The 288358-nt window shown below is 36.1% G+C and overlaps 7 protein-coding genes, 3 long non-coding RNA genes and 1 other non-coding gene across 25 annotated transcripts; 4 read left to right on the plus strand and 7 right to left on the minus strand.

Annotated features, from left to right (window-relative positions):
• Nucleotides 1-16233: 16233 nt before the first annotated feature.
• On the minus strand, nucleotides 16234-39184 carry sec63 (SEC63 homolog, protein translocation regulator). The gene is made up of 20 exons (XM_030128533.1): nucleotides 39061-39184; nucleotides 38209-38308; nucleotides 36696-36810; nucleotides 35584-35696; nucleotides 35382-35443; nucleotides 34991-35049; nucleotides 34165-34215; nucleotides 33918-34026; nucleotides 33726-33820; nucleotides 31936-32068; nucleotides 31523-31615; nucleotides 30564-30709; nucleotides 30298-30445; nucleotides 28499-28581; nucleotides 28265-28333; nucleotides 28010-28165; nucleotides 27740-27916; nucleotides 25187-25387; nucleotides 22770-22874; nucleotides 16234-18403 (listed from the first exon to the last, which is right to left on the minus strand). Exons 1-20 carry the CDS (start codon nucleotides 39182-39184, stop codon nucleotides 18266-18268), a joined length of 2277 nt encoding a protein of 758 aa, XP_029984393.1. The 3' UTR covers nucleotides 16234-18265.
• A 1540-nt stretch (nucleotides 39185-40724) lies between these two features.
• On the minus strand, nucleotides 40725-50813 carry iyd (iodotyrosine deiodinase). Its single transcript, XM_030127891.1, has 5 exons — nucleotides 50544-50813; nucleotides 45407-45604; nucleotides 43654-43813; nucleotides 43412-43568; nucleotides 40725-41877 (listed from the first exon to the last, which is right to left on the minus strand). The coding sequence occupies exons 1-5, from the start codon at nucleotides 50734-50736 to the stop codon at nucleotides 41695-41697; spliced, it is 891 nt and encodes a 296-aa protein (XP_029983751.1). The 5' UTR covers nucleotides 50737-50813; the 3' UTR covers nucleotides 40725-41694.
• A 5658-nt stretch (nucleotides 50814-56471) lies between these two features.
• On the plus strand, nucleotides 56472-103018 carry ppp1r14c (protein phosphatase 1, regulatory (inhibitor) subunit 14C). Its single transcript, XM_030128438.1, has 4 exons — nucleotides 56472-56807; nucleotides 93130-93213; nucleotides 93920-93952; nucleotides 100422-103018. The coding sequence occupies exons 1-4, from the start codon at nucleotides 56571-56573 to the stop codon at nucleotides 100494-100496; spliced, it is 429 nt and encodes a 142-aa protein (XP_029984298.1). The 5' UTR covers nucleotides 56472-56570; the 3' UTR covers nucleotides 100497-103018.
• On the minus strand, nucleotides 95177-95258 carry trnal-aag (transfer RNA leucine (anticodon AAG)). Its single transcript has one exon. It is a non-coding gene; the product is annotated as a tRNA-Leu (tRNA).
• A 435-nt stretch (nucleotides 103019-103453) lies between the features above and the next one.
• On the minus strand, nucleotides 103454-117824 carry LOC115415029 (uncharacterized). The gene is made up of 3 exons (XR_003934755.1): nucleotides 117692-117824; nucleotides 113909-114045; nucleotides 103454-104597 (listed from the first exon to the last, which is right to left on the minus strand). It is a non-coding gene; the product is annotated as an uncharacterized LOC115415029 (long non-coding RNA).
• map7b (microtubule-associated protein 7b) lies at nucleotides 117738-157517 on the plus strand. 13 transcript variants are annotated; one of them, XM_030128429.1, is made up of 20 exons: nucleotides 117738-117833; nucleotides 135967-136140; nucleotides 136267-136344; nucleotides 136916-137079; nucleotides 138723-138840; nucleotides 140458-140559; nucleotides 141003-141113; nucleotides 141371-141466; nucleotides 142638-142757; nucleotides 145451-145617; nucleotides 148330-148472; nucleotides 148646-148890; nucleotides 150968-151118; nucleotides 151205-151373; nucleotides 152409-152513; nucleotides 152601-152651; nucleotides 152740-152773; nucleotides 152906-153023; nucleotides 154365-154546; nucleotides 155595-157517. In XM_030128429.1, exons 1-20 carry the CDS (start codon nucleotides 117788-117790, stop codon nucleotides 155603-155605), a joined length of 2385 nt encoding a protein of 794 aa, XP_029984289.1. In that variant the 5' UTR covers nucleotides 117738-117787; the 3' UTR covers nucleotides 155606-157517. The 13 variants fall into 13 exon arrangements, with proteins under 13 accessions (XP_029984289.1, XP_029984282.1, XP_029984284.1 ...); XM_030128422.1 differs by lacking the exon at nucleotides 117738-117833 and adding an exon at nucleotides 128311-129044 and having other exon boundaries at nucleotides 145475-145617; XM_030128424.1 differs by lacking the exon at nucleotides 117738-117833 and adding an exon at nucleotides 128312-129044 and having other exon boundaries at nucleotides 141371-141460; nucleotides 145475-145617.
• A 71-nt stretch (nucleotides 157518-157588) lies between these two features.
• armc1l (armadillo repeat containing 1, like) lies at nucleotides 157589-161250 on the minus strand. Of its 2 annotated transcripts, none has more exons than XM_030128436.1 (7): nucleotides 161211-161250; nucleotides 160370-160547; nucleotides 159336-159427; nucleotides 158704-158887; nucleotides 158478-158594; nucleotides 158273-158347; nucleotides 157589-158172 (listed from the first exon to the last, which is right to left on the minus strand). In XM_030128436.1, exons 2-7 carry the CDS (start codon nucleotides 160520-160522, stop codon nucleotides 157978-157980), a joined length of 816 nt encoding a protein of 271 aa, XP_029984296.1. In that variant the 5' UTR covers nucleotides 160523-160547; nucleotides 161211-161250; the 3' UTR covers nucleotides 157589-157977. The 2 variants fall into 2 exon arrangements, with proteins under 2 accessions (XP_029984296.1, XP_029984297.1); XM_030128437.1 differs by having other exon boundaries at nucleotides 160370-160537; nucleotides 161211-161234.
• Nucleotides 160865-170391, plus strand: mtfr2 (mitochondrial fission regulator 2). Its single transcript, XM_030128434.1, has 8 exons — nucleotides 160865-161543; nucleotides 164327-164509; nucleotides 164677-164781; nucleotides 164877-165001; nucleotides 165648-165856; nucleotides 166607-166919; nucleotides 167719-167905; nucleotides 169900-170391. The coding sequence occupies exons 2-8, from the start codon at nucleotides 164438-164440 to the stop codon at nucleotides 169942-169944; spliced, it is 1056 nt and encodes a 351-aa protein (XP_029984294.1). The 5' UTR covers nucleotides 160865-161543; nucleotides 164327-164437; the 3' UTR covers nucleotides 169945-170391.
• Nucleotides 170392-172946: 2555 nt separating this feature from the next.
• Nucleotides 172947-176942, minus strand: LOC115415028 (uncharacterized). The gene is made up of 5 exons (XR_003934754.1): nucleotides 176781-176942; nucleotides 175883-175969; nucleotides 175736-175761; nucleotides 175515-175607; nucleotides 172947-173380 (listed from the first exon to the last, which is right to left on the minus strand). It is a non-coding gene; the product is annotated as an uncharacterized LOC115415028 (long non-coding RNA).
• Nucleotides 176943-178539: 1597 nt separating this feature from the next.
• LOC115415030 (uncharacterized) lies at nucleotides 178540-193217 on the minus strand. The gene is made up of 3 exons (XR_003934756.1): nucleotides 193206-193217; nucleotides 189835-189839; nucleotides 178540-178666 (listed from the first exon to the last, which is right to left on the minus strand). It is a non-coding gene; the product is annotated as an uncharacterized LOC115415030 (long non-coding RNA).
• On the plus strand, nucleotides 181269-207130 carry LOC115415024 (cAMP-specific 3',5'-cyclic phosphodiesterase 7B). Of its 2 annotated transcripts, XM_030128433.1 has the most exons (13): nucleotides 181269-181571; nucleotides 184901-184961; nucleotides 195061-195150; nucleotides 196286-196449; nucleotides 196839-196902; nucleotides 197037-197132; nucleotides 198932-199032; nucleotides 199690-199821; nucleotides 199922-200013; nucleotides 201020-201164; nucleotides 201286-201382; nucleotides 202134-202214; nucleotides 203686-207130. In XM_030128433.1, the coding sequence occupies exons 1-13, from the start codon at nucleotides 181551-181553 to the stop codon at nucleotides 203928-203930; spliced, it is 1389 nt and encodes a 462-aa protein (XP_029984293.1). In that variant the 5' UTR covers nucleotides 181269-181550; the 3' UTR covers nucleotides 203931-207130. The 2 variants fall into 2 exon arrangements, with proteins under 2 accessions (XP_029984293.1, XP_029984292.1); XM_030128432.1 differs by lacking the exons at nucleotides 181269-181571; nucleotides 184901-184961 and adding an exon at nucleotides 188479-189469.
• The last annotated feature ends 81228 nt before the right edge of the window (nucleotides 207131-288358 follow it).

Below are 288358 nucleotides of genomic sequence, written 5' to 3' on the forward strand. Positions count from 1 at the left end.
TTACTGATCATTCATAATCATAATAATTCATCATTCAATCATGCAGTTTGTTTGATAATCCCATGTGCTGTGCCTTTCCTTTGTTAGAATTACTGAAACTTGAGTGAGTCTTTAGGCATTTCCAACTTTTAAATCTCATTTGTGGCCCAGATAGTGCACACTTTAGATGAGCTCACACCGTATACTTAATTAATGAGTAGTAAGTGTTTTATAACTACCTGAAATAATGAATTCCTGTGTTAATAACTGTTTATAGTGCATCTATTAGAAAATAAATTTGTGAGTTCGTATAAAATACCTACTAACATATTCCCTAACCGTTAGTACATGTCTGAATAGTGTATGTGCAGCGTAAACGCACATCATAAGTGGTTTGTACAGGGTGGGGAAGCAAAATTTACAATGAAAATTTAGTTGTTTTTTCTCAGCAGGCACTACGTCAATTGTTTTGAAACCAAACATATATTGATGTCATAATCATACCTAACACTATTATCCATACCTTTTCAGAAACTTTTGCCCATATGAGTAATCAGGAAAGCAAACGTCAAAGAGTGTGTGATTTGCTGAATGCACTTGTCACACTATTTCAAAAATAGTTGGAGTGTCCATAAAGACTGTTTATAATGTAAAGAAGAGAATGACTATGAGCAAAACTATTACGAGAAAGTCTGGAAGATACTATTAAAGACGAATGGGAGAAGTTGTCACCCGAATATTTGAGGAACACTTGCGCAAGTTTCAGGAAGAGTGTGAAGGCAGTTATTGAGAAAGAAGGAGGACACATAGAATAAAAACATTTTCTATTATGTCAATTTTCTTGTGGCAAATAAATTCTCATGACTTTCAATAAACTAATTGGTCATACACTGTCTTTCAATCCCTGCCTCAAAATATTGTAAATTTTGCTTCCCCACCCTGTAGGTGATGCAATACTAAATTTTTAAATGCTGAATCCATAATTTATAAAGTATGAAAATACAATCATTAAGTACAATGTAGATGAGCTTATTAACCCTTTCATGCATACTGGTCACTACAGTGGACAGTTATTCTCCAGCTCTTCTCTTATATATTCATGGGTTTTGTTGTTTTATTCCATATCAGCTGACACAGTAGACACTTATGCATCATCCCATAATACATTGTAATTCATACCATTACCATAATTTTGTAGATCAGGTTGATAAACCTGATCTGTAGTAACGTGTTAAATCAGTTGCTAATTGTTATTAGACTGTAATCAACAGTTTTCTTAACCCTTTCATGCATACTGGTCACTACAGTGGACAGCTATTGTTCTCTTGTTAAATTCATGGGTTTTGTTGTTTAAGTTTCATATTATCCAACATAGTGGACACTTAATGCATCATCCCATACACTGTCATTCACATTATTACTGTAACTTTGCTTTTCTTGATAAACCTGATCTGCAGTAATATGTTTTAGTGTAAATCAATTGTTAATTGTTATAAGACTATTAATAAAAGTTGTCTTAATCAAAAAGTTTTTTTCTTTTTGCATATTATCTCCATGAAGTGAATAATAACTAGTATTAGAGTATGTTAAAATGGAAGAAAACACCAGCTACGTGAAAAATGTTATTATTTCATAGTTTTCACACAGTATAGCACTTTCTGATGATGGGTTTTAAATACAGGTTTCTTTGCTTCAAAAATTAAATGCATGGTGTTCAGATGAGTGGACATTTTTATAACTCCATGAAAAATAAGTTCTTAAAAAAAAAAAAAAAAAAAAAAATTCAATCGCATCGTTTTTTCATGCCGAAAGAGGAATAAAAACAGTAAAAAAAACAAAAACAATTCTTGACTAATTAATTAATGCATGAAAGGGTTAATCAAAAAGGGTTTTTTTGCATATTGTCTGCGTGACGTTAGCAATAACTTGTATTAGAGTATGTTAAAATGTGAGAAAACATCAGATTAGCTGCATGATAAATGTTTTTATTTCATAGTTTTAACGCTGTTTATCACTTTCTGATGATGGGTTTTAAATACATGTTTTTTTGCTTCAAAAATTGGTGTCCAGCTGAGTGGACATTTTTGTAACTCTGTGAAAAATAGGTTCATAAAAAACTTTCAATCGCATTGTTTTTTTCAGGCCTAAAGAGGAATAAAAACACGAAAAAATCAACTAAGGTTCTTATAATTCATGCATGAAAGGGTTAATGATGAGTAAAACCAGTATAACTGTGCTTATAAACCATACACTAATGAGTATTCATGTCAGAAATATGCTTTATAAATGATGAATACAGTATTTGTTTATGCTAAACTAATGCTTCACAGTGTGTCCTTATTATAAAGTGTTACCGACTTCTCTTCATCGATCTACAATTTTCATATTCTCATATTGCGTTTGTTTTCATTGCATTGTTGTTGAAGTGTGTGTCGCTGCTTTTCCATGTCCAATGACCTTGATCCGCTCAATACCGTGCTTGTGTTTTGCATAAAAGTCAACTCACTTGGTTCAATATTGTCGGCGTCACCTTGTACAGATTCCAAGTGTTGTCTCAGTTTCCTCATTAGGAAATACTATCAACACTTGAGGGAATGATTGGAAAAAGACAAAAATCCAGGCGCTCACTTGGTTGGGGTAAAAAAAACACACCAACGCAGACATGTGTTGGTGTGTTTTTTTGATCTACAGGCCCTCATGAAATAAAGGCTTTTTACATTTTCTAAATTTTCCAACCATCTGAGTGCCTGGATTTTTGTCTTTTTCCAGTTGTTCATACCCTCTCCATGAGCACCTTTGGTTTGTTGAATACTAGTAGCTCCCTGTTTTTTTTGTTTGTTTGTTTGTTTTTTGTCTAGTTGAAGGAATGAGTTGGAATGCTATCATCTCCGTCCAAGGAAATGCAGGAACTGGATACAAAGAAGATGATGCATTTGGGTTTATTAGGACTATTTTGTGATTAAAACAGCAACAAATGCAAATTCTATTCTTGTTTCTACTGGTGTTTTATTAATCATGTTGCACTGTCTGAAGTAACACTCCTAATTTCATTATGCACACACTGATAATAAAGGCTGTTGTATTACAGGGTGAGTGAAAAGTAACTAGGCATTAGAAATTACTTATAGAAGTTTTAGTGTCACTGAAATCATGACAAACTTTTTTTTTTTTTAAACAGATAACACTAATAGGAATTTGTCATTTTCTTATTGTCTTATTTCTTATTCGCAGATTCAGGAGGTTCTCAGTGATATCCCAGACGACGACCTTCAGAAGGTTGTTCATTCCGTCCCTGTCTGTTTGAGGAAACTGGTGCTAACGTTAAAATATGAAGATTTACTTTCATTTTCCCATGGAATAAAGAACATGTATCATTTGTTTCAATACATTTGTAATAGGACTATGGATTTTATACCAATTTTTAATGCACACTTACTTTTCACCCACCCTGTCTATTCTATTCTATTCTATTCTATTCTATTCTATTCTATTCTATTCTAAATGCCATGTGTCAAAGTGGACTTCTACAGTGATTCATCTAAAGTTGCCTTTTACAAACTTAAGAACCCAAAATGTGTCTTAGTGCAGTTTTATTAGGTTGTTAAATGTCCGATTAAAGACTAACGTGAGAAGATAATTCTTTTTTTTTTTTTTTTAATTAAAGTAAAAAGAGACTTCAGAAATGTTGACCTCAGCAGAGCCATGCAAAAGATAGATCACAATAAATAAAAAAAAAAAAGATAAATGGCATTAACAATTGGAAAAAAAAAAACAAAACAAAAGAAAATGCCACAGGGAGTAGTAGAAGTGATTGTTATTATTGTGATTTATGATCACACATTCCCACAAAGTGCATTTAATTCAACATTGTTTTGATGATGGTAGTCAGGAAAAATGTAGGCATTGTGGCAATCCATGACAAATTTGTGTAAATTTTCATCCTGCAGAGAAATATAAAATAAATGGCTGTGAGCAACATGGACTATTTATTGTAAATACTGTTCATACTTTGCCATGTTTTTGTACTTATTCATTACTACTCATTTTATTGAGCACTACTTTATGTATTTTTGTATTTTTAAAAAAAATATTTAATCACTTACTTTTACTATCAGTATCCCTCATGTTACTTTAATAGAGCAAAATTCACCTTGGTGACACAAATATAAGATTTTCTTCTTTTATATAGAACTCTGGGACAGATTTTTCGGGTCTTGAGCTTTAAACGTTTGGAACTACTGATCTAAGGCCCTGATTTGAGGCCTCCAACGTGTACGCATTTTATTTACTGAACAATCAGCACAATATGTGGTGACACACTTACCCTTTATTTATTTATGTATTTATTTATTTGTGAGCTGATGCAGATGTGTTGCATCATCCCTTATTACATTGTAATCCAGGGCTACTGCTAACGTCATGCACAATACGCTATGTGTGTAGAACAATAAACTCCAGGAGGGATCCAAAACATAATCATCAACTACAATAGGCACCATTGCATCATAGGCAGTAGATTTACAATTATAGTTACATTTTATGTAAAACACATGCTATCAATGAATGGATATGTCACTAAATTTCTGTGTGGGATCCGAGGGTTTGATTCCTGTGTGTGTGTGTTTTTTTCTTTAAATCCAGTTTTCAGTTGCCATGTCAATATATAATAATCGAGGGACTTTTTGAGTTCCCTTTAAAGCACAGGTGTCAAACATGCGGCCCGGGGGCCAAAACCGGCCCGCCAAAGGTTCCAATCTGGCCCGCAGGTTGAATTTGCAAAGTGCAGAAGATATGAACAGTCAAGGGCGTCGAACTTGAAAATAATAGCATAATAACCTAGAAATAATGATTCCAAATTTTCTTCTTGGTTTAAAGTGAAAAAAATAATATGACATCATGCCTATAAATAATGGCAACACCATTTTTTTGTCTTTGATTTATTTCAAAGAACATTAAACTCTGATATCCTTTGATAATAAAATGTCAATAACTTGAACAAATATGAACAACCTGGAATGTCTCAAGAAAAATAAGTGCAATTTTAACAATATTCTGCCTGTTTTGTGTCCTGGTAGATCTGATCTGTAATGCACATGTATTAATCATAAGCTGAGGCATAATATTGTCCAAATTTTTCTTATTATTTCTTCTTATTTTTCTCCAGAAATTTCAGTTTTTTCAGGTTATTCACATCTTTTTATCTTGGATAGTTTGTAAAATGTAAATGTTTTCATTATTTAATGTTGTTTTTTGCATATAAAACATTTGGAGATGCTATTATTTACAGGTTGTGATGCTATTATTTTTCTGGTCTGGCCCACTGGAGATCAAATGGGGCTGAATGTGGCCCCTGAAAGAAAATGAGTTTGACACCCCTGCTTTAAAGGGTAACATAGTTGACAGGTATAGTTGACATTTTTGCTGTTTTCAGGCCTAAAATCAACATAACTATAACACCATATGACATTTTTACAGAAAGATTCTTCTAAATGTCATATATACAAGTGAGTAAAATTGAAATTGAAAGTTATTTATAAAGATATTGTAGTAACACTGTTGACATAAGAGTGCAATAAATACACACTTGACTCACACACTACTTTATATTAAATAACAAAGAAAGAGGAGAAAGAACATATATTGGAGTCTTGCCGGTGTTTTCTTCAGGAGGAAATGACATCATCATGTGGAGCAGGTCATGTGATTTGGAATTTGTCTGTAATGGGTAACGTAGTTGAAAGTGATTCCTCACACACAGATATAATTTGCAATTTTCCATCTAAAATTTGATATATTGCCAAAAAAGAAATATCTGTCATGATTATCTTAACTTAATAAAAAGAACACAAGAATAAGCTCATTTTATTATTGTTTCGCTAATTAGAAGGTGGTTGTTATTAAAATCGGACAGTTATTTAGTTGACATTATAGTATTTTAGTCATTTACTAATTATGTACAGGGTGGGGAAGCAAAATTTACAATGAAAATTTAGTTGTTTTTTCTCAGCAGGCACTACGTCAATTGTTTTAAAACCAAACATATATTGATGTCATAATCATACCTAACACTATTATCCATACCTTTTCAGAAACTTTTGCCCATATGAGTAATCAGGAAAGCAAACGTCAAAGAGTGTGTGATTTGTTGAATGCACTCGTCACACCAAAGGAGATTTCAAAAATAGCTGGAGTGTCCATAAAGACTGTTTATAATGTAAAGAAGAGAATGACTATGAGCAAAACTATTACGAGAAAGTCTGGAAGATACTATTAAAGAAGAATGGGAGAAGTTGTCACCCGAATATTTGAGGAACACTTGCGCAAGTTTCAGGAAGCGTGTGAAGGCAGTTATTGAGAAAGAAGGAGGACACATAGAATAAAAACATTTTCTATTATGTCAATTTTCTTATGGCAAATAAATTCTCATGACTTTCGATAAACTAATTGGTCATACACTGTCTTTCAATCCCTGCCTCAAAATATTGTAAATTTTGCTTCCCCACCCTGTATTTATAATTTATTAATAAATGATTGTTACAGTAATGAAATAATTACGGAATTTTTAAAGACATGATCATAATGAACATAAAAAAACATTGTTTTTTACTTTTAATACAGATTTTTTTTTTTTTTTTACTTTTAATAAAGATGAACTGACGAAATGTCCAGGGTGTACCCCGCCTTCGCCCATAAGTAGCTGGGATAGGCTCCAAGAGAACCCCGTGACCCTAGTGAGGATAAAGCGGGTTCAAATAATGAATGAATGAATGAATGAATTTAATAAAGATGTATGCCAGTTATATCCCATGGACTTCAAAAGTACCTCAATTATACCATTGACTTTATAAAATTTAGGGACCAAAACTAATTCATTGACTTCAGTGTCAAAGTCAAAAGATCAAAGTTTTCGATAAAATAGAGCATTTGCCAACAGTTCGTCATGTCAACAAACTATAAACTATAATCAGCAGTGAGAGACAAATAATTCCTCTCTCCTGTTTTAAATATGCTACCATTTACACATACGATATTCATCAATTAAAAAGATCATTTTACAAGCCAAGAAAGTCACAGCGTGTGGCAAAGATGATAAAATAACGTGTAGTTTTGTGATTAACAGCTCAATGGACTGCATCTCTCTTGTCGCACCAGAAACATATCACCAACACCACAACGGTTACTGTCATGGCACATTTTACATTAAAACTTGGAAAGTGAGATAAAAAGTATTAAAAGAGGTGAAAATCACTACAAGTCTAGTCATGTTGAAGCTGCAGAGACATCATATAAAGACATCACCTCTGCAACTTTTAGTCATGTCGTCTTTCTATTTCCATCTTTTCACAGTCTGATTTTTCACCAGTGTTCCCACTAACTGCGCTTTTACTGACAAAGATCATACGTGTAAATTATAACACACTGCGTCTCAGCATTTACTTACTTTTATGCATTTTTTTCTGAAATAAGATCCTGTGGGACACAACCAGGGCTCTATGTAAAAATACTGCATTTGACTTTTGGGGGCAGGGCATCACAAAACACATCTATAAGTCAGTCCACATATGAAAGAGTATTAACACACACCCACACCCACTGACACAGCAGGCCTGAACTTAACCCTTTCATGCATAGTGGTCACTACAGCGGACAGCTATTCTACTGCTGTTCTCTTGTATGTTCATGGATTTTGTTGTTTTAGTTTCATATCAGCCAACACACTGGATGCTTATGCACCATCCCATAATAATACACTGACACTGAAAACATTACTGTAACTTTGCTGTTCTTGATAAATCTGATCTAACATGTTCGAGTGTAAATCAATTCCTTGTTATTGTTATTTGACTGTAATTAACAACAAAAGGCTTTTTTGGTTTGTTTTTTTGAGGATATCATGTCCATGAAGTGACTAATGACTAGTATTAGAGTACACTACAGGGTGGGGAAGCAAAATTTACAATGAACATTTAGTTGTTTTTTCTCAGCAGGCACTACGTCAATTGTTTTGAAACCAAACATATATTGATGTCGTAATCATACCTAACACTATTATCCATACCTTTTCAGAAACTTTTGCCCATATGAGTAATCAGGAAAGCAAACGTCAAAGAGTGTGTGATTTGCTGAATGCACTCGTCACACCAAAGGAGATTTCAAAAATAGTTGGAGTGTCCATAAAGACTGTTTAGAATGGAAAGAAGAGAATGACTATGAGCAAAACTATTACGAGAAAGTCTGGAAGTGGAGGAAGCAACAAAAAACGTACCAAAGCTTTTATTAAAGCTCTCAAATCCAAAATCCTAAAGGATCCAACCAAATCCATGAGAAAAATGGCAATTAAACTTGAGGTAGACAACAAGACCGTTCGAAATGCAGTAAAATATGATTTGAAGTTATAATCTTACACAAGAACACCAAAACACTTGTTGACAACAGCAACAAATCCAACTTTAGCAATTTTTGGGAATCATGTTTATGGCCGCCTTCTAGCCCAGATCTAAACCCTCTGGATTCTGCTATTTGAGGCGTTTTAGAACATGGAACCAATAGAACATCACACAGCAATGTCGACTTTTTTAAAGGTACTATTAAAGAAGAATGGGAGAAGTTGTCACCCGAATATTTGAGGAACACTTGCGCAAGTTTCTGGAAGCGTGTGAAGGCAGTTATTGAGAAAGAAGGAGGACACATAGAATAAAAACATTTTCTATTATGTCAATTTTCTTGTGGCAAATAAATTCTCATGACTTTCAATAAACTAATTGGTCATACACTGTCTTTCAATCCCTGCCTCAAAATATTGTAAATTTTGCTTCCCCACCCTGTACAAACAAAAAGTTTAGGATATTTCTTTTTTTTTTGCCATTTGTAAATAAAACTATGTCTGGTCATTAAAAAAAATGTGTTTCAATTCAATTCACACACAAAAAAAGTAAAAAGCGTTGTGCAAGAATCCCAACTGAAAAAAAATTACCCAAAAATTTTAAATTTCCATAACTTTTTGTTTGTAGTGTACGTTAAAATGTGAGGAAAAAATCAAATTAGCAGCATTTAATGTTTTTATTTCATAGTTTTCACATAGTATATCAGTAAATACATGTTTCTTTACTTTAAAAATTAAACACATGGTTTCCAGCTTGGTGGACATTATTGCAACTTCATGAAGAATAGCTTCATAAAAAAAAAAAATAATAATAATTACATTGTTGTTGTTTTTTAATGCCCAAAGAGGAATAAAGAAAAAAATCTTGATTAATGTTCTCATAATTCATGCATGAAAGGGTTAAACAAACTGCCAACAGTGTGTGGTTTCTTGTTTGTTTGTTTTTTTTACATTTTTTTTTCTTTTCTTTTCTTTGTTCCTTGGAGTTGATAACATTATTTATCTTGTTGCTTTTTTTTTTTTCTTTTCTTTTTTTTTTTGGGGGGGGGGGGGGGGGTTTGGTACGTTTGTTGTATGGTTTGTTTGTATATGTTGTGTCTGTGTAGTTCCCTGTGTATGGGTACGTGTTTGTGTAAATGTAGAATTTGAAATAAAAATAAATAAATAAATAAATAAATAAATAAATAAATAAAAAACAGTTTGTGGTTTTGTACAGGTTCACTGACACACCAATCTAGTTCAACACATACAATCACATACAATTAATGTGTGTGTGTGTGTGTGTGTGTGTGTGTATTTTTTATTTATTTTTTATTTTTTTGGAGGGGGCGGGGGGGGGGGGGGGGGGGGGGCAAAATGATAAGACAAGGTCAATATGTGTCCACTACAGACAGATCCACTACCTGCATTGTCTTACAAAAGCAGTACTTGTCTGCATACATGATAGCAAATAAGTTTTTTTGGGGAAAATTACATTATATTTGCCTCATATATAAAATTAGACTTGAAGATAAGCACAAAAAAAAAAAAAAAACTGTTTCATGCTTTAGTATTTCAGTGTGAATGAATATTTGCAGCCTAAACATGACTGACAGAACCTGATCTGTGTTCAGCTCAGACTCATCCTGTATTAAATCATGCACAGTCCACTTATAGGAAAACACAGCAGCTCACTGTCTTTACCTCTCTCTCGTCGGGGGAGAGGGGTGGGGGGGGGGGGGCGGCAGGGTGGCTTCAACGGCGGGGGTCCATGTGTCCACTGCGGGCTGGATGTGGCGCACACACCGGCGGACACTCGGCCCGATCAGCCCCGGTTTCCACCCCTGCAGATGCGGCAAAGAACCGAGCGCACACCGCGGGGCTGATCTGGAGTCAGCGGCCGAAGAGGAGAAGCAGAAGGCGGACAGACGGAGCAGGATCCACCGGACAGAAAGAAATGAAGGAGGTGTTCCACAGTGTGTCCACAGAGGAGCTGGCAGGAGTTAGACACGGCTCCAAAGATGCAAGTTGTGAAATGAAGGCGCAGGGATCATGTTCCTTTTCTGGGTTTTGGCTGCGTCTCTCTCTCTCTCTCTCTCTCTCTCTTTTTTTTTTTTTTTTTTTTTTTTTTTGGTACCTGCACTGGTTCAGCTGACAGAGGGAGACAGGCGTAAATAAAATCCTCAAACTGAACAGGCTCAGCCCCTTCTGATAGCAAGACCAAAAAAAAAAAAAAAAAAAAAAAAAAAAGAAAGAAAAAAGACCAAAAAGAAAAAAATCTGATGATCGAGCCCTTAAACCATAAAATTTCTGCTTCATTTCTTTTCTTTAAGCCTTAGTTTAGAGTCAAATCTATCAAAGATTAACCTTCATGTAGGGGAGACCGGGGATAGTTGTAACAGTTTTGACATTTTTTTGTCTGTATCTTGGTGCTCTTTTAAGTCACTGTGTTCAAAATGTGACACAAACAAGTTCCAAGTGTCTGCTATAAAACTGCACAGGTGTTCCCTCTGCAACACCGACAGAGAAGGCATGGTTTAGTCTCAAACACAAGGAGAGAAATGTTCCAATCCACCCCATCGTCTGGGTTAGTTGTAACACACTTCGGGGTAAGATGTAACATTATTAAATAAATATTATAACAAAAACTTGATTTTGAAAGCCTTTTATTGAACACTTTCATTCCTGTTTAACATAACTTGTGTGTGTGTGTGTGTGTGTGTGTGTGTGTGTGTGTGTGTGTGTGTATGTGTGTGTGTCAGTGGTGATTTCTCATAGACTGCAAGGGAAGCCCGGCTTCCCCTAAAACACAGGTGTCAAACATGCGGCCCAGGGGCCAAAACCGGCCCACCAAAGGTTCCAATCTGGCCCACGAGATGAATTTACAAAGTGCAAAATGCAAAAATTACCCTGAAGATATTAACAGTCAAGGGCATCAAACTCAAAAATAATAGCAGAATATAATGCAGAAATAATGACTCCAAATTTTCTTCTTGGTTTAATGTGAGAAAAATAATAAGACATTATGCCATAAATAATGGCAACATCAATTTTTTCTCTTTGATTTATTGTAAAGAACATTAAATTCTGATATCCTTTAACAATAAAATGTCAATAACCTGAACAAATATGAACAACTTGGAATGTCTAAAGAAAAATAAGCGCAATTTTAACAATATTCTGCCTATTTTGTGCCTTGGTAGATCTGATCTGTAACGCACATGTAGAAATCATAAGTTGAGGCAGAATATTGATAAAATTGCACTTATTTTTCTTCAGGAATTTCATTTTTTTTCCAGTTATTCACATCTTTTTTTTTGTTTGGATAGAAATAGTTTCATCATTTAATGTTATTTTTTGCGCTAAAAAATTTGGAGTTGTCATTATTTATAGGTTATTATGCTATTATTTTACTGGTTCTGGCCCGCTGGAGATCAAATTGGGCTGAATATGGCCCCTGAAAGAAAATGAGTGTGACACCCCTGCCCTAAAAAAACGAAATTAAATGGTTAAATATGTTCGGTTGTGTTGACATTTCATTGACTACAAATGTGTTAGAACACGTTCATCTCACAGACGAGTTTGTTCAGAATCAGCTTTATCACAAATCAACAGACTCAGTATTGTTCACTTCTCATACAGTGGTTGGACAAAATAATGGAAACACCTTAAAAAATCAACAAAATATAATTTAATATGGTGTAGGTCCGCCTTTTGCGGCAATTACAGCCTCAATTCTCCGAGGTATTGATTCATACAACTTGTGAATTGTTTCCAAAGGAATTTTAAGCCATTCTTCAGTTAGAATACCCTCCAACTCTTTTAGAGACGATGGCGGTGGAAATCGATGTCTTACTTGAATCTCTAAAACTGACCATAAATGCTCAATAATGTTGAGGTCTGGGGACTGTGCCGGCCATACGAGATGCTCAACTTCATTAGAATGTTCCTCATGCCATTCTTTAACAATTCTAGCTGTATGGATTGGGGCATTATCATCTTGAGGTGAAGGTGTTTCCATTATTTTGTCCAACCCCTGTACCTTCCTGTTGCGCTGTTTTCTCATATGATCTCTGCTCAGTGCATTTGTCTGTAGAAGCCCAGTGTCTATGGGCTTCAATGGGACTGAGTGGAATAGTTTTTTCATTGCCTCAAAACTGGACAGTAATTGGATAAATGCCACGATGTTGTCCCACCCCCGGACGCCGGGCATCTCTGGGGGTGAATGGAGCTGTGGGCGGAGCTCGGCCGGGCTGGACGCCAGGCTTCCACGTGCTGATTGGAGGATCAGTCGAAAGGCTGAATCCCATTTGATTGACAGCTATTTTCAGATCTCCTCCTTCACTGACACAGTTCAGTTTAATACCGTCGCACATTCTGCTGTGAAATCAGAGAAACCACTATGAAATGACTTGTTCATTTCTTGCACTGTAAATAAAACACACTCATTGTACTTCCTTGTTTCAATTTAACATCATTTCAACGTTTTCTTGTTTACTTGGTACGATAAGGTCACTGACCATTTTCTTAAAATGGAACGGAGGGACGAATTTATGTTTAAATAAATTGACATTTTTTTTATGTAAGCCGACAATGAGCTTCCCCTGTCTGAAAGACGAGCAGCCGCCACTCTTGTGTGTGTGTGTGTGTGTCAATCATGCTTTTTACTGTGAATCGTTTTATTTCCAGGTATTTTAAATGAGCAGCCCTCATCAAATAATCTGTCAATTCTGTTTCTTGCTCTGTGGTGAAGACTTTATTTCCACTGTGGTAGCCAACACGTGGAAGCTCATGGATCCCTTCTCTTCTAGTTTCTTTCTTTCTTTACAAAATCTGTATGGAGTGCCGACATATGCCGTACAGTTTGACCACTGCTCTTATTGACTTTCCCTGCTTCTTCACATCATTTGAGGCCCTCTCTAAAATGCTGAGAGGCACCCCCCAGTCAGTCTTTCGTTTCCAACTCCTAGGCATACAGAAATTCTATTTAAAAAATGCACATGCACATTTAAAATGTTGGTTGGGGCAGGTTGTAACATTTTTCATTTTTGTTACAACTAACCCAGACCCCTGTAGTCATGAACTAGCTTACCTTACAGCTAACAATTAAAACATTAGCACTGACAACTTGCATGAATAATATCTACACAGACACACATACACATGATTTAAGTTTGATTAATTTAACTGTAAACCAGATGATGCTAAAACAAAGATAAGTTAGGCAAACAAAAAAAAAAAACAAAAAAAATACTTTACCTCAAAATTTATTTTTCCCTATAAAATTTTTTTCTGTGTGAGACAGGCTGCTACTTTTTTTTCATGTGAGACAAGGACTAAACTGAGCATGTGTAGGTTGTATCAGGTGATTTGTAACTTGTTCCTGATTGGAGAAATCGAGAGTGTTACAACTAACCTTTGTTACAACTATCCCCAGTCTCCCCTACATTTTAACAACATACAGGTCAAAATAGGTTGGAATAAATTAAAAGAATAACAACACTGACTATGTTTTTAACATTACAGCAGGGGTCCTTGGGGATCTGTCAAGTTTAATTGAAGATCCTGGTGCAAAAAATACTGAAGTTACATTTTTGGACAATTCCAATTGAGATTACAGTCACGGAAAAAAATTATTAGACCACAAAAGTCATCAAAAACAATAGTTATGCAATTAACTACTAACTCCTGTGTGTATCATGTGACTAAAACAGACAGAAAAGAAAACATGGAATGCCTAAAAGTACTGTTTTTATCAGTACAATGCCATAGATATGGATGTAAGAACTGCAGCGATTTTAGTTATTACCAAGAAAGCATGGAAAATGTCTAGATATCAGCTCGGAAATTAAACTATTATGAGCTATTTTTGTTGTTATCATTATATTTGTCCAACTAAATGTACCTTTAGTTATACCAGGCATTAAAATGAACAAGAAACTGAAGAAAACCAGGGTGGTCTAACAATTTTTCTGCAACTGTATTTTCCATTCTATCATGGACTATTGATTGAATGACAATAAAACTGAGTCTGAGTTTACAGTATTGAAACAGAAAATTGACCAAGTCATTTATTCATCTCCTCCGCTACAAGTTGGAGCAATTATTGGAATTATTTACACAGAAGAGCTTTTACTTGTAGTGGAATATATTCATTTGGTTTTTAATACTTGTGTTCCTGTTGTGCATTAAGAACACAGTGTTGAGACATACTTCTGTGGATCTTCTGTTAAATCCACTGACTGTATAAATGGGATTCCACCCTGCAAAGACATCTTGCCCCCCCCTTTACCATTCCATGTAAATTTTCAAGATCCATCCCTGAATTCTCACTGGTTAAGGTGACACTTTTAAGGTGGTAATAAACATACAGTATACAGGGAAAAAAACCCAAATACTTTGTACCTTTATACCATTTTAAGCTGTTCATTGGACTTGACCTGCTTGAATTTCAATACAAAACTGGATAAATTGGGGTGCTCTAAAACTTTTGACCGGTATTATATTTGACAAGATAAACCCTTAAAGACGTAGAACTGTTTTTGCAGCAACTTCCAAACTGATTTTTCCTCCACACTTATGATTTAAAGTGATTTATCAACATTTATCATAACATTATTCTGTACATTTTGCATTTTCAGGTATTTACCTATATTAGATGTTCATAAAAGCTCAGAGTAAGTTCAGGGGTTATTATAAAAACTGAGAAAACTTAAGAAAAAGTGATTCTTTGCAACAAAATACATCACTCACTGTCTACTGTCTTCAATTTTGTTATACTTGTACAATGACAATAAAGAGATTCTGATTCAAGGACAGCCATTTCTCAAAGCTATGAATCGCTGTTGCAGATGATGACGTGTGGAGCTTCTGAACATCCTAATGAATCAATCATTCATTTTCTGAACCCACTTTATCCTCACTAGGGTTGCTGGAGCCCATCCCAGCTACTTCTAGGCGAAGGTGGGGTACACCCTGGACATGTCACCAGTTCTTCACAGGGCTGACATATACAAACAATCACTCACATTCACACCTATGAGCAATTTAGATTAAAACCAGTTAACCCAAATGAGTCGTGTCTGATGACGAGGAAAAACTGAAAAAAAAAAAAAAACAACTGCAATTTATCCAAATCATTTACATGCATTGATGGGATTAGTGGTGTAAAAGCTATTAAACATTTTAGATTAGTAAATGATTTCAATGACCTGCAGCTGCTTAGGTCTTTAAAGGTTAACCTTACATTTTAACAGCATAACCCTCCAAGTATAGTGTGAAAAATGACAAATAATGACCTTAAATAGACAGAAATAGTACAAACCAATCAGTTTGGTTTCTGTGAAGTTGCAGTATAAATATTTGGACACTGGTTGCATCACAGTCCACAGCAGAAACAAAAATCATCTCATTTAAAAGTTTTTTTTTTATTTGAAATGATTTTAAATACAAATAATATATTTTTCCATTTACAATGACAGTTCCTTTGTAAACAAAAGTGGCAGATCGATAGTCGTCGGGTACTTAGTCCAAACCCAGGAGGCCCGTCGGCCAGGAGCCTGGACGAGGGCTGTCGGGGGCGGGGGAGGGGTGTTGTATTTTACCTCACTGCAGTTTTTTTCCACACAGCGTAAAATCACTGATGCTACATTCTATTGCAGAGCGATAAATACTCAAAGTACAAGATTACCTGTTAGCATACACCTGCTTCGAACACAATTACAGGAAGGTATAGTGTGCACATGTAAGTCTGTGTGAGTATGTGGTGTGGAGAGAACTCACCCCGATGTTTCAACCTTTATTTCTCCCACACTAAGCGGACACACTATTATACACTGTAACCAAAACAACCATCATCCCAGTGTGGATACTGGTGGGAAGGATTAGTCTTTTTTTTGTTTTGTTTTAAACCGAACTGTCGAATCATCCACATACAGTGAGAGCCCACAGAGCCACAAAGGGAAGCTCTAATTTTTTTTTATCCCCCCCCCCCCCCACCACTTACAAATGTAAAACCAAGGTTAGAATAGAACAAAACAAGACAAAGACTTTATGAGTTACATTAGTTATAACTACATCTTAACTGAGACGAAAAAACTTAAATGAGAGGGGGTGGTTTAGCCAGAGCCGCTTTGTATTTCACAGACAGAACTATCTAAAAACAAAAACCCTCAAGGACATTTAACAGAAAAACTGAAAATCCCATCTGAAATGGCAGTTGTAGTTACAAAACCAGGCCTGTTTTGTTTGAAATGACTAAAAAGAATAGGTGCTAGACAGACTGTGCTTAGTCTTTCTCACTACATAGGTTTTTCCTGTGGGTTTTAGTTTGAGACACTATAGATCATGAGTGCTGTGCATGTCAGGATCGCTTTTCAGAATCCCTTTAACACAGGATCAGTCATATCACATGACTACTAACCCTCTTTCAGTGTACAGAAATTAAAGTCTCTCCTTGTGTACATATTATAGAGGCTTTTTTTAATGGCAAAATCAGTGATATGTATCCCAAAACAGAGGAGCTAGAATTAAATGAAACTAAACCGAAAACAAAGAAAAGAAATACTGTTAATTTTTTTACAAAGAAACTGTTTTTCTGCTCTCCCATAAACCACTGGTGCATAGCACCCAAGGACTTGAATGTTGTGGTTATTTAGTTGTATTCATAAGGCCTTTTTGGACAATAAGTATACACTGGAATGTGCTACAATTGTTTAAAAAAAAGAAGGATGAGAGAAAGGAAGAAAGGAAGTCACTTTTCTGAAAAGCCACGAGTATGTGTGTATATATATATGTATAGGTATCTCTGGTATCTGAACCCCAGAAAAGACTGAAAACTTTACAACTCTTGAGTAGTATTTGGAGTACTCATTAATTAAACTAATCTTAACACTGAAAGTTTGGTCCCCAATTATATTCGGGGTCAAAATCCATTTCAAAGATCCAGCTGCACTCAACAGAAAGTAGTTGGGTTCACAGTTTATTGTGAAGGGGCGAAACAGGCGTCATCGACAGCTCTGACTGGAGATCAGTATCTATCTGAAGATTCACCGCATCCTCATTCAGCTGACTGAGTACAAGCACATATGAGTGGCTGGTTGGTGTGACAGTAGAAAAAAAAAAAAAGAAAAAAGTAAAGAAAGAAAAGAATATTGACAAGACTCCACCGAGCCCCCATGTGCTGAAAGGAGCAAACGTCCCACTGGTCGACATAGATGTGATACCCGACAAACAGGGCTAAAGCTTGCACTTCTGCAGTTAAGTTTTACATAGAAAGTATCATTGGTGTGGAAAACATCGGTGCTGAGAGATTTTAAAATTAGGAGTGAGAAAAATGCCATGTGGAGGTCATGTGTTCTTGTTAATTTTTGCAAATGGATTTTGCCGTTGTTGTACATCCCCTCTGCCCTCCATAAAGAAGAAAAAGAGTCTGGATAATAGGTCCTCCAGTCCACAGTGTGTCAACCTTTCACACCTGTACAAACACATACAAGGTTACAAACACACACCATACGCTCATTGTAGTGCACACACACACGCACGTATCTTTCTCGTCACACACAGAGCCACTCACACGTGGATCCTGGGTAAGTATTCACAGAATTCTCCTCCGCTAGCGACGGAAAGGGAATGAAAAAGTCTCTGTAGAAAAGGGGAAATGGAGGGGTGGGTTCAGTTCATGGTACTGTAAAGGTAAAATGACGAAGGAAGAGGGTTCTCTGTGTAGAAACTATCCCCGGTGATTTTTTTTTTTTGTGTGTGTGTGTGTGTATGTGTGTGTGTGTCGGGCACACTTCTGCTGCTCCTTGTTTGCTGTTCTCAAGTGCTGTTGTGGGTTCAGGATGGTGGTGGGTGGCCGGTCCATGAGGGGCTGAGCGTGTGTGTGTTTGTGTGTGTAGGTGTGTTTGTGAGTGTACGCAGCATTCAGTCGTTGTCCTCGTCGTCGTCTTCGCTCTCCTCGATGCCGTCGCTGTCTTCCTGCTCCTCATCCTCCTCTTCTGTGTCGGGGATGTCCCACTGTGGGTGGTTGTCCAGCATGGCCTTAGCCTCGTGAACTTCCAACTGGGAAAACACAAAAAAACGAGATGCGTTTAAGTACAGTGGTACGCTGGGTTTCACCTTCCCGTTACTGCTTGTACACACCCCAAGAAACACCCACTTACACACTCCATCCTTTTACTCTTCCAACTCTCTTTTTATCAATAGGGTTTTTCTTTGTTTATTTATTAATCCTTTAAGAACTAAACCAACATTACTGAATGAAACAGATCATAGCTCCAGATAGAGGCGTTAAATCTTGCTACCACCTCCCACCAATAGATGGCAGATATGTGGGGCACATGTCCACCAATCCTAACACCATTTCAGGGCATGTTTCTATTGAAAGTGAAGAAGAAAATCCAGTTTGAAAGGTGTAGTCCTGAATTGGTTTAATAAGTAAGTAAGTAAAGTTGATTTAACTTTAGTTTGGAGAGATAAGGACAGATTTGACTATTCTTCTGCTTGGCTAAAAAGCCACTTAAACTTATTGTATTTTAGTTTCTACTAATATTTAAGTTCAATTATTTTAAGGATGATATGACAAAAAAAAAAAGAAAAAAAAAAAGAAAACATCCATGTAAATATGTTCAAAGTTCAATTTTACTAAAAGTTACACAATCCAATATGGCCGCCACCAAGTGATGTCACAACAAGCAAATTAGATGAGTAAATTTACTTCTATCATAAACTTTGGGTCATACCCAATATTTTTCTCATTTACAGTATTAATTTATCTCTAACCGCTTCCAAGATACAGCGTTTTGAAATCTTGATATCAAAATTGAATATTTTCTGACAAAGACTCAGGCGCCTGAAGGGTTAAAGTACATAAAGTTGGAATCATTTTGTTTTCAGACAGATTCCTCTTTTCATTCCTTTCTATACTGTTAAACGGATCGTTTTAAGTGGTAGTTGAATGTGACTTTAAATTTTCCTATGTCAGGTGAATATCATAAATCATGCATCATGAACCAAAATGGAGGAGAGGAAAAGTAACATCATTAGTTGTCTGCTTAATCTTTACATTACAAAGTTGTTTTGCTTGAAGAGTCTTTTTATTTTTGCAAGTCTTAAGTTATATTCTGAGTTATATTTTCCAACTGTATCTTGTATTTTTATTTTAAGAGGTACTGAACAGTCAGGTTTGATTTGTGTGTGTGTGTGGTTTTGATTGAACTAACACCTGCCTACGATGAACTCAGAGCAGAGGTCATATTGTACCTAAACGATCTATTTTTACAGCTTTAGAAAGTAGTTGTGGTAAAGAGAGCATAGAGCAGAAAAAAAACAGAATACGAACTAGGAGATTTGTGTGGTCAAGACATGCTAGCCTAACAGTGCAGGTGTTGAGACTTAGATCGCTTTGCAGTTAGACTATGTAGAAAGATAGTTATTTTATGGGTTTTTTGGGCTTAGATGCCTAACCAAGGTTGATTGACAGGCGTACACAGCACATGCTGAACTTAGATGAACTTTTGTTATAAGCTTTTCTCAGAAATAATGCTGAACAAATGACGTATAATGGATATGCTTTGCCCATGTGTTACTATTAACCAATTGTGAGTCTTGTATTAATGAGGTCACAAGGAAATGGGAGTCTCCAACAGTCACTAAAGACTGTAAAATGTAATGAAGGAGATGCCCTGGGGGGTTTTTTGTTTTGACAAGTGTGTGTTTTATAGAGATACTAGTGGTAAACTGCCTTCTCTGATAATTCACAAGTTTTGATTTTTGTAAACTTTTGCTGTTTTTAATAAACCAGATTTTGGTAAACTTTTTTTAAACTCAACCCTTCTTTTGGTGACTTTTTCTTCATTCTCCTGTTGTGTTCCCCCGACACCGACTTCAAGGGGTAAGTCCTTTTTAAAATGTAGTGCACCCCCCATTCCCAGCAGTTGGGGTTTTTACCCTGGCTCCTTAGATTCTATGGGGCTCCTGGGCAGATAAAGAGACACTGTTTTGTCCTTTGTATCACGTAGACGTTTCCTAATTTAGCGAAGGTACACTTTCGGTGGAACAAATATAAAAAATATTGGAACAACAGTCTCTTCCTGAGATCCTTGAGTCTACGTGTTTTTACAATACACACCAGTAATCACATGTGACCAGTTTGAGTCCCAGTTATACTTTATCTATCAGAATAAATCACATTATCATGATCATTTCATGAGAGGAGGTAAAAATATTTTATTCCAAGTTTATGGGCAACAGTGTATTATCCCAATTTTACTTCATTAAACTCAAATAAGTTTGACTGAACGGGAATAACTGGATTTCTTTTGTGTTTTGTGGTCTTAGTCTTAATTTGGCATAGTTTCCGGAAGGATTATATACATCCCATTATTAAAAAAAATGATAATAATATACAGCCTTTTCTGGTCGGTTAATATTTGTTTAAACTGACATGTTTATCAATGTAATTATGTCTTTTTAAAGAGAGAGTTATCTATGGGTTTGTAGCAAAAATGTTGCTAGCACAGGTCAGTCGGACAGTAATTTTATACTTCGACGTCTGGTCTCAGTCTGCATGAACTTGCAGAGTTCAGGTAACATGTTGTTTTTCTACTGAAGACATAATAGTGAAGAATTACAGTCTGTCAGCTGCAAATCTGGCATCTGAACTCCTACATGCAATGATTCTGATTTATACAGATGCTCTTTTAGTGTGAAAATGTTTTTGATCCAGCAAAATAGGCCGTCACAATCCAGGAAATGAATGGAAACACAAGTGAAAAAGTAATTGGAGCATACACTAATTAGGGGTGTAACGGTACAGAAAAATTTCAGTTTGGTATGTTTTCGGTACAGGGGTCTTCGGTTCAATACATTTTCGATATGTTTTTGGTACAGTGAAGGGGGGTGTGCTTCGTAACTACCTGTTAGACACAAGACATTTCTACAAAATATTGTTCAGTCATTTGTGCATTAACAGGCATCCCGTATGTTATGTATTTTTGTATTTTTGAATGTTCAGTGTTTGTTTATGGTAAACACTGTAATTTACTGACTGTTTTTGAACGCCTCACAGTATTCCTGAGGTGCAGCAGAGGCACGGTGAAGGAAAAAACAGGAGCAGGTTCACTATATTTTACCAGCGTGAGTTAAAAAATGATACTCTTTTTCCTATAAAGGAACCCGTGGACTCTTTTGTGCCATAAAGCTGCAACATACCAAAAACCGAAAATGAAACGACATGCTTCGAACGTCCGACCCAGCTTCTGTGCCTCTGTTATACTCTGTGGTCATGTTTTGTTTTGTTTTTGAAGAGGCACTGAGAATTCGCAGCTGCAGAATGTATACAGAGGAAACCCTGCACATGGGTTCTGCTTGTGTCCACACTACTTTCCCAGTGTTTGCGTTCTTCACCTAAGCTACATGTATTTGTTCGGTACACCTCCGTATTGGATTGAAGGCCCCGAACTGAAATGGTTCAGTACAAACGACTGTACTGTTACACCCCTAATACTAATACCCTTAATTTTGAGTCTTTTCTTTCAATCTTTTGAAAAAAATGTATTTAAAAAAAAAAAAAAGCAAAAATTAAGAGAAAAGTATATAAATGTAATAAAATGTGTGAAATTTTAGAAGAAGTGGGTGAATAGTATTTGAGAAATTGGTTGGACAAATTTTCTAAGTTGAAATGTTAAAAGAAATTCAAAAAATTGAAATTTCATGAAACTGTGCAGTGCACCTGTCCTAGTGGTAAAGAACATTCATCCATTCATTTTCTGAGCCCGCTTTATCCTCACTAGGGTCACGGGGGTTGCTTAGAGCCTATCCCAGCTACATAAGGGCGAAGGTGGGGTACACCCTGGACAAGTCGCTAGTTCATCGCAGGGCTGGTAAAGAACATATGTGGCAATTTAAATAGAATTGGTTGAATAATGTCGGAGAAACCAGCTGGATAAAAATCTCAGTCTGATGAACAGATGGAATTCCTGGTATATCTACACACCCCGCCATAAATACACACTTAAACCCTCACAACACACCTCTTGAATCCTGACTTTTACAAGGCAGTGGGCATCAGTTGTAAAGAATTATTTTTCCAGGTCAAATTTTTCTGAAAATCCACGTTGTTATCAAATGCACAACAGACCTGAAACTCTTAACATGGCAGTAATTAACTAAGGAAGGAGGGAAAAACTGTTTGGCTGCTATGTTAACATATCCCTTTATTCACAAATACTTTGGCAGCAATTAACACCATTGTTCAACAGGCTCTGGTACATTTTGGCTGTGGGATACCGTCCCAGCCGTTTTGGCAGGAATCGGACCCATTATATCAAGGACAGTTTACACAGATTTGGCAGAAGAAATGATGGAAGCAGGTGGTAAAAATGTGGGCGACATACATATATAAACACATACAGTGTAATCTTATTACCTTGAGTGGTTTGATCTGGTCCAGTCCCAGGTAGGAATCAGAACGGAGGATGACAGAATATTGGTAATTGCCTGTTTTGGAAGGAGCGGGAAACTTCAGCTCCACCTGGAACAGAGCAGACACGTATATGTGTTTAGTCATTTAAGAACTGAAGCTCCATTGTACCGTTCACATCAAAATGTAACTGCCACCGTGAAACAGGATGTGATGAAAAATTTAAAAAAAAACAAAAACTCCCTTTCCTGTTTTTCCCATCATGCCAAAATCTGAAGGTGTAAAAAAGTAACAATGTAATCATGGGAAGGAAATATGACATCCTAACAATGAGCTGATTACTGATGATGTGCGGTTACCTATCTGCAGGGGATAACAAACCGCCACATGATGATGGCGTCCAACCGTAAATATTAGACCAGCATTACCTCAGGCTGTGATTATTAGGTTGTACATTTTCATATGGCAAACACCTAATTATCGGCACAGTGAGCCTAATTATTATTCAGCGTATGAGCAGAGAATGAGCTGTGAACACAGTAGTAATTCACAGCCCTGCCTTGTTGATGAAAGCAGCCCTTCTGCCCTCCCCAAATAACACGTCTGTCAAACACACAGCGTATCAGCAGTCACACAACATAAACAACAGAATGGACTGTTCAAGTGCCAGACTAATTGATTGCTAGTCAGTGAACTGTTTTGCATGCGAGGGTCACCTCTTGTGATTACATTCCTTCAGAGTGGGGACAGCTGGCCATGCAGACGTACACAGGCCTCATTAAGCCTTTACCTCGCTGTCAACCCTCATTGTTGCAATACAACTCAAGGATCAGAGGTACAAATTGTGCAAAATAAAACACGTGCTCCTCAGAGGGATAATGACACCGGGTTGCCTAGCAACAGGATGTGTGACAGCCTATAGTGCACAGGAAACATGCACTGACACCTTTACTTCCCATCACCTTTTCAGTTTTCTCACAGATTAACCCACAATATATTTACAAGGTGTTTAATACACATAAGCACAAGCGTCTGTTTCAAAATGTACATGTCATTTATCAAACTCCGCAAATTTATTATTCATTTGTTATGGTAATAAAACTGCAATGTAACAATTTTGGAATTGGGTTGGGACCAGGAATTGAGAACCGGTTCCAAACCCACCCAACAGAATCCTGCCTCTAAGCTTATTAAATCTTTTTTTTGTTTGTTTTTTTGTTGACACAGCTTCCCAAACACCATTAGTGAATATAACTATTACATACATACACTGGTGCCATAAAGGCAGGTTTAGCAGATTTGATGAAACCCTGTGCAGACCTAATTTTTAAACCACCATGAAAATTGTTAAGGAATCAGTAAAGAATGTGTAAAGAATACGACCAATAAGGATAATTATGAACAGCACTGGTATCCATAACCAGACCAGTGTTGAACATTGTACTGGCCCCTCAGTGACCCCTGTGGACAGTGAATGCTGCACCTTTACCAGTATCACTAACCCCTCACCTCATCTGTGCTTCTCCTATCTGCCCTCACAGGATGCTTCCTCTTTATCCAAATAAAAATAAATTTTTTCCAGACATTTTGAAAACTGCTACCCCCCTCCCATTAATTTAAGGCCTATTTTTTATGTTAAACTGGCAATTAATTTTATACTTGCATGCCTACTTTTTTGGTTGAGACTGTACCTGTTGTGAGTAGTAGAAAAGTTCATTTTAATAAAAGTATGAATGAATGCATAATTTACAATACATTATGTTTTACTGACAGGAACATTTTCAAAACAAATGAAAATCAAAAAAGGGCACGGATATCCCACAAACAAGTTCCACGAGTATCATTCCAGTACGGACTGGTTAGCCAAATCATATCAAGTTTTCCTCATGTATTTTTTGGCTTACAAGATTATGTTCAATTCAACTATGACAGTAACTTTTTTCCATACTTTATTCAGACTTTCACACAAAAGTCCAGACTTTCAAGGTCTGGAGCACAGCGTTTCCAAATTCCATACTTTTTAAGACCTGCACAAGCACCCTGCCTCATGACTGCACTGACCCCAAAAAACCTGAAAACATGGAGGTCAGCACTGCCGTCCAAATTTGACCCGTTAACCCCAATTTAACCTTGAAATTGAAGGTCAAGATCGACGCCCAAACAACTCATTCAAGAGGTTCCAAAGTTGCACCCAAACACTAAACATGAATGAGATGAGACGGTTTGAGGAGTAATCGCACTGACGAACACACAGACAACACCCCAACAGCTGATGGCTGACGGGTAAAAACAATTTACCTCCATACCTGGATTCACTTTCAAATGCCTGTTTAATTTACAGATGGACAGTTTTTCCTTTTTTGACATTTTATAGATAAGTCATTGATGAACAGCACATTAAGAACCCACACACACAAACTGACCTCTTCTGTGTCTTTTAACGTGCAGACGTGGTAGGGCATGGAGACGAGGGTCTGGTCTCTACGGTCAGCGATGTAGAGCCACCACCACTCCTGCTTCTCCTCTGGGAAGTACAGGCTGTAAACAGGGTGGGTCACCTTCGACTTGGTCTCCAGCAGAGCCCGCTCTCGCCGCTGGATGCTTTGTTGCAACGCCTCCCACTCCTGCAGAAACATGTAGATCAGAAGATTAGGTTAGGTATACCTGTACTTTCTTTCATCTGCTGATTCATTAGATAAAAAATAGGACCAATTGCCCTGTAGTTCACCGCATGTTCTATCAAAAATCAATATTAACTTGAATTTGCGAGGTTGTCAGATTCTGCTGCTAGGTTATGCCCCTTTTCCACTGCATTGTACCAGCTCGGCTTGACTCGACTCCACATGGTTTGGTACAGTGCTGTCGCTTTTCCACTGCAATTGGTATTAATGTTGTGACGTCATTTTTAGGCAACATAAGTCTCACTCTGTATAGTAAACACTAACAACAATGGATGATATCGAGGTGCTGCTGTACTTGTTGCTCGGTCTGTAGCTTTTTGTTACAGAAAGGGTAAATTGAGAGAGCCAGAAACGGATACAAATGGCGAGATGAAACATGACTGAAAAGCAAAGGAGAGTTATGAAAGCCATACAGAAGTATGAAGCTGAAGACCAGTGAATAAGAGCTGCCAAGAGATGAGTCTGATGGTAAGCTAATGTCTTATATACAATACATGTAGAACTGAACGGCGCGGACTATGTGGACCAAGCCGTGAGTAAAATGATAGAGAAAAGCGTGTTTTGTCAATATAGCCTACTTTATGTTGTATATGTAAAGCACATATAGGCATGGTGTTTGCATTAGATGTTCACGCCTTGTTGCACGTGTGATGACACTCCCTCTGACCAATCAGTGGCCAGCAGTGAAATTTCAGTGCTGACTCAGCCCTGATAGAACCGCGCCGGAGGTGGTATGAAAAAAAAAAGTACAGTTACCAGGTACAACCACCAGCTAAAAAGCATTAAAACCATGTAGAGTCGAGTTGAGTCGTGCTGGAAAGGAGCAGTGGAAAAGGAGCATTATGCATATTTCCACTACGTGGAACCGGCTTGACTCGGCTTGGCTCGGCTCGACTCAGGTACCAGGTCCTATTCCTGGAGACCGTTTCCATTACAGGATACTACCGTCTTTACAGTACTTGGATGTCATAGTGATGCAGTGCGTTACTTCCATGTCGTCTGCTCAGAGAGTTGCCGATAAACTTACTCGTTGCGTGTTGTCTTGTCAAGCTCACGCTGAATTTTTACGTCTGAACCTCCTCGACAAACCATGGTCTAGTTGTGCGGTCTCTCATTATGTGGATTAACCTACCACTATATTACTGTAACCTTCCGCATCTGTTTTCCGTAAAACGGCAGATCACAGAAACAACTCTGACCAATCAGTGCTCTGCAGTGTTTACACGTCACGTTTCAGTATCTGGTCCCCAGTCCCGGAACCTTGGCGGAGGTGATACCAAAAAACTAGTACCGGGTACCAGAGTCCAGGTCCTTTTTCATAATGGACACGCAAAAAAGCTGAGTCGAGTCGAGTCAAGCCAGTTCCACATAGTGGAAACGCGGCATTAGAGTCCTGTGGTCTTGATGTAGGAGATCAAACTCCCAATAGAAGTGGGTGGTACTTTCACTGGAGGAAAACTCAAATAATTAAATGAAAGTCCATATATGACTTCCTATCAGTGCTCAATAATAACTATATTAATATCACCATTTCCATGTTATAAGCCATTAGAATATGCCCTGTTTTAAGTAAAGGGAAATTTTTTTAAATTAAAAAATTGATCAAAAATGCAAAAATCAACATTTCTCAACACTGTACATATTCAATTCAATACTCAATATTCAATTTAATATTCATCAACAAAGCAAAAATCAAAATTTCTCAAAACTGTAAGCAAACTTTGTAGACATTGTTCCAAGAAAGCTACATATTCTTTTAAAAATGAATCTGACCAGTAGTTTCAGAGAAGAAGATTGTTGAATTATAGACACTGGTGACCTTGAGGTCCACCCTTCAAGGCCACTCAAGGTCACAGGCCATGGATCCAAATGAAAGTCCATATATGACTTCCTATCAGTGCTCAATAATAACTTTATTAATATCTCTAAGTATTTCCATGTTATAAGTCATTAACATATGACCCACTACAAGTAAAGGGAAATTTTTAACATTTAAAAAAAATCATAAAAAATGCAGAAATCAACATATCTCAAAACTGTGAACAAATGTTACAGACATTGTCCTAAGGAAGCTACACACAAAATTTTAAATTAATCTGACCAGTAGTTTCATCAGAGAAGATATTTGAAAGAACTGCTAATGAAGACACTATCGGACACTGCACCTTCGCATTAGCTCATGTCTTATCAGCCGATGAACTAAAAGTATAAGGTGTATAATGATGTTAATGTCGACCAGCATTTTTTGTGTCTGAGATGCGGAACAGATTTGACTTTTCGTTCTGCGTTTCTGACCTCCTCATCGTCACCGCCCATCTCGTCCACCTCCGTGTCGCTTTGTTTATCGCTGTCCTCGTCTCTCTCGCTGGGTGAGTCCTTATTGGCCTCGCCCTCGTCCGACTCGCTGCCTTTATCTGACGCCTCATCCTCTTCCTCCTTGGCGGCTACTGCAGACGCCGCTGGTACGACTTCCTGTGGTATTTTTAATGGATAATAAAGGAGTTAGAGTTTAACAAATCATTTGGATGGCAGCTCTCTTTAACTGCGTTGTGATTGGACACTCACATTTCCTGCCACATTCCCATTGGCCTGTTTGGTTTTAGCAGGTGCAGGAGTGGCCTTCTTCTTGGTTAATTTTTTCTTCTTGGACTTGGCTGTCTTCTTAGCCCCTTTGTTCTTATTCTGCCATACTTTGGTTTTGGTTTTACTCGAGTCTGCTTGCTTTAAACACACATGAACAAAGTCAAACAACCACTACAAGACATCTTCAAAAGTGGCTATGAAACATTTAAATCCATATAAAATGTGCATTATCCTTACTGCTTCCTCTGTATTGGCAGCCTCTTCTCCTGGACATGGTGTGGACTCTTGCTCTTTTTCAAACACCTCCTACACATAGAGAACAGTTAATGTGTTTCATTCAACCAACTATAGACAACGTCTCCAGTGCACTCTAGTGGTCATCTATGGAAATGCACATACACAGCAGCAACATGATAAATCCATTTCAATCATTCCAGTTGCTTTCATGCTTCATTGCTTTTCATTCCTTACCGCCATTCGTTTTCTTGTTAAGGTGACAGTGACTGTGACAATAGATCCCGCTGTGATGTTATTGCTGTCTTCATCGTCAAGAACTGCAAAAACACAAGATGAGATAAAAGTTTCACTGTCAGTTCTATACACGTTCAAGCGCATTTGTGGGGTGTTTGTTTTGTTTTTTTTTTACTTTGTCTGTTTTTTATTTCGAATATCAACACTTAAAACCAACCATTTTTTTCTGAGGATGGTTTGTTAATGTAAATATTTTCAAGGAAATGTACTTTTTTTGCACTAAACAAAGAGAAAAATGTGTAGTTGTCATTATCTATTGGTGATTATGATAGTATCTGACTTGACACCATATTGGCCTGTATGTGACCACTAAAGTTAAATGATTTCAACACCATCTATTGTTAATAGATGGTGTAATTTAGTGTAATTTTTGCACTTCACAAATTCATCCCAGTGGCCGGATTGGACCAACTGGTGGGCCAGTTTTGACCCATGGGCCGTATGTTTGACACCTGTCCTGTAGATGTGAGTTGATGTTGCAAATAAATCAAGGTGACAACTTTAACCGATCCAGTTGGTTTTCTTGACTGTTAGGGCTGGGCTATAAAACAATAACGATATGTCACGATATAACTTTTCCTCAACAGAAATATGGGACATACTCCATACAATTTCGATAGAATTCATTTGTCCATGTTTTGACAGAAGAATAAATAATCATAATTAAGTAGCTCTGCACTGAACCAATCACGCTAGAGCCATGTCAAGTTGGGTTGACGCACACAACATAGGTTTAAGAACAGCCACAGCACAAACGTTAATGTTTGGGCTACAGTGGCTGTTCCCTCAGAAGAAAATGTGACCGAGAACTCAGGCGACTGGGTTTCTCAAAAGTAGGATGCAGACTGTTTTGTTCAGGGCCTTCAATACAATATGGCGGTGTACCAAACAAATACATGTAGCCTATGTGAAGAACGCAAACTCACCTTTCCTTAAGTTTCACTTTCGGTTTTACGCCAGTTACGGCAGTTAAGGAATGCACCCCCACCTATATACTCCTGGTATTGTTTGGTGAAGATAGTCTGTTTTGTTTATGTTCTTTTTTAAAAACTGAAAGCTTTTTTCCGCCGGTCAGACTTTAAGTTTAGCTTTAAAAATATGTACCTGTTTTATTTATCTGGAACAGTTGTATAATGTTCTTCAGCACATCTGTCATGTTCAACCTCTGACAGAAAATAAATCATATTTAAATCAAAAATAACCTAATGTCTTCACAACTGACTTGTGAGTAACGGAAAATTTAAGCTTGACAAAAATAGTGATTTGATTTATATCATGATACATATCGATATCTTCTGACATGACAAAAATTAGCGTGATATGATTTTTTCCCCATATCACCCAGCCCTATTGATCGTCTATCATGGTATGTGCTTTAATGATGACTACAATAGCTTGAAATGTGTGATGTATAATTTCAAACTGGAAATGTAAACTGTGGGTGTCTATTTTTTCACCAGGAAGAAAAAAAAGTGGCAAAATGTTGTGTTTCAGTCACAGCGCTACAGTCATCAGTCAGCTGAGTGTCACACCAGGTTCACGGAGCGAAAAGAATGTGGCGGTACTCAGCCCAGAACTTCTCAGAATGAGGTCAGAGTGATCGAATTTTATGGAAAAATGCTCATTAATGCCAGGTGTGAACAGAACCAAAGATTAGGACAATCCTTCCGCTGACTACATAACAGATGGACATCACAGGCCAAACAAAGAGTATGCACATTGTGTATTTCAGGACTGACCCTGCAGTTTGGTATCCATGGTGATGGAAGGGAAGCTGCCAAGCACAGCCATGACCTCATCATACTTCTCCTCTCCCAAAAAGCGTAGCATGCTGCGTCTGTCTGAGTCCTTGAGGCTCACCAGGTCCTGGAGGCTCCGGACCTTATACTACAAAGAAAAGAGGAGAGAACAAGTCAACAGCTGACCTTGCTAAAAAAAAAAAAAAAAAGCGACATATTTTTCCCTCCATATGGTCGACTCTCAATCGGACGACATGTGCAGGTACCTTCTTTGAGATACAGTAGCGCAGATGCTCCTCCTCAAAGTGGGGCAGCTGCAACAGTGGGGACTTTGACTCCTGCAAGCCCTGCACTATCATCTGGGTCAGTTTCATACAGTTCTCTATGGTTACCAGTCGAGGGGCATGGAAACCTAGATGGAAGGACACCATGAAATACAGCCTCATAACAAAAGATGAAACAAGTGAAAAAGTAAGCAGAGTAACTTTCAATATTTTCAAAAATTTCTAAAGAAAAAAAAAAAAAAGCAAAAATTAGGAGAAAGGCACATGTAAAGACGATGTGTGTGAAATTTGAAAAGAATCAGGTGAATAGTGTCTGAGAAACATAAAAAATCTCAGACATAAAAATATCAAACTATCTATAGAGTTTATTTAAATTTAAGTAGTCAAAAGAAATTCAAGATTTAAAAGGACAATCAAATATATGGAAATAAATCAACCAAAAAAGAAAACAAATATCACACAATGTATAAAAATTTCATTGTGGCTCTTTAATAATACTTAATGTCCGAAAAAGAGTAGGAAGAAGCCAAGCTTAAACCGCAAAAGAATACAGTCCATAAAGAATGGGTCAGTCATAAAATTACCAAAAAAAAAAAAAAAAAGAGAACAAATGATAAAGACCATCATTAACTATTACTGTTGTACTCGCGTTCATTGTTACTATATCTCTGGAAAATAAGGTTTTTATACATCTTTTTAAATTTTATGATGTTTTCACAGTTCACAGTTGATATTTAGATTCCATCCATCCATCCATAGATATAAAAAGTATGACTGGCTGTAACTGTGACCCCCCAAAAAAATGCATTTGCCTTTCATAAATGATAAAAAAAAAAGTAGAACTAATGATGGAGACGTTTCTGAATTTTACTGACCGACTACCATCCCCTTTTACTTGTTAGCTTACATGTTTAATTGCAAAGTGGTATGTATGCTCATACCTCCTCTGCTGTTGGCCATCATGGTAAGCTGACAGCCCACATTGATCATCTCCTGGAGCAGCGCCGGGCTCTTCCTCACCACAAACCTTTGATCTGAAATAAATAAATAAAACATGTTCTGAATAATATATTACTGACCTTTCTCTTTTTATTCATCATTTTTACAAAGCGTTGTTAGATAGAGGTTTATTGTCGGTCATTTCAAAGCTTCAGTGCAAACCTTTCCATCTTCTCCATGTTTATTGTTGTACATTTTATTTTTTGATAGGCCACAACTTGGATTTAACATCAATTACACGCCATGAGAGACATTTTAAACACAAAAACAACAAACAATTTCATTTTTTGACTAACTAAAAGGGATGTACCAACATATAGCAGAAAAACCTGATGAGATGATGTTTGAGTCCTACCTTCTTCTAACTCCTCTGATACGTCCATTCGTGCCAAGTGAGCGAGCACTAAAACCCTGGCCTTCAAACTGTAGGGATAACAGAACGGAGGCTCCTTCTTCTTTACGTTGATATTTCCTAACTCACGGATCAACTGCAAGAAAAGCACAAAATGTTGCTTGTGGTTTGTGATATACTCTTCATATATTCTTAACCCTTTATCGGGCAAGTGACTATTTTTGGTAATTTCCGAATACAATACAAGACAGTGACATCAACAGTTCTGGTGAGGACAGTGAGTCAACAATCTCAGGTTCAATGTGGTCTACAGGGTCTGCAAAATCCACCTCTGCATGAACAGTGAGTGTACCTGCTTTGTTAGGTACCATTCAGTAATGGTACTAATGTAAGGAATGATGTTCAAAGGGAGAATGTGGATGTGGACAGGGGTCTGGATCAGCACTTATGTTGGTCTAATGTTCTAACAGTGATGTTCTAATCTTCTACAACACATGTTCCTTTCACCTTACAGGGTGGGGAAGCAAAATTTACAATATTTTGAGGCAGGGATTGAAAGACAGTGTGTGACCAATTAGTTTGTTGAAAGCCATGAGAATTTATTTGCCACAAGAAAATGTACATAATAGAAAATGTTTTTATTCTATGTGTCCTCCTTCTTTCTCAATAACTGCCTTCACACGCTTCCTGAAACTTGCGCAAGTGCTCCTCAAATATTCGGGTGACAACTTCTCCCATTCTTCTTTAATAGTATCTTCCAGACTTTCTCGTAATAGTTTTGCTCATAGTCATTCTCTTCTTTCCATTATAAACAGTCTTTATAGACACTCCAACTATTTTTGAAATCTCCTTTGGTGTGACGAGTGCATTCAACAAATCACACACTCTTTGACGTTTGCTTTCCTGATTACTCATATGGGCAAAAGTTTGTGAAAAGGTATGGATAATAGTGTTAGGTATGACTATGACATCAATATATGTTTGGTTTCAAAACAATTGATGTAGTGCCTGCTGAGAAAAAACAACTAAATGTCCATTGTAAATTTTGCTTTCCCACCCTGTACATGTGCTTTTCTTATATTTTTTTGTATTTACTTCTTGGATTTTTTTTTTGCCACTTAAAGGTAAGGAACCAAATATGGTAACTTCAGTGACCTTGATTTTCTACATTACAAAACATTTTGAAAAATTTCACAAAAGTAATAAAGTCTTGTTATGTCCTCCAATAGCACACTAAGGTTGAAATTTTTAATCTCAGAAAGAATATTTCTATAAGTGACCTATAAATGGTTAAGAAAGCGTCCATTTCTACAAGAACAGATTTGGCTTTAAACAAATATGTTAAAGCTGCGTATGACTTTCATCACCCATTTTTCACCAAATCTGTAAAACCAGAGTCATAGTCTAAGTATCACAAATCCGTGTGTGTTTCCTTGATTACATACCTGAATCTCTTCCCTCACAGTGAACAGTTTCAAAGTGTACTCCACCATAAACACTCCATTTGTTTACAAACAGAGCCGGTAGGTCACTCTGGCATTTTCGGAAATTTGTCGCGACTTCCACTGTGGGAAGTAGAGCTCCACGCAGCCACAGTAACAGCACAAACAAACATGTCGACCAAGTGAAAGCAAATGGATTGTTTATGGTGGAGTACACTTCGAAATTGTTTACCGTGAGGGAAGAGATTGAGGTGCGTAATCATGGAAAGACTCATGGATTCGTGATACTTAGGTTACGATTCTGGTTTTTCAGATTTGAAAAACACAGCAGCAGGTTGTCCTGATTATTACCTGTGGCACTTCAATGTTGTCTGTGGGTCTTATGGTGGCTTCTTTATTGCTCCGTGGGTCAAACTCAAATGCTGCTGTCAACACCATCGCTAACCCTGAAAAAACAAAACAAAACACTGAGTTAGGATTAAATACTTGATTCCAAGGGTGTTATTTGGTCACTGCAGATAGTTTTAAGGATGGAAAACTCACGCTTCATGTTCATATTAGGCGTCTTATACATAAAATGCATAAAAAGCTGAGTAGTGTTGATAAGTATCTGGTCTCCACTGTAGCGGATGGAGCGATACCACCATGTACCCTACAACACAAAAGGGGAAACCAAACAAGACGGAAAAAATCGGAGGAAAAAAGAAAGAAAATTCTGTTGTTAGAAAAGACAAATTTTTGACACATTCCACCATACAAAACATGTTTTCAGTTCATGATGTGGACTTACCACGACGACAGGAAGGATGACCATGAAGGCTAATCCGTATACCAACAGGACCTACAGAGAAAAACCATCAGACCAAAGCCAATTAGGTGTAGCCTCTCACAGAGCTACAATATGTATGGATAAAATTAGCTCTCACTGGATCTATTATAGTCAAATATTCAGTTTTAAATGAAACTACTAAGGGTGTATATTGGCATCTGGCAGTACAATACAAATCACAACACTAGAATCACAATATGATATATCACGATACTGTCGGAGAGGTGATTTTTTTTTATTCACTTTGTTTCTTTTTTTTCTTTTTTTAGATTTCCTGGAAAAATTGAACTACACCAGAAACATGCACAAATACTAAACACATTTTTATTTCACAAGAACAGAATCTAATGCTATATAACAAAACTTTCCTCTGTAAAAAGTTAAATTATAATTTATAGACATTACAGTTTAAGATCCTGCTCAAATGTTCATATTCTGTTAGTTGTGTAACGAATCCACAGTGTACAGTCCCTGAACAATCCAACATCAGAGCATTATTTTTGTGCAATCCCAACAAAGGAACTAACGTCTGCCTCTTTCAGACAATAAAAAGGGCTTTTAGGATGCTTAAAATAACCATTATGTAATAAAACAGTGTTAAATAATAATAAAATACAAACAAAAAGGAAAAACAAAAAAATAAACTGAATCCTTGCAATGTCTGCAATTGAATAAATACCAAAAAATATCAATATAGTACTTTTTAATACGACAACACAACATATCGCTGAACCAATATTTTCTTACACCCCTAGAAAATACATGAATATAATCAAATCAAACAAACCAGCATTGAGTTCTTTTGGTCGACAATCCAGGCAGGCAGGGCAATACCAAAGCTGGTTGCTAAAAAGAGAGAAATACAAGGCAATGAACCAAAAAGGTCAAATCCCCTACTTACACTTTGCACTATTAAAGCCCCTTGTAACAGCACTAGGGCTGTGATTCCAACTTTCAATTTTAGATGTGTGACCACAGTTTGACACTGTATGTCTTTTGGTAAGATGCATTATTGTGTGGGTGTTGGGAGAGCAGCTCTCACTGACAAGAATGCGCCAACATTTTTCCGTTTATTTTCTTGTCCGACATGTTCAGCAACACAAGCGGTCGACTTAAAAGATCTGTCATCTTCTAAAAATGCAAATGCATACTGTGGAGATAAGGGCAGATTCACTCACCCCCTGGACCATCTGGGTTACCGTATGTCTCCCAGTTCTGTCGTGACACTTCATTGGTCAGACTACAGGGAAAAGAAACAACACAAGAATATACCCCGATTAGCCAAATGCATTATTAATGGATTAGGGTTATTGAACATTACTGTGAATGTAGATCGATTTGCTGTCTGGACTGAAATGTCAAAATCTGAATGGCACTCACGCAGCATAGGCTTTGGCAATTCTCATAAATGTAGCCTCATCACCTCCTTTGTCTGGATGAAATTTGAGTGACAATACACGGTATTGCTTCCTGATTTCTGCCACGGATGCACCCTGAGTGGGAAAAAAAAAAGGTACAGAAACTCAAACTTAAATAACTATTATGAAGTAAGCAAAGTACAGTAGTGAAAACTAAATAAGATGTGCATCATTTTATGGATTTTCATACATGCCAACTTCTAAACATAAACTTCATATATTGTACATCTCTATCAGTTTTGATCTTGTCTTGGAATTCTGATGATTTATATCAGTGGTTCCCAACCTTTTTTGGCTCGTGACCCCATTTTAACATCACAAATTTCTTTTAAAAGAGAAGACTTTTTTTTTTTTGTTGCTAAAATTAATTTGCTTTTGACCATGTACTAGTTTGCTACACTATGTTGCAAATAAAAGTGAATTTTAGACGACATTTAGGTTATATAATGTATATTATTATGGACGGAGGCAGAAAGGCCAGGTGTAGATTACTGCACAAAGTGAGAATTTTATTTTCCTTGGTCAGGATATGTACAGTCAGTCCAGCTTGTATTTACAAGGCTGACAATTAATACTGAACAAACAATAACTTAAACTATGAATTATGAAAGAGCTGCAGCATCTGAAACTGACCACAATGAACATTTGAAAGATAAACAGTACCACAGTGCTTCAGTTTCAGACTCAAAGTTTGTCATGTCTTTTATGTATTGGGATTGTTTCTCTCAACTCACCATATATTTTTCTTTAGTAAGTTTTTTTTTTTTTAAATCAATTACTAGAAATATCAGGCAACCCCATTTGAATTCCCGGCAACCCCACGTGGGGTCCCGACCCCAAGGTTGAAAAACACTGATTTATACCATGTGTTTTTGTTTTTTTTTTTTAAAGGATGATTATTAACATATATGTAAAGAACATCATAAGCCAGGATTCTAACATCTACAATACAAGGTTCTACATGTTTTAGTCTTTTTACCTGGTGTGAATAAAAATTACAACAAATAAAATACAAATAAACAAGACGAAATAATAAAATATGAACTACAATAAGACTAAATTCTATGTGTTTACCGGATCCAAGTTGAGGACTTCATAAGGATTATACTCCTGGTATTCTCTGTCCAGCTTGGACACTTTGTAGGCTAGCAGCAGGAACACAGCCCACCCGAATAACAAGGCTGCTTTCCTAAAAATATCAACACACAAACAAAGAGAAATGTTACACATAAACACTGGTGTTGTCTGGAGTTTACATTCAGTCCATCTTTTTTAATGATACACTACAGCTTATGTCTTAACTGTCTTTCAAAAGAACCAATCTCAGAATGCAAAGTAGCTGTCAACATAACCCAAAACATTAAACATGTAAATTAAAGCCCAGTCCACGGCTTGGCATATTCTACTGCATATGAACAGAAGGGCAAACAGGTTCTGACATTGTTGTTGTTTGGTATTTATGCATGGAAGTTGAACTTGTTTCCATGACAATGGCAAAACCCTACGGCCTGCTCTGCAGCATCTGTTGCCATGACAACCGCTCACTAGCCTGAGTTGTCTGAGTTGCTCAACCAGAAAAATAAATGATGGATTCCTATAATAAACACCATCGTTATGACACAGCTGCAAAGAGGAAACAGATACTGAGGTTTGAGAGACATGCTGAACCCCATCTGATTCATCCCAGTACACACACAGTCAGAGGAAGACACACCATCCAAATGAAGGATTTATGCATTCTGAGAAAATGGAGGGGTGGTGCCTTCATGGAGATGCACAACAATGTGAAGAGAATTACAAAGTGAAAGCTTGATGCAGGAAAAAAAAAACAGCGAAGGTATCAAAGGAGGAACAAAGATGAAATGTTTGGACAGAAACACTGTGACCAGAGAAGCAAACAAGAAAGAGAAGCTGAGTAGACTGAGAGACTGAACAGCGCTGAAACATCCATTTTTCCATTACCCACAAAGCCAGAGGGAATAAACAACACTGACGAAAACATGGTGATGTTAAGAAAACTGTTTAACAGTTACACTCCGTGTTTATACCAATAGTACACACCACAGGAGGTTTATACATGAAAAGGATGTCTGTCTAAAATGAACCAAAAGAATCTCAACCTCAGTCGACACTTTGCCCAGCTGTAACTATGAGGAAGATTTCCCACTACCCTTCAGTGACTAAATGAGGACAAAGCTTTCTCAAATTAAATAGCTCAAAAAAGTCGTACCCAAATAAAAGTTAATGTGACATTTGGCACCAAAGAGCTCAAACATGTTATACTAGCAGGTACGCCATATCCAATCAAATGTCACAATCTTTATATTTACATAATCCAAATGAGGCTGTACTGGCCTCGGTATAATACCTAAAACATTGTATGAAAACAAAACATGATGAATAATTAAGGTGACATCAGCAACATTAATGAGAAGAACATGATCAACACAATTACTTGGAAAGAAAAGATCAGATATCCCACAACCACCTGCAAGCTGTTGTATGTCAACTCCCAAGTTTAATTTGGACAGATGAGTGGAATTCTTAACACAGAAGTCATGATTCATAACCAACAAATACGACTCACTTTAGTGTTGGGATGATGCTCTGCTGTGACTTCATCAGCCTCAGCCGGTACCACAGACATCTGCCATGGACCCGCCGTAGGCTCTTCAGACGCAGTTGCTCTGGGAGAAGGACACAGAGAATTTGTTACATGATGTCTTCAGTCAGTCATGCAATATCTGAGGAAATGTCACCATAATAAGCCAGAATAGGCCACATCAGGCAAAAAAGTCAGGATGTTGCATCAGTATATGGCCAGATTTAGTAAATATAGCTGGGATACTTGAAGCCTTTAAATAATATATTTCACATCCTCCACTCCAGCCATTCAGCTTTTCTCAGACCAGTAGGTAAGTCAAGTTTGCAGCCATATGTTACATCACCAGTTCAAATAAGCTTTAGTGTTGACAAACAGATAGTTATAGGAAGATAAGGATAAGGCAGTAACAGCACAAAGGAAACTTTCAGTACCAACGAATGCCTTGGTTTTAGGACTAGCCAACACTTAGCTTATGTTTATTCACTGTAGAGGGTATTTCTGACAGGGTATGTGCCGTCAGATTCCTAAACAGCGAATGAATGGTTAGTATGTAAAGATAAGTGAACACACAGACTTGTACACAAGGCTCTGGACAGTGGAAGAACCGTAAACATCACCTCCATATTACTAACGTTTACTGGTTTAACACGTTAAGTTAATGTCACGATACGCTACAGTGGGTTATACTGGCTCCACATCTTGGAGCAGGCTTTTCAGATTAACAGACCACCAACTGTTTACCGTTTGCAAACCAAGATGCTCGGTGAACAGTTCACATTACAGTAGCTGTGGTTAGTTAGCTAACTTAGCTCTGAGCCAGACATCGGGCCTTACCAGCATTCTGATCCCGGGGCCAGAGGTAATATGTGGCAGGGATCACAATAAGTCCGACGAAGGACGTTAGGAAATAGAAAAACGTATTGCCGCTGTCATCATACTGGAACTGTTGTCCGGCCATTTCGTAGCGGCGCTTGGGTCGCCCTTCTTCTCCACCGCTACGCTTCCCCCTTCAAGCCCAATGTGTGCGACTTGACAGACAGTTAGCTAGCCAGCTAGCATCTAGCCAAGACAGCTTGGATCATCGGTGTACGTGGTGTACGCCTGCGCAATGTGACCTTTCTTCTTCTTTGGTGTGTCATTTAATGCGTTTGGTTGCCTTTACTGACATCTATTGGTTAAAAATGACGCCAGGACACAATGGTGAGTGTTGAAGATAATGATCGTTTTATCTATGTAAGATTGTTTTTTTTTATTTTTTATTTTTTATTCCATGTGTTTCGGGGGTACATTAAAGAAATATTAGAGGTATTATATAATTTTCAAAAAAATTTAATGACAAATAAAACACTTTTAAGCAAAAACTTAATTTATGCCATTCCCAAAACTGTGACTGTATTTTCTAACAGCCTGTCACAAAACATTTTGCAAAAAAAATGACTCACCAAAAGCAAAGTGACTTTCAGAGATTTTATGCATATGTTCTGCACAGAAGCTGTATGACAATGATAAAAATCAAACTAAATCCATTACAGAACAAACTGGTATGAGAAAAATTACATGAAACTTTATATTACATGCGCACAAAATATCTCATCTAACACTGAGGATTATGATTATAATAATATTGTAGCTTAACAAAGATAAACAACTCCTTGAGTCTTTTTAAACAAGTCCCAGGCCTGAAGAATATATTCAGATATATATGTAGTATGAGAATAATATTAACCCTCCGGTATCCGGGTGCACCTTTTAGGCACACTTTGCACTTTGTTTTAAAAAACTTCGTATTATTTTTCACAATTTAAATAAGGTTAGAATTCAAAAGTTGTTCATTTTTGCAAGATCTTTTAAATTTTGGCCACCAACTAAAATGTGCACATTGTAAACAAAAGAAAATTACAAGACTAGCATCTGTCTCCCAAGTGTGCCAAAAACGCACTGTTTCTTCCATTTGACATGTATGATTGGGGCTGACCTTGATTTACAAAAAGAAAATCAAATTAGAGCAGAAAATAAATCAATATATAATATTTAACAGTTTGATTTATAGGTGTGCATTTTACGCACACTTGGAGACAGATGCTAGTATTTTTGAACATTTGACCTAGCGCCAAAAATAATAATGCAAATTAACCAGTGTTGGAGTTAATCCTTGACATATGCCAGGCTGCAAAAATCAAATAATATGTGATCCACTTTTTATGTATATATTGAAAAAAATTAATTTTTTGTGTTTTTTGCATCCAAAAAAATGGTTTGTTTACATTACAAACACGGCATTTAAAAGGTTAAAAAAATGTGACAATTATTGAGTATTTGGTATTTTTATTTACAGCTCAAGTTGATGCAATAGAAAAAAGTGTAAAAGAATTAAAAACAAACTGAATAAAAAAGTTTTTGACACTATTCCACAAGTGTGCCAAAAAGGCACACTTGGTGCTTAGTAAGGGCCTTGCTGGACGGGATACCGGAGGGTTAAATACAAAAAAAAAAAAAAAATGCAAGAGTATGAAATTGCTGCTACAAGCTAAATAATGTCATGATCAGATTCAACAGCTCTTGGATCTATGACAGCCTTGTGCTTTATACTGCCGGTTTGACCGTTTTATCTGATGCCAATGAACTAACAAAATGATGTAACGATAATGAGTTTGTTGTGAGTTGTGAAATACTATATGTCCCTATATGCCCCTAAGAAAATGTGTGGGCTAGCTCTCAGTACAGTGTAAACAAGTGCAGATCCATCAATGATTGATGATATTCCTGGAACAGCTGTTGGAATTATTTGGCCTTTGCATTAATCAAATGAATACAATACAGCAACTAAAAAATAAGAATTATTTTAATGTTGAATGACAGTCATTTTACAAGCAGTTAAACAAAAACAAACACATAACACCAGAGCAGATAAGCTTAATTTTATTCATATGTTTATTCAGGCAGCAGTGTGAGACATCATGTAGAATTAAATGAGTTTTCTTAAAGTACAGTATGTCATTTTGACCGGTTAAACACTGTGTTGGATATAATATAATCGGTTTGTGTGCTTCTTTTTCTCTGTAAACTTCAATGGTGTATAAAAATTGAGTGGTAAGATTGATCTGCCTGTGTGATCATAAAAACATAAACATAAAAATGAATTATTTCTCTTGAATGCATTTGGTAGTACAGGTGAATATTAAGTAGTGGAGCACAGTGAAACCACTAGTAATTATCCATCTGTTTTCCCATTATTGCAGAAGCAGAGGGGTAGCAAGGCAGCTTTGTCTAAAACAATACAGACAAAAATGGTACAAAATACTACTCTTGTCATTTATACATTTCATCTGAATAAATCAATCTACTTTTGTCCTATTTAATGATTATGGTTGTTGAACGTGCATGTGATCTACAAGACTTCAATACGATCTATTATTCTAGTCTGTTAGGCTTATAATGCTACCTTGAGGAAGTTTTTTTTTTTCTCTCTCATATATCCACCATAATCTCATCCAGAGGCTTGCGTTTGAGGTCAGGCACAGTGGCATCAGAAGCTGGGTAACCTACAGGAAGCAGCATCAGCAGCTTCTCATTGGTCGGCCGTTTGAGGAGAACCCTGAGCTGTGGGCCGCAGTTGAGGGGCGTCGAAGTGACAGTAACAAGACCCACATTCTGATAAGCAAAGACACAGAAAGATGTAGAACACAACTGCGATGCATTTAATTCAAACATTCTCCTGTAGCTATTTATAGCAGTTAAGAAAATAGGGATAGAGTTTGATATTTTGGGGTCAGCACTGCAAAAATCAAAATCTTACCAAGTGTATTTTTCGCTTTTCTGGTCAAACTATCTCATCACACTTAAAATAAGACATAATCACCTAAAGAGTAACTTTTCAGTGAGACATGAGAACTGATTCTCAGACAATAGATCTTGAAAATCTTATTTCAAGAAATCTTACCAAGATAATTTTTACTTGTTCCATTGGCAGATTTTTTTTTTTGCTTGAATTAAGCAAAAAAGAAAAAAAAATCAGGAATTAGGCAAAAAAAAATCTGCCAATGGAACAAGTAAAAATTATCTTGGTAAGATTTCTTGACATAAAATTTTCAAGATCTATTGCAGGGGTGTCAAACTCATTTTAGTTCAGGGGCCATATTCAGCTAAATTTGATCTGAAGTGGGCCAGACCAGAAAAATAATAACATCATAATATATAAATAATGACAGCTCCAAATTTTTGTCTTTGTTTTAGTGTAAAAAAACACCCATTAAATTATGAAAATACTTACTTTTATAAACTACCCAAAAAACAAAACAAAACAAAAAAAAAAAACATGAAAAAAATGAAATTTAAATTAAAAAGCATAAGAAAATTGAACGAAATTTTAACAATATTATTCCTCAACTTCTCATTTGTCCATGTGCATTATGGATCAGATCTACAAAGACACTAAACACTGAGGAACAGGCAGAAGAGAGTTCAGATTGGGCTGAATTTTCTGCAGACATTTCAGGTTGTTCATATTTGTTCAGGTTATTCACATTTTATTGTTACAGGATAGTTTGGAAATGTAAATATTTTCATAATTTAATGTTATTTTTTGCACTAAAACAAAGGAAAAAAAGTTAAGTTAACTTAATTCAAGATATTTTTTTTTACTTCATTGAATAATTTTTTTTTGGCTTAATTCAAGATTTTTTTTTTTACTTAATTGAAGGTTTTTTCGGCTTAATTCATTTTTCTTTTTTTTTTTTAACTTAATTGAAGATTTTTTTTTTTTTGGCTTAATTCAAGATTTTTTGCTAAATTTGAGATTTTTTTTTTTTTTGCTCAATTGAAGATTTTTTTTTTTACATAATTGAAGATTATTTTTTGGCTTAATTCAAGATTTTTTTTCCTTAATTCAAGCTAAATTTTTAGTTGCTTTGTTCAGTTCAAGACTGTGGAATTTTTACACTTGGCAAAAACATCCCAGGGGCCGAACAGGACCCTTTGGCGGGCCCCATTTGGCCCCCGGGCCGCATGTTTGACACCCCTGATCTATTGTCTAAAGTTCTTTTATCTCACTGAAAAGTTACTCTTTAGGTGACTATGTCTTATTTTCAGTGTGATGAGATATTTTGACTAGAAATGAAAATAATACACTTGGTAAGATTTTGATTTTTGCAGTGAGGGTGTCATTTTTTTTTTTTTTTTTTTTTACCTGTAATGCAGCCAAGAGGATTCCACAGGATATAGACACACTGATTTCATTGTAGTAGTGTGTTCTTTTCTTGTTGTTTGGTAGAATCCCATAAGTTTGTTTGAAGATAAGAACCAGATATGGAGCTACATCCAAATATTCCTTAATCCAGTTTGTCCTGCACAGGCAAAGATAGAAATCGTGAAGACATGGCACGCCAAATTAAAACATACTGTGTGAGTAAACTGTTTGTGTGGACTTGCCTTAATTTGGCCAAATCATGGACCCACTTGTCTCCCATCCTTTGACGGTAGTTGACTTCCTCCTCCTCCTCCACAATCAGTCTTATTTGGTGCTTTGTCTCCGGGTCGGACACCACAACAAATGTCCAGGGTTCTGTGTGTGCCCCACTAGGAGCCGTACCTACCCAAAGGTAAGAACACAGAACAATGGGAACAAAGGAAACATTACATAGATGCTCCACACTAATATAATACTAGATCTTTTTTCCGCTAATTTCACCATGAATATTAATTCAACCTCTATCCAACATCTGTATCTTTGAGCCTCTTGTTTTGTTTATTGTTGCCTTACTTAACCCATAAAGACCCAGTGCTATTTTTGTGGCAGTTTCCAAATAATTTTTTTCTCTAGATTTCACCTTTCTTGAGTGATTTATCACCATTTATTATAATATTATTGTCTTTATTTTGTGTGTCTTTCAGTGTAAATCATGTATTTTCCTGTATTTAACCCTTTCATGCATAGTGGTCACTCCAGTGGACAGTTTTTCTACGGCTGTTCTATTGTTTATTCATGGGTTTTGTTGTTTTAGTTCCATATCAGGACTCTTATGCATCATCCAAAACATTGCAATTCATACAATTACTGTAACTTTGCTGTTCTTGATAAACCTGATCTGCAGTAACATGTTTTAGTGTAAATCAACTGCTAATTGGTATTAGACTGTAATTAACAAACAATTTTTTTTTATTTATTTATTTATTTTTTTTGCATATCCTCCTGAGTCCCAGCAATGCATTTTGTCCTCTGTAGGAGACAAAAGTTTGACAGTTTTACTATAAAAATGCTGTCCATTACGAAGGACATTTCATAAAAAAAAAATCAATCATTAAATAAAACTAATTTTAAAAATGTATCTGAAAAAACTGTTGCATTATACAGTTTCCAATCAAGACAATTTTTTTAATGTAAAAAAGCTAAAACTGTCCATTTCCTGGGTCTCAGGAGGATATTATCTCCATGAAATGAGTAATAACTAATATTAGAGTGTGAGAAAATGTGAGAAAACAGTAGCAATTTAGCAATTACTGGCATTAAAAATGTTTTTATTTCATAGTTTTCACACAGTATATCACTTTCTGATGATGATTTTTGTATAAATGTTTCTTTGCTTCAAAACTTAAATGCATGGTTTCCAGCTGAGTGGACATTTTTGTAACTCTATGAAAAATACGTTCATAAAAAAAAAAAAAAAAAAAAAAAAAAAAATTGATTGCATTGTTTTTTTTTTCTGCCTAAAGAGGAACAAAAACACTCAAGGAAAAAATATTGACTAAGGTTCTCATAAGTTGCGCATGAAAAGGTTAATTTACTGATCATGTAGATGTTCATAAAAGCTCAGATTAAAGTTGGGAGTTATTATATCAGAAACTGAGAAAACTGAAAAAAAAAGTGAGTTTTATTGTGAAGATATCATTAAATGAATATAAACACAAGTGTCTCCATCCACTGTCACTGATTAAACTCCATGGGATTTACTGGTGAATCAATGTTGTAGAAGATGACAGTGTTTCCACAGTAACTACAGAGCCTCTGAACATCCATATGGGTCATATCTGATGACTATGAAAAGATGACAAACTGTATTTTGCACAAATTATTTACATGTATTGGTAGAATTAGTAGATCAGAAGTAATTAAACATTTTAGATCAGTAGATTATTTTGATCACCAGTGGCTGTTTAGGTTTTTATGGGTTAATATATTTCATGCCTGCAGTGCGGATGACGTTATCGATGACCTCCCGTGGGACTGGCTCTGGGCTGATGAATCGGACGCTCCTTCGCTGGTTCATCAAGTTGTAAAAATCCTGGGATCTGTCCAGCATCGTCTCTTCTGGGTAACGTTTTGGTGAGTATGGAACATGTAGAAGATCCTCGTCCTCGTGGCTGTCGACCCATTCACCATCATCTAAAAGCACAAAGAATCAGCTTCTGAACCTCCTGAGACCCAAGAAAGTAAAAGATTTGGCTTGGTTTTTTTTTACATTAAATTCTTGCCTTGATTGGAAACAGCATGATGCGACAGTTTTTTCAGACACATATACAGGGTGGGGAAGCAAAATTTACAATATTTTGAGGCAGGGATTGAAAGACAGTGTATGACCAATTAGTTTATTGAAAGTCATGAGAATTTATTTGCCACAAGAAAATGTACATAATAGAAAATGTTTTTATTCTATGTGTCCTCCTTCTTTCTCAATAACTGCCTTCACACGCTTCCAGAAACTTGCGCAAGTGTTCCTCAAATATTCGGGTGACAACTTCTCCCATTCTTCTTTAATAGTATCTTTAAGAAAGTCGACATTGCTGTGTGATGTTCTATTGGTTCCATGTTCTAAAACGCCTCAAATAGCATAATCCAGAGGGTTTAGATCTGGGCTAGAAGGCGGCCATAAACATGATTCCCAAAAATTGCTAAAGTTGGATTTGTTGCTGTTGTCAACAAGTGTTTTGGTGTTCTTGTGTAAGAGTTTAACTTCAAATCATATTTTACTGCATTTCTAACGGTCTTGTTGTCTACCTCAAGTTCAATTTCCATTTTTCTCATGGATTTGGTTGGATCCTTTAGAATTTTGGATTTGAGAGCTTTAATAAAAGCTTTGGTACGTTTTTTGTTGCTTCCTCCACTTCCAGACTTTCTTGTAATAGTTTTGCTCATAGTCATTCTCTTCTTTCCATTATAAACAGTCTTTATGGACACTCCAACTATTTTTGAAATCTCCTTTGGTGTGACGAGTGCATTCAACAAATCACACACTCTTTGACGTTTGCTTTCCTGATTACTCATATGGGCAAAAGTTTCTGAAAAGGTATGGATAATAGTGTTAGGTATGATTATGACATCAATATATGTTTGGTTTCAAAACAATTGACGTAGTGCCTGCTGAGAAAAAACAACTAAATGTTCATTGTAAATTTTGCTTCCCCACCCTGTATATATGTATATATTTTTAATTATATTTCTAATTGAATGTCTTTTGCAGTTGTGAGAGTGGTAAGGTGACAGCCCTACCCCTCTGTGGGTTAAGCTGGGTGGCTTAAGTCAGGTAGAGATAATGAGCTTTAAGCGATCAACAAAGGAGGGATGGAAAATTATTATGCAATGTTTAAAATCAACAGGAATAAATAATCGAATTTAGGTGGAAATTGTAATATAAAGGAAGAATAACACCAGACGGAGGCAGTAATGCAACGGAACAGATGCAAGCTGCTGTAAAACATCAAAGAAGAAGAATGGGCTTTTTTTTTTTTTTTTTTTAATTGAAAATATACAAATATACAAACAACTTGGCATCCGTATTTAAGAACATACAAAGGCACGGATGCAAACAGGAGTACATACATAGATATCAACAACCATCAAGACTGTAAATTTGGAGAAAATAAATAAATAAATAAATAAATAAATAAATAAATAAATAAATAAATAAATAAATAAATGAGGTGGGGGGGGATAGGGCTTGTTGTACAAATTATATTCTTCAATAATTGATAGAAGCTTTAACCCTTTCATGCATAGAGGTCACTACAGTGGACAGCTATTCTACAGCTGTTCTCTTATATATTCATGGATTTTATATTTTTAGTTCCGTATCAGCCAACACAGTGGACGCCTATGCATCATCCCATACACTGACATTCATACCATTACTGTAACTTTGCTATTTTTGATAAACCTGATCTGCAGTAACATGTTTGAGAGTAAATCAATTGCTTGTTATTGTTAATAGACTGTAATTAACCATTTTTCTTAAACAAAAAGGATTTTTTTGCATGTTATCTCCATAAAGTGAGTAATAACTAATATTAGAGTATGTTAAAATGTGACAAAACATCAGACTAGCAGCACTAAAAAAATTTCTTTCATAGTTTTCACACAGTGTATCAGTAAACACATGTTTCTTTGCTTCAAAAATTAAATGCATGATGTCCAGCTGAGTGGATATTTTTACAATTCCATGAAAAATAGGTTCATAAATTTTTTTTCGATTGCATTGTTTTTTTCATGCCTAAAGAGGAATAAAAAACACTCAGGAAAAATCACTTGATTAGGGTCAAAAAACAGAATTCAAAATCTCTCTGAAGGGATATTTTAGAGACAATTTGACCCACATTTTTTATTTTTAAATTCATTTTTGCTTTAGTTGGACCATAAGGGATTATCCAAAACAAGGTGTTACTTTATATTGAAATAAATGTTGGAATGGCAATCAATTAAAGTTTGCTCTCTGACTGGACATTACTGCGTTTTGGCCCATTAAGGTACTCATAATTCATGCATGAAAGGGTTAATGTGGGCTTACTCTTCATGTGACTGAGAGTTTTCACATAGAGCAGAGACTCATTATGGAAACTGGAAAATGTGGGTTTCATCTTCAAATGTTTACATTTGTATATGTAAAATTGACCCAGAATGGTGATATTATTTATTGAAAAGCTGTCTTTGACATTATCCAGTACATGTCCATAAGTAATGTCCACTACAGAAAACCCTTCCTGAAGGCAGAAGCTTTATGCACTGCCCCACTACTTCCTGACCTTAAGGCAGCTCCTTTATTTCCTCTCTTTCATTATTGGACACACTGATGAATCCAGATGGTAAAGGTAACTTATCTTTTAACTATTGCTTCTTTATTTCTCAGGACTTCCTATCATTTTAATTTCATTGTATATCAATAAATGATAAATTGGTGAAACTGAATGCACATCTCCTACTTTTTCTTGAACTGATAAATTTGTTTTATGCCGGCACAGCAAAGTGCGGTCGCTGCGGGTCACACAGTGGACAGCATTTTTGTTCCTGTTCCATCTATTTATTTATTGGTTTATAAGTAAAGCTATGAAACTTGCATTGCTAGGTCTCAGGAGGTTAAATAACACAAACACTCTTTGAATATTTGACTGAATTGCAAAAATTAGGTTAAAAAAAAGGGATATAATTCACATTTTTCTCTGTTTTGAGCCTCAGCCACATTGACCATAAGTTAGATGTGAAATCTACTGTAGGCGCCTTTGTTGTTGTTTTCAGTGAGAAGTGCAGTAAAGTGTGTATGTGATGTGTACTCACTGAGTCAGCTTCATTAGTTTTTGTCAGCAGCTTCACACACACAAAATACAGAGTTATGTCTGCGAACACACTGCCAAGACCCAGATGAACAGCTGGTTGGAATACTTCGACCCAGCTGTTGTTAGAGAAGTTTTTTGGATTCATCTTTTTGCATTACACATCATGGGTTTTATAGTAGTTAATATGAAAACTTTAACTATATTCTCAACAAGATACATAAAAAGTAACTTATTGATGTGTTTTATCGGATGCTACAAGTATTTAACAATGATTTTATCTCTGGAATGTAACTGCATGTTTTATTTAACAGGAGCTGCCTTGCATTTTCCCACATGAATTGAATATTTTTGAATAAAATAACTACTTTCACATTATTGCACTGTATAGAGGTTCTGAACCAACCAGACATATTTTTATTTTAAAGGCAACTGCAGGATGTGTTTTGGATTTGCATCTAAGAGGCAACTATTCCCTGCTTTCTGTTGAAATCTGTTTTGTTTTTCTAGCTCAAGAATTCAGTAGGTTCAAGCACAAGTATGGTCTTCAGTTTTTAAACAGTTCATGGGACTCTTTTAAGTGAAATATTTGGAATCTTGTATGAGTATAGTACATCATTTTTTATTCTTAATTTTTTTTTTTTTTTGCAAAAAAAAGCTTGACAATCAGCTGTTTTGTTAAGGCTGTGTTTAACTTTGTCTTTTATGTGCAGAAGTCTATGTTCTCAAACAACAAAACATTTCTAAATATTATTTATAGATGTTGAGTTGCCAGGTGGTGATCCAGTCCAATAATACTGACTGATCTTTATCTCATTAAAAAAGCAAAATACGCTGTTTAATATACATTTCAACCCAAATAACACATAGAAATAATTCATTTCCTATTATCATTCTAATATTATAAGCTGTATACGACATATAAATGATTATCATAAATATATACTCTAAGCCTAGTTAGAAAAGTCGCATCAAATTATTGATAGAAACTGAAGATAAGATAAGATAAGATAAGATAAGATAAGATAAGATAAGATAAGATAAGATAAGATAAGATAAGATAAGATAAGATAAGATAAGATAAGATAAGATAAGATAAGCCTTTATTAGTCCCACAAGGGGAAATTCCAGGTTTACAGCTGCAGAGTACTAGCACACAAGAGCAAAGAAGTGCAAAAACAAGATATACACAATCAAGAAAGCTATGTACATTATTTACAGCTGGGCCCATGCTGATCATGCCACAGGTTTATTGCATGGTTTACTGTATTGTTTATTGTGTGGTTATTGCACAGAATTTTTGGAGCAGTTCTTATTGTGGAGCCTGACAGCTGCAGGAAGGAAAGACCTTTGTTCAATACGTCTCCTTCACACACTCATTCTGTCACATTCTGTCACTGATTGAGCTCCTTAGTGCAGTAGTGCAGTAGAAGAAGTATCACTTTCAAAAAGTAATGCACTATGAATCTTTGTTGTGTGCAAAATCTTGCGATAAGATAAGATAAGATAAGATAAGATAAGATAAGATAAGATAAGATAAGATAAGATAAGATAAGATAAGATAAGATAAGATAAGATAAGACATTTGGGGAAATTTCCCAGTTTAACAGCAGCAACATACAACAAACAACAAGCAATGATTTTTCAGCTTAACATGTAAGTCTATAGTGGAAATAGTGAATGTTTCTAAGTTTTAATTGATATAAAATGAAGGTGATCCTCAAAGATTTTAGGTCCAGCGCAAAATAGACTCTGAAAACACACACAAAAAAAAGTTCATTTACCGTCTTGTTTTCCTGGAATCTCTGTGTCGTCTTGTAAATCCTGGTCCACCCATGGTCTGAAGTCCTGTTTTGTCCTCTCTTTAGTTTTCTCCGTTGTGGGAGTCACCGTTTCTCGTGGTTTTAGCAGCATAAAACCAACAACCATACACAGGACCACCACCAAAACAGGGGTCAGGACAGACAGAAGAGCCATGACTGCGTGAGTGAACAGAAGAGTGGATGTAGACCTGACGCTTCTGTGCTGCAGACTAGTGTTATGCAACAGCAGCGTTATCAGGTGGCTGTTTTTTTTTTTTTTTTTTACGCTGAGTCAGACCTACCTTTGTGAGAAACATCTGCTCCTCTGGTTTTGGAGCATGGCTGACAAAATGGACCCACATGACACGCTGGAAGCTGAGCTATATATGGGCCAACCTGGGCTGGTTTAGATCATTATTTGATATTGTTTAACCCATAAAGACCCAAAAAGCCACCGGTGACACAAACCATCTACTTATATAAACTGTTTAATACCTGTTGATCCACTATTCCTATCAATCCATGTCAATAATTGGTGTAAAATGCAGTTTGTCATCTTTTCATGGTCATCAGATATGACCCATTTGGACGTTTAGAGGCTCTGTAGTGAATGTGGAAACACCTTCATCTTCTATAACATTGATTCACCACCCAAACTCATGGAGTTGCATCAATGACAGTGGATGGACACACAGGGTTTATATTCAGTTAATGATAGATTTTGTTGAAAAAGTCATTTTGTCTTCAGTTTTCTCTGTTTTTGATATAATAACCCTCAACTTTAATCTGAGCTTTTATGAACATCTACATAATCAGTGAATTAAATATAGAAAAATACATAATTATCACAAAAGAAGCACAAATACAGAGCCTAATATTACAATAAATGGTGATAAATCACTTAAGAAAGGTTAAAATAAAGAGAAAAATTCATCTGTGAACTGCCACAAAAGTAGCACTGGGTCTTTATGGGTTAATGGTCAATTTAGATGATACAGATTACTAAGGTATCATTTCATCACAGAACGAGTGACATAAAAGTTAGGTTACAAAGTCCTATAGATAAAGACTGTTTCTATCATAAACCCTTACTTAAGGTTAACTCTTTAAGATCAAAACTCAAATGAATTTTTCCTGACATTTAACCTGTCTAAAGTGATTTATCTGAGCCAAATATGACATTATACTCTGCATTTTGCATTTTACAGTGCAAAACAGGTACGTTCTATATTTGATTCATCATCTAGATCAGTCTAAATTTTATTTTAACTAAATAGAGAAGGCTGATAAGTATGGAGTTTTTCTTTTTTTCAGCAAAATACATCAACTGAACATAAAAACAAGTCTCTACAAGTGCCTGAATTAATGACAGTGTTTCTACTTTCATTACAGAGATGCTGCATGTCCAAATGGGTCACGCTCAAAAGCTGAAAAACTGCATTTTATGTGAATTATTTAACTATATTGATAGGATTAAAGGTTTGAAAGTTATGCAACACTTTCGATTAATAGATACTTTTAGTTACTAGTGACTGTTTAGGTTACATTTACTTTTATGCATTTGGCAGATGCTTTTTTCCAAAGCAACTTGCAGGGGAAGCTTAACAATTAAACTCTCTCTACTTCTTTTGTAAAGCACCTTATGCAAGTAAATCTGTTTCATCAGATTTCAAATTATAAAAACCATTGAATTTTTAGCATTGAATTTTTTTGCACGGAAATTAAATATCTGTTTTTTTTTTGTTTTTTGTTTTTTTTTTTGCTCTGAAATTACGTATCTGAATTTTTTTGTCTCTCAATTTTACTATGTTAATAAATTTAGAATAAAAAAATTCGGAAGCAAAAAATTCAGATGCAAAAATTCAGATCACACATCTTGGACACCTAGGATAGGCAATGATTTTGTCTAAAGTCGAACCAACAGCCAATCGAGTTACATTAGGTTGGTCATGTGACACCAATGCAGGAAGATGGTCAGCGCGGATGTGTGATCTGAATTTTTTGCATTTGAATTTTTTGCTTTTGACTTTTTTGTATCAGAATTTTTTGCATCTGAATTTTTTGTATCAGAATTTTTTCAATTCTAAATTTATGAACACAGTTGAATTGAAAGATAAAAAAAATTCAGACACTTAATTTCAGTGCAAAAAAAAAAATTCAGATACTTAATTTTAGTGCAAGAAAAATTCAGACACTTAATTTCAATGAAAAAAATTCAATGCTAGAAATTCAATAGCTTTTGTAATTCAAAATCTGATGAGACAGATTTACTTCCATACAAAGCCCTACACAGAAGAATAAATAAAAAAACAAAATAAAAGAAAAATACAAATACATGAATAGAATAAAAACATAAAACAGCTGTACAAATAAAAAGCAATATTGCACAGAAAAATTAAAAAAAAAAGCAAAATGATAGAATAAAATACAAAAAGACAAAAAAAAAACAGCTGTACGATTAAAAACAGTAAAAATAAAAATACCAAATGAAACAATAGAATAAACATAGTTACTTATTCACCTGGGTGCTGTATCTTTTTCTTCCACATTTTGGGCTTCTATCTTTATAGATTACTCGCTGCCAGAGGTGTGCATTGGCAAGAATCTGGCCATATGATACAAATCACAATACTAGGATCACAAAATGACATATCACGACATATCATGATACTGTTAAAAGGCATTTGTTAATTGGTTTTGTTTCTTTTTTTAAAAGATTTTCTCCTGGAAGAATTGAATTACACCAGAAATATGCACAAATACTAAACATATTTTTGTTTGATCAGAACAGGATCTAATATCATATCACAAAATATTCCTGTGTTAAAACTTAAATTATGTTTTACAGACATTACAGTTTAAGATCCTGTTCAAACGTTCATATTCTGTTAGATCATAACTAATGTCACAACAACAAATACAAAAAAAAAGAAAAACAAAACACAAAAATGAACCTCCACAATATCTACATTTGAATAAATACCTACAAATATCGATATAGTACTTTTTAACCCTTTCATGCATATTGGTCACTACAGTGGACAGCTATTCTACATCTATTCTCAAATATATTAATGGGTTTTGTTGTTTTAGTTTGATATGAGTTAACTCAATGGACATCTATGCATCATCCCATACACTGACATTCATACCATTACCATAACTTTGCTGTTCTTGATAAACCTGATCTGCAGTAACATGTTTGAGTGTAAATCAATTGCTAATAAAAAATTGCATATATGATAAAATGTGAGAAAACATCAGATTAGCTGCATTAAAAATGTTCTGATTTTGTATATCACTCTCTGATATTCAAAAATTAAACACATGGTGTCCAGCAGAGTGGACATTTTCAGAACTCCACAAAAATTATGAAGGTAGATTTGTTTCCTTATTGCTTTAACTATAAAAAATATTTTCATAAAAAATAAAATAAAATAAATAAATAAATCTTTTTTTTTTTTTTTTTTTTTTAAAGTTCACTTCAAAGAAAAAAAGTGTTCAAATGCAATTTTTTGGATCATAATTTTTTTTTTTTTTTTTTTTTTTTTGGCATTCAGACACTTTTTATTGAATTTTTTTTAGTTTAAGCAATAAAGAAACAAATCTACCTTCATAAAAAAACAGGTTTATTAAAAAAAATTCAATTGCATTGTTTTTTTCATGCCTACAGAGGAATAAAAACACTCAGGAAAAAAATCTACTACTCTGACTAAGGTTCTCATAATTCATGCATGAAAGGGTTAATATCGATACAGTATTGTGAAATCAAGTATTGCAATATATTGCAGAACTGATATTTTAAAACACTCCTACTCATTATATGTAATTATTACTAACCTGAAAGCATGGTGCACTTTCTGTGTGTTTGTTCAGTACATGCATAACAACACAAGGTGGCAGTAGAGCATGGTTAGACACGGAAAAGTGCCGGGGCTTTTTGGTACCGTGCGTTGTGGTGCAGAAGTATCATTGAGGGAATTTGGCTGGCACACTGCAAAAAATGGCAACCGTAGGAAGAAATTTTACCAGCAAACACATTTAAATATAACATTTATTCATCAAAGGAAATATAGGCTTTACTTAAAGGCGCAAGTCTTCCTCTGTATGAATGGACATATATTAGTTAATATGGAATAAACTTGTGAAAATCAGTTTGGAGATAATTCCTCTGGCTTCATTGAGACATCTGTCTTTTTGTAAATCACAGGTGTCAAACATGCGGCCCGGGGGCCAAATTTGGCCCGCCAAAGGTTCCATTCCGGCCTGCGGGACGAAAGTGCAAAAATGAACCTGAACAGTCCAGGTTGTCCAGATCATTTTGGTTCAGGTTCCACATACAGACCAATGTGAGCTACAGTAAAAATAACAACACAATAACCCCTAAATAATGACAACTACAAATTTTCTTTGTGAAAAATTATGTGGAAAAAATGTAAGTGAAAAAAATAACAAAACGCTGTGAAAATATATACATTTACAAGACATTTTTTTTCCACAATAAAATGCAAATAAATACATAAATAAAAACAAAGATGAACAACCTGAAATGTGCAATTTGAACAATATTCTGCCTGTTACAAAATGTTTTGTGTATTTATGGATCCGCTGTGATTTGTAGTTGTGTTAATAATAATAACAGATGTAATATTGTAGAAACTGTTCAAATTTTAGTTCCAAACTCCAAAATTTTAACAATATTCTGCCTGTTACCAAATGTTTATGTAACACTGTGTGTAATGTACATGTATAGATAATAAGTTGAGGCATAATATTGTTCAAATTGCATTAACTTTTCAAATGAAATTTTTGTTTTTTCAGGAAATTCACTTGTTTTTTTGTAAATTGTAAATATTTTCATAATTTAATTGGGGGGGTTTTGTACTAAAACAAAAAGAAAAACTTGGATTTGTCATTATTTATAGGTTATTAACCCTCCGGTATCCAGGTGCACCTTTTAGGCACACTTTGCAATTTGTTTTAAAAAAACTTCATATTATTTTTCACAATTTAAATAAGGTTTGAATTCAAAAGTTGTTCATTTTTGCATGATTTTTAAAATTCTGGCCACCAACTAAAATTTGCACATTGTAAACAAAAGAAAATTACAAGACTAGCATCTGTCTCCCAAGTGTGCCTAAAACGCACTATTTCTTCCAACTGATATGTATGATTAGGGCTGACCTTGATTTACAAAAAAATATATATCAAATTAGAGCAAAAAAAAAAAAAAACTCATTATATAATATTTAATAGTTTGATTTATAGGTGTGCAATTTACGCACACTTGGTGACAGATGCTAGTATTTTTGAATATTTGACCTAGCGCCAAAAATAATAATGCAAATTAACCAATGTTGGAGTTAATCATTGACATATGCCAGGATGAAAAAATCAAATAATATGTGATCCACTTTTTATGTAGTGTATTGAAAATTTTTTTGGAAAATTTTGTTTTTTGCATCCAAAAAAAAAAAAAAGTTTGTTTACATTACAAACACAGCATTTAAAGGGTTAAAAAATGTGAAAGTTATTGAGTATTTGGTATTTTTATTTACTGCTCAAGCTGATGAAATAGAAAAAAAGTGTAAAAGAATTAAAAACAAACTATGAAAAAAATTTTGATACTATTCCACAAGTGGGCCAAAAAGGCACACTTGGTGCTTAGTAAGGGCCTTACTGGACGGGATACCGGAGGGTTAAGTCATTATTTTACTGGTCTGGCCCGCTTGAGATCAAATTGGGCTAAATATGGCCAAAATGAGTTTGACACCCCTGTTGTAGATTAGGATTTATTAATGTCAACCTCCCTTAAAAAAAAAAGCTTGGCTGTTCATTTTTTACAGTGTTGGCTCCTCCTCCTCTGCTGTCTCCGGCGCTGGGCTTTAAATAGCAGCTGTTTAAAAGCTCCTCACATTCTCCTGTCTGCCGTGCAGCTCGCAGTCCCACTCCGCACCGCAGTCCCACTCATTCACACATTTCTTTATAACCGAGTCCTCACATCCTGCAATGTCGGCCGCCAGCACCGAGACTAGTGCCCCTCTGCCCACAGCCGGCAGCCGAGTCTTTTTCCAATCCGCACCCGGCGTTGGATGCGTGGGTTCCGGCCCCATCACTACCGGAGACGACCCGGTCCAGAAGAAACAGGGGAAAGTGACGGTGAAGTACGACAGGAAAGAGCTGCGGAAAAGACTGGTCCTGGAGGAGTGGATCATTGAACAGCTCAGCGAGTTGTACGACTGTGAGGTGAGTGGGGATTTCACACAAGCACATCCGATCGGATTTATCACCTGCGTAAACACTCTGAGACACAGGGACAGGTGCGTAAAAGACATCCAACTCATCAGTACCTGTGTTTATGAAAAGCAGAACCTATTATAATCCGCCTGGTTTTGCAGAGTTGACATGTATGAGCCAGTTTGTTCCAAGTCTGTCCATCATCCACAGCTCAAACATCTCCTTTTTCATTAACCCTTTCATGCAGGAATTATTAGAACCTTAATCATGATTTTTCCGCCCTGTTTTTATTCTTTGGGCATGAAAAAAGAAAAAAATAAATAAATGTGATTGACACCTTTTTATGAACCTATTTTTCATGGAGTTGCAAAAATGTCCACTCAAATGGATACGATGCGTTTAATTTTTGAAGCCAAGAAACGTGTATTTACTGTCATACTGAGTAAACTATGAAATAAAAACACTTTTAATGCTACTAATCTGATGTTTTCTCATATTTAAACATACTCTAATACTAGTTATTACTCACTTCATGGAGATAATACACCAAAAAAAAAAAAAAAAGCATTTTGTTTAAGAAAAAATGATGATTACAATCTAATAACAATTGATTTACACTCAAACATGTTACTGCAGATCAGGTTTATCCAGAACAGCAAAGTTACATGATGCATAAGTGTCCACAACAAATCTCATGAATATATAAGAGAACAGCTGGAGAATACCTGTCCACTGTAGTGACCACTGTGCATGAAAGGGTTAATGTCTCTTTGTCCTTTACAACATTGAGCCAATTCGCAGAGCCTGTCCATCTATCTGCAGCCTCTCTAATGTGGCTGTGGACTTATACCTGCTGCAACTGGCTTAAACATTGGGTATTGTCTAGTCTTTGTGTCGGAGACATGAACGATAAGGTTGGTTCAACGAGGTCGATGTTGAGAACGGGGAGCGCGAGAGAAACCGCATGGTTGCGCCTTTTACGCGCCGGTTTCTATGCAATTTTTTTTGGGAGTTTTTACCAAATTGTGTTCATTGTTGGATACCATTCTTAGTTAATCCACCGCATTCTGCTAAAAAAAGGTTCAGATTTTATCCCATGTCCTTGACACTCATCCAATCCAAGCCAGCAAAGCAGTTTCTACAACACGCCTGGTAATAAATTCTGCAATTTTCTGACCTTTCAAACCCCCTTTTCACCTTTCGGGGAAAGATCTGTCGCCAGACGATATCGACAATCTAATTAATTTGCGTTCTCACGTTCACAAGTCGCATTCTTTAACATTTAAAGAGGGAGGGGGGGCGCCAAAGGGGGATGGGAAGGTGGATGTGAGCCGAGAGACAGGGGTGCAAAAGAGAGAGAGAGAGAGAGAGAGAGAGAGGATGCTTTGGGTGTAAGGGCATTTGTGCTTTCTTGCTTGCTGCCATGGACAGTATGCTGCCAAGTGGGGGGAAGGGGAGGGGGAGGTGGAGGGGGAGGTGGTGGTGGTGGAGAAGAAGAAAGAAGGGCAGTGGGTTAAGGATGTGCTGATGCTGTGACTCTCCTCACCAGCCAATCACCTTCTGTGGGTTTGACCCCCTTCTCCTCCACAGAGGGTCTGCACTGACACATATGTATAGGCTACAGTGCTATCACATGTCTTTTACAGTGAGTCTGTCACCTCCGCCTCAGCCAATCAGAGCTGGAGCAGCATCCACACGTGTCTACACATGATCCTGTCAGACCATCCCATGGGCATGGATTTTACTGGAGTTATTTGAAGGAGATGTGTGTTAACAGTGGCGCATATTTGTTTTCATTAATGCAATATGCCACGGTTCGGACTGTTCCAAAGATGGATAGTTCTGTGTGCACGCATGTTCAGAAGGGAAACACCTGCACAAATCACAGCAGCACCATGAACTCAGCATCAAAGCATCGTCGCCTGTTTCTGTCGTTTGTTCGTGCGCTGACAGGGCCATTGCAATGCAAATATTTCTCCCCATTCCGCAGGCAAATCGACTGTTTCAATGACAAATGGATGCAAATGCTCAAATTCACTCTGAAATCCCAAGCTTTTTTTTTTTTTAATCTAAACTAGGGTGGTCCAACAATCATGGTAAAAAATAAAGTTTCAGATAACCTCAATTAGAACCCTGCGTTAGGTTTTGGCATTCAAAAGACAATTTAGGAAAAAAAATTGGAAGAAAAAGGAGATGTTTTAGAGCGGGGGTGTCAAACTCATTTTCTTTCAGGGGCCACATTCAGCCCAATTTCATCTTCAGTGGGCCGGACCAGTAAAATAATAGCATAATAGCCTATAAATAATGACAACTCCAAATTTTTTATATGCAAAAATAACATTCAATTATGAAATTGTTTACATTTTACAAACTATCCAAACAAAAAAGATGTGAATAACCTGAAAAAACTGAAATTTCTGAAGAAAAATAAGAAGAAATAATAAGAAAAATTGTATCAATATTATGCCTCAACTTATGATTCATACATGTACATTACAGATCAGATCTACCAAGACACAAAACAGGCAGAATATTGTTAAAATTACACTTATTTTTCTTTAGACATTTCAGGTTGTTCATATTTGTTCAGGTTATTGAAGTTTTATTATTAAAGGATATCAGAATTTAATGTTATTTGCAATAAATCAAAAAGAAAAAAAATTGGTGTTGCCATTATTTATAGGCATAATGTCAGTATTTTTTTCACATCAAACCAAGAACATTTGGAGTCATTATTTCTATTTCTATTGTGCTATTATTTTTGAGTTCAATGCCCTTGACTATTAATATCTTCTGCACTTTGTAAAGTCATCCTGCGGGCCGGATTGGAACCTTTGGCGGGCCGGCTTTGGCGCCCGGGCCGCATGTTTGACACCTGTGTTTTAGAGGGTGCACAAGTTGCTGGAAGTTTCCTGGAAATGGACTAATTTTGCATTTTCAGCATAGCCGAGCTGACCTATTAAGAGAAGCAGCAGTCCTATCAAAACCAAGGTTTGAGTGCTTCATCTAGCAATATATGTATATAAGTAAGGCTGCTGACATCTGTGGTACTTTAGTGAAGAATTGGTTGTCCTGGCATTCTTGGACTCCAGTGTGACACAAGAGCAGAAGCAGCTGATGGTTCACAACATGATGGAAAATGAAGGTTCTTTCGGTTCCACTAAAGCATTGGGATGTCCTTAAATCCATCAGATTATGAAGGGAAGCAGGTCAGGGATTTTGTCACCACCAGCATCATGCGTTTCTTTGAAACGTTGGATCTGCCACAAACATTCTTCAGAATTCCTCCAGAAGACTGGGCTGATGATGAAGACTTTCAGAAGGTGCTAAAACTGTGCATTCCAGAAAAGTTGTAAATGATTATGCTGAAAGAGGGGTGGAGCTTATTCAAGACTTTAACTGTAGCCGAACAAAAAATGAAGATCAGAAACAGTACTTGCTACATTTTGTCAAAGAACACAGGAACATTTTTTTGTAATTTCAATAAAGCAACAGTGGTTGCTGGACTTTCTAAGTAACATTTTATGCGAGTTGCAGTTTGATTTTGAGAATAAAATTACAAATTATTCTAATATGACTTATTCATTTGGCTATAGAGCAATCTTCACGTGTCTTGTGCAGCCTCTAAATATTAATTAATTTGCATAAAATTTGGACGGAAGTAATTGGCCAGATATGGAACCAAATGCAGGGTTCTAATCCAGAGAATCTTAAAAAAAATTTTTGGACCATCCTAATCTAAAAATCACCACATTTGTCTTCTTTAGGCAGCTCTAACATTCAGCTGGTACTTTTTCAGTTGAAATGAAACATGTAGCCTGTCTCAGAGTGGAACTGGTTTACCTTTCAAAGCAGGCTCAGCTCTTGGATGCTTCGACTGATCTTTTTGATGTTTCCATGGGGGTTGGAGAGCAGTGGCCCAGCATTGATCTCAGATGGTCATCATTTTCCTTTATCTTTCACTGGCTGGGGTTTCTATGTTCCATCTGCTGTTTCTTTATTGTGCATGCATGTTTAGAAGGGTAGTGCTGTGGATGCACACATAAAAAGCTTCTATTGTGACTTTAACCCGTAAAGACCCAGTGTTACATTTGTGGCAATTCTCAAATGAATTTTTCTCTTTATTTAACTTTTCTTATGCGATTTACCACCATTTACTATAATCTTATCATCTGTATTTCGCATTTTTCACTGTAAACCACGTATTTTTCTGTATTTACTGGAGATGTTCATAAAAATTCAGAGTAAATGTGAAGGTTATTATAAAACTGAGAAAACTGAAGAAAAAGTCACATTTTCAGCAAAGATATCATTAAAAACAGTCTGTCCATTCACTGTCATTAATCAAACTCCATGGGTTTTACTGGTGAATCAATGTTGTAGAAGATGACGGTGTTTCCACGGTAACTACAGAGCCTCTGAACGTCCAAATGGGTCATATCTGATGACTATGAAAAGATGACAAACTGTATTTTACACTAATTATTTATATGTATTGATAAAATTAGTGGATCAACAGGTATTAGACACTTTAGATCAGTAAATGATTTTGGTCAGCAGTAGGGGTGTGTATTGGCAAGAATCAGGCAATATGATACAAATTACAATAGAATCACAATACGATATATCATGATATATCGTGATACTCTTAAAAAGGCAATTTTTTTGTTTGTCTGTTTCTTTAAAATTATTCTTTCCTTGAAGAATTGAATTACACCAGAAATATGCACAAATACTTAATACATTTTTATTTGATCACAACAGGATCTAATGCTATATCACAACATTTTCCTGTTAAAACTTAAATTACGTTTTACAGACATTACAGTTTAAGACCCTGTTCAAACGTTCATATTGTATTAGTTTATAACTAACATCATAACATTATTTTTGTGCAATCCCAGCAAAGGAACTAATATTATTTAATAAAACAGTGTTTAATAATAATGAATAAAATATAAACAAAAAAGAAAAACAAAACAAAAAAATGAACCTCCACAATATCTGCATTGGAATAAATACCTAAAAATATCAATACAGTACTTTTTAATTTCCATACAGTATTGTGAAATGAAATATCGCGATATATTGCAGAATATTTTCTTACACCACTGGATGTTTGGGTCTTTATGGGTTAACATCCCTTTTATTCATGCACCATTTTTTAGATTCAAATAAAAATTTTCACCATTCAGGTGTCAGATATATCCAGACTTCAATCCGCTGACAGCACCTCTGTGGTCTATTTATGAGTACAGATATTCTCATTCGTCTCACACCTCCACAAACAATGTCTTTCACACAGCAAATGGGGTAAGATCACACAACAATCCCTTAGCTCGCTGCTGTTTCTGTTGGTGTGATATCACCCTGGATGCTGGAATATGAAGAGTGTTGACTGACTGTCGACACACAGGGAATGTGTTCATGTATCAGCCTTCGCAGAGGACACAGAGTAAAGAAACCAGCCTGTTATTATCTCAACACGTTGTCATTTTGGCACATTGTTAAGGCTTTCTCTTTCATTCATGTGTCTGTTTGTTCATCCATTAATAGATAGATGATGACAGTGTTTGGGCAGGTGGATTTAAGTGCTTTACTGATGTTTAGTCATGTGACTCCAACCAGGAAGTCACACTGATGCGATGCCTGTTAACACCTCCATGTTCACGTCTATGTGTGTATTGGTGTGTGTGTCTTTGTGTGTGACAGCGAGCGAGAGATTGCTGATTTGGCATCAGTGGTCTGGCTTAAAGGTCAGTCTTTGTATCGGTTTCATAAGAAAACTTGATACTATAGAGGACATCTCATCGCTGGTGGAGTGTGTGTGTGTGTGTGTGTGTGTGTGTATGTGTGTATTTGTGCATGAATGTAATTGACTAGGAAGAGGGTTAACTCTTAATAAACTGGAGTCCTTTTCTAGAATAGGTTAAAAAAAAAAAAAAAGAATGTCTGACATGTTTCTATCATTGTGTTCACAAAATATCTGTAGTGGTTACAAAATCTAAAATCCACAATTAGATGAAAATGTTGACGCAATAGTCCAAATAAGGCATCCACAGAAGATATTTATATAGTCTGGAAACTAACAGAACACTGAAGTCAGAGAGGAGCTTCTAAATTACTTTTGGAAGTTAATATAATAATAGTAACAATACTAATAACAATGATAGTATTTATTTATTTATTTATCTACACAGACCAGCCAAGAAGTGGGTGCACCACATGTACACTGTTTAATTTTAAAATAAAAAATACTCTCTATTTCAGTAAAATAATGCCATGTTCAGCTTTATTTTATTCGCCGACATCTGCTCCAGTCTCTTGCTTCATTTGCATAAAAACTAACATGTAACACTCAGCACCATAAACATTAATTCTGTCATAATTAAATATAGCATAAACCTCATTTTACCCCTAATCCAAAGATAAAACTCTGAATGCTGTATTTACTATCTTTACTAGTCATTTGTACTGATTTTTTTTTTTTAATCTCTATTTGCATGTATTCCTATTTGTTATCTTATAGCGGTACAATGTAATTCTTATAGTCTCTCCTGGCATTTTACTAATACTTAAAGGTTAACTGTGTATACTGTGTATGTGAATTATTGCTGTGTAATGTGTGGGTGCAGCCATAATTTTTAAAATATTTCTAATTTTATGAATGCTGATATTTTATATCTTACCCAGGGACAACAGTTGAAAAATAGCTTTTTTGCTAATACTGGCACATTTACAGAAATGTTCATTAATGCGTACTGTCCCTGCTAAACAAACAAACAAACAAACAAACAAATAAATAAATAAATATTACTGTTTTAATTATCCATGGCGACTGATGTTACTCTAGCATAAATTATGTGTCTTGACAAGTTTTTCACATTACAATTAACAGATACTAGAATGAAACATCTGCAAGTAACATTAATAATGACATGGCTTTTTCACTTTTAGAAAACTATGTATTTGTGTGAATTTGATCATGGTTGGAAGCACTTGATGCAATATAAATAAACAAGTCAACCAAATATATCACCTAGGCCTGTTGTTTTGTTGATATTTTACTGTAGGAACGTCACAAACTGTAGCTTTAACCCTTTATAGGTCACTCATTGAAATAGTCTGAAATTCAAAATTGAAACCCTAGTGTGTTATTGAAGGATATAACAAGACTTTATTACTTTTGTGAATTTTTTCTAAAAATTTTTATTGTCATGTAGAAAATCAGTGATCTCCCCATATGTGGCAAAAATAAATAAATCCATGAAGCACACATAAAAAATACAAGAAAACATAACCGTGAGGGAAGAGAGTCAGGTGCGTAATCACAGAAACACACACAGTTTTGTGATACTTAGGCTATGACTCAGGTTTTACAGACGAAAAGTCATATGCAGCTTTAACATATTCATTTAAAGCCAAATCTGTTCATGTAGAAATGGACGCTTTCTTTTGTGAAATTTTTCAAAATTTTTTGTTATGTAGAAAATTGAGGTCAATGAAGTTACCATTTTTAGTTCCTTACCCGTAAGCGGCAAAAAAAAAAAAAAAAAAAAATCCAAGAAGTAAATATAAAAACATATAAGAAAAACACAAGTAAGGTGGAAGGAACATGTATTTTAGAACATTAGACCAACCTAAGTGCTGATCCAGACCCCTGTCCACATCCACATTATCCCTTTGAACATCATTCCTTACATTAGTACCATTACTTCATGGTACCTAACAAAGCAGGTACACTCACTGTTCATGCAGAGGTGGTCCTTACAGACCCTGTAGACCACATTGGACCTGAGATTGTTGACTCACTTTAACTGTTGCTGTCACTGTCTTGTAATGTACTCAGAAATGACCAAAAATAGTCACTTCCCTGATAAAGGGTTAAAGTCCTTTACTGAAATAGCTTGTCCATTATCCATGTATCACATCGTCCTGAGCCCCCCCACCCCACCCCCTCCTCTCAGTCTCTCTCTCTCTCTCTCTCTCTCTCTCTCTCTCTCTCTCTCTCTCTCTCTCTCTCTCTCTCGGCTATAGGATAACAGAAGGTGAGTTCTGTCAGAGATAGATTCCCCTCTGCTCTCCTGGGATATGTTGCCTCTGTTCATTTGGCTGTTCAAAGGACAGAGAGGAGAGAGGAGGGGGTGACTTATAGAGGAGGGAGCGCAGGGCTGGAGTGTTCCCACTGCTGCTCTTAATGCTGGAGGAACTCTTCTCTAAACTCTGTCTTTATGTGTTATTTCGACAAAGTCATTGCTCACAGTATGTAGACGTTACTGCAGTGTTTCAGCTCTGTGATACATACTAATCCATAACACGTGTGAAAATAAATGGCAGATTTATGACTGTCACTTTTATATTATCTATTATCTATATTAGATTAAATCTATAACAGCTAATTCCAGCACTGATTTTAAAAAATGGTGGTTATTTTGTAGGTTAGTCAGTTATTTGTTTGGCTTGAATACATTTCCTAAAACCAGGGATATAAGCAAATCATCCCGAAGCTCAAAGATGATCTCAGTCTGGATTGTGTCCGTAAATTTACTCTAATATAAAAACCAAAGAGGCTGAAATCAAATAATAATGACCAGTTTTAGATCCAACATTCACTTGAACTAACAGTTAAATTGAGATATTGGAGGTGACCAGTGGGGTCATTCTTAAGCCCCCCTAAATATTTTAGACCATATTGAACTTTAGTCTATTTTTGGGCTTTTTCTAAAAGCCTATACCTTCTAAATGTGATTTAATATGCAATGAGACATGAACTACCTTCCTCCATGCCATGGACAGCACATAATTCTAAATCATATTTACACAGTACTAAATCACATTCAGAAGACATAGGCTTTTAGAAATAGCCCAAAAATAGTCTAAAGTTCAATACGGTCTTTTATCCCTTAATAAGCAGAAAAAGCTGAGACACAATATAATAGACAGCTGTGGTCAACTGAACCTTCCACTCAGTTTACATTCACTAATTTTGGACAAAAGTTGATCATTGTCCATCCTTAATCATTAACATTATACATCATAGGTTTCAGATATTAGCTTCTCATCTGGTCAAATGGCTGATACAGTGGTGGGATTGTATGTCAGTGGAACTTGTACATAGATCATAGTTGGATTATCACAGATTCTTGTTATATATGCTTTGATGAAAAATCTTTGCCTTTTGTAAGAAATTTAAAACTGTATTAAATTCAATAGCCTAATGGTTCTTTGTGAGGAACGGATGTCAGCTGCATCCCAGGGGCTGAGCACCCCCCAAAGGTCAGATCCTCAAATCGCCCCTGGAGGTGACTATATTTCAGTCTTCTTTTTTTTTTTTTTTAATTTTATTTTGGTTTTTGAATTTTCATTTTACAAATGAAGAAAGAGAACAATGGAACAAACAAATGTGACAAATACTGGCCCCCTCCCTCCCCTCCCTCCCTCCCCTGCTCACTCGAAAAAAAAAAAGCTCCTGCTCTTACTTTTTGTTCAAAAGGACACATGGCATGACACAATAAGACCAGTTAAATTACAATTGCACCTACATAGTCTAAGTAAGGTTGCCAAATTCTGACAAAAGTTTTTTATGACTTTCTTAGGCTATATGTTATTTTTTCTAAAGGGACACAATTGTTCATCTCTGTGTACCATTTGGTTAAAGGAATGGGAGAATCAGACTTCCATGTAACAGCAATAATTTTTCTAGCCACTGCCAAGGCTATTTCGAGGAATTTTGTTTGATATTTGTGTAGCGGTTCATTAATCTACATAAAATTTCCAATTAGACAAATTTCAGGATCCAGGGGTATTGAACTCTTGGTAACATTAGACAAAATATCACACAAGCCTAGCCAAAAATCTCTGACTTTCACACATATATTTCAGTCTTCTTTATTTTCTTTTTTATTTATTTATTGTTATTTGCATTTTTGGGTGGCCATGGCTCAAATGATAGAGCGGGTCATTTCATAACCAAATTGGAGCTTTGGCTATGGTGTAAAAAGTACATTCGATAAAATCTGTTGTAACTTTTTTCTTACAAGTCGTGTTTTAAAAAGAATAACAGTTCAATAAAATAGAGATCTTTTGCTAAAAAATGAGCCCACTTGATAAATGATGTGTGCAAATTTACTTTTTCATGTTGATGTTCATGTTCACTTGATCGGTCCATCCACTGAAATACACTCACTCTCTTCTGTAGTATCCTAATGTGAGAAACTGGTCTAGACTGTATTTGAGTCCAGATTAGCGCTTAGGTCAAGTTTAGTTGATTAAAAGCCAGAATGTGTCAGCACCGTGATGAGTCTGTCTGTCTGAGCGCACTTCAGTACAATCGATGGAGGCTGTAGAGCACAGGTGTCAAACATGCGGCCCAGGGGCCAAAACCGGCCCACCAAAGTTTCCAATCCGGCCCGCGGGATGAAGTTGCAAAGTGCAAGTTAGGGCATCAAATTCAAAAATAATATCATAATAACCTATAAATAATGACAACACCTTTTTTTCCCTTGATTTAGTGCAAAAAACGTTAAATTCTGAAAATATTTACATTAACAAACTATCCTTTAACATTAAAATGTGAATAAACTGAACAAATATGAACAACCTGAAATGTCTAAAAAAAACATTAAGGGCAATTTTAACCATTTTCTGCCTGTTACTAAATGTTTACTGTCTTTGTAGATCTGATCTGTAATGCACATGTATAAATGATAAGTCGAGGCAGAATATTGATAAAATTGTGCTTACATTTCTTAACAAATTTCTTTTTTTTCAGGTTATTCACATCCTTTTTGTTTGGATGATTTGTGAATGTAAATATTGGCCAAATTGAATGTTATTTTTTGCACATAAACAATTTGGAGTTGTCATTATTTATTGGCTGTCATGCTATTATTGTACTGGTCCGGCCCACTTCAGATTAAATTGGGCTGAATTTGGCCCCCGGAAGAAAATGAGTTTGACACCCCTGCTGTAGAGGAAAAGACTGAGCAGCTTTATTTGGTGTATGAGAGAAAATAACAGACAGAGACTGATCAAGTGTTGAAGATCTGACACTACAGATTGTGTGCGTGTATGTATGTGTGTGTGTGTGTGTGTGTGTGTGTTGTTGGGGTGCTGGCTGCAGATAAACAGAACAAGACACTGTAATGTCCTACTTTTTTGCATTGAACGGCATCAATAGAGCCCCACTCAATGAAGCTCATTCATGTGTGGAAGCACAGACACTGCCGGCATACAGTGTTCTGCCCTCTGGCTTTGTGTGTTTGTGTCTGCGAATGTGTGTGTGTGTGTGTGTTAGGGCCAAACATGACTTTTTGGGTTGAAGTCATTCTGCTGCTCCGTAGCAGATATGGGGTAGTGAGCAGTCAGGGGTTCTTTCCATGAATGGATGAACACATGTGCTCAATTTTAGGACATATCAGCGTACATATTTGAACCAAATGGAGCAGGAGAAGTAGGAGATGGATGCTTCTTATCATAACAGGAGAAAAGAGGGGGTGGTGGGGGGTTAATGTCTACTCTGACTCCTGTTTTGTGTAGGAGGATCTGTCTGGAGGCATGGTTTGTTCATATCATGGACAAAGGAAACTGGGTTTTATAGGTGGATTGTCAACACTAGTGGGGAAAAAAAAAAAAAGAACTTATTTATCTCCTCAGGATTTCTCCAACCCCCCACTCTGCTTCTCCTGTGACCTTGTCAATAACCTCTCCCTTCGCTCGCCTTTCATGTTCTTCTTGCTGGGAAGCAGAGCAAACACGTATCATGTGAACCTCATAGGGTAGAGCGGGAGGAGTAAACAGTGCAATTCAAGACAAGTCATTAGCAACGTTCAATAGCTTTAGGAATAGTGTGGTGGAGCGTCAAGAATCGAAGATGAACACATAATGACACACAAAGATGGAGACGGTGTGTTTCTGTTATTGTTGTTGGATCATCCCAAGGGTTTAACACAAACAAGATACACAAACCCATTTTGCACTGGTAAATGGGCGAAGTGATTTAGTGATTTATTTTTTTAGTGATTTAGTGATTTATTCCGAACATGCAATGAAATTTAACATATATGCACTAGCAAAACATACATAATAATACAAATATCAAGAATCATAACAGTCTTAGACAGAAGAAAAGCACAATAGTTCCATTTACATGCCCGAAAAGGGGTGGGAAGAAGTAATAAGTCAAGGAAAGGTTAGCATCTGATCAAAAACAAAAAAGTTACTATAATCTACACCAAACTTATTTATTTATTTATTTAGAACATGCAAAGAAACAAAATAAAACAAAACAAAGCAAGGTAAGACAAAAACAAAATAACATTTAAATGAACAGAATCTATCTTCAAGTATGTGCAAGTCTGAATTTTGCATGGTTCGAAAAAGAGTAGGAAGAGGTATAAACTTATATTTTTGGGTAGGTAAGTACTTATATTTTCAGGAAAATGTACTTTGAAATGAGAAAAAATTTGTGAAAAAAAAAAATTGTGTAGTTTTATGAGTGTGAATGTTCAGAAAGTGACAAAGTTTTGTGCTGTCATTCTGGGTTCATTTTATAAACTCTCGTAAATAAATTAAATTTTATTCCAAATATATTGATATTTGACTATTAAATTATTTATGTCATATTCTAAATACACAGTGCTTAAATTAACAAATGCATATATCTATGCAAATACATTTGAATATAATGTTAATATTATTTGTATGTTGTAAATATTGTAAAAAAAAAAAAAAAAAAAAAAAAATGTAAATGATATTGATGATTGAAATAAAAAATGTGTAATTTGATATTTACTTTTTTTATCCATTCGTGAAACTCTTGCTATTTAGGTATGATCTAATATTTTTTTCCTCTAACCAATTATTAGGTTGTAAAATAGAGGGTTTAAAGTATACACTGAATATATTTTAGGACGAAAATGTCATAGGAACTTCACTTTTGACAACTTTGTAATTCTTATAAAAAATAGACGATAATTTTTTGTCCTTCTATAACGCAGTAGTTTTTGATATTTTTCATTTAAAAATATTTGAAACTAAATTTTGCCCTTTTAGTATGTTTAAGATGGCATTTAGACCTTTCTAATTATGTGTAATATTTGTCTTAAACTTGTCTGGTTCAAAAGTTATGAATGAAAAATTAGTGGGCTGTCCATCTGTGACGCCCTTGACCTCGCCCAAATATAGTATGTGCCAGTAAATAACTTTATTCAGTATAGCATATCTAAAATGTATGATCTGTAAAGAGGATTAAATTAATGTAACACTAATGCTCATGAATCATATCTGGCAGGGAAGACATCATGCGGAAAAAAACTGTGTAAATACTTATTTTATTAAATGAGACTGGGGACCTTTACAATCTAAAAAGAGCCACTGTGGACCTCAAAGATTAAAATAAATAAATAAATAAAAATCTGTCTAGAGCCACAAAAACAGAGTACTTAATCCCCTTATGTTTCAGCTCAATATACTTATTCTTACTGTGGTAGCCTATTTATGATTATTTGATTCTGTAACTTTGTGTTTTCATTACAATAATATAATTTTTGGTGCATTTATTCAATTATATAAAAAATTGATTTATTGTATAATGGAGAAGCGACAAACAAATGTAAATTGAGTTTGTACATATTGAGTTTAGTAATAAAAAAGAAAAAAAACAAGAAGACACAAAAAGACAACAGACCTCTTGAGAATAGCAGAAAAAAAAGAGAATAGCATATGATACACATTTTCTTTTGTAAATTGTTATTCTGTGTCTAGCCTGCAGATTTGTACAAACTGACAGCGTAATAATTGCTCTAGTACAGCAATATTAAAAAACTAGTGCATTGACCCATGAGGAACCGTATTAATACCAGTGTCTAGGGACTGAAGTTAATCAATGTGTCGTTCCTGTTTTTAACTTCATTTCCCATCATGCAGCATGGTACTGCACTTCCCGTCAACTGTCATGGGCATAGCAACGTGATTGTAAGGCTATCGTTTTCCAAAATGGCTAATATCTCCCAAAATATTGGTCCTATGAGCTTGCTGAGAGATTTAATGTGGAGATGGGACTATTCCTCAACTGTAGGTACCAAATTGGCTGGTTAAAAATGTCTTAATTTGTCAGAACTGTGCAGATACACACACACACACCTACACACACACTAGGGCTGAACGATATGGGCAAAAGTTCATATCTCGATATTCATGCCAGATGTCTCGATATCGATACGATATGACTGCGGGTTCGGTGAAAACCAAGGATTTTTCAGAAAAATACAAACATCATATTACAAAAGAAGGTGGAAAGTGCAGTTTTATTTATAAGAACTCACTGCCAGTCATCAACATTAACATAAAGTACAAATAAATTAAATTTGTTGTGACTTCCAGACCTGTACATGCAGGGTGAGCAGGGGGGAAATCTATATTGTTTATATCATTGCTTTTTCAGTATTAATATCTTGAATGTTCATATCTCGATATCGATACGATAATGATATATCTTTCAGCCCTAACACACACACACACACACACACACACACACACACACACACACGCTCTGAGACCTTCCGGTATTATAATATAGATAATAAACACTCTCAATCTGAAATAATCCATATTCATTTCCATATTTATTTATTTATTTATTTACTTAGGTATATTTTGCATTGCCGATCATATATTGTACCAGTGGCGATGTTGTTGTGTCCGTCCAGCAGCCGCGTTGTCACCGTCATCTCCGCTGAGTGACTGTGTAAAAGCCGATCCCTCGTACAGTCCACTCATCTCGCAGGGATTTGTTTTACTCACTGGGGGGGACAAGGATAGGGTGCCTTTTAGGGTGATTTTGCCTTGAATACTGTGAAAAAGTCCTATGACAACATTAGGTTTGTTGGTTTAGTAAAGTTCTCATTTCTCAGTCTCTGTATTAACCCTTTCATGCACGAATTATGACAACCATAGTCCAGATTTTTTTCTTTCATCTTGTTTTTATCCCCCCTTATACATGAAAAAAAAAGCAATTGAGTTGTTTTTTTTATGAAGTTACAAAAATGTCCATGCGTTTAATTTTTGAAGTAAAGAAACGTGTTCAAAACCCAATATCAGAAAGTGAGATAAAAACAAATGAAAAGATTTTAATCCTACTAATCTGATGTTTTCTCACATTTTAACATATTCTACTGCTAGTTATTACTCACTTCATGGAGGCAATATGCAAAAAAAAAAAAAAACAACAACTTTTTGTCTAACAAATAATTGATTTACATTAAAACATGCTAGTGCAGATCAGGTTTATCAAGAACAGCAGTTACAGTAATGGGATGAATTGCAGTTTATGGGATGATATTTAAGTGTCCACTGTGTTGGCTGATATGGAACTAAAACAACAAAACCCATGAATATACAAGAGAACAGCTGGAGAATAGCTGTCCACTGTAGTGACCACTGTGCATGAAAGGGTTAAGATGCATTCTGGATATATATGAAGTATGTCCATTAAAAATGAAATTTCAGGGAAAAACTGCCTCAAAAAAATACTATTTAGCGTGACCTCCCTTTGCACTTTAAGGATGTACACATATTCCCTGTTTTTTCCTGTTGTACCTAAAGAAAAGTAGTATACATGTAATAAATCCACATGCCCATTTCAACCCTGCAAAAATAACAAAGCTAGATGTGGTCTAAGACTTTTGCAAAGCACTGTATGTTATGATCATCATACATTTGGCAACACAATGTGCATGCATATATCATCAGCTGTATATAAGGTGTATCTATTTATTCATTTTTTGACCATTCAGATGTGTGTCGAATGGCTGTGACAGCTGATGTGATTCCATTCTGTCACCAATGGAGCATGTCATACTCTGATAAATGGGAAGTGGGTATGGTTTTATAACCGTATCATTTTTGCACGCATTTTCCAGTGTGTTTTAACAGATCTCACTTTCACAAAAAAGGGGAAAAAAAGCTAGAATAGAAGAGGTGAGAACGTGTGGGAATGAAAGAGCAGAACAGGAAAGGGCATAACAAATCATGAACCACAATGACCGGCATTAATGTAATTATTGCTGCCAGGCTGACAGATCCACCCAACGGGAGATTTAACCAGTCAACTGCATGTTTGTTTTAATGAGTGACCCCGATGTGTTTATGGATCTGATGGGGAAGGTCACTGCTGCGCTATCTCAGCTCCTGAAAGGCAGACATTTATCGGTCATCAGCCAGTCGGAATTGCACGGACTAAAATAGATTCCTGAATGGTTTGTGTGTGGGTGTGTGGGTGAGTGAGTGGAGTGGGTGAGTGGGTGAGTGTCGCGTCCAGGCACATGTTGACACATTTCACATAGCACCTGCAGACACATGCATCTGCTGCTAAACAAATCAGAGGTGTTGACAACAGGGCATTTTAGCCAGCAGATAACCACCAGCTGTTGAAACTGTAATAAACACACACACACACACACACGGCAAGAAAGGTGTCAAATGTTCAGCTCAGAAACAAAACAGAGGTCAAAGGTTACAATATGTTTGTACTGTTTTTCTGTCATCTCTCCACATACTTCACTCATCTTCATCTCTCTGTGATGATTTATTTATTTGTTTATTTATTTATTTATTTTTGTTCTGCCTTCAGATTTCTTTCAGCTGCTTTGGTTAACCTTTTAACCCCTAACGTGTCTGTGGTGAGCGTTCTGAAAGTATGATTTATTTCAAATATTCTTAAAAATTCAACTGTTTGCTCAACCGTAAAAATTTCCAAACAGGCTGGCAGAATAGACCTTGTTCTTACCATAGACATCTGAGCATGCTCAGTGCACCCCCCAACGCCTGTGTAATGGGGGGTAAAACACAGAGTAGTGAGTGAGACCGACTCACTGTAAAAATAGACAGTTTGGGCTTTTTTTTTTTTTTTTTCTTTTTTTTTTACACTCTTTAGTTGTCTTTTTTTGGGTCTTCCTGTTGTTTGTAGTGTTGTGGTGATTTTCCTTTATTTACTGGATTGTGTTTTAACCATGTAACTGCTGTTTAGAGTTCAACCAGGTGCCAAAAAGCAGCTGCACTAATTTACAAAAAAAAAGAACCCAAAATAAAAACTGCTGGGCCAAAATTAAAATACTTGTTGTTGTTCAGTGTGTTCCAGTTCACAGTTCATGTTCAACATCCTAAATCTCTTATTGATGTACATTCTGAGTGTATTATTTTGAAAAAATCTGTCAAACTTCAATTCCTTTCTTTGTCTTTTTCTGTTATTCCACCCTGTTTTGACTCTAAAACACACACTGTGTTTTTATGGAAAAAAAACAACAAAAAACTGGCTGCTGTGGTTACCCGAACAATACTGTAAAAAACATATCAAACCGTACAAAGTAACATGTAGATTTAACATTTTAAACTCACATATTTAAAATTGGGTTTCGGTGATATTTACATGTTGATATGTTAAATTTACTTTTTTATAACTTTTTTATTTAAAAAAAAGTTAAAATATGCTGTTATTTCAACATTATGGTCTTGTAATTTAAAAAACACCACACTGAGTTTCAATTTACAATTTTACTTTGTCAAAATAATAGAAATACATAATTTCTACATACAAATCTGGTTTGTTAACATACTCTTCCTGTAAAAACTACAGCTATATTTGGTTTAATTGCAAACTCAAAAATCTTTTCAAATAAAACTTTGCATGGTGTTTTCACTATGTTGCAATTTTACAACTTTTTGGTGTTAATTCTACGGTCATTTTTTACAGTGGACAGTAAAGCAAAACCACTGAAGAAAAGAAACACAAGCAGTTTTTATGACACTTCTACAGACGCTAATTCACAGCAGCACGTTTACCTGCAATAATGTCTCAGGGGTTAAAGGTTAAAGGTTTAGGACAAAGGGACAACCAGCTGCAAAACGTGCACCCGGCCATGCAAGGGACGGAAAGGCATTAAGACGTCTAAAGCTGGACTTGTTAACTTTTCACACTCTCACACTGAATTTCTTGTCTCCCTATGACATCTCCTCCCATTCCAAAGATGATGCAGCTGATCACTGGTTTCATTGTCAGTGGGCCGACACATAAACTGGCTGTGTACAAACACTGAGTCACTCTCTATGGTTGGCACTGCGGGAAAAAAAAAAAAAGAAAAAAAGATGCAAAACACTGTCATCATTCACACGTGCTGGAGAGAAGAGAGAGAGTGTGAGAAAATGAGATGAAGGAGAGAGGGAAAAGTATTGTTTTGACTTTCAAAGCCTTAATGTGGGCGTGTAACTTCCTTGTATTGTAATGTGGATACTTTTACATGCACAAAAGGTGGTAGTCTTAGTTTATTTGGTGTATTTCCCACTTAATCTCTGCATGTTTTCACAATCGCCCCTCCATTGGAATAAATCCATGAGGATCTTATTATTGCACAGACTGGTTGAGTACTTATGACCCCGCTACTATTGATGTTTTCCGTCCAGTTTGGCTGGGAGCATTGCTTTTGCGTGAGGGCAAAGGTCCAAATGGGTCCCAGCTGTCAATACAGTGGCCTAAGGGAAGGCTTGTCTGCTTGGTAAATACAGTAAAATAAATCATCCACCCCTGAACCACGAAGCTGTGAAATAGAGTCACAAGACAAATGTTTGCATTTTCATGGTCGACTCCACAACAATACTTAGACTAAGCTTTAAATTTGGATTTGAACAAAAATGGGATGGAATTCAAGGCCAGTAAGGATTTATTTCTTTTTTATTTTTTTATTTTTTATTTTTTTAACACATTTATTTAGCGTTTTTGGTGCAGATTTTAGTTACATTGAACATTTGAATATTCAATTTCAGAGACATTAAGCACATCCCATTCTTCCCATCCCCTTATCCTCCCACCCCTAGTCCTACTTGATGATAGTACTAAGAAAAATAGCAAAGTACTCATAGAACAAAAAAAGGAAAATAATAATAAAAACGAATAAAATAAATAAAGAGATAAAGAAATAAATAAAAAGAAAAAAAATGCCTAATAGAACACAAATCTGCTTATTCACAGTTACATCCTACACACAATATAGACATGTAGTGTTATTAATATTATTAGAAAGTACACAAGTATGTACAAGACGCCAAACAGGAAAAAAATGTGTGTATGGGAAGACTGCACTAAAAGCATTTTTTGTAGTTTAGAGTGTCTTACGTCTTTTTAAGTATTTAACCATGGCTTTATTTCACTGTTCACTGCAAAAATCAAAATCTTACCAAGTGTATTTTTCTCATTTCTAGTCAAACTATCTCATCACACTTAAAATAAGACATAATCGCCTAAAGAGTAACTTGTAAGTGAGAGATAAGAAATTATTTTTAGACAATAGATCTGAAAAATCTTATTTCAACAAATCGTACCAAGATAATTATCACTTGTTCCATTGGCAGATTTTTTTTGCTTCAATTAAGCAAAAAAAATCTTGAATTAAGAGTCTGAGTCTAATCCACCATTTATGTACAATTCTATTTATGTCCTGCATATACTGAAAGTACTGTATCTAAGGTAGACATTGTCTGTTTGCAGATTTTTTTTAAATTGTGGCTTTACTGAAGCATTTTTAGTAGAATTTTATCTTGTGCAGTAGTGGGAAAAGATCTCAGATATATACATTATCCAGAAAAAAAGTCTCACAGTTCTGATATTTTGGCATCATTTGTGTCACTCAATATGTATACATAGTTGCATTCATTTTTTTGCCCAGATAAATGATGTTTCATGCTCCATGAACCACACTTTCACAATCTAATCCTGATGAATCCTGGTTTGTCATCTTGGAATATGTTTGTGTCATCAGCAAAGAAAAAATCCACTTTTGTTCAGATGGTCAGAATATTCAGATTCAACTGACCTCCTTTCATGGATACATAATGACACTGAACCAAGACCTGATCAACTGAATCAACCTCAGATCACAATGCTCCCCCCACAGGCTTGCGCCATAGGTACTAGGCATGATGGGAAATCACTGCGCTACTCTTGAACAGAGTCAGTCTGGATCCATCAAATGACATCAGCTTTATCCACTGAAACAGTCCAAACTTTATGCTCTCTAACACATTAATAGGTGTTAAAATGAGACACTACACTGCAAAAATCAAAATCTTACCGAGTGTATTTTTCTCATTTCTTGTCCAAATATCTCATCACACTTAAAATAAGACATAATCACCTAAAGAGTAACTTGTAAGTGAGATATAAGAACTTATTTTTTTTTAACTTAACTTAACTTTAACTTAATTCAAGCAAAAAAATCTGCCAGTGAAACAAGTAAAAATTATCTTGGTAAGATTTCTTGAAATATGATTTTCAAGATCTATTGTCTAAAAGTAAGTTCTTATATCTCACAACTTTCACATATTGTGTTATAGTCAGTGGCGGCTGCTCGTCTTTCAGAGAGGGGAAGCTCATTGTCGGCTTACATCAAAAAAATTCTCAAGTTTTTTTAAACATAAATTCGGCCCTCCGTTCCTTTTTAAGAAAATGGTCAGTGACCTTATCGTACCAAGTAGGCATCTTTTCCAGGGACTTGATAGCTAGTTCACTGCGACCTAGCCAACAGTATGATTGATTTAACTATCTACAAAACGATATTAAACTCAAACAAGAAATGATTAAATTATGTAACTGAAACAAGAAAACGTTGAAATTATGTTAAATTGAAACGAGGAAGTACAATGAATGTGTTTTATTTACAGTGCAAGAAATGAACAAGTAATTTCATAGTGGTTTCTCTCCATTTCACAGCAGAATGGTATTAAACTGAACTCTGTCAAGTGAAGGAGTAGATCTCAAAATACTGTCAATCAAATGGGATTCAGCCTTTCGACTGATCCTCCAATCAGCACGTGGAAGCCCAGCGTCCAGCCCAGCCGAGCTCCGCCCACAGCTCCATTCACCCCCAGAGACGCCGAGCGTCTGGGGGCGGGACAACATCGCGGCATTTATTCAATTACCGTCTAGTTTGGAGGCAATGAAAAAAACTGTTCCACTCAGTCCCATTGAAGTGCATGGATGCTGCGTGTCTACGGGCAAATGCACTGAGCAGAGATCGTATGAGAAAACAGCGCAACGGGAATGTATGAGAAGTGAACAACATCGAGTCTGTTGATTTGTGATAAAGCTGATTCTGAACGAACTCGTCTGTGAGATGAACGTGTTCTAACACATTTGTACTCAATAAAATGTCAACACAACCGTACATATTTAACCATTTAATTTTCGTAATTTTAGAGGAAGCCGAGCCTCCCTTGCAGTCTATGAGAAATCGCCTCTGGTTATAGTGTAATGAAAGAAAATAACTAAACTTTCAGGATCACTACTCATAAAAATGTTTTTTTCTTTTTCTGCAGAATGAACTCACACTAACATTAGAAGCAGAGAGCTGTCACTGAAGGCAATGTTTGTAGTCATGCATAAAAAATAAAACAAACGTAAAGGAGATGACAACTAAAAAATGTGGCTGAAGTGTCTCAAGGATAGATAAAGTGTCCTCTTGCGTAAAGAAATAGAGGTGACACTTGCTCATGCAGCAGCAGCAGCAGCAGTAATAATACGTGCATTATTGTAACTACAGGGTGGGGAAGCAAAATTTACAATGAACATTTAGTTGTTTTTTCTCAGCAGGCACTACGTCAATTGTTTTGAAACCAAACATATATTGATGTCATAATCATACCTAACACTATTATCCATACCTTTTCAGAAACTTTTGCCCATATGAGTAATCAGGAAAGCAAACGTCAAAGAGTGTGTGATTTGCTGAATGCACTCGTCACACCAAAGGAGATTTCAAAAATAGTTGGAGTGTCCATAAAGACTGTTTATAATGGAAAGAAGAGAATGACTATGAGCAAAACTATTACGAGAAAGTCTGGAAGATACTATTAAAGAAGAATGGGAGAAGTTGTCACCCGAATATTTGAGGAACACTTGCGCAAGTTTCAGGAAGCGTGTGAAGGCAGTTATTGAGAAAGAAGGAGGACACATAGAATAAAAACATTTTCTATTATGTACATTTTCTTGTGGCAAATAAATTCTCATGACTTTCAATAAACTAATTGGTCATACACTGTCTTTCAATCCCTGCCTCAAAATATTGTAAATTTTGCTTCCCCACCCTGTACAGTGGGTAGTGTGTTAAAAGATCGACAGACGCCGACTTGTTTCATCCTCAAATAATCCCAGCAGAAAGATATGTAAGACAAGTACACTTGGATGCAACTGACCTGGAAGAGACGTGAAGTTATGGAAGTTATGAAAGAAACAACACAACCATCATTACCACAATGAGGGCTCGTACTGTATAATCATCAATACATTTGCATTAAAATGAGCTTCCAAAAAATTTCACGCCGCATTAATGCTGTTATTTTTAAACAGGAAACCTCCTTTGAGTATTCATTTCTCCCTTTCAAACTTCACTTTTCCTCTGATATACAACATAATGTCCTCTGGAGTATAGCTGAATCAGCGTGGGAAAGAGCTTTTGCTGCAGCAGCTAACTTTATCCAGTGAAGCCTCATCATCTGCGCTGTACGGCTTCAGCAAATTACACCGCTAGAGAGGCAAGTGGGAGGTGCTCCAAGGTGGGGGAGGGAGGAGGAAAAGTGCTATTGAAACTCTTTTTTTCCCCCATCTTTCTACCTTCTGCTGATGCTAATCCATTTACAAAGACCTATTATATACTGCTGTACTTTAATGTCCTCCCTTCTGTACACCTCTGTCCTCTTCGTCACCTTCATCCTTTAGGTTTCCCAGGTTTTTTCTCTTTACATCTTCTCTTTACATTCGCTGTGTATCTCAAGATGATTTCATCCCACCTTGAGTTCCTCCTCGCTTTGATGTGACACAGCATGACACTGTGGAGAGTGGAAGAAAGCTGAGCCGTGAGGTTTTCTGTGTTGCACAATCCTCCTCTTCCTCTCCCTCTGTCTCATCATCACAGTGACCCACTTATCTTCATCGCTCCTGTCTCTCTTTGTGTCTGGTTATGTTTTTCTGCACTATCGTATCCTCTTTTTACCTCTCTTTTCCCCTCTTTAACTCATTTTTACACTATGCTAATTGATCACACTGTTTCATATATAAGTCGTACATTCCTTCCATTGTTATGTGCTCGTTATTATCTTATTACACTTTTTTGTCTCTCTGTTTTTCTTCTTCATGTGCACTTCATCCCTTGCATTCAAAGATGCAAAAATCAAAATCTTACCAAGTGTATTTTTCTCATTTCTAGTCAAAATATCTCATTATGCTTAAGACATAATCACCTAGAGTAACTTTTCAGTGAAACATAAGAACTTATTTTTAGACAATAGATCTAGAAAATCTTATTTCAAGAAATCTTATCAAGATAATTTTCACTACTCATATCTTCCACAAGATATGGAATTCATTTCTAAAATTTTTAGACCTGACAAGACCTGATATCTCATCATCATAACTTGCAAAGTGAGACTATACCCCCTTTTTTTGTTAAATGATGTTTGATTATATATCAGATGTTGAGTAGTATTCAAGTCACTATTACTTATATTGTCTGTCAATTGTTATGTTGTTATTTTATTTAATTTTATAGCTGTTTAAAAATTCAGAGATGGTCTGGGTGGTGGTGGTGGTGGTGGGGTTCTGGGGATTTGTGTTCAAGGGAGACCCACACAATGTTGTCAATTCATGTCAGAAAATATATGTAATGTGTCAAAACTTTATTAAAGATATGTGTTTTTTTTTTTTTAAAAAAAGATAATTTTCAATTGTTCCACTGGCAATTTTTTTGCTTAATTCAAGTTTTTTTTTGTTGTTGTTGTTTTTTTGCCTAATTCAAGCAAAAAAAATCTGCCAATGGAACAAATGAATATTATTTGGTAAGATTTCTTGGTATAAGATTTTCAAGATCTACTGTCTGAGAATAAGTTCTTATATCTCACTGAAAAGTTACTCTTTAGGTGATTATGTCTGATTTTAAGTGTGATGAGATGTAAAAAAAGATTGTACATTATTATTTCATGCTGCAGACAAAGTTCTCTATAATATATGCAAGATGTGTCAAAGTCCAGGACTAGGATGGTCACATTTATTTTTCACCCAGTCATTCAACCTTAATTCTGACTTAAAACAATGACAATAGAATACATAATGGCAATGGAGGAAATAAATAAGAGTCTTTGAAATAAAGAAATGAATGAAATATAATAAGAATAATTCATTGGTAAAATGTGATAGAATTTGTAAAACCCTACAGGGAAAAAATGTGAATTTATTTTAAGTTCCAATCATGTCAAAAAAACAAAAAACAAACCTTAACTTAAACCTTTTTGTGGCAACTTCCAAATAATTATGTCTCTATATTTACCCATTCTTGAGTGATTTATCCACATTTGTTATGATATTATCCTCAGCATTTTCAGTTTTTTAGTGAAAGTCAAGTGTTTTCCTATACTTAATTTACTGATTTGGTAAATGTTCGCAAAAGCTCAGAGTATATTCAAAGGTTATTGTATTAAAACAGAGAAAACTGAAGGACTTTTTCAAGGAAATATATCATAAATTGGATGTAAAAACAAGATTCTATAACCGCTGTCATTTATCAAACAATGGGTTTTACTGGTGAATCAATGTCGCAGAATACGATAGTGTTTCTATGTTCACTACAGAGCCTCTAAGCATCCAGAAAAGACCTACTGCTGGTGCTGAAAAGCTGAGAAACTGGATTTTACCTGAATTATATGCATGTATTGATAGGATAAGTAGATTAATAGTTATTAAATATTTTAGATCAGTAGATGCTTTTGGTCACTGGTGGCTGTTTTGGTTTTGAGGGTTAAGTCAAAGTGATTAACAAAGAAAACACACACTGAGGTTACTGAGCATTATGGGTTTCCTGACATTTTAAGCCCCTAATCTACTTGGATGCAGCCCATGCAGACAACAGAAGGCATCACGTAACCACTAGAGATCAAAATTGTACATGATCACCTGATTCCAAGTGGTTAAGTGACTAAATATCTCATCCTGTACCTCAGCGGATACAAGAACACAGAGTTTAACCCATAAAGACCCAGAGCTACTCGAAAGTTCACAAATTATTATTTTTCTTTATTTAACCTTTCTTAAGTGATTTATCACCATTTATTGTAATATTATAGTCTGTATTTTGCTTTTTTCCCTGGTGAAAATCATACATTTTTCTATTTAATTGACTGATCATGTAGATGTTTGTTAAAGCTCAGATTAAAGTTGAGGTTATTATATCAGAAACAGAGAAAATTGAAAAAAAAGTGACTTTTTCAGTAAAATACAGTATATCATTAACTGTGTGTCCATCCAACTCCATGGGTTTTAGTGGTGAATCAGTGTTGTAGAAGATGACAGTGTTTCCACGGTAACTACGGAGCCTCTGAATGTCCAAATGGGTCATATCTGATGAACATGAAATATTTTATACCAATTAATTACACGTATTGATAGAATTAGTGGATCAACAGGTATTAAACGGTTTAGATCAGTAGATGGTTTTGGTTGATTATGGATGTTTGGGTCTTTATTGATTAAACAAGTCAATTTTCTCTTATTTTACCAATTTACACACACAACACAAACTCTTAACCTGAGGGACAATACTGATCAACAGTGATGTGTCTGTTTTTAGTATCTGTATCTCACAGCTGTCACCATCATCCAGACAAACCTTTTTTTTATTCAATAAAACCCTGCTTGGTTTCTGCTTTTCCTAATAACACAATCAATGATATTTCCCCCAGCAAAACAAATACCTCTTTAAGGCAGCTACTTTCAACAAAAAAATTAAACCCAATGTGCAGTCAAAGGAACATCAAAGTAGAAATCCTCATTTATATTCACCCTGACAGAGAAAACGAATGCAAATGAAAGAAACTCCAGCTGTGAACATACCTTGCACCAGACTTTGCAGTGTCTTGCTATTTATAAATGTGATCATGCATGGATGTTAATTAAAGGAACATATTAATACTGATCTTTATTCGATGTTTCTGTATTAATCAACATGTAAAGACATTTCCATTAATCCTAGAAACTGTGTTTAACCCTTAAAGACCCAATCAGCCACAGGCGACCACATTCATCTACTGATCTAAACTGTTTAATACCTGTTGATCCACTAAACCTTTCAATATGTTGAAATAATTGGTGTAAAATACAGTTCAAGGACATCAGATATGACCCATTTGGACGTTCAGAAGCTCTGTAGTGAACGCGGAAACTCTGTTATCTTCTACAACATTGATTCACCAGTAAAGCCGATGGAGTTGGATCAATGACAGTGGATGGACACACTTGCTTTTGTGTTCAGTTGTTTATATGTTTGCCCGAAAAAGTCGCTTTATCTTTTCGTTTTCTCTATTTCGGATATAATAAACCTCAACTTTAATCAGAGGTTTTATGAACATTTTCATGGTCAGTAAATTAAACATGGGAAAATACCTGATTTATACTGATGAAATGCAAAATACAGAGGATACTATTATAATAAATGATGATAAATCATTTCAATTTCCATGTATGAGTTTCAGTTTTGTATTATATTTGATACATTGGGTCTCAAAGCTGAAATATTATTATTTTTGAACAAACAAAAACATAATATAACAAAAACATGTCTAACAAATTGGTAATTCTTTTTCCAAATTGACGAAGTTCTGCGTCGTTCCTCATTAATGACAATCTTATAGTGTCACTGGAAAGGCCTCTGGTGAATGAATTCCTCCCCACTGGTGGATTACACTGGTCTACAATTTTTCAGAAATGATTTGCTTCAGACATTAAATGTGCTAAATGTTATGTATTTTAATAAGATTAAATGGAACATAAATGACAAAAGTGCTGGCTTGCTAATGTTTTCAAGGTATATGATTAAGTGTTATTACACATATATATTGGTTTATGTACATTTATATAATAGTTTTATAAATCTTCCACTAAATAGAACCTGTAAAGTGAATGTATTCTAATGTGCAGACAGTGTTTTGAAGTAGCTCTTGTAGCTCTGAGACAAATATTCCTTTTGAGTCAAACCCATTCTCTCGTTAATTCTTGAATTTCACATTTTGACCCAAGGCTGTATCTTGGAAAGTTTAGCCAACCAGCATTTTTGACTTGATTTTTCTTTATCAGTGACTCTCATGTGGTAAAATTTCATTACTTTTATTCTGGAAGCATTTTCCTTGTAGACCAGTGTTATCTGTGTATTGCATGTATCTAATTGTATTCATCAGGTTTTTCAAGAAAAAAATATCACATTGATTATGTAGAGGGCTTCAAAACTCATGTATCAAATATGATACGTTTGGCGTTATAGGGATAAAGCTGAGGTTTTTTTTTTATCAAAAACAGAGAAAACTGCAGAAAAAGTGACTTTTTCAGTAAAATCTATCATTAACTGAACATAAATCAAGCATTTCCCTTTACTATCATTTATCAAACTGTTACTGGTCAATCAATGTTATAGAAGATAACAGTGTTTCCACGTTCACTACGGAGCCTCTGAACATCCAAGTGGGTCATATCTGATGACTATAAGAAGATAACAAACTGCATTTTACACCAATTATTTACATGAATTGATTGGATTAGTGGATCAACAGGTATTAAACTGTTTAAATCAGTAGATGCTCTTTGTCGGTGATGGGTCTTTGTGGGTTAATGTATAGCCTCCTCCAGTTTTCCGTTCGCTAAGCCTAATGCACACAATCTACCGTTCAATACAACTGGTAGTTCTAGTTCATAAGACTATTAATAGGACTAATCATGAATCACTTGTCCATGTGAAGTGATTCCCAGTGACAAGTAGTTGACTCTTTGTTCATGGAGGGTGGTTGCATCAAACCTGAATAGAGTTTGCGGTGACTCACAGGGTCGGGCCGCTTACATTGGTTTTGATTCACCTCATCAGAGACGAACCAGACTGAAAACGCTGCCGGCTGCTTAGCTCTCAGTGAAAACAAGTCTGACACACATGAACACACACTCCATCCGTACGTGGCACACACACACACACACACACACACACACACACACACACACACACACACATACACTGGTCGGTCTGGCTCTGTTTCTTTCAGCCTCTCTTTCACTTGCTGGCTCACTATACAAAGTTGCCTTCACTGCCACAAACACTTGGTTTGTTCTTATCCCTCTGGCACAAACTATGTTCTACACATAAAATAAACACTAACTCTATTTTCCTTTCTTTCCTCCGACGCTTCTTTCTCCCGCATACGTAAGCATGTCACTCTGTCACTTCATCGGTAACAAATGCTGCTGCAAACACATCGAATATTTATGTCCCAATTCCACAGTTGCCCAAGTGTTCCTTCATACGCAATTTTAGTTCGCAGTTGTGTTGTGTATCAGCCCATTAGATTATCTGCAGTCTGGCGAATGCACTGATTTTTTTTTTTTTTTTTTTCCTGTCTGTCCCATGTTAATAGACTCCATGTCAAAACAGCTGTTCTCTGCACACCTGCATCCTCCCACACATAAGGATGCTTCGTACCTTCCTTCTGTTTGTGTTGTTTGTGCTGCTTCAGGGTATTTTTGTTTATAGTCATACTAATAGAAGTGGTATAGGAAAACCAGCTTTACATTTTTTTAAAGATATACTGACATTAGTTTGGCTTCTAAATGATTAAGTCTTGCCTTATATCATCTTTTATTAACCCTTTAACCTGGTGTTTTTCAACCTTGGGGTCGGAATCCCATGTGGGGTCGCCTGAAATTTCTAGTAATTGATTAAAAAACCCCAAAAACCTTACTAATAAAAAATATATGGTGAGTTGAGAGAGACAATGACAATCCATAAAAGACATGACAAACTGTGAAGCTGAAACTGAAGCACTGTGGTACTGTTTATCTTTCAAAGCTTCATTGTGGTCAGTTTAAGACGCCGCAGCTCTTTCATAATTCATAGTTTGAGTTCTTGTTTGTTCAGTATTAATTGTCAGTCTTGTAAATACAAGCTGGACTGACTGTACATATCCTGATCGAGGAAAATAAAATTCTCACTTGGTGCAGTAATCTACACCTGGCTTTACTGCCTCCGTCCCTAAATGTCGTCTAAAATTAACGTTTATTTGCAACATAGTATAGCAAACTATTACATGGTCAAAAACAAATTAATTTTAGCAAAAAAAACATGTTTATGCCAGAAATTTGTGATGTTAAAATGGGGTCACGAGTCAGAAAAGGTTGGGAACCACTACTTTAAACCCTGACGTGTCAGTGGTGAGCGCTCTGAATGTATGATTTATTTTAAATATTCATAAAAATTCAACATTTTGCTCAATAGGAACATGTCCAAAACGTGCTGATAGAATAGATTTTGTGCTTTCAATAGATGTCAGAGCATGCTCAGTGCAGACCAGTGAGTGAGACTGACTCACTATAAAAATAGACAATTTTGGCTTTTTTTTAACAGTTTTCCTTGTCTTTTTTGATTTAACTGGTGTTTGTAGTGTTGTCGTAATTTTCCTTTATTTTTTTGATTGTGTTTTTCCCCGAGTTTTGATCGTGTAACTGCTTTTTGGAGTTCAACCAGGCCTGATTTAGAAAAAAAAAAAGAGCCCCAAAACAAAAACTACTGAGCCCAAATTGAAATACTCGTTCAGTGTGTTCCAGTTCACAGTTCATGTTCAACATCCTAAATCTCTTATTGATGTACATTCTGAGTGTCTTATTTAGCACAAACCTGTCATATTCCAATTCCTCTGTTTGTCTTTTTCTGTTATTTCACCTTGTTTTGACCCTAAAACACACAGTAAAACAAAACCTACTGAAGCAAAGGAACACAAACACATACTCACAGCAGCTTTTATGACACTGAAACACTACAACACAAATTCACAGCAGCACGTTTACCTGGAATCATGTCTCAGGAGTTAAAGGGTTAACCACTGCCTTTAGATCTTTTCAGTCTTTTTGGTGCATTGTTTTGAATATACAGTACGTCCTTGTGTTTGTTTGTTTGTTTGCCATTTGCCGTTTGCATGCCAGTCCAGTTTCTGTCTCCGGCTGTTGTGCACATGTGTCATTCTGTCACCTTCCTCTACTGGCAAGATGGAAAATTATTTTCCCCTGGGGCAATGGGTGTGACTGCAACTATTTCAGCGCCCTGATCACCAGAAGGACAACAACAGCAACATCAATAACTCTGTCATTTATCTGCATGTCAAGTGCACGAGTGTGAAGTGTATTCCCATTCTCTTCAGTGCATGTGGTGCATTTAACACACCTCAGTTCATGTACAAATCCCTTTTCTGCAAAGGCATTGTGTTTGTTTGTTTGTGTGTGTGTGTGTGTGTGTGTGTGTGTGTGTGTGTGTGTGTGTGTGTGTGTGTAGACTGGCATGTTGCTGCCGTTTGCTTGTGGTCATGCCTCACACACTCACCCCAGTCATCACCAATCGCAGTGACAGGGGGTGATGGACTGCATGCTGACAACTGGAATAGTCAGGAACATGCGAACACATAAATGGACACACAGACTGTACTTCTATCTATACTATCTTCGAAGTAGGTCAGTGGGTTAAATTCACTCTCCTTTCACTTCATCACTTATTCGTCTTATCATGCAACTTGCCAACCTCACTATGCCAGTATCCCGCATCTCATGTCTTGTTTTTTGGCATTCGTGGCTGAGGGATTGGTTTTAGCATTCCGTTAACACCTCTGAACTTGCAGGTGGATGCTGTCAAGTTGTAAACACGCTGACCTTTGAAGAGAGTGCGCCAATATTTAATGATTCGCTCTTGAAATTCTGGTTTGAAAGGAAGTCTGGAACTCAAAATATCTCAGTATTTTCAGGAGAACAGTCTTTTTAACCCATAAAGACCAAAAGCTCCACCTGGATTAAAATGTTTAATAGGTATCGATCCACTAATCCTATCAATATGTGGAAATAATTGGTGTAAAATGCAGTTTGTCGCCTTTTCGTGGTCATCAGATAGGGCTCATTTAGATGTTCAGAGGCTCCGTAGTGAACGTGGAAACACTGTCATCTTCTACAACATTGTAAAACCTATGGAGTTTGATAAATGAAATTAGATGGAGATCGATGGCCAAAAACAAAACCTCCTATCTGCAAATTTTTAGATTTTGAGTTTTCACATTAAGCTTCCTCTTGTGTTAGGGACGGTACCGACCCATTTTAGGTTTTAAATGCATAAAAGAATTTGTGTATTGCATTAACCTTCCTCTTGTGTTAGCTTTCTGTTACCATCTCTTATGTTAACGGGTCGGTTTTGACCCATGTCTTAAATCAGCTGTAAATTACACAAAAAACAATTATCTGTTATCCAATTTGTTTCTCATCTCTTGGCTACCTTGTTAGGTTTCCTTATCCATGAAAACATTTGTTTTAATATTTTTGGTGTGAGCCTCTGGGCCTTTTTTTTGTCAGTATACCCCTTGATGTGCACTCTGCAAGTCACCAACTCTATACTGAATTGATGTCACATGTGCGGACATGCCTGTCTTTGCTTGTTTTGTTTTTGTGCAGGTATATACTGGATAACAAGGCAAAATGAGAATCCCTTAAAGGTCACATGATTGGGAGAGGAGCTGGCTGTCAGTGTGTTGGCTGTCAGTGCACTTATGATTTCAGTTTTTGCTCTAATTATTGCTTTATAAACTCATTTTTCTATAACGGGGTTGAAACCGACCCTAACAACATAAAGGTCATAATTTCAACCAGAGAATTTCATAATTTAGTGAAAAAAAATGTTTTGTATTATTTTGTTGTAATGAGGTTCTGACAAAGTCAAAAAGCCTCGATGCAATGAACAAATTTTATGTGGTTCTTTTATGCATTTAAAACCTAAAACGGGTTGGTGCCGACCCTAACACAAGAGGAAGGTTAAGGCTGTTTGACTTTGTCAGTAACCTCTATTTCAACAGAATAATACAAAAACATTTTTTTTCCACTAAATTATGAAATGCTCTGGTTGAAATTATGACCTTTGTGTTGTTAGGGTTGGTTTCGACCCAGTTATAAAAATAAGATTATAAAGTAATCATTAGAGCCAAAACTGAAATCATCAGCCAACACACTGACAGCCAGCTCCTCTCCCAATCATGTGAGCTTTAGGGGATTCTCATTTTGCCTTGTTATCCAGTTTACCTGCACAAAAACAAAACAAGCAAAGACAGGCATGTCCACACATATGAGGTCAATCCAGTATAGAGTTGGTGACTTGCAGAGTGCACATTGAGGGGTATACTGATAAAAAAAAAAAGGCCCAGAGGCTCACACTAATAACATTAAAACCAATATTTTCATGGATAAGGAAGCCTAACAAAGTAAGCAAGAGATGAGAAACAAATTGGACAATAGATAATTGTTTTTAGTGTATTTTACAGCTAATTTAAAACATGGGCCAAAACCGACCCGTTAACATAAGACATGGTAACAGAAAGCTAACACAAGAGGAAGGTTAAATGGTGAGAACAAGGATGACTCCATATTTTCAGTCTATCTGCAAGATAATCTCACCCTTTCTTATGACAAAAGGTCACCTCACAACAACAACAAAGACCATACTATAATAAAACTAAACCATAAATCAATTAATTGAATTTTATTTATATAGCGCCAAATCATAACAAAAGTTATCTCATGACACTTTACATGTAGAGTTGGTCAAAACCAGACTCTAAGCCAATTTACAGAAACCTAACAGAATCCTCCAGGATCCACATTTTTTTGTTTCCTGAAAGAGTGATTTTTTCAAAATAGGAGGTTTTTTTCAGTTAATTATATATTTTGTTGAAAAAGCCACTTTTTCTTCAGTTTACTGTTTCTGATATAATAGCCCTCAACTTTAATCTGAGTGTTAATGAACATCTACATGATCAGTCAATTAAATATAGGAAAACACATGATTTTTATTGGAAAAAAAGCAAAATACAGGCTATAATATTATAATAAATGGTGATAAATCACTAAAGAAAGATTAAATAAAGAGAAAAAAAAAAATCCTCCATACTGAATGTGAAAACACTATCATCTTCTACAACATATATTCACCAGTAAAACCTATTTAGTTTGACAAATGACAGTGGATGGAGATGCTTGTTTTCACCTTCAGTTATTGATATCTTTGCTGAAAAAGTCATTTTTTCTTCAGTTTCCTCTGTTTTGATATAATAACATTTGAATTAACTCTGAGTTTTCATGAACATCTAAATTAAATATAGTAAAATACATGATTTATGGTGAAAAATGAAAAATACAGAAAAGAATGTTGTAATAAATGGTGATAAATCATTGAAGAAAGGCTGACCAGAGAGAAAAATTCATTTGGGAACAGCTACAAAAGCAGCTCTGAGTCTTTATGGGTTAATACAGCATTCTTAATCGTTCTTTTCCTTTCTGCTGATTGAACCCTCTTTACCTTCTCCCTCGCCTTCACTTTGCCATAGTTCATCTCTCCTCTGATTTAATACCATTTGCATATAACCCCCCCCCCACCCCCGATTCCACCGCTCACACACTCCTCCAATACTAATAGATGACAGGCTTTGATATGTTCTAGCCACAGTCTAAATGAGGAGGGGGGGTTTCAGAGGGAGACCCTGCTCACAAAGACACAAAGAGATTTCAGAGAAAGAGGTTGAAGGGGAAACTCATCGTACAGAGACTGAGATGCTTAAAATGCAGGTTGTGTAAATGCTTCTTAATAGCTCAGAAATAAGGTTGAAGGTGTGTGAAAAAAATGCAGATGAGATGCGTACAAGCCTGGGTTGAACTCACAGTGTCAAGGATTATTCTTCCTCTTTGGCATAAATACAAAAAATTCTAGGTGTTTTTTAACCATATACAGTATACCGTTAAGAATAAATATGAAAAACCTGCCCCTGCATGTGAAATCATATTCTGCTGTTACATACAGGCACATACAGGATGGTATAGTAATTTGAGATGTATAATTGTTAGCTAATTCTTCTATGTGCGCATCAACCGCCTACGCAAATGTGAGCTCACAGTGATAGAGCTTTAATGCTCAGAGCTCAAATCAAATCATCCATCATTGTGGCTCGTCCTGTGTTGAATACCAGTGTGTGCTCTGGGCTAAAGCACAGGTCCTTGGAGAGATTCGACCGTACACACACATGTACATACACATGTACAAACACAAACATACACACACACACACACACCTCATAACCTGGAATCCAGTTTATTATTAGCATCTTAAGAAAAAGATTGACTTCATACACATATTTTGTTGCTCATCAAAGTTAGTGTAACTATAACATACTACACTACACTATGCTATACCATGCTATGCTATGCTATTCCATGATATACTATACTATACTACATCACACTATACTATGCTATGCTATGCTATGATATACATTCTATACTACACTACACTATGCTATACTATGCTATGCTATGCTATGATATACTATACAATACTATACTACACCACACTATACTATGCTATGCTATGCTATGATATTATATGATATGATATGATATGATATGATATGATATACATTCCATACTACACTACGCTATACGATGCTATACTATTCTATGCTATGATATACTATACTATGCTATACAATGCTATGATATACTATACTATACTACACTACGCTATGCTATACCATACTATACTACACTATGTTATGCATTACTGTGCTATGCTATGATATACAATACTATACTATACTACACTATGCTATGCTACGATATACTATACTATTCTACACTACACTATGTTATACTAAGCTATGCTCTCCTATTATATAATATACTATACTACACTACACTACACCATGCTATACCATGCTATGCTATGATATACTATACTATATTACACTTCGCTATGCTATACTATGCTAAGCTAAGCTATACTATACTATGCTATGCTATGATATGCTATACTATGCTATGCTGTGCTATGGTATGCAATGAAATACTATACTATACTATACTATACTACACTATGCTATGCTATGATATGCTATATTATACTATGCTATGCTCTGAAATACTATACTATACTATACTATACTATACTATGATATGCTATATTATGCTATATTATACTATGCTATGCCATGAAATATTATACTATACTATACTATACTATGATATGCTATATTATACTATGCTATGTCATGAAATACTATACTATGCTATGCTATGCTATGCTATACTATACTATACTATACAGGCCACACTTCAGACAGGTGTCAACACTTATTTCTTTCTCTTTCTCTGAGCACAGACATACAGACAATCCTAAAGGACATTGTAAAAACAACAAAGAAATGTAAATACAAAATAAGGATTACATCTTTCAGTTTTTGAAAAGTCTTCTAGACCAATGTCAGACAATAGACAGTAGACACTATAGTCGAACCAGATGCATTCAGTGAAGGTCCAAAAAGTACATCACCAAATCCAAGTAACCATATAAAGAAATAATACATACAGCACAAACAAGAAACATCATTTTCAGTTTTTCGTCTTTTGAACCATGCTTAGAATATCACCTTTAACCTGTTGTGTTTATGGCCATATTCATTTCAGCTTTGACCCAAAATGCCATAGTAACACCCAGTTCTGCTCCAGTCATGTGATCCATGCATACAATAAACCTTATACAGAAGCATTGATTTTAAAACCCGGTATTAATATCTACTGTTTTACCAAATTGGATGTATTTATGGTGCTATTTGTGACTTTTTCATCCATTTTTAAATGACTTTATAAATCCATCCATCCATCCATCCATCCATCCATCCATCCATGATCTTTGTGGCAAAGGAAAAACTGCAACTCTGTCATCATTTTGCTATAGGTTATGGCCTGATGTCTTCCTGCAATTGAGTCCAGTTGAAGATCGGGCATTTGTACATGGTTTTGTTGGTTTTAATTCCCAGAAGGGAGAGTTTTGTAGATGCATCATGCAGTAGCCGGCAGAAAAGGGTTGATCCTCCCTACATGCTTCCTCTGCACCAGCCCTGTGGTGAAATAAATAAAACCAAATGGACACAGTACCTTTGAAGTGGTGTTGAGCAGAATACAGCCTCTAACCACTGAGCCACTAAAAGGCCCAGCCCATGGCACAATGACATTTCAATATGATTCCTGCTCAACATAGGCAAATATATATACAGGCTTAAGAGGCAGAGATGCAGAAACAGTGATTTGAATACAGCATGTAAAGTGTGTGTCAGAATAAGTGAGAGCTTTTGTACGTGTGGTTGAAAATAAATCCATCGACAGCTCACTCACCACCAGTTTTTTTTGTTTATTTTTCAGGAGGAGGAGATGCCAGAAGTAGAGATAGACATTGATGATCTGTTGGAGGTCAACAGTGATGACGAGAGAGCCAGTAAACTGCAGGTAAATAATGGTGACTGTCCGTGTGTTTGTTCATACAGGTCTGTATTTAGGACACGCCAATGAATTTTATGTGACATCATGAAGCTCTGGAAAATTTTAGAGGTTGCTCCAAATATCATGAACTCTGATGGAAACCCCTGGAATACGATCAAAGAGGACGATGTATGATCATAAAACCATCAAACAAAACTGAACTGCTGCATTTACAGTTCAATAAAGTAAAAGACTGAAGTGAAAAATTGAAGTGTTGCTGTGAAAAAATTATCTTTTTTTCTCACAGCTTAAACTATTTTCATGTTATGCAAGTAAATGCTGTAAATTGTACTTGTTAAATACATATATACATACTGTATATATATATATTTTTATTTAAAATATAGACAACCTATTATTAAATACTAAAAAATCTTGTTCTCCTAATTCTTTTAGAACTGCTTATTTTCCTATAGACCATTTACACAACATGTCAGATGAGGAGAGGTGGATGGCATTCCTGATTTTTATTAATTTAATGCTGAAAATCCCCTTTAAATGTCAATGATATTATAACAAAATTTTCACAGAAAACATACATATGCCAAATACTAACAAAACAAACTTAAATACATTTACTATTGAAATTATTCAAGTTTCAGCAGCTACAATGAGACATGTATGAACATGTCTAATCTCTAAACAACTGTTTTCTCTTCTTCTCTTTACACAGGAATCCTTAATAGACTGCTACAAACCAACAGAGGTAAGTTTATTCAGTGTGGCCAAAGAGAAAAAATAATATTTGTTGATTTTTTTTTTTTTCATTTCTTATCAATATAAGTTTGACAGCTGCAAAGAGATTAGAGAAAAAAGATGAAACTGTGAGACCACATTCAGTCCAAATGGCAGGAAAGTATAGCTCTCTTGCACTGGAACAATATATTAGCTCTCAGTTTTTGTCAATTTGAGCTGTTTAGTTTGTCTCTGTATTCATATTATTGACCTGGCCACTTGTGAAGGACACAGACATTATTGATGTACACTTTGTATAGTGTGCTGTATGTTGAAGAACAGAGGTTCTGGGTTAATTAACCATGGGTGACATACATATTCATGTGCATCAGGTCATCCTCTCATAGTTTTTCTCCATTGCTTTGGCACAATTCTCAACTGATAATGGATATTTTGATTTTATGACATTCAAAATTCTCATTCTTGGAAATAAATTACAAATGTTTAAGTAGGTTATATTTTTGCAAATGAGTAAGTGCCGTGGGCTACAATTTACATAATTACCAAATATATCTATCTATATCCTGCTAATGAAAACTGATTATGTTTCTCCAAATCATGCATGACTTTCATTCATTTCCTGTGACTCTTTAACTGAGTTATAGTACTAAGATTGATGATGTATTGTAAGCCATGGTTGTACAATCCCAATTCAGAAAAAAAGAAAGTAATTATTTGTAAAAATGTAAAAAGAAAAGAGTGCGATGATTTGCAAATCTGATAAACCCATATTTTATTCACAATAGAACAGAAAAGTATATAAAATGTTTAAGAAAATGCAACATGTCTCAAAAACTTAGGATAGGACAAACAAAAGGCATATAAAGCATAATATTGTTAAACTTGCACTTATTTTTCTTATTCTAAATTTCAGTTTTTCATGGTTGTTCATGTTATTCATATTTATTTAAAGAATAGTTTGCACATGTAAATGTTTTCATAATGTAATTTTACTATTTTCACTCTAAAACATATAGAAATATATGTAGTTTAAGCATTATTTTGTAATTATTTTACTGGTCCAGCCCACTTTAAATCATATTGGGAGGATGTGGCCCTGAACTAAAATAAGATTAACACCCCTGGGCTAAAGCATCAGCCTACAATTTCTGTGCTAGATATGGGGAATCCAATTACCAACCCTAAAGTCACTCTCAAACCTTTTAGGTCATAGATAATCTCACAAGTATTTTATTGGCAGTGGTGGGATTTGAACCCACGCCCCCGAAGAGACTGGAGCCTTAATCCAGCGCCTTAGACCACTCGGCCACACTACCTTAAAAAACTTGAAATGTGGAGAAATCTTTCTGTGTAACGGACAAAAACTAAAATCAATACTAAATGGCTGTGACTGAAAAATCTGACAAAGACAACCTATGAGTGTTGTATGAGTAGAATCCTGTATCAGACAAGAATGGAACAGCTTTCCCCTACTAAAAATCCTGAAAATGATCTCCATCCGGAGTCATTTACAGACTGAGGAGATGCTACACAACAGTAGACATGACCCTGTCCCTACTTTTTGGAGATGTGTTACTGCTAATAACTTCAAAACGACCTTAGATTTCCTTAAAATGGTTTATTTTTGCAGATACGTTGTCTATGTTATATTGTGAAAATGTTTCTATTGTGAAAAATCATGTAAATCATCATCATCGTGCTTCCTAATAAGTTTTCAATGAATATAGTGGAAGCGAATTACTTCATGTGAATAAAATACCTATAGAAATGTGAGTGCAATATGTAATATAAGATTGTACCATTGAAATCTGCATCTGATCAGGGGACAAAAATAGCATTCTAGTACATTATATTCAGTTTTGATGAAAAATTAGACCATGATGCAATGTAAATACAATATAAGGAACTTTTCTAGGCTTCACTGCTATATGACAACATCTTAACATTTTGGCAACATTTATATATAGAGTTGCGAAAAAAATTATTAGACCACCCTTGTTTTCATCAATTTCTTGTTCATTTTAATGCCTGGTACAACTAAAGGTACATTTGTTTGGACAAATATAATGATAACAACAAAAATAGCTCAAAAGAGTTTAATTTCACAGCTGATATCTAGCCATTTTCCATGTTTTCTTGATAATAACCAAAATCACTTCAGTTCTTACATCAATAGCTATGGCATTGTACTGATAAAAACAGTGCTTTTAGGCATTCCATGTTTTCTTTTCTGTCTGTTTTAGTCACATGATACACGTAGGAGTTAGTACTTGATTGCATAACCATTGTTTTTGATGACTTTTGATGGTTTAATATTTTTTTCCGCAAATGTATTTGTCCAAACAAGTGTAACTTTAGTTGTACCAGGCATTAAAATGAAGAAGAAATTAAAGAAAACAAGAGTGGTCTAATCATTTTTTCTGCGACTGTAAATACCAAAGCATTTTGGTAGCATCTGTCTTACTTTATCTCAAGCCTCAAGACAAACAGCAGTGATACACTTAAACCTGCTTAATAATAATATAAAATTAATAATAATATTTTTTTCAGCAACTGTATTTAAAACGTCCAGGTGCTTTTCATTGGTTTTGAAGCATGAATTTGCTGTGTTTGCAGGGTTATGGTGTTGTTCTGCACCATGTAATGTACCTCTGATAACACTGTTCCACAAAATGAGATAAAGCAATTGATGGGAAAAAAAAAAAAACTGGAGGTGGATGCTAATGCCGAGTGTGTGAATGAGTGTTACAGTAGGTGTTTGGGTTAAGGTGGTATAAGCCTTTTTGGTGATTAAAGGTAGGACAGACCAATCACATTACCTTTGCATACGGTGAACTCAGCTAGTCTGAACTCCCCATCTGTCATCTTTTTGCATGTGTCTCAGTGTGTGTGTGTGTGTGTGTGTGTGTGTGTGTGCGTGTGTGTGTGTGTGTGTGTGTGTGTGCGTGTGTGTGTGTGTGTGTGTGTGTGGCATTAGGTCAGCCTGTGACAAATACTACAAGGTCACTGGTAGCCAAAGCCATGGTAGTGCAGTCCGACCAGGTTAACAGCCGCTGATACATGTCACTCCTACACACCCGTGCATATGTGCGGACAAACACAAACACACACACACACAAACACACTGTAATCCCTTGACGGCTGAGCAGGACAGATGCCATTTTCAACACAATCCCACAAAGTAGGCATCAGCAGGGGATAAACGGTGACAGGCAGGAAATGGAGAAAAAAGGTGAATGTGACAAAGGTGGAACAAGAGAGGACGAAGCGGTGGAGAAAGAACTGGAGATGTAGGGACGCAATAAGAAGAGAGGGATGTGGGGGGATGTACAGAGATGGCTGGAGGGAGAAAAAGGCAGAGGAAGGGAGGTACAGAGGAGAGAGAAAGAAAAGGGGGACGCCACGGTTGTTGGTAATTAGGTCAGAAGCAGTGTCACCACTAATAATGAGGAGGATTATCCACCAGCATATTCTCCAACACATTCACATTATCATGGACCCTAACACCACTTTATCCTTAATCCCAAAATGAGGATTCTCTTTGTCCCACCTCCTTATTGACTTCTTTTTTTTCATATTCTAGTATCTTTCTTATGTATGTCCTTCAAAAGGCAATACCTCCATGATTGAAGTGAGTCTCATTGGGGGGTTTTTTCTGCTCCTTGTAAATAATTTATTGAACCCGGCAATAAAGTGTGTCCGATGTTCAAAGACACGTCTAATCTTTAACCTCCTAAGACCCAGCTATGGGTTTTCTGTCCACATTTGTGGACAAGAGTTTCACAACTTTATACAAAAAAAAAAGAAAAGAAAACTGTCCACCACAATAGACATTTCATAAAAATTTTAAAAACTGCATCTGAAAAAACTGTTGCATCATGATGTTTCCAATATAGGCAGTTATTTAATAAAAAATAGGACCGATGGACCTGTAGCTTACCGGCTAAATGAAAAGCTTTGGGAAATGTATCCAGATGCCATTTATTATCACCCAGTTATGTGTATTTATTCTATTACAGAAATAGCCCATGTTTTGGTTATATACCAATCAGATCTGTAAAAAATTCAAATTCCAACTTAATATCATGGATACTGATTTATTGGATCAATCCACTTCCTATCTCTTATAATGGGAAAGTTTTGCAAAGTTGAACCAAATCCAGAATCAGATCCGGATCGAAATAATTTCAATACCTTGTGTTGACATCATCATAAAGAAGCTGTATACCAAGTTTGAAGTCAATCAGAACTGGAGTTTTGGAGAAAAAGACAATTGAATTTTTTTCCCCATAAGAGCCCATGTTAAATTTTCCGTCAGTTCCTGGATCCAGAAGAAGATCCTGATCAGCATGTGGACATTATGTTTTGGTCATCTCCCCATCAGGGCTGGACTGTAGAAATTTACTCTGGATATCATTTATATTTACTGAGTTCTTGCATCGATCCACTTCCTATCTCTTATAATGGGGACATTTTTCAAAGTTGCACCAAATCCAGAATCAGATCTGGATCCAAATAATTTCACTAACTTTTGTTGACATCATCATAAAGAAGCTGTATACCAAGTTTGAAGTCAATCAGAATTGTAGTTTTGGAGAAGAAAACGATTGAAAATTCTGTAACAGACAACAACGCCGACAGACGATGACGACGACGACGGACACTGCATGATGACAATAGCTTACAGCCTGTCGGCCGGTAAGCTAAAAACAAAAAAAGCTTGTACTTTGCTGAAATTTCCTGGGTCTTAGGAGGTTAAAAACACTAAAAACTATCATGAAACTATCAGCTTTAAGGCTGAATTGTGAACCAGTTAATATCCCCCTTTTTTCAAAAGCTTTACATGTTTTTTTTTTTTGCATTCATCATAGGAGAAGGTGAAAGGGGTATTCACGTGGCTTAAAACTGAAACTTCACTTTTATATGTCACTAAATATCACACGCTAAACCTTTAAACTCTAATCTTTTCCTAACCCTTACTGCAGACATATAAAGTTGCCATTTGAAGTCTGAATTTTCTGTCAACCACCTCCTGCCCTTTAAAGAAAGAAAAATAGCAGCAGATCACTTAAAGATGAGTTATGAGTTTGAGATTAGATATATCCATGGTTTGTAGAAACATACAATGGCAACAATTTACTCTTCTGATTGTGTGGAAATCCCACTGATATACAGTCGTGGGAAAAATTATTAGACCATTAAAAGTCATCAGAAACAATGGTTATGCAATCAAGTACTAACTCCTGTGTGTATCATGTGACTAAAACAGACAGAAAAGAAAACATGGAATGCCTAAAAGCACTGTTTTTGTCAGTTCAATGCCATAGGTATTGATGTAAGAACTGAAGTGATTTTGGTTATTATTAAGAAAACCATGGAAAATGACTAGATATTAGCTCTGAAATTAAACTCTTATGAGACATTGTTTATATCATTATACAGTCACGAAATAAATTATTAGATCATTCTTGTTTTCTTCAGTTTCTTGTTCATTTTAATGCCTGGTGCAACTAAAGGTACATTTGTTTGGACAAATATAATGATAACAACAAAAATAGCTCATAACAGTTTAATTTCAGAGCTGATATCTAGACATTTTCCATGTTTTCTTGATAATAACCAAAATCATTTCAGTTCTTACATCAATAGCTATGGCATTGTACTGCCAAAAACAGTGCTTTTAGGCATTCCATGTTTTCTTTTGTCTGTTTTAGTCACATGATACACACAGGAGTTAGTACTTGTTTGCATAACCATTGTTTTTAATGGCTTTTGATGGTCTAATAATTTGTATTTGTCCAAACAAATGTACCTTTAGTTGTACCAGGCATTAAAATGAAGAAGAAATTGAAGAAAAAAAGTGGTCTAATAATTTTTTCCATGACTGTAAATACTAAATCATTTTTGTAGCATCTGTCTTACTTTATCTCAAGCCTCAAGACAAACAGCAGTGATACAATTATGCCTGTTTCAGATAGACATCCTCATAAAATAAAAATGACTACATTATCACTATTGTAAATCAGCTGAGGTGGCTCGGGCATATATTTCGGAGGCTTCCTGGACGCCTCCCTAGGGTGGTGTTCCGGGCCTGTCCCGCTGGGAGGAAGCCTCGAGGAAGAGCTAGGACATGCTGGAGAGACTATTTCTCTTTGCTGGCCTGGGAACACCTCAGAATCCCCCCGGAGGAGCTAGAGGAGGTTTTTGGGGAGAGGGAAGTGTGGGCATCCCTGCTTAGACTGTTGCCTCTGTGACCCGGCCCCAGATAAGCAGAAGACAATGGATGGATGGTTTTGTTTAAAAAGCTGGAATATTGATCTGTTTTGGTGCTCAGTTGTGGGAGTGCAGAAGCTGTATCCCATTTTTATATGTTAATTTATTCAATGAATATTAGTCTGTTGTTTTTTTAACCTTTTGTTTGTCTGACATTGTGAGTCATTGTCTTTCTAACTCTTCCTTTGTCTCTTTTCTCTGTGCAGGACTTTGTCCGGGAGCTGCTCGGCAGGATAAGGGGGATGAGAAAACTCAGTGCACCAACCAAGAAGGGTCTATAATGGCTGTCGTGTCAACCATCAATCATCCATCATCTCAGCTCACTTAACCCACTCAAAATGGACTGTCATCACATAGAATATTGTGATCAAAACCTACATAACAGGAAAAGTAACTATTCTGCAACCTGCAAACATGCACCATAAAGTCCATGTATATAGCATTATGCATTCATTTCACACCTGCATAGATTACAAGATGTAATATAATGTCTGGCTGTTGACAGGTACATTAGAAATCACAAAAGAGCCAAGATGGTTAAATGTATACCAGCCACAATACACAAGACAATGTCAAACTCTAGAGCCTACCATCTGCATCTCTGCTTTAACATTAGCACCTAAGTCTACATTTCAGAGCCATGTTTAACCTTCTCAAAATGATGCCGTAATCCCAACAGCCATACAAAACACAAAAACACCGACAGAGTGAACATCTCATAAAGGGAGGTGGTGGAAAAAAGATGTTATAACTGCAGTTAGGTGTGAAAATAGCTGTAGCACTATGGAAACACAGTGCTTCAAGATTTTTCATTTTTTTTACTGAGGTGTTTTACTGTTACTTCTTTTTAAAGAAAATGTACTATATGTTGCCATTTATTGTTCATGTGATTGAAATGTGGTCTTCAGCAGTTTTGTTAGTGTCCCTCTTTAAAGTCAACCTCCTAATCATTACTCCATCAGTGCTTGCAAATATAAGGGAAATCTGTAGTTCATTTATACAGACCATGACTACATCCACTGTCAGAGTGTGATGTACGACATCTGGAAAAAGTGGGAATATTTGCAAAATCAAGCTGAAATGGTGCAAAAATACTATTTACCCACTGTTCCCACAGTTTTGTTTTTTTTTTTTTTTTACCACAGCAAGGCATGATGGGGGTTGCAGTTCTCAACACGAGACTACAAAACCTGTATGATTGGCAGCCTTTCACTTATCATGTTATGTGGTGTTGCTTGTCGCTCCTCCTCCAGCTTCTTCATCAGAAAACATATCAGTTTGTAGTTTAGGTTTAAGCACAAAGCCCAAACACTGACGTTGTTTTTCCACACACTGGTTCACTTAACTCACTTAACTGTTAAATTGCCTCTATAATAATGGCTGATGTTGCCTTTAAGGACATTCAGGATCAGTTCACTTTTTCTCAGTACTGAAACATAACTGCTGACGACCTAAAGGCAACAAAGCTTATTCATAAACTGAAGACAAACTTGAAACTTTGACACTTCACCTCTGAGGTCACGTAGGGGAAGGTGTGCCAAAACTGGGAGCATTTACATTGTAAATGTCATACGTCACAGAGGCATAAGTGTGACACCGCATTTCCACAGATGGTTAGAGTTTATGTAATTTCTCCAAGTGTTACAGAGTTAAAGATTTAAGTTAAATAGAAGGTGATACTTATTAACTTCACCAGGTTGCAGAAAATAGAATAAGTTGTAATCGTATATTCCCAGGTTTGAGAGGTGACTTAAGTTATTTATTGTTGTTAATGACCTGTGCACCGACACGCTCAAAAACCTGTAAGCTCTGGTACAATCATGGTGACTCTGTTATGGATTTGGGCCCAGTTTCATTTCCGAATGGAGCAGACATAACCGGCTGTATGATACACCCTCAGCTGCCAAAGACAAAAGCAGGGCAATGTTTGATTTAACAGACCACTTGCAAAGCACCCGTCTTGCATGCTAACAAGAGAGAAAACACTGATAAAGAGTATAGATATTATGAAGTTATAATCAAGCAAAAAATACTTTTTTTAAAATTAGTTGCCATGTATGACTTTGTAGATTTTTTTTTTTTTTTTTGGTTGTTTTCTTAAAACAGCGTGATTATCTCGCTGAACAGAATCCAGGAAAATGTTAAAAATGGTGCTGTTTTTGATGTTCTTCCCAACTTTTTTGGTTCTAAAGGCGTTTTCACTGTCGACTGATGCCAGAGAAATACACAGTATGTCCGGAAGAAATGTGTCTGTCTTTATCGATGATGTACGTTCAGTCTAATGTGGCGTCCTCTTTCCTTTCCTCAACCTGAACAGAGCAAAGTTTGATTTTGTTTATATGATCGTGTGTTTTCCAGATCAGTGAATCAGAAGGAAAACTAGAGGAGGAAGCCATTATAGAAAACTGAAATGCATCCAGGGTTTATGTCGAGGTACTAGGACTTTTACTGTCAAGAAACAGTTCAGGGGCAATAGGATGATGTTTTATAATTTATGGGATTTCATGTGGAGAGTATTTAAAGTGTCCATACTAGAGAGCTTTACGTTTGCATGTATTTTTAAAGTAGCATGTCGAGGGAAACATTTTGTTGGCCCAAAGGATTTTTTTTTTTTTTTCACAAAAAATGAACACTTTCCTTTTTATACCTTTTATTATTAAGACTAAAATACTCAGTTTTCAGCTGCAGTTTTGGTTTTCTTTACATCCACAATAAGCGTTCTTGTTTTTAAAAATGTAATGTGGTGTGTTGGTTTGTTTTTGCTTATAATAAAAATGCAGAATGACTCTGTACTGTTTAAACACATGGCCTCTGTGTAGATTTATTGAGGAATTGTTTCATTTGTGTGACTGGGAGTATTCAATTATTCAGATCTGCGCGTGGTCCTGCATGTGACTGGATAATATTCATGAGCGTTTTCATGTGTTTCTGCATGAGGGGTGTATTAGAGCATCATGGTTGCCAATGTGCTCCATACACTGTGGCAGTAGTTTAGTAGGACAGTCCTGTGTGCTGTCTGATTCTGTATAGAGCTCATCAGAGTATGACATTATTGCTTAATATACGCATGAGTAGCCTTTCTCTGCGGCATGTCTGGCCCCATATGTACTAGCCTACTGGCCTACTGTACACTGTTGCTAGGTAGAAAGTCCACACTGATGTCTGAGACACATTTGTTAGAAAATTAAGGGAGAAAAATCAATAAAACTTAACGTTACGTGAATCATTGATCTGTCAGGGAACAAGTCAACCTCATTACGAATCATCACATGTATTTTTATTTCTAAAGACAAGTCAAGTGGAAGAATATAGGCCAGCTAAGAGGAGAGACACTTGATGAACATGCCACAGCTTTTATTCCCGGAGAGAACGTGATAATGAATGTCTTCTGATTCACTGACACACATTCACAAACAGCCTTGTGGATTTCACTGCAGGATACAGAATTGCATACGCACACATTGCTGCTGTTGCTGTTGCTGCTGCTGCTGCGTATGGAGAGGAACAGAAAACCGGAGTGGTGCCAAGCGACTGTGCAGTGTGCCTTTAAATTCCATGACCCACTTTTCACAGCTGGGGCTGGCTGGCTGGCTGGCTGGCAGGGAGCGCTCGTGCACGCTGCCTTGAATAATTGGGACTGCAAGGTGAATGTGAGGAGAATAGCTAAGGATGGGAGGTTTCCCCCCCCTTTGGTCGATGTGCACGGGCCAGTCAGCTGGCTGCACACCAGCTAATCTCACACCAGCACGGTCCTCAAGTCACTGTTAGTCATGGTTCATTATCATATTATGGATTTTCACAAATAATATGGATTGAAGCTGTTGAAACTGAAATAGATGAATGAAGTAAGGTGATGTGAGGTTTCTTAGACTGGCATTTTTCAGTGTTAAAGTGTTTTAAATTAAAAGTGTAACGCAGCATATTCTACGTGAAATACCTCAGCAGACCCTACTGTACATTTCATGTCTTCCCATCCCCCTCTTCATTTTGCTATTCTCTGTCCTGATCCTATATTTTGCTCTCCACCCCCTACTCTCTTCTTGTTGAGTATAAGAGAGCATTTGCTGCTCTCCCCTGTGAATATAGTGATCCATCATACTAATATCGCAGCAGAAAAAAAAAGAGATAGCGAACAGACTGGGAAAAGAAAAAGACAAGCAGATACCATACATGACCGGGGCAGTAAGAAACAGAGATGAGACATGGAGTGACACTAGCAGCAGCAGCTCCTATGCTCCCTTCAGCTGTAAAGATAGATCCCATCTCGTCTCCTCTGTTGTGGAACCCAATTGCAGCATCAGAAAAATGCTGGGGAGATATGTCACACTGCTGTGGCCTGCTCATTCATTCATATGACAGACGAGTCAGCCATACAGCATCACCTATTAACCAGACACAGACACCACTCAGTATTCGGTCTCACTGGACATGGGGTACACACAAACCAGAGTATCTAGACCAGGGATCAGCAACCTTTACAACCTGAAGAGCCATTTTTGTCTGGAAAAAAAGAAAGAAATCTGACTGGAGCCATGAAAAAAAAAATTAAATCCATCTACATTTTACCATGAGGTGGCTACGCTGTTGTAGCCTATTTGTGATTAGTTTGCTATTTAACTTTGTATTTCCATTACAATAATGCAATGTCTGGTGCATTTATGAAATTATACAAGTACAAGAAAGAAAATATTCAATATTTGTACAATGTTTTTAATGATGGACACTATTTCCAAAACATAATTACGTTGTGTAATGGAGAAAAAGTGCAACTTACAAACTACAGATAAATGCAAATTGAGCATCTTGTATTAAATTCGGCAAGAAAATAATCCATTTTGGTTTTTATTATGTCATAAAAATGTTTTTATTCCGTGTAAAGCCTGTGCATTTTTGCAGATGGACAAAGTTAGAATAGATTTAGGCCTATAACAGTGTTAAAAAGTAATGACTCATTCAGTTCATTTCAAAATGTTCCTTATGTTTTTTGACCAGAGGGGCCATAGAGAGATGCTAAAGAGCCATATGTGGCCCCGGAGCCACAGGTTGCCCACCCCTGATCTGGACATATATAACCACATATTACAAAATAGTTGATGAAATACAAAATAAATTACTGTTACAAATATATTTATCTTAGTAAAGCACTTATATGCCAGACGTCCCCTTGGAATGGGTGAAAAAAAGACAATGTTTTGCTAAAGACTCAGCTGGAACCTTTGTTTTTTTCTGTCATGATTTGGAGCTTTTTTTTTGCAGTGCCTTGTAAATCCAGAAGAGTCCAGTACGTCATGTGCGTGACACTAATAACAATATCGATCGATCTGTCCATCCATCCATCATAGTGTACAGACAGTGCAGATCAGCAAAACCACTCAATCACCAAAAAAGGTAAGTAATGTTCGCATAATCATGACATAATGATGGTTAGTAAATACTCAATATTAAAAAATAATGTTGAATAATGATGAATTTACATGGGGGTACTTATAATTAACCAGTTATCTATGTACTCTTATAAGTTACCGGTGTATAAATGAAGTAGTAACTGTAAGTCACAAATGCTCATGAACTAACTAGCATCTAATAATTGAATATTGTGACATTGTGATTACTGATCAAGAAAAACTATATAGTCCTCAGTTTGGACTTAATAATAATGATAATAATAATAATAATAATAATAATAATAATAATAATAATAATAATAATAATAATAATAATAATAATAATAATAATAATAATAATACATTACACTTAAATAGCGCTTTTTTGGACACTTAAAGATGCTTCACAAACAAACAAAACAAAAGGAGCAGAGAGAGAAAAAAAAGAGGCTTGAGAAAATACAAGTTTGAACAGGTAAGTTTTCAGTAGTGATTTGAAGTTTTGTGTTGAGTCAGAATTCCTAATGCTTTGTGTCACTTCTTATTGTAAATTGTTGGCCACAGGCATTAACAATACACAATCTACCCACTGAAATACTTGTTAAGAAAATACAATATTCAGAAATCATTCCCTACATTTCCCAAAGTGGCTCTTTCAACATGTAAGTCTTTCCTTACTTTTCTTGCATCTGAAGAATTCTGTCAAATGTGATTATATCGAAAAAGTTTAACTGTTTGGCATACTTACTAAATGTTTTACTCTTACCCAACCTTAAGTGCATCTGAATCCCTGGAAACAGCTGTTTTCCTGCCTTTATAAATACTACATTACATACATGTGTGTGTTCTACTTTCACTGCTTACATGTGTGTATGTATGTGCAGTGCATCATGTGGGAAATCTTTTTAATTTCACTACAGTGAGTCCATTCACTTTTACAGCACTACAGACATAAATGTTACAGCTGTGCTCTTCAAGCATAAGGAGATGTAGGCGTGTTTGAGATCACACAGACTTTGCTGCCCACTTTGGACATTTGTATTACCACTACTACTACCATTATCGCCACCAGGTAAAGACACAAAACACATTTGTGCAGCTTTCTGAGCAAAGAATACATTTGGAGCCTTTATGACAATATTTAGCATGTCTGTTTAATCTATTATCTTTTTATGTTATCTATGAACAGGGCCGGACTGAGACTCCTTTTCAGCCCTGGAGTTTCATACCTCAGACCGGCCCACTTTAGATCACGACCGATTATTATTAAAATCATGCAATTATAACCTTACATGTTAGGTCTACATACTGTTCTGCAAAGCCTTGTAATTCAGTGTATTTTCTAAAATATTTCCAATTCAGCGCAAGTAAAGGTTGCTTCACAATGTGGATTTATTTCAACAGTGAGTGCACATCCACATCTCCAACATTATTATTCCTCACAACACAACAATAACAGAATCTATATTGTTGTTCTTATAAGTGTTAACATTTTTCAAACCTTTAAAATGTTTGAAATGAAATGAAAGAATATATAAAAATATGAAATAAAAAAATAATTAAAAAAAAAAAAAAAAAGCTTGCTGCACTTTCTAATAACTATTATTTTTGTATCCTCTGCAACAAAAGATTTCCATCACAACTTACTTGCAGTTTGTATCATCTTTGCTATTGAAAACTTTTGGTATAGTGATATTAGGGGTTTGATGAGGATGATAAGAAAAAATGTCTGTATATCCTGTGACTGAGGGCGAGCAAAGTAATCAAAGCTAACAACAGACTCATCTTCATCTGTGTCATTTGTGCCTAGTGGTTCAGGGTTGTGCTGCTGAGCTGCTCCTCTGTCATCAGTAGACTCTGCTCTCCCTTTCACACTTCCTCCAGTTTCTCTAGACTCACCTGCACCTGGATCACAATAAAAAATAATATCTGCAGACATTTGGACTTACTTAACTAATTAAGATATTTACATTGGCAAAATATGCAGGCTTATTTAATATTACTTTATGCTATTGCCTTTCAGTTGTGGGCTTTGTGTATTTACTGTCTCACTTTTAATAATAAAATTAAAATAGGTCAGGACTATAATTTGGGTCTAGAAAGTGGTTTTACTGGAACTAATGCTTGTTCACACAGTCTGTTCCAACAGCTCACCTTTTCCTTCCATCCTGACAGGAACAATCCCCTCATCACTACTGGCTCCTGGCTCTGCTTCTGACACTAAATCACAGTTTAAAAATGCTCATAATTCTCAGCACAAATCTTCTATTTTGCAAAGCCTTGGTGTCAGTTTCATTCATGTAGTGCTGAATCCTGGAGCATCTCAGAGCACCTTTCATACTGAACAGGCCTACACCATACTCTTCATTGGAGCCTATTTATTAATAATCTTCCCTCTCTGAGCAGTCCTACCTGCCCACTCTGGACTTGTGGGCTCATGGCAGGTGTCTGCTGCTGGATCTGCTTTCTGACTCTGAGGAGCTACAAGACAAAGTTTCCCAGTTATGTGGTGTCGCATCATACTATTATTTAAATGACATAATGTTATGTTCCACGTCACAATGCCACACAATTCACTGACTCGATAATTAACTAACTTTAAAGGTGGTTTACCCGGTTCATCGTCCTCATTAGTTGTTTCCAACCGGGAGGTCGTTTTGTGAAAAAGTTGCAGATTTTGGCACATTTGGCTGCGTTTGCTTCAAGAGCTTTCCTCTTTTTAATTCTTGCCTTCTCTGTGCCACCCTTGCTCTTTCTATTATCCATGTTTCAAAGAGTAAACACTGCTGAGCGTCGACATAGCCTACAGAGCACAGATTGTATATGCTCCACAGCTACAGTATAGAGCTACTAACCGTATGCAAGGACATGTTACGCCAGGTCACGGTGTATCCGCAAAAAAAGAGGAAGAAAACAAACAGTTTGCTAGTAGAGGGGGTGGGGCCCAGGAACAGCGGCTGCAGATTATGTGATCAACTCAGTGCCATGACTGAACACTGGCCCCTAAAAAGTAAATAAATAAAATATTAAATACATATTCAAAGTGAACTCCAGCCCTCGCGGCCTAAATATTATACCGGCCCACCGGAAATTGTCCCGGTCCTCCCGATTAGCCAGTCCGGGCCTGTCTATGAATCCTAAAGGAGTATTATGTAGTATTAATATTTCAAATTCTCAACATCAGGGGGAAGTCACGTACCAGAACACACTTAGGATGACTTTTGTACTCAGCTTTTAAAGGAAGCTTACAAGATTTTTAAGTTGTACTAACTTAATATACTTCTTTGTTAAGTTAAAGGCAGAAATGTCTGTTCAAAATCAATATGTTATTACCTACATCAGGAGGTATTGGGATCATTTTGCTTTGTGTGTTTGCATGCGTGTGTGTTTGCATGTTTTTTTTGTTAGCAAGATAATTCAAAACGGATTTTCATGAAATTTTCGGGAAATGTTGATACTGGTACAAGGAAGAAATGGTTACATTTTGGGGATGATTTGGGGGGGGGGGCAGATCTGTCTGTGCTCTCCGAGTGCTTTTCTTGTTAAGTTAAGACTGTTTTCCTTGTTTTTCATTTAGACCAACTTCATAAAATAACTTATTAACTGATTTAAATGTGTACATATAACAAACTTAATTTTTTAAGCTGAACAAGCTCTTGATTTTAAGCTTAACTTAACCTAACTAACCTCATGAATCATTTTTTAGTGTGTATCCACAGACTGTATCACTCACTGAATAAAGTATAAACATCATTATTTACAGTCTTCTGTATTATGATATGATCATCATCTGTATTACTGTGTGACAGTCAGTCAATAGAACACTGTCTTATAATCTTCAGCTGATAGTTTACATTATAGCTCTGTTAGCTAGCTCTATTTTCAGATAGAAAACATCCACAGTAAAGAAGAAATATTACATGTATCCCCTTTAACTGTTACATTCATCTACACAGGAAGTACTGAATGGAGTGAACAACAGACTTGGTATAAATTTTGTGTTCAACATGTCGGTAGCCTCATAGCATAATTGCCTAAGTCATATACTATATGGACAAAAGTATTGGGACACGTTGAATTCAAGTGTTTCTTTTCTAACAGGCGTCTAGGATACAATGACAAATGTCATAATATAGTTTTATATGGTGATAAATATCATATTGATTATCAGTACTGATGTTTATATCTCAAATCAGCATGAACAGGACATCTTACAGCTGTAGACATGATGTGTCCCAATATTTTTTGTCCATACAGTTTAGAAACATCAATGTTTCCTTAAAGTTTAATGGGAGATTTTTCCTCCTAAGTGAGATGTGAAGAAAGTAGACGATGAGTTGTGAGAGAAATGTATTATATTACCTTATTTACGGTTAGAGCACAAAAACTATTTTAGAAATTTAGAGGTAGAACATTTAAAATCGTAGTCATTGTTAAATAAAAAAAAAAAAAAATCAATGTTGAGATAAATTAAGGAAAAACCATTTCTGGAGTATTTTGGAAGCAAAGATAGTAATTTAAACAAAACTAGCCAAGGCAAAGCAATGACATTTATCACCATATAAAACTATATTATGACATTTGTCATTATTGTTTTGTATCCTAGACGCCTGTTAGAAAAGAAACACCTGAATTTAACATGTCCCAATACTTTTGTCCATATAGTATATGACTTAGGCAATTATGCTATGAGGCTAACAATACATGAAAAGTAGCTTTTTCAAGAAATATTCAAAAGTAATATCCTTATTGGAAATGTTCATACATCTGAATTCAACCTTGGACAGTGTCAGAAAGGGTGAAAATAGGATCTTAATTATTCACAGTTCATCTTGTCTCTTAATATACACAACAATAGGTAAATGCCTGGTTATCAGACACTGCTCTGTATAGGATTAATTGCAGGGATTTAGAATTAATTGCACTATTTACTCGGGTCACACAGCCATATGTCTGCTGGTCTGTTTGTGTATGAACTGCTTGTTTTTTTCTTTTTTTTTTAGGTTTGTTTTCTTTTGCTGTGATTGGCTCTTCCCATGCACACACAGCCTCAGGGATGAGATTGGTCAGCTTTAAAGGGCCTCCTACCTAGATACAGCGTGCACTGTACAGCTGAGCGCGTGTGTGTATGTAAATGTGCGCTCGGGGCAGGGCGAGTGGGGGGTCCGGGTGGGAGATCTGTCTGTCTGCAGGGGGTGAGAGCAGATCATTCTCCTTTATGCCATCTGTCTCTAGTGAATTATGTAGGGACAGACAATTAAGGAGGTTATTACCATTTCAGGAACCAAAACAACACAAACCGCATGCTTAATAATCTCTTATAAAAACACAAACAAACAAGAACCTCTATGAAAAACAAAACGGGGCAGACAGAAAGAGGTTAAAAGGAAAATTAAGCCTGGTTTGCTTCATAATTTATGAATAATCTTGCCAAAAGAAAAACGTCTGACCTAAATTTCTCTATTAAAAACGAAAAGGCTAATATAGAAAAGGGTATTTACGGTCTCTGATTTTCTAGTTGTCCTTGTTAAATAAATAAGATCAGTAAAATGAACAGTGTGGCCAAAGAAAGTGGGGTCAGTTGTCAAATCAATGGCGGGAATGATTTGTTGCTATGGAGAAATGGTTCGGTCGGCTGCTTAAAAGGTAATATGAGGATAGAGACAGGGCGCGAGACACAAAGAGGCGACAGAGTCTAGCAGCAATCTGAAAGAAAAAGTGATAAGATGAAGTGAGATGTGGAAAACGACCCCAACTTATGATATCTGCTGCACAGTACGGTGTCATTACAGCTATCACCGCTGTAGTTAATAATCTGCACTCATGGGTCATACAAATGAAATGACTTATAAAGAACAACAACAACACAGGTCAAATCAGATCAATGATAAATCAACCTTCTTGTGTTGTAAGCTACAAGAAGAGACAAGTCTTGTTGATGGTATTGTGTTACTTCCGTTGGCACAGCAGCATGTGTCTGTAAATGTAAATGAATTTTTGCTGCGTTTGCATTGTAACCCAATTATCTCTTGGTTTTCTACACTTGTTCAACAACACATACTTAGCTGCTCCGGAGCCTTTAATTGCTGTCAGAAATAATGTAATTACAGACACAGCATGTTTTATTGACCTACTAAATGGAAATACAAATGGGAAACTACATTTTACACGGCATCAAAGACTGATGTGATGTCCTTATTGTGAGCTAAACAATTCTTTTTGGTCACAGTGATAATCACATTAATGGTTTCGCTGCTAGAACAGTCATCAAAGATAAAAATAACAGTGAAAGGATACTAAGACATTTAAAGACACACATCTTAAAACCAGTCTGCTTAATCTAGACACTTATCTGACTTCAGCCCTGGTGTTTACTGGGCCATAAACATGTACATGTACACACACAAACACTGGAGCACAATTTAATCCAAATGAGTCATCGAGGAGTAAAGAGGACACTTGTCCTCAAAATCAATCAGTTACTCAATCTACTTATTCCTTGAAAACCCCCCACGCTCTTAGTTCATAATGATTGTTCAAGAGGAACCCTGTGCATTAATCAGCACAGATTCCCAGAGAGGAAATGTCTGACATCCACCCCCTTTAACCCATAAAGACCCAAACATCCACCAACAACCAAAACCATCTACTGATCTGAAAGGTTTAATAACTGATTAATACATGTAAATAATTGGTGTAAAATACAGTTCATGTTCGTCAGATATGACCCATTTGGATGTTTAGAGGCTCCTTAGTGAACATGGAAACACCAACATCTTCTATAACATTGATTCACCAGTAAAATCCATGAAATTTGATCTATGACAGTGGATGAAGACACTTGGTTTATGTTCAGTTTATACTGAAAAAGTCACTTTTTCTACAGTTTTCTCAGTTTCTGATATAATAACCCTCAACTTTAATCTGAGCTTTTATGAACATCTACATCAGGGGTGTCAAACTCATGTTAGTTCGGGGGACACATTAAGCCAAATTTGATCTGTACTGGGCCGGACTTGTAAAATAATAACAAATTAATATATAAATAATATCAACTCCAAACTTTCCTCTATGTTTTAGAGTGAAAAAAGTTAAATTATGCAATCAAAATGTTTACATCTATCAACTATCCTTTAAAATAATGTGATTATCATGAACAAACTGAAATTTCTTAAGAAAACTAAGTGCAATTTTAACAATATTATGTCTCAGTTTATCATTTACACATGTAAATTACAACTTACAGATCACAGTCGATCAACAAATACACAAAACATTTAAAAACAGGCAGAATATGGGAAAACTTGCACTTCAGACATTTCAGAATATTCATATTTGTTTAGGTTATTCGCGTTGTTGTGAAATGGTAGTTTGTTTGAGTGTAAATACAGTAAAATGACATGAAAATTTTTACATTTAAAGAGACAAAAATTTGGAGTTGTGAGTATTTATAGGTTATTCTGATAGTATTTTGCTGATCTGACCCACTTGAGATTAAATGTGGAGCCTGAACTAAAATGATTAATATCTTCAGTGTAATTTTTGCATTTCACAAATTCATCCCAGGGCCCAGACTGGACCCTTTGGCGGGCCGGATTTGGCCCCTGGGCCACATGTTTGACACCTGTGATCTACATGATCAGTGAATTAAATACAGAAAAATATGTGATTTTCACTGAAAAAATGTAAATTACAGAGGATAGAATTATAATAAATGGTGCTAAATGACTCAAGGAAGGTTAAATAGGAAGAAAAATTCCTTTGGGAACTGACACATGAATAGTACTGGGTCTTTACGGGTTAAATGCTTTATTGTCTAGTCCAGGTCGAGGAAAAGCATGCACTGTTTTTGTTCCCTCTTTTTCTAGGATTGTACGGTATATATCATGCAAAGACTCAGCATGCTTCATGTTTTTTTATGGTGTGGCTTTATTGATGAACATCAAGGCGGTGATCCTGAAGGGTGAATCCCAAGAATCTATTCCCCTGGGAACCAATTATAGATAGTTTGAGGAGGCTTTCATCACACACATGAGAAGACATAACACACACATGACCTTGAACCTCACCCAAGGCTTAACCCTGTGTCTCACGGATAACGCAACTGAAAAACTATCTTGACAGAGAATAACAATAACAAGCACTTAAGAAGGGGCAGGGGGTGGCTTAGACTGAGGGGGTTTGGTCTGAAAAACAGGGAGGGTTAGAAACTTGGCCTAAACCTTTTCAGTAAATAGAATTAAACCTCCGTGCTCAGCAGCTTCTGTCTTCTCTCTTCTGTGTTTGTCTGTCAGTATGTAAGTACATACCTACAGGCCGGTACCTCACATCTCCTCCTCTGTCTGAGAAACTGCCAAACAGCTGGTTGCCATGGTTGCAGATTTCCACGCACCAATCGGTAGACATTTTACTGGGGGTTCAGGAGGGGGTGCAGAGCCAACACAGTCTGGCAAATAGCAATGATATGATAGGAGATTAGCATACATTTAGCCAGGAACAGTAAATCCTTAGCCAAATATCAGAGGGTTACTTGAATTAACATTAGTCTGGTTGATTTTTGTTTCACGTCTCATTCTATCAAATTGGATTTCTTTTTTCGTTAAAGGATAAACAATGCATAGATTTTATTTAGTCCTACTGGTCATAAGATTGTAATAAAAACTGTAGCAGCAGATTTTTGTGAATGGTAGCCTAAACTGAAAAAATAAGTGGTTATTGACAAAGTAATAAAGTCAGTATAACATTTATCAATGCTCAGTTCACAATTTTAACCGATTTGTGATTAAATGAGTGCTACAATCACCTTATTGATGTTGCAATGAAACACAATGAGAAAGGTATTGAATCCCCATAGAGTGAAGAATGAGGTTTTGATGAGTCAATGATTTTTAGTGTATGAAGATGGCTCCCTCTGCTGGTCATACTGGACAAAAATAACAGGCCCACTCTGAATGAATAGGTTTGGATTAGTGAGTGGCCTTCTTTTACCTTTTCTTAGTCACTTAAGTGCACAGATTACAAACTGTGTGTGTTTGATTATGTTTTGGTTGATTGCTGTTGTTCATTTGTCTTATTGTTTACATTATTGTGTATTCATTTTGTGTTGCCTTCAAGGATGTACATATTTCTTTATTTTTTTTTACTTCTCTGGTATGTCAATATAGGTGTGTATGTATGTATGTATGTATGTATGTATGTATGTATGTATGTATGTATGTATGTATGTAAGTGTATGTGAAGATGATAAGTGAGGTTAACTGATCCAAGGGATGTATTATGCTGATAGGAAGCTAAACGATAGACTGTTGTGTGGAGAAGGGGTGGGATTAAATAACTTATACTTCCTCCCACTCCTTTGCGAATATGCAAATGAAGTAATACTTTGTTTTCATGTATATATATATGGGTTTTTATTTTCGTTTATTTGGTTTATTTTCTTATAATCTTTTTTCATTTATAAGGACTAAGTAGGATTATTTTGTTTTGCTGCATATTTGAAATAAACTAAACTAAAGTAATTAAATTTTCCAAACTATATGGTCAACGTCCTTTAAAAAAGAAAATGGCAAATTAAATAAAATTGCAACTGCTTTGGAACATTCTTGACTCGAAACATCTAACTGTAGGTTCATTAGATAAGTCATGACATGCAAACCAGTTGTCAAACCAGTTGTGAGACTGACGTGTGTACAATTTTAACCCATAAAGATCCAAAGAGCCACTGGTGACCTACAGCATCTACTGATCTAAACTGTTTAATACCTGTTGTTGTTACTAATCCTATCAATACATGTAAATAACTCATGTAAAATGCAGTTTGTTGTCTTTTCATGGTAATCAGATATGACCCATTTGGACGTTCAGAGGCTCTGTATAGTTAATGTAAAAACACAGTCATCCTCTACAGCATTGATTCACCTGTAAAACCCATTGAGTTTGATTGATGACAGTGGATGGAGATGCTTGTTTTTATGTTCAGTTATTGATGTCTTTGCTGAAAAAGTCACTTTTTCTTCAGTTTTCTGTGTTTCTGATTTAATAACCTTTGAATTTACTTTGAGTTTGTATGAATATCTACATGATCAGTAAATTAAACATCAGAAAATATATGATTTTCACTGAAAAAATGCAAAATACAGAGGATAATATTTGAATAAATGATGATAAGTCACTTAGGAAAGGTTAAATATATGGAAAGAAGAGTCACAAAAGTAGCAACAGGTCTTTATGGGTTAATCTTTGCCACAGTTCATCACAGAGGTACACTGTTACGATGACAATGTGACAGTTGAGTCATAAACAGCAATTACCATCTACAACGCTTACTTCTTATGTCAAGACATAGCTGAATATAATCATTAAAATTTTGTTTAACAACAGAAATATGTACTATTCCACAGTTATGCAAACATAGCCTACTAGTATAATCATCTAATACAATAAAATCTGAATATAAATTGTTTTTCTCTGTGCTGCAAAGTAACACTAGTGTACCATTGTACTAGCTCCACTTGCAGATACAAACTAGTGACCATGCCATGACATTGACTTCCACACTGACACACAGTAGATACTCACAGAACCAGTAGATGTCAGCAAAACACTAACCACACTAACTAATACTGTTGACTGTGAAGTTGTGTTTGTTCACATATTTGGAAAACATATCAATTCAGGTTTCTTACCATAAAAATCCTGACCTTTTATTCTGAGTAAGGGTATGTAGACTGCAAGAAGTATGGGTTACACAGGATACTATTATTATGGAGGTGTGGGAGTGACTAAAAATGAGGGCATGAATATGTTTATTTAGCCCATGCTAGACTAAATACAGCATCTTTAGGCTGGTTAAGTTGTTACAACAGGAGTGTCAAACATACGGCTTGTGGGCCAAAACCAGCCAGCCAAAGGGTCCAATCTGGCACAGGGGATGAATGTGTGACATTAAAAAACTACACTGAGGAGATTAACAATCAAGAGTGTTGAAATTATTTTACTTCAAGGGCCACACACAGAGCACCTTGATCTAAGGTGGGTCAGACCAGTAAAATACAATCATAATTCAATTTAAATACTGACGAAACACAATTTTTCTGTTCATTTTAGTGTAAAAAAGTAAAAATACATGAAAATGTTTACATTTACAAAGTATCCATGGACAAAAAATGTGAAAAATCTGAACAAATACAAACAACATGGATGCCTTGAGAGAAGTAAGTGCAATTTTAACAATATTCTGAATGTTACTTAATGTTTTGTGTATTTGTAGATCCACTGTGATCTATAAGTTGTAATGCACATGTGTAAATGATAAGATGAGGCGTAAAACTGTTAAAGTTCCACTTATTTTTCTTAAGCAGTTTCAGGTTGTTCATGTTATTCCCTTTTTTAAGGATAATTTGTAGATGTAAACATTTTCATTATATAATATATATACAATAACTTCACAATTTGGGGGAGTACTCATAATTTGAGAGACTTTGGAGATTTCGCATTTAAAAAAGTAAATAAATAAATAAAAAATAACAAATCTGACAAATATAAATAAATTAGTGCAACAGAGAGTTCAGTCAGTATTAAAGAACTGTTTATAAATAGCCAAGGTGTTAGAGCTTTTTTTTTTTTTTTTTTTAATCATAAATAAATTCTAAAGATTTAATATAATTTTCAAATTCTAATTGGAACATTTTAAAATTTGGGTGTGCTTTAGTATATTTGTTTTTATGTATATGAAATTTTCCAAATAATATGAACAAATTTACAATAAATTCTAGATTGTTAGTATCATGTTTAAAATAAGTAATGACATTTTGGGATGTTATATTTATTTTATTGTTACTTTTAGATATGATATAATTTTCAATTTTGGACCAGGAATTAGAAGAATGTTCACATAAAAAGAATAAGTGTAGAGTAGTTTCAGATTCAGATTGACAAAAGTTACATATTTCTATATTATTATTATTATTATTATTATTATTATTATTATTGTTGTTGTTGTTGTTATTATTGTTATTATTATTACCACTAGCTCATCTTGGGCTGTACGTGGCCCCTGAACTACACACGTGCGCGCATGTGTCGTCCCCCACCTGTCCATTGGAGGGTGCCCGGCAGCCCGTCCCGGGTCCGCGCGCCGGGTCCTTTGGGTTCGTGCCTCTGATCCCTCTCGGCTGACGTCAGGAGAAATGGCGGACCTGGATGGCAGCGACGCATCTCCTCCCGAGTCCCAAGGTGAGTTCATGCCGATAGGAAACTCCACTCGGACGAACTTTTCGCGTAGACGGGGCGTTTACTGAACCGGAAAGTTAGTAAAATAAACAGGACGGAGTTGAGTGAGTTTTAATGGAGTTTAAGAGGTGACGCTGAAGTAAAAAGAGACTCAAGTAACCGCCGCCGGTCACGGGAGTGGGATTAACTATCAAACGACTCACCCAACCGGTTACTTGACGGTTATTAAACTCGACAACTTTACCGAAACACTCGTATATATCCATGTTTACCTTTGTCGCTGTTGTTAACACACTCTTTGGTCAGTCCCTGAAGCAGACACCTGTTGCTGACATTTTGTCAACTTGTTCAAAAGCACAGTTGGATTTGACGCGACAGGTGAATTCATGGAAATGTCTTATTACCGGAGTGTCAGGGATTAAACCTGGACACAAATGGGCCTGTTGGATACAGCTCTGCTCTGCTGCTTCTGAATTCTAACTATTTTTTTTTTGTTTGATAGCTCTGTGAATCTATTTAATGTGCCAGAAAATGCTTTCAAACACCTATAAAACCACACCTATGTTCACATTTTAGAAAACATTTGTCATGCTTTCATTTCATTTCTGCTTTTTAGCTACGTTTTTCTAACTTTAACTCTTACCCCTCAGGCTATTTTTGTTAAATATTGCCTTTTTAATTTTTCTGATCATTAGGTCTGTGTTACAGCATATGCCATTAATATTTATTTTTTTGGAATATTTAATCTAATGTCAGTTCCTCTTACAGGTCTATTAAACACTAGAGACATTTATTGTACCCTCTGGGGACCCTCATGACAAAAATGCACACACAAAAAAACTACTAAAATCGTCATATATCAATATTTTTCTGCATAAATCTCCTAAACCACCTCAGCTCTGCTCAAAACTACTAAATGTTTACTATTTTCAGGACTTAAAATGCTTTTAAATACCACTTTGAATACATGATATCAGTCAACCTGGACATAAATGAGCCTGTTGGATACAGCTCTGCTCTACTGCTTCTGAATTCTGTTTTTTTGGTTTGATAGCGCTGTGAGTCTATTTAATGTGCTAGAAAATGCTTTCAAACACCTATAAAACCACACCTATGTTCACATATTAGAAAACATTTGTCATGTTTTCGTTTCGTTTCTGCCTTTTAGCTACGTTTTTCTAACTTTAACCCTTAACTCTTAACCCTCAGGCTATTTTTGTTAAATATTGCGTTGTGTTTTTTTTATTTAATGATCATTAGGTCTGTGTTACAGCGTATGCCATTAATATTCATTTTTTGGAATATTTAATCTGATGTCAGTTCCTCTTTCAGGTCTATTAAACACTAGAGACATTTATTGCACCCTCTGGGGACCCTCATGACAAAAATGCACACACAAAAAAACTACCAAAATCGTCATATATCAATATTTTTCTGCATAAATCTCCTAAACCACCTCAGCTCTGCTCAAAACTACTAAATGTTTACTATTTTCAGGACTTAAAAGGCTTTTAAATACCACTTTGAATACATGATATCAGTCAACCTGGACATAAATGAGCCTGTTGGATACAGCTCTGCTCTACTGCTTCTGAATTCTAACTGTTTTTTTGGTTTGATAGTGCTGTGAGTCTATTTAATGTGCCAGAAAATGCTTTCAAACACCTATAAAACCACACCTATGTTCACATATTAGGAAACATTTGTCATGTGTTCATTTCATTTCTCCCTTTTAGCTATGTTTTTCTAACTTTAACTCCTAACTCTTACCCCTCAGGCTATTTTTGTTAAATATTGCCTTTTTAATTTTTCTGATCATTAGGTCTGTGTTACAGTGTAGGCCATTAATATTTATTTTTTTGGAATATTTAATCTAATGTCAGTTCCTCTTACAGGTCTATTAAACACTAGAGACATTTATTGTACCCTCTGGGGACCCTCATGACAAAAATGCACACACAAAAAAACTACTAAAATCGTCATATATCAATATTTTTCTGCATAAATCTCCTAAACCACCTCAGCTCTGCTCAAAACTACTAAATGTTTACTATTTTCAGGACTTAAAATGCTTTTAAATACCACTTTGAATACATGATATCAGTCAACCTGGACATAAATGAGCCTGTTGGATACAGCTCTGCTCTACTGCTTCTGAATTCCAACTTTTTTTTTTTTTTTGGTTTGATAGCGCTGTGAGTCTATTTAATGTGCCAGAAAATGCTTTCAAACACCTATAAAACCACACCTATGTTCACATATTAGAAAACATTTGTCATGTTTTCGTTTCGTTTCTGCCTTTTAGCTACGTTTTTCTAACTTTAACCCTTAACTCTTAACCCTCAGGCTATTTTTGTTAAATATTGCGTTGTGTTTTTTTTAATTTAATGATCATTAGGTCTGTGTTACAGCGTATGCCATTAATATTCATTTTTTGGAATATTTAATCTGATGTCAGTTCCTCTTACAGGTCTATTAAACTCTAGAGACATTTATTGCACCCTCTGGGGACCCTCATGACAAAAATGCACACACAAAAAAACTACCAAAATCGTCATATATCAATATTTTTCTGCATAAATCTCCCAAACCACTTCAGCTCTGCTCAAAACTACTAAATGTTTACTATTTTCAGGACTTCAAATGCCTTTAAATACCACTTTGAATACACTGACATCACTGTCAACAACATGGACTTAATTGCATTTGTATTTTTTTTTTTTTTTTTTTTTTTTTTATATGAGATTGAAAAATGTGGTCAATGATGGTCCTGCATTGCACAAAAGCTACTAACGCAATGAAATCAGTTTTTTTGTGTATGTTGTAAATAAAACAAATGGCCTCATGTATTCAAATAGGCATTTAAAGGGTTAAAACTACCAAATGTACCATCATTTTAAGGATTTTGTTTGTTTGAATACACACTGTCACTTGGTTTATTAAAACCAACAAAAAATGTGAGATTTTCCATATATTAGGCTTACATTGTGGACGGATGTAGCATTGTTTTATATCAGAGTCTTGGAGATGTCAGAGATTAGTAATAACACCGATTCCATTGCATTAGTGGTTTTTGTTCACTTCAGGACCTTCATGACAAAAAAAGCCTCAGTGACTTACATTGAAACCACATTTTTAATCTCACATCAAAAAATACTAATGCAGTGACAGAAATGTTGTTGATAGTGACATCATGTATTCAAAGTGGCATTTAAAGGGTTAAAATCCTGAAAATTTTTGAGCTTGTAGTAGTTCTGAGCTGAGATGAAGTGGTTTTAGAGATTTGTGCATGTACATTTTTGCCTCACGGGTCCCCAGATGTTAGAAAAAATAGAGGGATGCACAAAGGTTAAGAGGATAGATGTTGATTATCCTCATGCAATCAAATGAATATAAACACAAACAAATAAAAAAGCTTGTGATTAAAAATATTTTAACTGCAAGGAAAGCAGCAAAGCAGCTGCCAATATGGATGATGGTGTTACAAAAATAAAAAGTACATTTGCCAGTTTACAGTTGAAAAAATATGCGAGTCTGCATTGGTGTGATATTATGTGTGATCCAAACACTGCAACACCACATTTTTATGAAACTTGGTCACTATTTTTATAGCTGAGCTCTTGCCTATATTGTTTATTTATCTATTTGTGTGATAAAACAGCAAAGTGTTGATTAGAATTGTTGTAGTTAAGAGGTTCAATCATTTTTTCACCACTAATCCTAACCATATACTTTCAAATTCCAGAGAAGGAGCAGTTTCTCAGCTTTTCAATTCTCTTCTATGGATGTTCAGACACTCAATAGGGAATGCATTCATAGGCACTGGCATTGTGCAGAATTATTTTATCATCATTTCTTCATTTGTGGCAACAAATGACAGTAACTTACTTAGGAAAGGTTAAATATGGATAACAATTAATTTGGAAAACATCTGCTGTAAGATCAAACAAACACATTCCAAAAACAACATATATTCATAAATTCATTCATTGTCAGACAAAGCAAATGTAAAACTGTGGCTTAAAATGAACCAAATGAAGTTGAGGTTGTCATGTTGTCATGAATAACACTCATACTCTCTCTCTCTCTCTCTCTCTCTCTCTCTCTCTCTCTCTCTCTCTCTCTCTCTCTCTCTATATATATATATATATATATATATATATATATATATATATATATATATATATATATATATATATATATATATATATATAAATATACTTGTATTCTAGAAAAACTTAATAGCCTAGTAAAGGGCAGGTACCACAAAAACAGTAAAGTGACAGTGCTAATGCTATTCTTTATATACATTTTTCCCTATAAATAAAAATCACACAGAAAAAATGGCATCAAGAGTTGAGTATAAAAGGGTTTAAAGTGTGATCCTGCTGCTGTTTTAAATGAGTGCATGTTTATCTACGAATTATTCTGTTTGCAAAGACTACATTTTCACGTATTTGATCAGTATAAATAGGCCTAATATTGGTTCGCTTCAGGAGTCAAACACCACAAAAACATACAATCTTACAGCGTTTGAGCTGAAATGTATCTGCACAGTTAGTTTCATGTTTGGCTTCTGCAGAAACGTCCCCTCCCTGTTTCTGCATCTGTACTCATTCTTTAACTCGCTCTCCATATTTACCAACCATTTCTTAATGTGCAAATTCTAGCATAACAGCTTCAGGTAAAATGATCAGTTGTCGGTTCAACACTTTGATAAATGAGGTTAGACTAAGAGGACTGACTGTTATAAAACTAAATACACAGAGCTTTTACTAATAAACAACCCAACATTATGGGGTTGCACCTTTGTTCCCTGCTCAGTACTTCTTTTCTTCTCCTCCTCAGCATTATAATTTACCCATTTCACCCACAAGTATAAATCCTGCTGATAACTTTTGGCATCCATTTTCTACATTGTGTTGTCAAGCCTTGCCATCCTGCTTAGTATTCATAAACTTCCTCCCTATGCATTATTTATCTAGCTGTGAACTCCACAAGGTAAACAATTCCCTGCACCTCTCACCATAGCATTCATTGCCATTTGTTAAATTGTGACATTTATAAGGTGCCCCATTCAGTGCCTGCATAAAATATTTTCTCTCCTGATGGTAAAACCAGTTTGAATATCTCTTTTTCTATCAGCTGACATGTACATTTATCCAGTTGAGGTTGTATGTTTTCACACACCTCAGATCTGAACATTTAATTTCAGTAAATATTCCATTTGTTAGTTCAGTTCTAATGTAGCATGTAATAGTAATAGTAATCTAAATGCTTATGAAATGTATTGTCTGAACTTTTAAGTAGACTTACAAGAAGTTTTTCTGTCCCTCCTGCATAATTCAGTTTGGGTTTTACAGGCCCACTTACACAAACCTACCTCTTCAGTTCACAATTTTTCTATTGGATTAAGGTCAGGGCTTTGTACTGTAAGCCGTGGTGTCACCAGTTTGGAGATGTGCCTATTGTTTCTGCTTAAGTGAACTTTGAGAATATCCATGTAATTCTCCTCCATCGTGATGCTCAGTTTTATGGAGTGCATCAGTCCCACGCCATACAGGATGGTACATCTTCCTCATTGATAAGATCGCCAAATATATTGACTTTTGGTTGATCTGAACAGAGAATAGTCTAAGCCTGGGTGATATATTTAAATAATTTGATTAAAGGAGGTCTTTTTTCTGAAAATCATATAAAGAACAAGATAAAAATTGAGAATATTGACCAACAAAAACACAAATGCCACCTATATGTTTTTTACGACTGCGTATTAGGGCCACACAAGAAAATAAAAACGCCTGTCACTATGAGAATAATGTCATAATATTTCAAGAATAAAGTCATAATATAATGAGAACAAAGTCTTAGTTTTCAAAAAACTCATTGAATGAAAGTAATGACATACTTTTATGAGAATGAAGTCGTAATATTTTGACAATAATGTCATAATATAATGAAAATAAAGTCATAATTTAAAAAAAAAAAACCTCATTATTTAACGAAAATAATGTCATACTTTTATGAGATTAAAGTTGTAATATTCTGGTCACAAGCAGCAACTTTCACTTCTGTTGGACCAGACAAACCCTAAATGAAAGTGTGACCTCACAAAATGTTCCAAGTTCTCCATTATGCGACGAGTGGGTACGACTTTATTCTCATAAATTATGATATTTTTCCCACCTGTTTTTATTCCGGTAATATTGTGTCTTTATTCTTGATATATTACAACTTTAATCTCATAAAAGTATGACATTATTTTCATTAAATAATGAGTTTTTTAAAACTACAACTTTATTCTCATTAGCCTATAGTACGACTTTATTCTTGTAGTGACAAGTGTTTTTTATTTTCTTATGTGGCCCTAATATGCCATTGCAGTTTTCATATTTTGTGAGTGTTTTTCTCCAGATGTATATAACCTAGTTTAAATAAAGGAAGAACTCATGGATGAGCGTTTTGTCTTCAGTTCACGTAACTAGAAAACAATTGATTATAATGGTGAAATTGTCCTTAACACTGTGAAAAACAGATACATTTTTTGAGCATATCACCCAGCTCAAGAATAGTCCTGTAACATACCAGCTCATGAACAAACTTTTGTGTAGTGTTTTATACTAGTCTCGATTATGAGTAGTGGCTTCCTCCTTGTGGATTCTTTTAGAGTCTGTCTGCCCTAAAAGTCAACTATAAAATGCAGCTGTTTGTCTAATGTGTTTTATTGACATTGTAAAGTCACTGTTTATGACATTTAGTTTAGTCTTTGGCCTACACAGAAAATATGTTGGTTTTATCTGAATATCAAGATATATATTTTCTGATTTTTCTTTCTTCTTGTTTTTTTTTTTTTTTTTTAATCACCCAATCCTACTCCATCTATATCAGTTTAGAGACTTGTTTTTTTTTTTTTGTAACTGTTGCACCTAAAACCATTCACCTCCGGGACTCGATACACGTCTCCATCATTAATGACTTGAAGGCTGAGTCACTGCTGTTTGTAGTTTCATACCATTGTTTGTACAAATTAAGCAGAGACCGTCTGGAAGTCTGCGATTTTGGCTAATTTCCTTAGACATTCTTATTATGATCAGCAAAAAAGGACACTAAAGGCCCTGAAATACAGCCACCTTTGACTCCCAGTGTTGACAACCTGAAGTTTCTTAAGCCATGATGTTGAATTTTGGAAGCTGTGAACATCATATGTAAAGTTTTTATATCATTCATTTGTTTATTTGAAAGGGACAGTGTATATTTATGAACAAATAAGACAGGATTGTCATAAATACACTAGATTTAGCACAATTAGACATAAAAGCACACATAAACCAACATTATAGAACAACAATAAAAAATACATTAAATTTATAAAATAAATAAATAAGCAATACATCACATAGGCTACAATACCAACAGTTAAAATAAGATACAGTGCTAACATGGTCATTCTACCTTAAACTGCTAAAAAAATTTGCACTGCTAACCAGACAATGCCTTTTATAAAGTGCATGTTTTAAAGGGGTCATATTTTGCTAAACCCACTTTTATTAGTCTTTGGTACATTTATTTGTGTATTTGGACCCTAATAGTTTATAAAGTTTGAATTTGAACCCTCCAGGTGCTGCAAAGCTATCTTTATATTCATTTTGGCAAAATCGAGTGGATTTCTACAACCCGTTTTAATTCCTCCTTTATTTGTTACATCTATAACTAGTTGCGTCACGACATTTGCACATACGAGGTCAAGACTTCCGATGAGCATTTCTCAGAGTACGACATAATTGTTTATCAGCAGCAGCGGTTGTAGTCCATACTGAAAATATATCCAATTTTCGAGCCGATTACGTAAAATGTTCAGTTGTTGGTTGAACAGGACAGAGCAGCACAGTCAACAACGTGGAAGGGGGTGGGGCGTGAAGTGGCTCATGTGCATTTAAAGGGCCAGCGCTCAAAACGACCTTTCTGGTGTCATTACTCAGAAATAGGGTTGAAGATGGACCTGTGGAGTTTAATTAATGAAGAATTCAGGCCCAAGCATAGCATTTACAGTTTATGTAGACCACAGGGAAGTGTTTTAAAATACATATTTCCATTTAAAATAAAAAAACAAATATTACTCCTTTAAAGGTGCCTATAGTTAAAATCCATATTTTTTTAAGACCATTCCCATAGTCATGCTTTAAGTTGTGTTTTTAAACCAAATAAACATGGGGCTTTCTCTAATAACCATAGGCAAGGTGTTTCATGTGTTACGGCCATTAATAAACTGGACTGTGCAAAAGTAATTTTCCTGAAATGTACCTCACAGCCCTCCCTAGAGATTGGCATAATACTAGTGGGGCCATTCCATTCAATGATCTATATATAAGACGAGGACTGTTGAATAATTTAACTATCTAACTGAGACTGAGAATGTGATGAAATAAATCAAATCCAAAATGAAATGTTCTCTATTGAAATTCACATCACAGAAATAAACTAAATGAACCAGTCATGAGTTCTAATGCTGATATATTTTTTATTTATTTTTTTTTTTTAACCTGATGCAGAGTTACATCTTTGCCGTGACAATGTATATTCTGACATGGTTGTTTAAAAAATGAGAAGCTACTCATTGCATAAGTTAGAGTTCAAGGTAGCTTTATTGTCATTTAGAATTGTGTAACGGTTTGTCCATACTCTATTCTCCTCGGTTTCTTTAAATCTTTTCCATGAGTTTCATTAAACAGACTTTCTTTGTATAATAGACCTGGCCTGCGGCAAAATTGTGTTTACTTCAGAGGAGCTGCAGAAGGACTTGAGATTTCCTCTATTTGTAGCTGGAGGCAATCTACTCAGTATTTCACTTGTATTGTGTGTGTTGTCACAGTAGCAGTGTCCACTCAATGCCTGGGGAGATATCATTTTGTGGTCTTGAATGCTACAATGTATTCTGCATTGTGCTGAGTTGGTACGTGCCCCCTTTGTTTGGTAATTAGATCTAAATTGTTATCTCGCTGGATTTCCTCAATTTTAATCAAAATAAACGTCCTCAAAAACAGTCATCCAAATACGTTTGGCTGCTCCAGATTGCTTACGTCATTTGTTTCAGTTTCATTTGACTGTATGAAACTGCTAATATTTACAGCCTCCTTTGGATTTTTATTCATGTATCTAATGGGCAGTTTTTTCACCTGGTCTGTGTCTGTTTCTCATAGACCCATTGAGGAGGTGTGAGAAGGGCGTGTAGCCTAGCCTATCTGGTTAAAGTCTGAGTGTAGAATTACAGCATTACACTATCCTGCAGGGACAAAGATCAGATTGCTCTTCCATGAATGTGTGTTTGTACAGCACATGCTCCCTGAGGGGATGAGACAATAAGATTTTTACCAAATTCTTATATATGCTAGGTACAGTAAATGTTTTGAACTGCAAATATCTTAAATGCTAAACTACTTATTAGATTATGGACTTTGCCTAAATAGAAACAATGCACTTGGGAGTCAAATGGGTTTGAGTCGAGATGTCTATCAGCGGTTGTGTCTTTAATTATTTTCTTGCCCTGCTTTTTTGAGTCACAGTGTCTTGCTGGCATTAAGCATTTGAGCTGTCCTGTCGTGCTGTTTGTTTAATCTCTCTGTGTATTTGCATCAATAAATGTGTGATAAGAGGCTGTATGCACACACCAGTACAGACCTCCAATGATTTTAGCCTTTGCCAGTAGTAATGCTTGTGTCAACTCTGGTTTTCTTCTTCCACATTCTCTTTTTTTTCACATCAGTGTACTAATGTGTATCTGTCTAGTGTATTGTAAACTCATCAACTCTCTTTACTTGTTTAATCTTCATTTTTTTTACCTTTGCACATGCAATCATTGCATCCTTAAATACAAACGCCCTCACGTTTGTGTGTTTCAGTACAATAACAATATTGTTGTTTGTTTGAAGCCATGGTCCTCCTGTCAGATATAAATGAACAGGTTTTGATATTGCCTGAACAACTGTTGTATGTGAAAGAGGTGATGGCTCTTTAAATAGAAAATGGGGCGGGGCTTGATACCATGTGCTTTATGAACACACCCCTTCTGAACAGCCTCTTCCAGTACTGCATTGTTTAGTTTGGTGTGTGCATAGGCGTTCATCCCTTGCTCTGTGTGTGAGCACATTGCATGAAAGTGTGCACGTCCTTTGCTCTCTCACTCCTGCACTTATGCGTCATTGGTCCATGTGCTGCTGTTGTCAGGGAAACCCTTTACGGGTACCGGCTCACCTTCCACTGCTGTATTTGTACTGAATATTTCAACAGCCCCGGTGCCCTGAATTACCCATGTGTCTATGGGCCTGTGTGTGTGTACTGTACAGCCCAGTGCCTGTATGATGTGATTCCCTTGACAAGTTTGCGCTTACAGTGTAGCAGGGCAGAGCCGAGGAAGGAAAGGGAGGCTGCAGTAAGAGTAGTGACAGCAGCAACGCAGCATCTCACGAGGAGTGAGGGAGTTAAGACTTTGAAAGAGAAGTGCAATCCTTCCTTCTCTCGATCGAGCCAGTCTTGTGGATTAAGTCTTCCTATGTAAGCCAGACTACGGGAGCTCATCCTCTTCGAGACTGTCTCACTCTCTGTCTCTTTCACTCTTTCCATCTTTCTCTGGATGCCTGGCACTGCCATTGCAGGCACTATGGACATGGCACAGTGAGCTGCTCTGTTTTTTTTTAACATTTACTCTATGTTTCATTATTTTCTGCTCTTCATCACTCTCCATTCACTTCATCATTTTTTGCCATCCCACTCACTTACTCCATCATCCTCTTCTCTCCTCCTCACTTTTCTTTTTGCTGTCTCAGACTCAGAGCAGCAATGTGCAGCCACAAAGTCTTAGCTCTTAGCATTAGCAGTTAGCTGTCTACGCCTTCACTGGGAGGAAGGCTTTTAGGGGTGACCCCCACCCATCGCCATCCTCTGGTGCCCACCACTGACCCCCCCACCCTCCCACCCACCAGGTGCAGGTTGGGATGGGCAGGGGCCGGGTGAGTTAGCCAGGGGCTGGAGGGCTAGCAACAGGGCAGGCAATGCCAGATAGTAAAGGACGAGGACAAGAAGGAGGTGGAGGCGGGTGCTTGCAGGCCAAGTGGAGGCTGACGAGGGGAGGCAGCCGCTCTGCCATCCCTGCACTCTTCACCATCACAGAGGAAGAGGAGGGACAGAGAAGGAGAAATGCTTGCAGGAAGAAGAAAAAAGGTATGGAGGAAAACTGACAGTGTAAAGTGTCGGGGCACTTGCATGGTTTGATATTTTGGTGCTGTTTAAGCTACAGTATGTTAAACTGTTAATTGCTATTTCTAAAGATAGCGAAAAAGTTGTGAGTGATATGTGATTTGGGGCTTTGTATATCTGGGACATTGAGGACCCAGCCTCTGGAGAGTCACTACTGTCCATGCATACATACAGATAGATACATACTATCAAATTATATGTGTGATGGTTAAATAATGATTAAAGTAATAGTAAATGCCTTTACTATGGATGAGGGTTATGTAAAAGTGATTATCTGTAGGATGGCTTCTTGTGATTGTGTGTTAGCTTTCTTAGTTTGTGTGTGTGTGTGTGTGTGTGTGTGTCTGCTGTTTTGGAGGAAGTTTCCTCTTAACCCATCATGCGCAGCCATCTGGAGACAGGTGTCTGACAGATCTGATGAGAAAGCACAGATTGTGAGTGTGCGCTTGTGCAGAAACCAGCTGACAAGGCAAGTGTGAGTCAACACCACAAGGGCAGTAGATGAGAGTGAAGGTACAGTCCACTTTACACATGTGTGTCATTAATGCATCAGTAGGCACAGCATTCACTCAACAGGGTTCTGTGTGTTTGTAGGTATGTCAAGTCTAAATGTGCCATATATTAACTTTAACTTGCTTTTTTTGTTGACATGTATAGTAGATGGATAAACTTAGATGTGATATGGAGTGTTAATCGTATACCACAGCTTTCTCAGTCAATAGATCTCAACTAAATACCTGCAGGACATTTTGGATTAGTGTTAAACAATACTCTCTATCTCCACCATCAAAACACCAAATAAGATAATATCTTTTTGGAAAAATTGTTTTCATCCATCCAGCAGAGTTCAGGCTTGTAGAGTCATTTCCCATGAGATATGAAGCACTCCTGGTGACACATGATGGCCCTACAACTTACTACAGCATTTCATGTTATTTATTTCCTTTAATTTGTCACCTATGAAATAAAATAAAATATAAAACATAACCTGGGTTTGGAGATTGAAGAAATATAATGGCTAAGAATATGACAGCTATTGGCTGAATGAATTACCTAGCAACAACATTAAAACAGGAACACTAACATTGTCAGGACACTTATTCTGTCAGATAGTCCTGCATCCAAATTAAATTTTTTAAATTCTCATCATTGGTAATCAATATTGTGAACTTTAACTTGTATTTTTGATGTGTTTAGGAAGGATTAGTTCTTGCATATGAATGTAGCATTTAATTTTCAGGATAAAAATTCATATTGACCTTCATAAGATCAGTTAAATTGTGGTATAGTCTTAGTTGCAGCCTCATATAGTCCCAACTTGACTTCATTTCATGTGAGTTTTTTTGTTTAATATAAGACATTCTCAAACAAAGAGTTTTGCTGTTGTGTCGTAGGAGAAAGTGTTCAGACAGCTCACTTAAACTATAAATAATAAATGAGAATAGATATAGATAAGAGGGGAATGAAGAGGTGATTATAAGCTCTTGCAGCAACAGTGATCTCCAAGTATCAAGTTACTACATCACAGAATCAATCCTCACTGACATTTGTGAGTATAAGAGGAAAAACGAATATTTCAGAGAGTTACTGCAGAAGACAAACAGCATTGCAGTATTAGACAGCTGCATCGAAGTCCAAGTTCTTCCTCTCTGCACTGAATGATGATTTCTCCACCTGAACACCTGTTATCCAGGATGCTTGTCCTGTGGCTGGGGACGAAGACCTCCACTCCTGCCCCCTTGCCTCTGTGCTGACTTGAGCTTAGCGTTTAGCTTAGCATTAGCAGCAGCTAATCCTCTCAGACTGCAGGGGAGGCAGGAGCCGCACAGTGAGCCTTGCCTGCTACCCACTGGCCTGGACAGCACAGCATTAATCGCTAACTCTGACCATTTAATCTGACTGCCAGTGAATGCAGATAGATTGGGGGTGGGGAGCACACACACACACACACACACAAATAAGAAAACACACACCAGCGCTCGGCGAGGGAGGGGCAGATTAAACAGTCACACTCTCCCTATGTCTCACTCTCTGTCTGTTTTAAACACACACATACACACATGGACAAAAGGATGGGGGTTGGAGAGCACACCACAACCTGTCTCACACTCGGACAGCTTTCAACAACATTGACATCGTCCAAAGCTGACCTCTCTGTCCCTTCATGCTTCATGCCCCTCTATTCTGGAAACGGCAGAGTCTGGGATGGTGCCCTTTTCACTCTTTTGAATTTCTTTTTGCTTTTCTTTACTGAACCATGGACTTTGGATTGGAGCTTATCTCTGTCTGTGTAGGATGTTATTGGGAAGTAGAAGCGTTGGTTCAGGCCCTCCAGTCTGACTAGTCAGAGTGGGACACCAGCCAGGGGTTTAACTGGTCCCATCCTGGGATGACACCCCTGGAATCATGAGCCAAAAACCAGGTAAAAGTCTTCACTTTGACCTTGATAAACCTGCATTTGTTTAGATTGTCGTTGAGTATCAAGTGACCAGCTTTCACTGATCACCGGATTTCAACCTAAACACCTCTTAAGCATCCTTTCCATGTGCTTCATATCTTTAAAACATGAAAAACAATATACACTCTATAAAATCTGATCATAGCAGGTCACTTTTCCTTGTTATAAACATACTGCTTTATGTTGAATGCCATGAATTCTTGCCTTATGGTGCATTTCCACACACTTTGTGGCTCATGGTATTAAATATATGCAGTAGTATCATTGTATGTATGGATAGTTTGGCTTTGTTTGTCTTATTGGAGGTTTACAGGTGGTTATGGGGAGGGGGTGAGCATTTGTTCCTGACAATTAGACACTCCAAATGAAATGGACTTGTCTTTGAGCCGGCTGTTAAACTGCTATTGTGTGTGAGTAAATATCCTGACTGCTATTTAAGCAGCTATTTATATATTTAATGACCTCTACAACAGATGGACAAGCCTGTGAGTTTTTGGGAGTGAACAACTTCCGCAGCAATTAGAGTCAAACATTGCTGAAACAACCCTAGTAACCCTAGTAATGATGAGAGGGCAGGAGAGGTAATGATTATGCAGGGAGATACTTTATCCATGTGCAAATACTGATAAAAGGGGAGGATTTCTATATATTTTTATGGTATTCTAGTAATTGCACCCAAATGCTATGCTAAGTCTTTGTCATTCAAGTGTATGTATATTACCTTTAACTTCTACTGTTATATGTAAATAGATCTGTCCTTGATATTCATTGTAATCGAGGTTGTTTTCCTTGCTTTGGACCACTCTGTGTTGATCTCCCTCCATCTTGCTCTCAGGGTTTCTGTGCCAGACTTGTTTAAAGATGGGAACTATTCCTTGTTTGTGGTCCAGAGCATTTCCAGCTCTTTTCAGTGAATCGCCCCAGTTCAAGCTGTCGGGAGTGAGGAGAGTGCCTAAGTATCTTTAGTCCGTCACCGCTATTGTGCTGTAACCCACTCACAATGTCAAAGGGTCTTCTACTTCACTCACAAGAAGTTAAAATGAAAGTTGAAATTGAAAAGCTCTGGATTTCATACCTAAACGTTTCTTTTTTTAATGCAAATGTAGGGTTAAACCCCCTTATATTGAAGCTACTCATTAAAGAGCCTACTTACTAGATCGATTAAATCTAATTTCACTTGTGCTTCATCTTAGACCATTCATACATTTCCTGTTAAATATTTGACTGCAGAACATTGTACCCCTCTCTCAATGAGCTAATCTTTTCTTTGGGTGAACTGATTTTTAGAAGAAGGAATACATTGACTAGATACTATTGTTACCTTGCACAGCCGCCCACCCTTTCCTGTTTATAACAATAGCCATTATAAAACCAGTTCTAAGCCTGGTGCACCTGAAGCCTTGTAGGCTTGTGTACACACCTCTGTGGATGGATGTCCCGTACACTGTGACATGCAATACCTGTGCAGCGATGACTTCAGGTCTTTATCCAGCATGCTCTTTGGCTAATGAGATGAGGAGAAAAATGAGAAAATGAGGGGGGATAAAAGTTCAAAAACCACAATTTGGACTTGAGTTACATTTTTAGAAATAGTTTTCCCCCCTAGGTAAAAAAGCTGCTGCAGATGAACTGCCATGAGTCACTTTCATTTCATTTCTGTTAATAATTACATAGATTTAATAGTGGTGTGATTCTCAGACTAGTACTTTAGCTTCATTCTTGCCATGTTATGAGTAAAATATTAGGCTTACATGGTTCCTCAGGTTATTAAATTATATATAATTACACTGGTCAACAACAAATTCATTGTTTAAGTTTTTTGAGCTGATTTAGGATAATTTTGGTGTGCTGAATCCAAAAATCACATTAATTTTGCTCAGCCAGGTCAACTCTCTGAACTATGCTGCATATTGGCTTTTTAACATTTTTGCTTACATTTATGGGCATTTTCACATCATATGATACAAAATTCTTTCATATTTCTTGCAATAAACGAGTTCTGAAGATTTTACTTTTGCCAATTTATGATTATTGTTTTTTTTAATATTACAGGTGAATGAAATGGCTTCAACTAGAAGATCTTGCAAAAATAAGCCTGACGTATTCTGCTACATCTGCGGTGAATACACCATTGTACCTAACAGGAATCAAGTCACAAGTTTCATAAAGTGTGCTTACCAATCTTATTTTGGTATTAATTATTATATTTTGTGAGAAGATCAGATTTTTCAAAATCAAATTAGCAAAAAAACCTGACCTGATTGAGAAAAACAGATGTCATTTTTGGATTTAGTGGTGCAAAATGGTTCTAATTCAGTTGATAAAACCTAGACAACTTGCAAAAAACATTTTTTTATAACCCAGTGTTATAAACAATCCAGTTGGAAGTGTTGATGTGTTGTTTAAATGCAATGTACACTTAAGCTCAAGTCACAAGATGGTCCTTTCCCCTCATGGTATTAGATATGTAATGTGTACTTTGCTCCTGTCATACACTGGCATCATTAATTACCTGACTGAACCAACACCTCTTTGCTGTGTTGGAGATAAGGAAACTATGCAGAAAAGGGTCAGCGGGGCAAAAAAAAAAAAAAAAAAAAAAGCATAATAAATAGGGTGTGTGGCTTGTTCTGTTTCAGGTTGTGTCCATCTGTTGAAGTTTATTAATTTAGTCCAAGTCACTGGGGCTGATTCAATTTTGTCCTCAACTTTCTGGGACAAATTAGTCCCGGTGGAGTCCCAGTAAGGGACACATTTAGCACACTCACCTTAGCAATTGTCCCATTTAATGTTATATTTTATAGACTCAATTCACCACAGTGTAGTAATGACTTGACCGATTAATCTTGCACCACAAAGCATTAAGGATGCATTTGTAGTTTGGAGAATTTACAACATCTGTCCTGCTTAAGGCCCTCTGTTTTAATCTGTGTTCAGGAGACTAACCTGAAAATGCTGAGTCACGCTCAGCCCTCACCGTGTGCTGACTGGAAACACTGCACCACACTGGGAACATTTGAGAATACAGGAAACAAGCAGCCTGGACAATATTCTTTTACCACATTTTGTTTCTGCAAGGCTGGTCTGCAGAATTCTGTTTTGTCCTTTGGCCATTCAATTACTGTTTTTCATCCTTTGTGTCTTCTCATACATGTTTGGACCACAGATTACTGTATATATAATCAAACCCTAATGACAAAAACTTGTATCACATTTCAGGCTGTCAACACACTATACATTTACATACGTCATAGTATCGTTACGTTTCTATTGTGGGTGTTTGTATACTGCAGGAGAATAGGATAAAGTCTGTTTGGGTGTGCATCTGCAGACCTGGGAAATAAAATGTGGCCTCTGTAAAACATCTGGAAGAGGATTTGAAGCTTAGTCTAAGGAACTAGTGTTTGTGCATAGATCTCAGTAATGTACAAACAGAAGGCAGTCATTTTTCTTGTGCATTGTGGTAAAAGATGTATCTTAGAAAAATGGTGTTGAGTTTCTCACTGCATTGTTATGATGACTTCTGTAGTTGTTAGCAGTTCCTTTTTTTTTTTTTTTCAAATCTTTGTCATACTTTACTTTTTCAGTGAGTCACTTTATACCAGTGGTTCCCAAACCTTTTTGGCTTGTGACCCCATTTTAACATCACAAATTTGTGGTGACCCCAGACATTCAAAACGGAGCCTTTTTTTTTTTTTGCTAAAATTAATTTGTTTTTGATCATGTAATAGTTTGCTATACTAGGTTGCAAATAAATATTAATTTTAGATGACATTTAGGCTAAGGTCAGGTTGAGATTAGTGCACAAAGTGAGAATTTTTTTCCCTTGGTCAGGATATGTACAGTCAGTCCAGCTTGGATTTACAAGGCTGCAAATTAATACTGAACAAACAGTAACTCAAACTATGAATTATGAAAGAGCTGCAGCATCTGAAACCGACCACAATGAACATTTGAAAGATAAATAGTGCCACAGTGCTTCAGTTTCAGCTTCAGAGTTTGTCATGTCTTTACTTCTGCCAGGAGGTATTGTGATCACTTTGCTTTGTGTGCATGCGTGTGTGCGTGTTTGTTTGTTAGCAAGATAACTCAAAAAGTTATGGACGGATTTTCATGAAATTTTCAGCAAATGTTGATACTGGCACAAGGAAGAAATGATTACATTTTGGTGGTGTTCGGGGGGGGGGGCAGATCTGTCTTGGCGGAGGTCTGCGCTCTCAGAGTGCTTTTCTTGTTTATGTATTGGGATTGTCTCTCTCAACTCACCATATATTTTATTAGTAAGTTTTGTTTTATTATCAATTAGTAGAAATTTCAGGCTACCCCATTTGAATTCTAGGTGACCCCATGTGGGGTCCCGACCCCAAGGTTGGAAAAAAAAAAAAACTGCTTTAAACTGAAATGTGTATTGTTTGCTTTTATTTCCAGCCTCTTACTGTCAGTATAAATCGGAGGATGGCAGAGGGTCTTCAGCCACCCGCCCCAGCTCCTCTGGCTCCATACAGATCTACACTCCCACCCTGACCCCGACACCCGTCCCTACCCCCACCTTCACGAGCACCACCAGCACCAGCCCCAGTAACAATGCTGCCACCAAAACGGGTAAGACACACTGAAGTACATGCATATTTGTCAGTTTAAGTCAGATGTTACACATGACTGTTCATACTATTCTGTTCTTTCAGTGCAGTTGTAGCCATTTATGTTACTCTTGTGTTTGTGCTGCAGACTCGTTGCTCTTCAACAAGATTGACGAGCGACAGAGGTTGGCCCGAGAGCGCCGAGAGGAGCGTGAGAAACAGAACGGTGTGTATTTTTTAAGTTAAGGTGTTTGTGTGGACAGAGCATTAAATGTATCCCTCACTTTCTTTTTTTGTCTTTTCCACATTATTGTGAGCTGGTGGCTGTGGTGAAGTGGCCGTTTCTGTGGTTGTTGCATAAAGTCGAGGCTAAAGCCAGGCACCCCCGTTGCCATGGTACCCTTACATAATGGGTCAGGACATGGGACAGGGTTTAGGGAGGCTAGTGTTGTGAATGTGTGTATTTTTTGTGTAAGTGACACTTGGCAACAAACAGGTTTTAAGAAGTCGTGGCCTGTTTGTACTGTATTTGTGTGTATATTTTGCCGGAGTGTGTGTTCATATTAGTTGTTGTGGTCATACATGTGCCACTCACTGAGGGGCTGAGGAATTTGTTTTGTGTTCAGGCTAAAGCCTAGTCACATGATCTACAGCTGACCCATCACACCGCTGCATTAAGCCTTTGCGTGTGTCCTCGTAGCCTGTGTGTATGTGCGTATGATTATGTCCGCTTGTATGATTGAACATGTGAGCACATGTACAAACACTTACACGTGACTCTTTATTAACTGCCTCAGCCGTCAAAGAGGCCCAGTGGCAGGCCCGGGAGGAGAGGGCCCGGCAGCACTATGAGAAGCACCTGGAGGAGAGGAGGAGGCGTCTGGAGGAGCAGAGGGTAAAGGAGGATAAAAGACGAGCTGCTGTAGAGGAGAAACGGCGGCAGAAACTGGAGGATGACAAGGTGCATAAACAAACAGACCTGACCTGTACACGTCAACACCCACCACTTAGTCCAAGATCTGAGTGCATCTGAATTGTCTTAGTGATCCACCTTCCAGAAAGTCCTCCTGAAATATTTAATGACTTAGTGAACCAGAAACATCATTCCTAGTCCTATGCTGTTTAAGTGCAAGCTTGTATTGTTGTATCTTTCCTGATTTTTTTTTTCTTTTTTTTTTTTAGTCAAATCAAGCAATTTTTTTTCTGTATTGACAAAAGTTCTTCAAAAACAGACAAAAGAAACAGGAGGTCAAGATAAGATATATGATGGAACCTCCCTATGTATTGACATCCAAGTAGAATAGAATAGAACAGATCTTAATTGTCACTGCCACAAGAGCAATGAAAATCAGTTTAGCAGCAAAGACAGTGCAAAAAAAGACTGTATAAAACTATCAAACAAATACTGAAAAATGTAAACGTGTGAAAAGCTGCAGGATAAAATATCAAATATACATATGCTACTAAAGTACTACTAAAACTACTGAAATGTACAAAAATGAACTCTATACTACAAATAAGAAATATGTAAGTAGTATAAGGATAAATACAGTCAGTATATGATATACACAAAGTAAGATTAGGAAAATAGGGTCTATGTGTTTGTGAGTATTGCACTGACCATTTATAGGAATTATAGCTGTGATGTCACCTATAAATAAAGATGTTACAGAATGTTTGATTTGGGTGTAATTCCTGCCATTATTGTCGGTCCATTTAAGGGTCAGTGAGTCTGGTGAAGGCAGGTAGAAAAAAACAAACCGAAAGAAAGTGGCAAACAGCATACCTGGTTGTGCTCAGCTGAGCATAACGGCCTCCTTAAGGGAGCAATGATTCTTATCACTGCCAATAAAACAGAGACTGTCAACCTCTGGAATTTCCCAATCTAAATTTACCTGTGGGTTGGACTTACCACAAAAGCATAAAAAGGGCACCAAAAACACACACACATAACCTCTTCAAAATGGATTTAGTAGTTCTGTCAGAGAAACTATATTCTTATTTTCCAGTAGTTGATCAAACCACTTGACCTAGAGTTCAGGCCTTAATTATCTTATTGATTTAATGAACTCTGGGATGGTGGTGAGTCGGGGATCCAATATGTTATAATGAGGCAGCACAAATCTAATGTCTGACATGGTTGAAATAAGGCATGGTCTGGTACCTAAGCATAGTGTATGAATTTATAAAAGCAGATCATTTTTAGTAGTTATATTCACAAATGAAGTTTAGAATATGGCAAACCAGTCTGGTTTTACTGGGCATTCCAGAGATTTTTCATGAGGCTGAACGTCAGTGGACCAGAATGATTTTTGCTTTTGCAACGGCAAAAACAAAGCCTCCACTTCTGCTGATGCACAGGTTGTCTAGACTGAAATACACCAGGCAGTTATGCTTGAATTTTGAATTAAAATAGCAAGTTTTTTATTTAACTATAATAATAATAATAAACTACATGGGTGGAAGCAAAACATAACACATTGCAAGTGTCCTGTTAATGAAGAAAATATTTCCAGTCTTGACTATTTACATGTTTGGGCATTGTTTATTTTGTTTGTTTGTTTTTTTCTGATGATGATGTCATTGTTGTCTTTGTGATTGAAGGCTCGTCACGAGGCGGTGATGCGCCGGACTATGGAAAGAAGTCAAAGAACCAGACAGAAGACCAACCGCTGGTCTTGGGGAGGGGCACTGCACACAAACGCTCCCAGTACACCAGCCGGTAATTTGACCCATCATGCAGTTACACACAGGACCTGTTGTCCTGTGGTGAGAGTGTGAAGGCTAACATGTTTATTGATTACTTTTTAATGTTTTTAATACTTTCTCTCACCTACCTTATATTATGGAATATCTCTGTTGTAGTTTTGGTTTAACATTACTAGTTAAAATGCCATAAGTAATATAATTATTTGAATTATTTCATCGCAGCAATACAACTTATTCTATTTGCTTACCATTTCATCTGGACAGTAAAGCTGAAAAGCCAAAAAGTATTAATTTAACAGTAAACATGGGCTCTTTTTTGACCTCAGATGGAAAATAATATTATGTATCCTATCCAGGGAAATGTTCTGCATTTAAGCTACTATGGGTACAAGTTTATACATTGCATCAGTTGCATAGTTTTAAAGGTAACAATGCTTATATGTATCATCCCTGTTATATAACATTTTAATTAAAATATAGTTATATAATGACAATATAATTTTCAACACTGATGCTGATACACGATAACATGGCCACCTGCCTTGGCTTGGTTCACTGATGTTATATTGTTCGTATAAGCTGACAACCCCTTTGTCAGAGCTGTCAAACTCAGGATCCACATTCAGCCCACTATGATGTGAACTGGGCCGAACCATTGAAATAATAACAGTGAAAAAAGTAAAATTACACTATGAAAATGTTTACATCTCCAAAGTTTCCTTAAAAATGTGAATAACATGAACAACCTGAAATGTCTTAAGAAAAATAACTGCAATTTTAAAAATATTCTGTTTCATTTTATCATTGACACATCACAGTAGATCTACAAAAACACAAAACATTTAGTAACAGGTAGAATATTGTTTAAAATTGCACTTACTTTTCTCAAGACATTTCAGGTTGATCATATTTGTTCAGGTTATTTACATTTTTTGTGAAAGTATAGTTTGTAAATGTAAACATATTCATATAATTTAAGAGAAAAATTTGCCCCTGTCATTATTCATAGGTTATTATGATAGTATTTTACTGGTCTGACCCACTATAGATCGTACTGGTCTGAATGTTGAACCTGAACTAAAATGATCATCCTTGATTGTTAATATCTCAGTGTAATTTTTGCATTTCACAAATTCATCCCACGAGCCAGATTGGACCTTTTGGTGGGTTTGGTTTTGGCAGCGACTGGTCTTTATTTGCATATTTTCTCAGTAGCTTTAAGTCATTTGAATTACATTTACTGTGTTATCTGATTATTGAATGCAGTTAGATGTAACTACTGTAATTCCGCCTCAGGTATGGCATAATGAAAAAGTTTATTGGATGCTGTTTTTCTTTCATATCCGTGCTTCTCTTGTTTTAATGTGTGCCTGCCTGTGCGTGTCAGTATTGTTCTGCCATGTTTATATTTGAAGTGTTTCAGATCCGCCGGCCTCTGTTGATAATGCTGACTCACACCCTACTCTGCCTCTCTGCTTCTCCCTCTCTCACTCTCTCTCTCCCTTATTCTCATCTCCACTCTCTCTCTCTCTCTCTCTCTCTGTTAACCCCCCTCTCACTCTGGGTTTCCCTCTACCTTCTCTCTCTTCTCTTTGTGTCTCTGTCATTGTCTTTTCCCCTCCTGGTCCAGGTTTTGTCGAGTCGGCTTTTCTCTATCCACTCGACCTTGCCGGGCTGGAGCACATGCAGAGTGCTTTCAGTCTCTACCGCAGATATGGAATGACCTCCCAATGTGAATATTATAGCCCAGTATCGGTTAGCCGGCCGGCGTTAGCATGCTGGCATTAGCACTGTAACCGTCACAAGTATTAGTCTAAATGTAGGCCAGTGTGAATGGCATGGCTAGTGTGTTGTTTTTTTTATTATTTGCATGTAGAAATCCAGTTTGTGACTTGAACTAGAATACTTCCAAACACATGTGATTATTCATTAAACCATTTTAGCTTCATTGGTAGATTACAGACGACCCGTTTAGTACTAATTCGTTTTTCTAATTTTCCTCCCTTTTAGTAACATATTGGTAGTTTCTCATACCTCTAACATGATTGAAGTACATTCCTACTTTAGTATAATCAGTCTTAGTCTCTCTTTCTCTGTCTTACACCCTTCATTTCAAGGTGCATTCATTTGCTTTTCTTGTGTTGCTTGTTTGTTTGTTTGTTTGTTTGTTTGTAGATGTTGACAGGCGGTCAGTGTCTACAATGAATTTATCCAAACATACAGACCCTGTCATTACCAAGCGCCTCTCTTCGTCCTCCGCCACACTCCTACACTCACCAGACAGAGGTAAAAGAGGAAAAAAACACAGCAAAGAAACATTATTATTCATTATATTTCCAATGGTCTTCCTTTGCCTGCTTTTACTGTATGTATTTGTGTTTGTTGTAAGCTCGATGTCGATGTGTGTCTCTGAAGCTCTTGTTGTTTTTGTTTTTTCGGTGTACAGTGACATTCATAAGAACCAAACTAATGAAGTATCCATTTATTCATGTACACTTCTACGGTCACATTCATGGTCATTGATGCTGATATGTTACTGACAGGTTTACAGATGAGAACAGCCTCCTCCCCTGTCATTAGCAAAGCTCAATCCAAACCCCGCCTACATCAAGGAAAGACCCCCCAGCACAAAAGTAAAGGTGTTTACTGGGATATTACCTACAGCTTGAGCCCCCGATGATATGCAACACATAATGATACAATGCAAAAATATAATGGGCTGGAAACTATTGAAGAGTAAACATAGAAAACCTGTATAATTCAGCAGTAGATATATTTACATGTGTATTTTTTCTTTTAAATATATCATTGTAGCTTTAAATTTGGACATAGTGACGTTAATTAAGGTGTTTTTTTTTATGTATGTTTACATTCACAACCGACTACCTGTATTTACTATATGTATAATACAGTATCATGTGTTTGCTTCATGTGTATTTCATCTGAGGGATCAAGATTTTTTTTTTTTTCCCCTCTAGCGTGACCCCTTTCTCTAATCCTCAGTGGGATAATCTTTTTGTTTTTGTGGGAACACTGTACTGTTTTTATCCCTGCTGAAAAATCAGCACCCACATTTTAATGATTGGACATCAGAAAAATACAGACATAAAATGTAAATATACTGCAATAGCTTAGCATTTGGACAAAGCTAGAAATATTAGGCTCATGTACCCGAGGCAACTCTGAAATGAAATAAAATGGATCGCAGAATCAGGTTTAGTTGCACCGTTTCCAGCCTTGTTGTATTTTTGCCCTGCACCTGCTACATTATACTCAAAATAATGCTGCATGGTTTGGCTGATGTCCTCATAAAGATTGATTAATTATTGCATTGTCTATCTTTAATTTGCACATTCCGTACAGTTTTAAAGGCCTGGTACAATCCTGCATGGTTCAATATTTCATCTGTCATTCATATCGAGGCTTTTGGAACTTTATTTCCAATTTATTTATCGGCATTTTGAACCATTTTTCTCATATATGGAGATGCAATGTATTCTTTTTTTTTTGTTCTGTATTCTTTTATCCTCTCCTGCCTGTGTTTACTCTTGATTTGTGCCTCAGGCTGTTTTTCCTTCGTCTCATAATTAACAGACTTATGCATGCAGGAGTAGGTGTCCAATGCAGCCTCTGCATGGTAACGATTTTACTTCAGCTTTTTCCTTCACTGTGTTGCATGAACTGAAGGAATGTGTAACAAGTACAGTAATTATGTATTATTTATAATCAGCTTTGACAGACTGCCAGGGCTAATCAGTGTGCTGGTAATAGTTTTAACTATCAATCTACAACCATTGTGTGTGTGTTCAGGTCTGCGCCGTCTTCCATTGACAACATGGGAAAGCAATGTTGTGAACCGCCTGCAGCAGCCAACACACTCCTACCTGGCCCGCAGCCGCAGTGCCATGAGCCTGTCTGGAGAGCAAACAGGTAACATGCACACATGGACAGGAAATATCCTTCCTGGTTCCTGAAGTCGGTTGACAAAGAAAGAGTGGATGTTTATTAATATGCCCTTTTTCTGCTGTTGAGATTTTGGTGTCTTGACCCGAACAGTTTTGGACGTTAATCAGATTTGGCCAGACTTAAAGCATTACAGTGAAATGTCCCTCACCAGCCAGTATCAGGCACTTAAAGCTCTCACACACTGCAGAAAGCAATCTGTTCAGGAAGTATTCTCATACTGATCTCTTACCCCGACTGCGTGCAAAATTCCACTTTGACATTCATTACTACACTAAAAATAGAATGCGAGTTTTATAAGGATGTGCAAAACATTATGAAATCCACTAATATGTGAATTGTACACTATTTTCAAAGAAAACATTGCAGTATGCAGGTTACCATGCAAGAATAAATGTCCCACAATGCAGTGCAGTAGTAAACCTATCCCTTATGGTATATTAGATCATCTAATTACACCAAGCTTGTGGTCGTTGGAGTAGGGCTGCATGATAGGCAAGGCAAGGCAAGGCAGATTTATTTGTATAGCACAATTCATACACAGGGCAATTCATAGTGCTTTACAAAAATGGAAAAGAAACAAGTTAAAAAACACACAATTACAATTAAAACATAATCAGTAAAACATAAATAATAATCAATTAAAACAAAGTAAAGGAGAAGAGTGCAGATAGAACCCTTTCAGTTGTTCTATGCACAATTGAACAGAGACGTTTTCAGCCTGGACTTCAACATTGTCACAGTAGAGGTCTGTTTCACATCATTAGGAAGACTGTTCCAGAGTTTAGCTGCATAGAAGTGAAACGCAGCTTCACTGTGTTTAGTCCTGACTCTGGGCACCAGCAAAAGACCACTCCCTGAGGTTCTCAGGGTCCGAGATGGTTCATATGGGACCAACATGTCACAGATGTACTTTGGTGCTAGATCATGGACAGACTTATAAATGAGCAGAGCTGTTTTAAAGTCTGTTCTCTGAGCCACAGGAAGCCAGTGCAGAGATCTGAGCACAGGACTGATATGGTCGTACTTCCTGGTTCTAGTCAGGACTCGAGCAGCAGCATTCTGGATGTACTGCAGCTGTCTTACAGCTCATTTAGAGAGTCCAGTAAGAAGGCCGTTACAGTAATCTAACCTGCTAGAGATAAAGGATATGATAGTAGAAAAAACTGACATTGCGATTTTTTTTTAACCCTGTGATATATATTGCAATATGAAAAACTACTCAGGAGGATATAGCTGTGTAGCACCGACGTAAATGGTCAAACAAATTAGTTGTGTTACCTTTCATTGTGGCAATAGATGTAAGGCACTATCATCACAGAACACATGTTTCAGTTTCATCCTTCCTGTAGTTGAAATAATTCCAGGTAACTGAAATTGCTTTTGTTTTTGGCACCAAGTCTTCGTTTTCTGTGATTTTCTCTTGTTTGTTGCTCATTTTTCAATGTTGTTACCAGCGACTCACTCCATGTGCAAGGAAACTGATTAAGAAGGATTGTGATTGGTGGATCGCTGTGCGCAGTGTGTGTCAGGTACCCAGGTTGAAATTAGATGAGTACTTACCGAGTTCAGTTGCCTCCTACATTGCAGGACCTGCAGTTTGACTATTGCGCCCACGTACATTGCAATGACGATTGTGCAGCTCTACATTGGAGTATAGGTACTTGTCCTTTCTAATGTAAGGAATTAGAACAAAGTGACTGCAGGATATGCAGCAAATTCACCTGAGGTCCATATTTTTGACAGACAAAGAAGTGTTCATCTTACTTTCAGGTACTGACGATGCTGTTAAAGGTGAAGTTGTTGCCACGGTTACTTGCCTCCAACTGGCAAGAGGCTCTGCACACTCTGTTGAACGATATTACACATATTGATTACATACTGCATTTAGTGGGATTTAGGAGCGGCATCAGTCTTCACTCAGCTGTTAAAAGAGCATCTTTGATTGTGGATGGTGAAGGTGTGCATGTTTCCAGAGGTTCTACAATCTAATATTTTATGTCAATGATTATTGTTTTTTTGTTTGTTTGGTTTGTTTTATATAATTTGTTTTGGGGTTTTTTATTTCTTTTTTACATTTTCATGGATATAAAATACAACAAACAGTACAGCAAGGCCAGTTGAGGGTTACAGTATTCAACATATGCACTACTTTTGCTTACATTTTAGAATCTCTCACCGTTGCCACACAAGTCCTCTGGTGTATTTCTGCTTGTCTCTGTCCCATGTTTGTTTTTACTCCTGCATGCTGGCTGCCTCTGTATAGTTTTGTGTGTGTGGTAGTGAATGAGCCTGACAACGTAGACAGGCTTTTACTTATTTTAACCAAACCTAATGAACAGGTTATTACTCTAAAGTGATACCCAAATGATAGTTGTAGTATGATGAAGCCACTTTGCCTCTAATCAATAGCACTAATGCTTTCTTTCTCTTGTTCTGTCTCCAACAAACTCCTGCCTTTCATTCCTCCCAAATCCTGTATTTGCTTTTCCAAACCCATGGCTTTTGTTTAACCATCTAACATCCTCAATCCTTCCCCTCTCTTCTGATTTGTTTTTTTCTTCGTGCTCATATTTATAACTCCTTCACCGGTATCCCAAAAATCCCTATGCTGCTTTCCTTCCTGTGTCACTCCAAATTCCCACCATACATTACCGTAGCCATGCCTGTGTGTCCTCGCTCAGTGTCCTGCCACCCCATGGGCTCCATGTCCTTCAAGACCCTGCAGGCCCAACCACTGCCCCACTGCCGCAGCCAGGAGAGGAACCTCAGCAGGGACGCCGCCTCCTCATCCACCCCTCGCAGGAGAACGACTGGAACCACACAGGTAAGCAACAGCATCACTTATCAGGACAATGATCATCATGACGTCGAGCATGGTAGCCGTGGTGTAGCACAAGGGTCAGTTTTAGGTCCGACTTTATTTTTCATCACATGCATGCTTCTGATCTGTTAAATTATTCAGTATCATATTATATTATATCATATACCTGACCCTGAGACCTGCTTACCCTGATCAACACCAAGGTTATTATCATTAACGAAAAGTAACAAATGACGAAAACTAGAATTGAGAAAAGATAAATAAATAATAAAACTATAATTAAAAGACCAAATTATAACAAACTGAAAACTGTATTGTGTTTTTACAAAACTAAAACGTATAAAAAAATTTTCATCTTTGTCAGTGACAGATCGATATAAAATTTTAGCTGGTGGCACCATACGACACTTCACGGTCCGTCACTTGTCGTTTAGAGTCGTCTTCTCGTCCCCTCTCTACCTAAAAACATGGAGACTAAAGTTGGGAGAAAGCAGCAGAGTCCTGTTTGGGATTTCTTTTGGGATTTTCTTTCTTTTGCATTTAGAAAAAAACAAAAACTAATAACTAGCAAACTTGCTCTAAAAACTACTTAAAAGTATCTTAATTAGAGAAAAAGAAGTAAAAACTAAATAAAACTAAACTATAATGAAAAATCCAAAACTATTGTAACCTTGATCACCACACAGTATCAAGCACCGCCAAAATCCTAATCAAATCACCTGATCATTTTGATAGTCAACCATGTATTTATCTTCTCCCAAACTAATGAGTGCAACTGACTCCTTTTTACCACAAATCAGAAATGACTCACACTAACCAGTTGAGATCAAACTCTGGTACTGGATTTAGAAAACAACTTCACTTCACATTGTGCTTTTACAAGGTTTTTTACTGTGACTTCTTGTTCATTTTCAAATGGATTTTAAGATTTTACCAGTCATTTTTTAAGCAGATCTGGCTCTAAGCTATACAACTGAATTATCCACTCCCAATGTGCATATACAATTCTCCAGTAATATCCTTCTGCTTTTGCTGTCAGCGCCTCTGCTTTGCAACAACGTGCTCGAAGAGCTGAGATTTGCAGAATCCCTAACTTCTTTCATTTCACTTTTTAAAATACATTTTTCTTGCTCTCTTTTATGTGAGCTGTATTGTTTTGATTGCCTCATAGGATGCCGTCTTTTATGGTTTTATTCCTCCCGCTTATAGCTTTTATTCTCTGATCTGATAAGATTTTGTCTTTTTATTGCTTCTTTCTCTTTCTGTATCCGTTGAATTGAGTCTTTCACTTTGGAGATTTTGCCTTCATGTGCACATGTACAGTTGCACATGGCTACTCTAGTAAAAATGGGCACTCAGGCAAGATCACATTTAAAATGAATGAATATGAATAAATAACTTTGGAACATTTTTCTTTTGTGTTTTCCGAAAGTAAATTACTTTTTTATCATCATTAATGTTTCACAGCACAAAATGTAAGTTGAGTTTTGTCAGTATTGGCTTATGTGTGGTCTAGGGAACTGTTTTTCATCAAATTGTCATCCTATCTAAGATGAGCCGAGCAGTATGTAAGTGTTGCTGACTGCAGAATTGCTTGCATGCACAATTTAAGATCAAATACATGCAAGTACGTGATTCATGCATGAGCCCCGGTGACCCTAAATAACTTTTCAACATATCATAAATAAAGAGGCTTCTGTAACTCATTTTTTCCAGTAGCCTGAAATGCATCACATTGTCTATCTTTAGAGTTTATATTTCCTATAGCACTGTAGGGGAGGATGTCTAGTTTCACTTTCAGGCATTTTTTCCACCAGTTTCTGCCGACTGGAAATTTAATGTTTCCTAAGTTTAATGGCTGCTCTGTTAGTGTTGGGGGTGGTTTTGGGTTCTTGTGAGGAGAATCTCTAATCCTCCAGGAATCGAGGATAACTCTGATGCTACTGTTGACAAATACACTGTATATGTGTACCTGTTTGCGCAAATACGGATCCACTGTGTTTATTATCGAGTGAGAGCATGCACAAATTGACAACTTTTCCCCCCTTTTCCTTGTCTTTTTCATGTTTTAAATATTGTGTATCCTAGATCTGTCAGACATGATATATCAGAGTATGTGCCCATGACACAGACTAAAACATTACAGTGCCAACTGTCCATCTGTCTGTTGCTGTGTCACAGCACCACAGCTTATACCATTAAGTTCTTAAAGACGGGTATTTTCCTGCACTGTATCTCACACACACACTGACCCACAGACACATTAACACACTATATATATCTACACAAACCCCTTAATCCTAACCAGACATTCCACTTACAGTATATGCCAGTTTTATCATTTCAGTGCCATCAATGTTTTGATGGTGTAGTTTATGTACTAATAATAAATCAGCAAACAAGGTTGATCTTTAATATTGGCAACAGTAATGTTTTTTTGAGACATTTGGGACTTCTTGTGTTTCTGGGTTGTCCGTGTCAGGTCAAAAGACGATCGTCTGAGTCTAATCTTGTTACTGATCATTGTCTACGGCTGTCATTAGCGCACCCTGTGCTCCTTTAGTACCTCCTGGTCTCTCAGCGTGTTGCTAAGGACTTGCGTCATGAATTTTAATGAAACAATTTTTGAAGATTTTGCTAAATCTGAGTCTTGATCACTTGGAAACATTACCACCAGATAATTATATATTTTTTTCTCTCTGTCTCTTCAATCAACAGCCGAAGGACCGTGACCATGTCAGGAAGTCATGGAGCAACCTGTCACTCCCATTGACCCCCATTTTCAGTTTGCCCCCCAAAAAGCGTGCCCCTTCTCCAGCCAAGAAGAACAGTAAAGCAACAGCACCCTCTCCTGGCAGGTAGGAGAAGTACACCTGTGACAATGGACAGCATATTCTGAGCTGAATTAGAGAACAAGTGTGAATATCAATGAACCGAACCTCATAAGCACATGATTCACTAGATACAAACTCACTTGGTCTTATTAGGATAGATGTATATTATTAAACATTACTTTGGACTTTGTACCCAGACCTCCACAAAAGGCATCTGGGCGTCCTCCAACCCCCAAGCTGCTCAAGTCTCCGGGAGCAGAGGACCCTGGAAACCTTCGTCCAATCAGAATCACACCAGACAGCCCCCCGGCTTCTACCCCACCCACCAGATCCCAAGATGAAGAGGAGGAGGAAGAGCAGGTCCTCAGTCCTTCACAGCCTCGGCCTCAGCCACTGGGTCAGAATAAGACCAGCGCTGAGCAGACACCACCAGCACCCAGCGGTCAGTTACTACACTTCAGAACACTTTTATACCAACACCAGCATGCAGACCTTATCACACAGGTTAAAGTAATATTATCATGCCTCATTTATGGCAAGTGATATCAAAATCTCATGTGTCACAGTAGGTCATTTCATATCCACATGATAAGACACATACAGTGGTTGGACAAAATAATGGAAACACCTTAAAAAAATCAACAAAATATAATTTAATATGGTGTAGGTCCGCCTTTTGTGGCAATTACAGCCTCAATTCTCCGAGGTATTGATTCATACAACTTGTCAATTGTTTCCAAAGGAATTTTTAGCCATTCTTCAGTTAGAATACCCTCCAACTCTTTTAGAGACGATGGCGGTGGAAATCGACGTCTTACTTGAATCTCTAAAACTGACCATAAATGCTCAATAATGTTGAGGTCTGGGGACTGTGCCGGCCATACGAGATGCTCAACTTCATTAGAATGTTCCTCATGCCATTCTTTAACAATTCTAGCTGTATGGATTGGGGCATTATCATCTTCAGGTGAAGGTGTTTCCATTATTTTGTCCAACCCCTGTATAATGTATCTTATTTTCTGAATATTTCATGAATACAGTGTTTCTATAAAATGACCATATAGAAAGATGCATGTCTGTAGAGCATTATTCTAATGTACTAACTTTACAAATAAATGGCATTCACTCATATTTGATTTTTTCCCTTTTATTTACAACATTTGTACACATCTTCAGTTAAGCATAAACCAAAATATGAAATATGACCAAATACAATTTTGAAGAAACACTTCATATAGGCACTCGAAAAATAAGTTATCTGCTTATATTTCATTATTTTTCTCTTTTCATATAGAAGCTTTTTAATTAGGAATATACCAAAGTATAAAAATTAATATACAAGATAGAAACAAAACAGTCAAATCTTTTAAAGCACGTGCAAACTTAAAATGTGAATAGGGTCCATTTCTTAATCTTACACATAAGTACTGTGGGACTACTTTCTCATTTGTCTATTATAAAAGAGCCAATCAGCGCCCTCATTATATCATGTGTAGACTGCAAACCTGTCACTCTGCTGCTACAGTACTGTGGCAAGAACCATCGCACATGCTATGTGCCTGTCCAGTTACAGGAAAAGACTAGGGGACCAGTTACCAGAAGCTGGTTTGTGCACCTATTCACACGTTCAGTTTCTGCATGTAGGCAAACAACATGAAACATGGTGACTGTTTTGCCTCATATGAGGATTTTGCCTGGGTTTTTGGTGAAGAAAAATCAGCCACTGGGACAAGGTTCAGAGTGCAGAATTCGGATCATTTGATTGGCTCTGTGGCAAAAAGACAAACTGAGATTTCGTGCCACAGTACTGTGGCAGTAGCCATTGCCTAATAATAATAATATAGAGGAAGTGAATTAATTGAAATTAATGCAGATCTAACATACATGTTGTCGCTGTCGGACAGAAACCTAAGTCAACTAAGTCAACTTGGTCTTTTTTTGTTATAAAATGATCTTGTTGATCAGTTTTCATGTTGGCCTGACAGTTTTAGAAATATTTAACCAATGTAAAGTGTTGAAAAGGACTTATGACTACATCTCTTGACTCCATTCATTTATTTAGACTATACATAGTTTTTCAGTTTCCTGAAAAAAAACTGTTTTGGACATAAGAGGTTTCTGCTCGACAGCAATATGTACATGTAAAATATCAAATTCAACATGAACTAATTAAAGACTTCCAAATAAATGTGTAAAACATGGCATGTATATAACTAGTAAACAAAACATTGCAGGATCTGTGTGTTACAAGAGAACATAAAGTGTTGTTCAAATGCTGAAAACTATTGCTGTAAAAGGCTGCAATTCTATTTTTAACTGAGATGAAGAGAAAGAGCATAATGTGAAATGATATACTTTGGTTTATTGTACAGACCTTGTTTGTGACTGGTCACTATAGTAGACTCTTTTGCTATTGTAGTGCTATATGATTTTTTTTGACTGACATATTGAACTCTTTACTCATGCTGTAAGTAATAAGTGTTTTTAATGCCTATTATTACTTTTCAAACACCTTCCAGAGAGTGTGAGTAGTCCTCCGGCTCACAAGCCTTCAGCGGGAACCACAGATCCAGAGGAGGCGAGTCGTATCTTGGCTGAGAAACGACGTCTTGCCCGCGAACAGAGGGAACGGGAGGAAGAGGAGCGCAGGCAGCAAGAGGAGCAGGCCAGGTACGCTGGGCTACGAGTCAGCATATGTTAAAATCCACAGTGGGGTGGAGGATAAATACTGAAGGTGTTGATGTGTTTCTCTACAGATTAGCAAAGGAGGAGATGGCTCGTCGCAAGGCAGAGGAGAGGGCAAAAAGAGAGGAGGAGGCCCAGCGCCAGGCAGAGGAGAGGAAGAGGAAGGAGGAGGAGGAAAGAAAGGCAGAAGAGGAGAGACTTCAGAAGGAGAGAGAGGAGGCAGAGAAACTCCAGAAACAGGTTAGAGTCAGTCACAACCACATACGTAAACTCAGTAAAAGTAAAAGGACTAATACCACAGTGAAAATGGTCCCTGTATGTGGTCTTTTTAGATACATATCACATATCTGTAGAAGTTTAACACTGAGCTCATGAACTATACTGTTAGTAGTTTAATCTACAGTCGTGCACACAATCATCATGTTTGTGGACTCTGTCCTGTGAGAACCATGTATCACTAAAGTCAAGGAATTCATGAGCTCAGAAAAAAAACCGACCTCAACTAAACTTGAACTTAAGTTAAAGCAGTGGTTCTGCCCCCCCCCCCCCCCCCCCCCCCACCTATAAATAGTTTTGTGTTTGTCTATGAAAGTACTCCTCTGCAAAACATTGTATGTATGTTATCAAAATTAAAGAAAACTTAAAAAGAAACGCAGATCCATTGACAAAAAAAGTTTATATTTTAAATATTTGTATGATATTATTTTTACAGCGATGGCCTCATCCAGCATGACAGAGACTATATTTAATGCAGCGGGGAGTATAAGCTCCTCTGCTATGGTGTGGGTTTTTTTACAAATTTCATTTTAGTTCATTGTATTTTACTGGTTTGATCCATTTGAGATCAAATTGATCTGTGTGTGGAACCTGAACTAAAATGATTTTGATATCCTTGATTGTTAATATCATCAGTGTAATTTTTGCATTTCACTAATTCATCCCACAGGCCAGATTGAATCCTTTGGTGGTTCAATTTCCGTATGTTTGACACCTGTGCCTTATATGATGGAAACTTCTTTTTTATTGATTGAGATAGCACTCATGAAGCAGCTCGCTTCCTGGTGATATTCATCAAGTTTTCTTTCAAAAAACTCAAGCGACTTATCGGCATGATTGGGGTGGACTGTCTGTACATACTGCATAACTTATTTGAGAGACACTGAGTTCAAGTAGGAGTTCTATTCCACTGCTGTATAAATGTACAGAGCTGCCCAAGAACTATGTTCTCTGCACAGAGGTCTCACATTAAAATAAACTGTTTTCTGTTTAAATTAGAAAGAGGAGGAAGAGTCACGGCAGAGAGAGGAAGCAGAACGACTAAGACAAGAAAGAGAGAAACATTTTCAGAAAGAAGAGGCTGAACGTCTGGAGAGAAAGAAGGTAACACTTCAGTACAGTTTCTGTCTCATCTCATTGTTCATTAAATACACAGCAGGTAAACCCAGTTTTACTCTCTCCTGACTACAGCGTTTAGAGGAGATCATGAAGAGAACAAGACGATCAGACACAGCAGAGAAGGTAACGACCAGAGGAAGTGTGTGTCAGATTAACTATTTAATCCTTTAAGAATGAGTTCTCATTCTGTTTGGCTTTGTCCCATTTCCAGAAAGTTCTTCCCAACAGGAATGGAGATAGTACAGGTAACCTTCTCTATTTCATTTGTCACTTTTTCACCATAATTGAACCCACATTCTTATTTTACTAGAGGTCTGTGTTTGACTCTTGTTGTGATCTTCCTTCGGTTATTGGTGTTTGTCTTATTTCATCATCAGTGAGTTCTGCTTCTCCGAGTCCGTCTTCAGTCACTGTGTCACCAGCACATCAAAGCAACGGCAACAGCCGCCAGTCTGAGTCCAGCCCAAACCCCAGCACCACAGCACTGAGCCCAAGGTACACATACACATTACATACATACATAGAGGAAATAGCACAGTATCCTCATGTATGCCTATAAAAACAAAAGACCCTGTCACTTTAATGCTTGAATCTGGCTTCTTTTCTTCGCTGTTGGGTTTTATTACCCTTGACTGGTGTTGTCCTTTAGCATTTGACTGATTAAGTAGTTACTTCATGCAGAGGACATAAAGGTTTAAGAATAACAGCACTAAATTATACTGTACTGTGATCGCTGTGCAGCTAAAATTTGTGTCTCTTGTCCAGTTGCTCCTTAAAAAGTTTTAAATGTTTTATATCAAAAAATGTGAAGTTTAGGTCTTAAAATATCTTAAAAGGATTTTGACAGATCTGACAGACTGATTGGATTATGAAGCTAATGTTGGTTTTTATTACCCCTCGGCCGAGGGGTATTGTAATCCTTTTGTCGTCTCTCCATCTGTCTGTCCATTCAATGACATAATCGCATTATCTGAAGAATGCACTGAGATATCTGCACCAAATTTATACTGTGAATGCATCTTGGCATGGAGCAGAAGCCTGTTGAAAATAGGTGACCTTGACCTACTTTTTCAAGGTCAAATGGCCTTGTGCAGTTACAATATCTGAGTACTTTCAAATATAAATATGTATGTAATAAGTTTTACACAAAGACGGTCTAATCTAAGTTATAGGGCAGTAACTTTCAACAGAATCTTACACGGTATTTGGCTGAGGGATATTAAAAGTGCACAGCACGTTAGAGTAGAGTAGAGTAGAGTAGAGTAGAGTAGAGTAGAGTAGAGTAGAGTAGAGTAGAGTAGAGAAGAGAAGAGAAGAGAAGAGAAGAGAAGAGAAGAGAAGAGAAGAGAAGAGAAGAGAAGAGAAGAGAAGAGAAGAGAAGAGAAGAGAAGAGAAGAGAAGAGAAGAGAAGATGTTTTATTGTCATTACACCAGTTGCTTGAAAGTGTTTTTGGGAAATATTTACACGCAGGTCCATACATATTTGGACAGTGACACAAATGTTGTAATTTTGCTTTTGTACACCATCACAGTTGAGTCTAAATGAATAAATCAGAATGTGATTGAAGTTTGGACTTTCAGTTTTCAAACCTGACCATTCAATCCAAACAAAAATTACCTCACAGAAAAGGAATCAGTGACAAATGTGAACTATGCCGTCTCCTCTGGTCAAAAACAGTAGTTTTAATGGTCATGTGTTGAATGTGTGGCTACATAAATCTCCTTTGCGTTTAATTCTGTGACTGATATTTTCCTTCATACCTTCTGTCAGCGTGGATATGGTGCAGCAGACTTTCATAAATAAAGTCTTCTCCCTGCTTCCCTTTTTCATTTCAGGGAGAACGGGGAGTTTGAGGAGGTGATTGAGCTGCCTTCACATTCCAGGTTGTCTCCTCCTGAGGGAGAGGAGGAGCAGCAGCCACAGGACGAGGGGAGAGTTCCTGTCATAGCGTTCAGGGAGAACGGCCTCCTGAAGCCTCTGAGTGGAATAGATGAGATCTCAGCCCAGCAGGGACCAGGTCAGCACCACTTTCTGCTTTGCATTTGTTCAATGTATTTGCCTTGATGGTTAAAAAAATGCAGTTTGGTTATTATTAGACCCCCCTGGTATAACTCAACTTGAAAATGTGTCCATCCCATGTGTCCGACATCATTCTTTTCAAATTACATACACATGTTCTTTATCATTAGGAGAGGTGCACAATTTGACAGTTGAATTTCAATTTTTGGAATTTTTACAGTTTTTGAAAAGTTGAATAATTTGTCAGACATTGTTCACCCAATTCTTTTGAAATTTCACACACACTTTACATGCGCCTTCCTCTCAGTTTTTGCAAGTTTCATAAAGTTTTTAAAAAGATTGAAAGTTATGACTCAAAATGAATCCCACTGACTTTTTTACTTGTTTAGTTATTATTGTGACTGTAGGAGGTAGGAACATCTGCTGACATGTTGTTTTTCTTTGCATATTTTAGGGTTCGTACACATTTTTCAAAGTCAAATCCAAGCACTTTTCAAGCACTTTTAAGGATCATTTAAAAATGTTTCCAACACCGCACCTTATCGCTGGGGTAAAATATGTATCTACAGGAATTCATATACTCATGATTTTTTTTTTTTTTTTTCACTTTTTATCACAACTATGTACATTGTATTATGCTATAAACATGTCAAATTAAAGGAGGACGCAAAGTTTTATCCAAGAAAAGGGAAGCCACTTGGCATTCTTCAGGCACATTGGTACTAAGCTAAAGATAAAATATAATAATAATAATGAGATAAAAAATTTTCCTGCCGTCTGAGAGCACCCGGTAATTTGCTTTTTTGATATTAAGTTTTATTTTTCAAAATGTATGACCTCTGTAAGTAGCTTTGTCTTGCCATCGAACCTGTCAGACTTAATATTAAAAATAAACAAATTAATCACATCACAGAGTTATAATTGCAAGCATTTAAACTAAAATTCAAACACTTTTCAGACCTTGAAAACACAACATTGAAATTCAAGCATTTTTGAGGATTTCTAGCACCCGTACAAACCCTGGTGTTTGTCATCTTCGGTTCTAGATGTTGCCTGATGCCCCATGAGATCAAGATGATTCACCGCCCAGAAGCAGAAGAGAGACGATCAGAGGGAGGTGGAGAAAGTCAGAGCTGTTGGATTAAATCCGAGGACGGGCTCGCAGCATCACGGCCACATCCTTCCAGAGGTTTACTTTCTCACCCTGTTCCCTGCTGACAGACGAGCACCGACCGCAGCCATTTCCCAAAGATGGTGTCTCCAAAGATCTTCCCCTTAAAAGCATCTTCAGAGAGATGTTCCTGTTGTTTAAGTAACTCTCTGGGAAACAGATCATCTCTGTCTCTGACCACGATCTGGTCTGTTTGTTTAGTACACAGCTGTTCTGGTTTGTATCCCAACAACAACCCCTGACTCTGAAACGTGTGTCCTGTGACGTCACCAGAAGGCATTGAACACCAATTCCATCTTGTGACTCAGAGTGTGTGTGTGTGTGTGTGTGTGTGTGTGTGTGTGTGAGTGAGAATGAGACTAATAATAATGTAAACTGTGATCAGCTGTTAAGTCTTAATCCTTAAAGGTTTCTGTCACTATAGAACATATTGTAATCAGAGTGACATTATCAGCAATATATGACGTAACTGGAACTTGCACAACAGGCTCAGAATTACAAGGTTTCATTAAAGCTTTGGAGCCTCAATATCATAAGACTTGAACGTTTCTATTGAAATGTTACTAAAAGAGATTGATTCTAGGAACGATATCAGTGCATGAAGTTGTATTAAGAAAACAGGAAAGTGTCATGTAATATATGTTTGCCGTGTTTAATACTAGAGGTTATTACTGAGGTGAGGAGCGGGTGGATTATTGCGGAGATTGTTAAATAATGACAATGAATTTACAGTTCTCAGACTACTGAGAGTTAGGGTGTAAACTACTGATTTTGTGTTTAGTTTCATTTAATTGCTGTACAGATAAAATGTTAAGATTCTTTTCGTCTTCATCCTGTCTGCATTTTCTGTTCAAATTGTAAAAACAAATCTCTTTCGACTATAAATCCTGCCCTCTATGTTCCACTCGTTTACCCCCTCTCGGTTTACCCTCTCAAAGCTGCGTCATATCCGACCCTCACTGAGAAAGCGATCAGTGGAGGAGGATCTTGCTGTAGCGTAGTCACTTTTTTGTTGGAGGTTAATCTTTTATTTTGGCCAACAAAGTATAAAATGCATTAAAAATAATTTACTGGTGGTGTTAATTCTAATTTGAATAATCTTTTTGATGAAGGATTGAAGAATAAATGCTGCTAATCGTGACGTTCTTTGCCTTACTGCATTGTTTGAAAAAAAAAAAAAAAAAAAAAAAGAGATGATGCCAGAATTTGCCTGCACTCATTCTCATTGAAATGTACTTGTGCATTCCCAGCATGACCTTTGACATTCACACGACCAGATTCTCCAGTGGTTTCTATTTGATTTATGTCAATATATGTCAGCTTGTAATAAGAAAATGAAGCTGCGATGCAAGCGTAAAAGCAATTGGTATTATTATATGAACTAAAATGTGCAAAAAACATTGGATCCCTTTCGTTATTTTCACCAAAGCTTCCATCTAACATTTGGTTCCCCCTCTTTTCCTTTTGTATGCTGCAGTACCACCAAAATATGAAGTATTTTCAGAGGGATTATCAATAACTAATGGTATGTAATGCTGTTTTGCAAAGCATGCAGTTATCAACACTGGAACTTGATGTAGCTTGCTTGAATAAAAGCAAAAATCATTTGTAAAGTAGATGTCATATACTTTATGTATAAAGGTTGATTTATTTTACTAAGACTGACCATGATGCTTTGAAAACCACCAAACCCATTTTTCTTCAGAGGAAAAGGGCTGAGATGAGTTGTGTATACGCTGTGCAACTGGTGCAGTTGTGCTGTTTGTGCAAGTAAATAAATTTTTGAATTGATTACCTATTAAATGATGTGGTCGTGAATTGATTATGGCTGTGGACTTAAAAAAAAAAAAAATCCATAGACAATGAGGGTAATATTTTCTGGGTTTATGCTGTAATAAAAACACACCTCAGACAAGACAGAAAATTCTCTTCCAGCTGCATAAAAATGTAACATTTAAAAAGTAAAATTAAAATGGACAGATCAGAAGTGTTGAAAGAAAAGAGATTCAAGAAAATATTTACATCTAACAAGAAAAGTTAGTTGGAAGAAAAAGATGCAGATGTGTGATCGTGTGTAACCCAGAATGGAAGACCAGATCTAGATGATAAATCTGAAGTGTTCTAGAGGACACTGGTAGTTCTGACCAGGCACACACAGTCCACGTATAATCCAGTGGTATTCTCATAGCCAGTAATGTCCATTTTAATTATATACACAACACTTTTGAAGAGGCTGTTGGCACATCTGTCACAGGGTTTCACCAGTAGAAGGATCTGGTGAGGAAACTGGCGGCAGAACTGAGCCAGCTTCCACTGGCGTCGTCTTTAGCTGTGGTGCGGGAAATTGCGCGATCAACCTCTTTCTCTGGGCTGTCCTCCTCCTCTGGGAGGTAGTCTGGTAGAGCTGAGTTTTGTGGCACTTCCACCCCAGCTGCTTTCAGAGGGATAAAAACCTGACAAAATAAACACAGATGAAGGATTAAAACAGAATCTCAATTCTCCAGTTACTTCACAGTGAGTGTTCAGGGGTTCAGCTGCATGTCCACTACTTACCTCGTCTCCTGACTCATTCTTCACCACCTGCTGGGCCGACAACACTTTAGTAGCAGCAATTGCTGATGCAAGACTCTGCAAAAAAAACAAAAAACATAGGGAGGTAGAGTCCGGTGTTGAGTATTAATGAACAACCAGACAGAAAGAACTGTTCTTATTCCCACGATTTATTTGTCAATTTCATATAGATGAACCTGTGTGTTACCTCAGTGGGCAGATCTGAGCGAATGCGAACAGTGCATCTCTTAGAGGCCATCTGGAAGGTGAAGCTGATCACTCCCTTGACCTTCAGAAGAGCCTCCTCACACATGCTTCGCTGTTCCTTGAAAATAAATTCAATGATCATTAGATACCTCTCTGGAAATTGGAACAAAAGAGTCCTACAGTGCTGTACAATTGCATTGTGTATAAATGTGTGTCAGTCCACTTACAGTGCTGTCCAGCCCCTGGATGTGTAGAGTCACAGACTTGGCTTTCTTGTTAGTGGAGTTAAGAAAGAACTGGGGTTTCTTCCTCCTCTCCCTCTCAGGTGTGCGTGGCACGGGATTAATGGGTGCACGAAGAATATCATAAACCTCCTGAGCCAAGGATGTGATGTCAACAGACAAACCATCCCTGTACAGAGAAATATTAAATTGAACTTCACCTTGTTTTTAATCCAGAACATCACTAACACAAACATGGATAAACTACTGATTCATCTACATCTGGACATGAAATATTAAATGCATGATATACAGATACTGCTGCAATTATAGATTACTTTCATTATTGATTATTTTCGTGTTTCCAAAGCTCAGGATGTTGTCTATGAATTAAAAATTACTCAAACCAATAATCAATGCTTAAATTTGCTGATTAATTTCATAGTCAATTCATCATTTCGCCTCTACATATCACAAACACACACATTTATGTAGTGAATAATGTTAAGTACCAATGTAATTTTAATTTGGAATCAGATTATAAAGGCATGACACAAAATATCACACCTACATTAACAATGTGGGAATAATTAAAATGTTGTGAGAAGACACCCAACCCAAAACAAAAAATCCCTCACCTTGCCATTAGATTCTCCAGGCTTACCATCATACCCAGTTCATTTTTCATTGTGGGGATGTTGGGGGACAGTTCTGCCAGGTAACGCAAGGTCTTGAGAAAAAGAAGAGGGGTCCATTGAAAATAAACATACATCCACCATCAAAACTTGTCCTTCTTTATTACAGAACCAATACTGGCCTACATCAGTCAGAGAACCACAGACACTTATAATCTTCGTTCTCAGGATCTTTTCTTTTTGTCTGTTCCTAAAGTTAGAACTGAACAGGGAAAAAAGGCCTTCAGGTATGCGGCCCCATTCACCTGGAATGAACTACAAAAACACCTGAAACTTAAGGATCTGGTTTCATTGGACACTTTTAAGAGGATGTTGTACGATTTAGAGAGAGACATCTGTCTGCAGATGTTTTGCCTGACGCCCTTTGTCTTCATCTCATGGGCACTTGTTGCAAATTGACTTTGGAAGGTTTGACATGACTGTGTTTTTATGTGTTGAAAATTTGTTTTTGTTTTATGTATTAAAGTTTGTGTCTGCAACTATTTAATGTACTGCTGCCCGTCTTGGCCAGGACATTCTTGGAAAAGAGATTTTTAATCTCACTGAGGTTTTCCTGGTTAAATAAAGGTTAAATAAATAAAATTAAATATTAAAATAGGGATTAACAAGTGTGGCATGTGGGATCATTATGGCACATTTGTAGTGTGTTGGAGAAATCAAGACATACAGTAAAAGACAGACGTAGGGGAACCACTGTTGTGCTACTTCAAAATATACCCATTAATGGTAAACACAAACAGAAAACAAAACAGTAAAAACGACAAAACTTTAGAGTACAAATTGACACACATGGCTACAAACAAACTGCATTCATTGTTATAGTCATTGTTTACTAGAAATTGATCCATTACGTAACTTTCATGAATCAGCACCATGTGTTTCATGTTTCAGTTCAATGTTCCCCTGTGTTATTCTTACTTTATCAGTGTAAAATTGTTGCCACCCCTAATGTAATTAATGTCATGTCGTTTACTCACCTGCAGAGTTGCCAACAGCACCTCTGGGCTCTGGTGGTCCAGAAAGAGAACCAGTCCAGGTAGACAGCCCTGGTCCTGGACAATTACTTCTCGGTTCTGTGGTTCAGAGGCCAAGTCACGGAGCTGGCTGACCACAGACAGCGCATCCATCATCTTTGTTGTGTTAATCTAAACAGACCTTCAAGGCAAGGCAGGTTTATTTATATAGCACATTTCATGTACAAGACAATTCAAAGTGCTTTACATAAAACATTAAAAGCATTACAGCATGGAAGCAATAAAAAGTATAGGCATGAGAAAAACAAACAAACAAACAACAAAACAAACAAACAAATCAAAGCAAAATTAAGTAAATAGATAAAACAGTAAGGTAGCATTAAGGTTCTGAGGCAGCTTTCTGCGTTGGACTAATAGGACAACATGTTAGGAATTACTCTCAAGAAGGATATATGCAAATTACTGATCAAAATATGTTGTGACAAAGTTAGACAATTTGAATCCCGAGAACGTAGCAGGTTTAAGTACGTGGGTAATTCCTACTATGGTTATAGATTTTAGCATGTTTGAGCTATCCGTGTGTGACTATGAAAGTAGCTCTGCATTTAAAACGCCTGTCGACCTACAGCGTTATCGATAGCTAACGTTGTCGCTAGCTAAGTAAGCTAACTGGTTAGCGCTAGCCACCTTTTAAAAGTAAAATATGAAAGCCCACGTAGCAAACAACAATGTTCTCTTTCCTTCGTTGCCTCTTTGGGAAATGAATTAAATCGTCACTGTGAATATCCAATATATAAACGGCCCCAAAAGTACATTAAACATAAGTACGGCAAAATTATCTCACCCAGAACAGGAACAAGCTCGTGCACAAAAATACAAATTTGGTGCTCAGTTTTCCTGACACGTAATTGGTGGAGCAGCCTTTGCTGACACTCCAATATGGAGCCCTCCTATTGGCTGGTTTTACTACTTCTCTATTCCAGCCAATCAGAGGAGGGTTTACCGGTGCAGCTTTATTTGACTTCACAGACTGGGTTCCTTGAACGCGTGAGGAAAGAGGGAAGCTTTGAGTCCACAGTGTTTATCTCGAGTTAAACTTTATACTTGTGCTTATTATGATGAACATGGATACATTTAGCCGCTACCTGATGTTTTAGAGGGAAAAAAAGAGTCAAGGGTAAGTACGCCTATGTTTACTCGTATCCCGCATGTACCCAGTGGGGGGGGGGATGTATCTACTTTTGATGAGCCATGCAGCTTTTCACACTGCGGTGCCTTTACGGACTGAGGTACCTGCACAGCCCCGACAAAAACAGCACTGCTAAGACACGACCAGTACCAGAAACTCAGGATAAAAGACGACGTTTGGTCCTGATTGTGTTTTTAATTAGATTTTGCACCCTGAAATATGTAAATAAGGTATAGGAGACAAGTATCACGTTAAGGTCAAACAGAGCATCATTGAGGGTGTCAGTCTGTGATGCCTTCAGGTGACACTTTAACACTCGGTCCATTGTCTGATTTAGCAGTATTGGAGAATTTTGAAGATTTACACCAAAAAAAAAAAAAAAAGTATTTTTTTTAATTCACTGCTTTCAGCTTTGGGAATTTACATTAACCCATAAAGACCCAGTGTTACTTTTGTGGCACTTCCAAAATATTTTTTTCTCTATATTTAACCTTTCTTAAGTGATTTATCACCATTTATCTTCTGTATTTTGCATTTACAGGGTGGGGAAGCAAAATTTACAATATTTTGAGGCAGGGATTGAAAGACAGTGTATGACCAATTAGTTTATTGAAAGTCATGAGAATTTATTTGCCACAAGAAAATTGACATAATAGAAAATGTTCTTATTCTATGTGTCCTCCTTCTTTCTCAATAACTGCCTTCACACACTTCCTGAAACTTGCGCAAGTGTTCCTCAAATATTTGGGTGACAGCTTCTCCCATTCTTCTTTAATAGTATCTTCCAGACTTTCTCGTAATAGTTTTGCTCATAGTCATTCTCTTCTTTCCATTATAAACAGTCTTTATGGACACTCCAACTATTTTGAAATCTCCTTTGGTGTGACGAGTGCATTCAGCAAATCACACACTTTTTGACGTTTGCTTTCCTGATTACTCATATGGGCAAAAGTTTCTGAAAAGGTATGGATAATAGTGTTAGGTATGATTATGACATCAATATATGTTTGGTTTCAAAACAATTGACGTAGTGCCTGCTGAGAAAAAACAACTAAATGTTCAGTGTAAATTTTGCTTCCCCACCCTGTATTTCCGTGAAAATAATGTATTTTCCTATGTTTAATTCACTAACCGTGTAGATGTTCCTGAAAGCTCACAGTAAAGTTGAGGGTTATAAGATCAAAAACTGAAAACTGAAGAAAAAAGGTACTTTTTCAGTACAATATATCATTAAATTCATGGAAAAGAATTCTTCTCAGACCAAAATAAGAGTTTGTTCGAGGTGCTTTTTGGAAACAGCGATTCAAAAAGTAGATATAAACTGGAAGAAAAATCCAAGGCACTCTCTTTAAACATTAAAATGCGTTTATTGACATGCCATGGTCTTATCTAGACCCATATCTAGATATGACCGTGCCATGTCAATAAAGGTATTTTAATGTTTAAAGAGAGTGCCTTGGATGTTTCTTTCAGTTTATATCTACAATATATAATTAACTAAATATAACGAGTGTCCATCCACTGTTATTGATCAACCTCCATGGGTTTTACTGGTGAATCAATGTTGTAGACAATGACAGTGTTTCCACGTTCATTACAGAGCCTCTGAACATCCAAATGGGTTGTATCTGATGATCATGAAAAGATGACAAACTGCATTTTACACCAATTGTTTACATGTATTAATAGATTTAGTGGTCCAGAAGTTACTAAACATTTTAGATCAGTAGATGGTTTTGGTCGCCAGTGGCTGTTTGGGTCTTTCTGAGTTAAACTATAAATGAACCCTTTCAGTGTTTACAACTGTTTGTATTAAGAGTCTTGGAGCAGATTACCATAGAAATTCATCCAAAACTTACACAATTATTGTTAAGATTGAATTAAATTCCTGTTTATCCTTTTTATTTATTAAATATTTAATCAGAAATATAATTAAAGGTCTTCATAATGGCATTTTCAATGATTGTCAATTTCAATATTCAATAATCTCCATGTCAGTGAAGTTTCATTTGTAAGTGCAGCAGATCTAAAAACATCTTAACATTGTTTTAAGTATGGGTCAAATTCACAAACCTCTGTTTTACAATTTCTATACTAACACAATCAATAAATTTGTTACATCTTCCCTGCTGTTAAGTAACTACATAGAATTTATTTATAGACTACATTTAAACACAGCATAAGATAAGCGAATTGCTACACAGATTAAAACACAAAATAAATACAACACAAATAAACCGAAACCAAAAAATCAATAAAATGTTCAAAGTGAGTAAAACATGTTAAGCAGCAATATTCAAAGTCGAAATCGTACACGTAACAGACCAAATGATGAAAGGTTAGAGTGTCAGAGAGGTCAATAGGTAAAAAGCATTTTGACATATTAAAAATAGATGGAAGGTGTGCATCAGATTTACACCCACAGAGCTGCAACTCCAAATGTGAACATTTAAGAGAGCTTTTTAATCCAGTCTAAGGAGCCAAAAGGCTGAATGTAGATAAATAAAATCAGAAATCTAAACTGGCGCCAGACCATTAAGGTAAATAAGATTGATTTGAGTCCTGAAAAATATTTGAAGCCAATGAAGACAGATTAGTTTGGGAGTAACACAGTTAAACCTTTGTGTACCTGTTCTCAACCTTGAACCAGCATTCTGCTCTATTTGTATGTGATTTTAAAGAGATCTAAATAAAGTCAATTACAACAGATATTGAAAATAATTGCCTATTTTAGTGTACCTAATTTTATGGCCTGTGTTTTGTTGTTTCAGGTGTAGAGTATGTGACTTGGTGACATCATTTCTGTGTTGGCTTGTCACCAAGTTTGTCAGCAGAAAGAGGAGCTTTGCATTTGTCAGCTGGTCCCTGAAAAAGCCCTTCCAATGTCTTTATTAGAGGATGTTGTGGACGTGCTGCGGATGGTCTTGGAGTATTTTGGAGTTCCTCCAGAAATGGTAAGTCTTCAAATCTCTGGCTGTTTCCAAAAGTGGCAAAAAATGATCTAAGTTTGACTGTATTTCACTTTTTTTTTTTTTTTTTTTGATTGGGTATCTTTAGAGACTACTCGTCTGTGATATTATTGGTCTTTGTGTGAAATTAAAGTTGTGTTTTCTATGTGTAGTTGGTTCCAGTCTGGGACAGTCAGCTGTGTGGTCAGTATCGTAGTATTGTACGGATGATCGGTACCAACCTTCCACTGACCCCACCCCCACGCGTCCACTTTCAGGTACTTTATAGCTTGTGTTTATAATTTAAAGTGATGACTTGAAATGACACCTGCGTTATAAACATTCACATCTATGTTTTCCATTTTGTCCACAGATCCCACTCGTCACTTACAGGCCCCACGGTTATATCGATGTCACTGTGGATACACCTGCTGTTCCCTCATTTGCTGATGTGATGTGGGTGTTTGAGGATGAGGGGGACAGTTCTGCAAAGACAAGGTAAGAAAACCAACAGACACAAGACTTAACATTCATTTGTTTGCTTGCAATTTTACAGTAAAAAAACAAAAATCTGCCACACCATGTTGGCTGTATTACAACTTAATGTCAGAAATGGGGCATGGGATGTATTTTGCATCTTCATCTATTTGGAAAATTTTCAGGATTAAATCACCAGTTCCAAAAGCTTAGTACAGGGTTTTTGTTGGCTCCTAATGTCTTGAGGATGATTTTAACAGGAGTTAAAATGTACTGGATTTTGAAATTTATATTTCTTTTGTAAACTTGCATTAACTTCTTCAATAGCCTGATTAGAACACACCAGAACAGTCACTCAGTGTGGTAGTTTTGGCCTAATGTGACATCTCCTCTCATTAAAAAAATAGCTACTTCTAGAGGTAAAAAGTTATTTTTGTTTCTATCATTACTTTTCATCCATATGGATGAGGGCAAGTTTAGGAGCATTGTTATTAAAGACATCAGATATGGATCAGAAGTCAGAAAACATAACGATGCCATTGTCCTGTATACTCAGTCTTAAATTCAGCTTATCTTGATGTGCAGAAACCCTGTATTAGTTATTTTAGCAGGAAGTGTAAGATAAAAAGACCACTCATTTTATTGTATTTTATTTAATTTTTCATAGGAACTATTTGCCTCCAACTAAGCAAACTAATGTACATCGGGATATGGTGAGATACCCAGGACTGTCACTAAATAAAGCCCAAAAACGAGTCCGATCTGTCAGAAAGACCCCTGATCCAGAGGCCTTGAAGAAAATCACAGCGCTGGAGAGCGAGCTGCTAAAACTACAAGCTCAGATTGCCATGATTGTGACTGCTGCTCCCACTTCAGGTACACAGTACATGTACCTAGGACTGTCTGGACTGTAAAATATCAGCTGGCGATTAGATATATTTTATGTCACTACCACTATATTAGCTTAACCCATAAAGACCCAGTACTACTATTATAGGACTTCCAATATTTTTTTTTCTCTATAGTTAACTTTTCTTAAGTGAATTATCTCCATTTATTACAATATTATCCTCTGTATTTTGCATTTTTTCAGTGAAAATCTGCTATTTTCTTATATTTAATTCACTGATCATGTAGATATTTAGAAAAGCTCAGATTAAAGTAGAGGGTTAATATATCAGAAACAGAGAAAACTGAAGAAAAAGTGACTTTTTCAGTGAAGATTTCAACAACTGAGCATAAACCAAGTGTGTCCATCCACTGTTATTGATCCAACTCCATGGGATTTACTGGTGAATCCATGCCGTAGAAGATGACAGTGTTTCCACATTCACTACTGAGTCTCTGAACGTCCAAATGGGTCATATGTGATGACCATGAAAAGATGAAAAACCGTATTTTACCTCAATTATTACATGTATTGACAGGTTTAGTGGTTCAGAAGTTATTAAACATTTTAGGTCAGTAGATGCTTTTGGTCAGAGTTGGATGTTTGTGTCTTTATGGGTTAACAGTAGATTATTTATACACATACAAGAAGAAGAAAAGCCATTTGTTGTGACAGGCCTTTTGCTCTTTGTCTTATTTTGTCACAAAGCTGAAACAAATATGTTTTTACACTCGTAGGTCTGACCCAGTGTCCACCTCTGATGTCTCCTCCACCACCACCAGCTCTCACTTCCACCCCACGCCGTCCTACTGCTGCTCTGCCACCACCACCACCTCCTCCTCCTCCTCCACCACCATCAACACCTCCCTGCCCCAGCTCCTCCTCTAACACTGCGATACAACTGATCCAAAAGCGCAAGAATAACCCTGACAAGGATCATCTTAAGCCTCAGGACTCAGGCCCTCACAGGGGCTCAGAGGTTAAAGGCATTCCCTCCATGCTGGACGTTCTTAAGGACCTCAATCAAGTCAAATTGCGTTCAGTGAAAAGGTAGGCTGCAGGATCAGTGTGTTACTGAGGTGTTCTGTTCGTTCATCCAGATGTTAGTGTGATTCAGTTATGTTTTGGTCAAAATAGCTGCACAATGGTTCACTTCATCAGGGTTTCTGCGGGTCATTAAAAAGCATTAAAAGTCATTAAATAGATTTTGTGAAAATTAAGGCCTTAAATGGCATTAAAAAGCATTAAATTCAATGTCTAGAGGCATTAAAAAAATAAATGCACTTGATGGGGAAAAAAAGCATTGTTATTCAGGATTTATTTTGATTATATAAACATTTAATAATTTTGATCGGAAGTATAGTGTGATGATTAACAGGCAGAATCCCTTAATTGACTATTGTTTATGGCCAATACACAAAGTTACAACACCGGATGCTTGGAATGCAACATGCTGTGAGCGTGCTCATGCCGTGGCGAAAGAGTGGAGGGAATATTAGCAAATGTCGGAAAAATGGGAAAATGGAAGTTTCAGCAGAAGTGACTGGAGGAGGAACTATTCAGAACCTGGTTAAAGCCTGCCGAAACACACAACTATATATAAAACTGTATCCGCAATTGGACATGGGCATTAAATTAGTTTAAAGTGGCATTAAAAAGCATTAAATTAGATTTGCTGATCCCTGCAGAAACTCTGGCTAGTGACACAGAGCTGTAAGAGTAAGTGAAGAAGAAACTAATCATATAGCAGTGGTGCTCGACAGTACATGAACCAGTAACTGATCATTTGCTACCGCTGGAGTTAATTTTTATAGGTACAAAAACATCCTCACTTCATTCCTGTTTTCAGATCACCAGGTGGTACACCAGTCCGGAGGCGACGCAGTAAAGGAGGTTCAGCACTGCTCAGCGACCCGGCCGCTCTGATCGCTGAAGCACTGAAGAGAAAGTTTGCTCAGCATCACCACAATAATTCGTCCGACAAAGAAAATTCGCTCGACCCCTCACCGTTTGGCAGTCCAGAAATAACATCTAAGGTTTGTTTCCTCCAGACACACACACACCATACTCATTTGTATTTGGTGAAGGATTTTCATTAATTACTTGTTGTTAGGGGTGTGTATTGGCAAGAATCTGGTGATACAATTCAAATCACAATGCTAGGATCATGATACGATATTTCACGATATATCATGATATTGTTAAAAAGGCATTTTTTTGTTTGTTTTTTTTTTAAAGATTATTTCCTAGAAGAATTAAATTATACCTGATATTAGCCCAAATACTAAACACATTTTTATTTGATCAGAACAGGATCTAATGCTATATCACCAAACTTTCCTTTGTAAAAACTTAAATTATGTTTTACAGACATTACAGTTTAAGATCCTGCTCAAATGTTCATATTCTATTAGTTCATAACTAACATTATAACATTATTTTTGTGCAATCTCAACAAAGGAACAAACATCTGCCTCTTTCGGACAGTAAAAAATGTTTTTAGGATGCTTCAAAATAACCATTTAATAAAACTGTGTTGAATAATAAATAAAATATAAACCAAAAAGGAAACTCCACAATATTTGCATTTGAATAAATACCTAAAAATATCAATACAGCGGAAGTGGTAATCACTCTCATATTTCCTGGATAAGTACAAAATTGAAGACTTTCTGGGAAAAGGTTTTTGAAATAACTGAGGGCATTATGACTTTCACAGTTCCTAAGGACCCCAAGTTTTTTTTTTTTTTGCTGGGACTGCAGCCTGGAGATGTTTTAGAGAAAGAAGACAAATACCTCTTTAAAATTCTTATAATTGCTTCCAAAAAGGCCATTACAAGGAACTGGTTCAAAACTCTTTCCCCCCTTGAGGATCAGTGGCTATAATAGAGGAAATCTACTCTAGGAAGAGATTGACTTATTACCTACAGCTCAAGGAACATATCTTCATAAATAAAATGGCAGGACTATAAACAAAACTATGCATAATTACTACTGTCTGTTATTTAAATATTTTGTGTTCAACCAGTGACCCCTAGTTTCTGTGTTGTATTGTCTGTTGATAAAACAAATAAAAGTAAAGTATAAAAAAAATTGAATGAAATAAAAAAATATCGATACAGTACTTTTTAATATCAATACAGTATCGTGAAATGAAATATCACAATATATTACAGAACCGATATTTTCTTACACCCCTACTTGTAATCTGAAAATGTAACAGACTAAAACTTGGACTGCTTGTTTTTATTTGCATAATTTTAGAGTTTATACATAGCATTCTGTAGTAACTCATCAGATAAACCTAATTAAAGTAGTTTTCCAGGTAACATGGGACAGTAGTTGCTTTTCCATTGACCCTCAAATTGTGCAAATATAACTTGCGCATAAAAAATTACCTAATGGAAAAACGACAATTTTGTCAAAAGTCTAATTTTTCAATTAAAAGTTTTTGCGCTGGCAACAGGTGGTTTTTCAGGCGTAGCACAAATGGTATATCATGCAAAACTGCAATGGAAAGACCTTTTCCCGTAACTAGAGTCAGATGAATTAAAAAACCGGATGTTGATGTATGTTACAACAACCGAAGAAGAAGAAGAAATATGTTGCAATATGTGTGGACACACCAGGAAACCCAATCATTTTTTAATTTAGTACAAGATAGAGGGGTAGTATATAATAATAATAATGAATATATCTGTAAATCAACACCACATTTACGTTCATCGCCATGCTTATGGAATGACTGCTCGTGTCATCTCGCGATAATAAATAAACAAATCATCGCATTTGTGATTTAATGGAAAAACCGACATTACACACTTCTGTTTTTTTTGACATTTGGTAAATATAAAGTTTTGCACAGATGTCCAATGGAAAAGCAACTAATGAAAAGATTTATAACAGGGCCTGATAGTGCATTTGCAGTTTTGTTTTTGTTTTGGTCTGTTTGTCCATAATTGTATCCTGTTACAAAAACTGAGGCTGCACCAACTTTTCTGCTGTTTCTAACCTGACACTTGGTCTCCAGGCTCCCCACCACGTCAGACGTAGCCAGGGTCGCCTGCACATGTGATCATGTCGCCTCCGACGGTCCAAAACCAGACAACACCGCTCCGACGGATGTGCCTCACAATTGGATTTCTTCTGCAGCTACTGACTCTTTTTCATTGTTTTTCTGCTTTCTGTGCACGTTTATGTCCGGCAGTGAACACAGCATTTCTTATTTTTTGGTTGAATGTCTCTTTGTTGGAAGATGTGAATGTATATATTTGTTTTTATTCTTATGAACAGTCATGTGTTTCTACTAATGATGATGATATGTTTGTGGACAGAGTTTAAGGAAATGATAGTTGGATAGATAATGTATTTACATGGGAATGCAGCTTGGTACGTAACATTTCTAATATGTCTGATCACTTTATGAGGCATTTGTTTCCTCATCCAAGTTCTAAATAACAGAGAATTATGGCTCTATTCTATGCAATTGTTTTTTCAGGTTTTATTTTATTAAACTGTTCAAGTGCACAGGTCAGGCTTTGTCATTTTTATATTTCCTCACACTTCACTTGTTTTGTTTGTGAAATAATACAACACATAACACCTGAATGCATCCAAGTCATTGTATGTTGTTACTTTATGTACCATGCTGTTTAGTATTTTCATATTTAATGTTGAAATACTTATTTTTTTTAGACCTAAAGCTCATATTATGAACTCTAAATTAGGGGTGTCAAACTCATTTTAGTTCAGGGGCCACATTCAGTTCAATATGATCTCAAGTGGGCCGGACCAGTAAAATAATAACAGTGAAACAACTAAAATTAAATTATGATGATGTTTACATCTACAAAAATCTGAATAACATGAACAACTGGAAACATCTTGAGAAAAGCAAGTGCAATTTTAACAATATTATGCCTCAGATTATTAGTTTATCCTTTACACATGTGCATTACAACTTACATTACAATTACAAATACACAAAACATTTAATAACTGGCAGAATATTGGTAAAATTGCATTTACTTATCTCAAGACATTTCGGGTTATTCACATTTTTTGTCAAAGAATAGTTTGTCAATATAAACGTTTTCTTGTAATTTGACTTTTTTACATGAAAACAAAGAGAAAATTTGCTGTTTTCATTATTTATAGGTTTAATATGGTAATTTACTGGTCTGACCCACTTGAGATCTAATTGGTCTGTATGTGGAATCTGAATTAAACTCACTTTGACATCCTTGATTGTTAATATCTTCAGTGTAATTTTTGCATTTCACAAATTCATCCTACGGGCCAGATTGGACCCTTTGGCGAGCCGGATTTGGTCCCCGGGCCGTATGTTTGACACCTATGCTCTAAATCATATTGGCAGATATTGTGTTATTATGTTCAAATGTGTAAAGAAATAATTCATAAACAAATGTCTTTTAATGATGCTAAGGAAAAAAACATTCCCAGACTGGACTGAAATAGTCCAAAAATGGATCGTTTATTACTTATAATCCAAATAATAATCCAAACACAGTCAAACAACATGTATGTTAGCTTTGAGTAATCTTTAACAGAAATTTTCTTTAAGTAGAAGTTTGAATATTATGAGCCTGCAACAGCACCATCTAAAAAAAACAGATTTTCTAGATCATGTTGCTCATTAAGTTGGAATACATATAAATACTATCGATAATAATAGTGTAACTGGGAAGGTAATGAATGCATCTTGTGAAGGGGCATTACTGATGTGTATAAATTAAAAGATACTGTAACATTTAGTGATATATTACAGTTTTTCCCCATTGCTAAAACACAAAAGCCAATGGGTTCTATGCACAATTCCACTACTTCCTGATCTTCAGGTGGGTCCTTTATTTCCTGTCTTTCATTGTTGGACAGACTGATTAATCCAGGTGTGCCTAATCAATCAGTAGTCCCAACAAGTAGCAGACACACCTGGATTGATCAGTGTGTCCAATAATGAAATACAGGAAATAAAGGACCCACCTGAATTTCAGGAAGTAGTGGGGTTGTGCATAGAGCCCATTCTCTAAACCAAATGACCAGTCCTCTGAATACATTTAATAAAAGTAGCCCCCATTTGCCAAAACCATAAACACATTTCACATGAAGATACAATTCACAAAAACAATCCTCCTTTTTTCATAAATCTAAACACATTTTGTCTTGCTAAAAGACAAGTTGCAAAAAACTGCTCAAATTCTCAAATTAAAGCTCATGTGATGCAAAATACTTGCCACAGTCAGCAAAATTTGAACACAATGAACACACCTGGCTTCATTCATTAAACACAACAACTCAAAATTGAAGACACTTGTTGCAAATGATGTGATTCCACCTGTAAAAGCCAGTTCAGAGTGCACAGTTTGCTGAAGGTTCAAACAAACACAATGCTCAGAGGCAGAGGAAGAGGAGTGCAATGACGTGATGCCGCGTAATATATGTGTGTGTGGGATAAATACTGTAAATAAACAAGAAAAGCACTCGGAGAGCGCAGACCTCCACCAAGGCTGATCAGTGGGGCCCCCCTGTGGACCCCCCCACCCCCGATCACCACCAAAATTTAATCATTTCTTCTTTGTGCCAGTATCAACATTTCCTGAAAATTTCATGAAAATTCGTCCATAACTTTTTGAGTTATCTTGCTAACAAACAAACAAACACACACGCACACAAAGCAAAGTGATCACAATTTTTACCTCCACCAGGAGGTAAAAATATCACATCCTGAACATTGTTTTCAATGAGTATTGTTGTGTGTACTGGATCCTCTGTGGTGTTTGCGTAGAGTTGTGATACAGTACAGTAGTGTACATACTGTATTTTCTGTAGATTTCCATACTGTTCATATGAAACACACATCTATGAAGGCCCAGTACTTTACAGTGATATATTCTGAGAACAGATGCTGTAAGGTTTCTAAAAATATGCTTTGGCAGTTGTGGAAAAAAAGAACATTCTCACACACTGCACATTGTGTTTTCAGTTGTTTTTTTGTAATGTGTGATGATGTGTATAGTGTTTAAATTTTTGCAGGCTTTGAGCAGCTGTTTTGGAGTGAAAGTTTGAATTTTGAAGAGAGAAGGTGTAGTTTTGTTTAGGTAGCTTTAGAAAAGTGTGCTGTGTTTAGAGTTTTGGAAAAATGGAGGAAAATTTTGTGAAATGTGTTTTAGCAGTTGAGAAAAACTGTAGTATAGTATTACAGTGCAATACATTTTTAGTGTTAACATCATGATTAACTTAACCAATTAATGAAAGCTAAACAGAATTATTCAAAGCTAAGAAACTGATTCTGTGTTTGACTCCTGGTCGGAGCAGGGCCTTCCTGTTTCTATAATGCAGTTTATTGTTCTGGTGCCCTTGATCAGGTTATTGGCTTGTATCTGGTGTTGGTCCTACAGTGGGCTGCCTAACATCTCGGCCACTGAGTGACTGCCCACTGCGTCTAGGGTCCCGCCTCACTCTCCCGCTCTTGCTTTCAGACTTCTTTGTGACTAGAAAATGAAAGAAAAATGATTAATTTACTTACAAATTTTCAGTGATGAAAAAAATGCACATAGCAGAGACTAAATATTCTTGACATACATACATAATAATTTCATTTCATTTTATTTATTCATTCCAATCTAAATGATTATAAAGGAGCAGGGTGAAGAAAACTTATACCTGCCCCTTTCTTCAAACATCTGCTTACATCAGATACTGTACGTTGCCATTACAGCTATTACAGTAAACAGTCAACATGATAGTCAATGCAAATAAAACAAATCCAAAATCCATAAGTACAATTATTTCATTTCATGCTTTTATAAAGCTTCTCTATTCTTTCCTTATACAACCTCTTAAACTGCAAAATATTTGTACAGCTCTTCTCTTCCATTGCCAAAGAATTACACATTCTGACACCCACAACAGAAATACACATTTGCTTCACATTAGACCTTAACCCTTTGCTGTTTAAAATTAAACCTCCTTCTATGTTCTTCATCCTGTGATACTAAAACAAATAATCTCTGCAAATTTGCCGGCAAAAGTCTGTTTCTCGCTCTAAACATAATCAACAATGTCCTTAATTCAGGTAACTCTCTAAACTTAAACAATCCTGATTTAATAAACAACTCATTTGTATGTTCCCTGAAATTAACCTTGTACCTGATTCTTAATAGTAATAACATTAAACATAAAATGACTTTTCCACATTATATCCGTATATATATCAGGACTTCCTCCCTCACCTGTCTGGATGGACCTCCTCACCCTCACCTGTCTCATCTGACTAGATGGACCCCCTCATGTGCCCCCACCCTACTGCATCTTTACAGACTGGAACTACATCTGCAGATGGACGTCCATCAGTCCTGGTGCATCTACAGTCTGTCTGTCTATGGGAGTGGATCTGACCTTCACTGTGGTTTTCCCAGAGGTTTCTCTTTTCCCACTGGGTTTTTTGGAGTTTTTTCTTTCCAAGAAGGAGGGTTTAAGGATGGGGGATGCCCTGGACATAATCCATTCCCTTCTTCTACTGTTTATTTGACTGTTGTTTGTTTTCATATCCAACTAATTCTGTAAAGCCCTGTGTGTCTTTTTTTTAATGTTATGTACCTGTTGGGAAGGACATTGAGTCTGCCTTGTGCATAAAATGTGCTCTATAAATAAAGTTGAATTGAATATTTATTTTATTCATTTATTTAACCTTTATTTACCCAGGTAAGTTAGTTGAGATCTGATTCTCATTTACGGTAACAACCTAGCCATATACAGTTGTGGAAAAATTATTAAACCACCCTTATTTTCTTCAATTTCTTGTTCATTTTAGTGCCTCATACAACTACTTGCACTGTTATGCACTGCTGTCACTTAAAGGAAACCACAGTTTTCAGCACATATGGTAGTGTATATATGTATATAATACCTTTTTTCTCTTTTTCACTTCTTAAGGCAAACACTTCTGTTTTTCTATATTCTTCTTATTATGTTTTTATTTTTGATATCTGCTTCTTTTAACTGTTTGCATCAACAGAACCAAGACAAATTCCTTGTAATGTAAAAACTACTTGGCAATAAATCTGATTCTGAACTAAAGGTACATTTGTTTGGACAAATATAATGATAACAAAAACAGCTCATAAAACTTTAATTTCAGAGCTGATATCTAGCCATTTTCCATGTTTTCTTGATAATAACCAAAATCATTTCAGTTCTTACATCAATAGCTATGGCATTGTACTGACAAAAACAGTGTTTTTAGGCATTCCATGTTTTCTTTTCTGTCTGTTTTAGTCACATGATACAGACAGGAGTTAGTACTTGATTGCATAACCATTGTCTCGGATGACTTTTGATGGTCTAATAATTTTTTCCACGACTGTACATACATAATGATAGTAATAACATTAAGTATACAATGACTTTTCCACATTATGTCTATATATTTATTTGATTTATTTATGTAACCAGGTAAGTTAGTTGAGAACTGATTTTCATTTACAATAATGATCTGGCCACATATGTATTTTGTCTTAGAAGTTGTCATTTACTTAAAATGCATTACAACTATTCTTCTGTAATCCTTACTTGAATTTACTTAGTGCAGCTCTCAAAAAGGAGAGAAAAGATTTTTTATTTAACCTGGTCTGTGAGTCACCGTCAGTCTCCAGAGAACCTTCATCCACGGCAGTGTCTTCATTTTCATAACGGGGGAACTGGAAAGGTCTCACAGAACTACAGTACAATGCAATGAGACAAGATGAGATGGTAGTAATAACACAAACTATTACGGAATAATACACATAACACCTCACTCGTCCTTTACAAAGTATAGATATATGTAAAAACATGGTAATGTTAACCTGTGAAGGCCTTGTCCAGCTCCAGCCTGCCAGAGAAAAGACATAAAACATCACAGATACATCAGTTTTTGCGCAAGATTATTAATTTAATATATTTACATTTATTTAGTGTTACATTAAATGTTATCCAAATGGGATAAACCTCACTTGTTGAGAAGGAAGTGGATACATTTCGTTCTCGTAAACAATAACACCAGGAACCCCAACGGCATCGTCTACACATTCAATGGAAGTCTGAAAAAACATCGAGTTCATTAAAGATCCGACAACTGCATGAATAACACCCATAAATCAGTACCACGATGATCTCCTCTAAAAAGAGTGTGCTTAAATTAAGTTCGCATTCTTTAGCATGCTAACAAAAACAATGCTAACAATGACTAAACAAAAATAATCGACTTCGACACTGTGATTTCACCCATTAAGTGCATATTAACGTAACGCTGCAGTCTTTTTGCTCTAAATACTCTAATATTAAATCCTATACCAGCACCTTTACGTATATGTAATAATATTAATATATGTGCATTTCAAGTCAAACTTACATGTGTTGCTTTCGCTGCCATTTTGTTTGTCCACCATCACAAGCATACGTCACTGTTTCATCAAACCACGTGTGACGGATGACTATAACTATTGGTTTATATAATAACTAACAACTGGTGATACAATAAATGATTTGAAACCCTCTGTTAATAGTTATTTATGGCAAACATGGTTATTTTTTCGAGAAGAAAGAATTTTTTTACTATATTGTGCTACAAAAAACAAACAATTCAAAGAAATATCCATAATGATTAGTCTATTCTAATATAATGGTTAATTATATATAAAGACTTATGTCCTATATAATAAGTCCTCACTTCATATTAAAAATTGTATCAGGTAGCTTTAAAGCATGTTTCCAGTAACACACTCCGTATATGCCGATGACACCAATGTGTTCCATTTATAAAGTACGACTTAAATTGTTCTTCATTTCCCCTAAATTCTTTTAAAAAAATTTTTTTTGAGATGCCTATATATGAAGTGAAAATAACTTTACCGCTTTTCAAGTCAGCTCCCATGATTCAGCTTCTTAGATGAAATTCTTGGTAGATGAATTAAGAGAAGTCTAGGTTCTGAAATCCATCAGATAAGTTGATTTTATAGCTATAGAAAAGTGACTCGGTGCTAATGGCTGGGAACAAGAGTGAAACGTAACTGATGTATTCCCCGGTTTGGTTGCTTAAATGTGCAAAAAACAATGTGGTTCAGATCAGCTGAGGGAAATGAGACTGCAGTAAACCACAGTATGTCAGTATCGAATGAACTGCATCTATAGAAACCATCCCACATAACAGTTGCAGAGAAAAACTATGTGTCAGTTCTCATGTCTGTAGGCCTTTCAAGATATAATGACCTTTTCTGTCATTTTACCAGTGAGGACCAAGCTACATTAACCTGATGATGAGAAAAACTATCAAAAATGATCAAATCAAGTCTAAATGAAATTTATTTGGAACATGTGAATAAAAGAAAAGGGAAAGAAAAGTCTCACAAACAAGTGAAAATACAAGAGAAAATAAACTGTCACACATCACATGATGCCTTCATTTAGGAGAGGAAGGAAGTATAAATGTATTCCTACCCCTTCTTTATAAGGTAATCATTCATGTATCCATTTCCTTATTGATTTAGAGCTTTATTATAATTAATTTCATTTACTGTCTTTCAATATAATATCAATTTTTAATTCTTACAGTTCAAATAATATAAATTACTCCTATTAATTTTCAATTGAATATATAATTATGTACATATTGCTATCTACTATATATGCTATATATAATATTACATACATATAGAAACCCCACATACATACATATTTTATATCCACCTTATACAAATTTACACAATATTTAATAAACCAAAAAAAAGTAACCCTAGTAAACACCTGTAATGTCAAACTACCACCTCATCCCTGTAACTTGTGAAACTCACATTCACAAAAATCACAAAACATTTTTTGATTTGTTTGGAATTCCACAATGTCTGTAAATTTCTAATAATATTGACAGTAAGAGTAATGAATTAGTGTGATCCAAATATCCATCTTTATGAATAATATGTGTCTTTTTTTCCTCAATTGTTAGTGAATACACTTTTGTATTTGTTCCTTCATACTTCTGCTCAATAACATAAATATAGCAAAACTAACAAACTGTGAAGAATGTGGAATGATTTCTCAACAAAAGTTAAACTGAACTGCACAAAATCACCTCCCTCCCAAAAAATCCCCAAAAAACCCCCATTCAAATATATCATTACATAGCTTACTAAAACACATAAAAAATGCATGTACTAAGGTTAACTCCAAAAATATCAACATCAGAGAGTTTTCTTTGGGAAAATCACCCTTTACTACTTAGGCCATTAAAACATATTGAGGAAATCTTCTGAATGGGTAGATGTACTAGACCATAACAAACATCCTCATATTTCATATTAAAATGTCCTGATCATATATTGAATTTCAGCCTTAAGTATCTGCAGACATATTGAAAGCTCACTATTGCATTTTAGCAGAACAGGATGTACGTGCATGTAAACCAATATGAACTAAATAGATGAGCATATTTGCCAGCCACATCCTGCAGTCACATCTGTCACACCTATCCGTCAAACTTAACACAACACACAAATATGACTAAATATATTGAACTAGAACTCCATGTAATATGTAATAAAGGACCTGTGTATTCAATGAAATGATCCACAACTCTAAATATACAACATAACTGCAATCCATACATAGAAATGTCAAGGTCAAGGTCAAGTTTATTTATATAGAACATTTACAACAATGTAAAATGTCCAAAGCACTGTACAAAGATACAGGTAAAAATGCAAGATATGATAAAACTAGTAAAAAATATATAGAGATATAAGCTATACTAAAACTGATAAAAACACATACCCAAGAATAGAATAGAATAGAATAGAATAGAATAGAATAGAATAGAATAGAATAGAATAGAATAGAATAGAATAGAAGGCTCTATCATCTTTTGTGATGTAATTCTCATGTTCCAGTTGTTTCCTTGGGTTTTGGATTATTATTCATAAAAATCTAGCTTTTGCTGACTTTAGATGTATTTACCATGGGTTCTATTTGACAGGGACTAAAGTTATCTCACATAATGGAAGACTGACTGTGTTCTGCTTGAATAATTCACTGTTCTCGTTTATTAGAATTCAGCAACTAAAGTAATATGATAAAAGAACAACATCTTGCTGTGAATATATTTTTTATTTTCCTCCATTATTCATCTAATGGTACACCACCTACCTACTACTTCTATTCCACCAGGTGTCACCATAGTTTCTTAAAAACACTATGTTTGTATTTCAGAATATTTTACAGATGCTTCACATATGAATTTATCATTTCCTCATTTTATTTTCATTTCCTCACAAGCCTATTTTACAAGGTTTCAAACAACAATGCTGACTCTATGTTTAATATTGGATTGTAAACTAAACTCTTGGATAGTACTGGACACAGCAATAGTATTTCTAATGGAAGAAAATAACAGTGTAGTTGTCTATGTAAATAAGCTTCCATTGGGTTTTTTAATATTATTTGCGCAACCTTCAGTTCATGAAAGCTTGTTGTAGTGTTATAGCCTTTTTTCCTTGTATTTATTTTTGATAGATTTTGCAAAAGAACAGAAAAATAAGTACATCATGTCAAAATATAGACAGGATTGTTCAGGCAGTAAATCACTCTCACATGTTTGCATCATATGCTGTAACACACAAACATACAGGCAGGATAGGAAAATGAATTAGGGTCATGCTGTTGTGGAAGCAAACATGAACATGAAGTCTGCCAGCACCATCAGGGATTCAACAAAGGTTAAACAATCTTGGAGACATACAGACACGGATGTAAAGTAGAATACATTTTTTACATTTAACATGAAAACATTTATATTCATGACTTCCCAGGCGTGGAAATGTGACACTGTGGTGATGTGACAAATGTGACAACAGTGCACACTGCTGGTTGACTGAATGCTTTACTTTACTTCACTTTGTAGTTGTAGTTGTATAGTCCAATTTCCTCTTTTTTTTTTTTTTTGGCAAATTTTGCACAAGTACAGAAAAATAAGAAAATATGTAAATCACATCAACACAGACTGACTAAATTGATTATACTGGCATTGATCCAGTCTCACTTGTTTGGAGTTATACCTTTATATAGTACATAAAAAACATCCTCAGGTTATAATATTGAGTTTTTATCAAGTGGAGTAAAAATGCATCTCATATAGCACAGGTGTCAAACATGTGGCCCGTGGGCCAAATCCAGCCCGCTGAAGGGTCCAGTCCGGCCCGGGGGATGAATTTGTGAAATGCACAAATTACATTGAAGATGATAATCATTGTAGTTCAGGTTCCACATTCAGACCAATATGATCTCAAGTGGGTTCGAACCAGTAAAATACTATCATAATATCCTAGAAATAATGAAAACTGCAAAAAAAAATTTCTTTATTTTTGTGTCAAAAAAGTAAAATTACATGAAAATATTCACATTTACAAACTCTACTTTTACAAAAAATATGAATAACCTGAACAAATATGAACAAACTGAAATGTCTTAAGAAAAGTGAGTGTAATTTTAACAGTATTATGCCTCAGTTTATCATTTACACATGTGCATTGCAACTTAAATTACAATTACAAATACACAAAACATTTAGTAACAGGCAGAATATTGGTAAAATTATACTCTGTTCTTTTTGCAGCAACACAGAGGAAACAATATGTCATTTATTTTGGGATTGCACCTACACACATATATTTTGGATTGATTTAAATAATTTTATTAACACAAAACTTGACTCTTCATGTAAATTGAACTTTCAACACATTTTATTTTGGCCTATCACACATTGAAAAAATAACTCCAGAAAAAAGATATATTATCGACCTTTTGATTATTTTTGCCAAATTTCACATTCATTGCTCCAAATTTGCACATCAACGTCCAAACATCACTGTTTTTAAAGCCCTTTTTTCCAATTACATAGACAATTTGAGAAACAGTATAAATTCTAAAGCAAATAAAACAAAAAAAATATGTCAAATGTATAGTCTTATTCAATTTGTATGATTTCTATTTATTCCTCGAGCATTTTTTTTATTTTTTTATTTTTATTACATATTTTTATTTATTTATTTTATTTATTTATTTTATTTATTTATTCTTTCCTAATGTTTTTACTTACATGTATTTCTCTATATAATGTAAAAGATTTTGTGAATTATGGAACTTTATACCCTTGTTGTTGTATACTATTATGTATATTTACTGTTCAATGTTAATTGTTCAAATTAAAAAAAAAAAAAAGCCTTTCCTCGTTCATTTAACTGAGGACAAACTATTAACCTTACTCGCCGCTGATTGGTCCGCTCTTGTCAAGTCCCTCCTCCTTGATGCTACAACCAGCCCCGCCTCTCCCTTCTCTCTGCGGCTCAAAACGTACTGCACGCGGAGAGGCGCGGCGGGGGTGAACGTTAACTTCACCTTCACCTTTTTCCGAAAGGCGTCGGGGTCTTACCGGACGAGTGGGAGTCAGGGTTATTTCCCTGAGGAGGAGCAGCGATGAAATATTCACTTTATAAACAGGTGTCACGCGGGACACAGTCACCTTTTCGTCCTGCTGCTGCATGCGGCTCAGTCGCGCGCTTCCAGTGAAAACAGTCGGCACGCGCCTGATTCCGTCGCATTCACTTGTTATCCACGAGCAGCCGCGATGGTTAAATGTCCTGTTTAATGGTCGAGGTACGTAGACTGAGACTGAAACACGTACACGGGCTTGAACACATATAGTTGTTTTGGAAAAAAGGCCTGGTAAGAGCTTCAAGACACATTACTTTGAGTCATAGTGTTCCTGGAAATCCTTACACTGCTCCAAAAATACTTTATAATGCGTTGTTTACTTTGGATATGTACTGTGTGTGTATATGATGTGATAGAATTTGTCTGAATGTTATAGATTTATAGCTAATAATTTTGTTGTTTTTTTATCATAAGTGCGCAGACTTCTTCGTTCTACCATCTGCAGTAATGTAAGCCTATAGGGTTGTTATTGCAATGTGCGTATCACGTCAGTGTATTGACAGCTTTACAGCAAAGTCAACCTGCAGAATGGACGATGCAGACCTCATACTGACAGGGGGCAGGTGTGCAATGGATGGAGCCTATTGGTTAACATATTTCAGTGGATACAGTCTAGTATTGTTAGTGAAGGTGCTTTATGTGTGATTTATTAACGGTGGAATGAATGCACAATAGGGTAGGTGTATCTAAATGTGTAGATGTGCAGGAAGTAGGCACAGTGACAACTTGTGTGAGCATTAGTTTATTAATAACATTATTATATACTTAAATTACATTTTAAAGAATCCATTTTTTTGTATGGATGTGAAGTTTTATTGTTGACCTTGAGTTGTCATGGAAACTGTTCATCCACTATGCTTAAAACTTTATTATGATATTGTGAATCAGAACTTCCTACTTGTTGATTAACAGAGCTTGTTTCCCCTCATCATATCCTTATATTATATATTCATGTATTCACAGACAGTGGACATCAACCAAATGAATACTTTTGCGCATGATCACTTAAAAGTTTCGCATCACATTAGTGAAAACAGTTCGTGAAGTGGTCCATAGAATTCTGTAAGTCTTCTACTTATACATGGTGCTGCTAACTATATTAAAATTTTGTGTATTTTATATGTGAAATTAGTATCATTGCGTAGAACATTATATCACACTAACAATAGGCAGCAGCAAATATATACCATTTCTGACTTGTTTCATTTTTATTTTACAGTTGCATGTTATTATGAAAATATGAGCATTAATGTAAATGCTTTGCAGTTATTACTAGTCCATTAAGGACAAGGAATGACAACACACCAGAGAGATCTAGTAAATCATCACTTTGTGTGACAGACTTTATCCATTTACAGTGAATAATGGTGTGAATATGAAGGTAGAAATGGAAAAAAACTTGATAAAGAGCATCTCATAGACATATCATAACCATGTGGGCTGGATAAGTAAACTGTTGTTGCCTGGTTTGTCTCCATCCACCCGTTTCCTTCCTTTCAGTAAACAACAGCGTTCTAATTTGAAATCCTCCTACTCAAAGTTTACGACTACCGTTTCCAGAGAGGCAAAACTGAGTAAACAGAATCAACGATTGTTCAGTGTCGATCAGGTTGTTCGTCAGCCTCAAATGCTTCTTTGTCTTTGACTTAATGCTTCTCCAAGTCAACACCACACTCAGTCCCTCTGCTCCCTCCCTCTTGTCTACTGTGCACACAGATGTTGAGCCATTATAGCCATTACTCGCTCTTATAAATAGCTGACCTCAATAGGGAAGCGTTTAGAGATGTATCTGCCTGAACTTACTGCAGGACTCAGGAGTTGACCTCAGGTGAGGGTACATGGCCACATTATCAGTCTCTTCAAGCCATAATAGAAGAGGTTTAGTGTACTTTATTGCATGAGAGGCCTCTGTAATAACCCTGAAACAGGTCAACAAAGCAAGTGTTTATCAGAAAGAGGTTAGATTGAAACTTATAATGATATCCCTAACAGGCTTTGGAGAGTGGAGTTGATGAATGTGCCTCTTTAAACAGTCTCTGTCTTGTATGTAAATGTCTAAAAAAAGGGGGGGGGGAAAGCACATGACTTGAACTTAATACAAACACACCTTTGAGACCAAAGTGCTAAGAAAGATGGACCCTTAGGACCAGCCATGTGGAAGCATGTGATTAATGTGCAAATTTTTGCCAGTTTATGCCAGTATGCTGCCTGACCCACTTTTTCAACGCTGTTGGCGAACACACAGACATGTTGCTACTGGAGCGGCAGATGCCACTACTGTCGCTAAATACACCTATTTTCTCTTACTCAGCTGAAGCACCGTGTCTGAACAGACGCCTGTTATGCAGTTCTGATGTCAGGATTTGGTTTTAGAATAAGGGACGTAAGAGGAGAGGGTGAGATGTATTAACATAAATCATGCTACACTGGTTTTGGAAATTAGATAATTATATTTTAGATAAATCTTACATACTTTGATAAGATGAACTGAGAAAATTACAAAAGTCCTGATTCACAAATGATATATGTTAAAGTATTGTCATTTATATACAGTGGTTTATTTGTTTAACAGGTATATCAACCTTACAATAGAGGAAATCTCTGAAGTGAATGTATTCTAATATTCATTGTTTTTAATAGAACTGTTTGCTCTGACAAACATTCCTTTTAGGTAAAACCCACTGTCTCATTAATTCATAGAATTTCACATTTTGACCCGATACTGTATGTATGAACCTATAGCCAACTAGCACCTTTACATTTTTTTCTTTATTGGTGACTATAATTTGGAAACATTTCACTTCTTTTGTTTTGGGACTATTTTGCATTTAGACCAGTGATATTTTTACAGTCAACATTCTATATTAGTATGGAGGTTAGTCCAGGAATATTCCCAAAGCATCAAAGAATTTACATTTAAGTAAATAAAGTAGAAAAATTCACCAAGTAAGATCAACAAACGTAAAGAAAAAGTCTGTTTCTTTCCTGTCAGTGAGGTACATTAGGCTTTGCACACCTGGTGGAGCCTCACCTGCAGCAAACACAGCTTGATTAACAGCCCAAAGAAGGAACAATGTCCTAAAATATATATATTTAAAAAAAGTAATACATACCTTTGCATTGAAACATGAAGTTTATGGATTAGGACAAAAACTTTAACATTTAATGTTGATTTTATGGGACAAATACATGATAAATAAATAAACCTGAAATAAATTTGTATTGGGTATATGTTTTGTCTTTTTAATGTTATTTGCTGAAGCTGAAAAAATAAACTGTTGTAGAACTTGAAGGTTTGTGGGAAAACAGTGCAGGCTGGTGAGATGGCACATCTATGTGAAATAGGTCTGTGTATGTGAAGCCTTTCAGAGAGCCGCCATGACTTTTAGCACAGTTTCTATTTCTTAGTGAGGTTCATCAATGCTCTTTAATAGCAGTGTATTTTTGGATATTGTAATATTAATCTCGGCCTCTGTTTCTCTCTACCACAGGGGTGTGGTGCAGTCACATTTAAACGGTTGGAGCAGAATGCCATACAAGTTCGCATGCTGGGTAAGAGCGCTAACTGACCTGACTACAATGTATGTAGCAGCAAATGTAAAGAAGTTTAATTGATTTAATTAATTTGATGATGCACAATGATTTCAAGTGTTTGAAAGCCATGCCTCAGAGTTTCGAGTAATTTTATAAAAGCTCTGCCTCACTGTTTCTGCTCGCATCACTTTTGTTTAATTGCAGTAGTGTTCAGTAGGCATTATAACTCTGAAGAGGTCTAACATGTTTAAAAACCTTCACTCTTAGTCCAGTCATGTTTTCTCTAGTAGTGTCTGCACTGGCAGTAAATTACAGTTGTTTAGTATTAAGTGTGAGCTCAGACCTTGACAATTCAGACCTTGAAATGTAGCCAAGGCTTTTCTATTTCACTTTAATGTGAGACAACGACCTTATATATTAGAAACATGCAGGAACATAAGCACTAATAAACCACATTACAGATACAGGAACAGTAGCCACAGTGTGTTTGCACCGGCTTTCCCACTTCCCTGCCCTGAAACTGACAGAAACTGGTAAACGCGGAAAGAAGAGTATTTATTTGTCAGATACTGTTGTTGGAATTTTAGTTGTACTGTATTGTGTGTGTGTGTGTGTGTGTGTGTGTGTGTGTGTGTGTGTGTGTGTGAAAGTGTGGATCATTTTCAGCCAGCGGTCGACTGGCTGACTCCCAAGTTTGCTCATCAAGGCTCCCACTGACCTTGTCGTCTCTCCGCTATCTCTTCCCCTCTCATTCTGTGCCATTATCACTGCTTCTTTATTTCTGTCACATGCCTTCTTTTAACAGATTCACACAACTATCTGAGTTCTGTTTGACTGGTGTTATTCCATAGCTGGTGTATTTCAATGTTCCCTGTCTGTTGAATTGAGACTTTTTAACCATAAGTAAATATATGGAAAAAATCTAACAGTGTTTTTCAGCTGTGAGGTCGCCTGGAATTCAAATGGGGTTGCCTGAAATTTCCAGTAATTAATAAAAATATAAACTTACTAATAAAAATATATGGTGAGTTGACAGACAATCCCAATACATAAAAGACATGACAAACTGTGAAGCTGAAACTGAAGCACTGTGGTACTGTTTATCTTTCAAATGTTCATTGTGGTCGGTTTCAGATGCTGCAGCTCTTTCATAATTCATAGTTTGAGTTACTGTTTGTTCAGTATTAATTGTCAGCCTTGGAAATAAAAGCTGGACTGACTGTACATATCCTGACCAAGGAAAATAAAATTCTCACTTCGTGCAGTAAACTACACCACGATTTTCTGCCTCCATCCATAATGATATATATTATATAGCCTAAATGTCATCTAAAATTAAAGTTTATTTGCAACATAGTATAGCAAACTATTACATGATCAAAAACCAATGAATTTTAGCAAAAAAAAAAAAAAAAAGGTCTCCGCTTTGAATGTCTGGGGTCACCAGAAATTTGTGATGTTAAAATGGGGTCACAAGCCAAAAAAGGTTGGAAACCACTGGTCTAACAATAATATTTTGCTTTAATTTGCCATTAACCAGCATGGAGAAATGCAGTCATCCAGCTTTACTTTGGACAAGATGTAATTTATAATAATATTACCATGTTAGAGAGTAAGTATGAACTAATGTTAAACCTTACAGCCATGTTCATTCAGCATTTTCATTCACCCCCCCCGTCACTCCCTACTCTTTGCTTATCTTAAGCTTCTCACAGTCTGCATCTTTTTATCATAACACTCTTTGTCTCATGATTTCTCACATCAGCCAACTGCGTGTGATATATTGTTCAAGGTTATATGCAAGTGTGTCACTCTGTACTTTTGTCCGCATGTGACTATTCTCAAGGGAACATTTCAGTGGAAAAGCATTAAAAACTAAAGAACAACATTCTCTATTATTACATGCATGAGAACTCTGAGGTCCTGTTTGTTGTAACTGCCTCACAGTAGTTGTATTGATGCTCATTAGTATTTGTTTTTCCGGAACTATAGGAAAGCCTTTGGGTATTCGTGCCTGTTGAGGACAAAAGGGAAACTGATGATTGGAGTCTTAAATGACTGCTTCAGTTCTTATTGTAGTTAAAATTGGTTCATTTCAGTCTGTTATAACCATTCCATTTTACTACACTGAATCACACAGAAAATGGAAAATACAAGATTACTAGGGGCGTTTGTTATGTTTTGTTTTTTTTTTAGATTTTATTAAGTAGATAATTTGCAGGTTAATATTAAAAACAATAGCTGCAGCTCTATTTTCCAACTGTAAATGTATCACTTAATGCTAATTGACTGTATACAAGGTTCCCGCAGGGTCTTAAAAAGTCTTTGAAGCCTTGAATTTACAAATCTGCATTTAGTACCTTAAAAAAGTCTTTAAAAAGTATTAAATTTGATATGGTAGGTCTTAAGTTATGTTGCAAAAAAAAACTTGTTGGCTGTATTGTGTTTAAATGTGCCTGTTAAATGTCCAAGCTGCAAAGAAAGTAACGTTAGTCAACTCAGTTCCACCTGTTCAACCTGACAATTTATATTGAAATTAGGAGCCAGTTATCACTAACTTTGCAGCCCCCGATGAGAATTGACTGGGAAAGGTGGGAATCAAGATATTGGAGAAAATAAATACATTTTCCCTAAATTCTAGGAGTCACAAATTTTTGCCAGTATGGCTGTGAAATGGACATTAAATTCTGTTCTAAGTAAAAGGTCTTTAAAAGTCTAAAATTGAACTTGTAGAAACCTGTAGGGACCCTGTGTATAGTAGCCTACAGCCAAAGATGACACTATATAACAATAATTGGACATTATCATTCTTATTACAATTATTTGGTAATTGGATCAACCATAGTCGTTCACTGTAGGGGTCCAGTTAGTTACAATGATTTAACCCATTTCCACTGACTCCTATTTTTAAAAATAATAATTTTATTTAGAACAAATCTTCTGCTTCTGTCAGAGATCCCAGCCTTTCTAAAGCCTAAGGCAGGTTAGTCACCTGAACAATTCAGACCAAATAAATCACAAGAAGCCAACTGAAGTGTTCAGATGCTAGTGAAGCCTTAATGAAGGATGACTCACTGTTTGTACCTTGTTTTACCTTCAAGCAGTGAAAGTGTATTATTGTGTTATGTTTCAGTCTGCTTAATTGCCATTTTTTTCAGGGCAGGTGTAAAAAAATCATGGCTTTGAAAGGACATACTGTTTATATTTACAGGTTAGAAAAGCTGTTTGGACAGGTAGGTCTACTTGTTGATTCTTTGATCAGTTGTTTATGTAAGTTATATCATATTTGCATCATTAATGTGAGTTGTTTTTTTTTTTTTTAATTTAAATTCTTAACCTTACACTGGACAAAACAAGCATGTGGAAAAAGACGCAGGCTGTTGGAAATTATGATCACATGATTTATCAAATAATGGAAAAACAGGTGACATTAAATGCTCATTTTTATAAGTTAGTTGAAATCCTGCACCCATTTCTGGGGCTCCTATCTGTGCCAGGAGTCCAGACTTAATATCACATCTAATTTCAGTGTGTATCATACAAAGGTGTTTAAGAAAAGGCGCATGTGTTCCTGTGTGTACGTTGCACAGTCCCATTCCCACTGTCCACAACGTGAGACAGAGGTTGTGTCCGTGAGCCCAAAGCCCCTCAGCCGTTCACACAAATCCTATTGGTCTGCCTCCGGGGTAGCAGCGTATAGACAGAGTGAGAAAGAGTGTCAGCGAGCTAAGAACGGGAAGAGGAGGGGCTTTTGGACTCCATAACAACACTGGCGGGAGAGAGACTGTAGAGGAGAGAGAGAATGCGGCAGAGGGAGAGAGCAGACCATCACTGGCCGACTGTCGGAGATATGGGATAAGGACGGATACTTTCTAATTTGATCTGGCATTCCTCTGCTTTACGTTCTCTTCTGTTGTCTAATCTTTTCTGTCACTTCAGTCTTTTCTCCATCACTCTTTCCGTCCCTTGGTCTCACTCTCCCTTCTCACTACGTCTTTCTTTGTCGTCTTTATTTCTCTGTTCTCCATCCCGGTTTGCTTCTATCTCTGTTCTCCTCTTCCTCACCTATGACAACCTCACAGTGAGCTGCTCCTTCCATCTCCTCATCTTCCTGTCTGTCTCTTGTCCTCACCATCCTTTTTTGTCTAGATTGTTTTTATTTCTTTGCACCTATCTGTCATCCATCCATCTCTGTGGAGTGAGGATGCCAGTTCTGGATGGGCTCTGGGGCCCAGATATCAGGCTTCGGGACACTGGCCTTGGTGTTGACGTTGGAGTGTGTCCAGATGAGGCTCCTCGCTCACCAGTCTGGGGTCCTCTCAGGACACCTCCGGTTACCTGTGGTGGCCTCTCATTGGCTCTGGAGCTTCCAGCTCTCATAAGACAACTTCGGGCAGCCTGGAGGGCACGTAGGGGAGGCCCCCGGGGGCCGGAGAGAGGTCAGACCAGCTCGTGGGTTGAGACAGGGAAGGAGGATTTTGAAGAGGTGAAGCAGGACGGAGAGGAGAGGAGTGCACATGTAGAAGGTAACACATGTCATATGGTTATACATATATTAATACTTAAAGGATTCCAAGTTCTGATGAATCTTTAATATCTCTTGAAAGATTCATATATGTTGGTCTGCGGGGCATACTGCATTAAAAACATTCATGATAGAAAGTGGAGCAGATCGGTGACTGGTCTATTTTTTTGAAGTCCTTTAATACCAGTGTTGTGCATAGCTCACTGTCTGTTTGTCTCCATAAAATGGTGTGTGTTTTGGCAAATGATGTTTAAACATCACTTTTTGTAGAAAACATTTAGTTTATGGTGTTGGCATGGTGTGTGAGTTCTTGAATGGGTGACAGATTATGTGAAAAGCTAATGTTTACATTTAAGGGTGTTTGACATTGGCTGAGAAAAGGTTCAGAGCTGTCCAGACAGTAACACTGTCCACAGTGAAATGAAGGTTCTGAGCTGTAAAGCCCTTGTCCATTAGATAAAGCTGTGTTACCATCTGCTAAGCTGCAGCTGTACAGCTGTACTGATGACACTGATGTGACGCCATCAATTGACCTTCTGCCCATCTGTGTGTGGTGTAACAACAGTGAAGAAACAATGTTCAGTTTCAACAATAACAGGAACTGTTGAATACAGTTCCATCAAATGTGTTGAATTTGGGGATAATAATTGGAACACTACACACTGAGCTGGTGTGTATTTTTCGTTTTGAGAAGTGAGTCAGAAAGTGTAAAATAGTTTTTATTTCATGTTTGCATTTTAACAATATTTCTGAGTACTGAACAGGAAAAAGTAGTTTACAGAAAAATAAAACTTAAAATCACTTAGATGTAACATAACACAAGTGTAACATAGTGCATGTTCTCGAAATCTGTAATGTGCTTATGAAGTGATGATTCATACTCAGGGGAATTACCGGTGTACTGAGTCATGAGGTGGAAAATTCATGCTCATACTGTCTCAAATCTGCAACTTTCCCTTTGCATCATGATGACCTCATTCATTCAGTCACTTAGTAAAAGACAAGGTAATCTGCATTATTCAATAAATACAAGATGCTGAGATCCTTCTATTGTCATGGGCAGAATATTTACCTCCACCAAGGAGGTTATGTTTTTGCCGACGTTGGTCTGTCTGTCTGTCCGTGTGCAAGATAACTCAAAAAGTTATGGACGGATTTAGATGAAAATTTCAGGAAATGTTGATACTGGCACAAGCAACAAATGATAAAATTTTCGTGGTGATGGGGGGGCACTGATCTGCCTTGGTGGAGGTCTTTGCTCTCTGAGTGCTTTTCTAGTTCATGTTATGATAACAGATATTGATGTACTTTTGACATTGACAAAACAATGAGTAAAATAGCTCTCTCCATTAAACATGCAAAATAGTTTACATTTTCATATACTGGTAAACACAAATCATTGTTAAATTATATTTTTCAGCATACTTCTTTTGAGCGCACCAATTTATATATGGTTAGTGTATCAACAAAGCCTCCATTTACTATATAGGTTACCCTGGTACGATGATTCCTCCCTATATTTGCATATCTAGCAGCAGTCACTGTTGAATACATAGGTCACAAATGATTTTAAGGCAGCCACACCACGACAAATGTGAAGTCATCCAGCTGTATGGATGCAGGTGTCTGTGTTTCCATACAAAGCAGCAACTGCAGCAGAAAGCATCCTCTCTATGTGCTAAACTGTTACATATGGCAGCGATAAATATGACGGAAAATGGAACCATAGCATAAATATGTGTCACAAACACCCACAGATTCAGTGAAGCCAAGCAAATATGTTCCAACCAGTGTCTATATGTGTGGGGAAGCTATGTGTTAAGTGTGTTTGATGTGTGCAGAGCTTGTTTTTGCATTTGAGGGATTTAACCTCATTTACAAGTGTGTGTGTGTGTATATGTGCAGTGAATATTCATGCACGGCTGCATGACAAGGCATATGTGCACTGCCTTGTGTTTAAACATCCTTTCCAACTGATTCATGTTTTCATCCTAAATGACCCAGTTCTGCACAGCAAGGAGACAATGACCTATTTACCAAACTGAGAGTTAAAGGAATAGAGAGGAAAAGAGGTAGGGAAGGGGAGGTGAGACTACAAAGGATTGAAGGATAGAGTGGCAGATTAACTAGAAGTATGGGGACTATGGAGACAGAAAAACAAAAAAAGACAGCCTTGTGTATGAGTGTGTTGTCTGCATGGGGGTGTTCTGCAGTGCACGATGAATTTCCTCCTCTCCTTCTTTGCCAGCACACAGAATAAAAAAAGCAAAGAGGCTTTCCCCTTTTCTCTGTTTCTTGTGTAAACTAGGCCAGCAGGACTCTCCTCTTCTGCTTCGTTTTATCAGGTTGAGTCACTTGCCCTAAGGGGTTTATATTTGTTTGCTGGATTAGAAGAAACAAATATGGGATGATTCCACTTTTCTACCACATGTTTTATGTATGGCTGCCTAGCCTACACAGCACCCACAACCACAAGTCTTGATAACTCTGCCACATTGGGAGCCCACATTTTAATGGCAGACTATGGTCTTGCAGATCTGATGACCTCAGGGAGTTACCACAGTGGCTACAGCCCCATTAGCAGGTAGTTTAGCTGCTTTTAACATCTCTTAAGTGGGAGTCGCAGAGGTGATGGGAATTGGCAACCTCAGGCATATAATACGCTCCACTTGCTCACATCTGATCTGTGAATTATTCAGTATTCCCATAGTTTTTAGTTTATTCAAGTGTGAATTTCATGTAAATGCATGTGCACTGTGAATCAGGACCCAGTTCTCTTGTTTCTTGGTACTAGCCTTAGGGTGTGTGACTTGTGCATTTTAAACAGAGACATTATTCAGTAGGATTCATTGGCGTTCTCTTCCTGTCTGATAGGTACTTACACAGCAAGGATCAAAACCAAAAAGGGCTCTGGGAATGTTTTTTTCTTGTGAAAAGAATTCACAGACAAAAAAGGCTTAATGTCGACAAAATGTTATCATGAAAAGAATGTTTTCTCAGCATGTTTAATGCACAGACAATCGGGCTCACAGGATGTAATCTGCTGGAATAATCCTGCCATTGGGCGGCTGTTTCAGTCAACATTCTACTTCCTTCTACCATGTGTGGGTGGCTGTTCTTAAAGGAGTGATATTTAGCTTTTTTAAATGGAATTATGCATTTTAAAACATTTCCCTGTGGTCTACAGGGTGGGGAAGCAAAATTTACAATGAACATTTAGTTGTTTTTTCTCAGCAGGCACTACGTCAATTGTTTTGAAACCAAACATATATTGATGTCATAATCATACCTAACACTATTATCCATACCTTTTCAGAAACTTTTGCCCATATGAGTAATCAGGAAAGCAAACGTCAAAGAGTGTGTGATTTGCTGAATGCACTTGTCACACCAAAGGAGATTTCAAAAAAAGTTGGAGTGTCCATAAAGACAGTTTATAATGGAAAGAAGAGAATGACTATGAGCAAAACTATTACGAGAAAGTCTGGAAGATACTATTAAAGAAGAATTGGAGAAGTTGTCACCCGAATATTTGAGGAACACTTGCGTAAGTTTCAGGAAGCGTGTGAAGGCAGTTATTGAGAAAGAAGGAGGACACATAGAATAAAAACATTTTCTATTATGTCAATTTTCTTGTGGCAAATAAATTCTCATGACTTTCAATAAACTAACTGGTCATACACTGTCTTTCAATCCCTGCCTCAAAATATTGTACATTTTGCTTCCCCACCCTGTACATAAACTGTAAATGCTATGATTGGGTCTGAATTCTAATAATAAATGAATGCATACTCAAAGCACGTACAGAGGATCCATTATTCATTCGCTCTCACATTCTCACTCTGGTGGTGGTAAACTACATTTGTAGCCACAGCTGCTCTGGGCAAACTGATGGAAGCATGGCTCCCAATCTGCGCCTACAGCCCCTCCGACCACCACTGAACATTCATACACCAGTGTGAGTAGCAGCACTGGAGGCAAAGAGGGTGAAGCCCAAGGACACAACAGCACATGGACAGAGCGGGATTCGAACCTCCAACCCTTCAGTTATTGGACGACCCGCTCTACCATCTGAGCCATGGCCACCCCCTCTTCATTAATTAAACTCCACAGGTCCATCTTCAACCCTATGTCTGAGTAATGACACCAGAAAGGTCATTTTGAGCGCCAGCCCTTTAAATGCACTTGACCCCACCCCCTCCAGGTTGTTGACTGTGCTGCTCTGTCCCGTTCAACCACTTGTGTTCGTTAATACAACCAACAACAACTGAATATTTTAGGTAATAGGCTCAAAGTTTGGACATATTTTCAGTTTTTACTACAACTGCTGCTGCTGATAAACAATTATGGCGTACTCTGAGAAATGTTCGTCGGAAATCTTGACCTTATATGTGCAAATGTCATGATGTCACTAGTTATAAAACGTAACAAATTAAGAAGGAATGGAAACAGGTTGTAGAAATCCACTTGAATGAAAATAAAGATAGCTTTGCAGCACCAGGAGGGGTCAAATTCAAACTTTATGAACTGATAGGGTCCAAATACACAAATAAATATAAAAGTGGGTTTAGCAAAATATGACCTCTTTAAAGTTCCCCTTGTTGTGAAAGAACATCCAAGGTAGACGGCAAGTTTTGACTTGCTGGGATTTCATCATTTTAATATCACAGCTCAATTTGTGCAAATATTTCACCAAAACAACTTCGCTGCTCACACTATTTTATAAAGTCACTATTTCTGTGTGCATTTTTTTGTTTTTAAGGAATATATCATAGCCAAACAACCTAAAAAATTTTTTTTCACCTTAATCCAGAGTTATAGTGGATGGTGCCAGCCCTATCTTGATCATGGGCACAAATCTAATGTGGATTACATGCATGCCTTCATGTTCCTAGAAACATTTTAAGCTGTTTAGGGTTAAAAAAAAAATGCATTTCTTACTTCTAAAGGTAAACCTCAATTTTGTCCCATTAAGTTAAAAATTAGCTCTTGTTTTCCACCTGTTTACAAGATACACACTTCATAAACAATGAGCATTCACACATGCACTTCAGAACAAATCATTTTTTAATCAATCAGTGCCAGTTTGGATTTACATTAAATACAAGTAAATATTCTCAGAACATGATGTGCAAGGCCTTATCCAGAACTAGTCTTTGTCTATGAAAAGTGTGCAGACATTCTCCATTACAGCTGCAGCATGGCATGAAATCCATTCTCCTCGGGTAAATTAAGACCAGATGCATGATGTCCTGATGATTCAGCCATGTCAAAGATTTTCTTGTTTCATAGGGGCTGGTTTAAGTGCAACACTAAATCTGCTTTTATGAGACTGATTATCTCAAACATCTACATAGCCGGGGAAAACTTTCTGTTCTGTACTTTAGCTCTTATCCTCTGATCACCCAGCTGGAAACGCATCTTCGTCCTTACTCCTGGATATTGGTCAACAATTGGTTTTTGTTTCACTTGGAGATAGCAAACTTAACATAACAAGTGTGCATGTCTACCAAAAATAGCCCCAGCTAAATATGAGTAACGACACCCAAAAATGTATTTGTCTCTTTTTCCCTCCCTTTTTTGGCGCTGTAGCTGATGGCAGACTGAGCACTGGTCATGCTGGTGTGTTGCTGGCTGAGAGAAGAGGCTCGTACCCTTTGATCGACCTGCATATCCTCAACAGTAAGACTTCACACCAGCTTATTTACAGCTTTAAACACCTTCCTTCTTTTTGTATGTTTATTTGAAAAATTGTTTATTCTTTATTTCAACAGATAACTTCCAATGATGGAAAATTATTCTAAATGGAAAATATATGGCTTATTCATTATCTTGTTGTGTTGTACCCAGTATATTGCCATACACTTGTGTCTTGCCATTTAACTGTGGTGGAATGTAAATTAAATACTTTTACTTAACAGGGGTACTGAACCCATAAAGACCAAAATATCCACCAGTGACCAAAACCATCTACTGATTTAAAATGTTAACAACTTCTGATCTACTAATCCTATCAATACATGTGAATAATTGGTGTAAAAGTCTTTTTATGGTCATCAGATATGACCCACTTTGATGTTCAGAGGCTCCGTAGTGAACGTGGAAACACTGTCATCTTCTACAGCATTGATTCACCAGTAAAACCCATGGAGTTTGATGAATGTCAGTCAATGGAGCTATTTGGTTTATGTTCAGTTAATGATATATTTTACTGAAAAAGTCACTTTTTCTCTGTTTTCAGTATGATGAACCTCAAATGTAATTTCAGCATGATGATTGAAGTACATGATCAGTAAAGTAAATATAAGAAAATATCAGATTTTTACTGAAAAAAGCAAAATTGAGAGATAATATTATGATAAATGGTGGTAAACCCCTTAACAAAGGTTAAAAAATAGAAAAAAAAATCATTGTAGCATCAAAGTATCATTGGGTCTTTATGGGTTAAGTTTTTCTTTAGTTTAAGGTGCTTGTACTTTACTTAAGTAATTACAATATCTTCTACTTCACTGTTCTACTTCACCACATCTCAAATGTATATATTTTATAGTTTTTACTGTATTACATTTGTCAGAGAAGTTTAGTTATTAGTTAATTTCAAGATGGAGATTTTACAAAATAGAAGATGGATTTGTCTCACATTGACATTGATACTTAAACTTAACTGCTCTGCTAATCAGTAAATAGTTTAAAAGGAGGGCATAGCTTTTAATTGACCATTTTTTACTTGTTTCCATTGTTACTTCTGCTTAACTAACGTCTGCAGTTTAAGAAAATCCTTAACATACTTCTCCTTGTCCATTTACTGCTATTGTAGCCAGCGCCCAGCAGGGGGAAGTAGAGTCTTGCACCAGGAGAAAGGTGAAGCGTCTGCTGAGCTTCCAGAGATACTGCCACGCATCCAGGCTCCTCAGGGGTTTGGTGCCCCACACACCTGGGTCCCTGCACCTACTGGATGACGACTACCTGGGACAGGCTGGGGTGAGGACTCACACATTTACCTGCAAACACGCACAGAGTTGTGTCATCTAGAGCTGCGACCGATTAATCGACTCAAAGTGATCCAAAAAAATCATTCAACCACAATTCTCCTGAATCAAAGCTTTGTTTCCTTCATTCCTCTGCTGTTAAACGTTGGTTCCACTGTTGTGTTTCACACGGACGCTTATTGTGATGCACAAAGAAGCTTCAATTCAGGAAAACTGCAATAGAATATTTCCCTTCAATCAATTCGAGTCGATTAATCGAATCGTGAAGTTTTGCATTCGTTTCAAGCACCTAATCGATTAAACAGTTGCAGCTCTAATGTCATCTGTGGCTCTGCATCATATGTGTGTCACAGACTGACCTGTTTTTTTTTTTCTCTGCAGCACATGTTGTCAAAAGTCAGCGCATGGAACTTTGATATTTTCCTCTTTGATCGTCTAACAAATGGTAAAACAGTTTGTTAATGTTACTTTAGTTCATTATTTTTTATTTAAATGATGTTGATGTTGCTGCATCAAAAACACAAAGACTTTTTTCAGGTTGTTGATTTACTGCTGTTGTTGTTTATCTCCTTCATGTAGGTAACAGCCTGGTGACTCTTATGTGCCATCTCTTCAATGTTTACGGTCTCATCCACCACTTCCAGCTGGACATGGTCAAACTGCACAGGTTTCTGGGTAAGTAAATGTTAAAAGCAAAAATCTGGAATGCTCTGACATTCAAGTGTAATGAGATTACGCAACACAAACTGTTCAACAAAAATAAATCCCAGGTATTTCTATTAAAAACTTGTAAGACTTTAGTCAGACGGAAATTCAGAGAATTCTTGTTCAATTAGAAATGGGTTACAGCCCATTTAGAAGCACAAACAGCATACTTCAGGGTATTTGTTAATTATTAAATAACTATTTAGACTGTTGGTTTTAATTTTTTATAGCTGTTTTATAATTGATGTTTTCCTGGTAACAATATATGAAAGAACAGTATGTAATATTACTGTGAACCTACAGAGAATTTTCCAAGAGACTGAATAACATTACTCAATATCTGATGGATGTGTAAAGAGATTGCAGCTGTTTGCTAAGAAATTAAAAAAGATTAAAAAAATAATAATAATCACTTCTGGATCCATGCACAGCATCTATATTTTATGGTCCGCTGAACAGTTTGAACAAATAATAGTAATGCAATATTCAGAGAAAATGTACCTGGTATTTGATCAAATATTCCTGGCATTGCACAAAAGATACACAAATCATGACACTAATGTTTTCAGTTATTTGTCAGGTAACATTTCAACATTCAACGTCTTTTTAAAAAAGTGGAACCAGTGTGTTATTGTTGAGAAGAGTGCACAATGCTTCTGCAAGCTGAGAAGGGTTTGACTTTTCAGGAAAGCCCAGAGTGACATCAGCTGCCTTTTACTACAAACAAAAAAACATGCACGAAGTGATTGTGGAGTAAATGTTAAAGTAAGAGAATTTCAACTAAATGGAGCTATCCAATAAACATAGATACGTAGGATTAAAGATGAAAGATTCCAATCTAGATGGTTACACTGTAGATAATTAGGTGTTACTAGTCTGACAAATTGATCTTTTTTTTTCTCTTAGATCTTATCAGGGGGAATCACAGTTTGTTAGATGATGGATAAGATGTTAAAACTGATTGCAGAGGTTGTATGGTTGTTATGAACCAACAGTTTTCCCCCAGTAATTGTTTATCCAGGGAAAGTCTCCTACTTCTCCTATTGGATTCAAACTGAGGAGCCTCTGGTTTCCCTTCATAGACCCGAAGTGATCACATGGTTGTAACTTCAGACTGGAATCTTGCAGCTTTAGTTAGAAAATCACTCAAACAGCAGAAGATATTAGATGAAAAGTTTTGTTTGTTATCATAGAAACGAGGAGTACAAGGAGCTCCTTTTTTATTCTCTTCATTCTGTGTTTTTCACACAAAAAGTTCCTTGTAAATTTTATTGTCCCACATAAATATCCTCCCATGATCTCAATAAATGTATGAATATTACCATGTAAATAGATTATTATTGGTGCTGTTGAAGTCCTATATTTGGAATGAAGTTATTTATTATACAAAGTTTCTAAAACAGGAGGACAACATTGGGAATTTGTACAAATAATTAGGGTCTTTTCCAGTACTTAAAAATTCTAAAAAGCAAAATTCTGATTTTAGGTCTTAAAATGTCCTGTATTTTAAAGAAAGGTATTTGATTTAGTGCTCAGTTGAAGCCTGTTGAACATCACCCAGTGTTACTGAGTATCACCAAAATTTAGTCTTAGCACAACTAAATGTGAAATGGGTCTTAAATTGCAGTCGTAATGGTCTCCAAACGTTTTACCCAACAGTAAGAAATCTAAAACATATACTGAGTTGGATCCTCATTGCTGACATAAAGAGCAGAGTCTGAAAGGTCAGATATTTTCATGTGATTTGACATTATCTCCTGTGTTTCCAGGCATGGTGCAGGAGGACTACCACTCCCAGAACCCCTATCACAATGCTGTTCATGCTGCTGATGTCACTCAAGCCATGTACTGCTACCTGAAGGAGCCCAAGGTAATTCACACACACACACACACACACACACACACACATAATGATTCACCAGGCCTGGGCTTCTCCTTGACATATTGTATTAGCTTCAGTCCCTTGGGGATAATTCCTACCCACTTAAGATTGACAACACATCCATGCACAGCCGGGAGAAATCCCAAAGCCCTCTGACCGGATTAAGTGTCTCTGCATCTTTCACTTTCTCAAGTAATTGGTTTTGTGATGCACCTATTTTGTTAAAAGCACTTATATAAATAAATTCAATTCAGAACAGTGCACATGCTGGTGTTCCAGATCACAAGCACACACACATAGGATGGTAAGCCTCTGATCAATATACCATTTTGTCCTTTACTGATGATAAAGCATTTCCATCCAGCCCATGGTGCATACATGAGACTGTCAGTAATTCTGATGTACTACTTTATATGAGTGCTTCAGTTTAGTCAGCAAATAAGATTTTCACCATTTCTTTTACTAAGACAAAATCAGATGAATAGACATGATGAGAATGTCAGTAAATATACTTTATTTAAGGAAATAAAAAGGAGATGATGTAGATAATGGATGTTGAAGGCTTTTACAGTTCACATCAGTGAAATAGTTGGGTTTTATTTATGTGAATGAGGTTCATTTAAAAGGAGTGTGGATGTGTTGTAGCTGGCAGGACAGCTGAGCCCTCTGGACGTGTTCCTGGGTCTTATGGCAGCAGCTGCCCATGATGTGGACCACCCCGGAGTCAACCAGCCTTTCCTCATTAAGACCAGACACCACCTGGCCTCCCTCTACCAGGTACACACAAGTGTGCTGACTTCTGTCAGTGTGTTGCAACATGTGTGGAAGTGAAACCACATGAGGATGAAATACATGTTAATGTTCTTGTGCTGTGCAGAACACGTCAGTGCTGGAGAGTCACCACTGGAGGTCCACTGTGGGCATGCTGCGCGAGTCAGGACTGCTGTCCCACCTGCCGGCTGATATGTCGTAAGAACACATGCACAAGCCTAACAGAGTGCTTTTTGATAACACTCTGAACAAACATTTTAATGAGCAACATGTCTAAAAATATTAGTGTCACCACAGTAAAACACTAATGACAGTAGTATGTAGTGGTGCTATACACAGTAACTCAAGCACACTTTGAAGTATTTCCAGCTTATGTAGCTTCATACCTCTGTTCTTTTTACTAAATTTATCTGAAAGCTTTGATAATGTTTCAGATTACAATTTTGATCCCTCTTCTCTGCAGTGAAAAACTGCATCCTTTATCCTGTAATGAGTTGATAAAATTCTCACTGCTCTACTGTTTAATACACAGCCCAGACCAAAGAAAAGTCTCTACTTGGATACAAATAAACAAATAGCTCAGATCCTCCCATTGGATAATTACTGCAGTGATTATTATGTTTCAGCTGCAACAAGTTGTTTAACCCTAACTGGTGCAGTGAGTAGCTTGTCATTTCTGTGTGATTTTGTGAAAGTGCTTCAACTCTCCATCAACACAATATTTCTGGCAAAAATGAATACAGCTATGGACATAAACATGTTGTGACCTATACTGTGGCAGGGCATAAGCATAGCGTGGCATAAAGAATGCCATGGTGAATGTTTTCTGAAACTATATAATATTGCATGTAGGACTACAGTCATCTGGGGTTAACTGGAAAATGCGTCAACTTTGTAGAGATACATAGTTTCCCACAGGACAGTGACGCTAAGACGACTCATTCACTGCAATACTCAAGATTAAACCACCAGCAGTATATGAACTGAAGTAGTTAAATGAGCCAAGGTCTGAACATCTACAGTATTAAAATGTAACATACAGATGAATTCAGCTGTAATATAAATCCAAAATATTTTGAAAGTGCTATATTAGTACTTTTACATCAGGAGAATTCACTGATAGTTCATAAAAACAGTGCTTATGCTGGTCATGCTGGTTTAGTTACTGTTTTATTACTCAGTGGTGCTCTTTTCTACCTTACAGACAGGACATCGAACAGCAGCTAGGCTCTCTCATCCTGGCCACTGACATCAGCAGGCAGAACGAGTTCCTGTTGACCTTCAGAGAACATCTGGACAACCAGGACCTGGACCTTCAACTAGCTTCACATAGGCACTTTATATTACAGGTAATGAGCAAATAATACAGTACAGTATAAAGCCTTATTTATCTTAATTGCTTAGATATCATTTAAACCGCATGACTATTATAGATGCATATGTAAACATGTGTTTTTGTTTTGTCATTAGATTGCTCTGAAGTGTGCAGACGTCTGTAATCCATGTCGTGTTTGGGAGCTGAGCAGACAGTGGAGTGAACGAGTGTGTGAGGAGTTCTACAGGCAGGGTGAGATGTGTGTCTACTCCCACTTACAGAAAATAAGGAAAAATATGTTGTCTCCTCTGAAGCAGGACAACATGACCCAACATCCCAGAACAAAGCTTACTTTAGGTCTCAATCGGAAAAAGACTATATTTAAAAGGACATCCCTACAATATACTGATTCAAGGTTATTTTTGTTGATGAAAACTAACAAAATAATGAAATCTAGGCAGGAAAATACATTTTTGTTAACTTGGAAAAACAAATAGAAGCATTATGTGTCTATAAATTAACTAAAATAAACTAAAATTATAAAACACATTTCTTTAGTTTTCATTTTTGTTCATTTATTTCTAGTATTTTGCATGGATATGAAACCTATCTCCAAAATATTTTACCTAAATTGATTTAAGCTAGCAGATGGCAAGTTCATCACGTGTCTGTGTTGCTAGTCCATCCAGTCCTGGTGCTGTGCCGGATTACTTAGCTCCATTAGGATTACTTTGTGTGTTACATAATACCTTTTTGCATCTCGGACCTGACAAATACCCAGTGTTCCAAAAAAGACTAAAACAAGCACTGAACCTAATAAAAACTGTTTTCCAAAAATAAAAACTAAACTAGAAAACTTGCTTCAAACACTTAAAGTTAAACTGAAATTGAAAACATACATGGCATTAAAAGTAAAAATGCTGCTTTGTTAGCACTCTTAGTTAGCAGTTGTTAAAGAGTTTGCATATTCACTGTGTTGTTGTTTTCTTTTACTTATTTGCAGGTGATCTGGAGAAAAAGTTTGACCTGGAGATTAGTCCTCTGTGTAACCAGCAGGCTGACACTGTCCCAGCAATTCAGACAGGTGAGCTCTACACTACAGTATAGTACAGTGTAGTATAGTACAGTACAGTATGGTACAGTGTAATATAATACAGTACAGCATAATACATATAGTACAATACAGTACAGTACAGTATAGTATATAGTACAGTACAGTATGGTACTGTAGAGTATAGTACAGTACAGTATAGTATAGTACAGTTCAGTATAGTATAGTATAGTACAGTACAGTATGGTACTGTAGAATATAGTACAGTGCAGTATTGTATAGTACAGTACAGTATAGTATAGTACAGTTCAGTGTAGTATAGTATAGTATAGTACGATACAATACAGTTCAGCATAGTATAGTACAGTACAGTATAGTATAGTATAGTATAGTACAATACAGTATAGTGCAGTATAATATAGTATAGTATAGTATAGCATAGTACAGTACAGTATAGTATAATATAGTACAGTATAGTACAGTACAGTTCAGTATACTATAGTACAGTACAGTACAGTATACTATAGTTCAGTAGAGTACCATACAGTATAGTACAGTACAGTATACTGTAGTACAGTACAGTATACTATAGTACAGTGCAGTATACTATAGTACAGTACAGTACAGTATACTATAGTTCAGTAGAGTACCATACAGTATAGTACAGTACAGTATACTGTAGTACAGTACAGTATACTATAGTACAGTGCAGTATACTATAGTACAGTGCAGTACAGTATACTATAGTACAGAACAGTATACTATAGTACAGTACAGTATACTATAGTACATTATAGTATAGTACAGTACAGTATAGTATGGTATGGTATAGTACAGTACAGTACAGTATACTATAGTACAGTGCAGTACAGTATACTATAGTACAGTACAGTATAGCATAGTACAGTACAGTACAGTATACTATAGTACAGTACAGTATACTATAGTACAGTATAGTACAGTACAGTATACTATAGTATACTATAGTACAGTATACTATAGTATACTATAGTACAGTACAGTATACTACAGTACAGTATAGTACAGTACAGTATACTATAGTACAGTATAGTACAATACAGTATACTATAGTACAGTACAGTATACTATAGTACAGTATAGTACAGTACAGTATACTATAGTATACTATAGTACAGTATACTATGGTATACTATAGTACAGTACAGTATACTATAGTACAGTATAGTACAGTACAGTATACTGTAGTACAGTACAGTATACTATAGTACAGTATAGTACAATACAGTATACTATAGTACAGTATAGTACAGTACAGTATACTATAGTATACTATAGTACAGTATACTATGGTATACTATAGTACAGTACAGTATACTATAGTACAGTATAGTACAGTACAGTATACTGTAGTACAGTACAGTATACTATAGTACAGTATAGTACAATACAGTATACTATAGTACAGTACAGTGTTCAAAGAACAGACTTCATACTCCTGTCCACCTTTGCTGCCTGTTCTCAGGGTTCATCTCTTACATCGTGGAGCCTCTGTTTGAAGAATGGCAGCGCTTCACTGAGCCCAGCCTGCTCAGCCAGACCATGATGGGTCACCTGCACAAGAACAAGGCCCGCTGGAGCCGCCTCCGATTCACACATCCAACCTCCGAGTCGCAGATGCAGCCCCATGTTGAGGAGGACCCTGAGCCCGAAGGTGGAGGAGGAGGAGGAGGAGGAGGAGGAGGGGGTCACGAGGAAGATGTACCATAACCGCCCTCTCGGGTTCATGAGGCGTTTAATGTTCCTTTATAAATGGAGGAGAGGAGTTTTTCTCCACCTCCTTGTTTTTCCTCCAGCCTGTTGTCTATTGCTGGTGGCTGTCGACAGGCGCCAAACGTAGGAGCGCTGGATGGGATTGTGGCCTGGGTTGGTGTTACATGTCTCCCTCTGCTGGAGACGAGCACTGTTGAACAGCAGCAAAAACATAAAGGAGGAGACAGATGGATCATCTTAGTAAATAAACGCTAAATTGACGAGTCATAAGTTGCTTTTTAACCCTGTGATATTATATTCTTGAAATACCCGTGAAAAGGCAGGGGACAGAGTTGAGACGATGTAGCCGATGGTAAAAGAAGGATGAAAGAAGATGAAATGACATGGGACAATGCTGCTAAAACTATAAAGAAATAAAAAAGCCAAAATTATTTACAAGTCAGCTGGACTGTTTTTGGAAAAGATATATATGAAAGAAGAGGATTATACGACTATATCCACTATACTATGCTTTTTAAAGTTTTAGACGATACATATTAAGCGGTTTTCACTTTTTCTTATTTTGTACAGCCTGCACTTATATTGGATGCTCTTTCATACATGTGTCTCGCTTGTCTTTTTTCACTGAAGTGCGTTTTTAACTCGAGCACTAAGTCACCAGAGGTACTGTAAACTGTCAAATGTATTCTGTTTCAATGGTTTCACTTGTAAGACTCACTGAACCTGACCTTCACCGTTAATGACTGACGTGAAGCGACTTCGGCTGACAACAGTTCAGACCCGCAGAGCTGCTTCAACACCGATATCAACTGTCAGCTGAGTATTGTTCCGTGCAAGACGAGTCACCGGTGCAGAGAACACAAACAAGAGCCATTTATTCAAGTCTTTGTGTTCACGTGCAAGAGAACAAAGTCTGTTATTTACGGTATAAATCGTACACACTGTGGTGGTGTACAACCTCAGCAATTCATATGCCAAAATCTGAACAAATGGATTCATATAAAACAGAAAATATACGTGTCCTGACACTGGCGTTACCTCTGCAACAACTTTATGGGTGCATTTATTTCTCGGAAGAACCTCACATTACAAGTACATCTGCAACAAAGCCTTAACAGCACTTCGGTCTGTCCGTCCGTCAAACACTTTCTACTAGTGTTTTGCCATTTTCTGGACAAGCACACACACACATACACGATATGTGTCATAGCCTGTTTCCTGTTTGGTCTTCAGTTGAGTCTTAAACTCAGTGAGTATATCCAAGGTGCCAACGTACTGTTCTGATACATCAACTCACTGCTCTCTTACCTCTGTACTGCTTTTCTATGTTTTCCACTTGTGCTGTACTTGTGGATGCTGCAGGCACCGTGTGCACTGTATCTTATGTCATGGACAGACTTGGGCCAATTAGTAGCTGCAATTATGTCCGATGACTATTATATATTGATATCATTAACCATATGTTAATCTGATGTAGCCATTTAGATACATCTAAGATAAAAATATACAATTGTTGAATCAGTTATCTTAATTCGTAATCTCACCCATATATGGAGCTAATGTAAAACAAAAAAAAAACAAAAAAAAAACTTGAATATTATTTGTACATGCTACTTGGTCCAAGGAAAAAGCAAAAAAAAGGTCATTTTAAAGCTCTGTTCTGTATATGTGTAAATTAGTATTTCACAGTAAGGTTTGGCACGTGGTGCTAACACACACACACACACATATACAAACATACACACACACACACACATATACGTACATACACACACACTGATGCTCCATGTCTTCCCTGAGCTACAGAGAAATAACTGAAGCTTTATGATTCTAACACCCCAGCCACATAAAAGTATCTCATGAAACATGTTCAGTCAGATAATCAGAAGTCAAACATGGAAAAGATGGGCCATAAAGATAACAATCAACTGACATTTTTGTTTTGTTTTGTTTTTTAAGTCACACTAACTGTAATACATGCATCATTTCACTCATTACTGTTTTTACATTATTACTGTAGCAGATACTCGCAAACATCCTCTGAATAGACCTGTTTTCATCTATTTCAAGATGCATATTCAGTTTTTATTGTCTTTTGCACATCTTTAGATTTTTAATTTTATGCACCTTCCTCTCAGCTCTGCAAACCTGCTTTTTTTTTTTTTTTTTTTTAACTACTTTTTTTAATGTAAACGTCTGTTTGCTGCCTACAGGTACAGTATTTCATCCTTCGAGATCGCAGGCTGCCTTGTATTTGAATACCTCTCAGATTCAGCACTGATACAGGGTCACTGAGCCATACTGGTTTAACTACTACTACTACTATTATTACAAGTATGTGTCTTTAAATACAACTTTTGTACATCAAGAGTGTTATAATGCCAGATTTATCGTATTTATTGTCTTAAAATACTTGTACTGTGATTGTCAAAGAGATTAGACCCAACTGTTATTTGACATATGTGGGTTTCCACAGGGAATGGCAAAAAATGTAAGAAATATACACCTGTCTGTAAACCGTGCCTGGTTTTTACACCAATGCACTGCAGTTAAAGTATGTGTTTTCTTTCCTGTTTCCCTCTAAAAATGGCCATCCAAGTTCAGTAATAACCACTGTGTTCAAATAAATGATCATTTGGTTCATTTCTATCCCATACTGTACAGAATCACTCGCATGATCACTTTTTTAGGGTACCTTTCCTCAGATTGTGAATAAATTAACTGGTGAGTCATCGCCGTTCCCTGTTTGACATGTACAGTCATGTTTGTTCAGTGCCAGAAAAGTTTCAAAGCTGGTATTTACCTTTTTTTTTTTTTTAATTTTACTTTATTTTTTTGTAAGTGGCCTGCAACAAAAATGTAAAGGATGAAATTCTGACAGGAGTTTGTAATGTTTCAGGGTACCTTAAGGACTGTGAAGAAATAGTAATAATTGGCTTTGTGAATATTGTAGCATTTTTAACCGAATCCTTTCAAACTGAGGCCAAAATAAAACACATACTCTGTTATTCTGACTAACAGTGTTTGTCTGCGGTCTCATAAAGTCACCTGATTTGACTCTTATTTTGATGTTTGGAAGTTCTGACATCTTGACTGTATGTTTCTGTTCTGACAAACAACCTCTGAGCACTGTGAAAAGAAATACATGTTTGGATTCTTTTTTAAAAATTAAAATCCGGTGCATTATTAAATCTTAAGTGTTGTTTGTGTGTTTTTATTGTTCTGCAGTGAATATTTATCAAGAATTTCTGCATCTTGATTTGTGACGTGTGTTGGAGAGGATAAACAGTTTTTCCCTTAAAAATTTTATAGTTAATAAATAATAATAATAATAATACAGTACTGTGCAAAAGTCAAACGCAGCCTTTAGCTTTGTTGCTTTTGCAGGGTGTTTATAACAAGATATATGCACTGTATTGAAACATACTTAAAACAACTTTTCTTTGTATTTTTCCTGTTATTTCTTTTGTTCTCATTTTTCTTTTTTCCATGTTCTTGTATATGTTATTTTTTAGTTTTTATTTATTTTATTTGTTGTCTCTGTATACATTTGCATGCATTGATTTATATCTATCTATTAAGCTATATTTTCAAAAATATTGGATTTTGAATAGCACGTGTATGTGAAAACTTTTGCTGGTGGACGGACGTGACATTACCCATGATGATCTGGTCAGTACCAGTACTTTATTAGTAATAAACTTATATACTTACTATTGCTAATTCTCCTCTTATTCATAAATGTTAGTATTGTGGATCTAAAACAATAACAGCTGACACAAAAACACAAAATGTGGCAGTGGACGGATGTGACATGGTTGTTACAGATCCCATCAGAGCAGTCGGGATGATGTAGGCAAGGTAGGCAGCTGCCTAGGGCCCCCTCGCTGAAGAGGGCCCCCGATGGCCGCATGGTCATTTATCTGTACAACTTATTAAAAACCATCCATTGTAAACAAACCACCACAGTGAGGCAGCACTAACCCTCTCCTGTACTGTTTTGCGATTGCCCCCCAGACTAGAGGGATTCCCCCTATGCAATGACAAACACTATGAGGGTCATGTAGAAGTGACCTCCGCCCTCGCACACCCCCCATCACACCCCCCACTCACCGTCAGTGGAACAAACGGTCTGTCCACACTGAGCATGGCGCGAGCATTTAAAAGAACACCAATGATGAAGCTCCTACCCTTCAGGGTTTGCAAAAAGACAAAAAAACGAAAGAAGAAGAGGAAAAATGCCAATGACACAGCGGTAAGTATTAAGTAAACCATTGTTTTCTCCAAATAGGCTACAACTGTGTGATATGTTTGAAAGTGTGCGAACAAAAGCCCTCACATCAGTGACCAAACACACAGATAGATGTTAGCATGAGAGGGAGAGGATTCAGTTCAAGAACTAATCATATACACACAACACAACTGTGTTCTGTTGGAAGAGTTTAAGGAGAGAAGAAACACAACTTCTCCATCGCCCTTTTCTACTGTTGTACAGCGTTCCAAAACTTCTTTTGAGCTAAATAATTTGGATGTGGAGGACCGAAGTACGACAGCATTAAAAGTATTCAGTCCTGAAAAGCCAAAGCTAAGCCTACTGAAGTGTTTTCACTTACTCTGGACGGTTGTCTGCCTCCTGCTGCGGTCACCCACACAACTTTATTCCAAACAAAATCGTCTGGTCCTATGAATCCCATCCAGTTTGGCCAAATAATCCATCCAGTTCAGTGGACATTTTCAGTTAGCTAGCAATTTCTGTTGGTGATCTGTCCATCCCATTAGCAGAAAAATGTCCCTTTTCCATTGCGTTTGTCCGTCTCATCCATACGTCTGTTCCTTGTGTGTCAGCTGGTTTAGGCACAGAAGAGGACTAGAGTAGGACTGCAGCAAAAGTTTGTATTTTCAAGCCAACATTTGTTCCAGTCCCTCACATCAGCTCTGTGCCCTCACTGCCTTTTTTCTTCACGTTCAAGGCAAGCACACGTAAACAATACATGAGGCGTTCAGGAACAAATAGAATAATTGGGAAATTACAACACTTTTCAAAATCGTCAAATATTCAGAATATTCAAATACAACATCAAAAAAATGAATGGTGGTGTCTGTGAACCATGTCTGTGAACCATGTAATCACAGTCCTACATTTTAAACTCTGTAATTATCTATATTTCCCACACTTGCCCATCAACACATCACAACACTTTGTACCATGTGCTCAGGTAGTTTTGCCGATGAGGTCTGACGTTACATTTTGGGGCATTATGGGAAGTGAAGTTCTTCTGCAAAGTTACTATCAAATCCTCCGCACTTTAATCAAATACTTCTAGAATAAGGACAAAAGTAAGCCTTCTCACCAAATGCCTTTTTTTTTTCTTTTTTAGGCGCTTTGCTTAAATTTCTGTCAGCGCCAATTGATAGTGACGATTTGTGTCATTGCCATCAACAATGCCTAATTGAAGACACTGTGTCCTTTACTACACTCTGGTGGATATTCTGTGTTGCGTAATACAGAGTAATTCATGACTCATTAAATGCACCAGAAAACAGGAAATCGCATCTGGATTTTATTTTTCTTCTTTGGTGATTCGACCACCACATCTTCGCGTATTAGGGGCCTCACTTTACTTTCTTGCCTATGGCCCCCAGATATCTTGAAACGGCCCTGGATCCCATCATACTGATGCTCGGCAGCCATGTCACCGTTTCCACAAATGATCCCTGTGCAAAAACTAGTATCAGAATTATTTATTGTAAAGTTTATCATCATACTAAAGAGTAAATAACAATATAGAATTGTTCTTTCTTTATAAAAATGCTTATTATTAGAAAACTGCTGATTTAAAAAGTGACATGTGACATCCTTAATGTGTGTATTGGCGTAACATAAGCAGGATGGATCAGCACCATACGCCATATTGCAACCTGTAAAAATAAAACATGTGATATGTTTATGTTTATGCATTTGGTAGACACTTTTTTCCAAAGCGACTTACAGGGGAAAACCAATTAAATCACTCAATCAATCAAATTTTATTTATATAGCGCCAGATCGCAACAAAAAAGTTATCTCATGACACTATATATAGAGTTGGCCAAAACCAGACTCTAAGCCAATTTACAGAAACCCAATAGAATCCTCCAGGAGCAAACACTTGTGACTGGTAACAGTGGAAGGAAAAACTTCCCTTTAACAGCAGAAACCTGGAGCAGACCCAGACTCCTGGAGGATGGCTGTCTGCCTTGACCAGTTGGGGTTAAAGAGAGAGGGTAAAGAAAGAGAGAAAGAGAGAGCGATAGAGATAGAGACTGGGGGAGAGGGGGAGAAGGGGGTAGTAGGGGGAGACACATGGAGGCAGCTGAGGATAGGTGAGTGATGATGATGAAGGCAGGAGAGAGGCAGGACCACCGCAGCAGGTCCAGAGATAATCCTGGGAAAATCTGTGATAGGCCTGGGCAGAACTTTATTAAAATATTTAAAATGGAATGTCTGCCAGTGCTAGGACAGGAGGTGTTCCTGGAAGAGCTGGGTCTTCAGGAGCTTCTTGAAGATAGGCAGGGATGCCTCTGTTCTCATAGTACTTGGTAGAGCGTTCCACCAACGTGGAACGACCCATGAAAAGAGCCTGGATTGTCTTGTACAAGGTCTGGGGACCACCAGACAACGTTCCCCAGACGAGCGGATATGATGATATGATATGTAGTATATAATCTTGTGAGAAAAATTGGGGAATCTAAAAGAATAGAATATTTGTTTTTGAGGTAAATTCAGTTCAAATATAACTTGGCCATTAGTGACATGAAAATATAGCATTAATTGTGATGAAATTGGACATTTTTGACCTGAAAACATAGTTCATATGACCATCAACATGTTGCAACAGAACTGAAATCCTGTAAATTTGCATAACTTGCATTTACCAACACAAAGTTCCTTTGGGGATTCACTTATATTGATTTCTTATGAACAAAGACATAAATAAGACCTCTAAGCAAATTTTAGCCGTGGTGCATTTTCCCCTTTAGTTAGTCAGCTGACTGTAGTAAACGGTCTATGAAGCATTTAGATATCACAAACTGGCATGTTTGAATTCAGAGGGTCGCTGTTTCAGGGGTTTAAGTTTCAGTCACAGTGTGATCAATATCATATCAATAAGCCTGAATAGTTAAAGCAGGTTACATCCTTACTGTCAAACTGGGAAAATAATTGATACAGTGAGAAAAATACAAAGATTTGAACCCTGAAATGTTCATATGTTGACACTTGCGGCTACAATGAAAAGAAAAAGTAAAAGTAACATCATTACTGGTTATTTTGATGGGAAAATTAAGGAATGAAGCGGAGGAAGAGAAAAAGAGAAATGAAGGAGAAGAAAGAATGGTAGAGAAACCAAAAGGGTCAGAGCTGAAGAGGACCACTGAGAGGAACAGACCAGGAAGGAAGAGAAGAGGAGGAAGAAGATGATGGCAATGTGAGGGATGAAAATGAGGAAGATTTGGTTTGTGAAAGAGCACAGGTGTCAAACATGCGGTCCGGGGGCCAAATCTGGCCCGCCAAAGGGTCCAGTCCGGCCCTTGGGATGAATTTGTGAAATGCAAAAATTTCACTGAAGTTGTTAACAATCCTTTTAGTTCAGGTTCCACATTCAGACCAATTCAATCTCAAGTGGGTCAGACCAGTAAAATACTATCATCATAACATATAAATAATGACAACTCCAAATGTTTCTCTTTGTAAATGTAAATATTTTCATGTATTTACACTAAAACAAAGTATAATTTTGCAAAAAAATGTGAATAACCTGAACAAATATGAATAACCTGAAATGTCTTAAGAAAAGTAAATACAATTTTAACAATATTCTGCCTGTTATTAAATGTTTTGTGTGTTTGTAGATCCACTGTGATCTGTAAGTTCTAATGTACATGTGGAAATGATAAACTGAAGCATAATTTTGTGAAAATTACACTTATTTTTTCAGTTTGTTCATGTTATTCACATCTTTTGAAAGGATAGTTTGTAGATGTAAACCTGTTCATAATGTAAATTTACTTTTTTTGCTCTAAAACATAGAGAAAAGTTTGGAGTTGACATTATTTATATATTATTATGTTTTTATTTTACTGGTTCGGCCCACTTCAGATCAACATTAGCTGAATGTGGCCCCTGAACTAAAATGAGGTCGACACCCCTGTGAAAGACGGACAGAACATCTCTCTCTCTCTCTCTCTCTCTCTCTCTCTCAACTCTTGATCCTGAATTAAATAAGGTTATACTCTTTCCTCCTTTTTGACCACCCAAAATTCAGACTTGCTCGTACGTGAAGATAGATTTAGTTAATTTAAATGTTATTTTGTTTTTTTTTTAAATTTGCTTCGTTTTGTTTTATTTGGTTTCTTTGCATGTTCGAAATAATTTTTTTGTAAAAATGTAATGATCACAACCGACCACTAGATGGCAACAAACTCATTTCATTAGTGTGACTGAGAGGTTTCAGGAGAGTGGAGGATCCCACAGCTCAGTGCTCATAGGGGCCACTTTATGCCTCTGCTTTGTTTACACTGTAAATACAATAGTCAAACTGTGATGTAAGCATAGCTGGGGGGCAGTTAGTTCATATATAAACAAAAAGACTCAATGAAAGATGAAAAAGGCCGGCTCAAATCAAACAGGTTAAAGTCGTGTTTCGCTGGAGTTTGCAGGACAAACATCAGAGTTTGAGAACACGGAGCAGAATGAGTCAAACTGCTGAACAATGGGTCGAATTGAAACCCCGTTTGTGCGTCACTATGGACAAAAGCATCTGACAAACGAATAAATGTAAACACTGAGGAAAAGGGTTGTGTTTTTTTTTTTTTTTTACAGAGTGGAAGGGGAGGGGAGATGAACCATAAAAAAGTCAGACAAAAAGAAATAAATGTTAAGAGGATTAATGTGGATTTAGCAGTCAGAAAAGAAGAATAGGGCAACATGAGGCTAAACAGAGCATTGTAGAAATTTGACAGAGAGATAGTGAGAGTAAAGTAAGCAGACGTGGTACAAACACAGTCTGTATTCCCCTTATTTGCATACATCTGATTTGCAATGCAAAAGCTGCTCATAGATTGTGACAGACGGGGAGTGCACTTCTGATTCGTCACCTATTAAATGATATTACAATACACTTGTTGACTTTTTCAACTTTATCTTGGCACATAAAGTTCTTGGGACTTTTTAGCTGCTGCAGATGTGAAAATATCTGTGCTGCCAAATGTTTTTTTTTGTTTTTTTTTTTTTCTTCCCTGTACCTAAATCTGCTCATCAGTGCATGACACCTCACATCTAGTCCTCCTGATTATTCTGTCTCCATCTTCCATCTTCCAACACACACTCTATTCACCTCTGTCAGTCAGAATACATCTGTAAATATTGTGTGTCACTGTAAATATTGACACTACAAATAGAACCCCCTCTTTTGCCCCTTAAGTGACTGTCATGCTACCACTCCCTTTGTAAAAACACACAACCCCGACAGCTTATGGAGTTGATAATGATCTGCTACTAAAAACAAAACTAGAAGAGGAGCTTTGAGGATTATTATCAGTACATGAGTAAAGTATATGTGAGCTTTATACATTTCTAAAATAAAAGTGAATGTTAAAGTCAGTTGAACGGACTTGGTTTTCTTTCTGGACGATCTACAGTAGGTTCAAGGTGTGTAGAAAGTGAAAAATGAAACTTAATGGAGCCCATATGCACTGTCTGGTTCCTGTTTGCGGCACTGAAAAGGTTAAATGTGCATGTGTGTTCCTGGTGTTTGTACAGTGTTTATTACTTCTACCTTTCTTATAATAAGAACACCAGACCGTCCGGTGCAGTCTGTGCTGCTTGTTATTCTGGTCCTGACCCCCCTCCTTCCTCACCTCCATGTTCATAACAAAAAGAAGAAGTGAAGATACAGTTATGAGAGGGATTTCTCACTTTTTCTACCCCACTGTCACGCATTTACATACTGTATGTATTACACACGTCACCATTTACTTGTGTAGATCCGAAAAAAGCAACAAAACAGCCACCTTCTCAACAACAGAGTGGGAGTATTTTTAATTTCACCATTTCTTTTTGTAAGTATTTTTTATTTTTGAACTGACAGCCTTTCATTTGGACAGACTTATTCTTTATGTTGAATATTTCTATACTTTTAATTTACCTTAGAACAGGGGTGTCAAACTCATGTTAGTTTGGGAACCACATTAAGCCAAATTTGATCTGTACTGGGCCGGACCTGTAAAATAATAACATAATAATATATAAATAATGTCAACTCCAAACTTTCCTCTATGTTTTAGAGCAAAAAAAGTAAAATTATGCGATCAAAATGTTTACATCTATCAACTATCCTTTAAAATAATGTGATTATCATGAACAAACTGAAATTTCTTAAGAAAACTAAGTGCAATTTTAACAATATTATGTCTCAGTTTATCATTTACACATGTAAATTACAACTTACAGATCACAGTGGATCAACAAATACACAAAACATTTAATAACAGGCAGAATATGGGAAAACATGCACGTCAGACATTTCAAAATGTTCATATTTGTTCAGGTTATTCGTGTTTTTGTGAAATGGTAGTTTGTTTGAGTGTAAATACAGTAAAATGACATGAAAATTTTTACATTTACAAAGACAAAAATTTGGAGTTGTGATTATTTATAGGTTATTCTGATAGTATTTTACTGATCCGACCCACTTGAGATTAAATGTGGAGCCTGAACTAAAATGATTAATATCTTCAGTGTAATTTTTGCATTTCACAAGTTCATCCCAGGGGCCAGACTGGACCCTTTGGAGGGCCGGATTTGGCCCCGGGCCGCATGTTTGACACCTGTGCCTTAGAGACTTAAGGTATGGGAAATTAAATGACAAAGTCTATTTTTAGGTCTGTTTTAACCTTGAAAAATTAACAGTAAATGTAACTAATCTTCATAGCGGAGAGTCTGTTATGTGTACAAGAAAGGCCTGATTAGCTCAGATTTAACTCCACATCACAGTGTTTAAAAGGACACACTGTGGTTGCATACAACATATTTTTCTATAGATTTAACCCATAAAGACCCATACAGCCACCAGTGTCTAAAACCATCTATTGATCTAAACCAGGGGTGTCTAACTCATTTTAGTTCAGGGGCCACATTCAGTTCAACTTGATCTGAAATGGGCCAAACCAGTAAAATCATAACATAATAATATATAAATAATGTCAACTCCAAATTTTTCTCTGTTTTAGAGCGAAAAAAGTAAATTTACATTATGAAAAAGTTTACATCTACAAACTATCCTTTCAAAAGATGTGAATAACATGAACAAACTGAAAAAATAAGTGTAATTTTAACAATATTCTGCCTCAGTTTATCATTTCCACATGTATGTTATAACTTACAGATCACAGTGGATCTACAAACACACAAAACATTTAGTAACAGGCAGAAAATTGTTAAAATTGTACTTACTTCTCTGAAGACATTTCAGGTTGTTCATATTTGTTCAGGTTATTTACATTTTCTGCAAAATTATACTTTGTTTTAGTGTAATTACTTGAAAATATTTACATTTACAAAGAGAAAAATTTGGAGTTGTCCTTATTTCTATGTTATTATGATAGTATTTTACTGGTCCTGCCCACATGACATTGAATTGGTCTGAATGTGGAACCTGAACTAAAAGGATTGTTAATATCTTAGTGTAATTTTTGCATTTCACAAATTCATCCCAAGGGCTGGACTGGACCCTTTGGCGGGACGGATTTGGCCCCCGGGCCGCATGTTTGACACCTGTGATCTAAACTGTTCAGTAGCTGTTGATCCACTAATCCTGTTAATACATATAAATAATTGCTATAAAATGCAGTTTGTCGTCTTTTCATGGTCATCAGATATGACCCGTTTGGACGTTGAGAGGCTCGTAGTGAACGTGGAAACACCATCATCTTCTACAACATTATGGAGTTGGATCAATGACACTGGATGGACACACTTGGTTTTTGTTCAGTTAATGATAGATTTGTTGAAAGAGTATTTTTTTTCTTCAGTTTTCTCTGTTTCTCATACAATTTCTCAACTTTAATCTGAGCTTTTATGAACATCTACATGATCAGTAAATTAAATATAGGAAAATACATGATTTACACCAAAAAAACAGAAAATACAGAGAATATTATTGTAAGATATTGTGATAAATCACTTCAGAAAAGTTAAATAGAGAGAAAGTAGCACAAAAGTAGCACTGGGTCTTTATGAGTTAATACAACATACAGACTTTACAGCTATAGTAAGCACCATCTCAACTGGCTATGCCCTTCATATTTACATGCTTTTATGTTTTTTAGTACATGTGCACGTTCTACCTCTGTAGGTCGTTACAGCAGACATATACATTTACTAGTTTTAAGCAAATTTAGTTTCTTCTCGTGTCACTGATGAGCACATCGGTGAATCATCCAGAATTTGCACAACTTATTATAGTAAAATGATGTGGTTCAAGATCTTTTCTTTACTTTCAAACTGTAAAATAGCATTAATGTACTGGTAGATACAACAATAAGGTGATGAGAACTTAGCTCATCTCTGATACAGTTCCTCATATTTTAACCCTTTATCTGGCAAGTGACGTTTTTGGTCATTTCCGCACACATTAGAAGACAGTGACAGCAACAGTTACAGTAAAGACAGTGAGTCAACAGTCTTAAGTGTTAAATGTGGTCTCTTACTAGCATATAAAGCACTGAATGGTTTAGGCCCAAAATACATTAGAGACCTTCTAGTCCAGTATGAACCATCCAGACCACTCAGGTCATCTGGTACAGGTCTGCTCTGTGTTCCCAAAGTCAGAACTAAACATGGAGAATCAGCGTTCAGTTTCTATGCTCCATATATCTGGAACAAACTACCAGAAAATGTCAGGTCTGCTGAGAGTCTGAGTTCTTTTAAGCCCAGGTTAAAGACTCACCTGTTCACTGGTGCCTTTGACTAAAAGGCTTTTGACTTTTTAAATTTTATATTCTCTTTGAAACTCTGCACTGCAACTTTTACTTTAATATGTGTGTGTTTTTATTTTTATTTTATTTTATTCTATTTTTTTTTATTTTATTTTATGTGTTGTTTTCTTACTTGCTGTTTTTAATCACCTTTTATATGTTTCTTTTATAATGTTTTAAATGTGTTTCTTTTTGTTTCTTTTATTTCAATGTCCTGTGTGAAGCACCTTGAATTGCCTTGTTGCTGAAATGTGCTATACAAATAAACTTGCCTTGCCTTGCCTTACAGTGTCTATAAGGTCCACCTCTGCATGAACACTGAGTGGACCTGCTTTGTTAGGTACCATGAAGTAATGGTACTAATGTAAGGAATGATGTTCAAAGGGAGAATGTGGATGTGGACAGGGGTCTGGATCAGCACTTTTGTTGGTCTAATGTTCTAAAAGTGATGTTCTAATGTTCTAAAATGCATGTTCCTGTCACCTTACATGTGTTTTTACTGTTTTTTTTTTTTTTACTTCTTGGATTTTTTTTTTATTTATTATTTTGCCACTTATGGGTAAGGAACCAAAAATGGTAACTTCATTGACCTTGATGTTCTATGTGACAATAAAAAAAATTATAAAATTTCATAAAAGCAATAAAGTTTTGTTATGTCCTCCAATAACACACTCAGGTTGATATTTTGAATTTCAGAGTATTTCTATGAGTGCCCTATAAAGGGTTAATCAACAAAAGGCAAGACTTAAATAATGTTTATATATATATATATATATATATATATATATATATATATATATATATATATATATATATATGTATGTATATGTATATATATATATATATATATATATATATATATATATATATATATATATATATATATATATATATATATATATATATTGGTGCTGGGCAGCGATAAAATTTTTTAATTGCAATTAATCACGTGGATTTCTGCGGTTAATCACGATTAATCGCATAGTTGGCGGGGGGGGTTTGTTGCCAGCGGTATAGCCTTTAAGTGATATTTCAGACTTGAAGTACTCCGGTGATACAAAATAATTCCACATTGAAGTGCTTACAAACAACTTTGGCCTTCTCAACCCCACCATCTGAAGACATTTAAAATGAAAATGTCCATGGAACAGACCGATACTTCTCTCCATGTTTATGTCCCCACCAGTTTATTTCTGGTTGTGAGTGATTGACAGGAGTCTTAAGCCCACTAATAAGTACTAATACTAATAAGCCCAATAATATGTGATGTTCGGTTGTTCAAAGCAAGCAAAGGGGGCCCTCTAGTGGTCAGAATAAGTTGCACTAATGTATGTTTTGTCCTTTTGGTGTTCCCGTAGTTAGTTCGGACATAAGAAGGAACTAACAGACACGGTTCTTTCACTCTGTTTGTATGGCCCCAAAAACGTTTGCCTGTGAGTATTTTATGTTCAGTTGTTGTAAGAATGAATAGTATAAAATATCTCTGATGTGAACCTTTGTTGCTGGATAAAAAGCCGTTGTAAATCTTAAATTAATCTGTAAATGCTAATTATTAGCGTGTCTATGGGTTTTCCCATTCAAGTTAGCATTGAGCTAGCGGTCTTTTTCCCATTCATTTAAATGTATAATGCCATGTAAATGTACTAAGGCAATGAACACAACTGAGACATATTTTGTATGTATGTTGCAGTTGCACAGTGAGTCTCAAGTAAAAGATTTAGAGAGAAGTTTTCGGCTTTTCTTGGGAAACCTGTTGTCTATCTGCTGAGCTAATCGCTACACACACACAAACAGAGGCAGAATAATAGGAGTTAGAATAAAACGGCATTAACGTGAGATTGAAAAAAAAATTCGCCGTTATTTAATAAATGCGTTAATGCGGTAATAACGCGTTAACTTGCCCAGCCCTGATATATATATATATATATATATATATATATATATATATATACACACACACACACACACACACATATATATATATATATATATGTATATATATATATATATATATATATATATATATATGTATATATATATATATATATATATATATATATATATAGAGAGAGAGAGAGAGAGAGAGAGAGATAGTTTGTGTTAATAATATCTATATATATATCAATATAATATCTTCTTACATCCTGCAATAACACAGTAAGGTTAAAATGTTGAATTTCACAGTATTTCTATGAGTGCCCTATAAAGGGTTAAATGTGGTCTCCAGGGTCTGTAAGGTCCACCTCTGCATGAACAGTGAGTGTACCTGCTGTTTGGTACCATGAAGTAATGGTACTAATGTAATAATGCATACTGTCTTGTGCTGCTGCACACATTTGAATTTCCCCCTTAAGGGATCAATAAAGTATAACTTATCTTAAGTAATGATGTTCAAAGGGATAATGTGTAAGCTGACAGGTGTCTGGATCAGCACTTATGTTGGTCTAATGTTCTAAAAAGGGATGTTCTAATGTTCTAAAATGCATGTTCCTTTCACCTTACATGTGTTTTTCTTGTATTTTTTCTATTTACTTCTTGGATTAATTTTTTTTTGTGTCACTTATGGTAAGGAACCAAATATGGTAACTTCACTGACCTTGATTTTCTGCATTACAATAAAAAATGTAGAAAAATATCACAAAAGTAATAAAGTTTTGTTATGTCCTCCAATAACACACTCGGGTTGACATTTTGAATTTCAGAATATTTCTATGAGTGAACTATAAAGGGTTAATCAGCAAAAAGTAAGACTTAAATAATGTTTTTTCTTATAGTTTGTGTTAATAATATCATTTGCATTCAGGTCACAGACTGATTAAAACCGTTGGTAAACTGGAATTTGGTGGTTTACACTCGGCTCCATCCCTACATTTGTTGTATCTGAGCAGCAGGTGGTTTCCAAGCAGCACGTTGTGTAGTGGAATGACTAAAGCGTACATTTAGGGGAAATAAAGGGTTAATTTGTCATCCAGCGCTGAGATCTGTGACATGCAACACCCACACGTCCACACAAATACTCTGCACTGTACATACATCAGTCCTCATCCTGGAGGCGAAGCTGTTCACAACGCTTGAGTGTGTGTCAAGATATCTTATCTTAGTTTCTGAACCCTTATCCTCTCCCGCTGTAATTCTGACTAAATGATACGCAACCCCCAGCCAACAACACACCTGCCACTTTCACCTGCTCCATTTCTGTGTATGTGTGAGTACAGTTCATTAGAGTACACTTCACATCTTTAACTGTGTGTTTGATGGTGATTTTTTTGTTTTTTTGGGTTAATGCGTGCATATGTGCTCGCAGATTTGTTGTCTGCTTTCGGCAATTTGCATACTGCAAATATGTTGTAGAGAATGTGTGGGTAGATGTGATGGCTTTTATGAAAAGTACTGGGTCGTCTCAGTAGCGTCTGTCCATCTGCTGTTTAGTTTGATGTTCAGATCCACAGAGATGCTCCAGATACCTGCTGTTCTGAGCAGCAAAAGTCATTTTCATGCAGTTCGTCACAGTGCACCATGTCTGTTCATCTATTAAAAACAATGCATTGCATTGACCTCTGACCTTTTAACCCCCCAAAAAACCCAGTGCAATTTTTGTTGCAGTTTGCAAATGATTTCTTTCTCCATTTTTAACTTTTCTTAAGCAATTTATCCTCATTTATTCTAATATTATGCTCAGTATTTGTGAGAATCATGTATTTTCCTATATTTAATTTACTGATCATGCACTGTAAAAAATGACTGTAGAATTAACACCAAAAAGTTGTAAAAATTGCAACATAAAAAAACTGTAAGTTACAATACAATGCAAAGTTTTTTATCTGAAAAGATTTTTGTCTTTACGATTAAATCTAATATAGCTGTAGTTTTTACAGGAAGAGTATGTGAACAAAACCAGATTTGTATGTAGAAATTATGTATTTCTATTGTTTTTAGAAAATAAAACTGTAAATTGAAAAATATTGTAGTGCCGTTTAAATAGCAAGACCATAATGTTGAAATAATGGCCTATTTGCTTTTTATATACATACATACATATATATATATATATATATATATATATATATATATATATATAATATATATATAGAGAGAGAGAGAGAGAGAGAGAGAGAGAGAGAGAGAGAGAGAGAGAGAGAGTTATAAAAAATTAAACATTTAACAATGTAACATTTTAAATTTGTAAATTAATGGGCTGGTAGAGTTGGTAGAGTGGCTCATCCATTAACCAAAGGGTTGGTGGTTCTAATCCTGGCTCTGACTGTCCATATGTCCAAGTGTCCATGGAAGACACTGAACCTTAAATTGCTCCCAGTTGGACCTGGTGGTTTTGGAAAGTACTTTGGACACCATGAAGGCAGAGCAGATGTGCTAAATAAGTGCAGTCCATTTACCATTTAAATCCAATGTTTAATCTACATGTTTAAAATGTTAAATCTACATGTTACTCCGTAAATATGTTTACAGTTGGATGTGTTTTTTTACAGTATTGTTCTGGCAACCACAGCTGACAGTTTTTTTTCCATAAAACAACAGGATTTTTTTTTACAGTGTGTAGATGTCCATAAAAGCTAAACTTAAAGTTAAGGGTTATTATATCAAAACAAAGAAAGCTGAAGAAAAAGTGACTTTTTCAGCAAAGACTTCAATAACTGAATGTAAAACCAAGAATCCCCATCCTCCATTCTTTATCCAACTGCTTGGATTTTAGTGGTGAATCAATGTTGTAGAAGATGACGGTGTTTCCACATTCACTACAGAGCCTCTGAACGTCCAAATGAGTCATATGTGATGACCATGAAAAGATGACAAACTGCATTTTATACCAGTTATTTACATGGATTCATTAAGTTAGTGGATCGACAGTTATCTAACCCCTGACGTGTCTGTGGTGAGTGTTCTGAATGTATGATTCATTTTAAGTATTCATAAAAATTCAACCATTTGCTCAATAGGAAAAATTTCCAAACATGCAGATAGAATAGACCTTGTTATTTTCATAGACATCTGAGCATGCTCAGTGCTAGGGCTGAATGATATGGACAAAATTTCATATCTCGATATTCATGCCAGATATCTCTATATCGATACAATACAATATGACTATGGCTTCAGTGAAAACCAAGCATTTTTCAGAAAAATACAAACATCATATTACAAAAGAATGTGGAAAGTGCAGTTTTATTTATAAGAACTCACTGCCAGTCATCAACATTAACATAAAGTACGAATAAATGAAATTTGTTTTGACTTCCAGAGCTGTACATGCAGGGCGAGCGTGGGGGAAATCTATATCGTTTATATCGTTGCTTTTTTGATAATATCTTGAATGTTCCTATCTAGATATCGATACGATAACGATATATCTTTCAGCCCTACTCAGTGCACCCCTCGCCACCTATGGAATGGGGGGCAAAACACAGAGCAGTGAGGGAGACTGATTTGCTATAAAAAATAGACGATTTGGGCTTTTTTTTTTTTTACATTGTTTTTCTTGTCTTTTTTTTTTTCTTTTAACTATTGTTTGCAGTGTTGTGGTGATTTTCCTTTTTTTTTTTCTTTTTTTTTTTTTTCTCTGTATTTTTGCTTAGTTTTAACTGTGTAAGTGTTTTTTGGAGTTTAAAAAGCAGCTGGAGTGATTTAGAAAAGAAGAGCCCCAAAACAAAAACTACTGGGCCAAAATTCAAATACTTGTAGTTGTTCAGTTCACAGCTCATGTTCAACATCCTAAATCTGTTATTGATGTACATTCTAAGTGCCTTATTTAGTAAAAACTCGTCTTTTTCTATTATTTCACCTTAAAACACACAGTAAAGCAAAACCACTGAAGAAAAGGAACACAAGCACATTTTCTGACACTTCTACAGACACAAATTCACAGCAGCATGTTTCTTTCAAATAATGTCTCGGTGGTTAACCCTTTCATGCATACTGGTCACTACAGTGGACTGCTATTCTATAGTTTTCCTTTTATATATTCATGGATTTTGTTGTTTTACTTGCATATCAGCCAACAAAGTGGATGCTTATTGGTCATATCCCGTTATTAGTCATGTCCCGTCAGAGAGCGAACTTTAATTGACTGCCATTCCAACATTTATTTCAACATAAAGTAGCTCCTTGTTTTGGATAATCCCTTATGGTTCAACTAAAGCAAAAATGAATTTAAAAGTAAAACTGTGGGTCATTTAGCAACACTAATCTGTCAAATTGTCTCTAAAATGTCCCGTCAGAGAGATTTTGAATACTGTGTTTTGACCCTTATGCACCATCCCATACACTGTAATTCATAGCATTACTGTAACTTTCCTGTTCTTGATAAACCTGATCTGCAGTGACATGTTTGAGTGTAAATGAACTGCTAATTGTTATTAGACTGTAATTAACAGTTTTTGTTTTTGTTTTTTTTGTTTTTTTTTAACAAAAAGTTGTTTTTTTGGTTGCATATTATCTGAGTGAGTAATAACTGGTATTATAGTATGTTAAAAATGTGAGGAAACATCACATTAGCAGCATTAAAAAAATGTATTTCATAGTTTCAGTCTGTAAATGCATGTTTCTGTGCTTCAAAAGCATGGTGTCCAGCTCAGTGGATATTTTTGTAACTCCATGAAAAATAGGTTCATAAAAAATGTTCAATCACATTGCTTTTTTAATGCCTAAACAGGAATAAAAACACACAAGAAAAAAAATCTTGAATAATGTTCTCATAATTCATGCATAAAAGGGTTAAAGGGTTAACTTTTTATATCAGTAAATGATTATGGTTGCCAGTAGATGTTTGGGTCTTTATGGGTTAACCCTGCTGTTCAGATTTCACTTTACTTTTTTTTTTTTTTTTTTGGCCTCAAACTGCAAAAAAGTGTGTTCACCTTTGGAAAAAAGAATAGACTAGACCAGGGGTGTTAAACATGCGGCCCGGGGGCCAAATGCAGCCCGCCAAAGGGTCCAGTTCGGCCCCTGGGAAGTTTTTGCCAAGTGCAAAAATTCTAGTCTTGAATTGAATTAAGCAAAAAAATGTAACTTGAATTAAGGAAAAAATCTTGAATTAAGCCAAAAAAAAAAAAATAAATAAAAAATCATGAATTAAGTAAAAAAAAAAATCTTCAATTAAGCCAAAGAAAAAAATCTCAAATTTAGCAAAACAATCTTGAATTGAGCCCAAAAAAATCTCAAATTTAGCAAAAAATCTTCAATTAAGTAAAAAAAAATCTTGAATTAAGCCAAAAAAAAAAAAACAAACTTAAATTAAGTAAAAAAAATCTTGAATTAAGCCCCCAGTTAAGCCCCCAACTACAATTAACAGCTTAATTTTTTTTTCTTTGTTTTTGTGCAAAAAAAACCCCATTAAATTATGAAATTATTTACATTTACAAATTATCCTGTAACAATAAAATGTGAATAACCTGAACAAATATGAAAAACCTAAAATGTCTAAAGAAAATCAAGCACAATTTTAACAATTTTTCTGCCCGTTCCTCAGTGTTTAGTGTCTTTGTAGATCTGATCTATAATGCACATGGAGAAATGATGAGTTGAGGAATAATATTATTAAAATTGCACTAAATTTTCTTATGTTTTTTAACTTAAATTTCAGTTTTTTCAGGTATTTTTATTTATTTTTTTTGGATAGTTTATAAAAGTAAGTATTTTCATAATTTAATGGGGTTATTTTACACTAAAACAAAGGCAAAAATTTGGAGTTGTCATTATTTATAGGTTATTATTTTACTAGTCCAGCCCACTGGAGATCAAATTTAGCTGAATATGGCCCCTGAACTAAAATGAGTTTGACACCCCTGGACTAGACTAACATCAGTCTGCATTCAACTATTAAAGTCTTATTTTTTTCTATTTCATTGCCTTTTTTTTGTGTTTTCTTACGTACACTATGTTCATACCTCCACTTGTCTGTGCAATTCCCCTTTTGGACTCATGGATCTGATTCCTGTTAATCCACGTCTCCTCTTGTTATTACAAGCTCAGTCCAACCTGTTCATCCTGTTACTCCAGTTCGGCATCATTAGTCAAATCATATTGCTATCAACGTAACAATTATACGGGCCTGAGTAATATTTGTTGCTGCTGAAAACAAGGTGTGTAGTTTTGGATTAATCCATGCGTGCTGCTGTTTGTTTTGATTTGTCAGGGGGTTCTGACTGATGCTTATTTGTGGTTTATTACTGCCAAGTTTCACAGACTCCTGTAAATTCCCTCTGCAGGACTTGAAAATTACAGTCCTCAATCATTAGTACAACAGCATGAGTCATATTCTCCTGTAAACTAAAAAGCATCATCTGTGAACTGAGCGCAGCCTGAAAACAGTGTAAACATGAGACTGATCAGCAACTGGAAGGGTCTATAGACTCTATTATTACTCAAAACACAGTAAAATGAACTTCAGGATCATCTTAAACACATGGACCCTATACGCCACAGGGCAGAGCCGCTCATTTGCATAGTCAAAATGTAGCTCTGTCAATTCAAAGAGGCTTTTCAGCTATTTTTTTTTTTTTTTGTTACTTTTGTTTGTTTTCAACTCTGCTTTACTATTAATTTTAGCATAGAATGGAACTGAATCCTGTAATCATGTTCATTCATTCATTTGCATCAAGTTTTGACATAAATGTGCAACCTGGAAAACACAGAATACTTCCAGAAGGGAATGTTGTGTTTACAGTGATGTTTGTGAACAGCAGTGAGCTCATGATTTAGCAAAATAAACCAAATATTTCAGTTAACAGGTCATTTTCTTCAGGCACATTTGAGTAAAATTCACTCAATCACATGTTTTTATTCGGATATATAGTTTTTTAATCCATCAGAACCTCTGCTATTACTACTAGTTGGGGATTGTGATGGTTCTTGTGTGTGTGTGTGTGTGTGTGTGTGTGTGTGTGTGTGTGTGTGTGTGTGTGTGTGTGTGTGTGTGTGTGCTCATGTCCCCTCCGAGTGGGCGCTTACATTTGTTTGTTTGTTGGTTTGTAGAGTTGCACAACGACCGCACAGATTTCCATGAAACTTCCATGAACCCCTTGAACCCACTGCATTTTAATGCAGATCCATAAAAAGAGGTGGAGTGTTGAATTTGTTTTCCCCTCCCTCTCCTGACATTGCAAGATGAGGTGCTTACAGATCTGTGGGGCCTTGGTGGAGGTATGTACTCTCAGACAGACCTTTTTTTCTTCTTTTTTTTTTTTTTTTTTTCCTGTATTAACCCTTAAAGACCTAGAACTATTTTTGTGGTGATTTCCAAATAATTTAATTTACATTTTTTTATTTATTCCAAAATGATCCATCACCATTTATAATATACTTCTATGCATTTTGCAAGTTTTTCAGTAAAAAAATGAAGTATATACATATTTATTTTGTTGATCATGTGGATCAGGGGTGTCAAACATAGGGTTTGTGGGCCAAAATGCCCCATCAAAGGGTTCATTTAGGAACACAGGATGAACTTGTAAAGTGCAAAAATTACAAAGGATATCACTGAGTCTTGACAAGTTAAAAGTTATTTATTTCAGTTCCAGATGCCTGTTATTAAATGTTTAGTGTATTTGTAGATCCACCATGATCTGTAAGTTGCAATGTACATATGTAAAAGATAAGCTGAGGTATAATATTGTTAAAATCGCACTTATTTTTCTTAAGAAATTTCAACTTGTTCATAGATGTTTGAGTTAATCACATGTTTTCTGAAAGGATATTTTGTAAATGTAAATATTTTCAATGCAATTTTCCTTTTTTGCACTAAAACAAAGAGTAACATGTAGAGTTGTCATTATTTATAGGTTATTATGTTATTATTTTACTGGTCTGACCCGCTTGAGATTAAATTGGGCTGAGATTGTATGTGGTCCCTGAACTAAAATGAGTTTGACATTCATGATGAAGATGTTTTCCTTGTGTCTGTGTGGAATATCTCAGGACACTTCAGCTTTCTCCCACCGTCCAAAGACATGCACTTAATAGGTTAATCGGTGTAGGTGTAAACGTAAGAGTTGATGGATGGATGGATGAGAAGTGTGGAAACCCTCGCCCAGTAACCCTGCTGGTGAAGGGACCCAACAAACACACCCTCACACAGATCAAAGACGCTGTAAGGGATGGTTTTGGGGGGGCAAAGTATCAATTTAATTGTAACTTAATTTTAATTAGATTTTTAATGATGACGCTTTTGTCATGGCAGGTGATTTCATGTATAGAACATGTTTGAACCACAAGAATGTCATTAATTGACATCTCACATGGATGGATGGATGCTCAGTAGATGTTCATTCAGGCTCTGAGTAAATTCCAAGGCTATGATATAAAAACAGAGAAAACTGAAAAAAGGCGACTTTTTCAGCAAAATACACGACTGACTGAATGTAAAAACAGTCATTTATCAAACTGTGTGAGATTTATTGATGAACATCGTGGTGTTTTTACATCTCTGAACGTCCAAATAGATCATAACTGATGCTACCGAAAATCTGAGAAACTGCATTTTACCTGAATTATTTCAACGTTTTAGTAGGATTAGCGGTTGTAAAATCACATTTACATTTTACATTTTAGATCAGTTGATAGTTTTGGTCGCAGGCGGCTGTTTAGGTCTTTGAGGGTTAAACCAAACCCTTCCAGACGTTAATCAGAGAAACAATAAAACCAAACTCTAACCATTCCAGATGCTCGGATGTCTAGCCTCACCTTTTTCTTGGATCTCGGTCGGGAATCTCCGAGATTAGGGGAATTCTATGTGAGGAGTTTGCTTTAAAAAATTACTCTTCTACTTTCCCTTGTATCTCATTTGACTGGCAAATATTTATGCAAATGTGGAGGAGGACACTTGGACTGACTGAGCACAGTGAGGCCAATCCACCTGTGTTTGAACGTGGAGAGTTTCCCACTTGCGTGCTCCATCTTGCCCCCTCGGATCTCTCGTTGTCCTGGACCAACAGGGTTTTTTTTTAGGATGAAAATAGTCTGGTGATGTGGAATATTTTGCATATGCTATTAGATAAAGTGTAGATAAAGTGGACTTGCATGGGAGTGTGTGTGTTGAATTATTGCATCACAAAAGAATGAGTGACACATGTACCTTCCTCTTTCTAGTTGCAAAACAACTCTCTTCTCGTTTGCCCTCCTTCTCTCTCACTGTGTGTGTGTGTGTGTGCATCTTTCTTCATTCATATGCCGCCTCTGGTAGTAAGTAGTACGGCTAGTAGAAAACTGAGGAAGTTGTCACAAAGAGGGGAAGTGTGTAGTAAAAATATGTCAAGATATGTCAAGTATTGTTCACCTCATTGAAAGAGAGTTTCCTCTTTTTTTGCATCTGCAGTGGCTTGTGTGTGCACTTGTGTGTGTCCAAATAGCAAAGAGAAAGTACACCCAGTGCTCCATTGTTGATTTGACATGAAACAAATGGATTATGTTTTAGTTGTTCCTCCTCCTGCATCAAACTTCCTTCAAATAAAAAAAAAATGTTTACGTTAAGGTAATTACACCATTAAGTAAATGTTTCCCCTTTTTAACCAAAGCTCTTCCTTTAAAATGTCAAATTAATTTAGTGTTGCATTCTGCTTCCCAACGACACACACGCATATGCATCTCTTCATCTGACCTTCGCTGACCTTTCGGCTCAATCCTCGTGAGTGCAGATTACGAAGTGATAAAACTTTGAAAACCTGTGAAATTGTGGTTGAAATAGCGGACGCTGCTTGCCGGAGTGGTCACAGCATGTGTATGTTAGATGTGTAACTGTGGTTATGTCACTATCGTGTTTGTCACACCACATGTTTTTTCCTCCACAGTGCATGTACGTTGTCATGTGTGTATCTGTGACCCAGGAAGCATTGCGACGACTCTTCCCCTAGCTGATATCGAACACTTCCTGCTGTCTTCTGGTGTCCACTCGCACCACGTCCACTCAGTCCAGTCCAGTCCACGGAGAGGTACCCTGCTGTTTTCCATAAAGAAGCACCTGGACATCAGCTGTTCTGTGAGTCTGTTACTGTTCATTAAGTCCTTGTCCTTACTTTCAGAGTCTCTGTTCATCTTCCTCTCTCTCCAAAAGCCAGTAAACCTGCCTGCCCTTTTGTCTCTGTATGTTTAGTTCTATAATCTGTCTACATGTTATCATCGCAAAAACATTTTAACGCCAAACACAATCTTGTATCGCCTCTGATCTTATTGACACAATTCTGACAGATGCCTCTCCCAGTTACTGTGAAGTGAAAATGAAATTGAAAGCACCTCAATGTAACAGTCACTCTTTTATTAAAAAAAAAACAAAAAAAACAAAACTGTATCTATTGCATCGTTTGCCAGCCAAAACAGTGTAAAAACATCCAATCCAACTTTATTTGTAAAGCACTTTAAAACAACCGCAGTGGACCAAAGCGCTGTACAGACGAATAATTAAAACCAAAATAGAAGAATAAAATACAGCATAGATTTAAAGACAAAGAACTGTACACAAAAGAAAACAGTGCCGTACAGAAGAATAAATAAAACCCAAATAAAAGAATAAAATACAAGAATAGATTAAAAAAAAACATAAAAAGCCATACAATTAAAAACAACTAAATAAATAGATAAATAAGAACAATAAACCGCTACCCAATAAAAACAGTAGAATAAAAATAATACCTTCAAACATCTCACATGGTTTCCAACATGCACACTCTTAGATACACTATTAAAGAAATCCTCATTTATTTAAAAACAAAACAAAAAAAAAAAAAAAAAAAAACCTGTTTCAACGCTGCGGGGGTGAAATAATACAGGATCATCACAAAGGAATGTTCTTCCTTGTTTTCCAGCTAACCATGTTTCTCTTTTTGGAAAACAAGAAGAAGAATGAGGAAGCTAATAAACCAACTGTATTCCCTCGTTTTTTGTTGATTTTTTTTTTTTTTTTTAGGCGTGTGTCGTCGATATCAAATGACAGAAAATGCTGTTGCCCTCATTAATTATCCTACGAGGAAATAGATGTAAAGTCAGACCTGAAGGTGTAGCATATCGACACGGTCCACCTGTGTAGAAATCAGTATATAGTAACTGTTGTTATGGATGTAGTTAAAGTGGACAGTTGTTAATTTAGTCATGGAGTTAACTAAAATAAATAAATAAACAAAAACTAAACAGTCATTTAACCAGATGAAATCCTTATTGTGATTATGGTAAAAACTCTTTTCCTGATGTGACCTTGCGTAAAGACCAATATAGACAATAATAGAAAATAACTACACAAACGTACTAATTTTAGACATAGAAACTTTAATTCTATTATATTTGCTTCTTAAATTTGTATCATTTTTGCCATGTCTCCACACTGGACCCACTGTGCATCTGTATCTGTCAGTTATATCTCAGGAACTCTTTAATGCAGTGGTTCTTGTTTCATCTTTTACATCATTCTGTCTTTTTGCTTCTTTTAATATCGTTTTTGCCGTTACCTCCTTTACCTCTCTTCTCCTTTGCATATTCAGGTAAGCATCTCTAAACTCCAGAGAACTCTTTTTGACTATTTTAAATCACATATTGGTTTACTCTGGTGCATTTGACCCAGTAAAACAAGTCCATCAAAGGCAACTTTAACCTATAAAGACCCAGTAATACTTCTGTGGCAGTTCCAAAATATATACTTTTTCTCAATATTTAACTTTTCTTAAGTGATTTATCACCCTTTATTGTAATGTTATTCTCTGTATTTTGCTTTTTTTTGTTGAAAATCAGATATTTTCCTATATTAAATTTACTGATCATGTAGATGTTATAAAAACTCAGATTAAGGTTGAGGGTAATTATATCAGAAACAGAGAAAACTGAAGAAAAAGTGATTTCAGTAAAATATAGAATTAACTGAACATATCCCAAGTGTCTCCATCCACTGTCATTGATCAAACTCCATGGGTTTTACTGGTGAATCAACACTGTAGAAGATGACGGTGTTTCCACGTTCACTACGGAGCCTCTAAACGTCCAAATGGGTCTTTATTTACCCATAAAGACCCAGTGTTACTTTACTGATAGGTCCCAAATGGATTTTTCTCTCTATTTAACCTTTCTTATGTGATTTTAGAGGATTCTGTTGGGTTTCTGTACATTGGCTTAGAGTCTGGTTTTGACCAACTCTATATGTGAAGTGTCATGAGATAACTTTTTTGTTGTGATCTGGCGCTATATAAATAAAATTTGATTGATTGATTGATTTGATTGGTTTTCCCCTGTAAGTCGCTTTGGAAAAAAGCGTCTGCCAAATGCATAAACATTTATCACCATTTATTATAATATTATCCTCTGCATTTTCCATTTTCCATTGTAAATTATGTATTTTCCAGTATTTAATTTGGATGTTCATGAAAACTCAGTAAATTCAAATTTTATTATATCAAAACTTTGTATCAAAAATTGAAGAAAAAGTGACTTTTTCAGCAAATATGTTAATAACTGAACATAAAACGAGTGTCTCCATCCACTGTCATTGATCCAACTCCATGGATTTACTGGTGAATCAATGTTGTAGAAGATGACGGTGTTTCCACTGTAACAACGAAGCCTCTGAACATCCAAATGGGTCATACCTGATGACCATGAAAAGATGAAAAACTGCATTTTACTCCAGTTATTTACATGAATTCATTAAGTTAGTGGATCAACAGTTATTTAACCTCTGACGTGTCTGTGGTGAGTGTTCCGAATGTATGATTTATTTTAAATATTCATAAAAATTCAACCATTTACTCAACAGGAAGAATTTCAAAACGTGCTTATAGAACAGACCTTGTTCTTTCCTTAGACATCTGACCGTGAAAAGCATGAAAAGATGACAAACTGCATTTTACACCAATTATTTACATGTATTGACAGGATTAGTGGATCAAAAGATATTAAACATTTTTAGATCAGGTACTTTTGGTCACCGGTGGATATTTGGGTCATTATGAGTTAATGGAATGGCTTCAATGGCTGAGAAAAAATGACAAAATTACAGTTTCATGTCCAAAAAAGTGTAGGAGTACCTCCACTGTGTCATCATAATGCACTGTATCTGTCCATTATGTGTTTTTTTTTTTTTGCTCACATTAGTACTGCTTTCAACCTATTCTAGTACAGACACTGAAGGCACTGGGGACCATTACAACCAGTGACAATGGCACTAATTTCAGAATTAACCAGTGTACATTTGTATGACAGCAGGGGACACTGAGGACCTGGAGGAAACACAGGCAACAACAGGGAAGAAACATCCGCAGATGTGACACCGTTAACCGACAACATACTCCTCTGTAGAAACAGTAAGTAAAGGTAGCATGTTTCGCACCGGAAACATTATAATGAGAATTTCCATTTCACCAAAAATACACAGGGAATTAATTTCTGAATGCACCTAATCACATTCCATCAAAGTCCTCATTACATATATTATACGAGTCTGGAAAGACATGAAATATAAACTGAAACTTTATCAGTGGAGAGACTGAAAGGTGGTAAATCTACTTAAATAAGAATCTCCATGTGAAATTGGTGCATAAGAACAAGAGTATGAAGTTTAAAATGGGTTACATGTGGTGTTTCTACCTAGAAAAACATGACCTAAAATTATCATGAGAGTGTTAAGAATAAAGAGTTCTGAAGTTACCAAAGATACCAGTGTACTGTAATGAGTTGGATATTTACACTGATGTTCTAGGGCAGGGGTGTCAAACTCATTTTCTTTCAGGGGCCACATTCAGCCCGATTTGAACTCCAGCAGGCTGGAACCAGTAAAATAATAACAGAATAACCTATAAATAATGACAACTCTAAATTTTTTATATGCAAAAAATCACATTAAATTATAAAACTATTTCTATCCAAAACAAAAACGATGTAAATAACTGGAAAAAACAGAAATTTCTGAAGAAAAATAAGTACAATTTTATCAATGTTATGCCTCAACTTATGATTTCTACATGTGCTGATTACATCTGCCAAGTCACAAAACAGGCAGAATATTGTTAGAATTGCACTTATTTTTCTTTAGACATTCCAGGTTGTTCATATTTGTTTGGGTTATTAACATTTTATTCTTAAAGGATATCAGAATTTAATGTTCTCTACAATAAATCAAAGAGAAAAAATTGGTGTTGCCGTTATTTAGAGGCATAATGTCATAATTTTTCTCACATTAAACCAAGAAGAAAATTTGGAGTCATTATTTCTAGGTTATTATGCTGTTATTTTTGAGTTTGATACCCTTGACTGTTAATATCTTCAGGGTAATTTTTGCATTTTGCACTTTGTAAATTCATCTCGTGGGCCAGATCGGAACCTTTGGCGGGCTGGTTTTGGCCCCTGGGCCGCATGTTTGACACCTGTGGTCTAAGGGATTAATTTGCCCACTAGAGGGAGTAGTGAGTCACTTTGCCGGTCTTCTACTTTAAGGAAAAAATTACACCACAGGGCTTTTGACTAAAGCAGGGGTGTCGAACTCATTTTCTGTCAGGGGCCACATTCAGCCTAATATGATCTAAAGTGGGTCAGACCAGTAAAATAATATAAATAATAGGTTAAGAACTTATAAATAATGTCAACACCAAAGTTTTCTCTGTGTTTTTGAGTGAAAAGAGTAAAATTCCATAATGAAAATGTTTACATCTGTGAACTGTACTTGATCATAACATGATCAAATATGAACAACCTGAAATTTTTAAAGAAAAATAAGTGCAATTTTAACAGTGTTACACCTTAGTTTATCATTTATACATGTGAATCCCAACTAAGAGATCACAGTGGAGCTACAAATACACAAAATATTTAGTAACAAGCAGAATATTGGTAAAATTCTACATACGTCTGTTAAGAAATTTCATATTATTCATATTTGTTCAGGTTATTTAAATTTTTTGTAGAAGGATAGTCTGTAAATATAAACATTTTTGTGTAATTTTACTTTTTTACAAAAAAAAAAAAAAAGACAAACATTTGCGTTTTTCATTATTTACAGGTTGTTATGATTGTATTGTACTGGTCTGACCTGCTTGAGATTAAATTGACCCAAAATGATTTTCACATCCTTGATTGTTAATATCTTCATTATAATTTTTGCATTTAACAAATTCATCCGAGGGGCCGGATTGGACCCTTTGGTGGGCCGGTTTTGGCCCCCGGGCCGCATGTTTGACACCTATGGACTAAAGCATAAAAAAGTGTCAAAATGGGAAGAGAACCCCTAAGAAACAACACTGTAAAAAAAAATGACCATAGAATTAACACCAAAAAGTTGTAAAATTGCATCGTAATTGAATCTTTGTTCCGACTATCTATATGTCAAAGGGCCCTTGCACTTGTTTGGAATATTAATACTATGTAATTGGTGCGGGGGTACTATTTTTCTCCCTTTTTTTTTTTGTAGTTTAAGTTTTTGTTTATTGTTTTTTTTTTGTTTGTTTTTGTTTATTTGGGGTTTTTTTTGAAAACTGGAAAATTGGACATATGCTTGTACCTGTGCTGAGACAATGTGTGTACTGAAGATGTGTCCTACTAAAAAGATTTAAAAAAAAAAAAAAATCAATACTACATAAACAGTCGTGGAAAAAAATTATTAGACCACCCCTTGTTTTTTTCAATTTCTTGTTCATTTTAATGCCTGGTACAACTACAGGTACATTTGTTTGGACAAATATAATGATAACAACACAAATAGCTCATAACAGTTTAATTTCAGAGCTGATATCTATCCATTTTCCATGTTTTCTTGATAATAACCAAAATCACTTCAGTTCTTACATCAGTATCTATGGCACTGTACTGACAAAAACAGTGCTTTTAGGCATTCCATGTTTTCTTTTCTGTCTGTTTTAGTCACATGATACACACAGGCGTTAGTACTTGATTGCATAACCATTGTTTTTGATGACTTTTGATGGTCTAATAATTTTTTCTGCAAATGGAAGACCTTTAGATAGTTGATGGAGTGTCCAAAATACAGTAAAATATTGTCATAATGAAAGACATTAGTAGAGGGTCATATATCTACAGCCTGCCAGTCACTTTCTATCCTGCCATCAGTGTTTTAAATATTTTTTTGCTTACCCGTGGACACTTGATAGTGGATCTAGATGGATAAGATAGTTAACATAGCTGTGAATAATCTCGGTGTTCTATCTATTAAGATATGTTGCCCCGAACCAAACATTTAACAGAACAAAGAGAAAACACTGAAAATGAATGAGTAGTAACAAACACATGCAAACCTGGAATGACTAATGACAACCCAATAAAGCCTTTCCCCTCAAGGTTTGTTATCATTTCACACATGAATCCATTCATTATTCAGCTGTTGTATCCCTATTTATTGTAATTAATTGCATTTTTATTCTACAACTACAGGTTTTGCATTTAGTTTTTAATTGTATGTACTTTCAAAACGACTGGATTCACTAAGTTATCTTTTCCCTAAGTGAAGATATGACACTTTACCGGTAACCACGTGATTTCTGGAAAAGTCCTTTACTTGTTTGGTGAGTTCGATAGGGTTTGTGAGCAGATAAAAGGAAACCAAGCCAGAGGATCATCTTCATAATGAATAATCCTGTAATTACAGCCATTGTTCTGATCAGTTTGAGACTTTTAGTGGAGGAAAGAACGAATGTACGTTTCCAACTCTGGTTAAAAGAAGGATTAAAAAGCATAAAGTGATGTGAACACGACACATTAGAGAAAGGTTAGAGTGAAATGTTGTGTACAACCAAAACCACGAGATCTGGCTGAGCGAGATCAGTCGAGAGTTTCCTAACACGGCTGCGAGTCCTGACACGATGCTGATCGTGACACCGAGCCCGGGATGGGATCGCGGAACAGGGAGTGAGACTAGACCCAGAAAAACGGGATTCCACTCTCACTCCCTGCTTACAGAGCAACATACCACTCCATGAGTTTCCCACGAGAAAAACCTCAGGCGTTTTTCGGTCCAGGTAGAAGCAAAAAAAAAAATCAGCGAGGAGACAGGGAGATAGATATATAGATAGATATATAGAGCAGCATGGGAAACCTGGGTGTCTGGAGGGAGGAAGGGGGGGGTGAGGGTGAGGGTCTTATAGCCCAACATTTAGACCAGGGGTGTCAAACTCATTTTAGTTCAGGGGCCACATTCAGCTAAATTTGATCTGCGGTGGGCCGAACCAGTAAAAAAATAAGAATAATATATAAATAATGACAACTCCAAATTTTTGTCTTTGTTTTAGAGTAAAGAAAAAAAATCCATTAAATTATGAAAATACTTACTTTTATAAACTATCCAAACAAAAAAGATGTGAATAACCTGAAAATACTGACATTTCTTGAGAAAAATAAGTGCAAATTTAACAATACTCTGCCTCAACTTATCATTTCTACATTGGCATTATGGATCGGATCGACAAGGACACTAAACACTGAGTAACAGGCAGAAGAGAGTTAAAATCGTGCTTAATTTTCATTAGAGATTTTAGGTTATTCATATTTGTTCAGGTTATTCACATTTTATTGGTACAGGATACTTTGTAAATGTAAATATTTTTATAATTTAATGTTATTTTTTGCACTAAAACAAAGAAACAAATTTGAAGTTAATTCAAGATTTTTTTTGCTAAATTTAAGATTTTGTTTTTTTATTTAATTGAAGATTTTTTTTTTTTTTTTTTTTTGCTTAATTCAACATTTTTTCCTTAATTCAAGCTTTTTTTTTTTTTGTTTTGCTTAATTCAATTCAAGACTGTGGAATTTTTGACCTTGCAAAAACATCCCAAGGGCCAGACTGGACCCTTTGGTGGGCCGCATTTGGCCCCCGGGCCACATGTTTGACACCCCTGATATAGACAGATACAGACAGACAATCATAGGGATTAAGTGTGAGCTCCATGAGAAAAACCACTAGATAGGCATCAGCTCGGCCACCTCTGGACCACAGCCTTTCCATATCTGTCTACTAAAAACTGCATAGACAGTTGTAATACCCACAGGTTTTCAGTGGATTTAATCTCTGCTAACACCTCGATGACTAAATACGCCTTTTATGTGACTGTTTACACACACATACAGGCACATTTGTACAAAATGTCGAGGCGTGGTTCATTATGTGGCGTCCCTCAGCTCAAACAGCCGACTCATGTACCTGGAATCGCTGGTGACGTGACATTTTAATCCGTCTGTTCTGTTCTTTCCCTATTCCTCCTTACGCCTCCATCCAAACCTCAGCGTCTTTGTCAGGAGGAGAGAGAGAGAGAGAGAGAGAGAGAGAGAGTCACAGCTGTCAAACCTGTTCTTTAGCTTTATTTATCAGCTGGATCTGGAAGGATTTCTGTCTTCATGACCTCTTTTAAGAAACACACAAGGGAATTAGTACGAGCTTAAAACTGAGGAACCGCGTGTGTGTACATTGCTTTATGGAACTTTTCTAAATGATGACTTAAAGCCGGTGTTGACAAGCACCTGCTCTACTCAGGCGTCCTCAGGCAGAGGTCCTGACCCTGACCTTTGACCTTTCAGCAAACAGTCGGAGCAACAGACAGAACGAAAATAATGCATTAAGCGCACATTCATAAGACATTATAATGCATTTATAATGAATTATAAAAGTCATTACAACAGTTTATGATCATGTACAACAACTTATACCAAGGTTAATAAAGTTTTATAAGTGTAGGCCTAATGCAGGGGTGTCAAACTCATGTTCATTCAGGGGCCGTATTCAGCCCAATTTGATCTGCAGCGGGCCGGACTGGTAAAATAATAACATAAAAGCCTATAAATAATGACAACTCCAAATTTTTTAGCGCAAAAAATAACATTAAATGATGAAACTATTTCTATCCAAAACAAAAAAGATGTGAATAACTGGAAAAAACAGAAATTTCTGAAGAAAAATAAGTACAATTTTATCAATATTATGCCTCAACTTATGATTTCTACATGTGCTGATTACATCTGCCAAGTCACAAAACAGGCAGAATATTGTTAAAATTGCACTTCTTTTTCTTTAGACATTCCGGGTTGGTCATATTTGTTCAGGTTATTGACATTTTATTGTTAAAGGATATCAGAATATAATGTTCTTTGCAATAAATCAATGAGAAAAAAATGGTGTTGCCGTTATTTAGAGGCATTTAAAAAATAATGTGGCAGCTCTAAACCTTTGTTAATTCAAACACATACTTTTTTTTTTTTTAAATAAAAATGAAATCCCTAAAATACATGGGTATAGGGACCAGTGACAAAACCTAATAAAAATTCCCGACCTAAAAAACTAAATTCCTTCACACTGCTTCTGTGCCAGAATCCAAATCCCTCAAAGTTTATCTGAGAACTTTAAACTTAAAACCAAGCATCTGAGGAACTAAACAGTGCACTTTCAAGAACAAACCATAAGCTTAATTTACATTTAATGTGCAATGGGCAGTAAAGTCTCATGTTATGTAACCCTTTATAAGTGGCTAGAGTTATGATGGTTAGAATATGTATTGTAACCCAGGACTTGAGATTCTTCCTTCAAACACTGTTGTCACTTTGGTATGGATGTATAAAATATTATGAAAGCTGAATTTATAATACATTAGGCCTACACTTATAATACTTTATTAACCTTAGTATAAGTTGTTGTACATGATCATAAACTGTTGTAATGACTTTTAGAATGCATTATAATGTCTTATGAATGTGCGCTTAATGCATTATAAACTAGACCTTCACAACATAAAGTGTTACCCAGACATCATTATTATTTTTTGCTGATGTCAGTTTGTCTCATTTTCCACAAGTTTCCACAAAGCAGCGTCAGGTTTGTTAAGGTAAATTAATGACACGTGTATAATGTGTTAAGTGTTGGAATGAAATGCCGGGCCCATCTTAGTAAAAAGATGTCTCCAAGCCAAGGAGAAATTTTCCATCGTAGTTTCGACTCTCCCTTTGCATCTTATTTGCATAGTTTTGCATTCTACTGTATCACATTGCCAAGTTACTCATTCACCCTGTGTATTTGTAATGCTGTTTTTTTCCATATATACCTCAAGGATTGAGTAAATACCAAACTGAGATTTTTATCTACTGGTACTTTCTCCATCCTCCTGCTGACAGGATGACAGGTCTGTGGTCCCCACTGTGGGTACACTGTGGATCTGAAGCTACACTAAATGATCTGTGTTTTTTTGCTACTTCATCTCTTGTGCAAATACAAGCAAAAGAAGTGCTAAGGCGTTTGCACAGCTACATCCTGTTCCAAAAAACCCCCAGTACACACACACACACACACACACACACACACACACAAACACACACACAAACACACACACACCACAGCAAGTTCCCCATAATTTCAAGGGCAAAACCAACCTTCGTTCCTGGTTGGCATCAGTAGCTTAGCACTAGTCATTTATTTGTCCATTTAACAGAACATAAAACAAGCATACATACAATTTGGATTTTTATATTAACCCTTTCATGCATGAATTATGAAAACCTTAATCAAGATTTTTTTACTGAGTGTTTTTATTCCTCTTAAATTTGGTATTAATTGTACAGCTTTTTTATGTTTTTAATCTATTCTTGTATTTTATTCTTTTATTTAGGTTTTATCTATTCTTCTGTATTTTTATCTATCTACCTATTTTATATTATTATTATTTTTATTTATTTATTTATTTTTTTACAGTTGTTCTATGTCTTTTCATCTATTCTTATATTTTACGCTATTATTATTTTTCTGTGCTGTACTTTAATCCACTGTGCTTTACAAATAAAGTTGGATTGGATTGGATTTAAAAAAAAAAACAAAAAAACAATGCATTTGAATATTTTTTTTTTATGAATCTGTTTTTCATGGAGTTGCAAAAAAGTCCACTCAGCTGGACACCATGCGTTTAATTTTTGAAGCAAAGAAACATGTATTTACTGATATGCTGCGTGAATTTTTCATGCTGCTAATCTGATGTTTTGTCACATTTTAACATACCCTAATACTAGTCATTAGTCACTTCATGGAGATGATATGGGGAAAAACAAACATTTTGGTGTTGATTACAGTCTAATAAAAATAATAAGCAGTTACTTTACACTCAAACATGTTACTGCAGATCAATTTTTATCAAGAACAGCAAAGTTACAGTAATGGTATCAATTGCAGTGTATGGGATGATGCATGAGCGCCCAATGTGTTGGTTGATATGGAACTAAAACAACAAAATCCATGAATATACAAGAGAACAACTGGAGAAGAGCTGTCCACTGTAGTGACCACTATGCATGAAAGGGTCAAGTATGAGTGAAAAGGTGTAGACTGAATCAACAGCTTATTTTTGCCTGGTTCTTTACAAAAAGGAAAGTTGCAGAAACAGCTTGTACAATATGAAAATCTTTCTAATGTGTTTATGTTTTGTTTTTCTGGTAAAATTACACTAATGTTACTGAAGTTTGAATACCTACATGTTATAAATTGATTAGAGTGGGCACTAAAATCCATTGTTCAGAGATGCATTCCTGTTTATTTCCCAGTGTCTACACATGAAAATCACTGGGGAGGAATTCTGTGTAAATATGACTGTGCTTCATAACTTTGTTTGTATGTAAATCAGTTTATAACTTTGTTTTGTCCCATAAAGGGGATGTGGGTGACTTTTGTAAATGTAATTTGTGAATGTGAATTTTGTTGTTTCATTATTGTTATGTCATGTGGTGGTTTGCTTGTCTACCTACTGGATTACACTTTAAAAAAAAAAAAAAATGGAAATATGTACATTAATATTTTCCTGTTTCTTCTTCTGCAGTCTAAAGGTTATGGCAGTGACATAAATGGACTCCTTGCGTAAATGTGCTTTATTTGCCAGTAATTTCCAACATATAAAATGCTTATAATGGTTCTTCAGTGTAGGCTACTTCAGAAACACAGAAAAAAAATCTAAAAACTAACTAAATAAATAAAGCAGGAAAACTTGCAAAAACAATTTATGTCACTATTAAAAATTTTGGCCAAATTGTGAAAAAGAACAACTGTAAGACACAGTATAAATGTGAATATCTGTAAATGCCCTCAAAACAGATTAATCCACAACATTAAAGAAGATTACATATGGAAAAAGATGCATCTTAATTATTTTATTAAGATGATTCATTAAAGACTAAACATCATACATTTTACTTGAAGAAACTACAAGGTACAGTGAATTCTGTGAATTGTGTACTTTTATGTTATATATAAATTAATAACTATCACTATGTAAATATGTCACTTTGTCAATATGTAAATATCTTTACATTTTTATACTATAAGAACGTTTATTTCTACTTGCTTTTCTTTTGCACTGGTGTGTTAAATATTGCTGCTGTAAACTGGTAAATTTCCCCATGGTGGGATCAATAAAGTCTTGTCTTATCTTATCTTATCTTATCTTATTAAACAGTGGATTTTCTCTATCACTCACAACACTTCCAAATTAAAAGTTAACTTGTTTTATTATTCTTGTGGGGAAATTCAGTCTCTGTATCTTACCCATACAAATACACGCACAGTAGCAGGTATTTTCTTTAGTGGTTAGCATTAGCACTTAGCACACATTAGAAGCAGTGAGCAGCCACTGAAGGCACTCAGTGATCAACTCCAGATCTTCATCAGCGCTGTGGTCAAGCGCACACTGACAAGAAAAGCAACAGAAGTGTATCTGTTTTTAATACAAACTGGAGGAAACCCATGCAGCATGAAGAAAACAGGTCAGCTTTAACACTATGCTAAACTGGTAAGGCTGTACTCCTGGACATATGTGTTTTAACCCTTTCATGCACAAATTATGAGAACCTTAATCAAGATTTTTTTCCCGAGTGTTTTTATTTCTCTTTAGGCATGAAAAAAACAATGCGATTGAAAATTTTGTTATGAAAAAAAAAAAAGAAAAAAAATATATTAAAAAAATAGTAATATTAATAATTTAAAAAAATTCTTCTGAATCTATTTTTCATGAAGTTGCAAAAATATCCCCTCAGCTGGACACCATGCGTTTAAGTTTTTGAAGCAAAGAAACATGTATTTACTGATAAATTGCGTGAAAACTATAACTATTACGCTCAGGGGAGATCTACACAATGTTACCAATTCATGCCAGAAAACGTATGTAATGTGTTAAAACTTTAATAAAGATACGTGCAAAAAAAGACAAAACAACAAAATCCATGAATATACAAGAGAAGAGCTGTAGAATAGCTGTCCACTGTAGTGACCAGTGTGCATGAAAGGGTTAAAGACACTAGACCAGGGGTGTCAAACTCATTTCTTCCAGGGGCCACATTCAGCCCAATTGGATCTCAAGTGTTCCGGACCAGTAAAGTAATAGCACCATAACCTATAAATAACGACAACGTTTTCTCTTTGTAAAAACATTAAATTACAATTACCCATTATATTATCATATTATTTGGTAACAAGGATAATATTGTTAAAAATTTGGAGTTTGGAACTAAAATAAGAACAGTTTCTCATTCAATTTCTCATTTGTTTGGTTCATTGTTCTTTTTGGTAGTTCTTCGAGGTTCAACTGGTCTCGTGTTGCTTCAAGAGCAACACTAGTCCAGTTGAACCTAGAACCTAGAAAAATGGAGTTGTCACTATTTATAGGTTAATATGCTATTATTTTACTTTAGATCAGGGGTGTCAAACTCATTTTAGTTCAGGGGCCACATTCACCCCAATTTAATCTCCAGTGGGCCGGACCAGTAAAATAATAACAGTGAAAAAAGTAAAATTATATTATGATCAGGTTTACATCTACAAAGTTTCCTTAAAAATCTGAATAACATGAACAACTTGACTTGTCTTAAGAAAAACAAGTGCAGTTTTAACAATATTCTGCCTCGGTTTATCAGTTTATCATTTACACATATGCATTACAATTGCACTAAACATTTAGTAACAGACAGAATATTGATAAAATTGCATTTACTTTTCTTAAGACATTTCCGTTTGTTCCTATTTGTTCAGGTTATTCATGTTTTTTGGAAAAGTATAGTTTGGTAATGTAAACATTTTCATGTAATTTTACTTTTTTACACCTAAAAAACAAAGAGAAAATTTGGGGTTTTCATATTTTATAGGTTATAATGATAATATTTTACTGGTCTGACCCATTTGAAATCTAATTGGTCTGTATGTGGAACCTGAATTAAAATGATTTTGACACCATTGATTGTTAATATCTTCAGTGTAATTTTTACATTTCACAAATTCATCCTGCGGGCCAGATTGGACCCTTTGGCGGGCCGGATTTGGCTCCAGGGCCGCATGTTTGACACCTGTGCTTTAGATCCTATTGGTGTGTATGTGGAACCTGAACTAAAAATGAGTTTGACACCTTTGATTGTTATTATCTTCAGTGTAATTTTTGCACTTTGCAAATTCATCCCACCTAGATTGGACCTCTTGCAGGCTAATTTTGACCCCCAGGCCGCATGTTTGACACCCCTGCACTAGATCATGGCTTTTTAAATTTATGAAACCAGTGATATTACATATTTCATGTATGTGTGTGAACATGTTTTTCATGTGTCAGCAACTGACTGATTTACTGACTTAATCCATAAAGACCCAAACATCTACTAATAAACGAAACCTGATCTAAAATGTTTAATATCTGCTGATCCACTAATCCTATCAATCCATGTAAATAACTGGTGTAAATTACAGTTTGTCATCTTTTCATGGTCATCAGATATGACCCATTTGGACGTTCAGAGGCTCCATAGTGAGCGTGGAAACACCGTCATCTTCTACAACATTGATTCAGCAGTAAAACCCATGGTGTTGGATCAATGACAGTGGATGGAGACACTTGTTTTATGTTCAGTTATTAACATATTTGCTGAAAAAGTCACTTTTTCTTCCATTTTTGATACAAAGTTTTGATATAATAACCTTTGAATTTACTGAGTTTTCATGAACATCCAAATTAAATATTGGAAAATACGTAATTTACAATGAAAAATGCAAAACGCAGAGGATAATATTATAATAAATGGTGATAAATCACTTAAAAAAGGTTAAATAGAGAGAAAAATCCATTTTGGAACTACCAGAAAAGTAACACTGGGTCTTTGTGGGTTAATGAGTTTCTGCAGATGCTCTTTTCACTCCAAAAACATAACATGAAACATAATTTAAAGGCAAAACTGACCCAAAAAATGAACTACATTTGATGAATATATACTTCACATGCAGCTACATCTGCAGCAGAAGACTCCACCAGTTTTTTTTTTTCAGTAGTAACAGGAATACTGTATAAACAGACTGGTATTTACATAATTGTACATTAAAGCTCCTATTGTTAAAAACACAACCTCAGTAATACCTCCCTCGTGACACCATTACATTATGTTTCTGATGAGGTGTTACATTGCACTAAGTGCTGTTTGACCGGTCCAACATGTATGTACTGTGGGTGTTTTAGGCACCAGACGACACTGAGCATGTTCAAGCGTGTCCCGGGATTCACAGTTCCTGGAGTGTTTGTGTGTATTACAGGGAAAAACACAGGCAAAGAGCTACACATCAATCTTAATGCGTACTTGCTCATGTTACTGCTCTCCGTCCTTTTAACATGTTCGGTTGCTCGCATGTCTGTGGTGATGACATCCCTCTTTTTCCCACCTATGACTTATTCCTTCGGCACCTGTTAGTCCGGCAGAGCAACTGATGGCCAGGATATGTGCACACACACATATCCTGTACTTACTGAGGTGTGTAGAGAAAAGTGTCTTAAAGGGCCCCTATCCTTCTCAAACACACACACACATTATCTTTTTTACTCTAACCCATTTCCAAATGCCCTACGCAACATGCCTACACACTTTGCTTGCGTATGTGTGTGTGTGTGTGTGTGTGTGTGTGTGTGTGTGTGTGTGTGTGTGTGTGTGTGTGTGTGTATGTGTGAGTGTGTGAGTTATCAGCGCCCTGTGTTTCCTGTTTTGCAATCCTCATGCCCTTCCAGAAAACGTCTGCCTCTGGCTGATTCAGGAACAGCATGCTGATTACCCACTTGAGTGGCATTCATATTGAGAAATAATTTATGCGCACAGCCTTTGAGAAGAGTTAATAACATAAATACCACCTTAGTTCAAGTACTGATACATTGACAGGGGTGTGCTTATACTCAAACTGTGCTCTATTCAGGGGTAAACATTAGACTTTTTAATGCTTCACATTTGTTTAACAGCTTCACATACTTTTCTGATTACAAGAATTTTTTTTTTTTTATTGTTTGAGAACATTCTCCATTTTTAAAGTGCTTTCCCTGGATTCACTGGAAAATAAGTCATGATAAAGTTGGAAACGGCTGTTTTTCTGAGAGAGCTGACTAATACATATGTTCCAATATATGCTGATCTGACAGAATATGATGCATTGCTGTACAATAAAATGAGAACATTACATAAATGAGCTAAATCTTAAATGTGTATAGCAGTAAAATGCAACACACTCATTAAAGTTGTAGCAATGGATGAATCGATGAATTTTTATTATTGCGTCCTGCATAAGAATATGCCCAGCCCTTACATGGGCTTATTTTTTTATTTTTTTTATTTTTCAGTTATTTTTTATTGAGTTTTTTACAGCAATAGTGCAAAAAAAAAAAAGTAAACAATAGGAATTGTTGTTTTTTATACAGAACAGAGCATATACAAAACACACAAACAACAAAACAGAACAAAAAAACAAAAAATATCACAAAGCAAGCCACCTATCGTCCTGAACAAATGTAACAGAGTTTGTGAGACGCAAACTTAGGCTACATTTAGACATAGGTACAAAATACCACCTAGAGAAGAGGAAAGAAAAAAAAAAGAGCTTATAAGACACCAAAAATAAAACCAAAGACCAAATACCAGACAATAGGCACAATAGATAAAAACAAGACAATGTACTGACCTATTTAAACAAACACATCTGCCACTTTTTCCAGGCTTTACAAACAAATAATACTAATTTATATATATTTGAACTAAACAACCATTTCATCTTGTCATCATCAGTGCTCCAGAACATATTTATTTTTATTTTATTTATTTTATTTTATTGGTTTATTTAATAGAAACCATGCACATTTATGAACATTGTTGTATAAAAAAAATACACCAATGTAAATATGCCAGAATTAGTAAAAATAACTACTTTTCATCCGCAGTCCCTAGGCAGGTGGCAGAAACAAGACATAAAACAGCCAACATTAGTACATCACTCATTCGCTATAAATGTACAAAAAATTAAAAATACACATGATGACATAGGCATCATCAAAACCAATAAACAAAAAACGAATAGACAAAGGATGATATCAGGATTTCGGATAGACATCTCAATAAACAAAGATACAATACAAAAGAAAATGTGATGTAGGAATGGGACTCCAAAGACACCATATAATAGTAACAAACTGACATTTTACTACACAACTGCCTTACTTTCATACTTTAAGTACTTTTAGCTGAGTACTTTTGCTTCCATAAATGGTCTGAATGCTTGTTCCACCATTATACCGCATGTTGATCATTTTAGCAGAGGTTTCTGGTACGTATGTGAAATAAATAAAACAAATCTAACATTAACACACCCTGTACATTTATCCCTTCATTAGCGGAACATTAACACCACATACTGCAGACTAGGAGCAGTGGGCAGCCATGTCAGGAGCATAGGGAGCAAATGGGAGGTGGGGGTTAAGGTTATAATAGTTTTGGATTTTTCATTATAGTTTAGTTTTATTTAGTTTTGACTTTTTTTTCTCTAATTCAGTTAGTTTAATTAGTTTTTAGAGCAGGTTTACTAGTTTTTATTAGTTTTTGTTATTTTCTAAATGCTTAGTTTTAGTTTGGTTTTAGTTTCTTTATATCTTTCATCTTCTTCTCCGTCGTATTCACATAAATCCCAGACAGGACTCTGCTGCTTTCTCCCAACTTTAGTCTCCATGTTTCCAGGTAGAGTGGGGACGAGAAGACGACTGGAAACCACAAGTGACTAGAAGTGAAGGACCGTTAAATATCATATGGTGAAATAAATCGATTTCATATCAATTCAATGTTGACAAAGACGGAAATGAAGGAAATTTTATCCAGAATTTTTATACGTTTTAGTTAGTTTTGTAAACACACAATACAGTTTCAGTTAGTTATTGTTGTTTTCTTTTAATTATAGTTTTTATTTATTTCAGTTAACAAAAATGTTTTTACAATTCTAGTTTTTGTCATTTCATTAGTTTTTGATAACGTTAGTTTTCGTTAACGATAATAACCTTGGTGGGGGTTAAGTGTCTTGCTCAAGGGCACATCAGTGCAATTTCTCTCCCAGTCTGGAGAATCGATCCAGTGACCCACATACAGAGCTGATTCTCCCACTTCTAGGCCACAGCTGCTCCAAATATTCATGTAATGTGTAATAGGAGTTTTATTAGTGTTGAAACTCTGCAGAGTCTGCATCCAAAGTAAATGTAAGCAAATGTTAAACACAATTAAAGCTGCAAGCAGCATTGGGCGGGACCTCGCACTGGGCGTTCCGCCTCCCCCGCGATCCGCCTCCCGTGACCGTCGACACCTCAGCTCCACTCACACCTCTCCGTCCCCATACCAGTTCCCACCCTTTAGTGTCCGTCCTCCTTACATCTGTACAGAACACCAGCGACCCTCTGCTGAAACCAGCATCACCTTTAAAATGAGACTTTTATTTTGGAAACCCTACTGTGTGTATGTGCATTTGTTTTGTATGTGAGAGAAAGAATCAGTTTGAAAAATGAATTGAAATTGTATGAATAAGTGAGTATAAAAGTGATGATTTACCACATTTAAGGCTATTATTTTGGAAAAACCCTATTGTGTGAGCATGTGTGTCTGTGAGAAAGAGTACTTTTGAATGAAGAAACATTGTACAAACAGTTGAGCGTTTGGTCATAAAAATGAAAAGAAGTTATGTAATAGACATTTTGTATGATTCTTAATTGGAGTTTTATTTTGAAAAAATGTACTCCGTGTACTTTTGAATGTGTGCAAAATTTCTGTTAATAATAAATAAATAAAGTAATACCTGTTTTAAAATTTAAAAAAAAAAAAAAAAAAAATGGACTGCCTGGGGTCCTCTTGTTCCATAGGCAGCTACATGAACCACTGCACTATTGACAGACATGTACAACATTGCACCAGCAAGACTTTTATAGGGATTTTGCCATTGTGAAAAGTGAAACTAAACATAGTCTTGAAAAAAAATCACCATTATTCTGTAACCGTAGGTCGTATCTGAAAAATTCTTTCACTTTTGGATTCTGCAGACTTGTGGGAATTTAATGAGGTATTACTTTTTTGTTAAAAGCCTGAAATGAATAAGCAGTAATTACAGAAACGTAGAGTAACTTTCAAAGGCAGATTGCCAACTTCCTGTTGGAGTTAGCTCATGAGTATCAGTGTATGATTTGTCGGGCTCAATCAGACCAACATTTTGGCATTTGTTTCATGTTTCTGTGACATTCCTACTGGCCGCTAGGGCAGATTTTGTATGTTTTTTAGTACATAGGTGGCGCTACAGAGTCCATTTTGGCACCCAAGGGGTTAAATTTAATATTGAATCAAAGTGTTCAGCATCCATGACATACATGGCAAATTTGGTGAGTTTTGGAGCATGTTAAGGGGGTCAAATGGCAGTCTAAAGTGAAAAAAGTGTGAAAACAAACAAATTGTTATAAATCAATAACCGTACATTGTATCTCAAAATTTTTTGAATGTGAGCATTGTGCTGAGTCTCGTGAACGCGTAGATATGTCATATGTGGGGAAAAACTCCAAAGTGAAAAATGAGTTCCAAACATCACAACTTTGCGGGCTTGTAAAAAAAAAACTAAGACTAGAAAAAGAAAAAGTATGAGATCACTTTTTTGAGGAGGGTTCACTCTATCTTTTGGTGCTATTTAGAAGTCAATACGACAAACGGTGTAATCGGAGTTAGTTTTAAAAATTTTATTTTGAAAGGCAAATTGCGAACTTCCTGTTGGAGATAGGTCATAGGTGTCAGTGTGTGATTTGTTGGGCTCGATTAAACGAAGGTTTTGGCATTGGTTTCATGTGTCTACGACATTCCTACTGGAAGTTTGCAATTTGAGCATTTTACTTTGAAAGGCAAATTCTGAACTTCCTGTTGGAGTTAGGTCATGAGTGTCAGTGCGTGATTTGTCAGGCTCGATGAGACGAAAATTTTGGCGTTTGTTTCATGTTTCTACGACATTCCTACTGGCTGCTAGGGCCGTTTTTGTGTATCTAGGGGGCACTAGAGAGCTCATTTTGGCACCTATGGGGTTAATTTTTGCATTTTATCAAATTTTTCGCCAGACCTGACATGTGTGCCAAATTTGGTGAGTTTTTGAGCATGTTTAGGGGGTCAAAATCCAGTTTAAAGCGTCACGGAAAAATAATATAAAAACGAACGAATAACAATAGGGCCTTGCTTGCAGGCAAGGCCTCTCACTGTGTGAGAGGGCCTTACCTTTCGGCTCGGTCCCTAAATATACATGACGAGATAACAAATGACTTGAATTGAGCTAAAGAAACCAATTTGGGACAAAAGTGAAAGCGAGAAATCCAATCAATACACACACATACACACACATACATATGGTCTATTTGTGCACACATTTGGAGCTTTGTTCCTATTGTATTTGACTATCTTTTGTAGAATCTGTTTTGCGAATTGATAGTATATTTGAAGTATCACAGTGAAACTTTTCAGAATAGTCTTTTTGTTGCAAGTGAGTCATCGAAAGACAATGTAACGTGTAATGTGTCATCCCGGATGATAAAATTACATGACATCATTTTATTAACCTGAATGCACCTGTGCATGTGCAAATATGTGTCACTACACCTGTGTTTGGATATGAAACACAGAGGGTTGTTAGTCTCTATTTTACACCAAACCAGGATGTGTAGAAATTACTATGACTGTACAATATTTATTTAATGTCAAAATGAACATTTCAGAGATCCACTTTCTAATTCTTTCTTGGAATTACATTTGTTTGTATTGGGTTTTTAGTTTCAGATTTCCAGAGTGAACATATGTCTAATATATCCCATTTACCTGCAGATATCAACAGCACATTGTTTATTTCTTGTCAAAATTCTACTTTTCATGGCTGAAACTATTTTTAATGGTCACAGTGTATTTTGAATTATCCAATTAAACCCTATTGATTGTCGATATCTGACGTGGAACAAGTGAATGATATCTGAGATAGACAGATATCAGATATCTGTAATATATGAGCAAAACAGTGAGTAAACGCCATTTATACTTGATGGATGGATTTCATAAAATTGGTTCTGACTAGTGCCGTCAAAGTTGTGGATATCTCAAAATACCATTTATCATTAAGAACGTTACTGTTGATTTGATTATTACTATTTAACATTAGAACTTGTAACAGTACATTTTGGATTTGGGGAATAATATTTACAATGTCATTACATGTATTATTGAGAATCTATTTTTAATCCAATACAGTCATGGCCAAAAGGCAAGGCAAGTTTATTTATATAGCACAGTTCATGTACAAGACAATTCAAAGTGCTTTATATAAAACATTAAAAGCATTACAATGGGGTGGAGGGGAAGCAATAAAGAGTATACTCCTGAAAAAAAAAAACAGATAAAAACTTTAAGCTTAACAGAAACAGTGCAGATCTGAACTTTTGTATTAGAACTCTATTCAAATGCAGCTGAGAACAGGTGGGTCTCAGAGTTTGTCATGTTTTTTATGGATTGGGATTGTCTCTGTCAACTCACCATATATTTTTTATTAGTAAGTTTTTGTTTTTATTTTTATTAATTGCTAGAAATTTCAGGCGACCCCATTTGAATTCCAGGTGACCCCACATGGGGCCTCCGACTCCTGAACCATTCAGAGCTTCATAGACCAGCAACAGAACTTTAAAGTCTATGCTCAGATGGACTGGCAGCCAGTGTAAGGATTTGGTTGTCAAATAAACTGACGCTGCATAAAATGTGATTAATTTACAAATCTTTCCCATAAAGATGACAGTGTCAATGTCAGATCTGATGGTCAAGAGCAGAACAATTGAGTCTGAAAAAATCTTAGTAACAGCAGCAAGGTTATAAAAGTTTTGGATTTTTCATTATAGTTTAATTTTATTTTGTTTTGACTTTTCTTTTCTCTAATTCAGTTTGTTTTAATTAGTTTTTAGAGCAGGTTTGTTAGTTTTTATTAGTTTTCATTTTTTTTCTAAATGCTTAGTTTTAGTTTAGATTTAGTATTAATTTTAGTTTTTGTCGTATCTTTTATCTTCTTCTCTGTCGTATTCAAATAAATCCCATACAGGACTCTGCTGCTTTCTCCCAACTTTAGTCTCCATGTTTCCAGGTAGAGTGGGGACGAGAAGACGACTCTAAACAACAAGTGACGAGAAGTGTCATACGGTGCCGCTAGCCAAAATTGCTAGAATGAAATAAATCGCTTTCGTATCAATCCGACATTGACAAAGACAAAAACGAAGGGAATTTTAGCCATAATTTTTATACATTTTAGTTAGTTTTGTAAGCACACAATACAGTTTTGGTTAGTTATCTTTTTTTTTCTTTTAATTATAGTTTTTATTTATTTCAGTAAACGAAAATGCTTTTTCAAATTCTAGTTTTTGTCATTTCATTAGTTTTCGTTAACAATAATAACCTAGAACAGCAGTCAGTAATTCCAGCTGTTAATCACACATGTAACTCCCCCACTACTCACAACTCTGATCTGCCAGTACTTCCTGTCATGAGGTAGGTTTTCTGTAGCCTTCCACAGAATACTACTTCTTGTTTTCTGTAAGACCACTTGAATTACAGAATGTTTTACAGTAATTCTAGATTTTTTTTTTTTACCCAGTCATGCCATTAGAAAAGATCAAGTAATCTAGCTATGATTGTTAAAATGTCCAAAAACCTCCATTTACTGCCAGTGGTACATGTAGCTAATTAATAATTTTATTGCTAGCATTCAATTGATCTGAGGCTGCATCCACTGAGGTAGTTTCCCCTGGAGACAGGTGTGTGTATGTTTACATGTAATAGTGACTGTGCAGATGGGAGTTTCCCTCGGTTGGTAATTCACAACTTTCACTCATCAGTACCACACACTGATGAATGACAATGCAAGGTTCACATTGCACAGTCAGACAGCAAGTCAGCGGGATGCGACTAAAACAAGCGCAGCTCTCAGACAGCATGTGTGAAATGACTGTCACCTCAAAATTAGCATGGCCCCTCTCTTACATAATAGCAGGGCCGGACCGGCGTGGGGCCTCAAAGGTGTGGCTATGGGCTGGGGCTGGGGGCAGGTTTGATTGGAGTCAATTGTGGTCAAGAGAGGTACCTAGTGTGGTCAGATATTGTGTGTGTGTGTGTGTGTGTGTGTAGGTGTGTGTAGGTGTGTGTGTGTGTGTGTGTGTGTGTGTGTGTGGGTGTGCATGCGTGTGTACATGTGTGATTTTTACACAGGATGGGTGGAGTTGGGTAGGACATTTTGTTCCTATCATACCCTCAAAAGAGTGGGGCCTCTTTACAGAGAAATTAAAGGGATAAAGGTCAAAGTAGCATGGCATAATGATGGAAGAAAATTCAGGAAGGTTTCAGAGTATGAAGTGGACATAATGGGAAACTGAAGGGATTTAAGATGGATGGATGGATGGATGGATGGATGGAAGATGACGGTGTTTCCACATTCACTACGGAGCCTCTGAACGTCCAAATGGGTCATATTTGATGACCATGAAAAGATGACAAACTGCATTTTACACCAGTTATTTACATGTATTGATAGGATTAGTGGATCAACAGGTATTAAACAGTTTACATCAGTAGGTGGTTTTGGTTGACAGTGGATCTTTGGGTTTTTATGGGTTAATAACATTTTATACAGCGTCCTAACTTTTTTTTGCAACTGATGATAGATAGATAGATAGATAGATAGATAGATAGATAGATAGATAGATAGATAGATAGATAGATAGATAGATAGATAGATAGATAGATAGATAGATAGATAGATAGATAGATAGATAGATAGATAGATAGATAGATAGGTTCTTTAGTGTCTTTGCACATGATTATACAATGACCTTTTGTTTGACAGTAATCCCTGTCATGGCAGATAGAGGTATAAATACAAACAAACTAGATGTTGTTCTATGGGTAGATAGGTTGGTAGATTAGCATTTTCATACTAAAATATGCAAGGCCTTCCTTACAAAAAACGTCATGTACAAATTGCCCTTTTCCACAGGCGCTAATGCACCCCCATACCATCACAGATGCGTACTTTTGGACTGAGTGCTGAAAATAGGCTCAATGGTTTCTGTCCTCTATAGTCCATGGTTTCCAAAAAGATCACAGAACAGATGATGATGTTAATCATTCACCAGATATTCAGTCATCACAATTTTACACTGAGTAACATTATTCTGAAATTCCACAAGACACAGTTTTTTGCAGATTGGTGAATCTCTACAAGTTTTTATTTCTGAGAAACTGTTTCTCTCAGATGTTGTTTTTATATCCAGTCATGTCACTGACCTGTTGCAGATTAGCCTAATTTAATCAAATTTTTATAATAATAGTAATTTAATTTGAATTTAATTTTACCCAATGGCCCAACAGACAGACAGTGTGTATATTTACAGTTTATGACATCACATTGCCAGGTGATTGAACAGGTTCGTAGTATTGCTATCCGACGTGCGAACCGTATCTGTGCAAATTTAGCAAATTACTGTTGTTTGTGCTTTGTCATTTGGGGAAAAGCCAAACTGATTCCATACAATGGAAGTGAACTTGTCCGTTTCACTGTTAGACATAACTCCCACTACAAATCATGAAATCCATGTGATGTGGATGGGAACCAAAGTGATGTGTCTGTGCGTCGGTATATAACTACATCCAGAGCCGTTGAATCCTCTATGGCTCTGACTACATCCTATTATAGACCAGGGGTATTCAAATCTGGTCCTCGAGGGCCGGTATCCTGCATGTGTTAGATATTTCCCTCCTCCAGGACATCTGCAAACCATTCCATCGTTATCAGGCTTCTGCGGCGCTTCTGTAATGAGCTGATCATTAATTGAACCAGGTGTGATGGAAGAGGGAAATATCTAAAACATGCAGGATACCAGCCCTCAAGGACCGGAGTTGAATACCTCTGTTATAGACCAAGGTTCTAATAGTTTTGGATTTTTCATTATACTTTAGTTTTATTTAGTTTTGACTTTTTTCTCTAATTCAGTTAGTTTTAATTAGTTTTTAGAGCAGGTTTGCTAGGTTTTTTGGTTTTCATTTTTTCTAAATGCTTTGTTTTAGTTTAGTTTTAGCATTCATTTTAGTTTGTTGTATCTTTTCTCTTCTTCTCCGTCGTATTCAAATAAATCCCAGATAGGACTCTGCTGCTTTCTCCCAACTTTAGTCTCCATGTTTCCAGGTAGCGTGGGGACCAGAAGACGACTGGAAACAACAAGTGACAAGAAGTGATGGACCGCGAGGTGCCGCTAGCTAAAATTGCTAGAGCGAAATAAATTGCTTTCGTATCAATCTGACATTGACAAAGACGAAAATGAAGGGAATTTTATGCATAATTTTTATATGTTTTAGTTAGTTTTGTAAACACACAATACAGTTTCAGTTAGTTACAGTTTTTTTCTTTTAATAATAGTTTTTATTTATTTCAGTTAACGAAAATGTTTTTTCAATTCTAGTTTTCATCATTTTGTTAGTTTTCATTAACGATAATAACCTAGTTATAGACGATTCCACGATCTCTCTGCTTTGTCGGATGGTCGATACATCCTAATCCTTCACAACCTAACATTGTCATATCACACACCCCTACCCATAGGTGTGGATGGTTGTTTGGGTGCGTCAGCCCTACAATGAACCAGTGACACGTCCATCTGGGATAGACTCCAGCTTCCCTGCAACCCTCTTGAGGTTTAAGTGGTTCAGAAATTGTCCCACTACTTTTGTCCTTAGAGTGTGTAATAAAAATAGTCTTAATATACCTTAGAATGACTCATATCAGTCCAAAACCTCCTAGAAAAGAAAGTGGGCCTTTGTACACATCATTTCTCATCACATTAACACTCTGGTGACTCCACCTGCCTTATAGATGGGGGAGTCCACTACTGTCAGTTTTTTCCTTTAATTTGTCACCAACTTGATCTCTTAGAGTAATCACAACAGAAATGAGGTCCGATATAACCTACAGTGTCCTGGCATTTAGTAGGTGAGTTGGTCAGTGTTAGTACTAGTAGTGAAGTGTTTGTTATTGTGGTGCAGAGGCGATCCCTCACGCCTCTGCGTCTCAGTGAGCAGCTGTCACTCCCTGCACCTCTGCTGTTGTTGTTGTCTTGATGAGGTACTTTCCCTCCTTCACACTTCCTCCCACAGGACCCTTTGTTTATGACAGGGTGTATGTATGTGTATGAAGTGTGCTTGTCAGTGTGTCTAATACGTTCAGTACGAGTGTGTGATGTGGGTACTTTGGATTCTCAGAATTTGTGTTAAACCTGAATGTACTTTCATTACCAAGGATGCACTGGCACGAACACAAATACAGAAACACGAGTACAGGTGTATTTGCATGATTCTTCTCTTGCTCAAATGCAAATTTTCTGTAATTTTCTCCAGTAACGTATACCAGAAATCAAAATTCAAAGTAATCATCAAGCAGATTTTTTACCAAAAGACATCTACATTCCTTTTCACTCATCCAGCTGATGACGTGTTGATAGTGTGACGAAGTCGTGTCGTGTGATTGTTTTTGCATAACTCCTGCTTCTCTTTTCTCCATGCATTCTCTCATCTCGCCTCCCTCAGTTTCCACGGCTCTAATGTCCACTTGCAAGCGTCCATTTTTATGTCCGCGTTAATGAACTGCACCTCGGATGCACTGGAAACGACAGGTATCACATGAATGCACGCACCGGTGTTTGTAGATACGTGAAGACAGACACAAAGCTGCTTTCAACGACACCAAGTCTTTTTTGCTTACATCAGCTGTGGGTGTGTGGTGAGAATATGCGAGAATATGCCTGCATGAAGAAGGCGTGTGTGAAAATATTGTGTCAGTTTTTGCTGTGTTGTTTCTCACTATTCTTACAGCGTCTGTGAAAATGTACATGAAAGCCAGGTGTGAGACGGCCTCGTGTGTTTGTACACGAATACAGGACCCAGCGACGCAGCGGAGCCTGTGTGAATGTGCATCCATGTATTTGTAGCAACAGTGCTAACACGCATGCGCTACCTGGACAATAATACTCACCGCTTATTTGGATATGAGAGCCATGTGGAGCAGCATTCAGGCTCCTGGCCCGCTCTCTGACACTGTCACTTGTTTGGGGGAATTATATCCAGCTTCAACCTTTCACCTTCAACCTCATCTTCTGCATTTGCTGGAGTTCTCATTCCAAATCACAGGAGTAAAGACTCTAGGAAGGATCGGGAATTCCCAACTAACGGCTTCTTTGATAAAAAGAAAGGTAGAGAGCTGCACCCAGCAGATGGTACGTGGTGAGTGGATAAGGACAGAACACAACAGATGTACATTATTAACTCCAGTGCAGCACTACAAAAGAGGCTTTAAACATTCATTAGATAAGCATGAATTCTTAGTATAACTGTTATATATTTTCTGTGTATGAGGTTAACATCCATAAGGAGGTTTTTAGATACTGTTTATCCCTTCAGTGTTCACAGCCGGTGCAAAAATGACTACCTTTTGTTTATGCAACAAAAATCAGGTTTAATGTCATGTTCGTGTTGACTATCAACAAGTATTGCTGTCTATGAAAAACAATATCTTTGTTATCATTAAAGGTTTGCGTGTGAATGAAACTGGTTGCAGCAAAAACATAATTCTAATAAGAATGAATAAGAAAGTTATTATTCTGAAGTGCTTCCGTATAAATGTGACCTCTAATAGTGCCACCACTGCAATGAAGTTGTGGTATAAAACACACACACACACACACACTCACAGTCTATGCATCCATCTGTTTTCTCAGCTTTTTTTTTTCCTCCCTTTCGACTTCACAATCCCACAACTTCTTATCTCTCTACGCGGCTGTGCTCCTACCCATCCCCCCCCCCCCCCCCCCCCCCCCCCCCCACACACACACACACACACACACTCTCTCTCTCTCTCCACATCCTTACACACACACACTCACACACCTCAACCCACCCACCCCCAATTCTGCTGATGAGCAAAGGCGCTTCTACTTGGTCACATTATGCCAATGTTGCATCCAGATAACTACACTGTGAAGCCTGTGGTTTTGCATGTGTGTGCATGTGTGTATGTGTGTGCCCAAATGCTCAAGGTGCACTTAACATTTCTAAAGTCACTCATGAGTTTGTAAAGAGGACTGATAAATAAAGAGATTTGAGAGATAAAACTTTGTTGCCTCTTTTTTTTTTACTGCTTGGATCATACGTATAATGACATGAAAGTCTATTGTGTAATTTCTGTAAACCAGTCATTTAAAGAAGTGAAAAGCTGCGTGTAGCTTTTTTTTTTTTACTTTTTTGAAAAAATATATATACAAATCTTAAATTGTCTCCATATTAAAATGATTCCCAGCAGTCTGTCACAAAAGGAAACATGTCAGCATACTTTACGGCATAGTTTCTCCTCTTGTCAGCCAGTTGAACTCATCGAACACACTCTACTCCATTAGTCTAACTGCACAAAGCACAATTTACATAAAGTCTATTGACACAACCTTTTAATTAAAAAGCTCTACATACAGTTACAGTTTTTATTTGACATAATGTAGACCAGGTATCTGACAGTGATGATAATGCCACAAAAAGAAACACAGCTTTGTCACATACACTGTAGTGAATGTCAAATGTCAAGGTTTTTTCTAACCACAAACCTGCACCACTCTCCACTCAGTGCATTGGCTTGTATTAGTAGTTAGACTTAACCTACATATTTAAGTTCTGTGAGTAGATAGGTTGGTAGATTAGCATTTTCATGCTAAAATATGCAAGACCTTCCTTGAAAACAACATCATGTGCAAACTGCCCTTTTTCCACAGAGGCGCTAATGCACCCCCATACCATCACAGATGCAGACTTTGGGCCTGAGTGCTGATAATAGACTTGAGGGTCTCTGTCCTCTATAGTCCATGGTTTCCAAAAAGACCATAGAACAGATGATGATGTTAATCATTCACCAAATATTTAAAGTCTTCACAATTTTGCATTGAGTAACATTATTCTGAAATTCCACAAGACACAAGTTTTGCAGATTGCTGAATCTCTGTGAGTCTTTATTTTTGAGAAATTGCTTCTCTCAGATGTTTTTATACCCAGTAATGTCACTGACCTGTTACAGATTAGACTAATTTATTTAAATTTTTATAATAATAATAATTTAATTTAATTATAATTTTAGGTTCACTACGGAGCCTCTGAACGTCCAAATGGGTCATATCTGATGACCATGAAAAGATGACAAACTGTATTTGACACCAATTATTTACATGTATTGATAGGATTAATGGATCAACAGGTATCAAACAGTTTAGATCAGTAGATGGTTTTGGTCGACAGTGGCTGTTTGGGTCTTGATGGGTTAAAGCAGCAGTATTTCATAGCTTTTTAGCATAGGCAAACAAAATCCACAATTACCGTTTTATGACAACACCAGACAGACAGACAGACAGACAGACAGACAGATTAGTAGTTAGACTTAACCTACATATTTAAGTTCTGTGGGTAGATAGGTTGGTAGATTAGCATTTTCATGCTAAAATATGCAAGATCTTCCCTGAAAACAACATCATTTGCAAATGGCCCTCTTTCCACAGGTGCTAATGCACCCCCATACCATCACAGATGCAGACTTTGGGCCTGAGTGCTGATAATAGACTTAATGGTCTCTGTCCTCTATAGTCCATGGTTTCCAAAAAGACCATAGAATAGATGATGATGTTAATCATTCACCAGATATTTAAAGTCTTCACAATTTTACATTGAGTAACATTATTCTGAAATTCCACAAGACACAGTTTTTTGCTGATTGGTGAATCTCGGCAAGTCTTTATTTCTGAGAAACTGCTTCTCTCAGATGTTTTTATACCCAGTAATGTCACTGACCGTTTGCAGTCAGTCCGTCTTGTCTCTATTTTTAACCTTTCTTAAGTGATTTATCAGCATTTATTGTAATATTATGTAATATTATTTTAAGCATTTTAAGCGAAAATCATGTCTTTTCCTATATTTAATTCACTGATCATGTAGATGTTCATAAAAGGTCAGATTAAAATTGAGAGTTATTATATCAGAAACAGAGAAAACGTGACTTTTTCAGTAAAATATATCATTAACGGAAAATAATCCAAGTGTGTCCATCCACTGGCAGTTATCAAACTCAGTGGGTTTTACTGTTGAATCAATTTTGTCAAAGATGATGGTGTTTCCACGTTCACTACGGAGCCTCTGAACGTCCGAATGGGTCATAAATGGTGACCATGAAAAGATGACAAACTGCATTTTACACCAATTATTTACATGTATTGATAGAATTAGTGGATTAACAGGTATTAAACAGTTTAGATTAGTAGATGGTTTTGGCTAACAGTGGATGTTTGGATTTTTATGGGTTAATAATATTTTACACAGCGCCCCAACTTTTTTTTGTAATTGAAGATGATAGATAGATAGATAGATAGATAGATAGATAGATAGATAGATAGATAGATAGATAGATAGATAGATAGATAGATAGATAGATAGATAGATAGATAGATAGATAGATAGATAGATAGATAGATGGTGTATGTACATGTCGTTGCAGTGCATTGCCATGCTTGCTGACTTTCAAAGTGCCTCAGCTTAGATAAAACCACGGCAACACACCTTTCTTCTCTGGTATCTGCAGGTCTTATCTTTAAGGGGACAGGTGTCTCAAAGACTGCCATCTGCATCATTCAAGACTTTTTATCACATACACACCCACTCATCCGCTCACATCAGCCTACACACAAACAAACACGAACTGTTTGCGCAAGATTTCCCGCCAATGATAACATAATTCACTGGAAACGTATGGATAGCCCATGTGGTAGATGACACTGAGATATTTTTATGGAGTTGGACTTGATTTATGCTACAAGTAGAGAAACGCTGCCTTGTCTGTCCGTCTGTTTATTTGTTGTCTGTGTTTAGTTCAACAGGGATCACAGATAGGACATTTACAAACCACCAAACTATTTGCATGCATTTCAATATGAAGTTGTATGTTCTGTACACTCTAATTCATGTTTACACTCCTGGTCTTTTCTGTCTGTTTCTTTGTCTGTCTATATGCTGGCTGTTGAGCCCATAGAGCCCTTGAAACACTTAAAAGAAGGCACTGATTTACAAGAAACCTTTGTATACGTCACTACCAACACACATTACAAGCTCAAACGTGGAGACACTGGTTTCTGTCTACATGGTCAGCATTTGGTCTCCTTCCTGCCAGCTTCAACAGAAGGCATGACTGCGAAATTTACGTCACCATGGATGATGAAAACTGGCTGTCACTGAGTCATGTTACTGTGTATGTCTGAATGTATTACCTGTCTTTGGGCATGCATTGAGAAATAATACTTAGATGAAATTAGACTCCCCAACAGTAACTGTAATCCAGGCATTTCACAGCATAAACTAGAAGCACTCGGAGAGCGCAGACCTCCGCCAAGGCTGATCAGTGGCCCCCCCCCCGTGGGCCCCCCCACCCCTGATCACCACCAAAATTTAATAATTTCTTCCTTATCCCATTTCCAACAAACCCTGAAAATTTCATCCAAATCTGTCCATAACTTTTTGAGTTATGTTGCACACTAACGGACAGACAAACAAACAAACAAACAAACAAAGAAACCCTGGCAAAAACATAACCTCCTTGGCGGAGGTAAAAAAAGACCCAAGACTCAGTTTCTATTAGTGCTGGTGATACCACACTTTTATGATTCAATACAACACAGATTACTTTTTTGGCATAGATAGGGTGATTTCAGCTAAAATGAACCATTTAAGGTTTGAGCCTCCAAGCTCTTTCAATTTTAAGAGCTAATCAATCCAAATTATTACAAATTATTGCCACACTTGACAAAAAAATAATAGATTTGATTGGTGTGTGTTTGCTGTGGTGGGTGTATCAATGCCTCACATCCAGCCTGCTGAGGAGAACTGTGAGGAAAGTGACCTGGCACACAAATCTGACTTTAAAATGATAAGGTTAATTCATAGAAAATAGGTGTACATCTATAAAAAAAAAATGATGTATCATATGTGTTGTAATTGCCTGCATAAGATATAATATAAAATTTTTGCTTACCTCTCTTCTTTTTTTTAATGAAAAATCATTTATGATGGTGACTCATTTTACTTTAATGCATTCAGATAAACTGAGCCATGCATTTACAGTAAGCGAACCTCCCAGCTGCCTGCAGCGCGAGCCTCTGTTTCCCACAATGCACGTCTCGACAAAAAATTCCGAAGATGCCCGAGTTATCTCCCGGTCTGAATGTAAACACACGGGTTTTGTTTATAGTGGATGGCACTTTGAAATTGTTCACCGTAATGCAAAAGATTCAGGAGAGTAATCACAGAAAGACTTACAGATTTGTGATACTTGATGAAAAATTGGTCAACAAAAGTCTCCAGCACATTTAATGTACAGTTGATGATAAAGTATTACTGAAAAAGTCAGTTCTTTCTATTTTGAGCTTTTGTGAACACCTACATGATCAGTGAATTAAATAAAGGAAAATGCCTGATTTTTACTGGAAAAACACAAAATAAAGAGGATAATATTAAAATGAATGGTGATAAAATATGTAACAAAGGTTTAATATAGAGAAAATTTCATTTGGGAACTGCCAGAAAAGTAGCACTGGGTCTTTATGGGCTAAGTACAGAACTCGCACCAGTGAAAAACACACATGGCTTCCCTGACCTCTGTGACCCCTGAGCTGTGGTCTAAAATATGCAGCATCACATCAATCTTCCCTCAGACCATGCATTCACCAGTGGTATCACTTACTGCAGAATGCTCAAAGTCCTAATACTGACAATAAAAAAAAAGACTTTAGCTGTTGTAAACAAAGCCTTTTATGGAGTTTGTTTTACCCATTACTGTAGGTGTAAAATAGAAGTTGTGTATTTGTGAACTGCAGTGCACATGTGTGGAAACATGGCAGCTTGTTATTTATAATGACCACCGCACAGATCTTGACAGTACTGTCCCATAAAACTCCGTGATGCATTCAATGCCAGCTGTACTGCTGTTTTTTTGTTTTGTTTCCCTTTCCCATATGTCCTCTCCGACAGATGTACCACACACTGACTCACAGGGCGAAAGAGAAACTCATCTATTCAGCTGGACATTTGCTTGTTTCAGCTGTCTAACTTGGAAGTGATGCTTTCACAACATGACAGTCATTGCTCTATTCACCAGATAATTTCATAACAGGTGTCATGTATACAAAGAGAAAGTGTGTGTGTGTGTGTGTCTATGTATGTGTGTGTGTGTGTGCCTTTTCAGCCTGACCATGTTTTGGACCTCAGACCACAAACAAGCCTGAGGTCTGAGCATTGTTATCTCATTGGCGCAATTATGCCCACTCCTGCTCGCTCACACACATGCATGAACACAACTTTCACCCCATTACCTCCTCCCCACCACCACCCGCCCGCTGATTGAGTCTAGTTCAAGGGCAGTCGGGGGTGTATCTGAAGGGTGTGTGTGTGTGTGTGTGTGTGTGTGTTTTGGAGGGATGGAGGGTGGACGGAGGGCAAATTTATTGGCGGGTGGGTGGGGTAGGGGACCCCGATGACAAGTGTCCTAAATCGGGGCGGTCAGGCGTGATCATGCCATTTGAATTGACTTGTCAGGATCACTTAAGAGACAACAATGGGGTGGACGGAGGAGAGGAGAGGAGAGGAGAGGAGAGGAGAGGAGAGGAGAGGAGAGGAGAGGAGAGGAGAGGAGAGGAGAGGAGAGGAGAGGAGAGGAGAGGAGAGGAGAGGAGAGGAGAGGAGAGGAGAGGAGGATGAATATACAGGGTGTCCCATAAGTCTCCATACATAGGAGACATAATACGTTCCATACATATATGGTTCTAACATGTATTTCTTTATATTCCTTCTTTATAGTTCTTCAGCAGTGGAGGACATGCATTGAAATATGTTCCCAACAAAATGGCAGTCATATAGAGCATATTATATAAATAAAAATGGTTTATGTCAAGAAACGTTTATTTTTCCTATGTATGGAGACTTATGGAACATCCTGTATATATAAATATATGTGTGTGTGTGTGTGTGTGTGTGTGTGTGTGTGTGTGTGTGTGTGTGTGTGTGTGTGTGTGTGTCACTGGATGTTAAAATTAAAATTGTTTTAATATCAGAAACAGCAAAACCTGAAGACAGTCACTATTTCATTAACCAAGCATAAAACAAAGTGTCTTCATCCACTGTCATTCATCAAAGTCCATGGGTTTTACTGGTGAATCAATGTTATAGAACATAGGTGTGAAACATACAGCCCATGAGCCAAAACCGGTCCGCCAAAGGGTCCAATCCGGCCCGTGGGATGAATTTGTGAACTGCAAAAATTACACAAAATGTTTAAGAAAATTTACAATATTAACTATCAGTGATGTTAAAATCATTTTAGTACTGGTTCCACATACAGACCAATATGATCTCAAGTGGGTCAGACCAGTAAAATACTATCATAATAACTTGTAAATTATAACAACTCCAAAATTTGCTTTTTATTTTAGTCTAAAAAGTAAAATTACATGAAAATGTGCACATTTAGAAACTATCCTTTCACAAAAAAAGTGAATTACCTGAGCAAATATGAACAAACTGAAATATCTCAAGAAAAATAAGTGTATTTTTAATCATATTCTGTCTGTTACTAAATGTTTGGTGTATTTGTAGATCCATTGTGGTCTGTAAGTTGTAATGCATATGTATGAATAATAAACTAAGGCAGAATATTGTTAATGGATGTTAAGTTGAGGATGAACTGAGATGGGAGTGTTTGTGTGCACTTGGAGGTTTGGTGGTGATGGCAGAGTGGGGTGGGGTTTTGGTGGTGTGTATCTATGTGTGTGTGTATGTATGTGTGTGTGTGTGTGTGTGTGTGTGTGTGTGTGTGTGTGTGTGTGTGTGTGTGCGCATGTGTGTGTGGTGGTCTCCATTGAAAGGCCCTTCCTTCTGCTCTATTTACCCAGGTGAATAGGGAAGCTGGACCAAGCATGAGCGGGAAAACATGTCATTTTGTTCGGCCTCTGAGTGTGTCTGCATGTGTGTGTGTATGTGTGTGTGTGGGTAATTGTGACTGTATGTAAGCACAAGTTCTCAAGACAAAAAGCAAGCCCCGTGACCCTACCCTACAACCCCCGCATCTCAAACCCAAATAGACACACAAATACACACATACTGACACACATTTCGGCAAACATGGGCACATTCACACACAAGCTAAGACAACACTGAAATTCCCATATATGTGTTAAATTGTGTCCAGCTTTCAGTGATGTCCAAGTCTCTACAGGTTAAAAAAAAAAAAAAAGATCTCCCTCTGCCTCATTGTCTCTTTTGTTTCCTGTCAGAGCTCATGTGAAAGTAGACGAATGGATGTGTCATCTGGAAAAGGCCTTCTGCTCTCAGTTAGTCAGGAACCTGCGTGACAAACCTGACCACAAACTCAGCATCAGGATGTCTGTGTGTGTGTGTGTGTGTGTGTGTGTGTGTGTGCATGTGTGTGTATGTGTCTTGCAGTGACTGTTATTTACACAGAAATCCATACACTCATGACACTAATTGTAGCTTAAATAGCAAATATAACAGTTGCAGATGTGCAACAGGCTCATCCACTTCAGATATAATATTTCTATTATTGTATAATTTTACCCTTATACATACATTGTTTTTCTCTTTGTTATATATTTTCTATAAATATTTTTTATTGAAAAGTATGGTACAACAAAGACAAACTCAACAATTCAGGCAATACAAGTCTGACAGAAAAATATAATAGTCACTGTCCAACAAAAGAAAAAAAAAAACCTGAATTCAGAGCCACACTTAGCCTTTTTCTTTTTTTTTTTTTTTTGAACAAGGTGTACAAGAACCAAACCCACAATGAAAATAAGAATAAGAATAAATTTAAAAAAAGAAAAAAAAAATTATTTACCCTGTAAACCAAAAGTAAAATCACATAAGTACAAGAAAGAAAATTCTGTAGTAAAACGGATATGTGTTCATTTATTTATTCATTTTCTGAACCTGCAGTTGGGATAGGCTCCATGCAAAGAATATATTCATATATATGGATACCAAAAAACAAAAACCAAACAAAACAAAAAGCTAGACACACCCACTCGCACTCACAAAAATAAAATAAATAAATAAATAATAAATAAATAAATAAACATAAAGGGGGGGGGGGGGGGGGGGGGGGGTCCATTAATCACAAGAAAAGGAAGGAAGTGATCCAAAGAAAGTTAGGAAGGGCTGCCATTTGGCCAAACCTTTTTTAATTTGTCTCAAAATATATTTGTTATATATTTTAAGACAAATTAAAAAAGGTTTGGCCATGGAGTAATAAAGACATTTTATTTTTACACAAATCCTACAGGGTGCCTTGGAATATTTTTTGAAATCTAGCATGCTTATGTGGATTTTTTTGACTCTAAATAGTAAGACACATCACAAGTTTCCAAAGATCACCTGTGGATAATATCCACGAAGAAGACCCAGCAGCGCTTCCACTCTGTTGGTTTAAAAAAGGTTTGGCTTTTGAATAATATTTTGCGTCTCATCGTTTTGTACAAAATATGGGAATTACTTCAAAATAATTAAAACAGTGTTTACTTTAACCTCCCACACTGAAAAGTCTCTGAATGAAAAAGACAAAAATATTTCATATTCTATAGTTACAGGTCAAACTTTATAATATGGGTACATTAATTAACCCTTTAAACACCAAAGTTGCAATATTGCGACAAGAAACATAACTGAAACAGACTGCTTTTTGAAATGTTGATATCAAATTGAATATTAAAAAAAAACAAAAACAAAACTCTAGTGTCTAAAGGGTTAAGATTAGTTAAGAGTTTACTCACAAATACTAATGTGTCTAATATTAATTCATGTTAATAACTTCCCAACAATATTACATAATATGTAAATTAATACCTCAGTAATCATAAACGCTACTAGTAAATTATTACTGGACCCACTTTACTGTTAGATAATGTTTATGACAGCATTAACTAATGTGCTTCCTGTTTAACTTTAACGGACATTGGATATTAAAGCTAAAATGTCTGTTTTCAGTTTGTTGTGATGACTGACATTTTCACAAAGCACTTGTAAAACTTGTAAAACACTCGATCCTGATGGATGTTTTCGATGCCACAAATTGTGTTTTCAGTCTCCAGCAGATGCATGTGAAAAGATCAGCACATAAACAAAAATGTCTCTGATAGTGTCAGTCTGCATAAAGATACAACATTATAGGGAATAAATATAAAATCGATTATTTTAGACTGGAGGGAGACTTTAACCCAGGGCTGTCAAACTCATTTTAGTTCAGGGGCCACATTCAGCTCAATTTGATCTCAAGTGGGCCGAACCAGTAAAATAATAACGGTGAAAAAGCAAAATTATATTATGATCAGGTTTATATCTACAAAGTTTCCTTAAAAATCTGATTAACATGAACAACTTGAATTGTCTTGAGAAAAACAAGTGCAATTTTAACAATATTCTGCCTCGGTTTATCAGTTTACCATTTACACATTGCGTTACAATCACACAAAACCTTTAGTAACAAGCAGAATATTGGTAAAATTGCATTTACTTTTCTTAAGATACTTCCTTTTGTTCAGGTTATTCATGTTTTTTGTAAAAGTATAGTTTGGCAATGTAAACTTTTTCATGTAATTCTACTTTTTTTTACACCTAAAGAAAAAGAGAGAATTTGGGGTTGTCATTATTTATAGGTTATTAAGATAATATTTTACTAGTTCTTTACTGGTTCTGACCCACTTGAAATCTAATTGGACTGTATGTGTCTGTATGTGGAACCTGAATTAAAATGATTTTGACACCACTGACTGTAAATATCTTCAGTGTAATTTTTGCATTTCACAAATTCATCCCGCAGTCCGGATTGGACCCTTTGGCGGGCCGGATTTGGCCCCCGGGCCGCATGTTTGACACCTGTACTTTAACCCATAAAGACCCAGTAGTACTTTTGTGGCAGTTCCCAAACAATTTTCCTCTATATTTAACCTATTTTAAGTGTTTTATCACCATTTATTGTAATATTATCCTTTTTCTTTTGATTTTTTTTTTTTTGTGTAAATCATATATTTTCCTGTATTTAATTCACTGATCATGTAGATGTTCATGAAAGCTCAGAGTAAATTCAAAGGCTATTATACCACAAACAGAGAAAACTGAAGAAAAAGTTTCTTTTTTCTGTAAAATCTATCAATAACTGAACATAAACTAAGTCTTTTCATCCACTGTCATTGATCCAACTCCATGGGTTTTACTGGTGAATCAATGTTGTAGAAGATGACGGTGTTTCCATGTTCACTACAGAGCCTCTGAACATCCAAATAGGTCATAACTGATGGCCATGAACTGTATTTTATACTAATTATTGACATGGATTGAAAGGATTAATGGATCAACAGGTATTAAACATTTTACATTAGTTGATGGTCTTGGTCGTCAGTGGCTGTTTGGGTTTTTCGGGGTTAAAAACAGACATATAACAAATGCTGACATATCAAACCCATATGTAAAAAGGATCCTTTATATTAAGTCTGGAGTTGTTTTAATTTTTTACAGAAAATACACCCATAGAATCTTAAATACATATTGTATAAACAGTGCATTAAAATTAAAAAATCATATTAGACACATGAGAGAACCTGGTGGAACGTGTCATCACTTTGGATCACATTTTTATTCCCCCTGCTGCTCTCCTCTGTCTTGATCTCCTCCTTTGTCTTTTTGTTCATTCGTTTCTACTCTGACATCCTTTTATCAAATAGCCAAATATCTGTTTTTTTTGCTCTACTGACACTTTGGCCATACTGACCCACTTTTCCTGAAATGTTTACAGTTATTGTTTTGGCCTATCTGCAGCAGGCACATTGCTTCTTGCATTTTTTGGTCCTGAAAAACAACAAACAAACGGCCAAACGAATTGCAGCCAAATCTGGGTAGACAGTAACTGTTACAGATGAGTCTAATCACCTCAGCAGCAGCTCCAACAGTCCCCTTCGCTCTGGTCTTCAGTCTCTCTTTCCCTTGCTCACTCTCCATTCCCCTCTCTGAGTCTCCTATCTCTCCACCCTCAGTCTCTCTCTCTCTCTCTCTCTCTCCACATGGCAGGGGTCTATCTGCTAAATCTGTGTGAGCGTATGCATGTGTGTGCTTTTTGTGATTGTGAGTCGGTGGGTTCATTGTGTGCCATCCGTGTGTGATGCCGCTCACGTGGCTGCAGAAAATTTGGACGTTTTGGGCAGGGGTATTGTCTTGCACCTTTACTGTACCTCTATCTGCAAACGGACAACGGAAACACAAAAGAACTGTTTAGAATCTATCTATTCTTATTCTAGACTCATGAACAACGCCCACACACCCTTCTGCAAACAAACACATAATTACATCCCAGTGGCTTTGTTCCTAAAATATTAATCTGTATATATATAAAAAAAAAATTAAAAATCATATAAAAACTAGTGTCACATAATATTATCAGTTTTATCTTTTTTTTTTTTTTTTACTTTATTTATAGAAGTTTTCAACATTTATAGAACTTTTCATTTAACAAATATAACATTTATAATTTCAAGTATTGTATTCATGATAAAGAGATTGACAACGGACATGATAAACAAACAGAACCCAAGGAGAAAAAAAAAGACAATATAAACAAGACACGCATAAAAAGACAACCAAGACAGTGCATTCTGGTATCGATAAAGAAAGAAAGAAAGTAAATAAATAAACAAAACAGGTCCATAATAATATAAACACCTAAAATGTATTTAAAGTTCCAGGCCAGGTAACAAGTTTTATCCATTTTTCTAAAGCCCAGAATTTAATTAAGGAGATACTGTATGATCAGACTTTACCCATCATCAGTGTCTTCAAATAATATCCAGACATCTAAAAAAAAATGCATCTATGCATATTGGGTCGGACTTTAATATTTAACGCTTTAACCTCCTAAAACCCAGCTATGGGTTTTCTGTCCACATTTGTGAACAAGAGTTTCAGCTTTATAAACAAACAAAAAAAAAAAGTCAGCTGCAAAGGACATTCCATAAAAAGTTTTAAAAATGCATCTGAAAAAACTGCTGCATCATAATGTTTCCAATATAGGCTATTATTTAATTAAAACAAAGACAAAACTTTTACTTTCCTGGATCTCAGGAGGTTAAAATGTGCTGCAGTAAAATAATTTAACCATAATGGTGTTTGGAGATGTGTTAGAATATGATGAAGTTTATACTTAAAACAATTTGATGAGAATATTGACTGAATGGTTAAAATTTAGGTCAGGATTTAAAGTATGGACTTGGTGTATGATGGCCAAAAAGGAAAATAAGTGTAGATTTATGAATTTATGAGGCATACTTGAATGCATGTATAATCCAAATAGATTGCAGAGTTTATGAGGGACACTTGAATGCACCATACAATTCATGTGCCAGACATATAGGAAACAACTCACAGTGCTGCAGAATAATTTCAGAATAAAACTGATGGGCAGGAAATATTTGCCAAATTTAACTAATTTTGACACTAGTGCACTCATAGAAATACTCTGAAATTCACAATTTCAACGCTAGTGTGGTATTGGATTTTATTACTTTTGTGAAATTTTATGTTATGTAGAAACTCAGGGTCAATGAAGTTACCATATTTGGTTCCTTACCTGTAAGTGGCAAAAAAAGAAAGGAAAAAAAAAAAAAATCCAAGAAGTATATATAAAAATACAAGAAAACACATGTAAGGTGAATGGAACATGCATTTTAGAACTGTTGCTGTCACTGTTTTGTAATGTAGGCAGAAATAACCAAAAATAATCACTTGCCTGATAAAGGGTTAAACAGTGTTTTTGAGATAATAGGCTAGATGACACTGGATTTACAAGTAAATGACTCCAAATGATTTCCATTTCATTTGTTAGAAAAAAAAAAAAAAAAAAAAAAAAAAACATCGTACATATTCGACAATACATGACATTTCTTCCTTTTTTCACGTTTTATGAATTAACCCATAAAGACCCAGTGCTGCTTTTGTGGCAGTTCCCAGATTAATTTTTCTCTTTGTTTAACTTGTCTTAAGTGATTTAGCACCATTTATTGTAATTTTATCCTCTTTATTTTGCATTTTTTCTGTGAAAATCAAGTATTTTCCTAGATTTAATTTACTGATCGTGTAGATGTTCATTAAAACTCAGATTAAAATTGATTGTTTTAATATCAGAAACAGCAAAACCTGAAGACAAAGTCACTATTTCATTAACCAAGCATAAAACAAAGTGTCTTCATCCACTGTCATTCATCAAAATCCATGGGTTTTACTGGTGAATCAATGTTATAGAACATAGGTGTGAAACATACGGCCCATGGGTCAAAACCGGCCCACCAAAGGGTCCAATCCAGCCTGTGGGATGAATTTTTGAACTGCAAAAATTACACAAAATGTTTAAGAAAATTTACAATATTAACTATCAATGATGTTAAAATCATTTTAGTACTGGTTCCACATACAGACCAATATGATCTGAAATAGGTCAGACCAGTAAAATACTATCATAATAACTTGTAAATTATAACAACTCCAAAATTTGCTCTTTATTTTAGTGTAAAAAAGTACAATTACATGAAAATGTTCACATTTAGAAACTATCCTTTCACAAAAAATTGAATGACCTGAACAAATATGAACAAACTGAAATGTCTCAAGAAAAATAAGTGCAATTTTAGTAATATTCTGTCTGTTCCTAAATGTTTAGTGTATTTGTAGATCCACTGTGGTCTGTAAGTTGTAATGCACATGTATGAATAATAAACTGAGGCAGAATATTGTTCAAATTGCATTTATTTTTCTTAAGAAATTTCAGGTTGTTCATGTTTTTGACATTTTTAAGGAAACTTTGTAGAATTAAACATTTTCATAATGTAATTTTATGTTTTTTATTGTTATTATTTGACTGGTCCAGCCCACTTGAGATCATATTAGGCTGAAAGTGGCCCCTGAAAGACAATGAGTTTGACACCCCTGTTGTAGAAGATGACAGTGTTTCCATGGTAACTATGGAGCCTCTGAACGTCCAAATGGGTCATATCTGATGACCATGAAAAGATGAAAAACTGCATTTTACATCCACTGGTCTACAATTTTTTAGAAATGATTTGCTTCAGAGATTAAGTGTGCTAAATGTTACGCATTTTAATAAGATTAATTGGAAAATAAATGACAAAAGTGCCGGTTTGCTGATGTTTTCAAGGTATATGATTAAGTGTTATTACACATACATATTGGTTTATGTACATTTATATAATAGTTTTATAAATCTTCCACTAAATAGAACCTGTAAAGTGAATGTATTCTAATGTGCAGACAGTGTTTTGAAGTAGATCTTGTAGCTCTGAGACAAATATTCCTTTTGAGTCAAACCCATTCTCTCGTTAATTCTTGAATTTCACATTTTGACCCAAGGCTGTATCTTGGAAAGTTCAGCCAACCAGCATTTTTGACTTGATTTTTCTTTATCAGTGATTCTCATGTGGTAAAATTTCATTACTTTTATTCTGGAAGCATTTTCCTTGTAGACCAGTGTTATTTACATGTATCGATAGAATTAGTGGATCAGCAAGTATTAAACAGTTTAGATCAGTAGATGGTTTTAATCGTCAGTGGATGTTTGGGTCTTTATGGGTTAATTTAATTAAAAACTGTATAAATTAATTACATTTTGATAAATTCATTTATGTTTAAATTAAATCTTAAAATAACGTAATAGTCTTCTTTGGGCCACCAGTCGACTGTCACTGAGCTATACAGTCCAATCTGTGTTTGTGACTGGATCATTCAGGCCTAGTCTGTTCCATTCATTGATAACAAACATTTTTACATATTAAGCACTTCCTGGATTAGTCCTATAATCAGTATGAAGCTCGTATTTACTATATGCTCTGTATGAAAAGAGAGGGATTATTGTCTGCGCTCCTCATCTGTTGCTCCACGTGGCTGTTTAATATTTTCACTCTCATACTTGATTTGCTTCATTGTTTTTTCCTTTATATGTTTTCACAATGGTCAACATGTCCTGAGCTGGTAGCTCCTTTTGTATCATGATTATCCAAAACACACAGAAATATATAGGTTGAGGCACTCAGACCTACTTTTCATAGACTTTAATCTGATATGAGGACTAGTTTAGGGTTTTTCCACACTGTCACCAGGACATTTGAATAGAACACAGTCATTGCTAATGTGATTTGGAACACTTTTACTATAGCTTTAAGTGTTAAGTTATTAAATGCTTAGAATTATGATATCACCTATGTTTTATCATATTAGTTTGTGTCATTACAAACTACAGTACGGCTTTAAACAAATGGATAAATTCTGTTTTTATTGTCTAAATTTTCTCTGGACTGTATGATATGTATTGCAGCAGGTGACAGGTCATCTTCCAGAGAATAAAGTAAGGCAAGGCAAGTTTATTTGTACAGCACATTTCAGCAACAAGGCAATTCAAGGTGCTTCACACAAGATATTGAAATACAACGACAGGGAAAAAGAAACACATTTAAAACATTATAAAAGAAACATGTAAAAGGTGATTAAAAACAGCAAGTGAGAAAACAACACATAAAATCCCAAAATATAATAATACACACATATTAAAGTAAGAGTTGCAGTGCAGAGTTTCGAAGGCGAATGTAAAATTTAAAAATTCAAAAGATTTTTATGAGAAATTATGTGTAGTCTTTTCCTTTCTTCTCTTATTTCTGTGTACTATACTACCTTTTTTTTATTGTTTTTTTTTTACCTTTACGATTTGAGTTCCTTTATCATTATTTATGGTTTCTGTTTTTGATTTTCTTTTATGTTTTTCCTTATTTTTGATTGATTGATTGATTGATTGATTGATTGGTTGGTTGGTTGATTGATTGATTGATTGATTGATTGATTTTTTTGGCCTATGGGTTGGGTGGGTGGGAAGGGATGGGTGTTGACAGTCACATATGTTATTCTTGATTGTGCATTGACTGTTACGAATTGATATAATGTCTGTTGTGTTCATTGAAAATGTTCAATAAATATAGTTGGAAAAAAAAAAAAATCAAACAATTTTTTGTCAAAGGCAGCAGTGAACAGGTGAGTCTTTAACTTTGACTTAAAAGAACTCAGACTCTCAGCAGACCTGATATTTTCTGGTAGTTTGTTCCAGATATACGGAGCATAGAAACTGAACGCTGATTCTCCATGTTTAGTTCTGAAGTAGTTTTGTAGTCGAAACCATCTGAACTGAGACCACATCAAGGCATTATGGGAAATAAGGTTACCAAGTTTTACAAGAGCAGTAATGGTATATGTTCAAACCAGTTCATTTTCAAACAGTGAAATAATCTTTAAGGGGAATTTATCAAGAATATGTGTGTGTTTTCCTTTTAAGTTTCTGGTGTGTAAGGATTTCAAGAGTTGGCAAGCTGCACACTTAAAAGAAATGTTTGAAAGATTTTCCCTAATTTGTGATGATGTTAACAAATAAATTAGACAATGCTAAAGGTGATTTAGTGATATCCTTGGGACAAGGCTGAAAATCAATCTTAACCCATAAAGACCCAAACATCCACCATCGACCAAAACTATCTACTGATCTAAACTGTTTAATACCTGTTGATCCACTAATCCTATCAATACATGTAAATAATTGGTTTAAAATACAGTTTGCCATCTTTTCATGGTCATCAGATATGACCCATTTGGACGTTCAGAGGCTCCGTAGTGAATGAGGAAACAACACTGATTCACCAGTAAAATGCATGGAGTTGGATCAATAACAGTAGATAGAGATACATGCTTTTATGTTCATTTAAAGACAATTTTTTGCAGAAAAAGTCACTTTTTTCTTTAGTTTTTTTATTTCTGATATAATAAACTTTGAATTTACTCAGAGCTTTCCTGAACATCTACACAATCAGTGAATTAAACAGAAAAGAAAATTTCTGATGTACACTGAAAAATACAAAATATAAAGCATAATATATACAAAATGGTGATAAATCACTTAAAAAAAAAAAGGTCAAATCCAAAGAAGAAATCATTTGGGTATTGACACAAAAACAACACTGGGCCTTGGGTTAAGATAAGACAGAAAACAGAAAATACACACCTGTGAAAATTCAATATAAAGAGAAATTTTAAAAAAAAATTCCAAAAATGTATATTTAGATCTAAATATCATACTTTAAAACTACATTTCTATAAATACTTCTTTTTTCTCATTATATTTTGTTTCACAAGTGTATATTTTCAGTTTTGTATTAAACATACAAATATATTATATATTAAATGCCTTCAGGAGACACTGCATTAAAACCAGGCATGATTCTATAATGGAAATGACGTCATGGGTTCAGACACCTTTCATTATCACTGAACATAATTCTCTGTTCCATCCACATGTTAAAGCTCTATCATCCAAAGGAAAGGCCATATGTGGACATGATGCAGAAACACTACCATCTCTGAGACAAAGGTCATGAAAAATGGACCGAGGTAAAGAGGAAAACTGGTCTGTGGTCAGAGGAATGAAATTTGCAGACATGGAATGCAATCACTTCCTCTAGACTGAGTAGGACAGGGACCATCAGCGCCCAGTTTAAAAACCAGTATCTTTGATGGGATGGGGGTGCATAAGTGGACTCTATGGGTACATTTGGAAAGATGAAACAAGACTTCTGTAAATGATTTCCTCAGTTTCCAGACATTTACAGATTATTGTTAAAAGAACAGGGGATGGTACACATAAGGATGGGAATCGAGTTCTTTTTGAGAACCGGATCCCAGGAGCTCGATTCCTTGGAATCATTTGCCTACCTGCTTAACGATTCTACTTAAAGATTCCGCCTTCGTTGCGCATGCGCGATGACGTCACGCGTACGCTGCATTGTTTTGGTCAGAACGTAGCCAACATGGCGTAGAGGCAAAAAACGGTCTAAAAAGACGACACCAGGTCCACTGGAACACTGTCAAAGCTTCCATTTCTTCAAAAGGGTGAAATCCTTCCAATATGTTCAAACATTTGTCCGCAGCATGTGATTTGTTTACAGGAATGTCACATATTTGATACGCTACTTAGCGGCACTTATTAATTTAGCAGCAGAGTGAACACCAGGACGTCATCTGGGCCTAGTTCTGGTTCCGGTGTGGGCAACAAACGTCGTACCCCCTCAAATACAAGTTTCCGAAGGTAGGGGAAAGAAAATGAGGTGCACAACAATGAGAGACGGACGGAGTCGAACCGGTTCCAACCGAGGAATTAGTAAAGCGTCTTTAGTTTCACTTTCATTGTACGCCCACTCTCCCACCCCACCCACACTGGGCCAGGCATCATCTGTTATTATTATTAGTACATACTGTATATGTTATATTTTCTTTGCAGAGATGAAAATATAAAAGACAGTTAAGGCAAACACACCCGTTTGTACTCTTTTATTCCTTCACCCCATGAGAATCGATAAGAGAAGGAATCAGATCAATAAGCAAAATCGATAATGGAATCGGAATCATTAAATTCTTATTGATTCCCACACGTTGGTAACTAGAAAAGCACTCTGAGAGCGCAGACCTCTGCTAAGGCAGATCAGTGCCCCCCGCCCCGATCACCACCAAAATTTAATCATTTGTTCCTTGTGCCGGTATCAACATTTCCTGAAATTTTCATCCAAATCCATCCCTAACTTTTTGAGTTATCTTGCACACGGACAGACAAACAGACAAACCAATGGTGGCAAAAACATAACTTCCTTAGTGGAGGTGAATACGTCCTCATTTGGTATGTTTCTGTGTTCTATCATGAATGAAATGTAGGTTTATGAGATTTCCAGATCATTGTATTCTGTTTCTGTATTGTTCCAACTTCTTTCAAATAGCAGTAAATCATTCATATAGTGTTTTATCAGCTCATGGTGCTTTTTGTATTTTGAGGAAATAAAACATCAATAAACTATACCATTATTAGACATTTTAGGGTTAGGCTAATGGCAGCAGTTGGTAAATAGGGAAATGTATCAAGGCTTGGTTTGCTATAGAAACAGCTCATCATCAAAGATAAAGATTTGATTAAAAAAAAGAAAGAAAGAAATTAAGTACAATCTTGTCCTCAACTCAACTAAAATAATTTTGTGGCCTAAACCTGTAAAACCATGAGCGGTTTAAAGGCACAAACTCCTCTGGTGGCAAACTTCTGCATTTTTATGTCCAACATTCACCCCAAAAGCAACGATGTTAAGCTAAAATCACAAATACACAATAGAATGTTTTCCTCATGGTTAGGTTGAAATTTACTGTCATATATTACTTTGTTTATATACAAAAATGAAAAATTGTAGGTACTCTAGTCACTAACCCGATCAAAACTGAAATAATTCAGGTAAAATGCAGTTTTTGCAGCTTTTCAACAGTATCAGATGTCTTTTCCAGATGCATCCATAGTGTCAGTAGTGAACATGGAAACACTGTTGTCTTCTGCAACATTGATTCACCAATAAAACCCATGTAGTTTGACAAATGACTGGTTGTAGATGCTAGTTTTGAAGTTGAATTAATTATATATTTTGATGAAAATGTCATATTTTCTTCATTTTGATACAATAGCTTTTGAATTTACTGAGATTTTGTGTGCGCTTACATGGTCAGTAAATTAAAAATAGGAAAATACATGATTTTCACTGCAAACATACAAGGGATAATATTATAATATATGGTGGTAATATTGCTTGGTGAAAAATTCATTTTGAAATCACCAAAAAAAAAAAAAAAAAAAAAATGTTCTGGGTCTTTATGGGTTAAACCAGAGGTGTCAAACTCATTTTAGTTCAGGGACCACATCCTCCCAATATGATCTGAAGTAAAATAATGACATAATAATCTATAAATAATGACAACTCCAAACTTTTCCCTATGGTTTAGAGTGAAAAAGTAAAATTACACTGTGAAAATGTTTATATTTAGAAACAATCCGTTAGCATGAACCATGAAAAAACTGAAATGTAATAAGAAATGTAAGTGCAATTTTAATAATATTCTGTCTCAGTTTATTATTTACAAATGTGCATTACAACTTACAGACCACAGTGGATCTTACAAATACATAAAACATTTAGGAACAGTAACAACATTAACAGACATAATATTGTTGAAATTACACTTATTTCTCTTAAGACATTTCAGGTTGTTCAGGACATTCACATTTTTTGTGAAAAGATAGTTTTATAAATGTAAACATTTTCATGCAATTTTACTTTTTTTATTACTTAAACAAAGAGAACATTTTGCAGTTGTCATTATTTATAGGTTATTATGATTGCATTTTACTGGTCTGACCTTCTTGAATTGGGCTGAATGTGGAACCTGAACTAAAATGTGGTAGAGTAGGATGGGGGGTAGCATCAAATAAGTTTATACTTCTTCCTACTCCTTTTTCGACCATGCACATTTAGACTTGTTTGTACTTAAAGACAGATTCTGTTCATTTAAGTGTAATTTTCTTTTTGTTTTATTTTGTTTCTTTGCATGTTCTAAATAAATAAATAAAATTATTAACATTTTCAGTGTAATTTTTGCTTTTCACAAAGTTCATCCCACGGACCGGATTGGACCATTTGGCGGGCTGGTTTTGGCCCCCGGGCCGTATGTTTGACACCTGTGGGTGAAACTGTGTTGCAGAGTCAGGCTGTTTCTGATTCATCTCTACATTTAGTTCCAAATTAAATAAAGGCATAAAAGGGGAGATTTATTGTCTCACATGTGTGTCGGCCAGAAAGCAAATATGTACATTTCTCAAGATGTCAAACCATTCTTTTTTTTTTTTTTTTACTTTTTTTATTGAAATTAGAACAATGACAATATAAAAAAGTCATATACAGTATCAATATATGTGATGTCAGAACAAGAACACTACACTTGCATACACATGCACACACACACTCATTAAAAAAAATAGCATTTAGTATTAAAGTAATCTATAAAGGGCTGCCAAATTGCATAGCATAACTTTACATTAACTTTTAGTGAAAATTTGATTTTCTCCAAATGTAAGTGTTGCGTAATGTCTTTCAACAGAGCTTGATGAGTTGGAGGATTTTTGTTCTTCCACACTGTAAAAAAAAATCTGTAATTTAACAGAATTTTCACTGTTTATTTTACAGATTTTCCTGTATTTTAAGACACAGGAAAATATCACTGGAATGACAAAAATAGATTGTGATTTTACATGTCAAATGTAAAATAACATGAAAAACTAACTGTGAATAACCATAAAACTTCCATTTTTTAAAAGAAAATTTTTCTCTTTTCACAGAAAAATACAGTTAAAATACATTTGCAAATGTATCATAATTTCACAAATATTTCTTTTCTATTTATGAGATTAAACTGTCAATTTAAAGTTTAATACTGTAAAATAAAATAATAAAATGAGATTAAATTACTGACAATTAACCGTAAAAGAAGTATTTGTTCTGTAAGTTTAACAAGATTTGTTTGTTAATTGACAAATATCTGGTGTAATTACGGGAGGTTTCACAACAAAAATGTTGAATAAACGTATTTTTGTGAATGTATAACATGTATAAGCACTGATAAACTGTCCAAATACAGTTTTTATCAGTGGATTGTACAACTTAGTCTCATTGAAAATTATTTACATGTATATATTTATAGGTAATTTGATTGTTTTAATACATGTAAATATTCTTTATTAAACATAAAAAAGTAAAAAAAAAAAAAAAAAAAAAAGCAAAATCTCATGTAAAGTTAGGGCAAAAAACTGTATTTTAATTATGGAAAATTACCGTATTTTTATGAGATGGTTATTTTCCGTTATTTTACAGTATTTTTTCAGCAACCCTACTGCTGGAATAATACTGTTTTTTTATGTTTTGTTTTGTTTTTTTTTTACAGTGCAGTTTAACAGATCAAATCATTCTTTTAACCTAAGTTTTATTCTTTGCAGGGACAGATTTTGAAGTCCAGTTACATCTAATATTTCTACTTTTATGGTCAAACATCTCACTTTATGTTTACTTCCAAAAGCATTAAGAAACAAAGGAAAAACTGGACAAAGTATTAGTTCGCACAAGTTTCATCGAACACCTCTTTGCTTTACTAACCCCCCCCCATCTCTTCCTTGCTCTGTCCTCTTCTCTGCCCCCCCTACTTCTCTCCTCATCTCAGTACCATGGATGGTCAGGGTGGTTATCAGGCCCAACCAGCCCAGCCCAGCCCTCCTACCTGACCGCTGCCAGCAGGGAGCGGCTGCCTCTCGCCTGAGTATCTCAGACCACAACAGCACCCAGGGAATGAGGAAATCAGGCTAGAGTAATCTATGTAGGCCCAGAGTACGGCAGACAGCATGTGAGCACACACACACATGACATGGGGTGTGTGCACGCGCAACTTCAGGAGCCCGCCACTTCTTCTGCAACATCCGGCTATAAATCTATTGTGACACGTCAAACTGAATTTATGAGCCAATCTGCTTGCGACAGACATGTTTGATTTGAAAAGGGAAAGGGCAGAATGAAAAAATGTAGTGACAGTGAACTTTAAGATTATTTAGTTAGTTATAATAATGCAGAATGTATGAAAACAACTGAAAATGGTGTCAATACATATCTCTGTAAATTGTTGCTTTTTCATGGTTTGATGCATTAAAGCTAAAAAGAAAAAGACTGTTTGCAAAAGGAATGCAAAAATTTAACATCCGTGTTCCCATGACACCAAAAAGACAAATAATGGCATCATATTAGCACAACAGTGAACATTATGGACATTATAGAGGCGTCTGACCTTTTTAGTTTCCCTTTGGCTTAAATGTCATATTATTTTATAATCTAAAGAGGATATAAAGAGGACACACACCACGCACACACAGTGGCTCCTAATTACCCTTGATGTTTTCAGTCCAATCCACTTTATTTATAAAGCACATTTAAACAACTAGAACGTTTCCAAAGTGCAATAAACAATAAAATAATTAAATGAAATACACTAAAAACAATAAATAAGTACATAAAACTACAACAATGCTATAAATAAAACAATAAAATCAAATAGTCTACTCAGATCAAACTGTTGCTATTTACTATTTAACCCATAAAGACCCAGAGCTGCTTTTGTGGCAGTTCCTAAATCAGTTTTTCTTTATTTTGACCCTTTCCTAAACTATTTATCACCATCTACTCTAACATTATATTCTGTTTGTTTTGTTTTTTTGTTTTTTGTTTTTTTCATTTTTAATCCTTTCATGCATAGTGGTGACTACAGTGGACAGCTATTCCACAGCTGTTCTCTTGTATATTCATGGATTTTGTTGTTTTAGTTCCACATCAGCCAACACACTGCAATTCATACCATCACTGTAACTGTGCTTTTCTTGATAAACCTAATCTGCAGCAACATGTTTCGAGTGTAATTAACACTTTTCTTAAACAAAAAGTTTTATTTTTTACATATTATCTCCATGAAGTTAGTAATAACTAGTATTATAGTATGTTAAAATGTGAGAAAATATCAGAGTAGTGGTATTAAAAATGTTTTTATTTCATAGTTTCCACTCAGTATGTCACTTTTTGGTGATGAGTTTAAATACGTTTTCTTTGCTTCAAAAATTAAACGCGTGCTGTCCAGCTGAGTGGACATTTTTGTAACTCCATGAAAAAAAGGTACATAAAAAAAAAAAAATTCAATCACATTGTTTTTTTCATGCCTAAAAAGGAATAAAATCACTCAAAAAACAAATATTGACCAAGGTTCTTATAATTCATGCATGAAAGGGTCGAGCGAAAATCTGGTATTTTGTCATATTTCATTCATTGATTATGTTTGATGTTCATTAAAGCTCAGATTAAAGTTAGACTTAGACGGACTTTATTTATCATTAAGATTTGCATCAAAATGAAATTACGAGTTATTAACTTTTGAAGAGTTATTATGTCCAAAACAGAGAAAACTGAAAAAAACAAAAAGATACATTTTTCTGCAAAATATTTAATTAATTCAAAAGTCTCCATCCACTGTCATTTTATCAAACTCCATGGGTTTTATTAGTGAATCAGTGTTGTAGAAGATGACAGTGTTTCCACGTTCACTACAGAGCGTCTGAACATCCAAATGGGTCATATCTGATGACCATGAAAAGACGACAAACTGCATTTTACATCAGTTATTTACATGGATTGATAGGATTAGTGGATCAACAGGTATTAAACATTTAATTTCATTTCAGTGAATGATTTTGGTCACCAGTGAATATTTGGGTCTTTATGGGTTAAAGGAGTTATATTTTGCTTTTTAAAATGGAATTATGCATTTAAAACATTTCCCTGCAGTCTACATAAACTGTAAATGCTCTGCTTGGGTCTGAATTCTTCATTAATTCAACTCCACAGGTCCATCTTCAACCCTATTTCTGAGTAATGACACAAGAAAGGTCATTTTGAGCACTGGCCCTTTAAATGCAAATGAGCCACTTTATGCCCCACCCCCTCCAGGTTGTTGTCTGTGCTGCTCAGTCACCATTCAGCCACTGGTATTTATTAATACAACCAACAACTGAACTTTTTGGTGATCGGCTTGAAGTTTGGACATATTTTCTGTATGGACCAAGGTTAGGCCTATAATAGTTTTGGATTTTTCATTATAGTTTAGTTTATTTAGATTTGACTTTTTTTTTTTTTTTTATCTAATTCAGTTAGTTTTAATTCATTTTTAGAGCAGGTTTGCTAGTTTTTATTAGTTTTCTTTTTTTCTTTTTTCTAAATGCTTAGTTTTAGTTTAATTTTAGTTTCGTCGTATCTTTTCTCTTCTTCTCCGTCGTATTCAAATAAATCTCAGACAGGACTCTGCTGCTTTCTCCCAACATTAGTCTCCATGTTTCCAGGTAGAGTGGGGACCAGAAGACGACTGGAAACCACAAGTGACCACAAGTGACGGACCGTTACCATACGGTGCCACTAGCTAAAATTGCTAGAGCGAAATAAATCACTTTCATATCAATCCGATGTTGGCAAAGATGAAAACAAAGGGAATTTCATCCATAATTTTTATATGTTTTTGTTAGTTTTGTAAGCACAAAATACAGTTTCAATTAGTTATCTTTTTTTTTCTTTGAATTATAATTTTTATTTATTTCAGTTAACGAAAATGTTTTTTCAATTCTAATTTCCGTCATTTCGTTAACGATAATAACCTTGGTATGGACTACAACTGCATCTGCTGATAAACAGTTATGTCGTACTCGGAGAAATGTTCGTCGGAAGTCTTGACCTTATATGTGCAAATGTCGTGACTTAATTAGTTATAAACGTAACAAATTAAGCAGGAATTAAAACAGGTTGTAGAAATCCACTCGATTTTTGCCTAAATGAATATAAAGACAGCTTTGCAGCACCTGGAGGGTTCAAATTCAAACTTTATAAACTATTAGGGTCCAAATACACAAATAAATGAACCAAAGACTAATAAAAGTGGGTTCAGCAAAACATGACCCCTTTAAGGTAGAGGCTATAGAACAGTACTTCCTGTGTCTTTGTGCCACTTATAACAACACGGCTGAACTGAGATGAACTTTGCAAGAAAAACAAAGCACACTATCATATGAGTGCAATGTTAACCAATACTTGAATGATACTGCACATTATCACCGTCTCCTGTTGCCTCCCTAAAACTGTCGACGATAACACAATGTTATTTGTCATATACCACGACAGTTTTCACATAACAGCGCCATCATCGATCAGTTAGATTAATAGTATTGGATGTCACATGTCAAATGCCCATCCATGTTTTAATATTTTACAGTATTTATCAAGGTGTAGTTTTAATAGTGCCCACCACCACCACCACCCCTCTCTCTCTCTCTCTCACACACACACACACACACACACACACACACATACACAGCTGCCGTCTCCATCAGTGGAAGCAGGTGTCTGTGAACCTCATGGGGTTTTTGGGTTTTTTTCTTTTCGAGGGTGTAGTAGAAGTAGATGGTGAAATTCCCAAAGTGAAAGTCTGCATCTTGGTCTGGCCTCTTTCCACAAGACACCCCCACCACACACACACACACACACACACACACACACACGCACACACACACACTACATACAGAGAATTTCAAAACCATATTATACTATCAATCTTTTGCTGTCAACATTTTTGCTCAGTTGTTTGCGTTCATACCCATAATGTTAAAAACCATACTAATGATTTCTATTGTATTCTATGGGGTTTTCCTTAAAGGACTTCTGCTTTAGTGACTTTCATTGTGACTATCAATAAAATCGAATAAAAATAAATAGTTTAACCCATAAAGACTCAGTACTTCTTTAGTGTTAGTCCCCAAATTATAATTTTGCTTTCTATTTAACCCTTCTTAAGTAATTTATCACCATTTATTATAATATTATCCTCTCTATTTTGCATACACTGCCAGTCAAAAGTTTGGCCTCACCTGGTTTTTCTTTATTTTCATGACTATTTACATTGTAGATTCTCACTGAAGGCATCAAAACTATGAAAGAACACATCTGGAATTATGTAGTTAAAAAAAGTGTGACATAACTCAAAGCATATTTTCTATTTTAGATTCTTCAAAATAGCCACATTTTGTTTTATTACTGCTTTGCACATTCTTGCCATTCTCTCAATGAGCTTCATGAGGTAGTCACCTGAAATGTTTTCTAAAAGTCTTGAAGGAGTTCCCAGTGATACTGAGCACTTGTTGGCCATCTGTGGTCCATTTCATGCCATTTAAATGAAAGGGTGAGTCCAAACTTTTGACTAGTAGTGTATTTTCATTAAAGATCAGGTATTTTCCTATGTATATTTCACTGATCATGTACTTTAATAATCATGGTGAGATTACATTTGAGGGTGATCATAGTAAAAACAGAGAAAACTTGAGAAAAAGTGGCTTTTCCAGTAAAATATATCATTAATTGAATGTAAAAACAAGCGTCTCCAACAACTGCCATTTATCAAAGCATGTGGATTTTACTGGTAAATCAATGTTGTTGGACAGGGGTGTCAAACTCATTTTAGTTCAAGGGCCAAATTCACCCCAGTTTGATCTCCAGTGGCCGGACCAGTAAAATAATAACAATGAAAAAAGTAAAATTATATTATGATCAAGTTTACATCTACAAAGTTTCCTTAAAAATCTGAATAACATCAACAACTTGAATATTCTTAAGAAAAACAAGAGGAATTTTAACAATATTATGCTTTGGTTTATCAGTTTATCATTTACACATGTGCGTTACAATCTCACAAAACATTTAGTAACAGGCAGAATATTGGTAAAATTGCATTTACTTTTCTTAAGACATTTCTGTTTGTTCCTATTTGTTCAGGTTATTCATGTTTTTTGCAAAAGTATAGTTTGGTAATGTAAACATTTTCATGTAATTTTACTTTTTTACGCCTAAAAAACAAAGAGAAAATTTGGGGTTGTCATTATTTATAGGTTATAATGATAATATTTTACTGGTTCTGACCCACTTGAAATCTAACTGGTCTGTATGTGGAACCTGAATTAAAATGATTTTGACAACATTGATTGTTTATATCTTTAGTGGAATTTTTGCATTTCACAAATTCATCCCGTGGGCCAGATTGGAACCCTCGGCTGGCCGGTTTTGGCCCCCGGGCCGCATGTTTGACACCTGTGTTGTAGAAGAAGACAGTGTTTCCATGTTCACTACGGAGCCTCTGAACATCCAAATGGGTCATATCTGATGACCATGTAAAGATGACGAACTGCATTTTACAACAATTATTTACATGGATTGATAGGATAAGTGGCTCTAAAGTTATTCAGCATTTTATATCAGTAGATGCTTTTGGATACTGGTATATATTTGGGTCTTTATGGGTTAAACATGTGACAAGCACCCATGCGGAACTTATTTCTGTTCCACCAGTGCTTTAAATACCCCAGATACCCCAGATCCTGAGAGCTGTGTGTGTAATGATAAATACCATTTCTGCCTATGTGTTCCTCAGAGACTACTACTTGAGATGGCAGTCTATATTTGAGGCCAGTGGGTGTGTGCAGGTGGCTGGAGGGGCGATGTGAGAGCTCAGAGGGGACGAGTGTAAATATAGCTCCTGGTCTGAATGTGGGCCCCTTGGCTTTCAAGGTCTCATAAGAGGAAAAAAAAAAGAGAAGCACTTCTCAAAAGACTTTGTGGAGTTTATATAGACACAGCATTCTGGAGAACAATCATGTTGTAAATGTTCATCTCTCCTTAAAGCTATGTCTGTTTTAAGCACTCTGTATTAGAGCTGAAGTTAGATCATTAACCCTTAAAGACCTAGGGCAATTTTTGTGGTGACTTTTCTAGATTTTACCTTTCCTAAAGGATTTGTAACCATGTATTTTTTTTTTTACTTTTTATTTTAATATTTTCAATCACTTTTACTGTGCAGAAACAACAACAACAATGACAAAAAACAAAGAAACTCACACAATACAACAAGGGGGGATGCTGTTCCTGATACATTTGACTGCTTTTCTGTACCTGATCTGATATCAAGAATTAGTGTCCTTGAATATGGTCCATTTCTCCCATCTTCTCTTAAAAGTTCCCATCTTAATCCTCAGATGAAATGTTAATTTTTCCATGGTATATATTTCCTCTATAATGTCCAGCCATTGTTGTGGCCGAAGAGGGTCACTTTTTAACCAGTTCCTTGTGACAACCTTTTTGCAGGCAAGAATTCAAATTTTAAATAAGGTAACCATGTATTTCACTATTATCCTCTGCAGCAAGGTTATTATCGTTAATGAAAACTAACGAAATGACGACAACTAGAATTGCAAGAACATTTTCGTTAACTGAAATAAATAAAAACTATAATTAAAAGAAAAAAATTATAACTGACTGAAACTGTATTGTGTGTTTACAAAACTAACTAAACCGTAAAAAAATTATGGATAAAATTCCCTTCGTTTTCGTTTTTGTCAATGTCGGATTGATATAAAATCGATTTATTTCCCTCAAGTAATGTTAGCTGCTGGGACCATTTGATATTTAACGGTCTGTCACTTCTTGTCACTTGTGGTTTCCAGTCGTCTTCTGGTCCCCACTCTACCTGGAAACATGGAGACTAAAGTTGGGAGAAAGCAGCAGAGTCCTGTCTGGGATTTATTTGAATTTGACAGTGAAGAAGATAAAAGATACAAAGAAACTAAAACTAAACTAAAACTAAGCATTTAGAAAATGAGGAAAACTAATAAAAACTAGCAAACCTGCTCTAAAAACTAATTAAAACTAACTGAATTAGAGAAAAAAAAAAGTCAAAACTAAATAAAACTAAACTCTAATGAAAAATCCAAAACTATTAGAACCTTGCTCTGCAGGTATTTTCTTTATTTAACTCTTAAAGACCCAAACAGCCACTGGCGACCAAAATTTCTGTTCCACTAATCCTATCAATACATGTAAATAATCGGTGTAAAATACAGTTTGTCATCTTTTCATGGTCATCAGATATGACCCATTTGGACGTTCAGAGGCTCCGTAGTGAACATGGAAACACCGTCATCTTCTACAACATTGATTCACCAGTAAAACCCATGGAGTTGCATCAATGACAGTGCATGGAGATGTTTGTTTTATGTTCAGTTACTGATAGATTTTACTGAAAAAGTCACTTCTTCTTCAGTTTCGCCTGTTTTTGATGTAATTACCCACAACTTTAATCTGAGCTTCTATGAACATTTACATGATCAGTACATTAAATACAGGAAAATACCTGATTTTCACTGAAAAAATGCAGAATACCAAAGATAAGGTCTGATAAAGGTTCATACTGTCTATTAAATATAACATGAATGAATTACCTGCAAAAGATACAGAGGAAAATATGATAATAAATGGTGATAAATCACTTAAGAAAAGTTCAAAAATAGCAAAAAAAAATAAATAAATAAATAAATAACAACAACAACTATATTTTGAAACTGCCACAAAAGTAACATTGGGTCTTTATGGGTCAGTTTACTGATCATTGAACTCATTTTAGTTCAGGGACCACACCCAACCCAACCAGTTAAATAATAGCCTATAAATACTGACAACCCCAGATTTCATCTCTTTGTTTTAGTAGAAATAAAGTAAAATGAAATCATAAAAATATTCATTTACAAACTAATATTTCACCAAAAAAATGTGAATAGGATGAAAAACCTGAAGTTTCTTAAACCTGTTAAACCCTGGGCTGTTGGTTTCCAGTTGGAACCATTTCAGCGTAACACAAAAAAAAACACAGTGGTTGAGAGCTGACGTTTTAATGATATGATATCAAATAATGATCAGAAAACAGCAAAGGGAAGACAAAATTTCACATTGAACACTTTCTTGTCCATATGCACATTCTATATTTCATATTATATTTTACTTTTATATCTTACCACCTGTATATCCACATTGTTTTTGCTTTTTTGGGGGGGGCTTGTTCAGTGAATTTTAGTGTTAGAGAAATACTGTTGGAGCTGTTTAGTGTTAGCTCAGTGTGGCAATGTTTGTCTCATTGGTCTGTTTTGTTCAGTTATTCATGACATATGCTGGTTTCAGACCTTTAGCTTGTTTTTGCCCATTTAAGTGTATGTTGTGCAGATTGTGTTCTGTTGCCCAGCAATAGGTTGTAGCTGACATTCCTCTGGTTACGTGGATATATATTACAAGTATTGTGTAGCATCACCATGGCAACACAGACAGAACTGTGACTGCCCTCAGTACCAGGGGCAACTAGGCATAAGAGGCAATGAAAAAGAAATGCAATTTTAACAACAGATTGCCTCAACTTATCATGTATATATGTGCATTACAGACCTCAGTGCATCTACAAAGGTACAAAACATTTAGTAACAGCCATAAAAAAATATGTTGTTCAAATTTTATTTGGTTTTTAGTGTTTGGAACTAAAATGAGTTGGACAACCTTGACTGTTAATATCTTCAGTGTAATTTTTACACTTCGCAAATTCAT

Source organism: Sphaeramia orbicularis, chromosome 24 (assembly GCF_902148855.1).
Source record: "Sphaeramia orbicularis chromosome 24, fSphaOr1.1, whole genome shotgun sequence".
NCBI lineage: Eukaryota > Metazoa > Chordata > Actinopteri > Kurtiformes > Apogonidae > Sphaeramia > Sphaeramia orbicularis.

Excerpts from the sequence above, each read along its gene's own strand:
- sec63 (XM_030128533.1), bottom strand. The coding sequence starts at position 39,184 with ATGGCCGGACAACAGTTCCAGTATGATGACAGCGGCAATACGTTTTTC. Across the intron at positions 32,069-33,725 it reads ACAACATTGAAGTGCCACAG|TTGATCCGTGAGTTAGGAAA; the intron begins GTAATAATCAGG and ends CTTTTCTTGCAG. Across the intron at positions 28,166-28,264 it reads CTGCCAATACAGAGGAAGCA|CAAGCAGACTCGAGTAAAAC; the intron begins GTAAGGATAATG and ends GTGTGTTTAAAG.
- iyd (XM_030127891.1), bottom strand. The coding sequence starts at position 50,736 with ATGGCTCTTCTGTCTGTCCTGACCCCTGTTTTGGTGGTGGTCCTGTGT. Across the intron at positions 45,605-50,543 it reads GATTCCAGGAAAACAAGACG|ATGATGGTGAATGGGTCGAC; the intron begins GTAAATGAACTT and ends TTGTGCTTTTAG. Across the intron at positions 43,569-43,653 it reads CATGATTTGGCCAAATTAAG|GACAAACTGGATTAAGGAAT; the intron begins GCAAGTCCACAC and ends TTGCCTGTGCAG.
- ppp1r14c (XM_030128438.1), top strand. The coding sequence starts at position 56,571 with ATGTCGGCCGCCAGCACCGAGACTAGTGCCCCTCTGCCCACAGCCGGC. Across the intron at positions 93,214-93,919 it reads AGAGAGCCAGTAAACTGCAG|GAATCCTTAATAGACTGCTA; the intron begins GTAAATAATGGT and ends CTCTTTACACAG. Across the intron at positions 93,953-100,421 it reads ACTGCTACAAACCAACAGAG|GACTTTGTCCGGGAGCTGCT; the intron begins GTAAGTTTATTC and ends TTCTCTGTGCAG.
- map7b (XM_030128418.1), top strand. The coding sequence starts at position 128,876 with ATGCCAGATAGTAAAGGACGAGGACAAGAAGGAGGTGGAGGCGGGTGC. Across the intron at positions 148,473-148,645 it reads ACAGCACCCTCTCCTGGCAG|ACCTCCACAAAAGGCATCTG; the intron begins GTAGGAGAAGTA and ends CTTTGTACCCAG. Across the intron at positions 153,024-154,364 it reads ACCACAGCACTGAGCCCAAG|GGAGAACGGGGAGTTTGAGG; the intron begins GTACACATACAC and ends TTTTCATTTCAG.
- armc1l (XM_030128436.1), bottom strand. The coding sequence starts at position 160,522 with ATGATGGATGCGCTGTCTGTGGTCAGCCAGCTCCGTGACTTGGCCTCT. Across the intron at positions 158,888-159,335 it reads CTGGAGAATCTAATGGCAAG|GGATGGTTTGTCTGTTGACA; the intron begins GTGAGGGATTTT and ends TTCTCTGTACAG. Across the intron at positions 158,595-158,703 it reads TCCAGGGGCTGGACAGCACT|GAACAGCGAAGCATGTGTGA; the intron begins GTAAGTGGACTG and ends TTTATTTTCAAG.
- mtfr2 (XM_030128434.1), top strand. The coding sequence starts at position 164,438 with ATGTCTTTATTAGAGGATGTTGTGGACGTGCTGCGGATGGTCTTGGAG. Across the intron at positions 164,782-164,876 it reads CCCCACGCGTCCACTTTCAG|ATCCCACTCGTCACTTACAG; the intron begins GTACTTTATAGC and ends TTTTGTCCACAG. Across the intron at positions 165,857-166,606 it reads GACTGCTGCTCCCACTTCAG|GTCTGACCCAGTGTCCACCT; the intron begins GTACACAGTACA and ends TTACACTCGTAG.
- LOC115415024 (XM_030128432.1), top strand. The coding sequence starts at position 189,148 with ATGCCAGTTCTGGATGGGCTCTGGGGCCCAGATATCAGGCTTCGGGAC. Across the intron at positions 189,470-195,060 it reads GAGGAGTGCACATGTAGAAG|CTGATGGCAGACTGAGCACT; the intron begins GTAACACATGTC and ends TTGGCGCTGTAG. Across the intron at positions 196,450-196,838 it reads ACTACCTGGGACAGGCTGGG|CACATGTTGTCAAAAGTCAG; the intron begins GTGAGGACTCAC and ends TTTTCTCTGCAG.